The 249,188-nt window shown below is 41.0% G+C and overlaps 2 protein-coding genes across 8 annotated transcripts; both read left to right on the top strand.

Moving 5' to 3' along the window:
- Positions 1–25,192: 25,192 nt before the first annotated feature.
- Positions 25,193–172,879, top strand: FAR2 (fatty acyl-CoA reductase 2). Of its 7 annotated transcripts, none has more exons than XM_054072717.1 (12): positions 25,193–25,319; positions 94,364–94,598; positions 136,382–136,557; positions 139,215–139,394; positions 145,359–145,536; positions 146,878–146,922; positions 153,236–153,354; positions 155,780–155,847; positions 158,740–158,911; positions 163,878–164,007; positions 165,940–166,067; positions 167,581–172,879. In XM_054072717.1, the coding sequence occupies exons 2-12, from the start codon at positions 94,410–94,412 to the stop codon at positions 167,741–167,743; spliced, it is 1,548 nt and encodes a 515-aa protein (XP_053928692.1). In that variant the 5' UTR covers positions 25,193–25,319; positions 94,364–94,409; the 3' UTR covers positions 167,744–172,879. The 7 variants fall into 7 exon arrangements, with proteins under 7 accessions (XP_053928692.1, XP_053928672.1, XP_053928633.1 ...); XM_054072697.1 differs by lacking the exon at positions 25,193–25,319 and adding an exon at positions 25,522–25,756; XM_054072658.1 differs by lacking the exon at positions 25,193–25,319 and adding an exon at positions 26,174–26,311.
- Positions 172,880–218,663: 45,784 nt separating this feature from the next.
- Positions 218,664–223,641, top strand: LOC104066633 (zinc finger protein 436). Its single transcript, XM_054056802.1, has 2 exons — positions 218,664–218,694; positions 219,253–223,641. The coding sequence occupies exon 2, from the start codon at positions 219,264–219,266 to the stop codon at positions 220,254–220,256; it is 993 nt and encodes a 330-aa protein (XP_053912777.1). The 5' UTR covers positions 218,664–218,694; positions 219,253–219,263; the 3' UTR covers positions 220,257–223,641.
- The last annotated feature ends 25,547 nt before the right edge of the window (positions 223,642–249,188 follow it).

Raw genomic sequence — 249,188 nt, forward strand, 5'->3', positions numbered from 1 at the left:
CCTCTTCTGTGTGGGTAGAGCTAGAGCTGTTGCAGATGCAGACCCTTGGTGTGATGTTGCATACCACACCTGTGTGGAGTTTTGGGTAGGAGACATGGGACATAGCAGCTTTTGCTCTGAAGTTAATTCCTTTTGCTTGGGTGTTTGGAAGAGCTAGCAGTAGTGGGCATACTACATATAGCTGAACAGTCTTTAAGTTGTGTTTGTAGAAAGCAATTCCCTGCCTTTTCCCTGTGGTGCTCCATGTGTCACACTTAGGTGATTCTGAGGGAGATCTGACCACCTCCACTTAATCTGGCTAAGTGAAGACAGACAGACCAGTCAGGCCCTAAACTCTCACCTCTGGACAATTGTGACTTGCTGTCTGGTGTGCATTGGTGACCATAATATTTTATCTGGCATACAAGTATCAGATTTCTTTGGCAAACTGAGGGCTCTTAGTGAGCACTAGAAGTCAGAGTTGAATCTCTGTTCATGCTTCCTGAAGAGCATGTCTTCACAGAGCGAGATGCACACATCCACCCTTATGCATCTGGAAATGAAAGACAACTCCAGAACAAAAAGGTCTCTGAGGAAGAGGCACTTTAACATTCAACATAAATACAGATACAGGGACCTATTGTCTTTTTTCTGATTTTTTTTTTTTTTTTTTTTTGGTAGTTGACAGCACCGCTGTTATGTTGGCTCACCCAATACAATGCCTGGTTTTGTTTTGAAGAGACTGTAAAAATCTCTAGCTGAACATATGGATTTCATTGGTTTTCTGACATCTTTTTCTCTTCCTTCTTCCTTTGTTTCATATCTTAGTCTTTCTTTCCCCCTCAAGTGCCATTCCTGGGCTATTAATTAATGACATATGTACTTGTTTATGCAGATTCTGACTATTATTTAACATTTATTATTTTTATAGCTCCTCAAGGCATTAGAATCATAGAATAGTTTGGGTTGGAAGGGACCTTAAAGATCATCCAGTTCCAACCCCCCTGCGATGGGTAGGAACACGTCCCACTAGACCAGGCTGCCCAAGGCCCCATCCAACCTGGTATTGAACTGCTCCAGGGAGTTAGGGCTAGGACACTTCTTCCACTTGCAAATACATTTAAGAAACAGTATTTCACCCACTGATTACATTTTAAGCATTTCTAAAACGAAGCATTTCATGCTCGAATTATAATTTCCATTAATTTTTTCTCCAGGAAATGGCAGTGTGTTGCTTAACATTTGATATGTTTCAGGATGCAGCACCCTAGTTATTAACAATAAGAAGGGATTTAATTTTGCATTTCCATTTATAGGATTAGTATTTGAACAAACTGACTCTGATTGCCAGTGGCTAGGAAACACAGATCATTCTACTGAGATAATAATTGAAGCAGAAAAGTGGCTTTACATCACATTATGTTCATTTAGCAGCATTTTGTTTACTCCTACCTCCTTGTTCTTCTTTTTGCCTTTCTTGTCCGACAGGAGGTGCATCCAACCTTCAGCACAACTCCTTTGTGCTTGCCCTGACATTTCATTTCAGAACCATTTATCCCTTGCAAGGAGAGGTTGTTTCTGGGTACCTTTCCAGTGAAATTCCTGCTGAGGCTGTGTTGAGAGCAGCTGGCACTTTTTAGCTTTGGTTTCTGTGTCAAGGTTTGTCTATTAGCACCCACAAAGGATGTGCAAATTTTCACTGCTGTAATTGTGTTGGTTTTAATTCCAGAGTGTTTTACAAGTGGTTACTGAAAGGTATGGTGCCTATGATTCATGTTTTTCACCACTTGTTATATGATGGGGTGCAGGAGGAGGTGTTATTTAAAAGCAGATATATCTGTCCCTGAAGATTCAATATCCATCTAGTTTCTTTCAATCAATAGTGAGGCTTGGCCATTTTATAACAAATGGTAAAAATGTCTGTCTTTGTTTAACGTATATCTGTTGCTGTACAAAAACCCAAGTCATATGTTTATCATCTCTGCTGTACTACCTTACACTATTTTTCTAATATTCCCAAAAGTACACAGATAAAGAATAGAGCCTTCTGATTATGAGACTAATGATTTCAAACTCACTTTTATGTCCAAATATGTTTCTTTCCATACTATTTATTAGCACAAGATTTTTTTTCTACCTATGTCTGTAAACTTAACAGAAGCTAGTACACTAAACAATGCTACTAATTTCCATTAAAAAAAGCATCTTTTTGTTATATTGTGTCTCCAAAGGCAATCTTAGCAGTCTTCCTCTAAAAGCACAGTTCCATATGTGCCTACACATGTATGGAAGTCATTGTGTACTAGAAAACCTAATGCTCGTGCCAAATGAGCAGACTTGGCATCTTCCAGCCTTGCAGTTGAAAATACTAGCTGACCACTGCAAGCACAGATTTACGTCAACAATTGCACTGAGATTGTGCAGAGGGAGTGTATACTATCCTGAAGCACAAGCTGGCTTTCTTCAAGACTTATTCACTACTGTTAGGCCACTTAGCTTGAAGGTCAGGCAGGCCCTGAGCACGAAGATTCATTCAGTAGGAATCCTTGGCTTTCTCCTGCTCCCACATTGTGTGTGAGCCCTCTGCCAGCGTTTCTTTCTGATTCTGAGCTTGTCATGCCCCAGATCCACAAGCTACATACCTGTGTCCCTGCCTTCTTCCAACCTGCACAGTCGAAGAAGGTGGTTTGTTTATCAATGGGCAGCAGCAGTACCTCAGGAACATGTGATCACTGCAGCAGCAGCTTCTTCCAGGCTGTGTGCTCCAGGCTGGTCCAATTGAAGTGATTGGTACTCTCCACGTGGCTTCTTTAGAGTTTTTTTATCAGACCAGTCCGTGCCCCAACAGCAAGTGGTGGTGGTCTTGCCACACATGTGCAAAAGCTCCTTCACAAAGGTCCAGCCAGGGCAGTCAGGTTGGGGTCTCTGCCTGACGCTGCATTTCCTCCCCCCTTGGCAGTTGTCTCAGGACTGGGAGCTTGGCCAGGAGAGGGGAAGTGGTGCTTGCTCCTACACCTCCCCTCTCATTGAACCCAGAGCCGCAGATGAGGCTCTCAGACAGTACAAATGTTTAAGACTGACAAAACAGTAAAGTTGGTCTTTACAGGGCTGTTCCTGATGAGTGTCATCCTGAACTAGGAGAAGTGCCATGGTACTCTTCCTTCTAGCAGTACCTCACTGCAAGACAATTTCTTTGGAGAGAAGCATACCGCTGCAGCTTCTTCAGCTTCATGTGGCCTGGAAGGCTATAGGCATTTAGAAAACATCTAGCATAATTCCACATACAAGTTTGCATACCATGATTGCTGGCCACATGAGAGAGAGCACATGGGACTTCACATATTGGCATGGGTAATAAGGTAAGCTGAGTCGTGGAGGTGAAGTCATAAAGGTTCACACCACATATATGCATGCATAGCAGGAGCTGCAAGGAATCCGAAGTTCAGACCTCTACCCCTGCCCTGAAACTGCTGCTGATCAGGATCCTCTTGTGTTTTCCAGACTCTCTATAGCTCAGAAATAATGGTCATATGAAAATATTCTCTTGGCTTTCCAGTGATCTCAGGCCACTGAATCAACACCTTATAGTTACACAGAGACATCAAGATGCTCTGTTCTCCCCAGGGAAAGGGCACTGAGGGACATCTGTCTGACACCTCTGAGGTCTGGTCTAGACCTGGCTGCATGCTCAGTATTAGAATTTCTCATCTAGCCCATCTTCTGAGTGCCTACCTAGCTGTCAGAATGTCCTGTTCCTGTTGAAAGGCACCTACCTTTATGGAAAAGTTAGCTACAAAATGTGCATGTGAAAAGTTAGCTCCCTCTGCTCCATTGACATAATTTGGTGGGATGCATGCTGTGTGTCACATGAGAAGGAAGAGGCAGCACCACCTCTTCTCTCACCACCCCTACCCATCAAGCACATCAAATAGCTAAAGCTTCTAACCCCAGATAAATCAAGAGTTGTCTTGTATGTTCATTATTGCTTACGTAATGTAAGCACGTACTTTTTTTGTTTGGGGGATGAATTTTTTCCTTTGGTTTGGTTCCTGAAGCAGCCATCCCCTGAAACACTACATTTCATTCATCCTCTTGTGTCTACAGAATAAGCCATGACTGTCAGACAGGGCTGTTCTGACATGCCCTATGTGTTGTAAATATTGAGCCAGGAAGGGGAAAGACGTCCTTGTCTCCTCAACTGACCTATTTTGTTAAAAATAACTTAACTGGACCTCCTGCAAAAACTGACAAAGCCAGCTGTGCTGATGATGGATGAGGGAGCTAGAAGGTTAATGATACAACTGGTCAGGGACTGAGCCAACTAGACAAAAAGAGTTATCACCCTTCTCGTCCCTCATTAGCATTTCCAGGGTAGACTTTCAGGGCCTCATGATGGAGAAAGTAATTAGTTGGTGAATCCCTTATATACGCTGTGGCTACACTCCTCTATGCTGAATAAGGTGAATTAACCCCTCTGATGTATTCCCCTTAGCTTTAAGAAGAACAGCTCTTCATACATGCAAAGATAATCTTCTGTGTTTACAATAGTGCTGGGTTGCATCCTTGTGTGTGCAAAGGGACAGGTACCGTGGCTCAGATATATATCCTCACCAAAAAGCTGTTTGGGAGGTTTAAGCACTGAGACCTCTGTTATAAAATGTAAGAAAGCAAGTCACAGTGCAGCTTACTATACCTTGCTTTGAAAATGTAACAAAACAAAAATGAAAATTAATCTCCCCAAATCAAAATGCACAAAGTGACTGTGAATTATGATAGGTTTTAAGGAGGTGTACCCTGTTCCACCACTATGAAAAACTGCTTTTGATGAACTATGCATCAGCAGTATAATCACATAACAGTGCTCTTCTGAGTGAATGCGACTATAAAAGGGGTTGAAGGAAATAAAAGAACAGAAGCAAATATTCTGTACCATTGCTTTGTGCTTATTGAAGTGGAGGTTAGCTGCTACTATTCTGTTTCAACAGCATTTTGTGCTGCTGTAATTGACTGTGCCAAGTAGATGGCAGCAAAGAACCTTTTTAAGAGGAAAAAAAAGGAGACAGGCTACCAAAGTATGGCAGGGTAATAATCTGAAACCAGGGTATAAAGGAAGGCATTGGTAACTGAGAACATTGCAGAACTGCTATGTAAGCACAACAGGCTGTGCAGTGCAATACTGCAGGATGATCTAAGTTTTCACCTAGCAGAGTAAATTCATTTATTTATATGTTTGTATAGATTTGAAAATAGAAAGCAGTATGTAAGACTTTCTCACAGCAGCTAAATTTAGATCCACGAGGACAATCTTATTAGGCTTTATCTGAAGCAGTGATTTTCAATTTCTTTTAGTTTCAGTCCTCAACAATTTTTCATTGCAGGTGTGAAATCCTGTAAGGTGAACTCAGATATACTGTGAAGAGTTTCGCTGCTCTTGGGTACACCTTGCAGCACCCTTGGAATTGTCAGTAGATTACACGATGAGATTAGTGCTTTGCAGTTGAGGGAAAAGACAGGAGTTGCTCTAGCATGCCATTTGGGACTGAACTGATGTGCTCTGCCAGCCTTTGGAGGAGCCTCCCTTTATTCATTAACTATAGAAAGGCTATGTGAAGACAAGTTGCTCTGTCTGAAGCTACACATTATGGTGGGGAGCGGTAAGAAGAGTAAATATGTAATTTACTATGCTAATCATTCACTCTAATCATCATCTGCACTTCACAGAAATTTATCACACACACACACAGCCACCTTAGACACCTCTCTTCTTTCCTGAAAAGGAAAACACTTGTTCACAGATTATCTAAATGAATTTTTTTATTTATCTAATTAATAATATTAGAGAGGGAACAGGAGGGTTATCCAACTTTCTTTTTCTTATCTGTTTATCTCTTTCATTTGTCCTTACTCAAATGCCATACAGATCACCATAACCACTTGGGTAAGATGTTCTCTGACTAGTTATGTTTTACAACACGTGATAAGCATATATGAACTCTTCCTGAACTATGTATGGCTAACGGTGACCTTGCTATTTTCTCAGTGCTCTGTCGTGGGACAGATTTATCTCCATACAAAGCCAGTATGGTAGGAGGCATAAAGAGAGGCTGAATGGAGATTCATAGATGAGGTTAGGTGGGTGCAGACTGAGGCTTGGATGAAATCTTGGGTTATTACTTTCCTGCTTAGAAAGATATATTTGACAGTTGCACGTGGGAATCAGGATAAGAATGTCATGCATCCCAGAAGAGGAAATTTTCTGAGCAAGGCATAGCAGGGAAAAATGAATGGAGTGGTTTGGGAGGATTGAGCAGACCAGACAATGAGGAAAATTGTGTATTTCAAAATAATTGTCTAACATAGATAATATTCAGTCCAAAAATAGCTTTCATATTTATCCATAGGGTTTTATTTTTGCCAGACTTTTATCTTAGTAACATATATTGCATAATTTCAATGTCTTTTAATAATATTGGAATATTCCTTTTCTTCACCAGATAACTAAATACAGTACTTAATTAGTACCAAGTGAAACACTTTTTTCCCCTCTAAACAGTTGCACATTTATGCTATTGCAATACTAGTAAGAAATGGTCTAAAATACTATTATTTGATTTAGAGAAGAAAATGTCTCAGTCATCATTAAGAGACAGCCGCCTATAAAGTTTAAAAAACATCCACTGTTTTATTTCACATCAGGTTAAGTCATCAGCAGTGTTATTGGCTTCATGCTGTTGCTGTTACTTATGAATATTCACTAAATAATAATACTTTTTAAAAAACTTAATGTTCTGATTGACTCTTCATATTTCAAAGTGCACTTTTTAAAATGGTGAATTCCCTAAAGCAATTTTTTTTACAATTTCTGAGCTCTGCAAAACAAAACCAAAGGAAAACCAGTTCCACAACTGTATTTTATTCCTATTTTGAGCAAAACCCAAATTTTAAAACTTAATCAGAAAAAAAATCCAAATTTCAATCAGCTCTACTAATGAATCTCTGCAGAGTTCTCTATTGTACAGCTATTTTATATGATGCCTTCTGGCTTTTTTTTCTCACAGAAGACCTGCAATAAACATATCACCTGTAAAATGTCCTGAGATCTGCACTGGAATTTGGTATAAGATATAAAGTACAAACCAACTCTTTGGGATTTAATAACAGACACAAAACTGATATGAGTTACTTTAAATATCTGAAAGTTTGATCACCCGTTCCCTTTGTGCTGAGGACATTGAAATAGCAGGGATCCTAGGAGGATAGCAGAGCTAGGTACAGAAAGCAGGCATGACAACTTCCAGGTCTTTGTGCTTCTTGATCTAGGGGTCACAGTACAGGTATTAAAACTAAATGGACCATGAGGAAACTTTTATTTAAACACAATAGCTCAAGAAATGAACAGGAAACAAATTCCAATTTAGAGAAAGTACTTTAGAGGTAAATAGACCTAGGAGCAATGCCTGTGAAATCTTTCCTCTTTAAAAAGATTTGTGTTCATGGTACTGAGCTTTTAAAACACGTCACGGTATTAATAACCCCTACTGGGATTCAAGGCTTTAGCGGTAAAAATAAACTGTATTCAACACAGTGCTATCAACTATTTGTTCGATGGACAAAAGAGAAAAAAAAAAAAAAGGAACTAAATCAAGCAGACATTAATCTGGCATTTCAAGCAGGTCAGACAAAGCAATTCATTTTAGTTTCATATTTTATTCATGCTACTCCCTTCCCCTCTTCCTGTCTCTGTTTAGAATACACAAATGACTGAGTCCCAAAAGGTCTGCTTCCAGGCAATCTAATTCACAGCAACAAGCAGAACAATTTAAAAAGAAAATAAATCTGGTAAAATATTAATCTAGAGAATGAAAGTACCTTCCTTACAGAATCTGGAAGAATGTGGCTCTGTGGGAAGAAGATGTCCCAACCCAAGATATTAAATTTGACTCCGAGAATGTGATTCATCCTGTGGTAGCTGAAGGCTGCCAAAATCATAGAATCATAGAATCACTAGGTTGGAAAGGACCCACTGGATCATCGAGTCCAACCATTCCTAACAATCCCTAAACCATGCCCCTCAGCACCTCATTCACCCGTTCCTTAAACACCCCCAGGGAAGGTGACTCAACCACCTCCCTGGGCAGCCTGTTCCAATGCCCAATGACCCTTTCCGTGAAAAATTTTTTCCTGATGTGCAGCCTGAACCTCCTCTGGTGGAGCTTGAGGCCATTCCCTCTTGTCCTAATTTGTGCCTAAATATCATCACTGAGAGCAGTGTACTTCGTTTGGTCTGTTAACTCTTCCCTTGAATTCACAGCAAGAATTGAAATAGCATCTTTACCTGCCATTTCCTTTTCGGGCCTGTTATTGAGACATTTGGGTGTCTTGTGCCCAATGAGGCTTTTTCAAGCCTCAGTTTTTTGCTTGATGTACAGATTATTTTTTTCTTAATCCATTTAATAATGAGTTTAGGGCAGTTTTTTTGAATTCTGTGTTGATCCACCTCCTTCTTCAAGCTGCCAAAGCTATGACTTGGCATGATTTTAAGTCTCAGTTCTAAAAGCCACGTCCAAGGCTTACCTTTTGTTAATACTTCCACTGAAATCATAAGATAATTTTTACATAGCTTTCCTTAGAGCATGTCCATATTTGTACGCTGTCTCTCATGTGGAAATTCCTTTAAATTTCAGAAAGAGTAATGTAAACAAGATATTTCAGACTTTTTGCAAAATGCTGGAAGTCTGCTCGCTTGGGTGTGGGCACAGATTTTATCCTTACAAAACAGAAGTAGCCTTGCTTATTTATAGTAAGTTATGTTTTAAAAAAGAATTCAGACCTTGATCCAACAGACCTTTAAATCCACAGGAACTTGTACCTAGCTGTACAGTTTTAACTAATACACTTGTAATGGATCGCATTTTTTGTTTGTCGGGAAGAGTATATGTCAGAAAAATGTCTGTAAGTCTTCATGTATATTCTTACATCATTCCCAAAGTGCTGTAGCTTTAGTAAATACAGCTAAGAAAATAAACTTTGAGGGACTATATCCACACATTGAGAGTATTTTTAGAACTTTCCTCTGCTTTAAATAATCTGCAGCTTAAAAAATATTTCTTAAAAGCTGGAGCAAGGTATTTGAAAATGGTAGGCTATCGAAGAAGAAAAATATTTCTAGAAGTAAACAATTTCAAAAGTTCCTATTCTCTCATGTTCCATTTGAGGGTTTTTGCAAAAGCAGATTGATTAATCTTCCTGTCATATTTGTGAGGCTGATAAGTGCTTAGCTGTAGTATCATTTCATGCATGTGAATTCGATCTTGAAAGCAGTATGACTGAAGAAAGACAAACCTAATTTTAAGCATTTTAACAAACCATGTCTCTGTTAATTACATTTTCTTACATTGTCAAAATAATAATTCTCAACTTTTCCGTATTAACATTTCAAGTGTAAGATGTTAGGATAATGCTTCAGTATGCTAGTTTTAATTACACAAATCTAGCGGGCTTATATGTAAAATCTAAAGATGTTTGACTTGATTAATTTCTTTTTTCCTATTTTTGTTTTGTTTTGCTTGTTTCATTCCTTTCTGTTTACCTCAGAAGCTCAATCTCTTTTTCTTTTTTTTTCCAGTTCCCCTTCAGAAGTTCTTATTAACATTCATAAAAGAAACAATAACAAAATGCCAGAGAAACCATATGAAATTCTGCTGAAGAAAATGTCATGCTAGGAAGACAGTGAATAATGATGATGATATTTCAATGCCAGATGACTGGTAGGGATAAGGATTGTGAGGAGTCCAGGAAAAGAGAGGCTAATATTGCCAAGTAAATTTCCCCTTCAGAGTGGGAAGCCGTCATCCTACCTCCACTGGGACTTCCCTTCCTTTCTGCCTAAAAATGAGGAGTACTCTAAGAATGACCTTTTAATACTTTGGAGGTCCAATAAAAGTAGAACAGCTGTGTATATCCTGAAGACTCATATCCCCTGTTCTTCATCCCACCAATACACAAAAAAAGGTTTAAATTCTATTGTCATCAGTGGACAAGGCTGCTCAAACCCATCTTTTTCTTTCACTCAACACTTAAGCGTCTTTGCCTTCAGACCAAAACTGTTCTCAGCAAATAAACAGGAAAGCTTAGTCATGCAATGCATTTACCTTCTAATGGGTAGGCCATTGTTTCCTGATACTTTTTTCAAAGCTGCATAATAAATCACCCTCGTTTTTGTATCAAATCCCATACCTTCAGGAAGGAGAGAGCTTGGCCTTTTGCACTGCATATTTTAAGAGGGGGGTGGATGATTTCTAAGCCACATATCACAAAGCTAGCTGTGATCTGAACAACAAGCAGATAAAGATGAGGCACTCTGCCTATGTCAGATAACGCAGAAGTCCACCAGCCATCCCAGGTGGGGTCTAACAGCTTGACCTGTACTGATACCTTTTTGGTTTTTTATCGGGTGTCAATCAACACTCCCAAGTCCATCTCCTCCAGGCAACTTTCCAGCTGCTCTTCCCCTGGTCTGTAGCACTGCACAGGGTTGTTGTGCCCCAAGTGCAGGACCCGACATTTGGCCTTGTTAAACCTCATGCCATTGGCCTCAGCCCAACGGTCCAGCCTGTTCAGACCCCTTTGCAGAGCCTCCCTACCCTCCATCAGATCCACACTTCCACCCAGCTTAGTGTCATCTGCAAACTTGCTAAGGGTGCACTCAATGAATGCCTTCAACCAGGTCATTGATAAAGATATTGAACAGGACTGGACCCAGCACTGAGCCCTGGGGAACACCACTTGTTATTGGCGTCCAGCTGGAGTTAACTCCATTGACCACCACTCTCTGGGCCCGGCCATCCAACCAGTTTTCCACCCAGGAGAGTGTGCGCCTGTCCAGGCCAAAGGCAGACAGTTTCATAAGCAGAATGCTGTGAGAAACTGTGTCAAAGGCTTTACTGAAGTCCAAGAAGACTACATCCACAGCCTTTCCCTCATCCAGTAGGTGGTTCACTTTGTCATAGAAGGTGATCAGGGTAGTTTGGCAGGACCTGCCTTTCATGAACCCATGTTGACTGGGCCTGATCACCCAGTTCTCTCGCACGTGCTTCATGATAGCACTCAAGATCACCTGTTCTATGACCTTCCCCAGCACTGAGGTCAGACTGACAGGCCTGTAGTTTCCTGGGTCCTCCCTCCAACCTTTCTTGAAGATGGGTATAACATCAGCCAGCCTCCAGTGAAGTGGAACTTCCCCAGTCAGCCAGGACTGCTGGTAGATGATAGAAAGTGATGTGGCAAGCATGTCTGCTGGCTCCCTCAATACCCTCAGGTGGATCCCATCTGGCCCCATAGATTTGTGAATGTCTAATTGGCCAAGCAGGTCTCTAACCTCCTCTTCTTGGATTGTGGGAGCTTTGTTCTGCTCCTCTAACTCCTGGGTATGTACACACAGGGAACAATTTTCCTTACTATTAAAGACTAAGGCAAAGAAGGCTGAGAAGTGCCTCAGCCTTGTCCTCACTCTTTGTCACAGTTGTTCCTTTTGCATCCGATAAAGTCTGGATATTCTTCCTGGTCCTTCTTTTACTATTGATGTATTTGTTGAAATATTTTTTATTATCTTTCACAGAATTGGCCAGTCTTGGTTCTGTTTGGGCTCTAGCCTCCTGATTTCCCCCTGCGTGATCTCACTTCATTCCTGCAGTCCTACCGAGATGCCCGCCCCTTCTTCTAAAGCTCATAGATATTCCTCTTTTTTTCTGATGTCTACCCAGATATCTCTGCTCAACCAATTTGTTTTTTTTCCCCCGGCCAGCTCATTTTCTGGCAGATGGGGACAGCTTGCTTCTGCGCTGCCAAGATTTCCTTCTTGAACTGCATCCAGCCCTCTTGGGCACCCTTGCCCTTGAGGACTGTCTCCCATAGGACTTTATCAACCAGCCTTCTGAACAGTCTCAAGTCTGCCCTCTGGAAGTTTAAGGTGGCCATTCTGCTACCCCCCCTCCTCATCTCACCTAGAACTGAGAAGTCTACCACTTCACCACCACTTTTCCCCAGGTGTCCTCCATCTGTCACATCTTCCACAGGTCTCCTCTGTTCACGAAATTGTTCCACGCTTGAAATCCACTTCAGCATTTTACTGCTGCAGAGTCTGTCTTCTAGCAGACGATGAGCTCGATGGGGCAAAGACTCTTGTCTTGTTCTGTTCAGTGCCTCACTTAATAAAGGCTTGCCCATCACTGAGGTCTCTGGCTGTTATTCCAGTAAAGATCAATAATAAACTTGTGTTACCAAAGCACTCCTGTGTACCTCAAAACTTCACCTTTCTTGCTTCCTCCAGAAACAGCATTTCCTGTTTGTTTTTTTTTCCTGAAGCATCCTCTTGGGACATGACCAAGTAAGTCAGTTACAGCACTGCCCCTCCTCCTCGAATTTGTATATACACTAATCTTTGCTATGAAGTCTGATCTTTCTCCCAGACTTGATTCAGAAGGAGGAAAAGTAGTTCCGCAAAAAGCTTGGATTGCTGAAATTGCCTCTGATGTTCAGAATTCATTATACAAAGACTTGTAAACTCAATAAGGCTGCAAACAGCAACACAGTTCCTTAAAATTTAATTTCAAGTATACTTTTTTCAATTCCTTTAATAGTGAGATGACTGCAAGCTTATTGCTTTGTTTCTTTGCTTTCTATACTTGCTATCTCTAACGCCTGAAAGTTATTTTCCCTTTTTTTCTGTATGATCCTAGACAAGAATATTTAACATCTTCTCAAGCTTTTCTTCTTTTTCACATGTGTAAACAACCTCTTTTTATGTAGGAAAGATAGGACGGGCATTCTCAGTAACCAAATGCAAAATCACACATGCAGATTGGAATTCTTTTTTGGTTTATTTTGCTTTCATTTTTTTCCACTTGCAAGTGCTAAAACTCAGTCCAGATTTACATATGCAGAAACCTTCTGTGGCCATGCTTGTACAGTTTAAACAGTAGAGCCTGACAAGCACCACAATTATCAGTAAATGTGTTTCCATGTCTATATAAGCTCTGCAAGAGCCACGATAGCCCAAAAAGCACTTGGTGAGAAAGTTTTTATGTGTAAAGGAGGCTGATGCATTTCTCTCTTCTTGCCAGATGAAAATGGCTATTTAGTGCCCACTAACAACTGACTTGTGTTACCTTAGTCAGGATTTAACAAATGTTGACTTGATATGCCATCCTATCAACTTCCGTTATAGCAGAACATTTTAACACAATGTAGTCAAAATGGGAGCTTAAGTAACAAAGCTCATCTCACATCTGACCAGCATCACTGGAAGCTGAAGAGATGGTAGGATTTAGTAGACAATGGAATTGCTGAAAGTTCTCTCACACATGCCTTTCAGAGCTATTTTGGGCTTGGTGCTCTGTTATTTCATGTGTGCACATGGCGGCCTGAGGCAGGAATGAATAACATCCCCTTGTCTTGCTTGATTAATGTCTTAAAATGAGTTTTAAACCAACGAGCTCATGCTTCAATAGTTACTCTTTATTCCTAATGGAGTATTGACTACCCCAAGATCTCTCCCCGCTTCCTTTCCTATGTCACCTTCCCAAAACATGCTTGACTTTGGAAGACAGGACCTTAAGCAGAGCTTGTGCAACACTAGAATAATTGCCATCAAATGTAAGTAAGTAAAATGTATGGATATCTGTAGAGGAACAATGCCCCTTTCTGTAGGTATATTTCAGGTATATGTTTAACTAGTTCAAATATAAATGAACATTTAGTACTAAAAGTACATCTTTCATTAATTCATAATACTCAACTGAGATGTAGTAACTAAATACAGTAATGTAGAAGAGGATGAAGTGGCTGACTTGGAACAAAGTGATCATTATATGCTATGAATGATGCTTTCTGAAGGCAAAATAATGATTTGACAATATGACAAAACATTGCTACCAGACTAAGAAAAAAATTATCCCAAGTAGCATGTGAGAAAAAAACAGTGATTACTGTACCTATTATCCCTTTGAGCTGAGAAGGTAATTTCTATGATGCAATGTGTAGGATCAAAATGTTTTAAATGTTTGTATGTATATATATATATATATATATATATATATGTGCATATATGTATATAGTTTCTCTTATTGTGGTGTTGTTGAGGAATAATTAAAAAGATAAAACAAAACCATCCAGTCTTCTCTTCAACATCTTAGTCCGTCTGTTCAAATTACTACTGGTTCTTGAGCTTTCTGATCTTTGTCTCAGTTGCACAATTGATCGGATATAGTTTCTTCCTCTTGTTCTGGTCATCTTATTTTTATTTTTGCCAGTCCAAACCAGAGTACTTTGAAAGAGAAAAGCCAAAATAGCTGAGAGGCCTATTGGATTCTGAAAAAACAAGAACTGAGAAACCTTTGATCTCAATTGTTATTCTGACAAATTATTTTGTCAGTCCTGCATAATTAGTTATTTAAGGTTCATTTTTGTTAAACTATGTTTGTCTTGGTTCAGCTGTGTTTACTGTGATCAGTCAGGACATTTTACTGCAATCAAAACAATTACTGAAGGAAGCTCATCAGAGCGATTTAAGCTCCCTGAAACTTTGACTCCTTAGATCCATTAATTTGTTACTAAAGGATTTTATTTAGCTGAATTCTTCAGGCAGCCCAAAGACTTGAATGTTGGGATGAGCTAGAATGTGATTTAAGGTAGCAATTGCAATTGTCCCGTTAAAGAGAAGTAAATGATGAGCAGAGCTGCTTCAAGGTGTCCCTTAAAATACACACACCTTTCTACTGAATTACATTATTTTTTATATCAATAACAAAAAGATGATGATCTGTTGAAACATGTTGCTTTCTCTACTTCTTCTTACTGAAAAATTAAATTGGGCAAATATTGAAAATAGATATCTCCAGAGCCAAAGGAATCACATAAATCTTCTCAATAAGGCTACTTAAGTTTCAAAGCCATATAACTGAAAGATATTAAACTGGAACAAAAACTTTCATTTTTCAGTCCTTTATTCATCAAGTTTATCACCATTTTGGACCACATGAAAGAAGAAAAAACTTGTTTTCTCTGTAATGCAACCCTGCTGTAACCCTTGCTGACCAACTGCTCTTATGTGAGGCTCTTTTAGTGTGTTCACCTCCTGCAAGCAGGATTATACTTTTAGGTACACATCAAACATTTTTAATATGCATAGTTGATAGCCAGAACTAATGTAATACTAGGCTAGGCACCAGTATGCCTCACACTCTCATGCAGGCAGTTCTTTAGTCTGCAGGCTGGACAGCTGACAATCCTGTGGGAAACTGTTGGCCTGTACGATTTAAACAGGGTCATCCTTATTCTTGCTGAGTTGCCTTCTAACTTTACAATGTTTTATCTTGAAGTCTGATACTTCGTATGGTGTTATTTTTTCTCCTGAGTCATTATGACTGTCTCAATTTCACTTCGGCCTTTACTTCCCTTGCCTTGCATGGGATGCTCTTCTACAGCTCAATAAAAAAAAAATATTTTCTCAAAGCTTGCTGAGATCGTACAGCCTGTGCTTCTCAAAAGAGGGCTAATGGTAAAGGGATAGGTGGGCCCCTGTACTGCAGATCATGCAATATTCATTTGTCCTGGAATTTTATAGGTGTTTTGGAGCCTGTTAATTACTAATATTTGCAGGATAATTGAGTTTCAGCCCTGCTTCTAGTGGTTTACTAGGAATTTGTTATCCTTTTGCTGAAATGCTGAAATTTCCTACTCATGCCAAGACACTTTACAGCAAGGATCACATCAGGAACAAATGCCACTAAGGAACAGAAAATATGTGAAGAAAGAGCTTGTGCTATCAAACTACACAAGGACAAAATATCTGCACATGTAAGAAATCAATACTACCAAATGATAAATAGAAATGAAAATCAAGAAATCAGATTAATGCACACATTAAATACTTCCTCTTTTGTATACGAAATTGTAGTAGAACCGCATATTTCTGATAGGGGTCTGGATTTTTTTAATACTAATTTGCATCTTTGCTAGCAGAAGTACTTCAAAGGTGCAAGAGCCGTTGGCCCCTGTGCAATGTTCCTACTGACTCACTCCCTTGTAGTTCCATCAGACTCATTTCTCTCAGTGAGCTTCAAGCAAGACAGTCGCTATATCTTCTCTTTTTGCAATTCACTTTAGCTTGTCTTTTGTGCTAATATTTACTCTTGTTTGCTCCTTGTTTCACAACGGCACTGCAATTATGACAAATAACTCAGAAGAGGTTTTAAAATCATCTCACATTACCTCCTAGGCCTCATGAATTTGATGCCAGTATGCTTATTGTACTATAATCAACTTGTCTGTGCTGTTGCACTTTGTTGTTGCCTTCCTTTATTTGATTACCAGGGTTGTTCAGACGTCTATCTTATCTAGATGCCACTGCAGTGAGTGGGTGATGGCTTCATTGTGGTCAAAGATCTCCTTTTCTAAATATGGCACTGCTGCACAGTTGCCTTCAGCTTCTTCACTGTTGCTCTTCCAAATCTGGAAGCATGAAGTGCACACAGTAGCTCACTACAGATCACACTGTCTTGCCTTTGCCCTGTGTGGCTTTCTCACAGGTGGGCTCAGTCTTGCTTGCTGGCCCATAGTGGCCTTGCACATTAAGCCCTTCTGTTACGGAACAATGCTTCATCCCCAAAGCTGCAGACAGAATGATAAATGATACAATGTTCTGCAATAATTAGATGAATAATCTGGGTTTTTGCTTTCTTTAGATCAGTTGCTAAGGTATCTGACACTTTCTCCAATATTCTCAACGAATATCTAGTATTCTATATCATAACCTAAATATCAGAAGGGAATCGTGAACAGCATGAGCTCATATCTACAAAGAATTGAGTGCTTTCAGAAAATCTAGTGTATGTCTCTGACTTTCTGCAAAACACCACTAGGTGTCCTCTCATAGTAACTTTATTCCTATAACGTGTTATGTAGTTATATTCAAGGATGGGAAAATCCAATAAAATGAAAAAGCCTTGCAAATGCATAGCCCAGAACTTATTTTTGGCTTGACTTCTGTAAGGCTTTTGAAACTTTCTGAAAGCATTTCTGAAACACAGGAAATACTGGGGCATTGTCAGCTCCTATTTCTGTGCAGTATTAATCTGAGTTCCAGATCATACTGTTTTAGATAAAGATCAAAATAATTTGGGACAATGTAAAAACATATGGTATAGCATAAAACTGCTAATGTGTGTCTGTCACCTGGAGATTTACAGATTTACAGAGCAGATGATCAGGAAATGACCAATTCCACCTTTGGACACCTATTAAAAAGTTGAAAGATTGTAGTACAAGCATTGTAAGATCTACGGTCAAAAAAAAAGCAAGATTAAAGGTCTTGTGACAAGCAGCCTATTTCCCGCTGGCATCAACCACTTCATGCATAATGTCTTGACGTTTTGTGATGTAAGGCACTTTAGAAATGCACAGAGCATTATTTTGTTTCAGGCATACTTTGATCTGAAAGCATGAGTTATTTCATTCATTCTTTCTTTGTAGCACTATGACATTTTCACTGCTGCTTATTCAGTGCTTACACTGAATCAGTGAAAAGCAGCAGCTAATTTCAAATTATAGAACAGTAGAATCATTTGAGTTGGAAAAGACCATTGAGTCCAACTCTACACCTAACACTACCAAGTTCACCACTAAACCACCTAAGTGCCATGTCTACATATCTTTTAAAAACCTACAGGAATGATGACTCAACCACATCCCTGGGCAGCCTCTTCCAGTGCTTTACTCTTTCAATGAAGATTTTTTCCCTAATATCCAGCCTAAACCTCCCCTGGTGCAACTTGAGGCCATTTCCCCTTGTCCTGTCACCTGCTACTTTGGAAAGAGACCAGCACCCACCTTGTTACAACATCCTTTCAGGTCTTCTCTCAGTCCCCATTTCTCCAGGCTAAACAACCCCAGGTCTTTCAGTTGCTCCTCAGAGGATTTACAATCCAGACCCTTCATCAGCTTTGTTGCCCTTCTATGGACACTCTGCAGCATCTCAATGTCCTTTTTGTTGTAAGGAGTCCAAAAGCAAACACAGTATTCAAGGTGTGCCCTCACCACTACAAGGGCAGGATCTAAGGGCCAGGTCCTGCACTTCTGTCACAACAAACCCATGCAACACTACAGGCTTGAGGAAGAGTGGCTGGAAAGCTACCCTGCAGAAAAAGACTTGGATGTATTGGACAACAGCCAGGAGTGTGCCCGGGTGACCAAGAAGGGCTGGCTTACATCAGAAATAGTGTAGCCAACATGAATGCATCGTGGCACATTAGTCTGACCTTCTCATATTTCTGATCTACTTGAGACATTTCAACCTTTAAACTTCTGTGTACTGTAGTTCCTGCACTACTAAGATTCTTTCTAAAAATCAACATTTGTCATTTTTTTAATTTGCACTAAACAACTTACCATCTTCTCTATCTCCTCGGGTATTATGACCACATGAGGAAGTTGTAAGTGGATTACACTACTATTATTTAAGAAATCAACCTGTCCAAAGTCTCTTGGCAGCTTTCCATTGCACAACTATGATTTTCCTCCATCATAAACACCAGGTTTGAATTAAATTCCATAAGGCTAGCAAGTGACAAGATCTGTTAATATCATCTCCTTACTTTTAAACAGTAAAACGTAGGCTTAATTTTTAAGGTACTTCTCAGATCCCTTAATCTTCACCTGCACCTTGGATGAAGGTTAATAAATTATTGGGAAAACAAGTTATACTCCAAAATGTGGATTCCTTGTTACAAGAAAACAAAAGCATATGTGTGATTGCTGTCACATGAGCAGAAATGGAGCACAGCCACAACACAGAGACTGAGTGAGGACAAGTTGGCTGAGGACTCCGCAACCTTGAAAGACGACCATACTGGAAGCTCTGTGCAGGCAACTTTGTGAATGTGCTTCCAGCTTCCCACATGGACAACAGCAAAGCAGAAATTTGGGTGAACACGATAAAAGAATAGTTGCAATTACAAAAAGTGGAATATTTTGATTTAAGTTTAAGTACAGTTAAGTTTCATCTATGCACGTGTGTTTTTGAAAGTTAGACAGAATGTCCCTCTGATAGCTGGTTTTCTTTAAAATGGTGTTTTTCCAGACACTGTTCACTCTTTGAAAAAGATAGTGTCTTGTGTTCAATATAGTTTGCATTGAACAGAGGTGTCTTCTTCTGTAATCACCTCTGTTTGCAGTTTTTATCTTATCTCAAATACAAGTTCAAGCAGAGAGCTGGAACCAGCTCCAAATTAGCAAGAGTTCTGACTGTTGTGAAGTTTCATAACATTAAAACTAGACCTTGGAAAGTAATATAATATGCATAAGATTTCTGGGAAAATTTATCCATATGCACATAAATGGGAAAACTATTCTGTTCCCAGCTCAAGTCTTGCTGCACACGATTGATGGAGATCACTCCCACATGTTGCCCAGGTCTGGTAAAAGAAGCTTGCTTTCTAAAACTCCAAAATGAGTCTTAGAGAGTTTTATTTGCCAGCATTTTCAGTATCATTTTGGTGACCCAGATGGGACTTGTTTTCAGGATTTTGGATCTGTCGAGATCAAGAATGCTCCAGCCAGCCCAGAGAACTTCTCAGGGAGGAGCCTTCACCATCCGGACTGCATCTTGGACGCAAGGATTCCACTGGTAAGAATTAAAGAATTAAAGCATCAGTCTGAAATTTGGCTTTCTTGCCTGCTCGTCAGCAAAAGCCCTGCAGTCCTGAGTCAAATTTTGTTTGCTTCAATTTACTTCATTTGTGCCATCACCAGCAACATGGTACAGAACTCTGACTAACAAAAATGGTATTAATAGCACTCTAAAGGCTGACAGGATGATAGTTTTGTGTAATGTGTGTGCATACTTGCCATGTTGTAACCATGAGTCTCGCTAAAATTTCAGAAGATACACCCTTTCCAAGTCCAGAGTAACACCGTCTTGCAGAAAAGGCTAGAGGGCAAGCTGACTTGATAAGTCAGAAATATCAGAACTGTGTACTGGAAGCCATAGAACTACTAGGTCTTCATTTAACATTTGGTTGCTAAATAAGTATTATGTAAAAGGAATTTCAATGCAGTCCCTCCAATTAGTGAAGTTTGGCAGCCATAAGGAGGAGTGAGTGGCTGGTTAAAATTAATTTAATAAAGACATGATTTTCTGGCATCATCACACAAAGCTTAGAATAACCTTACTAGTTATTTGATTTGATCTTCAAATATTTTTTATTCGCACAGGCCTCCACCCACAGTTAGGTTTTTCATGACAGCTAAACCGTCTCTGTGCTGCTCTGCAGTCTGTTTTGTAAATGTGCTCTTGGAGTAGGTGAACCTCCTAGCTGTGGTGCAGGATCTTCAGCTGAATAAGCAGTGTATTGTCAAAATGCAAGTGAAAGTTAAGTGCAGAATTATGTATTACCTAAAATCACCTCCTCTCAGAAGTTCCCTTCCTTATTACAGAAGTAACAAGGTAACTTCATCATTGAAGCAAAAATAAATATCATAGGTCAAGCTGCAACTTTTTAAAGCTTTGGGTAGAAATCTTGGGGAAGGGGGGGGGGACACCAAGAATAATTAATTTTGTATGCTTTCTGTTTTATTTCTTTTCCCCGCTGGATGCTTAATGGAAGATGACCACTTTGCTCAGAGTACCACAAAAAGATTGAATTGCTCTCTTTGGCAAGAATTCAGAGAAACACTGATGTCTGGGAAGGAGCTGAACAAAGCTTATCTTTTAATATAATGAAAACAAACCAACAAAAAAAATTGATACTTGAGCAAGTTTTGAAAACATGTAGCATGAGTTTCTCAGTATATGAAAGTACTTGCGAGTACTCTTCAGAGGAAGCTGCAGATGTTTTGACTCCATCCTATTCTCATGCTGTTCATCCTTGCCCATCTTATCCTAAAAAAAGTACATAACGCTTCATTTCTACAGAGTTCCACAAGATTTCAGACAGATTATTACTGCTTCTCAAGATGATCAGCATATGGATGATGCACGTGGAACAACCCTATTTGAGATGTTGACATACTGTCTTGGTGTTCTTTACTCTAGTCAGAAATATGATCTCAAAATAAGGCAGCGCTATTACAGATGCTGCAATTTTCTAAACAAGCAACAAACTTTGTGCTTTAAATCAGTCATGACTAGAAAATCAACTTTGAAATAAATATTTCAGGCGTGACCTTTTAAGCATTTGATTAAAAAGATTCTCTGCAGCCAGCTGGGAAAGCTCATTCAGGAACCTAATGAGCCCATGCTAAACTGTGTTTACATGAGGGACTGCATGTATGCATTGTGCTTAGTATCTCCTGAATGCTCCAGCAGGAGTTTGGCTTCAGTAACTACATGATCATGACAGCAGCATGAGTCTCTGTAAATTTTGTTTGTAAGTGTCTTATCAGCTGCCTTTCTTCCTTCTTTCTATATTACATCAGTGAAAGAGAACAGGCAGAGCTATATGGATTGACATTGGGTGAGTTAAGGCCCAAAATGGGAATGGACCCCCCACCACACATGAGTACATTTCAGGAGCAGTGGCTGGACCTGCCCCTACCTCTGAATTATTCTCCAAGTTCTGTTTTACTCAAGAGACTTGGAAGAAAATAATTCTGTCACGAGAGTAAAAGGTAGCATTAAAGCATCACTTTGATGGAAGCACAAGTTAAGGACTAACACAGAATTTTCTTAAACAGTATTTTAGAAACAGTAGTCATTGCATAAGTTGATACTGTTAAATTAGTCCTTTTTATCTGGAAGAGAGGCCACAAAATTAAGCATCAAATGCCCTTAGCAAAATAATTTCTTAAAAATGCTAAGAATAATTCTTTGTGAACAACAACATATTCATTATTCTGATAAAGCTTACATTCTCAAACAAGTATGGACCAAGCAAATATATTCTCATGCACCTTGGAGTCCTGATAGACAGTAAACCATAAGCCAGCAATTTGCACTCCTGATCAAGAATGCTGATGGTATCCCGTGGGGCATTAAGAAGAATGTGGCCAGCAGATCCAGGGAGGTTATCCTCCCCTTCTACTCTGCCCTAGAGAGGTCCCATCTGGAGAACTGTGTCCAGTTCTGGGCTCTTCAGATCAAGAAAGACAAGGTACTACCGGAGACAGTTCAGCAAAGGGCCATGAATATAATTAGGATACTGGAGCAACAAGGCTGAAAGACCTGGATCTGTTTAGCCTCGAGAAAAGAAGACTGAGAGAGGATCTTATCAATGCTTATAAATACGTAAAAGGTAGATGTCAAGAGGCTGGGGCCAAACTCTTTTCAATAGTGCCCTGTGACAGTCAAGGGGCAACAGGTATAAACTAGAACATACAAAGTTCTACCTGAACATGAGGAAAAAATTCTTTACTGTGAGGATGACAGAACACTAGAACAGGCTGCCCAGAGAGACTGCGGAATCTCCCTCTCTGGACATAGTCAAAACCTGCCTCGATGTGTTCCTATGGAACCTAGATGAACCTGCGTTAGCTGGGGGGTTGGACTAGATGATCTCCAGAAGTCTCTTCCAACCCCTCCCATTCTGTGATTCTGTGAAAATAAGCTTGAGGAAAAATCAGTGTTTTGGGTTTTGGCTTTTTTTTGAGGTGTGTAGTGTTAAACCTGCAAAAGGTACACTTTGATTTGAATCATAGGCTATTTGAAACAGAACTTTTCATCCCTAAACCATACTCCTGAATTTGGCATATGAAAGGGGAAAGAACCACAAGTCATCATCAGGTGATGTTTCTGCTTTGGCCTGTTCAAACAAGACACTAGGCTAAACTATGTGAGCAGATTACTGTAAGCCATTGTTGCATCTGGTACAGATCTATAATTGCAACAGAACGATTATCGACTAGCCTTGCAGGAATTAAGCTGCTCAACCTTTCCCAATTTCCATGAAGCAATTGTAAAGTTCTTTAGTTCATCATCTATAAAAGATGAGCCAGTTTGTACTGAGGCTGACCTGTCCAAGGGATACTCAGTTATGTGCTTTAAACATTGAACTCTTTCATCCTGATCTTCTGCCCCTCTGTAGTCCATTACATGTAGGGCTAGAGCACATTGTCAAACCAAGTGAGGAAAGTGCTGTTCTGATTCTTCCAACACTAACTTCACCAACCCTCATCAGGCAACTTCCCTTCACCAGCTTTGCATTAAACCATTTCATGGTAGTTTGACGTAAAATTTAGCATTCATATCTTCCTTATACTGCTTTAGATAGAAGTTCAGATGTATGCAACCTCTAGCAAAGTTTGTTTCAAACTCATGCATGATCATTGTGATATGCACTGAAGTTCTAGGCTTGCAACAGCTCTTCCTCCAGCTCAGTCACTGCAATTAATGACAGAATTAAGAGGGTTACTTAAGAAAGAACAATGAAGGCTAACATCTCTCATTTTTCCCTGAGGTCAGAGTACCCTAAAGAGTTTACATTTTTCAGTCCTTTTAAGCATTTGTGATGTACTGCTTTGGGTAGCCAAATGATATTTTTTTCAGTCAAGCCTCTAGACTTTCCCCAGCCCTCGATGCATTTGAAAGCTTCATTACCACCTTCACTTCGTCAGTACAAAGGGTAGCTTTTCTCAGGTTGGCACTGTTGTAATGATTCTTCTTTATTTCCTCATCTCTGCCTTAACCAAATTATCACCTCATTGTTTTTCTAGAGGTTTCTGGGAAGGTGTCATGAACTGCCTCTGTCCCCTACCTGTTTACTGTCCTAATTGGCTCTTAGTTGGGAACTGTTCTTCAAGCCTGCCTGCTTTTTCGAAACTTCACAAAGGAATTTCCATAGGTTCCTGGATTTGAATGTACTTTGTCTCCTATGCAATGTCTCTTGAAAGACCTTCTGCAAGAACTGATACTTATCAAGTTCTCTATTCAAATGTCATGAAAGATAATGCTAGCGACAGTACTCTCTCATTCTGTACTTCCCAGAAACTTACCTTTTGGTTATTTTTCAGGCTGCAAGATCATGATCTTTGAACAAAGCCACCCCTATTTGCCTATTCTATTAATTCACTTTTTTGTCTACTTGTTCCCCATTTTGCTGCCAAGCAGTTGCCTTCAGCTGGCAGTTCAGGCATTGTTTTTCAGTTTAGACAGAGGTCTGGCCAGTCTGTAGAGGCAGATGTTTATGTTGAAGAATATGCCTGAGATGTAGGCAACCAAAACCCTGTTTACTTAGAACTACCCCAGCAACCATTAGTCACTCTCTGCAAATAGTTGGGGACTTTCTTCTGTAAGAACCACTTCCTGTGGTTTCTTTCCTTACAAGTCCCCTCTTGCTACATTTCTGAATCTGAAATTTCTTCACTGGAATCATCAGGACTTTTATACTGGTTAAACATACATATTTATATGGATTGCAGGAAACATTGGTTAAACATACATAGAATCACGGGTATAAACTAGAGAGGGGCAGATTTAGACTGGATATTGGGACGAATTTCTTCACCATGAGAGCAGCGAGACACTGGCACAGGTTGCCCAGGGAGGTTGTGGCTGCCCCATCCCTGGAGGTGTTCAAGGCCAGGCTGGATGGGCCTTGGGCAGCCTGGTCTGGTGGGATGTCCCTGCCCATGGCAGGGGGGTTGGAACTGGATGATCTTTAAGGCTGCTTCCAACCCAAACTATTCTATGATTCTATGTTTCTAGAACTTATGATTACATTGGTTAAAACATATATAAAACTCATTATCACATTGGTTAAACATACATAAAACTCATCATCACATCTTACCACCCCCTCTGTATGTGCATCACAGTTCCTTTGTGTTTTCAGAATCCTCTTATGCTCTTTATCTTATCTCCTTCCTCATTGTGTTCCCTTCGTGAGCTCAGGTTTGTTCTTTGTTTTGGCATTTTCCTCGGCTTGGAGCATTAGTCAGAGATAAGTTTCTTTTAAGATAGACAATACTTGATTTGTTGCTTGTTTCAACTAGTAAACAAGCTAAACTCCTGTTACAATTATATTCTTTCTTACTGCAAGCTGGCCAAGATTTGATTCTTATTATTCTTACTATTTTTATTATTATTATTATTATTGCTTCAGCTAATTCATTCCCTTAACATGATGATTTATTCTTTCCTTCAATTGATTTAGAAAGCTTTCAGTTCTTTCCCTTTCCCGGCCGTTTCCTTTCACCTGGGTGCTCGCAGGGGCTGCTCCCCGCAGTCACCGCCGCGGGAGGAGCCGGGGCGGAGGGCAGGGCAGGGGCTCGGGGAGGCGCTGGGGAGCCGCTGCAGCCGGCCCCGGGAGTGCGGAGACGGCCGCGCCCGCCAGAGGAGCCGCGCCACCCCGGTAAGGAGAGGAGCCCTGCGGGCAGCAGCCTTTTCTCGCCTGCTTTTCCTGACTTCCCCCCCCCCCCTCAAACCCCGCCCGGAGAGCTGCTGCGCGGTGCCCTGCGGCACGGCAAGGCTATAGCGGGGGGAGCGCGGAGGCGGCGCAACGGAGGGGCTTTGCCGCGCTGCTACGGGCGGTACCGGCAGTGGCGGGGATCGGGGGAGAAGGGGCGGCTTGGAGCGGGGCACAGGGCCGAGTTCTGCCGGGAGTGGTCCCTTTCCTCCGCCCCTGGTGTGCTCGGCGGCTCCCGCTGCAGAGCCACGCCGCTTCCCATTTAGCCTAAGCTGGGCGTGCAAGAACCAGGGCCAGGCAAGGCGGGGGAGAGAAGCCGCATCCCCGGGCAGCTGTATCCCTCCTCCGCATCCCTGCTCCGCATCCCCGGGCAGCCTGAGCTGGTCTGCATCCCTCCTCCGCATCCTCGGGCAGCCTGAGCTGGTCTGCATCCCTGCTCCGCATCTTTGGCTCCACATCCCCGGGCAGCCTAAGCTGGTCTGCATCCCTGCTCCGCATCTCTGGTTCCGCATCCCCGGGCAGCCTGAGCTAGTCTGCATCCCTGGCTCCGCATCCCCGGGCAGCCTGAGCTAGTCTGCATCCCTGGCTCCGCGTCCCTGGCAGCCTGAACTTGTCTGTATCTCTGCTCCGCATCCCTGGGCAGCCTGAGCTGCTCCACATCCCTGGCTCCGCATCCCCGGGCAGCCTGAGCTGCTCCGCATCCCCGCTCCGCATTCCCGGGCCGGCAGTCGCCTCCTCCCCGCGCCGCAGCCGCTCGGTGCGAGAAGCGGCAGAGGGGAAGATAGAGCAGAGGCGCTGCTCCTCCCTCTTTCCCTCGGCCGGATATATAGTATCAGACTCAGGAGGGGGAGGAGAGGTTTGATTTTTTTTCCCCTTTCTTTTTTCTGTTCTCCCCCCCGCCCCTTTTCTTTGCCGGAGTTGCTTGTGTGCTAGGGAAGGTAAGGGCAGAGGTCTGGAGACTGGAATCGGTGGGAATAGCGGTAAATTGAAGGTAACGACCCGTTGGGGGACATTAAGGGGGAAAGCGAGGAAAAAAAAAAAAAGGAAACCCAAAACGGGTTGGAGGGAAGGAGGAGGCGACGCTGTGGAGGGGTGATGCTGCCCAGGAAGCGAGGCAAACGGAGGGGGAGCCGGGCGGGGGCGATGGGGCTGGGCGGCTGCCGCGGTGGCTTTGCCGGGTCTTGCCGTGCTGGTACCGCGAATAAAGCCCTACCCGGGGCAGCGGGAGCCGGGATGGAGCCCTCGAGGCTGGGCGGTGCCCCGGGGGCAGCGGCGGCTCCAGCCCAGCCAACGCTTCGGCTTCTCCTTGGCGGAGTTGGAGCCGGAGCGCAGCCTTGGGAATGGGAGCGTGGGGAGCGGCTCCGGCGCTGCTGCGGGGCAGAGTTTGCTTCGGAGTGGGGAGGGATCGGCACTGCGATGCCGCGGAAAAAAATGGGAAGACTTAATTTAATATTACGGGAGGCTTGTCATTTTGTTTACCCTGCTGTTAGGCCCATACATATGTGTGTGTGTGTATATATATATATATATATATTTAGAGAGTGGTGTTAGGCAGCAATAGAGTTTTAGTCGTATGAGGAGGGCTCCTTATTCTAAGCCTTGGTGCTGTTTGCTGCCCTTTGATTGGGAAATCGTTGTTATCACAGCGAAGAATATAGCACAGTGGGTGCTTTCTTTGCTTTTTATTATATTTTTTTCTTCATTTGTCCTTTGACTGGATACCCCTGCTGCCCACACTGCGCCACAAAGATTTAACCCCGATTTTGTTACAGGATCCTGTGAGCATATCCTTGGTTTTCTGGATAGAGACATGTGACCTTGGCTTGTCTTACACAGTTCTTTACAGTAATGATGTTACTCGAACAATTTGCTTTTACGTTTGCCTCAGAGCCTTTTAAGGGCATAAATAGAGAGATGAATAACTAATGGCAGAGCATTATCTTGCAGTGGGAAGAGGTAAAACTAAATGGGAGCTGCTTCATCCAGAAATATTACACTATAAATTCAGTCAGAAGACTAGTTTTCCATGTTTGTTTAGACTGAGATTTTGCTATCTGTCATTATTAGGCGAGAAAAATGTACTCCAAAATCGATATCTGCTCTGATCCTGGTTCACTTGAATTTGTATTAAAATAAGTGTAAAATTGAACTATTAGTCGTCTCAAAGGTGTCATATAAAATGCGAGGCCTTTCAGAAACTTTTCATACTGAAGCTCGCATTGCTTTGGCATGTTAGTTTCAAGTTGAAATTTCTGCGTGTGCTGGTGTTTTGAGAACTTTCATCTCACTTGATAAGAAGCTGCTGGCAGTTCAGAGATCTGCTGGAGTTTGTTTTCATTTGCATCTACTGTATCAAAGCCATCATAATTTCCTGCTTACCTATAGTGTTCTTGATTAGAAGAACACAAGTTTTGTTTTTACTATATAATGTACTCCTCTTGAAAGCAACTACATAGTTTAAAAATTACACTGGTAGTTGCTCTGGAGAACTTGTAAAATCCCTTTTATAATTTAGAGTTTTAATCTCCAGATCTGTTGTGTTCTCTCACCTCTAATGAAGTACATTTTTGTAGAAACAAGTTTTTAAAACATTTCCACTGTGGCTTGGGGTATTTGTCTAAGTTAAAGTCACCATAAAGTTCAACACATGAGTGACAAGAATAGAAATTTTAGGAGGGGCGAGAGATGCACTCACTCAAAGGTATCTGAATTAAACATGAAGCAATAGCACATTTAGGGCAGCATTTTACTATATTTAGAGGATTTGGAGGATACATCTGATACTGTAACAAAGCTGCAAATTCCTCAGTTCTGCCAACCTGGGTTTCAGTTCTAGTCCCTATTAAGACTGGTTTAGATTAGTGGTGGGGAAATGTAGTTTTAAAACTTCTTGAAGACCATGTAAGAAAAGATTAAGTAAATAAAACCTGTACCATGTCAGCTGGGTAAAAAAAAAAAGAAGAGTCTAGAGACAGACTGCCATAAAAGTAAAAGAGAGTGACCTGGTAACAGAGGCACAGAGTTTGCAGCTCTTTCATAGAGCACTTTCGACTGATAAACATCCTGTGCTTTCCCTTCTGCCCTTCAGATCTTTTCAGATCTGACACCTGGATCTCAGGAGGGTGGATGGATGGGTGCAAAGGGGAAGTTGGTGAGGTGTGTGAGTGCTGGCAGGGAGAACATGGGTGATGACGGAACAGAAGGATTGTGGCAGGGAATATGGGTAATATGACCAAAGGCACAGAGAGTGCCATTTGGTCTGCATGGTAGAGTAGAGGAACACAAATGAGCAGCTCATGTTTTCAGAAATACGTCAGATACTGCTGATTTCAGGGTGTAGACTGTTGCTCCAAGTGGGTGGTCTGCAGCATTAGACTGTCATGGTAATAAACTTTTCATTTTTTTTCCTTCTAGATAGGAAGCTCTTAGTTCTGACCAATTTGCTACTTTGTGGGTTTTTTCCCTAATGACAAGTAATTTTTGCCCATACAAGGGAAAGATTATTTAAATGAAGGCATAGGAGGGAAGGAGGGACCCCCCCACATGCTTTTAAATGGGAAAGGAAGGAGAGACCCATTTTATGTTGCTGATACCGCAGATCTGAGTAGTTCATAGAAGCTGAAGGGCAGCAGAAATTAACACAGTGGGGTTGGGGAAACTCTACTGGTAAGTGCTTGACTCAGCTGAGAAGTAGTGTTTATCCTATGTTATTGTTTGGTTTCGCTGTGTTAGTAGGAAAATGTTGGGGATAATTGCTGCAGGGGATAATGTTAGCATTATTTTGTAGCTGCATTATTATCCAGTTGTTACTATTAAAAAACATAGCATTTGTATTGCCTAAGGGTCCTGGGTTCACAAAGGACCCTTCATTAAGGAATGAAAGTCGGAATATAGCAATGCTGTCCAATGAGATTAACGTTATCTAAGTTATTAGCCGTAGGTTTTGGAAAGAGTTAGGCATCTCCAGATGTAACAAGCTCTTAAGTATCATCTGAAGCATGTTCACATCCCTGGCCCAACAAGCTATTACACAAAGGCAGTCCTTATCACCTGTATTATGGTGAAGCTGTGCTGAGACTAACCAAAACTTGCCTCTCTGCAAGGCAAAGGCAGTGGTTCAGCAGTTATTTTAATTTACCATAAATGTGAGCTCCTGCCAAAGGGTCAGCCTCTGCCTCTCTGTCTATCTTCTGGCTACACATTCCTCATCTCTTGCTTGTGCTGGTACTATCACTTGTGGCCATATGCAAATCCACTCTTGTTGCTGTTGGCCTGATTTTCAGCTGGGTGAGTTCCAAGGTCTGACTCAGTGCCTGACCAAATTGCACCAAGGAGTCAGCAGAGATGTGCAGTTGGAGGAAGAGCAGGCTGGTCCTCATTACACTTGGTAGGAGTGCCATTTGGATCAGATTAAAAAGATGATGTACCTACAACCTAATGAGCTCTCTTGCTGCTGTGTTAACGCTTCTGCATGGCTTCCAGATGGGTTTGGCTTATATCTGACCAATTTGGAGAGTGAGGAGAGGCATATGTCTGTCTCCAGTCACCTGTGTAGATATACTTTTCAAGGGCCTGATGGACCGAGTGAAAGAGGAAACTTGAAGGACAAAAGGTTGTTTTAAATACCTGTATTCTTGAAGGAGGTGGGCCTTAGTCTGATATGCCAAGAAATTACCTCCCTCTGCTCAGGATGTTGATACCTGAATTCATGTTTTGGGATCGGTTTTGCCCCAACCCTATTTCTGTCACCACCACTCCTGTTGCTTCTGTCTCTCCGGTTTTTAAATTGCAGGCTCCTTCACCTAGTGTCTCTCTTTTGCTGTGTTTGCATATGGCCTCTGCTGATCAAGCCCAGGTTTGTGTCATGAGTTCTTTGTTGCTGTGATGATAGCGGCAACAATAATTTCTCAGCATGAGATTGTCATAGCTATAGGAAGCAGTCGTGGGAGAGCATTTCCCTAGTTTGCTGACTCTTGTGATATCTCATGGACATCTGTGAATCAGCCCCCGTACACTTCTGTGTAGTGCCACATGGGATCACCATGCACTTGTAGCATCTCAGCTCTCTTTGCGCAGTTGTCTGGCAAAAGTTCATTTTTATTTGTTATCACACACCAAAGGATATACTACAGTGGTTGCTTTGTCTTTTATTATGTTTTTCTAAATTCAATTTTTGCATGGTAAGCACGTAACATTTTCAGGCCCATGTGAGGTAGACTTTTTTTCTTTTTTTTTTTTTTAATTATTATACTTATGCAAATAGTGCTGTCAGGCTTTCTTTAGAAAATGTAGCTGTCTTTGGGTAGTATATAGTGTTAAAATTACAGCTAATTAGGTCTTTACACAGTGGAATAGTCAATAGGAGGGTCTTGAGTGTAGGCATATAATTAATATTCTGTTGATAATTATTTGAAACTGAAAATCCTCTCTCCCTCAAATGTATGGCTACGTTAGTTTTTGTTAAAGCATGAGGCGTATTGAAGGTTTGGCAAAAATACCTGTAATTTGACTATAATTGTGTTCAGTTTTAAGCTTATATTAGGTCTCTTTTGTAAAAACTGTTTGTACCTGTGTTTCTCTTTGTGTGTACCTATGCTTAAGCAGTTTCAAGTGACTGGAAATTGTATAGGGCTCTGTTCTTCCACCCTTGCTCACAGAAAAAAATACCTTGTGCCACAAAAATACACTATTGTGTTTAACTCCAATGTTTTCTCCTTCCTGAGAGTAATTGTGGAGCAGCTGTGCTCATAAGAGATGCATATTATAGGTTTTCCTCATAGTTCATTTCATGTTTAAGCCATTATGCCAGTATCCATCCCCTGTATCTGCTTTCAGAAATGGTAAGTTGTCCTGTGGGGTTAACAGAGCAGAGAAAAAAAACTAATGACTGGTTAATGCATGCAAAAATGGCAGGACTAGTAATGACTCTGGATGCTTACAATTTAGTTTCAAAGCCTGTTTTCAACCTTGCCTTATTCAAGCCGAGATCCATGTATTTTGTGCACAAAGGTGAGAGGCAGTTTTACCATGGGCTGTTCTCTGGAAACAAATGTAAGTTTTTGATTCCAGGTTTGAATGACTTGTGTCTACCTTTATAGTAAACTGTTTTCACCACTGTTTCTGCAATGCTGTATAAAATTGGTGCCAGCTGGGTTGATAGCTCCTTCTTTTTTGTTTCACCTTCCTGAAAACAACCATAAACACTGTTGATTGAAGGAAAGAAAGGTTGTTTGATTTCATGTAAAGAATGTGGATTTATTTTGCTGCAGATGGTTTAGGAGGGCCTTTTCTTATTTGAGGGATGCTGAATATAAAAAGACTGTAGTGTCATAACCCTCTTCAGAATATTCCTTCAGAAACTATCTTAATACTGTGAGTGAAATTTTGTAAACAGTGGTACAGATGAAGAGTAAAGAAAGATTCTCACAAAGCTATACCCTTACACTCTTCAAAGAAATGAAGAACAAGTGTTATGTTGACACTGAGTCAATCAAATCTGTTTCCGAGGAAAATCTGGAAAGCACAGATGCTATGTAGAAAAAATACTGTCTCTGTTCAGGCATGTAATTCCTACAATACACCTTAGTAAATTCTAAAAGAGAGAGGGTCTTCATTTATTCACAAAATGTGTGGGTATTAACAGAGCGCAGCAGTCTTCTAAAAGGTTTTTTGAGATGGGTGTACCATGGAGTTAACAATGAGCTCTACAGATGGATTTGATAGTAGCCAGGGGTGGTACCATTTAATGATTCATTGGTGGTGTATGAAATTGCCTGAGTCACCTTTATAGGTGTACTGTGATATTTCAAAAGAGAGTTACAACTGACTTTAACTAGTGGTGTGCTACAGCTGATGCAGTATGCATAAAATGACAGCCTGAACTAGCACTGTTTTCTCCTAAGTGGGTCTATGCTCTCCAAGCACAAGTAACAATAACTTGGAGAAGGTTGTAGCTGCAATAATCAGAACCATTTTGGTCAAGTGCACAACACTCATCTGTTACTGCTCTCGCTGACATATGAAATAAATTTTTTGCCCACCTTCTCTGTTTTGAGATACAGTGTCAATAATTCTGCTTCTCTGAGCTTTGCTCCCCATTGCAGTATCACTGTATGACTAATGGCACAAGTTTATTCACCATTTGTAAAAGTTCATTTGGTTATGCAGGGTTAAGCATCTGACATGCCTCCCACATCACCGAGGCCTTCAGAAACAAGAGCTAGTGATGTCAGCAGAGGTTTGTACTGGAAGGCAGGTGTTTGCATCTGGATTCAGCTCTGGAGTCTTCAGTAATGCTGCCTCTTAAATACCGTCCGCTGCTTAGTCTGTATCAGTGGCTTGCATTTGGCTGGTGTTCTGCAGGAAGGCAGAAGGAGTTTGGAGATGGGATGGAGAACATGCGTGATTGAGCTTTGCTTCTCCTGTCTTGTCATTGTGGCAGGCAGCGAAGTCAGCTGCTGCTGTCTTTCTTGAGTGAGGCAAGGAAAGAAGAGGACGGTAGCCACTTTTCTTCCTGCTAGTATCCTGCAGAGCGCTAGGATGGCAGGGCCAGGGACTGCCACAAATCTTTTCAAAACCATCTGCCTTTACCACCTGTCACTTCTTATTCACAAACATGCAGTCTTATTGGGCATTAGTATTAAGACTCTTTCTCTTTAAGTATACAAATAAGTAAGTTCCTTCTGGAATTCTCCCATTATATGCCCATAGCTTTAGTAGAAGACTATAGAAGTGCTCTGTTGTGAGGGAGAGGGGGAGAGAGAGAAAGACTTGTCTGCCCAACATAAAACGGTTTCTGGTGTTTTACATGCTCACAGTGCTGTCCATGGGACTTGTTTTTGTTATTAGCTGTTCTGAAATGCATGACACGATTCTGTTTCAACCTAATTTTAAGGACAATTTTGAGGGTGAAATTTTGTTACGAAGTGAGCCTTTAGCAAAACTTCTACTGTATGCACTGATACCAGCTTTTTCCTTGCTTTTAGCTTTAAGTCAAGGGGAACCTCACAATCCAGGACTCCTAGATTTCCTTTGGCTAGTGAAATGTATGTCATTGCTGTAAAGCACTCAACTCCTTTTGTTGGATGAAAAATTTTTTATAGAGACTGAGACGGTTGGTACCCAGGCCATTAATAAGACACCCAAACTCTCATGTATTCACATTTCTAAATTGAATGCGAAAGAATAATATCCTTAGTTAACCCTCTCTTCACGTAGCTGCAGCGTCATTACTTTACTTCCGATCCTGCAGACTGCAAAGAAACAATTTGCTTGATTCTCTTACGAAAGATCTGTTTCGGCAAACCTGAAGTATTAATAGCTGTGGGATCTAATATTGCAGTAACTTACACTTTCTTCCTGTAGCTGCAGCTGGAACTTCTCAGTCAAAGTTTTCACGTGCCCTATGATCCTTTCTCCAGTAATGTACATTATTGCTTTGATGTGCTTCTGCTTGTGCTTCCCTATGAAGCCCTCCACTTCCTTGTCTGTGGGAAGGAATGAAATCCCAGATCAAGATGTTACAGACATTGAATGACACTGTCATCTACCGGTGACCTCCTCCAAGCCCTCGTTGCTGCTATATTTGTTTGGTACTCTGAAGCAAACTGACAAAGCTAATACATTCCTAGTATAGAACAAAATTTCAGTGATCCCCTCTGCACTTCTTTTGGTGCCTTTTTTTGCATCTGAAATAAACTTGATGATGCTGTTGCAGGGAGGAGAGGGCATGGAGCCCGGAGGTACTGTGGGTATTTATGCCATGCTCTGTTGTATGTACCGAAACAACCATCGAATCTTGCACCCTGATGCAGTAGTCAAACGTGTCAACTCAGTGGAAAACCTTTAGGTTTCTGCAGATAACCAGTAACTTTTGCGATAACACTATCTAGCTGTAGTCTTGATTTTTCTTCATTCTGGTGTTCAGTGACCGCTGTCTTATCCCTTGTATACTCAAAGCAGCCTGTGGGTTTCTACTATACTTGAATTCAAGGTTTCAGGGCATTCTAAAATATATATTGATTTGCTGGGAAATGTTGGATCTTGATGTGTTTCTCAGTTAATATTTTTTGTCTCCCCTGTTTCCTAATCACTGTGTTCTCTCCCAGGCATTTTGTTTTGTTCCTTTGCCTAGTTCTGCTATCAGTAAGCTGAGAGAGGAGGTAAGGAGTCTTAACTGTGTCCATAAAGATTGATCTCATGCTTGAGATGATACCACTTCACCTTTATTTTGGCCTGTCAATGACCCTGCATTGTAATGTAGTGTCAAGGCAAACTGTTAGCTGTGTTTTAATCCCTGCAGCTCAGAAAAGAATATAACCCATCTCCACCATATTCTGAAGCTATCTTGTATTTATACTGAAATGAGTGCTTTTACAGGCACATGGCTCAAATCCTGTGTGCTGCTGTTTGCTACAGGGTCCAAATCAATTGATATGTGAACATGTTCAGTTTCTAGCACTGGAATGCTCTGTGCATGAAGCATCAGGTGTTTTGGTCCAGCGTTTTTTTCTGCTGAATATTTGTATTGGACCGTATACAACTGCAATGGAAGCAGCTAGTTATCTGCAGAATGTAATGCTGGATTTTCTACCAATAGAAAGCCTAATACTTTGTCCAGCTCAAGGTTTTTCAAGAACTGATGAGGCATTTCTTCCTGCTGCTGAACTCACTGCAAACAATTCCCAGCAAGCTTTCTGGACTCTATCAATGCTATTGAACCAACTTTTGCATATGCAAAACTGAACTCTGATCTGGCAGCAAGGCAATAACAGTGTGCAGATGCATTAGCTATTACCACTACACCACTCAGAAGAAGGGTCTTACTTCTCAGGTTCTGCTTGGAAAACCTTTTGCCTGTTAATGTTATTGGAGCTTTGATTTTCAAGTAATAAATGGTTGTATTTCAATACCCACCTTTCCGCTGGTGAATCCTAAACAGGCTGAAGTTGCATTGGTACTGAATGCTTTTTCTGGAAGGCTAGATTTCCCCCAGCCCAGGATGGTGACCTGTGTAGGAGGACAGGTTGCTTTGTGACCAGCTCTGGTTTGCTCTTGAAGTTAAATATGTTTTAAACTTCCAGTCCTACAGATTATAGGCTGGCACATCTAATTGTTAATAGTTCACCTTGAAAATTGGGTAGTCCTGTTGAAAAAAGAAAAAATATGCAATGCCAGAGTTCCCATCACTGACCCTAAATTGCATCCTTGAAGATGGGGAAGTTCTTGCTTTCCGAAGCAACATATCTGCATTTATCAAAACCCAAGTACTTTACTTGTCACTAGCACTTACTTTCCATGGCAACTCAACCTATGTAACTCTTTTTCTGGGAGATGAAGTAAGGTGATCCAGAGCCCTTAATAGGAACTCATCGCTGATCTGAGGTTCATGTGTCCAAAATGTTAAGTCACCATATTGTAAAAGTAAAGTTATCTTTCATTTAATGACAGGGTGTCCTCAAAGAGAGTAGTTCTCTTATTTTCCACATATGCCTACACCTAGTGTAACTAACATGATTGTGACTGTGAGCCCTTAAAGTGCTGTACAAATAAAACGTGGAGTTATAAAAGTAGGTCTTGTAGCATTCCTGGGTATATAGCGGGAAACTTGTATCTTGTCCTGTGGGTAGCAAGAGTAAGCCAAGTGCATTATGACTGATAGTTGGAAGTAATGAAGATGATAGGATTCTGTTTTATGTGATGCATGCAAGCCCCCATAGGTCCTTTTAGGTATTTTCAGAGTTTTGGATAAACATCACCCTGTACTGCCGATGCATTTCTAAACTGAAATGGATGCCTCCTGGCACTTCTTTTTCTCTTTTTGTCTGTCTTTCTCTCTTTGAAATTCTTATCTGCTATGTGCCACCTTGTGTCTTGTCCATGCAAAATGCAGTGCCCAAAATATCCTGTCTGGGATAATTTTAATCTAAATTGCTAGCAGTAGCTTCCTTTAAATTAGTTATGCGAAAGGCCTCAATTTTCACTAGGGTTTTCCATAGGTAGTTGTTTTTTATTCTGCGTAGTATGTAAAAGATCTTACCAAAGCAGAACTTCCCACTTGCAGCATGTCATGGTTTAGCCCTGGCTTGGCTAAAACCGTGCTCCTAAATCCCTCTCCTCTCCTGTACTCCCCAGGGAAAAGGGAGAGGGGACTGAAAGGAAAAAGACTTGTGGGTTGGAAACTAGAACTACAGCTTTAATGAAATGAAAATAGTGATGAAAATAATTAGAAAGTAATGAAATGTATACAGATATATGAGATCACGCTCCCACTCCTCAATGACGGTACGTCACCACAAATGCTGAAGAGCAGACAGGAAGGAATGGGTCCATGGCTAGGAGGGAGCTGAGCTCACAAACTGGGTTCAGGAACACACGGATCCGGGATCAGGAGTAACCAGACCAACGAGGTCCTCACTGGACATTGGCTGTCACAGAAGAGGGATGAGACCCTTGTGGTCTCTCAGTTTCGTATTGAGTACAATGTATATGGGGTGGAATACTCTGTTGGTCAGTTTAGGGTCACCTCTCCTGTCTGCCCCTCCTAGCAGGTGCAGTCTTTTTCTGACAACTCAAGGATGGCCTTGGTTACTGAACGAATAAGTGTAAGCATTGGCCTTTCTGCATACCGATACCCTGTGTTATCATTTCTAGGGAGAACACTGTCTGAAAAACATGCAGTTAGCTTTCAGAGAATGAAGTGACCTAGAGCGACTGAGTTAGTCACAAAACTGACTCTAATGTAGCTCAAACCACAACATAGCAATAGAGGTATTGCATCTGTATGACACTTGTTTTGAAGGTTCAGGAAGATTCTGTGACGAAAAGGTCATACTTAGAATCATAGAATCATAGAATAGTTCGGGTTGGAAGGGACTTTAAAGATCATGTAGTTCCAACCCTCCCGCCATGGGCAGGGACATCCCACTAAATCAGGCTGCCCAAGGCCCCATCCAGCCTGGCCTTGAACACCTCCAGGGATGGGGCAGCCACAACTTCCCTGAGCAACCTGTTCCAGTGTCTCACCACTCTCATGGTGAAGAAATTCTTCCTAATGTCCAGTCTAAATCTACCCCTCTCCAGTTTATACCCATTCCCCCTGGTCCTATCCCCACAAGCCTTTATGAATAGTCCCTCTCCACCTTTCCTGTAGCCCCTTCAGGTACTGGAAGGCTGCTATAAGGTCTCCTCGGAGCCTTCTGTTCTCCAAGCCGAACAACCCCAACTCTCTCAGCCTGTCCTCGTATGGAAAGTGCTCCACCTCTCTGATCATCTTTGTAGCCCTCCTCCGGACCCATTCCAACAGCTCCATATTCTACTTATGTTGAGGATTCCAGAACTGGACACAATACTCCAGATGAGTTCTCACAAGAGAGGAATAGAGGGGCAGAATCCCCTCCCTCGACCTGCTGGCCATGCTTTTTTGATGCAGCCCAGGATGCAGTTGGCCTGGCCTGCAAGCGCACGTTGCTGGCTCATGTTGAGCTTCCTTTCCTTATATTTTTTAAATGGTGTGTTTTCTGTAAATCACCTAATGAAAAGTGAAAGGAGAAAGTAGCTTTCTGGTCAAGCACATTGCTTTGTCCAGTTTGAAGATTTGCCTTCTTTTCTTTAACAAGCAAATTCTGAGAGAATCTTATATATATATATATATATAAACAAACAAACAAACAAAGATAAAATGTAGCAGCTTTCTGTTTATTTTGTCCTGCTTGTAAGTTGTAAACTTACAACTGCAGAAGCTGCTTTTTTTTGTATTGAACTTCACTTCATTGTTTGAATCATCCCTCTATTGTAGTACAAGTATCTGGTGTAGTATTAGCAAGCGAACGTGTTGAGCTGTCTTAGGATAAACATAAAAATTAAGTTAATATATCTCTGCCAGAACTGCTTGGTATGAAAACAAAAAGTGCTGGGCTGCAGGTGAAATGATCTCAATAATCCTGAGAAAGTTTTCTGCTAGAACATGTTGATTTTATTGATATGGTAAGTCTATTGCATCTGTACTTTGTGTTTGCTTATATGCTTATTGGAGATCTGTGTTTTCCTTGTAATATTGTGATGTGAGTACTTGAAAGTGGAGGGAACATAGCAAAGGACATGAATGATAATCCGTGATGCAAGGGTGTGTGGAAACTAGGTAAACGTGGTTGATTTCAAGGCATAGATATAGAGGCCTGCTGGTGTGCCATATGCTGAATGAAGAGGAGTAACGTGGCGCTTTGCACTTGTGTTTACCACTTCACTGTGAACAATGAATAAGATTAACAGAGTACAAATATGTTGTAATTTAGCTCAGAGACTTGACAACAGCACAGTGGGATTTCTCTGAAGACCTCTGGAAAGAATGCCCTAAACAACATTTGGGTCCTCTTGTTCCTCAGCTCAGTAGTGAAAATCTGCAGCAGGTCATAGGTCTCAGTCAATTCAGAGGAAAGGGAATGTAGCAGTATTGCCTTGAGCATTGAGGAAGGTAACCCTGCAGATTTGTCAAGACAGCAGTGGGATCTCTAATGTCAATGAAGGGAACTTACTGGATCTTACTCTTTCCTGTGAAGGAACCACATCCTGACAGAATCCAAGTGAAACCTAGCAATTTTAGTCCTGTTAAGGTCATGTGTCAGAACAATGAATTATTCCTTTTCTTCATTCCTTCAGTTATTTTGCAGATTATGTTAAGGGTATGTTCAAAAGTTCTCTCCGTGTTGGGGTTATTTCTTGGCTCTGTGTTCTTCTCCCTTAAATAATATTCAGAGCCCTAGCACCCTGAAGATTTGGGTTGTTTTCTTTCCAATATCACTGGCTAACAGTGGGAAATACTTTTGCTAGATAGGTGCTCATTAAGATGAGGAGGTAGAGCACTTTCCTGTTTTATAAGGGTGAGATGAAAATGCATACCATGTTCTCAGAGCCCAAACAGTGTGGAATTGAGCATGTGGGCAAGAGATGACCTGTCTTGCAGTGTGGCCCACTTAGCAAGAGTCATGGTGAATTCGTGTTCCAAATTTGACTTTTTACAAAATCAAGGATTGCCTAAAAGAATGTAATTAAGCAGTTCTGCACTGGAAACAAAGAATACTTTTCAGACCTATTTAGGAAAGCTGGTTGTATTCAAATCTATCAGGTTGGTTTGTGTTTATGCTAGGATGCTAAAAGACATGTGCAATGCAATTGCAGTTCTCTTATCTATTAAAAAAAAAGATGTCAAAGGGTTTCCTAAAAGCTAGGAAAAGGCTATTGTTACACCCATCTTCAATAAGAGTAAGAAGGAGAGTTCAGGGAGCTTATAGGCCAGTCAACCTTACCACAATCCCTGGAAATACTATGAATCGTGTCCTCAGGGAATTTGTTTCCAAACATGAGAAGGGTGAGAAGGCAATCAAGAACAGTTGATGCAGATGTACCAAGGGAAACTTATACTTGACCAGCCTGTGAGCCTTTTGCATGACCAACTATGTAGATGTGGGTAAGTCAGTGGATATAGTGTTTCCTGACTTTGACTTCCATGAAGTTTTTCTTATTTCTCACAGAGGAAGCTTTGGAAGTGTCAACTGGAGATAAGGATTATTATATTGATTGAAAATTGCCTGGATATCTGGGTCCAAAGGGTAGTCTTCAATAGCTCGCTGTCCTGTTAGAGACAAATATGTGGCCTGTGAGAGACTGGACAAGTAGTGTTACATTTCTGTAAATTACCAAGATGGTAAGACCTGAGAAAAGTCGTAGATCGCATTAAATTGGCAGGAGAAATAATTAAATACACCAAATGGTAGAAATTCAATTCAGCTAGACCTTAAGAAATCTGAGCTTTGGGTCAATAGAAACCTCATGAAGTTCAGTGAAAATGATTGTGAAGTTCTGTGCCTGTGAAGACTGGGAAACAACTGGCTGAACAAAACATCTGTAGGAAAGGAATGGGATGTTATGGTGGCTGCCAAGTTGAAAATCAGCCCATGATGTATTTTCATTGCAAATAAGGCAAACAGCATAGTGTTCTACATTAAAAGTATGGCTAGCAGATCAAGGAAGTTATTATCCTCCTCAGCTTTGCTGAGTACTGTGCTTCTCCAGTCAGTTCTGAGGTTCCTCCAAAGAAAAGGAAGATGTTCCAAAAATGGATGTCATGGTTTAGCCCCGGCTCAACCAATTTCAGCAGCTAAAACAAAGCAGTTGGGCTCCCAATTCTTCCTACATCCCTACTCCAGCCCTCGATGATTGTACATCACCACAAGTGGAAGTCAGGGAAGGGGTCAGTAGCAGGATAGAACTGGACACAGGAACTGCATCCAGGAACACATAGATCCAGGATCAGGGGCAAACAGACAGACAAGGTCCTCACTGGATGTCAGCCATCACAGAAGAGAGTGAGACCCTCATGATCTCTCAGTTTTATAAGCAAGTATGATGTATATGGGATGGGATACCCTGTTGTCAGTTTAGGGTCGCCTGTCCTGTCTGCCCCTCCCCGCAGGCGTGACCCTTCTTCGTGTTTGACTTCTGGCCCTACAGTAGCTCATGGGTGGCCTTAGTTTCTATAGGAATAAGTATAAGCAATGGCCTTTCTGCATACCAGTGCCCTGTGTTATTACTTTTAGAGAGAAACGGTCTGAAAAACATGCAGTTAACTTTCAAAAAGTTAAGTTACTTAGATGAGACTTAGCTGAAGCTAGAGAACTGATTCTGCTTTGGGTCAAAACAGAACATACGGAAAGGATTCAGCAGAGAACTGCTAAGGTGACCCAATAATCTATGAGGAGTGGTTAATGGAGTTGGGCTGGTTTAGCTTCTTCCTGCTTCTCTGCTGCCCCCAGCTAAGGGACAGTCTCATGGAAGCCCATAATGCTTGAAGAGAAGTTACAATGATTATGGAGCTGAAAATTTTACATTGGCAACAGGTAGCAAAAGCATGGGGCAGCTGTCACAAGTTGCAGCTTGAGGATTTCAGACTGGCCATTAGGAAAAAGTTTTTCACCAGGGAATATCGCAGGACTTTTAAGACTTCAGCTAGAGAGGTAGTGGAATCTCTCCTTGGAAGTTTTCAAGACTCAGTTTTCAAGCTGAACCAAGCTGTGGATGACTTCATCTAACGTTGGTGACAGTCCCTCTTCCAGCAGAGAGTTTAACTGGTAATCTGCAGAGGTCCCTTCTAACCGGCTTTTCTGTGATTTTAACTTCAAAGAAATTAGTCTGCCCAGGACAGTGGAGCTGTGCAGTGTAGAGGAAGAATTTTGTAAGGTTATGACACTTGTGTGTCCACAATGGTGGATGTGGAATGGTGGACAATGGAAGCCCCTCCTCTATTAACATTTCCTCCCTACCATCAGCTTGAATCGTATCCATGTACAAGACATCCTTAACTCCATAGAATATTACGCAGTTTTATATTGCGTGGCCATTTTCCACTTTTCTGCTCTTTTGACATGCCTTTGGGGAATCCACGATATTCACATGACCACAGGAATCTGAGTAATTTGTATTTCAGTTGAATTAAGGTTATTTACTAAGAATTACTTCAGTTTTAGCTGTTTCTGCTCTCTTTCTGGATGTTCTAGGAGCTGTAGAAATGTATAGAAATCTGTTGTTCAAACCAATTTGTCCAAAATAAGAAAGCAAGAAAGAGACATGAAAAAATCAGCTGTCAGGATCATACTAGGTCTGTTTTCACAAATTGGTGTTGATGATTGGTTGTTTTCAATTGAGTTGATTCCTTCTTTTAAATATGATTGTAACTATGAGCACTGCAAGATTTAATTGGAGGAGACAAGTCACGGAAAGGGTAAAAATTAGGAAACTTAAAGCCAGGATAATTGGGAGTATGATTTTATCAGTAATCCAAGGTAGGAGTGGCAACAGACAGAATGGGGTCAACCTTTACACAAGAAAGAAAGAAACACCCAAAGTCCCAGTTTCCCAAACCCACAGCCGGAAGCCTGTGGCTGGGAATGTCACAGTGTGCCCTGGGCATCAGCCCTCCCTTGAGTCTGGCCACGAAAAAGAGTTGCAGTCGTGTGGTGGTCATGCTTTGTGGTTTATCTGACTCCCAGATTAGCTTCAATGCCAGCTGCATCAGGGATCGGGCCATGCAGATATGGCTCTGTCACTTCAGGGCTGATTCCAGTCCCAAACCAGTTTTATTTCTTTCACTTAACACCTGAGCCAAGAAACCCTGCAGACCTGAGATTGCTGGCAGTCAAACCAGTTTAGGGGTATTGGATCTTATTTAGCTTGCATGTGATTACATAGAGAACGGGAGAAAAAACAAAAAACAACCAAAATATTTCCTATTCAGAATCCAGTAGGAGTCAGTTTGGGAAAGCCTGGATTTAAACTCTTGACTTTAGCTGATCTAAGTCAAGGAAAAACACTGAAGTAATTAAAACAAACAAGACCTTACTTAATGTGCAGTCATAGTGTGTCTTTTCGCTCTTCAGTATGTTTCTGTGAAGTGCTTTTTCAAACTGCTTTTATGTGATTTAAATAGGCATTGCTGTCGATTTACTGCACGCTTTTCTGCTAGAGTGCTATACCATAAAAAAATCATGATATATAGAAATGATGCTCTGGGTAGATGTGGATTTCCTTCCTATGGTTGGTATTGCTATAGCAACACTTCCCTTCAAAGCATGGCTGCAATTACAAAAGTTGCCATTGAACCTTATATGTGGTAAATTATATCTGTATTTAGCAATGAACACCCTAATGTCAAATTACATGAATGTTTGCTTTTCCTATTCATCCCACACCAAACCTTGATTTTTCATTTTAACAGAATAATTTTATTTTTAGGAAATTGCCCTTATCAGTTTTTCAGGAAGACATTGGTAGATGTGAACACAGTTTTTCACTCTCAGTATTTAATATGCTTGTTGCAGCTTAGTTGAAGCATCAGTGTTCGCTGTGGCAGTCTTACTGGAAAGATTCTTGGTAACAATGTCTCTGCCTCTGCTGGACAAATTTTCGTAAGAAGGTAATTAGGACCTAGTTTAGATTTCTGAGGAGACGAATATGAAAAATGGAAATGATTTACATGTGGAATATCTTGAAAATATATTTCAATGAAAATATGTTCCTGACAAACATTTCTTGTGTAGACATAAATCTCATTATTCATGTTATAGGAGGATGTGTATGTTCATATGTGTTTTCAATCCAGAAGTAGAAGCATCAACCAGGGAGTAAATGTATGTATAAGAGCTGTCTGAGTAGAGACTGTGGAAAATCAAATCAACACCAGGAGATTTGATTTGTTCTGGTGATCTTCACCAGGGCTTCCAGATGTATGCTTTAGGCTAGGCAGTGAGAACTTTGCTGAGAAACATCTGTTTTCTTGTGAGCTTCGGTATCGTGCAGCTAAACAGCCCTCTCAGAAGAACACATTGCTCGGCTTCCATTTGAGATAGACCAAGCCACAGTGGAATCCTGGCTCCCCTGCGTGCTATCTCATTGCAGTGCCATGCTGATGCATCTCTTCAACCCCTGCGGCCAGTGCTAGCCCAAAAGCAGCTCTGCAGCTGTCCCTGCAGTCTGAGCCAAGAGCTTTCTGCCAGCTGGGGAATTTCCATACTATGAGGCATTAGAATAGAGGGGATGAGGGACAAAATGCAGGTCTCTGGTTGTTTTGTATTGACCCACTAGTCATCAGCCTTTGGTGGGGACTAGTAAGTTCAACCAGCAAAATTCAGGCGCTTCTGCAGTGTGGTCTGGGTTCTGGGGCCTGTAATAGCTTGGAGTTATGTCTAGTGTGGCACTGCATCCAAGCAACTGTCTTTCAGTAAGTCGGAGCTGGAAGAGGCTCAGTCAATTTTGCTGGCATTTCATCTGGGACACTTCTCCTGCTGTTCGGGTGACTCTGCACTGTTTTCTGTAATGTGCCTTTTACCTATGATCTTGGCTACGCTGCCTGAAAGTGAACTTTGTCTGACTAGAGCCAGCAAATCCACATTTGGTTGTTAGGCAGTGTGTATAACCCCCCAAGCTCCTAGGAATTAGAATATACAGACATAATTCTGATGAAACCCTTTACATTATGCAAGAGCACTTATGAAGTGAACTAAAAAGTATAGGGTGAGACCAAGTAAGGTAGGAGTGCGATAGCATGTAATCACAATTTGACCTGGAAGCTGAGGGGTCATTGTTACGAAAACAAATGCATAAACCTGTTTGAGGCTTTGTAGTTCTCTTTGGAGCTCCTTGGATATGATCTGTTTCTACAAACCTCTGAGCAGCCCAGCTGGTAAATTCCAGCAGGGTCTGCAGTAACGAATTATAGGCACATAGCTTCTAAATAAATGGTAACATTACCTAGATCCCTTGCTCCTCTCTGTCTTGTAATATGTGACTTGCTGGTTTGGACTGTTTTGAATTCCACTTCATGCTTAGACTTGGAGTGAGTTTTATTTGAAAGATTCAAGACTTTCAGGCTGGTGTGTGGAGACAGTTTACTGAAGGACCTTTGTCAATATAGTACAGGTAAGAAGTGTACCTGGGCCCCTTGTACCAATGTGACACTGTTGGTATGATCCCACCTCTTCTTTCTTTTCAATGAGTTACTGAGAACAGATTCATCTAAACCTCAGGCTGTAAACTTAGTTGCTCCTCTCCTGAAACTGAAGAGTCTTAGTAATACCTCTCTCAATGTGCTTGGCATCCAGGACCATAAGGACTGTTGTTAGGCTATAAAAAACAGGTAGAATAGAAGTAAGATCACTTATGGCTCTGAAAAGAAGGAGAGGCAGTGCAGCATATGGCTAACACTTTATCATAAGGGAACATCACATTGAACAGATGTTTTTTGGAGCTTGAAAATGTTTGAAATGAAGCTGGTTGCTGAGTGATTAGCAATAGTACCATGTGGACGTCCAAGAGTCACCTATGTCTCTAAATCTTGTAGTTAAGCTGGCTATAAACTAGTTATCACAGGAGTCAGCATGGACTTTATATATAAATAAGAAGAGTACTGTCAGCTCCATATATTGAACACTGTTCATAATAGAAATTTTATATAAGCACCAGTTTGAGATTACTAAGTATAACATGGCATTTGCAGGCAAAACTTTTCATGTGCAAAAACTTACCTAAATGTGAGACCCAAAGGCAGTGAGCCACTTATCACACAGGTCTGTCAAGTCTCTTGCTTTACGTGTAAGAGTCAATCCATTGGTCTGTCCTAAAATTCTGTATTTGTGAATGGCTTCTCTCCAGGCTACACCTGATGGCAAGAGTTGGTGGAGATGGATTGTTGTTACAATGGACTGTGCTGCAAGCAAGGTTTTGCTTCCCAGAAAAGCCTACCTGTGTGATGTTGAGCATTGAATGCTCACTTATTTCATGATATGAAAACTCACTGCCTACATCACGGCACCCTGGTGTATTGCATCTTCTCTCTATGCTAGTGCAGGCTCTGTCGTTCACATTGGAGTTGGAATAATGTGCATCATGCTGTGTAATATTCTCTTGTTATCTTTTAGGAGTAACAGATTAGATCTGCAGTGAAAGTTCAGCAGAAGGAATGGTTTACGTCGGTTTATGGTGACTGAAGATTTTTGGTTTACTTTTTTCCATGTTTTTAAAAAAGGTCTTTAAGGAAACTCTAGTTGCAGAGAACTTAATAACCAGGCTACAAAAATGGGTTTTATGCAACAGTGGAGGATGATTCAGTGAAGCAAACAAGTATCAATGTTCTTATTTCCTACTGGAGAGTACAATATTTCTAACTTTAATATCATGGCTATGGTGATGTTCTGTCTTAAGCCCTTAGCTCATTCTTCAAAAGACAGGGCTGTATATGTAACTTTTCTGCTCACCACATTTCTTCGTCATGAATTCTGACCTTGGCAAGTGGATTGTTTTCATAACTGCTAAGCAACAGCGAAAACCCAAACCACAAAGCATTATACCAGCGGTCTGCGTTTCCATGGCCTACTACCAAGAAATGGAGTCAGTCTGTACACTGCAAGTGCAACGAACTGGAGAAACACAGTTTGGCAGAGTTGAAGGCAAAACTTTATTTGGTTTTCTTTATTAGAGTCCACTGTCTTATTACATCTCACAATTGTGAAGGCAGTCAGCTTGATTTTACAACCTCAGTAAGGGGAGTGATTTGTCCTACTTGTTAGCTAAATGGATAGATTCAGTACTTCAAAACTGCTTTGTGTTTCTTCCAAATGCCAGTAGGTAATAGTTCCTGTATACTTCAAGCTGAAAGGGAAATACATTACAATGCTGGATTTGATTTTAGGAAGTGACTCAAGTAAATGGTTTTCATTCAGGTATTAAATATGTCAGCTCCACTAGTTTAGTGTTTTTTTTTAAAGTTGTTGAAAATGCTTCATCTTCTAGTTTAAAGAAGTGTATAAAATGCTGTGTAAATATAACTGGGCAGTAAATTGTCTCTTTTCTTTTTGAATTTGTTCACTGTAAATTTTACTCTGTTTAATGAAGCCTATAAACTGAGGAGATGAGATGGGAGCACGTAACCTTGGAACCCTTCCTCTGTGCCTGACTCACAGACATTTTGATTTAGCTTCAGAGGTGATTCTCCTTGAATTCTGTTATCCTCAAGTGGCACCAGTTTTGCCAGGCTTGGCTGTTCAGGAAATATAAGTCATGTCCCCAATAAATCATGTCCCCAAAACCAGCAAGAATGTACTGAATAAGAAAACAATGGGACAAATGAGCAATTCTATTTGAATTCATGATTTCCAGTCTTCTCGCTGCAATAATCAAGGCTATAAAAGCAGAATCCACATATAATCAAGAAGACCAGGAACTATTCAACAAAAACACTACTCCAAGGTAGTCACAGTAAGGAGTACTGCTTAGAACAGGAGTACTATAATATGGGCACAGTCTGTAACAGATGCTTAGATATAGCTAAAACCAGCCTTGTGTTGAGTGATGTCTGCTGACTCTGTACAACTTTTTCCATGCATATGCTGCCAATTCATTAGGCTTTTAAGCAAGGCAAAGTTGTTTTTCTTTTAATTTTGGGGAAGAAGCCACTGGAATCTCCTAACAGTTCCTTTAATGCAAAAATTGTTGTGTTATGGGTACAAAATGTGCCAGAAAATGTAGCTTATGTTGTCTTCTGGGTTATTTCTTGGTGCAAATTACAATCACAGCCAACCTGAGAAGGTCATGATATAGGACAGCTGAACCCTGTATAGCTTTCATTTTGATCTTTCTGGTTTTCTTTTAGTTTAGGTAAACTTAAACTTGTTTACTTTGGGCACAGTATACTTTGCCTTGTTAGTACTAGCTTTGAGCTAACACCATAAATAACACTGAAGTTTTGGTGGTATCCAGTGAAGTGCTCTATGTCACCCTAGAATTTGGTTTCTAATTTGTTAGGAGTAGAAAGAGATGAGAAGAGCTAGTTGTTGCCAATGGGTGCATGCATGAGCAAGAATCTTAATTTATCAGTCTTCTTACAATCCCTTGTTTTCCTCAGTTTTCACGTGAAGCTTGCCTTTTCAGCGTTGCCAGAGATGGAAAGGAGAATTTAACAAGTTTTACTCAGCCTCATGTGACAATCCTCTGTAAACTTCGGATTTAAGAAATATAGTTCTAAATACCTTCTAGCAAATTTGGTCCGGGTAGTTAACATTTCAAACCAGATCAACTTTGTGCGCCCTCTAGTATGAGTTTTTAGAGATTGTGCAATTTTATTTTCTAATAAACACCATTTAACTGCTGCTGATTTCATCTTTATTAATTTTACAGCTCCTAGAATTGTGTATTTCAACACAGTCATGGTGAACTTTGAAGTTAAGATCTAGCAGTGCTATATGTAGTCATCTCCTGAGGGGTTTGTTTTGTTCAGGTGGTTTTTGAGAAGGGAATGTTTACTGTCTCTGTTCCAAGAACTTCCATATTGTGGTGGGTTGACCGTGGCTGGCCTCCAGGTGCCCACTAAAGCCACTCTGTCACTCCCCTCTTCAGCTGGACAGTGGAGATTAAGTATAACAAACGGGTCATGGATCAAGATAAGATCAGAGAGGTCACTCCACAACAACCATCGCAGGGAAAACAGACTCAACCTGGGGATATTAGTTTAATTTATCACCAATGAAATCAGACTATAATAATGAGAAATAAAACCTAAATCTTAAAATACCTGTCTCCCACCCCTCCCTTCTTCCTAGGCTTAACTTTACTCACAATTTCTCTACCTCCTCCCCGCCCAAGAGTGCTGGGGAGCAGGGAATGGGGTTTATGGTCAGTGCCTCACATGTTGACTGCCACTCTGTCCTGCTTGGGGCTGGGGGGAATTCTCATGTTCTTCCCCTACTCCAGCGTAGGGTCCCTCCATGGACTTCTCCAATGTGAGCTCTTCCCACAGGCTGCAGTTCTTCATGAACTGCTCCAGTGCGGGTTTCCATGAGCTGCAGTCCTTCATGAACAGACTGTTCCAGTGTGTGTCCCCCACAGGATCACAAGTCCTACCAGCATACCTGCTGCAGCGTGGACTTCTCTCTCAGTAGGTCCACAGGTCCTGCCAGGAGACTGCTCCAGCACAAGCTCCCTACCAGATCACGGCCTCCTTTGGGCATCCACCAGCTCTGGTGTGGGGTCCTCCACAAGCTGCAGGAGGATATCTGCTCCACTGTTTATCTCTGTGGTCTGCAGAGGACAGCCTGCCTCACCATAGTGTTCCGTGTGTGCTGCAGGGAAATCTCTGCTCTGACACCTGGAACACCTCTTTTCTCTCCTTTTTCACTGATCTTGGTGTCTGCAGAGTTGTTTCTCTCACGTATTCTCACTCCTCTTTCCTGGCTGCATTTGTAGGGGATGGGGGGTGGGTTCCCCTTCTTAAATATTTTATCACAGAGGTGCTGCCACCATCACTGATGGGCTCAGCCTTGTCCAGCTACAGATCTGTCTTGGAGTTGGCTGGCACTGGCTCCATTGGACACGAGGGAAGCTTGTAGCAGCTTCTAATAGAAGCCACCACTGTAGTCCCCTCCTTCACCCCTCCCCCAATACCTTGCTATGCAAACGAAATGCATGCATCTAGTATGTAGTGTTTTGATTTACAAAACAGCTTATTTACATTTTCTTTCTCATTAAAAAGTCATTGTGTGTAATGGTTTTTACTTGCAGATCTGTACTGGCATGTAGTGATGTGATCTTTGTTCTGTTTGCCAGAGCCCAGATGAAATGATTTATTTTGCTGTCTGACAGGAGAAAACAGACATGCATTTGTCAGCAGGAGAAGAAAGGACTAAAGGGGGCAATGGGCAACAACAACCATTTAGAGTGTCAGTGTTGCTGTTTTCGTGCAGGCTTGTGCAGATATTTGTGGTCCATCTGATTGCAGAGGGCACCAATGCTGCTGAACTTCAGTCAAAGTGTGAATGATTACAGGAGATAAAGACAGCATTATAGTTTATTTATTAATATTTTCTGTTTAAGCACCTTGGGGTTTGAGTATTCTGTGTTTTCTGTCTACACCTGTCATATTCTGGTGAAGTCCTATTGTCTAAACAGGTACATAGATTTCCAAATCTCTTTGAAGAGATAACCTTTTATAACATTATCATTTCTTTGCATTTGAAAGATGTGCTTCAGGTACTGTCCTGAACAGGAACACTTTCCAAAATCTAGGATTTAATTAAGTCATCCTGACTTATTCCTTGCAATGTTATGGCACACGCTGTGTCCTTGTCATTTCCTTACTAGCTTATTCATTCTGAAAGTCTAGCAATGATTTTTCAGATACAAGACCAATGAAATTAAACCAATTTGTAGTTTGTGAAATGTAGTCAAGCAAAGAGAAAGTTATGCCAAAAAGGAGTGTTACAAAATTTCTCTGTCATTATTTTGAAGAGGTTTTGTAAAAACAGAGTCCTTTCTGTACTGTTTTTTTTTTTTAAACTCCTCCTACTCATGGGCAGCTTAAAAGTTCTATTCTAGCATTATTTCCAGATGTAAGGAATTCAGGATCATAATTTCCTTTAAAAGAAATGAGTGCAAAAAATAATATTTAAAGTGGAAAGCCAACCTAACAGTTTTGGAGCATTTAGAGCTGCTGTGTATAATATCTCCTGTCTTAAAGATGACTGGCAGTCTGCTTAGAAATAATTAGAGGACATCCATTTCTAGGAGGAAGAAGGTATTACCAAGCTGGCTGAGGAATGCTGCAGTTTTGGTACATCAGCTAAACCTGCGAGAATTCAGTATTACTCTGACCACAGACCACCAGCACCATTTCCAAGAGACCTAGGGCTTTATCCCCATATGAATTGCCTTTCTTTTCCTTCCACTCCCTGACAAATCTTTTGCTCATGTGTGCTATTTTTAGCGCTAACCTTAGAAGTTCAAGACAGACTTGGAAACGTCCCTCCACTTCATGCCACAGAGCCTTCACCAGCCTTCCTGAGATAAGCTTGCTGCTGCTCCCCCCTCTGCTTCTCTGTGTTCTTCCAGTGGAAAGAGTTAGCCTGGTGATGAGGCTTCTGTTTTGCGGTTTGGGTTTAGTCTAGCAAGTGGCATGCTGTTATGTATGGTTATATAGCATGCTTGACTTATTTACAGTGCTTGATTTATTAATCTGGCAATTGTGCATTTTGGAAGACTTCTCAAAATAAATATTTTAGAGGAAATATATATATGCATGCTTTCTTGTCCTTTAGTTGTGGCCACTTATGTGTCTAAATAAAACCGCAAAATAAACCCCTTGTTTCATTCTGGGAAGAGTGATACACACTGTACCCTAAAATTGAGCAAACAATTTCATTAATTACAAAATTATGTATCTTGGGTGAGTCTCTAGCTGATCATTGAGTCTCTTTCCTTGAATTGTGGCAGCACTAATTGCCACTCAGCTGTCCTTGCTAATTTGCAATTAAGCCTAGTTTAGATGTGGTTTGCTTTTTTTTTTTGGTTGGTTTTTTTTTTTTTTTTCATTTGCCAAGTAATGCATTAAAGCAAACCCACTTTGATCCCAAGCTTTTACACATGCATGCAAAATATGCATCAGTATGATCTAAGTGAAACAGATGCTGGATGAAGAGAGGAATTCTGCACTGTACTTGTTGAATTAGTAAGGGTACCACAAATGATCTTGTGGAATGAGTGTTAAAATTAACCAGTTTCCACTGGGCATTTCCTTCCAAGGCAAAAGTCAAAGGACTGTGGGGAGACCTCATTGGGCTCTATAACACTTGCTCACAAGGGGAGGAGGAGGAAGACCAGGCACTAATCTCTTCTCTCTGGTGACCAATGAAAGGACCCGAGGGAACGGCAGGAAGATGTGCCAGGGAGGTTTAGGTTGGAAAGGGTCTTCGCTCAGAGTGATGGAGTACTAGAACAGCTCCCCGGAGAAGCAGTCGTGGTGCCAAGCCTGACAATGTTTAAGAAGCATTTAGGCAATACCCTCACACACATGGTGTGAACTTTGGGGCTGTCCTGTGCAGGGGTAGGAGTTGGACTCAATGATCCTTGTGGGTCCCTTCCAACTGAGGACATTGTATGATTCTATGCTAAGAAGTCTCCCAGTTCATCAGAGCCCTAAAAATACTACTGGAACATGAGTTGCTCTTCTCCTAGGTCACTGCAGATCTTTGTAGCTATTTCTGTAGCTCTGAGATGAGAGGAACTGGAAGGGTTGAGAGCATCAGTTGTGCTCCTGTGGGCAGCATCTTCTGTTGCTGCATGCTGGAGGCTGAGGCTCAACCAAAAGGGGTTGGCAGGAAGCAGAGCACGCTTGGGAGGAGCTGCCTATGCCAAGAAGTGATTCTTTCTTTTGGGATTTGGCTAGAGATGCAACTCCTGGAGGGCAGTTTTGCTGACATAACAAATACCGAACTGCTATTCAAAGCTGCACACTCATCTTCAATTTATATCAGCTGTTCAGTGCTTTGCAAAATCCATGTGCTTAGCTCTCAAAGTTGTTTTTGAGAAGATAATAAAATAGAAAAAGACTGAAGATGCCACTTCCACTGAGCTATATGTCTGTATCTTTTAAAATTAAACCTTCACTAGACTGTAAATGTGCATTTTAAAATTTGAGAGGGCAGCACCCTATCCGTAATTCCTAACTGAGTTTGAAATGAGCATTACTGCACTAGTTCTGTGATTAATGAGAACAGCTGAAAACTAATAACGTTACAGAATGTAGTCAGATATCTTTCAGGCTTCCTTTTAGGCAACAGAATAGTTTATTTTACAACTACTTAAAAAAATTATTTTCATAAGTAGGGCTCTGAATAGAGATAGGAAAGTTAGGAATTTGTATTTTACTGGTTCTAAGTCTAACTTTGCAGAAAGAAAAATGCTCTGGGAAGGTCGAGTTTCAGTGTGGCTTGAAGAGATTATAGAGACTTGGTTTGTCGCACTGTATTTCTGATTTTTTTTAACTGTGAACAATTTCTGAATTTATATACGACTTGGCCAATTCCTTGTCATACATTTCATTTGACCAAGACCTGCTCTCCATAAGTGTCAGAAAGAATCAAAACAACTACCTTACTGGTGCCGTTGAAACTGTTTCGACATTTGGCCATGCACCCAGGTGCTGTGTTTTTACACACTAAGCCAGTGTGTAAATTCACATAAATGGCAAAAGGAGATCTGGTTTTGCAAATTGTCTGCTCCAGCACATTTTTGCTTGCCTCGGAAGGATCTGCAGCTCTTGAACATTGTTGCTCTGTGGGCAGTGCTAGGAGTGCATGCCCTGAGACACTAGGTTGTTTGTCATAGAAAGGGAAAGGGACAAAATCGTGGGAGCTGCAGCTCTCAGAGGCTCAGCTTTCAAGTCTGCAAGCATTTCCTCAGCCTGGAATGGTGGGGCAGAGAGCTTTGAGGGTCCTTGCTGAGGATCCTTGACTTGCACATTAAGATACTGATATATTTTTCTTGGAAGGGGTAGACCAAGTTAAAATTGAAATTGGAGGTATTTGGCATAAATTAAAAATTTTTTTAGTTATTGTTTTTCACTTTATTTTATTTTAAATAAAATTCATTTTAAAGGCTTTTGGGACTTGTTTTTCTTTACGAAGCTTTACTATAGCCTTTCCACAACACTATTTGTCCTTGTAGGGTCTTGCTTGGAGTAGGAATTCTGTTTTCATTTTCAGTCACAGCTACAGAAGATTTTGAAATATAAATGCAACAGTGCTAGTGAAATCATGTTCCAAAATTTCAGTCTCAGGACTACCGCACCACTTGCTCTTTGCCATCGCTTGGCACTGCCCTTCCTAGAAGGGCACTGCAGCTGAGAGCTGCTGGGGACTCCTTACATCTTGCTGTGAATATATAGTAGCAGGAACAGAGTTTATCACTTGCTTTTTTTTTTTTTTTTTAATACGAATGCTTATAAAAACAGTAATTACAAATAAATAGAGAAGTCTTTGCCTAGGAATTACTGTCTACCTACAGAAGCACAGTAATGCTGCAAACTAGCACCGAATAGAGCACAACTGGATGAGGTATATGTGCACTTACATGCATGCTTAACTTCTCTTTCCTGATTTGTGTAGCTTGTAAACAGGGTACAAGATGAGGATTTTTACACTCCTACTGGGTATGTTGTGACCCTTGTTTTTAGCTCTAGAGATTTTTGGTTCAGTTGAGTAGTTGTTAGGTTTAATAGTTAACCAGAATTAAGGAGAAATTTACCACTTAACTGCAGTGCAAGCATAGCTGTGTGTTCAGGCTGACATTACTTTTGTCTGTTCTTTAGCAATGCTCATTTAATTTGGGGCATACTGCTTTGTCTCTCTTTTTGTAAAGACCTGATAAAACTTTATTCCTTATTCCCCTATTCTCCCACATTTAGCTGTCTAGCAGGTCTTAGGGATAGAAATGTTCTTGCTATAAAAGTCAAAAGTGAATAAATTATGAAGGGTGTATGCCATTTTTTGGGTATGTTTCATGTTTGTTATGTCTTGTGTTTCTCTTTTATACTGGTAAGCATAAGACATTATCAATAAGAATGCTCTCTTTTACTGACTTTTGAAGAATTTTTCACCATAGAAGGGAAAAGGAAAGAAGAGAAGCAATAGCTGTCTGACTTTTTTCGGCCTCAAGCATTATGCAGTAAGAATTGTCTCAGTAATACCTGGTATTTTGCCTTTTTGGTGAAAAGCAGTAGGTCTTAAATGCACATGCAGCATCCTAGCATGACAGGCTCAACAGAAGCAAACCACATGTGACAACAGGAACACCGTGGGAACTTCATCTTATGTCTCAGTAGTGGTAATATATCAAGGTTGCTGTGACCTCCCTCCTGAAGATCCTGAAATGATAGCTGTTCCTATAGTTAATGGTAGCTTTTTGTTTTTCATCTTAGACTCTGGTTTTATTTTGTATTTCTCTCTAAACTGTGCATCTACTAAAACAGGAAAGCAAGAGTATTTTCATTTATATATATCAATAAATGATGATACAAATACTTAAGGAGGGTTATGTTAAGGTAGAGTATGTAGGAGTGATAACATGAGAGCAGTCTTGAATTACAACATCAAACCTAAGGGCAAAGACATGGGAGGTTCAAATAAGTGCCAAGACTTATCAGCTACTCGATTTGCTGGTCGTTTTAAGTGTTTCATGTTGCCCCAAGCATGGTGACATGGAAAAGAGCAGAAGGTACCAGCATCTATAAAATCTTCAAATTGCTACCTGATGTACTCTCCCTGCCTTTCAATCTCAACACCTAGTGTGGTAGACAGTATGAACATACTCCTTTCCTAAGTAGTAAATTGATCAAATTGGCATAAGCAGCATTTCTGAACCTTTATTTGATTTGTGAAAATTAAAACATATTCATCTCTATATATTCTTTCTACCTGTCAGTCATTTATAGACCTGCTTAGTAGTCTTTGGACATAGTCTATGGCCTGTGGATCATTGGCAGAAAACCAGCAAAGAGATGTCATGAAAGAAGAGTGTTTGCCTGCTAATTTGATGGTGTCAGGCTGAGAATATCTCTATTGTAAAGTACACGGAGAGTGATTTTCAGCAGAGAAGACAGAGCAGCTGCTCCTTTCCTTGCTTACACTTCAGACCCACTGATTTTGGAGGTCAAAGGCTACTCCCTGAAGTTTTATTGTCATTAATGTGCAGGAGGTACATATAACAAATCTAGTTGCTGGAGATGGTAAGAAACAGTTTCAGTCACTTATGATGTCTGTGCACGAGCTGTAAGGAAAATGAGTGATTGCTTTTTTTAAACTTGAGAGCTAAACTTCAGGAAGTTACTTTTCATGGTAACTTGAGTACTTGTGTGAAAGATGAGACTTAAAGAACAGCAAGACAGCTAGAGGCATTCATTGCATGCTGTTTTAAGATGTTTCGTAGCAATACTGTAGAAGAGTCATAACTAGAAATTGTTAACAAGTCGTAAGTCTTTCTTAAAAATACTTTTTAATGTAAATTCCCAATTCTGCCTGTCCAGCTACAGGGAGTAGAAGCATTTCACGGTATCTGAGAAATGGAAGGAATACTGTTGTGATTGGCTTTTCATGACATGCCATATTTTTAATAAATGAGATTTGCAGAAAACTTTTCCTTTGCTCTGCCCCCTCAATATCCTAAAATAAATGGAAGCCTATGTATTGTAGATTGCTGACTTGTGGCTCTTTTTTTTTTTTTTTTTTAATGGAATAGCAGATATTAAACACATTTTTCATTTCTGTCCATGTTTCCCTGCTAGCAAACGAAGATTACAAATAGATGGTACTTACAGGTAAGGTTCTTTTTTTCGGGTAGCTATTATAAAAGCTCACATGATATTGTGTCACACTACATGTGTCAAATAGGTACACACAATTAATTAAAAAACTGCCATACAGAAATCATTGTTCCTGCTGTAAGTTCTTCTGGTTGAGAAGTGTGTTCTTGGTTTATGTTGGTGTAGACTCAAATGATGGGTTCTGGGCCCATGGCTGTGATTTAGCAATACAAATTGGAAAATAGGGTTTTTTTATTCAGCTTTCTGCACCAAGCAGCTTAACTTTGTGAAAAAGGTAAACAGCATGAAAAAGACCGTTTCTCTGAAGAAAAACATATTTTAATTTTCTGCCAGCTATGATGTCATCTCCTTGGGTTTTGCATTTGTGTGGATTCTTAGCCCGGCTGAGAACTGCACCTTTTAATTCCTGGAAGGGACAGTTTGACTGTTACCTGTGAAGAAATCACAGTCATAAATCACACACAAGAAATAGCCTGATTAATAGTTATCTCCATTTATTAGGTACTGAAGCCCAAATGCACAGAGAATGCTAAACTGTTAGAAGGAAAGCTTCTTAAATCACTGAAAAAAATATTAGCAGTCGTTTCTTGTTCCTCCAAGAAGAGGCTACGAGTTAAAGGTATTCCTTGGGAAAAAGTATATTTAGACTTAACAAATCCTGTGTGCACATAGCTGCCATATCTTTACATTGTTTTCTTTGTCTTTTTTTCTTAAAATACTTGTAGGTATATGTTTGTGTAAAAACTCTACCTGCCAAATACTTTTATTCTTTCTTTCCCACCTGATCAATCTACTAGTAAGACTGTAATTAAGATTTAAGAATGCAGGGGATTTAAAGTGGGAGAGACTATGCATCTTGTATCAGGTATCTATTATATATTCTCCCACCCTTTTTTTTCCTCCTGATATCAGACAGCAATAACAAAGAGATAAACCCTTCATCTTGTCATCCTCCACCCTTTCATATGCGTCACTGTTTGTTATGCATGGGTCTTAACAATGGGTGCGATGATAGCAGTTGATAAAGGGATAGAGTGGTGTCAGCCTCAAAATGTTCAGCTGCAGCCTTGATACTGTACTGGTTGCTGGCGTCTTTCTGTGGCACAGTGCCTTCCTTTTGCAAAGTGCATGACTTGGGGTCATGCTGCAGTATAGAGGAATGCTAGCATAGATGAAGATAATCACTGTTCCTTGAGGCAAAAGCCTTATGGCAGCTTTTGCAGCAGCAACCATCATCTTTGTATGATGCAGTGGTTTGTTATCCTGCTTTTCCATGAAAGGAGAAAGTGATCTGGATGTAGCTGTCAGGAAGAAACTTCTTATCCTTGCACACCAGCAAGACAAGGCTATCATAATTGAGCTGTGCACTATAAAATGTACTTTACAAAAACACTGATACATGGATTCAGTCCACCAATCTTGGGATTGCTTGAAAAAAATTGCCTTTCTGTCTAACCACTTCCTGTGGGTGCAGCAGCACACACCCATGATAAAACAAAGTTTGTAACATAATTTGAGGCACTTGTGAAATGCTGGAGGTTGTAACAAATACTGTAAGATAGATGGAGACCAAACAAGTTTCATATACTTTGTGTGAGCTCTGCAGTAGTATCTGCCTCACTAGTACTTTTAAGGGCAGTGCCACAATTGTTCCCTTGTTCCATATTTCCACATGCAGTGTGAAGGGTTCAGTCTGATCTGGTATTTCACTAGGTGTGTTGAAGGTATGATGACAAGGTGAATCAGTGCAACCAGGGAACCTGCTTCCAGCATTTTCTTCTTCCTGCAGCCTCCCGTGGAAATGCTCTGTATTTAGGTTGCGGAGACCTGTATGCCAAATCAGGAAAACAGTCTTGGGAGACTTGTATTTTGATGGTCTGTAGCCAGTCAAGTGCTTTTCTCAGCAGATGCTTCCGAGATGTTGGATATAACAGTTGGGAGAGGGTACTTCATCTTCCGGCAATCTTGTCAGTGAAAGAGACACCAAAAAAAGAGTTTCTCCTTAGGTGTGTACAAGCCTAAGTGACTATCTATGATATGTACCCATAGCTCTTTATCCTCTTCCAGTGGAGATAAGCCTCATTCTCCTTTTATATGATATTTATTTTGGAAAGCTGGCTATGTTCTCACTTAACTGGTTCAATTTCTGTCCCTCTGGTTTTCCTCTACCTACTCTCTTTCTTTTTTTGCATCTAATGGGCATGATTGCCATCACTGCTGTTTCTTTGCTGAAGGCTTGAGACTGCTGCCTTGACTAATAGAGCCTGACAGACATATCCAAGACTATATACAGCCTCTCAGGTGGCTACGCACTGGGCTTTCCTGCTTTCGAGAGTGCAGCACAGAGGAGTTTGCATAAGATCAGCAGACGTCCTTCTGGATGGGAGTCTGCTGCACGCAATACTTGAGGACATCCTCATGCTGTGTAAGTGAGGCTCTCTTTACCCACGAAGGTCATCTGAGCAACAATACTTGTAAAACTAAAGTAACATTACCAGCCAGTCTTGGCATGTTGTTGGAGTGGTTTGGTGCAGGCAGGGGTGTGAAATGATGCCAGCAAAGTTGCACACTACTGGTGGCAATTTAGTCACCAAGTACCAAGTCACCAACCAGTAGGGTTGGAGAATCCTAAAACTCTGTGTATGTGGCGTGTGTTCTCTTTATAGCTCAGTTGTTTCAGAGGTGATGAGCACAGTTGGGAATGCTAAGAAGGAAAGATTTTTGGATTCTTGTTACCTGACCACAATGCATAATAGGTAAGGAAGGTTCAGATGTGCCAAACTGGCTTTCACATCAGACCAGCAAAGCATGTAGCTAAATATACAGGAACAGAAAAGTGCCTGTAGTCACCTATGCAACAGGAGATAAACAGCACTGACGGCGTTTTAGTAATATTTAAAGATAATATCCTTGGAGTCAAGATTAGCAGACCTTTATTAAAATCATTGCATCCGTGGAGTTTTCACAATCTTAAACTAGAGTTGAAGGCTTATATGATATTGTTTCCAGAAGCTAAAATAGGAGAAGCAGTAGTGTACAGTGTGTAAATTTTCTGTTGGCTAAAGGAGGGTTTCATTAACACAGGAGATACAGAAAGGAAGACTCTCTGCTCTTAATAGCATTTTTCGAAGGCTACAGCTTATTATAGCATGTCTATTAAATGTTTTTCGCCTTGCTACAACGTGATACTTGCACTGACGGATAACAAAAGCATGGAAGTCAATGAAGAGGTTGCATTGCTATGTGAATGATCTGGGAGAAGCCAGAGTCCAAGCAGTTCTTCCGTGCTTTCATTTTCACGCCCATCTTGGGGGAGGAGGGAACACACTGCAATTTGGATGCAGAAGGCTGTGGCGCAAGCCAGAGATGTTTCCATTCCTCGTTCTGAGTCAGCACCCCTAGTTTTACTCCTGGTAACGTCTATGTGTGCAGGTGGGAAGTGGACAGGAAGAAAAGGAGCTACTTCTATAAAGCCTCTTGTTCTTTTCACCTCCTAGGCAAGCATTAGGCAGAGTGGTTTCCTACAGTATTTTGAAACATGAAAGGAAACTGATTATGTCTGTATATTTTATTTAGGCAAAGGTGCAGTTATTGGATAAGGACTATTTGCTGCTCTAGCTAAAGAATTCAGGCTAGTAAATGTTCAGATCAGTGCTAGCTCTGAAACAATCAAAGAGGAAAAATCAGTAGCCTATGAATTTGAGGAGGAAAACAACTCTGGTTAAAATAAACTGTTCAGGTTGCCACCCCACCTCCCCCCAAGTGATACACAAGTGATAAATGCTAAAGCAAAGCTGTTTCATTTTTTAAATTTTTAAATACAAAATTTAGGGGAGGGTTTTTTTTTTTTTCCCTGCCCTCAACAATTCTATGAAACTGATGCTGAAAGTAACGTAACTCTAAAATCACTGACATTACTAAGATGTTCATTTATCACCAAGAAATTTTAATTCAACAGTTTTTGCTTGCATCTAATGCCACTTCCTAATAAACTTCGCTAACAAAACATGGGTAGAAGTCGGTGGCTGCATCAGATGACTGTTACATTTAGTGTGCCCATGCTCAGTGCTCATGATGCTGTTTCAAGATGCGTGTATATTGTGCTCTCTCCAGCGTATCATATCTGACACTTAACTTAATTATAGCATAAGGAAACCACACTGCATGAACAGCCTGTTTCACACAATAAATGTGTGAAATTAAATAATGAGCACATCAGGTGGCTAAACCAGGAGTGTAAAGACTGAAGACTGTCCATGTAGCTCCATGTTGCAACCCTTCACCTGCCACATCCGGCAGTCCCTAGTAGTCCAACGGAGGCCTCTTCCAACACAGCATTTTAGGATCATCTGCTTAGTAAGATCTTCCATCTACCTAGCTTTTGAGTTTCTTTTCATCACTCTGAAGTACTTAAACTACAGCACATAACTAAGACATTCTTGAGAATATCTGTTTATTTTAAAGAGATTGTGGTGACAGTTTAGACACTTGTCTGACTTGGCTTTGCAAGTGAAATTGTGAGTCTCAGAAATCTACTCTACAATAATCTACTCTGATTTCTCTATTTCTGCTTGAGGAGCAGATTCTTAGTCTCATGGGAGCATCACAGTTCTGCCCATCTTCCTTCCACACTAGGACAATGCCATAGCTGCCCTGGTAGATGCATCATCCAAGTTTTGCATTAAATCAAGCGTGTAGACCTAATTCATCCCAGCAGATGATAAGGAGCACCAATTCTGTCCCTCAGTAAGCCTGAGGAAGGTTCTGCTCAGCTTAGGAAAACTTTGTTCATAGCCAGCCAGCTGTTTTTGAAACAGTCCTAACTCTCAGGGCTGGAAACACATTTGTCTGCCAACTGAGAATCAGACTATGGCTCACTCCCTGCCCCTGAATGATGTTTCATTATAGATTGCATCACAGCTGTCTTGGTCCTACACCCTTTTTCTTGCAAAACTTCATTGTATCTTCATCTCTCCCTCCCTTTTGCTTGGGATCCCTCCTGCTATATTTTCAGAAGGGCACTGGTTTCTGAGAGCAGTCTGTTAAAGTTCTGTATGGAACAATGTAGGAAAAAAGTTGATTTTGGTAAAGTATTGGTTTGCGGTGTTTAAAGCACTCTGATTTCTGTAGCTAAAACCAGATCATATCCGTCTAGGTTTGACTCAATAGCTGAGATACTTGTTTCCAGGTGAATCAAATTGGAGAGAGCTCTCAGAATGAGGGCAGACTTGTAGTGACAAGCTTTAATGTCCTTGTCACCATCCCCTTGATATGACTGTAAACAGACATTATCTTAGGCTTAACACACCGACACCGCTCAGTGCTGCTAAGTGGGATGCAGCCTTTAGGATGGGAAAACTCCTCCTTAAATATATATTCTGGAAATGAAACAGAACACCAGCAACACTGAGTAAAACTGTGTTGTTTCAGAATATCTTCTATTGTATAAATTTTATTTATTTGCATCTTTTTTCTTGGCTGCATTTCTCCTAACTGAGCTGCATTTGTTTTCCTTGTGAGAATCTTTCATTCCGCTGCACTGTATCCATGTGGAAAGACTTTTTAGTGAGCAAAATTTACCTGTGTAGTTACATGCTTTTCCTCATCAGAACTTTTACCAGATTTAAATAAAACCGTGACTAAGCAAAGAGAAATTTTGTTATTTAAACATTCACTGCATTGCTGACAGAATCAACCTTGACAATGCGAAGAAGAGGGAACGCCCTCCCACCCTCCACCTCCCCACCCTCCCACCCTCCACCTCCCCACCCCCCCCACCTCCTCCTGGAATCTCCTGGTGGAATCTGACAAGATCTGGATTGGTTTTTTGTGTGTTTGTTGGTGTTCTTTTAACCATCTTTACAAAACTTTGCTCTCTGGTGTTGCTGGTGAACAGGGTGCATTGACATTCAACAAGGAGACCCAGGAAATGGCAGAGGCATGGAGTTCATTTTGATACCCTTATAGGGTAACATCCTTTCATCTCATCAACATATGGTTTGATTAAACTAATAATTGAAAATTAAGAGTCTTCCTGGTCAGAAAGAGAAATTGTCTCCCTGTTGCAAAGCCCCATTTCCCAGAATGTATAATAGTCAATAAGGTGCTGTCCATATCTCTGTAAGTCTTTTACAGCCTCTGAAGTCATGCACATTCACATTTGTGTTCATCCTCTCAAATCCCATCTGTTTGTTTTTCAGCCATTGGTATCTTTCACACATATCCTAAATGACTATGCATGCATCTAAATCTGGCGCTCTGCTTGCCTTGAGGAGGATCAGTTTGTTTCATGTCTGTTACTTTTATGGCACTTCCTGGCTGAGATGTTTCCTGCCCTTTCTGTAAGGAGATCGCTGTTAGATCAAGATAGAGGGGAAAAAAAAGAAAAGATGGATAGAAAAGATGACTAGGAAGTTGTGTTAGTTAAAGGTAGGTCTTTGCTGCGCATGTGAAGAGCAGGCATCTGGTTGGTACTTCCGTTTGTGTCATAGCAGGGCGTCATGAGCTTATATCTTGAAAGGTACATTCACAAGTGTCAGCTGGCAATACTGCACGTGGGTTACAGGAGCAATATTAATTAAATGAGGAGCAGCACTGCCTCAAGCTGATTTTATTGCTCCGTGCTGGAAGCAGCTTGGTCACAGGTAGACCAGGGCATTGCTGCAGTTCTCTGCTGTGTGGTGTCATTGTGCTCTATGGTTATTAGAGCTGAATGTAGTCAGCGTTCTCTCCTTGTCTGGTGGTTTGGGTGCTACAAATGAAAGGATTTGGTAAACACAGCTCTACAAAAAGCCAACTGTTTTGCTTTGGTGAGTATATTGTTTCTTAGTGGGACAGCCTCCAGGCATTTTCGTTGTTTTGTGGGGAGACAGGATTGTCTTCTGGGGTTGGTTTGTTGTTTCCTCACACTGGTGTTTTGGTTTTTTGTTTAGAAAAGAAAAAAGGATCTGTTTTTTTCTGTTTGTGTAACAGGAGCATTGTGTGAAAAGTGCTGTTAAGGATTGTGGATGTGGAATAATGTGTGCTGGTTATATTTTACTGTTTTAAAATGAAACCTGCCCCTCCTCTCTGTCTGCAGTCTGCTGATTCAGTTGAAGAAGCAAGGTCAGTTTTCTACCCTCTTCTCCATTCCTCTCTTTCTGTATTCTAGAATATTTTTCGGACGTTCCTTGTTCATTGCCAGAGGGCTTCATGCTTTCCTTGTTGCGTGATGGGTTCAGCTTTGCAGTCTCCCAAGGCTCTTGGGTGCTTCCTGTAACTTCTGCTCCACACTTAACCGCATTTTGAGCAGAGGAACGTAGAAAAACTTAATAGCTGGGAAAGATGGAGAAAGGTTACAGGTGTGCTTTAGGAGGAAGCAGGTTTGCCAGCAGCAAGAGGACAGATTATATGGTCGCAATTCTGTTTGCACGAAAGATTTAAAGACTGATCAGTGACCCAACAGTTGATAACATAGTTGCTCACATGCTGTTACACCAGACTTGCCATACCTTGCTCTATGAGGGATCACAACTGAATCCCTGCAGAGAATCAGAGCAATTCAGCTGCTTTCAGTCACATCAAATCTCTGAAAAGCACAGCTGGTGCTTGGCAAAGTGAGCATGTCCACTGCATGAAAAGAGTCAGACGTGCACTGACAGAAGACCACTTCATGGTGAATCAAGGAGGGCCTTGCTGAAGTGGAGGAAGTACCACCTTCGATGTCGCATGAGCTCTCTTGGGCAACAAAGATTTTAAGTTACCTCACAATAAGGCGACTGTTGCAACTGAAGACAGGCAAATTCATTCCTTTTTTCCAGGCTATTGCAAAAGACTGAAGAGGAGTTCATGGTGGTGACAAACATCAGGTGGCTTGGAGATAACGGTGTGAATCCTTGACTCTGTTGAAAGGAGCAATCCTTCAGCACTGACTGCAGTGGAGCCAGAATTTTTGTGTCTTTGTGTATTTCACCATCTGTTAATCTCAAGAATGGACTGGGAAAGAAAGCATTGCTAATATTTTCAGTTACAGTTGAGTATTGTCTGTGGGAAACTGTAAGATGAGACCGTTTTTCTCTCATGAACTTCCTGGTCACTTGCAGCTTTGGTGGCAGGTGATAGATGACAATGTAGCTGTTAGAGCAGCTAGATAAATGAGCATATTTGGAAAGCTGCCTTTCCTGAACAGGTGTTCTTTTGCACAGACAAATTTGGAAAGCCGCTTTGAGCAGAAAGTGCGACCAGATCACCGTGTTTAATAGCTTTAACTTTCATGTCAGAGAAATCAAACAGTTTTGAGGATGGAAAACTTCTTAAAGTTCCTTGGATGGAAAGTTTCTACTAAAGCTACCTTCACTGTTGTTCCATGTTAATCAACAAGAAATATAGTAAGCCCCCAATTATGAAATAAGTAGATAGAACCTTTATCCTATTTCTACCTAAGCAAGAGGATTATTTTAATGAGGTAATGAGTATTTTATTTTGTAGGAATATTTGGAGCAGAGAAATTCAAGGAGAGATTGACAATACATACTCAGATGAAGTAGTAAATATTCTACCATTATGAATGAAGTTAATTTTTTAATCTTTCCAGTGTTTGAAGTATTTCTTTAAAAGCAGTCTTACGCTGTCCATCTCTGAGCCAGTACTCTCCTTCCTTGAATTGAAAGCAATACCACACTGGCTTGAATGTGCAGACGCCAAGTGAAACTTAGTAATGAATTTTGACTGGGAGATCTCATCTTCTGCATCCATTTGTGATGTCCATTTGTGAGTGTAACCTTTACTGTTGCACATGGAGGGTCCTGGATTCAAAAGCTCCTGTGTGCAAATGTGCCTCCTAAAGACCTGGCATGTGGAGTTCCTTTCTTGTTCTAGGAATGGGGACAGAACTTTACAGCTCCTGTTGTTGCATTTCTCCAAGCTTATATAGTAGATGCTAGGCTTGAGAACAGTGGAATGAAGTCCAAATGATTTACTTAAGGATGTAATATTTATATTGTGTCAGATTTTTCAAAGAGCTCCCTACTTAACTCTTCCCATATAAAACCTTAAATGAATCTGGCTATTAAGAAAATAGGTTCCCTTAATACTTTCAAAAGACTAAAATCTGTATTTTTGCTATGTACTTCGTGACAGACCAAAAGCCTAGTTTCTCTGGTCCTACCTTCAGTATACACGTGAAGGTAATTTGAGGTTTTTCACAGATTCTGCCAGATGTGGTTACACAACAAATTCTTATTTCTAACTCTATGAATTTTGAATTCTGAGCTACAACAACCGTAATGCTAGGCTTGGATTTGTTGGAGCAACTGACTTGGGAGCGTTCCTACGCCAGCATGGAGCTCAGCTCTGGATGGGGGACACACCACATGGTGGAATTTGGAATCAGCATTTCCAGAGCAGCTTCACTGGTAGTAAACACTTGGCTTTTCAACCTTCTTGAGTGGAATGCTTTTGAACCACTCTTATTTTGTCACTCTGTCATGTATCTCTCCACAACCTGCTCTCTTTGTTGTGCTGTGCTTTCTTCACCCTCCCCACCAGCATAGCAGTATTAGTGCTTCATGCTGTGTGGCAGAGCAAGCTTCACTTACTGATGCTCGACTGAATGTGTATCATTCTTCACTGAAAAGAGGGGCAGCCTAAGAACAGATCTGATGATACAAGTTACCTGAAGGAAACATCATTCTGATGTCACTTTTCCTTAATGTTTTGGGGTTTTTTTAGTGTCTGCAAGGTTGTTAGTTTTTGGTTTTTGGTTTTTTTTTTTCCCCCCACTGCTAAGTCTGATGAAGTCTGCTTATATTCCAAATATCTGGGAGTACCAATAGCCTTCAGGAGCAGAAAGAGCTGCAGATGCAATGTTATTTTAGGTGGTTGGGTGTAAGTGGGCGTAATGCTTTCTGAGTGGGACAAGTAAACCAGAAGGACAGGTGAGGAAAGCCTGTTTCTTATTATAATAATTCCAATGTAAGTTACAGTTGGACACTGTTGCTACCTTTCTAAACTAAGCGTGGTTTTGTGGAAAGAATGGACAAACCAGTACATACCTCATCCAGCTGCATTGGCAATTTTGGCTATTTCAATTTCAGAGTTAGTAGTCGTCTCATCCTCTTCAACTACAGACTTGTGGTTCCTAATATTGGAAAATCATGAGTCATGTTGTCATCCTGTTCCCATTTTCTTTCCTCCAGAGAGATCTAAAATGATAAGAAGCGGCATGCTCAATTAGTTGAGCGTATTAACTTTGCAGGATAGTCTCTTTAACTGGTCTTTGTACAGTAACAAAATCAGTATTTCAAGTGCGGAGAAAAATGCTTTTTATTTCTGAAGACTCCACAAAGGTCAGTGGTTTGACTCACCCTTCCTTCACTCCTGAACTTCATTTAGTCCCCAGCAACCTATGGCTGCACTCACAGTCACCCTCTCTTTTCATCTTCTCTCACTTTGTAGCCTTCTGCCCTCTCTTTTCACAGGTCCTCAAAGTACACAGATGGTATGTTAAACTCCCTATCCTGTTAACAGTTCCTTGCCCTCTACTTTTCACTCCAGATTTGTTCCTCCTCCAGCTTACTCTGGAATCCCTCTGAAAACTATATTTCTTGAATAGCAGGCTCTTCCTTTTCTCCATGTTTTATACTGCATTCTCCCAGTTATCTTCAGTCTTTGTTTTGAAATTCTTAAAGTTTCCTTTTCTGCAGAATCAGTCCCTACTGCTGCACATCTACAGATCCTCTCACTGCCTTCTGTCTGGGCTGTAAGCAGATAATGACAAACTTGGATTCACAGTACATAGAAAGTGTATGTTAAGGTTTTTCTTAGGAGGGCGGTTTCCTTCATATCATAGAATCTGCAAAAGTATCAGTGCCCATTTGGTCAAAGGTGGTTTCGTTCAATCATATCGTATTCACAGTACATAGAAAGTGTATGTTAAGGTTTTTCTTAGGAGGGCGGTTTCCTTCATATCATAGAATCTGCAAAAGTATCAGTGTCCATTTGGTCAAAGGTGGTTTCGTTCAATCATATGTAGAAATAAAAGGACACAGTTTGGCATTTGGGATATGTATGGGAAAAATTATAAGCTCCTTTCTTTATTAATATAACAAATAATATCAAAGACCATTGCCTACATTCAGTGTTCTGTGAAGGGTCACTATGAGGAGTCAGTGTGGAGCTGATTCCACAGACAGTTTTGGAAATTTTTCTCTTTTCTCATCTCAGATGTCTTCTGTGGACCCCCATTTACAGCTGTAGTTTGGGGATAAAGATGTAGAGGACCACATTTACTTTGACTACCACTGACTCTGCAATTTTCTTCTGTGCCTTCCTTCTGTCGCATATGCAGGATGCAGCCTGATTTTATTACTCGTTGTCAGCATTATTCCCAACAATTTCTTAGCATCTTCAGTAACTTCAGCAGCTGTTTTCAGTTCCTCTATTTTCTCCGAGCAAATGAGAATGAGGATTTACTCATAGTTGGGCAGCAACTAAGAAATTGGTTTGTGTATGTTTTGCAGTTCTTTCTTGCTTTGAGGGCAATGCACCCAAAACCAGCTATGTCCTAATTCCAGTCTGAACTACTAGGCACTGAATGGATCCTGTAGGAGAATGAAATTCGCTGTAGCACATCTTTTCTGCTCCATTTTTTCCACCTTTGGTTTCTAGCTGTCTCCTGGACTATTTCTGTGCATCTTTGATAAGATCCCTTAATTTCCCAATGCCTAAATTTAAGCTAAATACAGCAATACTTCTCTACCTTGAAGTGAGGCAGTGAACTGGAAATTGCTTTGTATTTCTTGAATTAAAAAAGAACACAATATGGGAGAAGTTAGTAAAAATCACACATTTCTATGGATTTGGCTTTATGTAACATTGTCCAGAAAGTGTGCAGTGAATAAAATTAGAGCTCAGTTTTTGTAGGGTCTAGTCTAGCAGAGGCCATTCTTGAATGAAAAGCCCATATAACAAGGTTAAATTAATTATTAAGCATACATTGTAATAAATACTGCTAGATATCCTCTACCTTTAACAGTTCTGAAAGTAGATGAACATCTACATTCCTTACTGCTTAAATGAAATAACTCAGAATATATGGAGAAGTCAGAGGGTGAAAATTTGAAGCTCTGGAGTGATATGAAATAATTTTTATGTAAATCTCATTCCAGTGTATACTGTTGTACTTATTAAACACAAAAATGCATTCTGTGCATTTTAAAGTACTTTAATTGATGTCTACCAGAGCTATTCAGGATACCTGGAAACTCAGCTTTCATAATTTATTATTGTACCATTTCTCTGCAGTCTTCTTTTGCTGAGAATCACAGAGTTCTGAGTTTCAGCCATATGGGTTTACAGGGCTTTTAAATGTTGCATCTTTCCTGGTCTGATTTTATGAAGAAAAGAAAAAATGAAAGAAAAAAATGTCACACCGGGCTGATGACCCGGGAAGCAGCATTTCATTGAAACTCCTATATAGCTGCCCATGGGGATGTTCTGGGGAAGCAGTAGTTTCTCTATATTTATTTTTAAAGCGAAATATTACAAAGATAAGGAGAAAAGCACTCAGAGGGGGAGGAAAGAGATCTGCAGAAAAGGAGAGAGATGGCCAGTAGAAAAAATGGTAACAACCAAGATAACAAGTGAATATTTCACAAGACAAAGACAAAATGCCTTTTTATTTATCCTTTAGTGATCAGGAAAATATTTTCCCTTAAAAAACTTCTCAGGACTACTCAGAAAAGAACTTGCTGACTGGTACCTTTTTGCTTTTGTTTTTTTGACACATCAGAGTACCTTTGGTTAAACCTCTTCTTTTATTTATACAGTATCTGAAATTCTGTAGTCACCTCTCTGCTCTAGGTGAGACAAAACCTGATTTATTTCTTCTGTTAGCAGTCAGAGGTTAGTTTTGTTGCTAGTATTATCTTTATAGAAAAGATTTCCTTTCTGCCAAATCCCACTTGCTCTTTTTTCCGCTTCGCTGAAAGATCTTTCCTTTTTAATATATGTGTTGAGTGAGGAGCGATGGTCCTTCATTACCAGCTTTTGATGAGAAGCTTAGGCAGAAATGGGGAGACAAACACCCCTAAACAGCTTTACACAGATGGACTCCAGGATGGTTGGCTGTCCTGAGGTCCTGGTTTCTTACTTTGTGTACTCTTTGTTACTTTTTGGCCCTTTGGGGGGTCAGTGTCAGTAATAGTAAAATGTTAGTAATGTAGTCAGCCTGCCCATGCCTCTGAGGCACCTCAGAGTTAAGGGACAAATAGTTCATGCTGCGCATAATGGGGAGAGAGAGGAGTATCCAACAAGGAGAGTCAGAGTCTCTTTACATCAGTTTTTGTTGTCTATTTTTCTGTTTTAGGGGTTGTCCCCACTACTGACCTTGAGGGAGAGAGCTAGTGACACAGGTGGCCAGGAGAGGGAAGAGGCAAGAAGTGGTGTGTGCAAAAGAGCCACCACTCACCCCAGCTTCCCACAGGAACCCGCATGGTAGTATGACTGCAGTAGTAAGAGTACATTTTGGTTAACGTTCTGATAAAACAGCACTTCAGATAAAAATCTGCTTCCAGGGTGAAAGGAATAGGAAAAGCCATCTCAGTGTGTGGCTTCCAGAGGGTGAAAGCTAAGCCTTTTTCTTTTTGAATCAGTCTCCCTACTCAGACACTCCCTGATTTTAGTCATTCAGTAACTATTTGGAGACTTTCCTGATGCTGGAAAGATAAAAATATTTCATTTGGGTTTTTCATAAGCCTGTCATTAAGCTGGCAGTGTTCCCTTGACGAAAAGGAATTGTTTTCTGGGGAGCAGGTTGAGGCAGGAGACTGGCACATCTCAGGAAATCATCTCTGGCCAAAATAATTATTAGGCTCCATATTAATCTATTGTCCAAAACCAGGATTTGTGGTACAAAGAAACTGGTTGCTTGATTAGTGCAGTAAGAAATAGAGATGTTGTGTAACTCCATGAAACACAGTGTATTTGAAGGTATTTTTATTTCTTTCTGTAAAGAGTTCTTTATATGGCCTAGAAAAATTAGTGGCATTTGTGTCCATCTATAATGTGTAAGTTGTTTTTACATAGAATACAGGATTATTTGTATTATGTTTTGATATTTTTTTCCATCATCTTCACAAGAGTGTTTCAAAGGGCTGTGCTTATGGGCATTTGCCAGAGGCCAGCACACAGTTTACAGCAGGCTAAACAGAATAACAGCTCAGCAAAGAAACAGTAATCTTCAGCTCCCCTTCCCCCTTTTCTGTGTTTGCTTTCTTCTTCCTTGTCTTTTTCTAAGGAAAAATGATTTGAAATGTGGTTGTAGTCATAATAATCAATAATTATAGAAACATAGAATGGCTTGTCTAGAAGACACCTCTGAAAATGTCTTTCTTCTTATCCATCTGGAAGATTTTCTTGAGATTTTTGCTCTCCACGGGTCTGTTCTCAATCTCCATAACCTTCCCAAAATAGTAGACTATTTTATTCTGATGACATTGCAAGCTTCTTCAGCCCCCTTGGATGCATCCCATCCATTCCCATGGAGTTGTGTAGATCTGCTGTGCCTGGGTCCCTCGTTCCATCTTCCTTTACCAGGCATAATGCTTTGCTCCCCCAGACTGCCATGTGATGCAGGCACTTGGGAGGTCTGAGGGCAGACCGTGCAAGTAGAGACTAAACATATTTTCTACATAGATTTAGCAGAAATTCACAATATTTCCTCTACTGAAGTTATGGTATGCTATCCAAATATTTGTGTATGACCATTATGAATTCAGAAATTAAGCAAGAAATGAAATAATAAATGATGGAACCCCAGTTTCTCACATCACCTGCATCACCGTTTGGCCTTTTTTGCAAATAACTGAAGTTTTCTCCTCAAACTGGGCAAGATTATCTGTTACTTCATCAGATTTTTTGAAGTGTTGCCATTATACTGCAATGTAATGTGCCACAATATATAAGCAAAAGGGAATGAGGAGATGAAAGGGGTAATGGGGAAACAAGAAGGGTAATCAGGAAAAGAAGACCTTTTGTGTTAAGTGTACTTTTATACACTATATAAAAATATGCAGTGGAAAATATTGTATGTTAGATGTCAACATTTCTGTGTGAAATTGGTCTAAAGAAGCTTTTAAAATGGAGAAATTTATTTGACCTTGAAGTTGCAGGAAATTGGTTTTAAAAGGCTTGTGAAACCATTTTTTTTTTTCACTTCCAAAGTGAAATCTTTTAGCTTTATCTACCTTTGCAGTTCTGGCTAATTTTACTTCTGTGATTGCACTATGCCAGGAGTCACTGGCCAGTTCTCAGAGCATTTCTGTACCCTAGGATTCTCCAGTTTCTCTAACTTCTGTATTATCTGCTATGAGAGAGGAGGTGCCATTCTGAGACTGAGCAGTGGGTTTTATGAGCAAACTAAAACTATTTTATTTCCTGTGCAGGCATTCCAAAGGAAATTAAGCATTGATGGTAGGTAATAAAATGAAGTTTGGCTTTGTAGGATGGTGGCGAGAGTGAGGGAGCTGGGATGAGAAAAAGGCAGATGCAGCTCAGTGATAACTGGGCAGCAGAAGAGTCCAGGCTACTGAGAACAGAATGGGAGATTAACTCAATGTACTTTCATCTGTTTAAGCAACGACGTGATGCCTTCCCAAGAGGGAGAGCCATGTCACTCTGTCTCATCTATCTCTGATAACAGCCAGCAAGCCAGAGAGATTTTTTTAAAGAGCGGCTTAAGTAAAAGATTTGGCTGGGAAAGATATATGAGGGAAAAATTAATAGTAGAATACATAGCAAGCACTGATGTAGATGAAATAAGGAGGAGGAATAACAAGAGCTGATTTAAAACTTGGTATTTCCTTCCCTTAGGGAATTCTGCTAACTTCAGCGTTTATGCTGCATAGGAATAAAATTCTCATTTTTGTGCTAGAATGGAGGGTTATGAAAAATGTTGGTTTTCAAAAAGATGGTGTAGGTTTTTTTTAAAAAGGCTGAACTGACGTTATGTCTTGCTCCACTGCTTTTGATGCATCCTAAGAATGGTGACTGAGAGATGACCTTGTTGATCACTATGAGCTGGGGTCACTGGCCAAGCACTGGTGAATCACATATGCCCCTCTCTCTGCATCTGAAGAGCTCTAGCAGAGTGGAAGTCATAGCATAGGCCAGAATTTGCATGAGTGTGTGTCTCTTGGGAGATGCAGTTCATCAAGAGGCACAGCTGTTACTGATGATGAGAACAAGAGCTACCTAAGCTAGAACTGTCATTTGGCATAGTGACAATACAGGCGGATGTGGATCAATATGAAAATGAGACAAGATGTGACAAAATGACAGATGCCGATTGATTCTGAGTAACCGTGGCTCCAAGCTTGAGCACTTTTGATGGAAAAAAAAAATATTTTATTAAAATGACTGAAAATATGTTTGTAAAATAAAGGGGAACAATTACACATCAATTCCCAAAGTGGCTTTCCCATGTCAATGCAACATCAGCAAAGTCATTTAATATTGCGACACGGTGGGATATTTGCATGTTGTGTATAACCATCTGAGGAAGCAAATGTGCTCTCAAAAGAAAACCACAACAGTTGTGGTAATCTAGGTAGAAAAAGGAAAGTAAAATCGAGAGTTTATTGGAGCTTATTGAGATTAAAATTAGGTTTGAGAGAGAGAGAAGCAGGACATTTATGCAACATTTTATAAAGTTCAGGTTTATTTTGGCTGTGTCATGAATATCTCCAGATAAGCACAAGTATTCCATCCAGCTATTGGCTGTTGCTCTGCGATAAATACTTCCGTTAAAGGGATATTTATTCTTGCAGGATGGTATTTAATCAGGTGGCCTTTATGTAATTTTGAGGGGGGAAAAAGCCTCCATAGTAGCTTGCACGAATTTCTATCTTCATTGGCAGTCTATAAAGCACCTGCTATAGGAGTCGCAATAGCAGGAAAGAAAACAAATAACTTATTTCAAGTGTCGTGCTGCAAAGGTATCACACTGTTATTTGATTTCTTTTTTAGCCTGTGGACTATGGTGATTCGTAAGACAAGAAGTGGAAGTTAAGTGTGGATACAGAATAATCAGGTGCAGACAGGTCCCTCTATACACAGCTTTTGCTTGAGTTGACAGCGTTCAGCCAGCTGTTTGGAAGCCCCATAGGAAACAAAGGCCCTTCATGGGGCACTGAACTGGCATGTTCTCCATGCTGATCCTAGGGTGGAGATCACCCAGTTCCTTTCTTTTGGAGGTGGTTCATGCCCTTCTCTTCCCATCTCCCTCCCTACAATCCCCTTGTCAGTCAAGGGAGGCCTGTTTCAATGGGAGGCAAGTAGCTACTCAAGTCACTTTGCTTAGAAATGTCTTTCAAGGTGGTTATATAAAAAAAAGAGTTTATCACTTTTACTGTGTCTTTACTGTGTCAGTATTGTCCTTTATAAGCAGAAGTTATATGAGTAAAACACACATATTTTCACTTGTCGTTTACCAAGCTTTTAAAGAAAAGATGTTGGATATAGCTGAGATATGTGCATCCTCTGTGGGGAGATAAAGTAATTTTTATTCTGTGTTTTTTCTGCTTTCTTGCTGGACTGACTGGTTTTGCTTTAGGATAGGCCATAAGGAAGAACTATATCCTGAAATCTTTTTGCTCTGGTATGTGGAGAAGAATGTGAAAGCATCATGTTAGGGTATTTCAGTGAAAATGAAGATACAGTGAACTCTGGAATAGCGGGCTCATTTTCCTTGGCATGAGGAAAGGAGTGCTAAATTGTCTTATTAGATTGTGCTATGTGCACAGACTGAAACCTGAGTTATGATGAAGTTGTTTTGTGATAAAGTGACTCATCTTTCCATTCAACTGCAAATTAACAAAAATGCTAAGCCTGTTGCGCAAAGAACAGGCTATATCTTCTAGAAAGAGCTGTCAGATAAAAACCTGGTTTTGTTGCCTCATCTTAGCTATTATGTCAACTCGCCTGTAGCTGTTGTAATTGTTTTTCTCTGCTTTATGATATGCCATGACTGTGTGTGTCCAATATATCTTAGAGTCATTTTGTTTCCTAATTACTAATGCCTTCTCTGCTTCCTGCAAACCTTACAGTGTCTCCCTTACAAGAAACAGAAGGGAGACACTAGCTGGTCCTCATCCTGTGCTACAAAGTTTCCTGAGTTTGGCTGACTTTCCTGGCTAAACTAACAGCTTGGAAATAAGCTTTCTAAGAGCTGATTTTTTTTCAGGTAAACCATATTCCTAAATCCTTGCTCTATAAGTGATGATAGATCTTCACTTCCATGCTGGGTTGGAATTCTGCTTTTTAAGTGATCCCCGCCCGTTCCTCATCTGGGACTTTCTCATAGAAGCGATGGATTAAGGCTGATGATGCCTACCAGGATTTTGGTTTACTCCTTCCTTGGTGGCTGTGGTGGAGGATTTAGTCCTATTAGATGCTTTCCAGTTCAGAAAAATACACTGCAGGTTGGACTGAAGCATAAATAAGGGGGTGGGGGAGAAGAAGGGCTTTGAAGGCGAATAGAATTGGCAAAGCACCCACGAGGAGCTGGAGAGATGGCCTGAAATGACCTCAGGTGAGACTTCATGCAAATCCTAGGGAAAGTTGCTTGTAACTGTTATGATTGTTAAATTTTAAAATTGGAGCGCTTCCTAAAAGAGGTGGATTAAATGTTCCTGCCAAGAGGCCGTAGTTTTAGAATGTGAAAGCCTAGGCGATGATACAGGACAAATGAATTCTTGCTTTTTCCTGTCCCTTCCTCTCATCCCATCACTGTCTCACAACGCCCTCAGCGGTGCTGACATGGCTCTTTCTCAAGCCACATTGTAAACCAGTCCAGTGAGTTTGTTTAACTCACAGCTTGGTCCCACAAGAATTCTTCCTACACAAGAGCAAGAAAAATATGGCCTGAGTTGCTAAAGATAAGAACTTCTAAAAAAACCTAAAGCTGCTGCCAAAAGCTCTGCATTCAGCCACAGTGCGACTCCAGAGATTGATAAAATAGAGCAGCTGAGGATTAGTGATAGTTTTCCCCTGTGAAGTGCGCTGCGTTGTTTCTGTCTTACTGTCAGAACTGAAAAATGTTGCAATTAGGGCTTATGATTGTTCAGATATAGAAAATTATTTGGCCCAAACTCTTCCTTGGTATTAAATTTCAGATGTGAATTTGGAAGGATCGACCTGCTATTAAAAAAAAAAATAAAAAAAAATTCTGTAGTGTAAGAGTTAAGAGCTTTGCTATCACCTGTGGGTATCTCTATGCTACAAGTGAGCAGTGGTACTAATAGACTCTATGGAGCACAGGCATGATTTCTTCCCCTCCTGGTTATTTAGGACTGCATTTCTTGCAGGACATCTCTGCTGTTTGGTTGTTAAGACCCAGATTTCTTGGCATGTATTCCATACAAGGTCAAAGAGGATGGATGTGGTGGCAGAAATATTAAATCTCCACAAACCTTTGCTAGCTTTCAATGCAAATTAAGAGCACCTCCAGTGTGTTGTTTTCTGTGGCTTCAAACACCCTTCTGATAAACTGAAGATCCTTGGGTCATACTGTTTCTCTGACTGCCACCTTTTTTCTCTGGTCATCCTGTTGGGAAGGGGTCAAGAAAAGGGAACTGACAAAAATTATAACAGAGAACCTCTATAGACTGTGAGTACTCAGCCAGGAAAATCTCTCAGGAAACCAAATATGCTGAGTTTTGAGGTTTTTTTTCACTGCCAGAGGGAAAAAAGAAAGTTTCTCCTAAAATAGGATTTTATGCTACAGACATTTCAAGAAATTAAATTTTGAGCAGAATGAAAAACCTCTCCTGTTTTGTTCTGCTTTGCTTTTACAAGGAACAGAGTGGTACCACTTTTATACTATTAAACTGGAGAGAAAAAAATTACTGCTACTACCTATAGGCATGTTTGTTCCCTCCTACTCTTTTCTGTAAGAGTTGTAGATGGGCAGAAGCCTTACTCTCTGTGCACATTTTGGTAAAAATATGTATATTGCGGAAAGTGTCCTGCCTCAAAGACTAACTTTTGGCAAGGTCATTGTGTGTTTTGGCTGTTAATAATACAACTTTTTTTCTTTCTTGTGGCAAGGCTAGTGTAGATACATGCTACATATTATGTCCCCACCCAATTAAGCTGTGTGTTTTGGCAAAGAATTTTCAGTCTGGTAATCTGCATTTAACTCACATTAACCCTTCTTAAAAGGACTTTTATCTAGAACAAAGATTAACGGTAGAAAGATCCAAGATGGAGAATATTCAACAAATATTGCAAAACTTGGAGGTGAATAATTTGTGTCTGAAGAATAGAGGCAATGATACAATTAGTGATAGCTTAAATAAGACATTGCACCTTTTGGCTACAGTTTAGAGAAGTGGGGTCTAATAACAGTTTCATTATTGAGAGGTAGCCTGCCAACCACGTGTGTTGCACCAAGTCACTTGACTTCTACTTTCACTGAATCTCTGGGGTTTGGGCTGAGGGCAGACCCTGATCTGCCTCTGGGACTTCCAGTGTGTTGCAAAGTTCTGAGGCCTGAGAGAGCTGGCTTAAAATGTGAATCTTTTGTGTTCTGCTTCGCAGAAATTATTTAAGAGAGGCCGGTTGAGCTTATTATGAATCTCAATATTTTAAGAGTGTAAAATAGAGGTAAGATAGAGTGTGCCTGCTTTGAGTGTCCTAGTGTAATGGAGCTGAAAGCACCGAAGCACCTTGGTAATGTTTGCTTGATACTTACAACCTCAGACTGTGAGCTTTGTCTCCAATATCTTGAAGTCATGCAGAAGTCAAAACCAGCCTAAATTATTGGAAAATATAATAAAAAATTATAAACAGAAATTGGTTAGTAAGTTATTTTTTCTTAAATTATATGGATAAATCCTTTTTTTAGAAGGGTCCTGAGTGGCCCTTTATTTCTGTTCCGGTGTTTGATCAAACATATAATGTTTATATAGTCACAACATAGCTAAGTGCCTTTAGTGTGGAACATAAAATTTGCTCTCTCTACAAGGCAGGAAGAGGCTTCCAAAATAATAATAATAAAATAAATAATAATTAAAAAAAAAAAAGATCAGGGGTCACTAACACTCTGTACTTGTACCTAAGCTTGAAGTCAGTGGTGCACTATAGCACTGCATTTACTGCAGTATTTTATACTAGCGTAATGTAATTAATTCAGTGACTCACATCTATGCTGAGATATTTCATCTCATGTGTATTTTGTTACTAGCTTTCTGAGACATGTGAATACAAAATTGCTGCCTGAGAGAAAGCTGTCACATTTTGACAGACAGCTAGTGGTAAGGCTCAGCAGGTATGTAGATTGCGTGCTGTACAGAAAAATCTGGGAGAATACCTGACTCATCTGAAACATGTCATGTGTCTTTGCCTATTTATTTCTGTACTTTGTTGCATGAAGCTGTGCTAATACACCAACTTTGTGTAGTCTTGTGCATTTTGAGGGCATGTATTATGTTAATCCAGTGGCACTACTATAGGTATGCTGTATGGCTGAACATCTTCCTGTTTGAGGGGCGAGAATCCTTGTGGTGGCAGGAGGTTGGCTGGGTGCTGCTCCACAGGGCTGTAACACAAGCCACATGAAATAAGCACATGTATCTCGTTTCCAGGATGTATTCCTGGGTCTATAACTAACTTAATTTAAAATTATTCCAAAATTTGAACTGTGGGTTGACTTTAGAAGGACTATGTGGGATTCCCTAGAAACAGGAAGAGTTTCTTCATCGTATAGATTATGGTAGGATGAGATTGGGTCGGGAAGTAAAGCCAGCATTACAAAATTTGTGGATAATTTTCTTTACTAGATAATTAAGTTTTTAACTGTTAGTCACTGGAAAAATAAAATAAAAGAAAGAAAGTAATGAAAAAACTTTATTCAGTATAGGAGCATGTAAATTTGAATGCAGAGCTCCTTAAGGGTGAGAAAGTAATTTGTGATTCAGGAAAACACATGTGCGCTAGTTTAAACCTGACACTGATTAGAAGAGGATTATTCAAGTGCTTTAAACTTAGCTCAGACTTTTTTTGAATGTTTAGAATCACATAATCTTTGAATTACTTCTTTCCATTCCCTTCTTGCATTTGAGTGCACAGAGGATGTATTAGATGATATTAGTACAGCCTGACCATCCTTTACTGATGCTGTACTTATGTTTTATTCAGTGCTAGATTTTTCTGAACTTCTATAAATGTGCCTTGTCATTTCTCATCAACTTATTGTCTAAGTACTGGAGAAGGGGAGAAGAAAAACATTAGTCCTTGTATGTGGAAAGGGAGGAAGAATTTTCTCTGCACCAGTATGTGCCAGTCAAGAGGCATTTTCTATTTTATTTACATTTTACTGTCTCTTCTTTCTGGAGAAGTGTGTTTCAAATGCTTCCAGTGCTGCAAAGTTGTCTTTTGGCTCATTATTCAGAGCTGCTGATTTGCTGAGCAAAGTGTCTTAACGCAGCTTTTAGTGACTCAAGGGAATTCTCTTTAGTTTCCTTTTACTGCTCTTCTCCCTTTATCTGAAGAGTAAATGTTTGTGTTTCTTGGAGAACTTTGGGATAGAAATCTGCAGACTGTGCTGCCTATCTTCCATGCAAAGCGAGTTAGGAGATTTAAAGAGTCTGTTTTCCTTGCGGTTTGTGAGAAAATCTAATTTGAAAGGGTAATATTTTGATCTTACAGTTTGGCTCCTTCCACGTGTAATTATCATTTCCCTCCTGAATCCACAGTTTGGTCTGTGTGCTCTTGCTTGAGAGGAATAACTGCATGACAAAAAAAAAAAATTAAGCCTACCAAAAGCACCAAAAAAAACCCAACAAAAATTTTCTTAAGACTTTTTTTATTTACATATGCACATGATACCAATGAATTTGCAATACTGCAGCAACTACTTTGGTAAGATCAATGTGTGTTACAGCATTTATGGTCTTTCTGTTGTGCTCTTTAGCGTGCAAAATGGAAGTTACTTCTGATGCCTGTTATAATATGACCTAAACAATTTCGAAGAACTGAGCACACCTCCCAAAAAGAGCAAAAAAGTGGCTGCTTGGCACTGCATCATTAACTCAAATTCATTAACAGCCACTGTGAATTGCCTTCCTTCTAATCGTGGTTATAACAAAATACACATCTACTTTGTTTCTCTAGGGTATTTCAGAGATCATTAGTTAATATGTATAAACCAGGGTACAACAGAATACACTAATTAAAGAAGGAATTTTTGACAGCATAAAGGAGGGATAAACATTGCTATGCTGTGTTTGCTCTCGCTGTGTTTGCTGTATTACTGATTTACATATCCAAATGCAGAAAAAATATTTCAACTCTAGTAACTTCTAAGTGACTCAGCTGATCACAGATCTGTTCTGACTGGCACTATGCACTTGCATAGTTCCTATCCCAAAGAGCTTGAGATGCAGCAAATCTGTAGTCTCTGCTGGAGGCATATATGTTTCAGAGTATTGCATCTAGCCCTGTATTTTAAAATAGCATACTGTGGCTCGCATAACAGTTGGTTTTGAGTTTTATTTCTGTTTTCTCAATCTGTTTACCCTCGTAGAAGAGTGAGAGATGTACTAATTAGAAAAGTCGGAAAACTTTAAAGCCATCTGATGAGGAGCGGGAAGTAGCAAAACATAAAAGATCTAGATAATTCTGCAGAGTAATATACTGTGCAGATGGGATGTGGCCAGAAAAGTATTCTGCTAATTAATGGTATTTTTTCATAATAAATCACTAAAAATACTGTTTCTGCATAAGATAATGAAGACTATTAAAGTCTCTCCATTTTCCTGCAAAGGAGCTATCAATTTGTTAGCTGACATTAGCATCAAATAAATCGAGATATCAAAACGGCAATACAATCTTTCTTCTTTCCTAGCATAGAATAGGATTCTTTGCATTATATTTGACCCTTATTTTCAGTCTCTTTTCTGAAGAGTAGCTAAACACTTAGAAATTAAGTAAAGATTATTTCTAGTATTAAGAATACAATCACTTGAATTATGAAAGCTTTTGTGAAAAAGTTGTGTTAGTAGAATGAGTTCTGCTTGCTTGTAGCTGGATTTCAAGCAGGGGAAGAGCTGATGAGGGTAGAGTAAGAAATGTTAGTATAATTATAGGAGCAAATAAGACTATGATTCCTGTGTCTTGTTGATACCTTCTTACGAACTGCACCTTTAAACTATATGTTAAAATATTACAGCATTGGCTTGTTGCATACAATGATCTCCTAGTGACTTAAGTTGTCAGGCGTCAAGAAATGAGAAGGTCTCAATGCATTTCCTACCAAACTAGCTCCTGCTTTTAAAAAGCCTGCCTTCTCTGCAAGTTCTGATTGGCATCCTTGTTAGCAGTTTCCATTGCCACAGCGTGATAGTAGGCAAACTCCATGAGAAGTATGGATTTTCCAAGGCACATTAGGAGACCCTTGGAAGTTGCTTTTCATTTCTTTCAGCTCTCAGTCTCTTAGTCTTAAGGAGGTAAGTTTTTGGAAGAGTTCAGTTTCCACATCAGCAGCATTGAAGATTGCTAGGATATCACCCAAGAGTAAATCGGCTCAGCGTGTTCAGAGATCACAGAACTACTGTAAATTTTAATTTGCTATCAATAGTTCTGGGCATAGCCTGGTGAGCAGGTCTCTTGGGTTTGCACACTTGGATCATTGTGAGATGTAGGCCTACTGGTAGAAGCTGAATGGGAAGTCCTCTATAAACAGACTGACTCATACTAATCACAGAGTCCTACAAACTCTTCTCTTTGCTTCTTTCTTGCTTTTTCTTATTGTTTTCTTTCTAAAAAGAAGCTAGTCTCATCTTTCTCTTTTATTGATAGCAGTTAGCATCCAAGATATGTTCACCCTGAACCTACCCTTGTTCAGTGGGTGTCCTTTAGTTCTTCAGTTTGATTCAACACTGCTTTACTCTGTTGAAAATCCTAGCAGCTACCTTGGGAGCTACCTATTAATAAACATAATTTGTTTTCATATGGCTGGTAAAGCTTCTGGCTTAACTGGGCTTCTTCTGTATTCCCTGTCAAGTTTGCAGAGAAGGAAGCCTTCTTGCTTACGCTGCCTTCATGCTGTGTTGATCTTCTCCTCCAAAAAAAAAAAAGCTCCAAAACTCTTAGGATGATATTTGCTGGTCAGAATGGGCAGAGGCAAAACTAATAGTCTCGCTGTGCGCTGGTAGCCTCTGAGGCTTTCCTCCTGTGGCCCCAAGGTATCATACAGCCTCAAGAGGAACAGCAGAAATCAGGTGTGCACTGTAAGACCATGCTTCTCTTGCCTTGCTAGAAGCTATAGATCAAGGATTAAAGTGGTTTGGAGTACATCCCCATGAAGACAGTCAGACAAAGCAGGAGAAAAGTCGATCCAGAATGGTGGGGTGTAGTAGGACACAGAAACAAGGCTTACTCCCTCTAAAATGCCTTCTGTCTCACTGATTTCTTTCTTAGGAACCAGGATGCTTTATGCTTTTTCTATATTATATATAGAAAGCGTATATGTTTTTGCTGTTGTGTTTCCTCACCTTCAGAAGTAGTCTCAATACCAGTGTCTCCATTGCCGTCCTCCCAATGCTCCGTGTGTGGGTTTTGTAGAGGGAAATGGCTTGCTAGTTTCTCCTTTCTGTGGTTTTCTGCATTTCCAAAGTCAGAATGAGATGATTGTCAGTGGACCACATTTGCAGAGCGAGAGTCATGACATGGCAGAAACCTGCCAAACTGTGGAACAGCTGCAGCTCTGCTCCTGTAGCTGCCTTAGTACACCCCCTTATGCTGCCTGTCATTTTTTTAAGTGCCAAGGACTCTGGCAGCAAATGTGTCAGTGTGTCGCAGTTCTAATTCAGGTAGTGCCAGAATTGTCTTCAACAAAACAGGGGATGCAGGGAATTATTGGAGAGCTGGTCACTGATGCTGTTTTTCTGGCTTGTTGTAGAGTCATCCAGCTAGCAGCATGCACTAAGCAGCATAAAATTCCCTGTGGACTTTCTGGAACAAAATATACTTTGGTTGCATTTCTTCCCTGCTCCTGGAGGGCTTGATCCTGCTTTACCTGCTGAGAACCTCACTTGACAGGAGAATTTTGCATAGTGGAAGCCTGGATAGCTGGTGTCCTATTTCAGTAGCTGGACAAATGAGACTGCTGCTGTTGTCTAATGGATTGCCAGGTACCATCAAATGATCTAAACATGAACAATAGAGAACTGTGGGAGTAATGAAAAAAAAAAAACCCACATAAATTTTGTTTTTATTTAGCCTGTCTGAGTTTTCATGCAGTGGTAAAGTAAAAGGCAAAACTGTAGTGTTTATGCTCTCTTTAAAGCTTCATTATAAAAAGATGACTCGATGGTATCTTAAATATTTGGGTTTGGAATCATATATTTGTATTTATATATGCTTTGTTATGAAATTGATAGTATAGACTCTTACTTCAAACTGGTCTTACTTTTAAGAAGATTTCTTTTGGTGGGAAATATTCCAATCATTTTTGTCTTTCAACCCCAGCCAAGGCAAGAGTAGGGTTCTAGGCTGCACTTCTTAATAAAATCTGAATATTAAAATGGTCAGACTGCTGATCTTAGCTTTCTATTGGAAAGAAAAATAATTACAGTTATTTAGTTAACCTTAAATCTGTGTTGAAACACAGCAGGTATTTTTTTCCACTTTGCTAGATCTGAGATCTAAAGTGGGAAATTTCATTTTAGCTTGTGTCACATGACTGCTAGACTTCCTAGTATAGTCACCACATTTTCTGTTAAGCAGCATACACCATGTTACTGTATTGTTTGAGCTCATCAAGAGATTTCACTGGCAACGTCCAGAGCTTCGCAGTTGATAAACAGTTTCCTCTGTCTTACAGGAAAGGTATTAGAAAATTTAGACATCATGGGGGTTTGGAGGAAAAGGAATATTTATTCTGTTACAGCTTGTAAAAGTTAACAATACGAGGTATTCTGTAGCCGCTACCATGTAAAAGACAGTTGTGACCTTGGTCACCCCTTATAAAAGAACTTGCAAGGAGCCACATGGGACGCATGTGCCCATCACTTCAATGGGACCAGCTTGACCATCCAGCCTGGAAGAAGCTACTGATGCAATGACCATGTGTTCCCGAGGAACTGCTGCTGCCCGATGATGTGGCGGCTCTTTCTTTTTTCTTTCTCTCTCTCCTTCCTCCCAGCTCTCTCTCTCATCTACCTTACTGTGTTTTCTTGACTGGCATCGGTGTGTGTCAGATCAAATCCAAGTGACCTTGGCTGTGTTCAGGGATGAGATTGTGATCTGAACAGACTGACATCTGTTTTCTGCAGCTTTGGGAAGTTGCACCCCCATACCTTGGCTGTGCACTCGAGTTTTTGGTCTGTTTGTTTTGGTCAAAGCCAGTCTAAATTTTGCTCTTGATTTTCACCCTGAGAGTGACCTTGTCAGCCTCCATATCGCTGCACAGATAATTGAACCACCTTCTTCGACTGTGCAGGTCAAAAGAAGCCCAGACACAAGTGTGTGGCTCGTAGATCTGGGCCATGACAGGTTGCGATTCAAGGAAAAAAGTCTGTTAAGAGATAGTTGTGTCTACAACCTAAAGATGGTTTTCTATGCATGTGTACATAAACAAGGACACACGTGCACATTACTAAAGAAGACTTCTTCAGTAAAGGCCTGTATGTTTTGGGGAATCCAGACAGATTGAATGGGGAACTCTGAGCTCATCAGAAACTGGAGAGGGTAAATGTGTGTACATTTCAATCCCTACAGCTATCTTTCTAAGACCTTTAAGCTTTGTGCCTACCTATTTAGCTGGCAAGAGAACTGGATGGAGTTACAGTAGAAGAAGGAGAATTAGAAGTAAAGGAGGAATCCCTCAGGAAGGTAGTCTCTCCATCATTGCATGACAAATTTACTTACTAGATAATGCTCTACATGGATAAATGTTGCTGCTGACTCAAAATCTTGAGAGAAGACCAATCTTTATGTTGTGAGAGCGCCTTTGTGAAGAACATGGCTGCTGTAATCACATGAATATTTGCGTTGCTACTATCAATCACTGCTTGTTTTAATTTGTTACAGAAATTCAGGCAGTTTTTAAATGCTTTCGAATTCATTTACCCATTTTCTTTTGGAGCCACTAAAGGATGATTTTCTGTGACTTCGGGAATGTGGAAATCAATGGGGAGGTAGCAGTCCTGCTGCTTCTGGCCTTCAAAACAGCTGTGCTGGTTAGGCTGTTCCAAAAGTGGGGATTGAAAATAATGCCACAACGCTTCAGACTCTTGTTACCCTCAAGCTGTATGCAGGTATTCTTAAACTGGATCAAACATAGATTGGAAAAGACCTTTTAAGATCGAGTCCAACTGTTGACCTAACACTGCCAAGTCCACCACTAAACCATGTCCCTAAGTACCACCTCTGCAGTCAGCCCCATGGTGACTTAACCACTTCTCTGGGAAGCCTCCTCCAGTTTTTGATAACTCTCCTGTTGAAGAAATATTTCCTAATATCCAATCTAAACCTTCCCTAGTGCAGCTTGAGGCCACTTCCTCTTGTCCTATCCCTTGTTACTTGGCAGAAGAGGCCGACACTCACTATGCTACATCTTCCTTTCAGATGGTTGCAGAGGGCAATAAGGTCTCCCGACAGCCTCATTTTCTTCAGACTAAACAGCCCAGCTGCTCCTCACAAGACTTTTTCTCTAGACCCTTTGTCAGCTCCATTGCTCTCCTCTGGACATGCTCTGGCACCTTAATGTCTTTCTTGTAGTGAAGGGCCCCAAACTGAATGCAGTATTCGAGGTGCAGCCTCACCAGTGCTGAGGACAGGGGGATGATCACTTCCCTGCTAGCCCTGCTAGCCACACCATTTTTGATGCAAGCCAGGATGCTATTAGCTGCCTTGCCCATCTGAGCACACTGCTGTCTCGTACTGACACCCCCAGGTCCTTTTCTGTTGGGTAGCTTTCCACTCACTTTTCCCCAGGCGTGTAGCATTGCACGGTGTTGTTGTGAATCAAAATGCAGGACCTGGTACTTGGCCCTGTTAAACCTCATACAGTTGGGCTTGGCCCATCGATCCAGGCTGTTCAGATTCCTCTGCAGAGCCTTTCTTCCCTCAAGCAGATCAACACTTCTGCCCAGCTTGGTTTATTTCTTCCCACAGATGCCATAAATGATAGAGCCACTATTATTGGCTTGATGGAAGAGGACAGAGAACCTTCTTAACTGTGCTAAGACATGCTGAATGATATTATGAAGTTATCAATCGAGATCTTTAAAAGAGAATAACTGTGACAGACCACCCTGATACCATAGAAGGATTCATAGATCTTTGGCTTAAGCACCAAGAGACCTCCCTTTTACAGTGCTAAGATGCACTGTGATTGGTGTGCAATGGATATGGCAAGGGTATTATTTTAGAAGTTTGGGAGAGGACTGCTGGTTGTAGAAATTCTAGTCACAACTAAAGAAGAAAGAGCAAGGTGATAATGGCTGTGAAGAGTGAACTGGATGAAGAAGAGAAAGGATTGCCTCCAGAAATGCTCTGATGTAAGATGTCTGCATTTAATTATGCTGAGGCAGAGCAGAAACTCTTTTCTCATCCTCATCTATGCACAGCACCTAAGCTTTGATCTGTAACCTGTTCAATGTCCTTGCAACAACTGCCTCCAAGAGAGTGCTGAAAAAAAAAAAACAGTGGGTACAGATGCTGTCCTGTGAGATACTGGAACGAGCCTGCAGAAGCTGCTCCTTTGATGCCTCCGGGACCTGCTCTTCTTATCAGTTAGCTAATTAAATAGGGATGAAGCAGAATACATCCATATTTGAGCTACTAAGGAATACTTGTTCTTTAAAATCCCACATATAGATATGTTCTTAGCACAGTTGCCCCATCTCAGCTCTAAAATGCTTATAGGCTTGTTTTCATCAATTTTAGGGAGAACATAGTGAGACTGAGAGAGGCTGACAAGTTTCACTAAAAAATCAAGAGGCTCCTCCTAGGTTGTGTTACATCACTGACCCTTGTGCTACATTCATTCTCCCCTAATTCTTAACAGTGGTTGAACAGTTTGGACTACTTTGGAGAGTCAGATGATCAGTGAAGTTGTACAGGTTATGCCTAATCAATGACCAAATATTTAAATTCAAGTTTTTCCCGTGTATCTGGGTCTTGTTTTGTGGCCCAGAAACTTCTTGGTTTCCAAAGGACCGAGAGCTTTCAGGCATGTCATGTAACATTGAGCAGTTCACAGGATCCGGCTGTGCATGCTGCTTGTTGTGTCTAGCTTTTAACTATGCTGTCACATTGCACTGTCTTTTTAGGTTTAACTGTAATAAATTGAAATGGTTTGCAAAACTGGTGTCATTTTTCAAGTCATGAAGGGTTTCCAGGAGTAATGAGAGTTTTGCTTGTTGTTACTTGTGTATGCTGTTATGGAACTGAGTCAGTACTGTTGGCAAACAAAGAATTATTTGAACTATATTAGCTGGAGGAAAGTGATTTAACCTTCAGGCTGCTTGCAACAACATTTATATTTGGTGTGAATTGCCTGGAGCTAAATCTCTTTCGTAAAGAGGATTATCATCAGGAATTTAGTCTCGCTATAAATGTGCCCATCTTTGAATCACAGGATTTTATTTCTTTGAGCTGTATTAGGATCTATAATGCTTGTACAAAGGATGGGTTATGACCTTCTTTTTATTTCTGTAGCTAAGTGTGAGAAGGGTTATCTTTGCCAGTTTTTTATTGTTGTTAGTTTGTTAGTGTTATTAAATAACTGTGGACATTTAGCAAACCATAAGGATCTTTTAATCCGTCCCTAGATCAGCCATTTTAACATCCTCTTTGCTTCACTTTCTGCTATCAGCAAAATCTTCCCTACCTCTTTCCAAATATTGTGTACTACACAAATCTTTATGTGCCTAAAGACCTTTGATAATATATTGCATAACTTCAGAGCATCCTTTTTTGGTACTATCTGCTTGTTCATTTATCAAAAATGCTGTGCAGCATTGAACTACAGCCCTTTTCTGTTCTGAGCCACTGTTATTTATTACTGAAAATGCAGACCATATTTTAAATATAAAGGCTCAAATCTAAGCTAATTCATGTTAATCCCAGTTGAAACATTGGTCATTGCAGGGGAACTACATTGATTGTGCGTTCAGAGCAGTAAATAAAAATCAATGGAGCTGAGTGACATAAGTTTCCTCCCAATGTTGCTGAGAAGCCAAGAGTTAAGTTACTGAGATGAAAGCCAAGTCACTAATTCAGCTATTGCTAGGCATGCATGGTGTGAGACTCTGCTCTGTGACTCTTAAGGCTACAGCATGCTCTATTACTTCCAGATGTCCTGGGGCTGAAAATAATCTTTGAAATCTCTGAAGCAGAGCCTGGTGCTCAACGAAACCTTGACATCCACATAAAGCATCTCAAATGACAGAGCATGCACAACTAATGCACCTGCATACACCTGAGATTTCACTGTGAATTGAAAGGCGCTGTTATGTCTCGTGTTTCTAGTGCCAGCACATAACTGAAACATGTAGATGCTTACTGCATTTTCCTTTAACTTTTTAATTTTTATACTTTAAGCATGGAATGGAGCATTCTGTTGCTCCAGGAATCAGAAGGTTGGCAAGTTGCCTTGCTTCAGGCTGGACTTTGCTCCACAGGAGGTGGTGTGCAGGTGTTGAGTTTTTAACACTATTCCTGCTTCCTCATGCATGTACATTCCTTCCTTGGATTATACTGATTTGCTTCAAACCATACAATTGCTGTATATGCATTAAAATTGGAGGAGAATGGCTTGTTGTTCAAGTATCTACCTCTACTGGTCAGCAAAGCGAAAAGATCATGTTGTTAAGAGCAACACAATCATAGTGGTGGGATTATTTACTTGCTCATGATTAATTTACAAGAAACTATATACAAATGCTTGCAGGCAAAGAACACATATTGGAAAGAATTGCTTTTGTGTATTGTAACTATGTGCATAGTTTGTAGAATGTCAGTCACGCATCCTGGTAAAGGGGTGGAATTATATGAAGGTACATTGTTAAGGCATCTCCAGCCTTCAGTCCATTTCAAAGTCATAAAATAATTAATAGATCGAGGACGCAAACTGACAATTTTGAAATATTCTGTGACCACTTCATATTGCTGCTTCTGACCTGAGCCATACAAGTTCTCTGAAGTGACAGAGGAATTTTTCTTTTTTCTGCATGTCCCAGGTTTGTTATGACTCCTCCTGAATTCTGATTAAAGAAAATTGTCTTATGTACAATTGGATATTTGCACCCGAGATTAAAAATCTGTATTTGGCAGGTGGCCAAAATTATTTTATCTTAAAGGACTCTTGCTGTCTGTAGCTTTGTTTCCAAAATGTTATATGAATAACATTACATTAATTGCAAATTTAGTCGAAGCTAGTTCATTACATTTAATATGATGTCTAAAAGACTAATGTGAAGAGTCTGACCCTCTTGTTTGCAAAAATTGTATCCCAGGGTAAATTGTGAAAATGCACCAGATGTAAGAAAACTCATCAAAAACAGACTAAGTAGAAAGATATACCGGAGATGCCATTTGTGAATCTAGATGTCTATTTACAGGCATACAATCCTTTGGTCTTGCACAAAACATTTTTCTTGGGTTTTGGTTTTTTTTTTACTGTTTGTGCTGTTGAGTTGAAAAGGCAAATATCTCAACAGATAAGCTTCTGAAATGGCAGCTGTCCTAGTTGAGTAGAGCATGAAAATCTTCATAGTGGGCCGAGCCATAGTGAAATCAGAATCATAAAATCACTATGTTGGAAAAGACTTTTGAGACCATCAAGCCCAACCATACCTGTCCACAACTAAGTAATGTCCGTAAGTGCCTCATCTGCCTGTCTTTTAAGCATCTCCAGGGACGGTGACTCAACCACCTCCCTGGGCAGCCTTTTCAGTGCTTGATAACCCTTTCTGTGAAGAAATTTTTCCTAATGTCAAATCTGAACCTGCCTTGGTGCAGCTTAAGGCCATTCCCTCTTGTCCTATCCCCTGTCACTTGGGAGAAGAGCCCAAAACCCACCTCTCTACAACTTCCTTTCAGCCAGTTGTAGACAGTAATAAGGTCTTCCCTCATCTTCCTTTTCTTCAGGCAAAACAGCCTCAGTTCTTTTAGCTGCTTCTCATAAGACTTGTTCCCCAGCCCCTTGCCCAGCTTCGTTGCCCTTCTCTGGACACGCTCCAGGACATCAACGTCTTTCTTGTAGTGAGGGGCCCAAGACTGAACACAGTATTTGAGATGTAGTCTCACCAGTGCTGAGTGCAGGGGCAGAATCACTCCCTGGTCCTGCTGGCCACACTGTTTCTTATACAGGCCAAGATGCTACTGACCTTCTTGGCCACTTATTAACCTGCTCCAGTGTACCCATCCTTCATTGCTTGTGGAGCATTTTGCCATCTTGTTTATCTTCCTGCAGCCATGGACCTGCTCTGGGCAGCAGCAGTAGCAGTTGCCAATGAGGTTGAGATATGCGTTTCCCTTCCCATTGCTGTGGCTCTAATAGCGGTCTGTCAGCATTGCACCATTGTAAGGTGAATGCAGATGTGGCATATTGAAGTATGAGGAAGATGAGGACAGTGTATCAGTTGTTTTATTAAATATGAGTCCAATTGTATCAGCTCTTTTTGAGGGGAATGGTCTGCTTTACTCTTCTGTCAGGAATATGAAGGTTTTATTTTGCAGGAGCAAAATATTAGGTTGGTGGCTTTGTTTGTAATGGAGCACTGTAGGTCATCCTTCATAACTGATCCAGAGAAGACTGTTACAGGCATCAGGAACAGAGCTTTAACCTTAAAGCAGCTTATGTACTTGTGCCTGCAGAGATGCTCAGTGTGATCCCTGGCTGGCTGTCCAGAAGGTGTTTATTTCACACTACGATTGGAGATGAGTCAGCATCAGTGAAATGTATACTGCTGCAAAGATGCTCTGTTCAGTAGTTCAGATGGCATCAGTGATCACTTTCCTGCTCTGATTAGTACGTAAACCATCAAAGTCCCCTGTAATTAATCATCTGAGCTGCACTTTAGGAAACCCATGTATGGGCTTTTCTCAACCATTCAGTGGCCTTCTCACCCTTAGTCAGTTAGAAGAGACAGGAACTCCAAGCTCTGAAACAGTCTTTGTTCTTCACCTCAATAAGGGTCAACTCACTGCAGCTGCTGACTATGATTCAGACTTCAAATAGTTTTCTCTTACCAGGTGCTTAATCTCTTGCAGCTTAATTGACTGGGAAATAGTTACTGCCCAGTATTGACTATTTATTCCTTAAAATGAAAAGCCAATTATAAGCCTCTACAGGAAGTAACTTTTTCTTCCTTTGACTGAGTGTAAAAAGTCAAAAAGGAATGCATGTAGTCCCTTGTATTTCGAAGTAGCCACCCAAAGAGTCAGGTTAACATGCATTACTTGGATCACACCTTTTGACCTGAGATATCCTCTGGTTCCTTAAAAACTCCAGGACTTCTTTAGTACTTTCCTTACAAAGGCCAAGTAAAATCAAATGTAACAGAGGAAAATAACTGTATTTTTATAAAATCACACTCTTAAAAATATAAAAAACAGAGATGGTTCTGAAAATAAAAGAAGTCAATATTCCTTGCCAAAGTTGAAGGGAAAACATCTTGGCAATCCTGAATGTAAGCTGGAATCTGCTTTTGAATTTGTAACCTAGTAAAGTCCTTTTAGAAATTTGTTTGGACAATGGAAATTCAGGCATCTGTCTGAACGTAGAAGATTGCAATATTGTGGCTTTTGTGTCGTGATCTCAAAACATCAATTTGTTTGTACACATTAAACAAATACGGATTTTCATTGCTGATAATTAGCATGGTATCAGATTGCTCCAAGATTATTGTATTTCATTCTAGGCTAATTTAGGAAAGGGAAAAGAAAAGTACTACAAGGAGAAATAAATATGATCCTGTAATAAGTGTAACCCATCTTGTTCCTCAAGGCTTTTTGTTGGAGGTGAGCCCTCGAGCAGCTGGATCCAACTCTGAAATTGGCCCTGTGAAGTCTGTGCTGCCTGACTTGGATTGCTTTATTATATAAAATAGAAAGGACATGTTTTTTCTTAACTTTTCATTTAACCCTATAAGGTTAAGCCAGTAATCAAGAGGAGCAGCAGATTGCCTTAGAAGTTCAGTTTTTCTGTGACTGTGTTTGGTGTCATCATACCAGAACAGTTCGGGAGATGCAGTTGTTTTCTTGGCTTTTTTAAGACAAATGTTTAAAATGTTCTCAGACTACATGGGGAAAAACTGTCAGTTATGTGTGTTAGCCCTTGCCAAAATGCTTAATGAAGTGACTGTACAGCTACTTTTAGGGACACTTTAAAGTACTGTGATTTTTTTAAGGGTTTTTTTTTCTTTATTTATTTTTTTTTCTTTTTTAATTATTCTACACGTGTAACATCTGGCCAAAATAAATGAAGCCTTATTTGGATAACTAAAATAGAGAATTCAAATGAAACAAGATAATAAGTTGATGTCCACATTCGGAAACCCTAAGTTATTTTTGCGGTGGTCTAAAACTATAATACCAAGGACTAATGCTTAGTAATGCAGGCTGGAAATGTTCTGTACTACTGAAGTGTGGGAAGGAAAGTAATTCCTCTTAAACACCGCTAATCTCCAAGTCTGTGGTGCAAAGTACTTTAGAAATGTACCGTTTTTCTAGCAGAATATTAGGTGAGGTTAGGTAGATACGATCTCCTCAATACCAGTTCAAAGCAAGTATTCAGTGACTGGAAGTCGATTTACATTTAATCTTTTCGTTTCCTTATGTTCAGTAGAATTCATATGGCTTCGAGTGATTAAGTATTTATCTCATTTTTTCTGCTTTGCTGGGCATGTGCTGTACCATTTTTTTTCAATTTTTTCGTCACTGCCATCTTCATCTGGCTAAACTGGCATTCACTTTTGGATGTGCACACTCTTTCCCACACTTCCAGATTCTGCAGGTTTGTGTCTTCTAATAGCACTGTTTTCCTGAATCTGAACTAGATGTAACATTTTATTCTAAATAAGTTAATTATCTAATATTTTAACCTGGTTGTTCAAACTCCCAAATGGCTCCTTGATAAGAACAGGTTTTTAATAGGCCTAGACGAGCCTGTTACATTCATTTAAATTGTGATCTAGGCCATATATGAAAGTAGGCTAATACCTGAATTCACCAAGCAAGAAAACCTGCAGCTATTTATTTCTAAAGCAGTGTCCTTCAGAAGTATTTCTACTTGATCCATTTTCTAAATTGGGTGGTACCCCTGATGGTTCATTATAGATAAAGACATTTGGGGATTTTCATTTGTTTCATGCTTGGTACTGCAGTCCCAGGTAGCCCAGGGAAAGAAGAACAATATTTTCCTGGGCTCGAGTCTTCAGGCTGGGCTGTGTCTGGGCTGTAGCCCATTAGAAATATGCATTCAATATTTCCATGTAGCAATACAGTGATTGTGAAAACCAGCAGATTGATAGGAATGAAAAGTCAGGTCCGGGTAGATGCATTGGCTGTAGATCCAGATAATGACAGCACATTAACACAGAGTGTGTCCTGCTTTTCAATGGGGTGAGTGGTAACACCTTGAGGATTGCAGCTCAGCTGAGCACATTCCTGAGTGTTTCAGTGAACAATGTACACCTTGTAAACATTGGTCTGTGATGTCTGTCTTAATTCACATAGCTATTGGTCAGTTTTCTGGAATAAGATACCTCATTCCATCCCGAGGAAGGCATGAGCTGGGGGACAATCAGTATTTGTCTCATGCAGTGAAGGGAATTTAGCTGACCATCATAGGTAGCCAGGGTTCTTGCAGCACTTTAAACTCTTTGCACTTGTTCGTCTGTGTTTTTACAAGCCAGTGACTCATATAAGCCTTTTATATGAATGCTTGCAGTTTTTGCTCCAAGTTAGGTGACTTCACTGTCCTTGAATGGTTTATTGGGTTTCAGAAATGCAAAGGGGTTAGAGAGAACAGGGAATCTTTGCAGACCGCAAAAAATGTAGCAAATGCTATATTTCTCTTTTGGTATATTTGCATTTTATTAGCATACAGTTGACTCATGTCACGTTGAGAAACTTGAAATGGGCAAGAAGAGAGTGGAGCTTTTGCAGGAAGATGACAGGTTTTTCTGAGGTACCTGAAGATTGTTGTCCAGGTTCTGGAGTACTTGATTGATAGTGTTCTAGAGTTATTGTTTGGTTTTGTTTCAAATTTAGTATTTTTTTCCTAAAACATGCATTTATATTTTTCATGAGCCTCTTCATTGCAGTGAAAGTGGTTTATGCATGCTGTGGTCTGCAGCACTTCGAAGTTGGGAGACAGTTTTTTTTCCCTCAGGTAGTCTAATAGAGAGAGGGACTGTTCTAGGAAGATTCCGTCCAGCATTGTTTGTGGTTTAATCAACTTGGAGTTTGAATCGGGATGGCTGGGGATGTGTAGGCTTGAAAACATTATACCTAATTAAAATACTTAACTGGGACACTTCATGTGGGAGTCTAGTCATCTCAGTCCTCTTATGGAGTCAATGGATCTCCAAAGGGCAGTTAAAGAAGCTAAACGCTCCAGAGGAAGCATGTGACGCCTGTGCTCCATAGCGTTAAGTGGGATGAATTTTTGCCTTAGCAGCCAATAATGAGTGATGGCCTACACACCGGAGCATGGTATTGCAGTCTTACAGAGCAATGGCATTGCACTGTGTCTTCTGTGATGAAGAGTTTTGTTCATGGATTTATTCCAAGGCACGACAATAGGAAAAGGCTAAGCACATAGCAAAGTGATGGCTGGCAAGAAATGAAACTGCTTGGCATGGTGGAATTCAAGTGGAAACTACAGTGTTTGTACCTACAGTGTTTGTGAGAGCTATTTCTACTTTATTTTGTAGGGATAACTGCATATCTTCATGGCACACTGAATGAGATAAATGCTCTTCAATACTGCAATGAGCATCTACTGCAAGGAGTTTTGGATAGCACAAGCTGTGTTCTGAACCGTGACTGCTGGGTGCAGCTATGGTGTAGTATGCAGGCGAGGACAGAGCTTTATGTTTTAAGCTTCTCTGATCAACCTTTTTAATTTTTGTGGTTTGTTTTCATAGTAAAAGCTTTTAAAATAATTATCTTTAAAATTGCTGTTGACTAATGTGAGCTGCCATAGCTGACTAGGAAAGGTTATCTCGGACTGTAGTTCCCAAATAACTGATCTATATCTTGACTGAAAAGCCCTTAAAGCTTTATTTCTGCATCTTCTCAGGTACCCTCTGCAGGAAGTTAAAGGAAGGACAGAACAAGAAAGCATCATGTCTTCAGTCTCAGCTTATTACAATGGAAAGACCGTACTTATCACAGGAGCTACAGGTTTTATGGGCAAAGTACTGGTGGAAAAGCTTCTGCGCTCCAGCCCTGAAGTGAAAGCAGTTTATATACTTGTCAGGCCAAAGGCTGGACAATCAATGCAAGAGAGAGTGGCCAACATGTTGAAATGCAAGGTAAGTTCCTGTATTTTATTCTGGAGTCTAATCCAAAATCCATTTACCTGGGTGAAGCAGAGGACTTCTGCTATACTCAATTCATGAATAACAGAATATCATCTTAGGCTGAAACCATTGTATTTTTTTGTCGTGTCTAAAAGAAACAAACTTATTGTATGTGAATGAACCTGGATTTGTCTGATTTAATAAGCATGCAGCGTTTTACACTGTAGTGATGCAATTGTTTTTCTTCCTTTTTGCATTGCTGTTTGGTTAGAACTGATTTTTTTCAAAAGCGTGTTACTTTAGCAAATATCCTTGTTGCAAGAGTAGCAGCATTTTTCTTTCATGAACTCTTTTCCTTTTTCCACTTCCAAAACTTCGTATTCAAACATTATCTCTTCAGTTGGCCGGCAGTGCTTAGTTGTGGTGGTAGCTCTAGGTGAGGTTCCCTAGCAGCTGTTTTATTATTGCAGCTGTACGAGATGTACCCTTTTTTTCCCTAGCATGTGTCAGCAGTTTTAGATGTGCCAACAGCAAATGGGACTTGATAACCTCTCCTTGAACCTTCACAGCCTGCTTCAATGTTTTTCATATGAACAAAAAAAGGAGGTGAGTCTCTAAGTTAGATTTTTGCAGCCTTGAGAAGAAAGAAAAACCTCTAGGGGTGTGCTTACATTTCATTCAGGTCTCCAAGGAAAAAGGTGGCTTTTTGAATCTGATCTTTTAAAGATAAAGAAAAAAATATTTCTTTAAGGCAGAAGCCCAACTCTTCAAAGGTTATTTCCATGTGAAAATGTTGACAGTTTTTGGGTATTTTTTTCCCTAGAAGTGAAACTGTTAATTCCAGTAACTGTTAATTTCATGGCAGATTAATAGGACAAGAAACATTAATATTTTGCAGCTTGTTTCCAGTTAAGTTTCCTGTACGAGGTCTGACAAAAAAGCCCGAGACTAACCATGTGGCTTGGGAGCAAAGCATAGGAGGGGAGAGACAAAGAAATGGTTATGGAGTGTGTTCTAACCTGTCACAGTGAGACAAGGCTCAACTTGATCACTTCACTCAGTGCAAGTGGACGTGTGTTCAAATATAGATGTTTCTTAGTTCGAAAATGTCAACATGCACCAACCCACAATGCTTTGTCTGTGAAGCAGTTTTTACTCATAACAACATCACCGTGCTTGAGCATCCACCCTGTTTGCCAGACCTGACTCCCTTTTCCCAAACACTGAGTTGGTGCTCGAAGGAACCCTTTTATTGTCGGTAGAAGATGTGAAAGCAAAAATGACAGATCCTCAACAGCCTTTCAGAAATTGCTATGTGGAGTTGCTTTGAATGTTGACAGCATTGTATGCAGCAGTGCGTCAACTCAGAAGGGAACTATTTTGAAGGCAATCATAGTGTATTCTCTCATTTTTTTTTTTAAATAAGAAGTGTTACAGGTATAGTCTCTTTTTTTTTTTTTTTGTCAGACCTTTTATGTCTATAAGTCATATAATCAGTCATTCACAATCTATATACTATGCTTTCATTTACAGTTGTGGTTTGCATCCTCCAGTTTAGGAAAGCCCTGAGCCATATAATAAATAAAAAATGCAGCAAAAGCTTATTCCGAGTCTTCAAGCAACATTTGCATTTCACATCCCTGATCATAATCGCTGATAAAGAATGCATATATTTTAGTGCACACAGGAAAATTCAGCATAAAATCCCTTCTCTTCCTTATGTGCACATATATAATTCCTGCTCTCTGCTGCGTATGTATTATTTTTGCCCATAAACTGTTGGATTTAATGCAATGCAGTATTTGTGTCTGATTTTAGGAGAAAGTACTTCATTTCTAATTTCATATTCTACTCTATGTGATTTTCTCTACTGATGAATCACACGTTCACTTTGAAAGTAACTCTTCTTTCATATTATGCCTTAACCCAGTATTATCCTCTGGAATGTCTAATTTTCACATATAGAAGAGAAGTTTCCCAGGAAGGAGGGACAGAAAAAAACAAGTTGCCAGATTCTAAATATTCTAAACAAATAGATAAAAATAGTATTTGGGATAAAATAAGATGAAAGCAGAGAAGTAAATTGGCAGGAATTAGTTGCAATGCTTAGGTTCTTAAGATAAGGTCGTCTGGGGACTCATGATTTTTGGTAGTAACAAACAATATTTTGAAAAAAAATGTGTATCATTTTTGATCTCTCTTCATATATGTCTGAAATTTTTGTCCTTTATATCTTTTTTCCTAACTTCGAGGTGTCACATTTGTCAATTGTTTTGTTCACAGTGTGTACATGGGGATATGCTGGAAGGTGACTAAGCTACAGAAGGGTGATGCGGTGTGAAAGGCAAAATAGTTTGTGCTTTTCAAATGTTTATTGCATGGATTTTTTGAAGTTCTGAGTTCAACATGGAGAGTAATATGTAAAAAATAATTTGGGCATAAATCAGAATACTTCCATTGTATTCTGGATTAGCTAAACAGATGGTATTGAAATGTAATACAATACTGGTTTTCCTCAGAGCTTGTAAAATTAGTTTTACATAAAGATGAATTATTGCATTAATATGAAACATATAATGAACAGATACTCAATTATGTCAGCATCAACTCCAAAATGAGCATTGAGGAATGTATGATGCGTGATGACCTTGCCTATTTATGAAAGGAGATGTTCTATTTTCCAGCAGTGAGTCCCTAAGGGAATCAAGCTATTACCCTGTGCTTAATGAAATGCCATGTCTGCATGGCACAGAGAGCAGCTGTTACACAGAAAAAACACATTTCAGTATCAGCTTCACCATAGATGTGGGTCACAGGGCAAAGCCTGACAGTGCTGTTTTGTTCGTTAGGTGGTAGGAGGTATAGATTTATCAGAGGTAGGAAATTGTTTCAAGTATTTTTTCTTGTTTGTTCCCTCTGTGTGCAGAAATAGGCAGGAATGCTTGGAGGGACTGTCTCGGATTCCCTGGAGAGCAGTTACTGGGCTAACGCTGAGTCACTGCTTGTAGCTTTTGCCTTGTCCAGGGGAGAGCAAAGATTTTTCCATGCCCTGTGTGCAGTGAACCAAGTCTGCTCGCTGCTGCCAGGTTGTTTCTCAGATCTATTTGTTCTGTGCTCCTAATTAGAAAGATCAGTCAAACAGAGGACTCTTGTTAATGTCTCTGAGAATTCAGAGAGAAAACAGGGAGGCTGTGAGGCTGCTGAAAATGGGGAGCAGATATTTCTGTGTGCAACCAGAAATACTGTAAAGTGCTACTGCTTTTTTTTGTATTTACCTTATGCTGCCAAAAATTACAGTGGATAGTACAGATAGACCTTCTCTCTTTTGTCTCTTCCCTGCAAAGCTTTTTCTGGAACTACATACTTTGAGTGGGCTGACTGCTGAAAACTGAGCACAAGTTCAGCATTGCCAGGCACCTTTGCCTCTTCACTATTTCCTAGTGAAGTGGCCTACATTTATCAGCAAGTATACAGCAAGACCCTGTTAGCCCTATGGATTTTGGCTTAACAAAATCATGCCAGATTTCTCTTTCTGTATCTCCCTTGACTATCTCTTTCTCCATTCCCTTGCTCATGCATCTTGCTCATTACCATAAGCAGTAAAGGTTCTTCATGGAAAACCAATGCAGTGTCACTCCCTCTAGAACAGTGTCCCCTAAATCTGCTGCAGTCACTGTCATGGTGAATGAATCAGTACTTGGATCAGAGTAAAGAGGGTTTTTAGTTGATGGAACAGGATCCTACTCGCTCAGTAGGAAGTGTGGAGGCTGCTAATTGGAGTGAAAGAACACTGAAGATGTTTTCTGGTTTATTATTTATTTAGCTGTGCCTCGCTTTGGTCAGTAGATTATCGGACATAACTCTGGTATTTGTGTACCAAAGGAACAAATCTGTCATTTTAGCAAAAACTTGTTTCTTACATGACCCCATGATTTGTACACCAAGTGGTAGAAAGGCACTAACCTATCTCAAGGCTGTTAATATAACTAACATGAATGCAGGCAAGGGAAAGGTCTCAAACCGTTCTGTTCCTTTTTGCTGCGCTAACACCATCTGTTGCCTTGTTCCATTTAATTTCTTTCTTTTCTCCAACTTGTGTTTCTATCTGAAGAAGGCTGGTGAGGTTTTGCTTTATATGTTAGCAGCTAATAGCCTTCTTCCTACAGCAGAAGGAAAGGCCAATGAGACTGGTAGTGCTTCCAGCAAGATAACCTTTGACACCGGACAAAAAAGAAGCCACCATTAGACCTGAGATGAAGACTGATTCACATGTCCCAGATGCCCCTGGTGTTACTTTCCACTGTTTGACATTTGCAGCCCTGCTGCTGCTCCCTGGCTCCAGGCTCTACTGGAACATGGGCCTCTGGAACAAGTTATGTGCATTGGCATTGACTTTTCTGGTTGCTGGGCCAAAGCTGCAGCCTTGTATGGTGCCTTTGATAGACATCCAATGCAAGCACAGATCTTTGACCATAAAGCCTTTCAGTCTGAATAAAAAGCCTGATAAGGTCATGACCAGAAACAGAAGTAGCTTAGGGTGATCAGAGAGCCCATGGGAGTGAATCCACACCATGACTTTTTAATTATAAAAGGAATTATGCCTGATTTAAAGCCCAAACCCTTGTGTCTGTTGAATTCATAATTTCTGCTCTATCAAGATAAGTGGACAATGTTTTCCTGCTTATATCGTATTTTCCAAAATGTATTAATCTTCAGTGAGCATTTAGGAGCGTGGAAGAGGAGTTTGTAGGGCCTATTTAAGACATTCTGGAAAAAGAGGTCTTTTGTCTTTCATTTAAATGTTACTTTTAATTTTTTTGTGGTCTTTTGTTGAAAAGGTAGTTTATTGGTGACTGTCTGTTAAACTTCACCAAGGTGGTTCTCTACTCCTCAGTCTTAATGGTGTTGCAGAACAGAAGAGATTAAGCATGAGAACTGCCCATCCTGTTCTCTCTTCTCTACAGTGCCCGAAAGTTATGCGGAACTAATATATTTTGCAGAACAAGCTCTAAACTCTTCCTGCTTCCTTTGGCCAGTTAAATTGACCGTTTCTCTCTTGCTTTCTGCCTGTGTCACAATATCATGTAAACATCCCTTTGGCCTTAGTAATTCTACGTTCCACACCAGCATTAATATGAAGAGTCTGAAATGTACTGTTCTCCAGTTTCAGGGGTGAATAAAGTCTCCTTCTTGTCTTCTACTTAAGATCAGTCTTTGATACTGTCACTGTATAGTAACTATTCCCAGGAAATTTAATCTCTTTGATTAATCATAATAAAACCTTTGCAGTGTCTTTTGTTATTTTTTAAAAAAATTGATTCACTGCAGCTAGTTTTTCATAAGCTTTAAAATGCATATCTCTTTCCTTTCAAACTTCTTTTCACACTCCTCTACACTCCTCTTTCTGCACCATTTTGCAGGGTCACAGAACCACAGAGGCTGGCAGGGAACCCTGGATATTGTCTAGTCCAGCCTCCTGCTCAGAGCAGGTCAAATAGAGCCAGTTGTCTAGGACCGTGTCCAGCTGGGTTTTGAATCCCTGTGGAGGGAGACTCCACAAGTTATCTGAGCACGTGTGCCAGTGCTCCATCACTCTCACAGCAGAAAATTGTTTTCTTATATTCAGGCAGAATTTCATGTATTTCATTTCTTTGCCCATTGTCTCTTGTCCAGTCAGTGGATACACCTGAGAAAAGCCTAGCTCCACCTTCTTCTTTACCCACCACTATCAGGTATTTATAAACATTGGTAAGATTCCCCTGAGCTTTTTCTTCTGCAGTCTGAACAGTCCCAGCTCTCTTAACCTTTCCTCATAGGACAGGTGCTCCAGTCTCTTCACCATCTTTGTGGCCCCTCACTGTACCTGCACTGGTACATCCATCTCGCTCTTGTGCTGGGGATCCTGCAACTGGACATAGCTCTCCACGTGTGGCCTCACCAGTGCAAAGTCGCAGGGTTTTAATAATTTGGGAAGTGCTGCTGGCAGCTTCAGTGTTGTCCTAATCAGTTCTGAAGTGCCTCCCTAGGAGGAGAAGATCTCCATCCATTAAATCTGACTTGCAGAGCACTCTTAACAGTAGCAACAGAAGCAGAAAGAGACTGTCACCAGGAGTTTCAGAGAATCTTGTATGAATTATGCCAAGATGGAGATAATTTTTTTATATTTGTGTGCATTAGAATCACAAATAAGTTATGCAGGTCACAAAGACATTTCCCACTGGGATAAGCCGGGTCCGTAATTACATGGTGTCTCTTTGGGGTCTAGGACAACTCTCCGTGGGCAGCTCTCCAAGGGACAACTCTCTGCAGGGAAAATTCTCCATGGGGACAACTCTAAACCCTAAGCTCAAGTCTGACACTAATTGTAATCCTAACCTAATCATAACCCTAACTCTGACTCCAACCCAAAGCATAACCCTAAGCCTTACCCTAACTGCTTGCTGTGGGCAGTTATCCCTGCAAAGAGTTGTCCATGTGGAGGTTTATCCTTGCAGAGAGTTGTCCCCGCAGAGAATTGTCCTGCAGAGACTTGACTGCAGAGAGTTGTCACTTCATATCCCTTTGTACCTTTACTCAGGCACTGGTCACTTAGAGATGCAGTTCTCGGTTGTTATCAAAATAGTTCCTGCTAATGTTGTCCCCTAAAATCAGAACTCACAATTACTTGAAGGTCTAGGAAGGATTATGACCTAATTGTGTGATGCATTGTGTTTCAGCAATGCAGATGAAATACAGACAAGTCTTGAGGTCAGCCCTTTGTCTCCTAGTCATAAGCTCTTCTAGGTGGTACAGAATACAAACATCAGTTTTGACACTGTCAAAGAGAGTTCACAGCTTAGGGCACCAGCTTTGCTAACTGTCTTCGGTACTTCAGCTCCTAGAGGTATTTGCATTAGTAAAGTCATCTTGTGTTTCTTTTTTTTATAGGCTGTAGTTTTAAATTTATTCCAGTTATACATTATTTTCAGTAGTTGCACAATAAATCACAATAAAGTTAACATTGTTTAATTAACATAAATTGCTAAATAAAAAAAAGACAGTGAGAAACTAAACAGTAGAATCAAGGCAAATTATTCTCATGAGTTATTTTTTGAAAGCAAAAATGCTTCACAATTCATTTAAAGAGCTTTTGTCTTTCGTTTAGTGAATTAGAATGTTTTGTTGTCAAAATAGTCAGTTTCCTTTGCTTTCAGTCAAAGCAGCTGTTACACGTGTTGATGTGGCCTGTCCACTGAGACCAGCAGCATGACAGTAACACTGATATTTGTCTAGGTGTTTAGGCACTTGTAAGACTCACTCAGCATGAAGCACGGTGGCCCACCATCACTGTTTGACCAGAGGCCACCTGCCTGGTGATAGCAGACATGTAAGCAGAGCACTACTTGTCTGCCTTGCTGTGCAGGAACTCCCTTTCTCTTAACAGCTTCTTATCACAAGGTGCAAGGTGATCTTTGCCAGGTGCACGCAGAGAAAATACTTCTTGTGCAAAGGGTCTAGCAAGATCTCTTTCTGGCACTCAGCTTTCTATACGCCTACTTGCTTGGCTGCAATAGCAGGGGAGTTAATGGTTTCTGTCTTACGTGTCATTATTCTACACAAATATCCACCACCTACAGAATGATTTGTAAAAGCTGGCCTTCATTTTTATCTTTACGTTTTAGATTCATGCAACTTTTCCTTGATCTGGACTGGAATCCCAATAAATCATAAGATTTTAAAAGGGTCTTTTGGTTGGTTAGGTTTTTTATTTAAAATTACTTCATGATGTTAAGGAGATCATAATCTAAACAGCAGCATTCCAGGGGAAAATACAGATTCTCAAATCTAAATGTTCCAGAAAAATCCCTCTAGCCAGTTGTATTGTAATTCCTGTGTTGATAATGCAATAAAGACAAAAAAGAAGCTGAAAAGAGAGGAGAAATCTCTCAGTTGCACATTAGATAACTAAGAAGAGACTTATGCACAAGTTTAAATATAAATGTTCAAGTATTCTGCTAAATCTGTAAAGATATCATGGATAATTTTATGCAGTTCTTTGAGAGGTCAGGGACCTCGTTTTAGCCAGGGAAAATTATGGAGAATGCATTATGGAGAATGTTTCTTATGCAGTAAACAAAAAACTGTGCTCTGCCGTCCAATTAATATGTACACATTTGTATACACATGAATGCACACATATGCATAAAGATACTCTCTTTCAAGCTAGCCATTTCTGGTTTATTTAATGGAAGATATGCCAAGAGATTTGTGTGTTAATGATGGTGTCTGCAGTGAGGATTTCTGCCAACTGATAAATGACAAAATAAAGAAAGGTTCTACTCTTGAAGCAAATAAACAGACAGTATGTTTAGAATTACACAACTTTAAAAATGCTCAAAAATAAGGTTTTCTCATGTCAGAAACAGCCTAGAGTTTGCAGTCAGACTGCATTTCTACTGTAAGTAAAATGAAATGCATTTCTGATTCTCCATAAACAGTGGTATTTTGGGACACTTGTAGCCTGTATCTACCTCATGGTATTTTTTATTTAGCATGCAAGAGTGTCTTACAGAAGAAAGAGGGAATCTTATCAGGGAGTTAGCAAACCAGCATTGCAGTTGTGTCACAACTTTAAAGGATCTTCATAACATTGCTTGAATTTGCATTTGGCCTACGCGCTTTCTGGTTTGCAGCCAACACCCAGTTCCTGAAATCAATGGAATTTCTCTTGCTATTTTCATTTAAATTTAGTTAGTATCTTGTAAAGGGTGGATTTCAAAGAGATGGCCCCAATTAAGTAACTTACAGTTGTCCTTTCAATTATATGTCAGTGTGTTGCCACTTTCTTCTTATTCTATATAGTTTGTTTCTTATAGCAAAAATACATGTATGAATGTTATTTTACTGCCAATATTTTCAACTTCAGACAACAGCAATTTAACCATAGTAAGAAGTGCTTGATACAGGAATGCAGATGCAGTTAATCTATATTTGGGAAACCGATACTGTCTGACTCCAGCCTAAAATTTGGATAAGCAAGACAGTTTACAGGTTTGAAAGCTACCAAAAGCAACAACTAACAGTTTTATTGTTAGTGCTCAATGTCTTCCACTTCTTTTGCCCATGTGATTACATGTGGCAAACTTGACCCTGTGTGTGAAGCTGGAAATGGAAGTAGCATCATAGAATCATAGAATGGTTTGCGTTGGAAGGGACCTATAAAGGTCGTCTAGTCTAGCCACCTTCTAATGAGCAGAGACATCTTCGACTAGATCAGGTTGCTCAGAGCCCTGTTCAGCCTGACTTGAATGTTTCCAGGGACGGAGCATCTATGAGTAAAGATGAGATTTTAGATTCTCTAATCCACAAAATTCACTTTTACGCTAGTCAGAGATGTCTCCATCAAGAAATTCATCCCTTTTGAGATGTCAGTCTCCTTGCCAGCAGAAAGCTTTCAGCATTGCCACCACTGCTTTCTGCATGACCTAAGTGGTAAAAGTAAGGAAGTGAGAAAACATGCATTAGAGGTATAGAAGAAACATGATGCAGAGGAGTGTGATGGTAAAGAGTTCAGCATGGTATCTTCAAAGAGGACATGTAAAGTACAAAGAGAAGATGACCACAGCTCCACTCCACATACTCGAGAATTTACATCAGTAACAGAAATCAGAGCTGTTTCCCAGCAGCTTTTGCTGGCATCAAGACCATGGAGCAACATCATTAGAAAAGTCCTGTTGAGCTTCCTTTGTAAACCTCTGCTTTCTGCTGTATCCCAGTTTTGCTCAGGCACACAGGAAGGCTGAGCTTTTAGGCAGCTGCACAGCATGCCTTGTTTTCACAATTTTAGCAAGTGACCCATTCACCAACAAGGCCTTCAGCAAACATGTTTTTAAACAATGACTGTCATTTTGCTGGAGCTCGTGACTTGGCTCCTGACGTGTGCTAGTAGGCACTATTCCTTTTTGGGGTGATACAATTCAGAACTACTCTGGACACTGCCAGAGCTGCTTGTGTACCAAAGCTCGTATGGAAGCTTGGGTTCTTTGCTTTGGACTGAGGCTGAACAAGGACATGTAACCTCATGCAACCTCTGTTGGGAACACCTTGGCCTGCAAATCATAGTTAGGGATGGAGGCTTATCTTTTTCTTAAATGGGTCAGTAATGGAGCTACCAGTCAGCATCCATGGAGTAGGATGGTCATTGGTCATTGTACAAAATGTAAAGTGAAGACATGTTTCATCCTTCATGTCTGATTTCATTCCATTCTATCCTAAGCTGCTGCTCCCAGTTTTTCTTAAAGAAGGCGTTTCTGTTTTCCTAAATTTAACCCTGGCATTCCTTACCTGCACTTTTCCTTATGTGGCAGCTGACTATGATTGAATGATGGAAGCTAAACCCAATTTTACATCAACAAAACATTGCAGTTTTAAGGAGAAAGCCTAGATATAGTGAGACAGAGTCTTTAGTCTTCTATTTTGACTTTCCAGTCAAAACCTTCAGACCAGATCACTGGATAATGCTTTCTACAAAAAAAAGGTTGTTAAAATATTGTGGAGTTGAGGGGCAGGGGGAGCAGAATATTCTGAGCCTTAGGACCCCTAAAAGAAAGCTCCCACTGTTGACACAGTGATACATCTTCATAGGCACAGTCCAGAGCATTCGATCTTCTAGGCATGCTGCCTGCAAAGAAGAGTTGCTGACTTATGCTTCATCCTTCTCCCAGTCCCTGGTATGAAACCATGACTGGAGGAGTGAGAACAAATGCAGGGTATCCCTGCGTATCAGAATGCCATGATTGTCCAAAGGTGCTCTTAAGGTCATTCGTACAGGTACTGACTGCTGCAGTGTGCACCAAACAATTGACCCCAAAATTGATTCTACAGAACATCAGAGTGCTTAAAAGTTGACGGAAGGTCACCTTTGACTGCAGTTTACCCTAGCATATCCAGCTTATTGTTTTTATTTCATTTACCATACCCATTAGGACTGTGAAATATATTAGGGAGAATGCTTTAAAACAGTGTGAAGTTCTAACTCGCATCGTTGCATACACAAATCAAAATGTCTGAATTGTGCCAAGCAACCCAAGTGTGAGAATTGTTTTTTTGTAATTTTCTAGGGGCTTGTATTAGGCCTTTTGTTTTCTTTCAAGGGAGCCAGGGGTGGTGGTGTTTTTAGTGTTAGCCTCTCGTAAATTAATTTTGCTTCTTGAAAGAAAAGCTGCTGTGGCAAAGCTACTCTTCTGTTTGTAGTCAAATGTGAGTAATGGTGTACTTATGAACAGCAACTGGTTGACTGTAGGCAAACATTCAGGCTAAGCTGGTCTAATTTGGCAGAGGGGAACCTGTTAATTCTATGAAGATGGTTGATTCACTGCCACAGTGTCTACTGTGGAGGTGGCTTTCCAGGCTGTTGTTTGTGACCAGAGTTGTTTTTGACATAGAGTTGGTATAGGGAAAGGGTTACTGGTCTAGCTAAGTGGTTTTAAAATCAAGACATGCCTTATGCACTCCGTTGAAAATTCTCATTAGACTGATTTTTAAGCCTATATTTGCTTAGTTACTATAATGTTCCACTCAAAAATCCCAGCTCTGAGATGACTGCTTCGAAAGTGTACTTCAGGTATTCAAAGTTTTCCTACATCACGATACTTAGCACTGTGCTATGCTAGGTGGGACTTTGTCAGTTTGACCAGGTTTCATGCATCTCTGTTCTTGCCTGGCTGTCATAGCTTGTGAGGGGGAGACTGAGATGGAATTAGGTGATTCCCCATGCTTTTATTGACTTATGTGTTTATGTCACCTTAACCACAGAAAGTTAAAATACCTGGAAATCTGCAGCAAGCAAAGTGATAGTGGCTTCTAACCTATAGCTTACTGGGGTTACTGGCATGGGTTGTGCTGGTGGAGGCTGCGATGCTGTGGTACCTGAAGAAGAGTCTGGGTATTGCAATGACAAATATTTTACAAGCCTTGCAGTATTCATTTTCTTTGAAGAAAGTTTATATGCCTTTATTGGTGTGTCAGTTTTGTGCTGTAGTTTGGGTCTGTTTTATCCTAAAATCAAGGAGCTTGTGTTGAAGCAGGTGCCACTGAAGAGTTAACAGAATCTTGTCTTGCTACAAACTGAAATGGGTGAGTTTTGCCAAGTGTATGGCTCATTACTTAAGGACGTGATTTAGATAAGAGAGAAAATTTAGAATTATCTCCTTCTCATACGTTAAGCTTTAGGATAATCGCAGGATTAAGTAAATAGTTTGCCTGTCATTTCCTAAAATATCCTAGCTGGCATTTGGTGGGCAGTGGTGTTGGAAGAGTTCAGATGTGCCAAAAAGGAAATTGGAAGGGTCAAAAGCTTGAGTTTGGAGAACCAGTAACTTTTTTAATGTTAAGTGCAGTGAGGAAAAATCAGAATTGGAAAACCAGCTGTTGCCAGTGCTAATCTGCTCCCACAATGGCAGTACACTGAAACGCTTAAAGGAGCACAGAATTACAAAAACATAGAACTGGAGGATAGCAGAGAGACAGAGGATGCACCACAGACAATTAACAAAGGATAGAGGCTCTTGACTGAGACCAAGGCAGCTGTATGCCTCAATGCATAGCACGTTGTACCTATAATATTGTGGAAAAAAGTTCGGTCACTAGAATGGCAGAATTTGCCAAGAATCTGTGGTCATCATTTTTTCTACACTTATGCTGGCAGTGTGCAGTTGAGAACAGAAGTTAATAATTCTAGTTACTTTCATTTGTTCATGTCTGATTGCACCGAGATTTAGATTAAGGCAGGGATTGAGTTTGATGCGCTTTTTTCCAAATGGGACTTCTGGGCACTGTTGCAATACAAATAGAAAATTATAATAACAAAAACAAACAACAGCATGTTGCTTGTTTAAAAATCAAACAAACCTTTGATACTAGCTAACTGTGTGTGTATATCTGATCTGTGTTTTCTTCTCATCTCTCTTGCCTCTCTGCTAGTTGTCTCCTTCTGTTGCCATCTTGTCTTAAAAGTGGGGTTCTAGAGCTTAGTTTAGGGGCAAGATCTCTTATTTTAGTTTTGTAAAACCCTAAATGACATTTTCAAGCCTTCATACTATTGCCATGCTGAGCAAAACAGGAACTTTAATCTGGTTCCAAGCTGGGCATTACAAGGAATTACAATTGTATAATACTACAAGTATTGCATAAATATAAGCAAACTGTTTATGGTGAACAGTCAGTATCTTCCTAATAAGGATGAAAAAAAAATCCTCCTGTCCTCTCCAGTGTTTTTTAGCAAATAAAACGTGGATAAGAACAAGCAAAATGCATTTTTGTATTGAATTACTTGCTTTGGTAGAACACCAACACCAAGGCCCTAGAAAGAGGGGGAGAATGGGTGAGGACAACCAAAATATTTTGAGATGACCTCTTCTAAAATTACAATTCCCATTTTTGGTTCAGAAGGATAATTTAATTTTGAAAATTACTTAAGAATTTTGTTTTTAAAATGGTGGAACCTAGAGGTCAAAATTACAGGAAAGATTTCTAGTCAGTGAACTCTGAGAATGCACAATAGGGTGGAAGTAGGGTCACAAAAGGTTTTACCATACTACTTTCTTCAGTGGCTGCCCCTGAGTGTTTCACAAGACCAGATGAATACAGCTGTACTGCTTCTGGCAGTAGATGTGTACCCACACCCAAGGAATTAGCCACCTGAATAATTTGAGCGGGAAAAACACCTTTATATGTATATCTCTGTTTGTGGAGATTGTTTGATTAAGGGAGATGTCTTTTAAAAAGTCTGCTCCGTTACCTAGTCTGTTGTATCCATGCTTGAAGGCACATTGCCTCCATGTTGTATGTAAGTAGTTCCCAATCTGCTGTCCTTGCTATGATCTCCAGGAGATTCTCTGTATTGAAAGTGTGTTTGTGTGTGTATTTTGCAGCAAATTTAATTGCCACCAGGGCAAAGAGAATATGAAAATCTGTGTATTTCATTTATTTGAGAAGCCACCAGACTTTCTAGGTTCTAGAGGACACTTATGGCTGGAGAAAGGCTAATATTGCACCCATCATCAGAAAGATCAAGAGGGACAGTTCAGGTGGCTATAGACCAGGTGTATTCACTTCCGTCCCTGGAAAAATCACAGAGTGGCTTTTCCTGGAGCACATTTCTGGTTATGTGAAGGAGAAGGTGACTGAGAATAGTCAGCGTGGATTTACCCTTGCTGTCCTTGCCTTGACCAACCTGATCGTGTTCTGTGATAAAATGGCTCAGTCTGTGGCTGAAGGGAAAGCCATGGATACCATTTACCTTCTCATTAGCAAAACTTTCTGGATAGTCTCCAACAGTGTGTCAGCATCCAGACTGGGATGTTACAGTCAGGATGGGGAAAAGAAACCTCGCAGGGCAGTCAGACTGTAAAGGTTTTATCGGTCATGCTCTCCCTTGAGGCCAGTTATAAACATAATTCTCTGGAGGTTTTTCTAGGGATTTGCCCTCATTAGAACCTTGAAATAATTATCTCCAGGCTATACTGTGTTCTTTGTGCTGGGTTTCTGATAGCTGGCAGTGTTTTCATAAACAGTATCTGATTTAGGAAGCTAGAGAGGGGAAACAGGAATAACCCTATTCTGCATATCAGTCCTGCTGAGGGCTGGTAGCTTTCTCTGGTCTTTTAACACATCTCTTGGCTTTTACTCTGTTGCCACTGATACGCAGTGTTCTGTACAAAGGAAGTTTATGTGTGCAAGAGGTGACTCACTTAACAATCCTTAGCCAGATAAGTACTTGCAAGTGCATCAGGTACATCCTGGTGTGGTGTTTTAAGTCACAGAAATTACTGCAGTTGGTAATAGTAAAGAGTGAGTGGCTGGCAGCAAAGGGATTAAAATAGATGCAGTGCCAGTAACAATAGCATGTAGCTTCCAACCAAGGGTGTCAATGGCATACTGGAGGCCTGGTGTGATTAAAGGTCTGGTGTAATTAAAGGTCTAATTCAGTGACAGGGGAATGCATCTGCTTTAGTTTACAAATGTGAGAGATACACCTCACAGCTTCATACTGCTTCATATTCTTCCTTCAGGACAACTATTTAATTATCTAGATGAATCATAATTTCAGTTTACCTCTTCTGTCAAATAATGCCGTATTATTTTCCCTGTTGTAATGAGGGACAAAATAGATGTACAACTCCCAAACCCAGTGTGGCAAAAAGCTGACCTACTACGAAACTTGCAGTGAGCTCCCATTACAATGAGGGCCCTTTAAGTAAGATACCTGTTTAGGCGTTTTCCTGAAGCAAGGTTCGACTGACCTGTGGCAAGCTCCACAGCCTATCAGCAGAAAGCAAGCAAGGGAACTTCTGTCTCATGAGTTCAGATTTGTGGCTTTAACCCGAAGACCTTTAAGATCAGGGTTAATCTTCCCTAGCTTTAGCTTCGAAAAGAGACCTTTACTTAAAGAGTGCAGTTTCATGATTGACCTGAGGCAATCAAAGTCCCTGCTGACTCCAGCAAAAAGGATGGTTTCACCACTTACTGGCATGATGTGGCTACTCCCCATATACTGCTGCTAGCCCTTACACACGACTATAGCAAACCAAGTAAGCGATTGGTCTGACTGAAAACCTGGCAGCAATAACCAGAAAAAAACAAGCCCTCTGGCTGAAAATGTAGCTCTGGCCTGTAGCAGTTCAGGTCCTGATGTGGCCGTCAGATGTTGGTAGCAGCAGACAGGAAAGCAGGAGAGACTTGAACTGCTAGTGGCAACATAGAGTTGGACCTAGGCTTTCTAAAGAGGGAGGGTAAGTACACATGCATTTCATCTTAAGTCTTTAGCCTAATCCAGGCAGCATTTTAGACTGAATGCCTAGCTCTTGGATGCCTGAAGCTAGAAAACTTGTTACAAGTGTGTGAGACAAAGTATGTACTAATGAAAGAATATTAAGCCATGACATCTTTCTATACACTGTGGATAGAAGCTCTTACCACAATATTCCTCATTGCACAGTCAAAGATAACCAGAATGTGTTTTAGAGCTCATTCATGTGGCTGCTTATTCAAATACCCAAGATGCAACTCAGCTTTATAGGTTCAGTATTCAAAGGATGTTACCTAAGTTTCTAAGAATATGGAGGTGGATCTAGTAACTTCTTGCAGAAGTTTTATCTTCATTTATACCTTCGCTATCACTTGACTACCTACCATGTCACACACTCTCCATGCATGTGATATAAAGAGAATGGTGCATCTTTTTGAGAACTAGGTCCTAAACCCACAACATGCCTCCTCTGAGTTACTTGAGGATTCCTCTGTGAAAATAGAGCTTGCTATTTTATTATTTTCAAGATAGTAGGAAAGCTGAAAAGAGAACCATAAATACAAGTACGTATAAGCATTAATTGTGCTTGTCATAAAGAGTGTGGGGAAATATAGAAATAGCCTGCAGACATAATCTGTATTGCAGATTAGAATTTTGAGAGGGCTGTGTGACATGACTGAGAATATCCAGAAAGAGAAGGAGACAAAATACAGAATTACTCAAAGGACTGAGAGACAAAGCTGTCTTCTTCATCTCCCATGATTTTTTGTTTCATCCATTTGCTGCAACTCATCATACAACCATCATACAATCCCTTCAAGGAAGGAATTTTCTCAGCACAGGGCTATGCTATGTTCATTAAAGAAAGGACAGACAGGTTTTGATTTCTGTCTCTCCACTGATTTGAAGTACTAGTCCTTACCTTTTCAAACCAATTATAAAAATACATGACCATCTTTTCTTTAACCTGTGTGTAATAAATAGAAGGTTTTAATCACTTTATATGTGCTAAAATATTGCTTTAGCATCCCTTCCAAACATCAAATTATTAATTCTTTAAATATAATCCATTTGAAGGATTTACACTAAGAAAGAATGCACAAGAAATCAAGGCATAGAAGTTCTGGGGTCGGGAATCTTCTACATAAGCACTTATACATGCTAAAAATACACTGTGGCGTGTTCTCTCTAGATATTACTCTCATTCTAATATTTTAACCCAGTATATGTGATCCTTTAAAAGCGTGATATCTGCTGCAAATCCTGAGTGCTGATTTTGCTTGTCTCTCTTTCAGCATGAGCAGAGATAAAAAATGTGATCGAAGTCAGTGCATTACACTAGTTTTGGTAGTGTTGTGCAAAGGGCATCATGACTCTCTACACTGTAGCCTGAATACCAAAATAAATAAAGAATAGCTCAGGTTTACTGCAATTCAAAATTGTTATTGTAGCAGCTGTATGATTTTGAAGGAGATTTATCAGTGGGAATTCTCTGAGTCTTTAGGGAATGGTAATTAGATTCTTGTCTCAGATTCTTCCATGTGCACAGTACATTGAAGTGAGAGGACAATATCCCATTCTTAGCAGCACGGAGATTTTTGACCTTCAGTAAGGCATTGAAGCAGTAAATAATTCCGTCATCCTTCCAAAATTTTTCCTTTAGGCCCTTCCTTTTGAAGCTTGGACAATTATAATTCTTTCCACCCTTTCCAGGTTGCTTCTTCCATTTCCTTTTGACAGGCAGGGTTTGTTGCTTCATGGCCTAACAACCCATTTTCCTACTTCTCACTAGCCCGAGAAATCTCCAGGAAAGGTTTTGATTACAACATGTCTCTAAAATGGGGGTTCTAGCTGCAGCATTACATTTTCAAGTCGACCCTGACCCAAATCCTGTGTCCAGTTCTACTTCTGGTTTCTCTCTAATAATATTGTAGAGTGTTACAGCCATCATCTGCTCAGTTCCTTCTTCACATAATTGCTTCAGCTCCCAGCACTGCCAGCTCACCTGTCATAGAATCATAGAGTCACAGAATGGTTTGATTTGGAAGGGACCTTAAAGGTCTTCTGTCCAACCCTACTGCCATATGCAGGGGCACTTTGCATTAGATCTGGTTGCTTGAAGCCTTGTCCAACCTGGCCTTGAGCACTTTCAGAGAGATGGCATCCCCAGCTGCTTTGGTCAGTCTGTTCTGTTCTGTCCCTCCCATATACCCCAGCAACCATAGTCAACAGTAAGTAAATTCTTTGCTATTTTAGCATATCACTGCAGTTGGGTTATGGTCAGCAATATCTTTTCCTCACTAACTTACACTTCCACAGCTCACTTTTCTGACTAGCAACAATGCAGGTGCTTTTGGAGATCATCTTTTAAACAGGGTGGAAAAGCTGCACTCTTGCCTATCAGCAACATAGTTTTAATTGAAAGTTGGAAGAAATGAGTGTATACCTTGGATTTGGGCTAGAGAGTATTGTACATACACAACTGATGGTTTATACCTGTATGCTTATGCAAGCAGGTGTATAATACACATTTTTTACTGCTGAATGCTTGCCTTTTTCCAAATGGAATTAACTATTTGCTCTCCTTTTCTCCCTTCCACGGGTAAAGAATTTTCTGTGTGCCTTTCTGCCTGGTACCTGGGCAACCAAGCTAGAAACTCATTTCCTACCTTCCTTTTCATCCTTCTCTTTTAGTTTCTGTTTTAATTGCTATGATTTGGGGATGCCTAACCTGTATGAACGGGTTACATCCTGTGATTATGTATTTCACTACAGAGCACAAGAAATCAAATTGGTGTTTCAGAGTAGAGTAAGATTTCAACGAGCATTGTAATCTCAACAAAACAACCATCTCAAGTACATTTGTCTTTTCCAACTGCAACTGCTACATGAACCCCATATTAAGCAGTGTCAGTCTGGTATCTCACTAGGACGGCAGGTCATTCTTCCAACCATGTTTTTCTTCATTTTTGCCTATGGATCATAAATAATGGTATACTTTTTAGAAGAAAATGTGCACACTGGGGCCGCAGTCTACCTTGTGCAAGATGCTGTGTCACCTACCTGAATGCCATAATATTAATCTGAGAATCCTTAGTGGATCTAGGGGAAAAAAGGGAACTAGAACTTGTAAAATGTACTGCGCCAGGGAAAGGAAAGCAACAAAAAAGCAAGTCAAATGCACAGCTGAAGTGCACTGCAGATGTGGAATCATAGAATTGTAGGATGGGTTGAGTTGGAAAGGACCTTAAAGATCATCTAATTCCAACCCCCTGGTCATGGGCAGGACCACCTCCCACCAGACCAGGCTGCTCAAGGCCTCATCCAGCCTGGCCTTGAACTCCTCCAGGGATGGGGGGTCTACATTTCCCCTGGTCAACCTGTGCCGGTGCCTCACCACTCTCATTGTGAAGAATTTCTTCTTATTGTCTAGTGTAAATCATCCCCTCTCCAATTTAAAGCCATTCCCCCTTGTCCTATCACTACATGCCTTTGTAAAAAGTGCCTCCCCAGCTTTCCTGTAGCCCCTTCAGGTACTGGAAGGCTGCTCTAGAGTTTCCCCAGAGCATTCTCTTCTTGAGAATGAACAACCCTGACTCTCTCAGCCTGTCCTCATAACAGAGGTGCTTCAGCGCTCTCATCATCTTTGTAGCCCTCCTCTGGACGCATTCCAACACTTCATATCCTTCTTATGTTGAGGACTCCAGAACTGGACAGAGTACTCCAGGTGGGGTCTCACAAGAACAGGGTAAAGGGGCAGAATCACCTATCAATATAGTAGCCATGCAGTCTGTGCTGACTAATGAGAGTAATATTGTATGTTTCAAGTTTTGTCTAGTCAGGAAGACTTCGTAGCAGAACTACATCTGTATCTTGATATGCTGAACTAACCCCACCTGATGGCCTAGAACAACTTTTTCACTTTTGCTCATGTCTTTCTAGATGTCATTTAGGTGATATATATCTCTGTAATGATAAATTGCAGTCATAAAGATATAGATCAGTTGTTAAACTGCCTGATGGAGACAGTTCTCAGTTTTTACATCAGGCAGCTGACACGTTTCATAGGTTATAATTTTATTGGGAACCTTGAAAGAGAAGGTGTTGCCCTCAGATTGTTATCTTATCAGAGATGACTACATTTAATGTTAATTTGCTGTAAAATATTAACCATAATTAAACTACTGTGGAATTTGTTAATGAACATGTTCCCGTCTCCTGAGGTAAACTGCAAATACACTCACATGTCACACTGAGAACTGAAATGCATAAAATAAATGAACCAGTGTAATGTTCACTTTACTATCAACCAAGCAAATTCTGCTGCAGGCTTTAAGCAAAATGACAGCTTTCTATTTCTCTAGCAATTTCAGTGTTGATTAGTATCAAATGATTATATTGCTCTTGCCCTATCCACATTTTTTTCATATGATTGTAGTATCTTCATTGAGTTTAGCTCAGGAGAGGAGGGTGAACCTTTATGGTGTTCTGACATCCCTGCTTGGATGACATGATTAGAAAAGTTTCACCCTTATCCCAGATTATCTAAATTGGATCAATTTAGATACATTCACGTTAGAGTAAAATTAGAGCAATGTCAGAATTTATGAGGACCTCCATTTTTAATTATGCTGCCATGATATTGTGTTGGAATTTGGTAGATAAGCCCCTAGACCCACATATATTACTTAAAACTCACTGTTCGAAAAAGGGCAAATTAAGTTCACTGCCAGTGATAACATCAGGATGCCAATTAAAAGAGGAGAGGTTTCTATGCAACATCACAAGGAACCATAGACTATCCTGTCCATCAGACATTTTCCTTTGCTTTTGTTACCCTCAAGACCATGGGCCTTTAAGCCCTGGGAGCAATGTCCTACCGCACCCACATCATCGATGTGGTCCAGCCTTCCTGCATCTGTGTCTGTTGTGCCTTGCCAGCACCACCACACACCCACTGCAAAGGAAATGGGTAATAAAAGTGTTTATTACCACAAAATAAAGCAGTAACAAGGACAGGAAGAGATGAGTATCCTGAAACAACAAAAGAAAAATAACCACCCACAAGTGAGGGTACTGGGTGCTGGCAGAGAGCTGGCTGGGTGGCGCTGAGGAAGTGCCAGGGGTGGGGCTGATCAGCTCCCAGTCTCCTGAGCACACGCAAGTTAGGAGGGTAAAAGGTGGGAACATTGGTGTCATGAAGTGGTCCCTGTCCTCAAGCAACTTCCCTTCAGTGCTGCTTCCAGATGTGGGCTCCGTGCTGTCATAGTTACTGTGATGTTCTAATTCCATCAGTATCTCATGAAACAGTTTGGGAACTCCTTGGCACCTCCAGCCTGTACCCCTCAACCATCCTCTTGAGAGCATCATCATTTCTGTTTGCATGTTCTTCAATGTCTAGCAGCATGTCATCAGAGGAAGACTTCTTCCGCTTTTCGCAAAAATGAAATAAATATTATTCTTTCTCCTCTTCCATTCTTTTCCTAATGTCAGTGTAGACCACAGAGGAAGGAGATAGAGTTGTTTATATATAACAGAAGGGAATGAATGGAAAATTAATTCACAAATTTGAGGGTAATTGTCGTAACAGAATTTGTTTTAAACTTATGAATGTCTAAAGGGAAAATTCATAGAGCATGTGTTACTCTACAGGAATCAAGGCAGACATTTCACAAGGTCAAGTTCAGCTCGTAGCAGCATTGGTGTTTGTGAGCAGGGCATGTCTCGCTCCAGTTTTGAGGTTATTAGGCCTGGTTCAGCACCCAATTAGTAACATAAATCATAGTTCTTAATGTCTGCTCTTGGTTGCCATGATTGTTACAAGGTGCATGAGCTGAAAGTATCCTGGGAAGTAGGATGGAAGGACACTGGAGGCGTTATGCATGGCCAAGAAGAGAAAGATTGAGCTTTTTAATCAAATGTGGGTAGAAGTGCACTGTATAAAGCAGAAGAAGGTGTTTACTAGTATGCAATTGAGAGGGGAGGAGAGGAGAGAAAGAGAGAAAGGGAGAAAGGACAAGCTGGGCCAATTGCCACTTATGAAAAAGACACACTGCAGTTCAGGGAAAAATGAACTATAGCTGTTAAAAAAAAACCAAACAGCACCTTTCTCTATGCCCATATTTTATGTCTGACATGGCTTAGAAGGGAGACTGGGTGTTATTTGGGCAGAGAGGGAATAACTTCTAGAAGTCTGTTGTCCAAAGGATACTAATAGTGTCCTTAAAAAGAGCTGTACTAACCTTCTGCCCCTACAGAGCTTTTGGAAAACATAAAAGAGGAGCAAAATTACTGGAATCTGGGCTCATGTGAATGCCCTGGGAAGAAGAGGGGGATTGAGCCCCCTCCCACCTGGGAATAAGAGGGGAACCACCATGATTTCTCACATTTTTCCTTGCCAAGGCACAAAGAAACAGCAAGCAGAAACACAAGGACAAAAGCAGAAACAGCAACAGTGATAAATCTTTTGAATCTGTATAATCTCATTAAGCATTACAAGCAAGGCTTAATTTCTGTGTGCATGAAGACACCCATCTGCCCTCTCTTCCTCTGTACCAACCACTGTTTTGGTAAGAAACAAAGCCGAGAAGGGGTCAGACCAATACAATTTGCCTCTGGCCCAGGTCAGGACGTGCTCATGGGGCTGGGACCTGTTTTCTGTCCCATATATGCACTTCAATGTGTATTACCTCTTGCTCTGAAAAAGCAATGACATCAATTTTCTGTGGTCCTCGTCGGCTCCTAATGCTGTAATTGTAGAAAATGTGAGTATCCTAAAAGGTTATAAAATAGTAATGACACATTTGTTAAAAACCTGCACACATAAACTGTTCCTTGTTTCATTTTTGTTTTCAGAATGTGTTTGTACTCCTGAAAATGGCAATGTGGAAGCCCATCTGCTTGTTGGGGATAAATAGTAAAATTGTAGATTATCTACAGTAGATATTTATCAACATTGCACAGACTTGTACGTATACAAATCTGGATATCACGTTTGAAACTAATTCAAATATGTAATTTAATTTATTCTCCTTTAATTTCTGGTACTGTTCCTTGAGTGTCTCACTTTGGGAAGGGTGTTTGGGAAATAGTGATTATTTTGCATATATTAAGAAAGCCTTTCCGCCTGTAGTAGCATAGATTTCAGTAGGGAAGACCAGATGATAGAAGAAATCGAACTGTTGGACCAGGAACAAAGGAAATCATAGGCTTGACAGTCAACCTGTAACCTCCACCAATAGTAGCTGGAAATGTTTCCTTGGAAACTAGGCTAAGACCCAAATTCTCTCATATTAAATTTTCAGTTTAACTGAAAAGCCATTTGTATGTGATATTAACTCTCCATGCGTGCCATTGTGTATTTTAAATAGCAGTGAGTAACCTGAAGTTGGTGCACATAAGTGAGGGGATGTTGCTGTGAATCTGTTCATTGTCCTTGATTCAAAGGTGAACATTTCCTTAGTGGCAGTAGGAGAAAGCAAATAATTTAAGTAGGAGTCACAACTTTTACGCAGAAATACTTGCTCTTGTATTACCCTTTGTGCTGGACTGAATCAGTTACAGAAGAAATACACTTGTATGTCATCTGTCAAAATAAAATGCGTCATTTGTTTTCTTGGGAAGTTCTAAAAAGATATTTTAGAGAATGTGCTTGGTTAATTATTTAGCATAAGAATGAGAGGACTGAGCAATTATTGCGAGAGTGAGCATTCATTTTTGATGCTAGATGCCCAAAGGTGTGGCTAAACTTAGTCTTTACTTATGTCTGTAATAAAGTGCAAAGATTAACCTCCTGCTGAAGGGAACATGAAAAAACAAGCTCTAGCAGTCTGAAGGCAGCGGTTCCCTGCTGCTGTTTATAGCGCTAACATATGTTTAGCCTAATCCAATTGCATGTTATCCATCCATTTACATAAAAAGGACATTATCAAAAGCTCTTGAAGAGGTGCTTTTGAGATCTGAAATTGTTTAGGTTGTTTCTGTAAGTGTTTTTTGTGTACCATTATTCTCCTCACTTCAGTGCTGATCTGCGATCTGTGCTGCATCAAATGAGACTTGACACAGCTGCCTCTGTGTTGATCTGTGAATTGCGGAGAAGAGTCTTTTGATTTTCTGCCTTAGTTCCTATACATATACTTATTTTATTTGCCAGTATTGGCCTCAGTCATGTATTAGTCACTCCTTGGTCCCTCTCAGATGTGTCCTCTGAGGTCAGTTTTTACTGCTTTCCTTTTGTTTAGATGAACCCCCGGATCACCATGTGGCTATTTCTGCATTTCCTAACTATACGAATTCTTTAGGGCACATTAGGATTGCTACCTGTAGACAGCTTTCCTACAGAAAGATGTTAGCTCTGTATTAGAATGGGTCAAAACCATTTGAAGGTGGACACAGTTATTTGTACCCTCTTTCTTCACAGGCTTGGACATGGAAAGAATTATCTTCCCAGCCTGTTTGGAGGCAAGCAGTCAACATGGGTTTACAAAAGGCAGATCTTGCCAAACTAACCTGATCGCCCTCTATGACAAAATGACTCGACTACTGGATGGGGGAAAGGCTGTGGATGTAGTCTTCTTGGACTTCAGTAAAGCCTTTGCCACAGTTTCTCACAGCATTCTGCTTCAGAAACTGTCAGCCTCTGGCCTGGACGGGCGCACACTCTCCTGGGTGGAAAACTGGTTGGATGGCCGGGCCCAGAGTGGTGGTCAATGGAGTTAACTCCAGCTGGAGGCCAGTCACAAGTGGGGTTCCTCAGGGCTCAGTACTGGGTCCAGCCGTGTTCAATGTCTTTCTCAGTGACCTGGATGAAGGCATCGAGTACACCCTCAGCAAGTTTGTGGATGACACAAAGCTGGGTGGAAGTGTGGATCTGCTGGAGGGTAAGGAGTCTCTGCAAAGGGATCTTAATAGACTGGACCACTGGGCTGAGGCCAATGGCATGAGGTTCAACAAGGCCAAAAGTCGGGTCCTGCACTTGGGGCACAACAACCCTGTGCAGTGCTACAGACTAGGGGAAGAGTGGCTGGAGAGCTGTACAGTGGAGAAGGACCTGGGGGTAACGGTTGACAGCCGACTGAACATGAGCCAGCAGTGTGCCCAGGTGGCCAAGAAGGCCAATGGAATCTTGGCTTGTATCATAAACGGTCTGACCAGCAGGTCCAGGGAGGTGATTCTCCCTCTGTACTTGTCACTGGTGAGACCGCACCTTGAGTACTGTGTTCAGTTCTGGGCCCCTCACCACAAGAAGGGTGTTGAGGCTCTGGAGTGTGTCCAGAGAAGAGCAGCGAAGCTGGTGAGGGGGCTGGAGAACAAGTCTTACGAGGAGCGGCTGAGAGAGCTGGGGTTGTTTAGCCTGGAGAAGAGGAGGCTGAGGGGTGACCTTATTACTCTCTACAACTACCTGAAAGGAGGTTGTGGTGAGGAGGGAGTTGGCCTCTTCTCCCAAGTGACTGAGGACAGGACAAGAGGGAATGGCTTGAAGCTCCACCAGGGGAGGTTCAGGCTGGATATCAGAAAAAAATTCTTCACAGAAAGAGTCATTGGGCACTGGAACAGGCTGCCCAGGGAGGTGGTTGAGTCACCTCTAGGGAAGGAACAGGTTTATGAAGTGCTTAGGGACATGGTTTAAGGAAGTGTTAGGAACGATCCAGTGGGTCCTTTCCAACCTAGTGATTCTATGATTCTGTGATTAAGCAGAGGCTTTCTCCAGTTAACACCACTTTAAAAGCTTTCTGCAAGGGCTGGTACTCTCTCAGACCGGCATTACTCTGCCTTGCCCATGTGCTTCCTTCTTTCTTCTCCTGGGGGGCCTGTAGTGTCCCAGAAGTTGGACAAGAAACCAATGAACAGTGACAGAGGAGAGCACATGGTACCTGCAAAAAGAATAGGTTCTTTTTCAGGCCTGTCACCTAAGTTTGTTATTATTCGCAATAATCTATCCTGCCTTTATTAAACACCATTTCTTATGCTCCTGTTACAGGGAGAAAATATTCCTAATCCTAGAATGTGTGAGCTGTATTTTTGTTTTAAACGTAAGTTTGACTTTGAGTCAGTGCTGTAATTTTAATGTTAATTTGACATTCAAATAGCAGCTCTCAGGAAAGAAGCACTTAGTTGAAGAAGGAGTATTCCCTCTTAAAAGGCTTTAAAACAGCTAGATCCTACTCACAGTTCTTCTGCTGCTTAGTTATGTGACCTTGGGTAAGTCACTTCAAATCTATGTGTCTGTTTCCTCCCCTGAAAAATTATATGGCTCTTCTTTATAAGGAAGTTACTGAAGAAAAAGGCCATGTAATAGTTAGGTATTAATGGAATATTTAATTAAAAAAAAACCTATTTACAATCCAGAAGATATGTCTGGAGCCTTTAATTGCCCTTCTGTCTCTTCTGCCTCAAACCTAGTCTGGAAGGTTCAGGGACATTTAATCAGTGTCATTCCCTGGCCACTCATATAACTTTGAGACCATCCTCTTTAAATTTGCTTTCTATGGGCCATGTGCCTGTGGAAACAGTAAGTTCCTTGGAATGCAGATGCTGTCTAGGAAAGCAATCAGCTTTGTATGCTTGGTTACAGATTGCTCATGCACTAATAGATGTTCAAATCTCTGGCATCAGGACAATCAGCAGAACATGAAACCAGCGTGGCTAAAGACATCTATGCTAAAATTAAATAAAATCAAAATAAGATAAACTCAGTGTCCAGATAAGGGAGCATTCAGTGAAAGTAAAAGCAAGTTCAGTGCTGAAAAGGGAAAGACTATGTTACTAAAGAGTAACTAGATTTTGAAATTATTTGCATGTGTTTTTATTGAGGCAATGCAATGAGGCTTCAAGCTGTACAGATTAAAGATAATATTTTATAAGCAAAATATATATAGAAAGATAGTGTTGTAACTTAAACTTTTAAACTAGTCCCTTCCTCCTATAAACCAGGATGAGACCTAGCTGGGAACATGTGATTTCCTAGATGCTTGATGCAGACTACTCACATCTTTATTTGAAACATCCCTTGTAGTTCTTGTCAGGCTAAGAACAAATACACCTTAGGTCTGCTCCAGCACGGTAGTTCTTGGGCCCCTGTGTAATTTCTCTGCCTGCACCTTGTTTTGTGCTCCTGTCCTCAAACAGGATGCATGTAATCTATTCAGCACTTCTTTTCATTAGGTTTCATTCTTACAGCAAGGCTAGATGGTTTTCAGCTCCAAAGGCATGGTTGAGTCCATGAACTGGTAAGATGCCAGGGCTCCTCAGCTGCAGTACTGGAAAGAATTGCCAAGAAATGCCATTTCTATTGTGAAAACATCTATTGTAAAAGAGATTAGATTTTCTTTAGAGCCAGCAGCACACCTCCTGGAGATTGGTTCAACAGGTCACTTTTGGGACTAAGTGGAAATACTGTATAGGTAAAGTGGGAGAGAAAGTTCTGTTTCTTTGATAGTATCCCCTTTAATTTGAAAACAGCAGTTGGTGTTTGCAGTCCTTCCCAGTTTGTTTTCTGTTGAAGGCATGGCATGTATTTACTCACTCGCTTCTCCACTGCAATTTGTCTTTTTGCTTGAGTGACATAAATGAAGGTGACAGCTACCCAGGATGCACTTAATCCTGGTATTTGGTGAAGCATGAATGCGTAGCACAGGCTGCAGTCTAGCTTCTTGTCTGCTATCTAGGTCCTGCACTTTGGGTGAAGCCCCCAAGATAAGGCCTGAACTTTATTGTTGTTATTTGACAGATGTAACGGATTTGATATGAGATGATACCTTCATAATAGATTTATTAGCTCTTTCAGTTTAATCCGATTAAACTCTCCCAGACACTTACTTAGGTAAGGTAGATGGGATGAGTCTGTCAGAAAGATTAGATGACTTCTGCATGAATGTAAAAAGGTCAGAGGCAAAGGAAGGAATTTGAGGGGCATCACTCCTGACTCACACGTAAACACGCACAATGAAATTAGGTCCCAGACTGTGGAAGAGGAAGGAAGGCTGGCACAGCATAATTCACTCACTTCCCATCCCCATTTCTTGCACAGATCTTGAGCTTTTCGTGCTATAGCAAGGGAGTGGGAATCAGCAATCAGTACAATGCAGGGAGATGAAGCTGGTAAATCCTTATGTAAATCCCAGGTCAGTGTGTTAACCTCTGGGCCAGCTGCCATCCGTGACTGAACTGTGGATATTTTACTGCAGGGCAACCTTCAGTATGAACTTCCACATCAAAAAACCCCAAAACTATGTCTTCAGCTGAAATACGTGATGTCAGTGGAGCTATTCCTGTTTGCGCTGACTGAACATTAGCAGAGGCTCTGTGATCAGACTTTCTCCAGTGCTCATGAAGGCAAAGACAATCAAAACACAGTGTTTCCTCTCCTAAATGTTTTGCAGGTGACTGACTACCTGGAGTTAGACATATTTCTTCATTTTTTTGCTTGTGGTGATAGCACTATGACTTAGAGCATGATTTCTAGCGTTAAATTCTGACTCTGGGAGGGAAGGGTAGACAGATTCACTTACCTTTCAGATTCAGTCCTTGAGTAATGACTATTGGTCTTAAATGTTTTATAATAATTATGAGTACTTATGTTACCTCTAGGGACTTATGTCTGAAATGTTATAGTCATTTCTTTCTTAATAGAAGAAACTTGTTGTAGGCGTAATTCTGCCATGGTGTGTGGGAGGGAAATCTTGGGGAACAGATGGTTCTTGGTGAACAGACTTTAGTGACTAAGACCAACTCTCAAAAAAGAATGAATCTATCAAGCTGATTCACTGAAGAATAGAAATATGAAAGATAACTGTAATATAAATACAAAAAGAAATATGAAGCAGGGCTGCCTGTTGTATACTTGACAGCGGCATTTCTTCGTGGTGAAGAAATTACTTTTTAGTAGCTGTCCTAATGAAAGGATTCTCTGCAGTGTTTCTTTTTGAAATACTGCTGTATTTATCATTGAGCACAGGAGGGCAGAAAACCAGGCACTTGAAACTCCAGAGGAGAATAAAGTGTTCTGCACTAGCAGAAATTTTACCTCTACAGATTCGCATCTGTCTACTTGAAAGTGGTATGGGAAACTACTGAGAATTTCTGATGGAGGTCAACATAATTCTAATTTTTACATGGTCTCTCCAAAGTTCTTGAGAGAATAAAAAGAGTGATAAACCATACCAGGGATGACTGGCAGGTCACCTTTGAGCCATTGGTAGCGATTTAGGTGTGAGTGCCTTGCCTGAGCTGCCTTCTATGACCAACAGCACAGATCTACTCACTAGGCAACTGCCCTGTCATGTGGATTCTCAAACATGGGAGGAGTTGAAATAGCAAGAAGCTGTGCTGCACGTCTGTCCTAGATGTGTCCTGCTGCAGAGTAGTGGGAATCACAAAGGTGTAATAGTAATTGCCTGCCTGTGAGGCTAGAAGTGCCCCTCTTTCTAGTTACCTGGGGAGGTGGCAGTTCGCGTAAAGAAAGATTTCAGAAAATATTGTCTTATAGACCCACCAATATGTACAGTTACAATGGACAGATTCTTCAGTTAGGCTCATTTCAGTCCACTACTGTCAATAAAAACATACTTATTCCTTCAAGGTCATGGTTTAATTATCAGCAGTGGTAATGACTCTCATGACCAATACAGAACAATTTCTGACACCAGGCTGCTGAGTGGGTGGATTAAAATCTCTCCCCATGAAAGAGATTTTCCCTACAAAAGAAGTACCCATACTGTGGGCTATTTGCTCAGTGATGAGTAATCACTTGAGAGCTCCTTGCCAGCTGTTTGATACATTGGTGTTTCATTTTCAGGGTTTTTAAGCATCCTACCAGCTGGGAATTAGATAAACAGCATCTCAATTTTACCAGTGTGAGAACTGAATGCAGTTAAATAAGTGGCCCCTTCTAACTTGGCAGTATTTTTTCAGGACTCATTTGATCAAAATGTGATTTTAGGTCTGTTAGGCCTGCACACCCAGCACAACTCTGGAGAGATTATTTTAAAGACCGTACCTCCAATGAACTTTTTAATTTAGAGCTCACTGCAGTGTAGTTGAGAAATTCTCAACCAGATGTATAGACCAGTTGTCCAATGTACTCTGCTGCTGCTACTAAATACGAAGCAGACAACACAGTTTCACTTGGGTTTAATAGAAGCAGTATTAAGCAGTCTGAGACTTAATTCTACTTCTCTTTGGCATTACAGTAAAAATTTCCATTTTTTTAATACATGACTATATGTGCTCTGAACCGTTCTTAGCTACAGTAACTGATATTTAACTGCAGAGCTAAAGGCTATTGATGCAAAACATCCTGCAGAATTGTTTCAGAATTGGCATCTGGCCTTGTGAAATCGTATCTGAACTTGCAAGGTCTTTTGACCAACATGCAAGGAAATGCATATCTGCATGGCTGCAATCCCAAACATAGATTAGCATCCCTTCAGAATTGAGCTTTTATCTTATAGATGATCTCCTGAGCTTGTTTTCTATAATGGCAATTAACTGATATCCATATCTCACAGGACATAGACATCTCCAGCATTATTAGTCTCATTGTTCATTAGTTGTTATTTCGCTTAGTTCACAGTGTGATGATCAGATATTGTTATATAATTTGAGCCTCTTCAGGAGATGCTTTTAGGCATGTGGGAAGGAAGGAAACGGTATTTTGGAGAGTCATCATTTCCAGTGTAAAAGGCAAGAAGATATTCTTGTTTTAGTACATTTTTACTCTCTCTGAATTAGAAAAAATGGCAATGCTCTGAGTGATGAATTCAGTAAATGATGGGGCAATAATAGTCGTGCTATTATCCATGGAGAGAAGATGTCAAAACTGAATGCTTTTCATTTGAAAGGGATAAGCTGCCATAAGATGGTCAGGGTAAGGAAAATTACATGGGTTAGGATTGTCCTTGTTCTCTCCTCAGAGTTCCACTAAAAGGGTGAGTTAAAAACACTTTTGCTGCAAAAATTAGTCTGAAAACAGCATACCTCTGAAGTTAGAGGAATCTATCCATGAGATACTTGGCCAGTAGCCCACATACTACTGGAAAATCCAAGACACAAGTTCACCATTAGGCCGTGTGCCACCTCAGAGATCATTTTCCACAGCTATAGCACAGCAGTACTTCCACTTTCTTGCTTGGGTGTCTCGTATAACTGCTCAGGGGATCACAAATAGCATAAAGTACTTGGGGCCCCAAAGAGGTGGAAAGTAAGTGATATTGCAGTACTAGAAAAAGATACTGAAAAAGGAAAGCATGAAGGAAGGCAAGGGACCAAGAAACTTAGAGTCCCTCCATCAGAGTTATGAGCTCAGTGGGGAAGATCTGTTTGTGCTGTCAGGTTTCCTTTAGATTTATAGGGATGCCATTGTGAAACAATTCCAGAAACTCTTTGAGATCATGATACACCAGTACGCTTGCCCTTTTCATATACAAAGTCAGAGAACACAAAGGTCAATATTTTCTTATTCTGTTAAAAGTGCTTTGGAGCCTGTGAATTATGGGTGTCGTTCAGTGGGAGGAAGAGACACAGACTGCTTGGGTGGGATTCTGAGCATCCATCTGGAGATGGAGTGAAGGCTGCTGCTGTTGATAAATCTGTAGACCTGTCTTTCAGGCTGGTGAGCCAAAGGTGGTAGCCATGTGTTTCTTTTTGAATCTGACTCTCCAGTTCAGCTTGCAAGCTCGAGGCATAACTGTATAAAGAGACTAGGATGATGTTTTTAAATTAAGCAGTATGCTACTACAGGACTAATAAAGCAATTAAATGATAATCAAAAAGCACACACAACTATAAAGCTACTAATTATCATTCTTAAGTCTTATGAATCACACCTGAATTCTATTGAATTACAACTCTATGTCCATTCCCAGTATTTAGCATTAGGATGCAAGTCTATCCCTCCTTTTTTTCACTCTCACACACAAAGATGTGGTGGTGAATTGTCCAGATTGTCTAATGAGGGTCCCTCCAGCATCATTGTGGACTGAGATTCAAAGATAAGCTTCATCACCATCTGCAGGTGTCCGCATTCTTACTGACAAAAAATCCTGTCCTCCTTTTTTCTGTAGTTGATTTTATATCTATCCCCCAGTTTTCTGTTTCTGGATTCATCTTTTCACCACCTCTCTTTCTCCATCTAAGCTCCTTTCAAATAAAGTCTGTCCCCAGTTACTTTTTCCCTAATTGGTCCCATTCCTCCTGTATCCATACCAAAGTTTCGTGGTTTTTTTTTCAGTGCTGTTACTTAGGCAGTCTTGACTTTGTATACTATTACTTACATGATTGTCTAGGTGCAAGTGACTTCACAAGACCTGGCAGCCCAAAACTCCGCTACTAGTATGCAGTTCATATGGGCACCACGTTGTTTACCATATTACACAAACTAAGATCGTTTTAACTCCTCTACCTAGTTCCAATTAAACACAAGCAATTCTTCTCTTGTGCACTGTCAGCACACCACATCATCAGAGTTCATGTGGCCTTGTTGTCCTTGAACTCTTAAATCACTTTCCACATTTCCAGTAGAGACCTTCCCTAACTACGAGGCCTGGTGCTCCATCAGGATCTCCTGCTTGAGCTTATTGCTCTGTAGTAGTGCCTACAGAAAGCTGTATGCCTTAAAGATACTAACTTCAAGGGATATGTAATTTGTAAATCTTTAAGCATTGGAGTTTTTATCCAAGGAATCTGGAAAACTGACGGACTGTCTCTACCGAATATGGCAGAACAGGTGGAGACTTAACATAGAGATGTGTTGTACTTCCCTGAGTTAAATAAGTAGTTAGAATGTGTAGCCTCATGCAAGTAGTGCTTTGCAGAACATTGTGTATTTCTTATTTGTGAAACCACGGTGTGGGATGAGAGATGTATTTCTGTACACATAGTTGGTTATGGTGGATTGTGCTTGTTTCTTCTCCACTTTTTCAGCCAGTGTTTTTCACTGGTAGATTAAAGCATTAAAGTAATTTATAACCTCATAGGACTAGGGCCAAGGACACTGGCTCATTAGCAGTAATCCCTACTCAGACAGATGGGGAGACTTTTGTGTACAAATAACTTTTTATTGTTCAACCTAATTGAAAACGTTGCTCATTCTGGTGACGCATGGGAAAGTGGTTTGTTACACCTGAAGCATAATTAGCTGAAGCGCTCACTTTTCTGCCTTATATAAGCTGGGTAGCATGAAAATAATTTGTGTCATGTAGATCTAGAAGGTAAGAGCAGGGCTGCAGAAAACATGAACACTGTTTCAGCTGACATGAATTTTCCTCTTTGGTCACCATTGGAAGGAGTATGAGCTGAGAACCTGTTGCAGCAAGAAGTAACTTTTCTATTAATAGATGTACCATATTCGGGGTATTTTAAGAGCGAGATGAAGACTGCATACCACTGTGAAAGATGCCTTCCACCACAGATCCTCTGATCAGAAAGTTTTAATAGTGTGGCTTTAGCTGGAATAATTAATAGGAGTGCTGGAGATGGTAAGTCAGCCTCATAATGATTGATTGCCCTCTAATGCATGCCAGAGCAATCTAAAATGTGAGCCTGGCTTAAGGACACTTGATATGGCTTTCTTATCTTTACTGCCTTAAAGAGGAAAATCTTGCAGAGCGTGTGAAACATCACATGGCTTGTCTCACCATCGACAGTGTCAGAGCATTCTAGTCAGGCATAACTGCAACGGCAGGGTAGGGAGGGTAATTTCACATGGTGTAACTGAGCCATCTGTGGCAAGGCTATGATCTTTGTACCGGGAAGTGAGCAACATCTGCTCCTCGGAGAAGTGTTACTATCACAAGCTGACATTAAATGGCCCTCCTAACAACAGGTATCTTTGTTCTGAAAACAAGAGTACACCTCCTGCTTTATGAGACCCAAGCTAGTGATAAAAGGAGTATGCATGCCAAAAGGCTGTTGTGGACTTAATGGAACAAATTTGTAATTTGATACAGTTCAGTGAGATTGCTTATATTTTATGTACACCCCATGTCACAAAGAGGTGAAGTTTAAGAATGCTGATTATAGGTGAACCAATTGATCCGAGCACTATCAAAAGAGGTCTTAAATTCAGAAAGGGGTCCATATTTTGTATAATGGGCAAGTAGGCTGCATTCAGAGAGAAGGTCAAGCTTGCATTTGGGCTTGTACAATCATTTCTGAAGACTTTCCGGGAGTTCCTCTGAGAATTAGTCCTAATCAGAGACATTAATTACAGCTGGTCACCAGTAAGAGCGGTACTTGCAGAGCCACCCTGAATTCTAAGTAGCTGGACATTGTTTGGACAGATGGTTCTATCTGCCTAAAGAAGTTTTAAGTTCCCTAAGCTGAAGGCTACTTGGATGAAAATCAAGGATTACTTGTCACTCGCTACTTCCTTACTTGCTTGGAATAGTGACACTACAGAAAATCGGTTTACAATGGTTAAGTCATCCTTTCTTAGGTGTTTTCATAGAATCTCAACTGTTTTCTTCTTTACTGGACTCAGTCTCTTTTTCAAAAGTGCCTTTATTTCTTTTAGTGTGCCTGCTCTTCCTATTAGTCTCACAGATTGCTTTACCTTCTAATCCCAGTAATTTTCCAGTTTATTTACTTCCTGTGTGTGCTGACTGTAACATTTCTATTAGAATGTGATTATAGTTAAATGACAGCAAGGAAAGGAAGCAGATATTTGACAAAATGAGGTACCTGGGCTTAGTGCTTTTCTTTTAAGAACCAACCAGAAAATTACATTGTCAAGTTGAACATAACAGAAATGTGTGTGGAATAGCATAACAAGACCGAAGTATTTCTATCAGACTTACTTACAGAAGAAACAAACTGCAATCTGTGTTATACAGACGTTTCTGCTAATGATTCCTCAAGGTTTAGGACTGTGGGGAAGTAGCTCGCTGAAAGCAAATTGAAAGCAAGGCAGATTGAGCGATTTAGATCTTGCTTGAGTAGCTGGTAGCTCCATGGAACATTTGCAGACAAAGGTTCTTCTTCTGTGTGTGATTTGCCTGGTGGGAGCAGATACTAGCACACAGTGGACATGAAAGAAAAATGATAAAATCAGAAATTATCTTAGGTAAATGCAAAAATTCCATGTTTATGTGATTGTATTGTTTGACAAAGTGCATCAATTGAATGTTCTTGGGATGAATTTCAGACACTAAGATGAGCTGGCATGAATTGGCTTGCATTCATGACATTAAATTTTCTTACCCTCCAAAATATCATGGACGCATGTGGTATCTCAGTTGGGAAAAGCCGCTGTCGCAGGGCAACTACTCGTTTGTGACCAAAGGTTTGTTCAACTTTCAGGTTGGTTCAGGCCAAAATTGTGCTAAGAACCTTCTAATGGTGGACCAATAGAGATGATTGAGTTCCAGTGCCCAGGACATAGCCTGCCAGAGTTTAACTTACAAGTATACATATTGCCATGGAATCATTGTTGAATCTCTTGGGTGGTGGAGACTCAGCACAAAGGTCTTAAAATTGTTAGCTGTAGAGAATCTTCTAGTGTGGTTCATGCTAGAACTTCACTAGAGTGACTTCTACTGTACTAATTTTCCAGAGGTTCAGCTGTCTGTGCTGGAGTACCATCTGACTACAATGTTTAAAAATCTTTTTGTTATTATTATTTGAGTAGCTTTAAATATCTGAGTCATTCATGTCAATTTGTCCAGCTTGCATTGTGTATGATATCAATGAATTTTTCCTCCATTCAACTTTTAATCAAGGTGAACTTTGGTGCCCATATTACCTGCGATCCCCTTCATGATGTTGTTCTCTCCTATATGCCTCAGGAAAAGGTCAAAGACACTATTAACACAGCCTTTATTCCTTGTTAGTTAGCCTTTGGGACTCAGCAAACACTCTTGAGGTTCCCTGGTGCCCAAGCAAATCTCAAAGAGAAACTTCAAAGATCTGAAGTTAAGAAAATGGGTAAAGAAAAGCAGATTCAGATCACAAGTCTGTACTTATTAATATTTCCAAGTACATACAGCGATTCTCTAAGCAGTGAGCAGTGAATTCTGCCTGGCAGGAATTGAGGAAGGGGAGATGGATGGGTGTCAAATTGTAGCCAAGTGCTCCTGTTATCTTTTGGCAACTGAGTCTCCTTGCATGTGTGCCCACATTGGGGCATAGATATGGAGGAGGGATGAGAAGGAAAACAGTTCTGGAAAATGCATGGGAAGAAATATGTTAAATGGTTCCTTGTAGGAAAAGCTCCAAGTTTGACCATCCTCCTTCCCTGGACTTAAATTCTTCCCGTTTTAAATGTTAAGCATGCCATCAAATACTGATAGTGATATTTGTCCAAGTACTGCACAGGGACACGAGAGACATCTGTGAGGAGTTTAAGAAAGCTCCATATTCTGTCTGTGACTTGTCCACCCACCTATATGGTAGTACTAGAGACCACAGAGAGCTTTTCTGTGTCTCAGTCCCTGATCTTTCTGTCTACAGTGCCTGTCTCTGAAGCAGCTCCTTTTAGTGTTCCAGATTAATTGACACATAACTGGAGTATGCTTGCTAGAAAACAGCAGGCTTTGTCAGCAGCCAATTTTCAAGGAAATTGGCTGTCTAAAACCACATTCTAAGTAGCTGGCTATACATATTAGGCTTAGCTGACCTAGATTGAAATTTACTCTTTCATCTCTTTCTTTCTGTAGTCTTTATCTTTAAATAAACAGCTCTTTTGTTTACTAGATGTTGGTCATGGGTACTGTATTTCCACTACATTAGCTCTGTCAGGGGAAAGTAATAGCTCTAGATTGAAGTGTAAGCCATTTGTTTTCCTATAGTGAGGAACACTCTGCTGCATGCTTTCTAACTGATTGGATGAATTATGCTTTATTTGCCTTGATAAGAACCGTACTTAAAAGCTAACTTTCTGAAGGGGAAATGGGGCATAGAGTACACTGTGGGGGGGAAAAAAGGTCTATCCCCATTAATGCTGCCTCAGCTGCATTTTCACACATTTCTTGACTGAAGAGCCCTAATACTTATCACTGGAAACGTACCAGGCTAAAAATTAATTGCAGGCTAATTACTTTATGTCAAGAAGCTGCCCAATTTTTTCTCAGATTTGTTACAATGATAATTCTAAATGTATTTATGTACCCTACTTCCTTCAAGATTATACTGGAGGCAAACACAACTGGAATACACCCTTTCATCAGATTAAAACTGCAGAGATCAGGTGTTTTTGTAAAGAGTTATTTTCATGACTTAGGTACCTGCAGTAGTTTAGATTTGTGGTGATCACTCCTGTCCATTTATGATACTGCCATTTACGTCACAAAGGGTTTTACTCTGTATATCGATATATAGCCTGTTTCCTAGTATTTATGCACCAGTGCTCTACTAAGAAGAGGGACATTTTAAAATTATTCCACACACCTTGTTCTTTAAAGGAATTATTGCCATGTTCTTTCACCCCTTGGCCTATGTCTTACTTAGAATAAATTGCATTTCCTTTACAGAGGCAATTCGTGCTTATAGTCTCCTGAATTATGCTAAGCAATCCCTTCCATTTCTTTATCTGAAAGGATTGGAGATTTTTGCCTTTTTTTTCTTTTTAATTGAACTCTCTCAACCTTCATCTTCTCAGTAGTTCCTCAGATATGAGATTCATTTGGGGAAAATTCTCTGATTTTTCTCCATTTTAAGTGTTTCCATATGGTAATGCCTTGAAATTCTGCATAGGATAGTTTAAGTTACCATCTTTTGCTAATTGTCCTAGAGAAACCTAATATCCTAGCACCTATTGAGCATACCTAGCCCCACTGTGCACCTGAAAAATCTATTTTTTTATCTGGCTTACGAATAAAAAAAGCTGGCAACACCTCGTTAAAATAGAGTAGTTTGGATGTCTTGATTTATTGGGTTTGTACCACAGGAATTAAAAAAGTTTACCTTTCTAGGTCACACTTAAAAACTGGATGCCTTCTGGTTCAGTCACCAAGCTGTATGACCCTGATCTGGCAGAGGGAGAGCTGTGAGTGGTATTGCTGAAGAAGTGGCTCGCTGCAGAAAGGAGCCACAGCAAGTTACAGACTCTGCGGATAATGTGATGAAGAGCAGTAGCTGACCTTCACCACAGCTTCCGTTGCTGGGTCATGTTTATTCAGCATTTGGAAGACGAATCCTTCCCATCAGGAGACAGCACAAGAAATAGCTTTAGATAACGTTACCAAGCAAACAGGATAACTGCTTTCTCTCCTACCTACATTTCTTAAAGAAGTCCTATCCTGCATGGTGCCTGGTACAGTACATTGGGTTTTTAGGGATGAGGACTGATATGTCCAAAAAAGGAGGGACTGCCCAGGCTTCTTTGAAAGGCAGTTATAAGACCAAACCTGTGCAAACTGCTTTTTAAAGCAGACCATGGCTTAGGCACCCTTACTTTTCATTTTTCTGTATTCGCGTCACTGAAAATGTCTCCTGAGGAAGAAGCATAGCCTTTGGCATTTTAGATGATTCAGTGGTTCCTTTATTTTTCAGCTGTGCTGCTATATAGATGTGCAATTTGCTGTTTCTTTGAGGGTTTTATATCTTTGTGGCATAGAAAAAGTTCTAATTGAAAGATTGATGAGCAGAAATCTCTCTGAATTATTACATGCTCTAAGGCAAGAGTGGAGAACACAGGGAGTTACAGATATCCTCTGGGAAGGGAGGTCAAACTTAAGTGGGGAGGAATAGCTAAAGGGATGTCCATCAAACACACTCAAACATAAGGTTGGGAGAAATTCTTCTTTTCATAATAAGTACGTGAGATTTGATTATTTTATAAATTAAAATTACCTGATTATAAAACAAGAAGAATACAGCACATTTCGGAGTGGAATTCTTATCTCTGTTGAGGGACAGCACAGCCTATGCAGAACTTGCTTCTAATTTTGAGGATTAAAATGAAAATTGCAGCTATTAGGTTCATTTAGGCTGTTTTGGTCAAGGCAGCAGTGTTGCCCCTGGAATGCATTAGGGTGCTCAAAAAGACACTGAAGGCACAAAACGCTATTACTGATTTCCCTCAGTTTAATTAATGGTAAACAAATTGAAGTCAAACATCTTTCCTTTCTCTTCACTATAATTCTGTGGCACCTCATGTATCACTTCTGGTTTGTTGCTGACTTGGCCAGTGTTTTCAAGTGGTTTAAACAGTACAGCACACAAGCCCACTTTTATCCATTGAATACATTTTGTATTGGCAGATGACTTCTAAAAGGAAATACAGAACAATCCTTAGGCCTCATGCAGTTATTAGCAATTTATTCTATATGCTCTGAATGACTTAATAAGAATTTAGAGATGCAATTATTGCTTATCTGCAGACTAAGCTTCGTCTTTATTTATTGAAACAGTACAGAATAAGCTGCATTTGTTGTGTCTTTAAATCTTCTTGCACTTCCTTGTAAAACACTGTCAGGTCTGAAATCTTCAGATGCCATAAAAGAGGTGGCAGACTTTGATTAAACAGCTGCTAATGTTATCTGATTTAACAGTAGCAATGAACTGAATGTTCTTGTGATCCAGAAGGTTTCCAAAGTACTATGCTGATTTGTGAGCTCGCATTTAGAAATTACCTTCATCCTTCAGAGAAATGCAGTGAATCATTGGAGGGGGTGAAAACCTACAGCTATTGAGTGGCATGTGGTAATAGGCAATACCTAGCAGAAGGCATAGAAATATTAGAAGAGATGTCTGCAGTGGGAACATCAAGAGGAGATGACATACGGGCAGAATATAACTGCCCAAATTCAAGCAAGGCTGGCACTGTAGAAATACTACTCTTCTTTTTATATGCTGTGACTGCAGTGGAGAGAGGCCTGATTCATTCTTTCTCTGCCTTTGCATTCTGTATGCCAAAGTAAAACAAGTATAAAATAACTCTGATTGGGTGGAGTTTTACACTGTTTTTGCAATAGAACAGAAAAATGCAGAATTGTTCCTAAAACTCTTAAAAGATAACTTTGAACTTACATGGGTTCTCTGAGAAACATTTCCATTTTGTGTCTTACCAGGATTTGTTCATGTGTGATCTCTCATGAGATGATGTGTATTTGGGCAGCGAAATCTAGCATCCTCTTAGTAAAAGACAAGCTTTTTACAGACATTAATGCTGCTAGTACCCAGTCTTGAACATAAGTCATTGGGAATTGAGTTCCTACAGTTCAACTGGTTCTCACCAATTTCTTTGTCCCTAATTAGCTCTCTCTGTCTAGAAATCTGTTCTCTGACCTAGACTACATGGGTGAAATCTGCATGTAGTTGGGTCCAACTGGAAGAAATGAAATGACATTATCATGTCCTAACTTACTGAAGCTTCAGGTTTATGAGTGATGTCAAGTATGGTATGCTGCATCATGAGGAAGGCTAATGATTTTCTAATTGCTTCTTTATCCTTAAGAACATCAAAGTTTATCTAGATTTGGTTGTCAGATAAGCAGAAAGATGGTAACCCCTTAGTCAAACAAGAAAACATCAGTTTAATCTTCCATACTTATGTTAAATTATGTCATACAGTTCCCAATATTACACAAGCACTGGGCAAACCAAACAAAGAACAATATCTAGGAAAGCAGGTGGCCATGACAGTAAAGAGATTTGCAAACTCAGTGGTATTGGTGAGTAAGCTAGAGAGTAGAAGAAACAACCAAAAAAAATAGAGCTACTGAGAAGCCAACTTGCCCAAAACTCCTGCCCCAAGGTGGGTTCAGGTGTTCCCTGCCTCTCCTGGCAATGCTTATCTAGACAGTTCTTAAATGAGGCCAAAGGCAGTGGCCTGCAGCATCCTCCAGCCATCTGTCCCAGTACTCAAGTCTTCTGTCAGTAGGCCAGTTGCCTTTGACGTGTGGTTGTCCTTTGAAATCGAGATTATACCTCTTCAGATCCCACAGCCTCTCTATTCCCTTTTTTGTTGTTGTTTCTACCTTCTTGTTGTTGCTCTATCCCCAAAAGGGAGGAGTATTTTCGACTTTACTATTATTTCATTTGGGAGTTGCTCAAATACAATAATGCTGGCCAGCAATACAAAACCTTTAAGACAGATGCTTCCATTAATAAATCTTAAGAGGATATTTTTCAAATCCTACTCCAGCAAACTCACATAGTATTTTGAGATTTAGGCCTTGTCTTCTTTGCCTGTGAGATTTACCAAATAAAAGGTCTCCAGGTGGAGCCTGGAGTAGGTGTCTGCTTTCATGGCTCAGGCAGAACCCACTGTACTATAATCAGTAACCCCAAGTACTCATACAGTAAAAGCAGGAACTGAAGGAGCTGCCGTTTTCACATAGACACTTTTTAGGTGATGACTTTTCCTTTCAGCATTGTGCACAGTTGTCTTGCTGTTCAGAATACTTCCTATCTCAGATCTTGGGCAAAGCAGGACGCTGGATGCTGGTTTTGGACAAGTCATCAGAAAGAACAATGTATAGAAAATCAGGGATCTTTTTAGTGGGCAGATTCACAGTCTTGTTGTTCTGCAGTAGACTCAGGCAGACAAGATCTATTGGAAAAAGCTAAGGATCATAGTCACAGAACAAAAAGGGCTGTAAGACATCTTCAGAGGCCAACTAGCTGCACACTTGTCTAGTCATGCAAAACTGCTGGTGACAGACAGAAAGAAAATTTCTTGAGTCTAATGCTTCACAGGCTTTCCCACTCCATACTCTCCCTTTTCCATTATGGTCTTGCAAGCAGCCCTAGAGAGTGGTTGCAGGAGATGTGGAGATCAGGAATTTCAGTGGCTGTCCCAGGAAATGAGTGATGCAGAGAAGATTTATTCAACTCTTCAAAGCAATGCATTACCTCCCACATTTTTGTTCTGTTTCCCCTGTGTGTTTTTCCCATGGAAGGGAACAAGTGAATTAACTATTTTATCATCTTACTTGTATCCTCTCTCTGAAAGAGCCAGGCATTCTCTTTCATGCCAGTTTCATTGACTGATGTAATCAGACTGGCTATTCATCGAAGTGATCTCGGTGGCCTAATTCTGTACCTGATCTCTCTCTGTTTGTGCTTCTAGGTCTTTGACAGGGTCCGAGAAGATTGCCCTAATTTCCACGAGAAGATTAAGCCTATTAACGCTGAACTCACTCAGCCCAAGCTGGCCATCAGTGCTGAAGATGAGGTGGAGCTTCTAACCCGGGTCAATATTGTCTTCCACTGTGCAGCAACAGTTCGCTTTGATGAACCCCTGAAGTATGTCCTGCTTTCTGTATTTGCTAGGCGTGATTCAGAATGCACAGTAGCCCATAACACACCATTCACTGCACCCTTGTATAGCTGCAGTAATAGTTCTCCATTTACTTTTTCATGCTACATGTGGTTCTGCAATATAAATGCTCTGAAAATGTCATGCACATATGCACGTCAAAAGTGACGTACCTTGGCAGATTTCCATGGGAACAGAAGGAAATACTACAAGCCTGGGTTGTAATACAGTAAGGGAGCTAAGTATGACCTAAAATTAGAATAAGGAAAAGTGTGTTTTAGGTCAAGAGAGAGATGTTTTGGCAGAACTATCTGGAGACAGCTTGAAGTGAAACTATGTTGTGTCTGTCTCTAAAGCTTGTGTTAATGGCCTTTCTTTGTTACTGGGAACTGAAGAGGGAAATGAGATGTTAAGAAAATGGCCTATCACAAGCTTTAAAATACTAAGCACTCAGTGTAATTAACTGTTTACAATAAATGCTCAGTTTCTGAAGGAACTCCCTTGGGAGTGCCTGTCCAGAAAGACTTTTCATTAAGAGAGAACAGCAGAAATGAGCCACTAAACCAAGATGAGATGTGTTAGTGCTTCTATGCAAATCATAACCATCAACAAAGCAAGACAGATGATCTGGATTGCCAGATCTTCACATTTTTTTGGAAAACACTGAAGCTGTGAGTGTAGAAAACATCATTTAGTATCAGTCTTCCTTTGCTCATATGGAGGCTAAATTGATATACACTGTGTCCTCCATAAATAATTGCTTTTTGCAACACCTAATTAGAGGACGCACGAGAAAGGAAGCAGCTCTTGATTTAATCTTGAACCATGTGTAGAACCTGTCTTGAGATATAAGTAGCAAAGAGCTGCACTGCATTAATAACCCTAAATGTCAATAGACAAATGAACATGCTGAGTGCTATAAAAATACATTGCAGTGGCATGTAACATCAAAGGGAACCTAAATTTTTAGTGAGGAGGACAGCTAGAAAAGAGTTAGAAGAAAAAGTTAAAATGGTCCTCTGCTTGCAGGCAGTGTAGAAACTGTTTAAAGGCTGACTGCATGTGATCTGTCAAAATCTCCCTAACAGAACAAGGAAAAACTAGTATCATTAAATGGCAAAATGTGAGAAGTTGTTAAAATCAAACTATTCCTGTCTGAATAATAAAATATATCATATGGGTAAAATAGCAAGTAGCAAGTTAAATGTGAAAGTAAAATATTACTGCTCAAGTAGAAATTTTAAGCAGCAACTTTCTACCGACACAAAATAAAAATATTTTTTAAACACGGCAGAAGTCCAAAGCCCACAACAAAATATGTAAAACCAATAGATAAGAGAGGTGCAAAAGCATTGCTATCAAGATACTAGAAAAGCAGTAACAGAGAAACTAAATGAATTATTTGCTTCAATATGCAGTACATTTAGGGAATTCTCCAGATGGAACTCTTGAGGGCAGAAATCTGAGATACTGTGTTATATTGAAATATTAGTAGGTATAGTTTTAATATAAATGGAAAAAAAAAGGGTAACAAAGAATTATATTCTCCTGGAAGGCTAAATGAACTCTGAATGGCTCGGCAGAGTCTGTGCTGGGTCCATATTCTATTCACCATTCTCAAAAGAGATACAGTCAAATAGAAATGTACATGTAAGACTAACTTTCATGTGTAGAGTAGCTGAAGTAGAAGTATTCATCCTGCTACAGGGACAGAAGGTAATAGAAATCTATCGAAAATGCTGTTCTTTAATAGCAGCATGATAAAATAAGTATCTCTGGCTTTAGGTGTTAAGATCCAAACATTAATCATACTCTTAGCTTCTGTTTTCATTCATCTAAACTATTTACAATTTCTCTTCAACATTAGCATAATTAATTTCTATAGTGTAGACTTGATATCATTATTCATAATCTTGTACATGTTTTTGAAAGCTTCTGCTCTTGGGCTGAACAGATGGCATATTCCTTAGCCTTATCTTTTCTGTGCAGGAAAATGTCTTTCTTCCAGTACAAAGTGTGCAACAAAGTTGAACGTCTGTTCACTGAGATCCATTGCAGATAGTCTCTAGGACAACTTCTAGCTATGCTGGGAGCTTGAAGGTCATCCTTGCTAACCAGGACCCTTTCTCTTAGGCTTATCGGTTCCCTTCTCCCTTCCCTGGGAATTTAATCTGTTATCTCTAATGGTGTCTTCTTTGAGTATGAATCTGTTTTTCTGGGCCCAAGGACCCTTTGCTGCTTACTGAAACCGTGTGTTTATCTGGTTTAGCAGTGGACCCTTAAGGAGAAAATAGAATGGGTTCCATAGGAAGCATAATGCCTCAGTGGTTGTGTTTTGGAAATACGTGTTCCAGAAGGGATCGCAAATATGTCAGATGTAGAGGTGTTACTGAAATGTTACTTTCGATCCTTTGAATTGAGTAAAAATATTTGAGAGAAGTTCTGAGGGCAGGATCTATGAAGCTAATGGCATTGCTCTGAAAGGTAGTTTAGCCCTTGCATTTTATTGAAGCTTTCTGCTCTGCTGTGACCCTGTCTCTTCCCTTACTTGCCTTTTTGTTATTTGGGGTTTGGCTAATGCTCAGCTTTGATGTATTCTTTCCAGTGAAATGCATTTTTCTTTTCTTTTCCCTGCCCTCTTTAGACATGCTGTGCAACTGAATGCAGTAGGCACGCAGCGGCTTCTTGAGCTGGCCCGGCAGATGCAGAACCTCGAGGCGTTCATCCATATCTCCACTGCCTATGCAAACTGTGTCCGGAAATGCATAGATGAAGTCATCTACCCACCCCCAGCTGAACCCAAGAAGCTCTTCGATTTAGTAGAGTAAGTAGCAACTGCATTACTTCTTCTGGCACTGGGTTTGCTTCTTTCTGCAGAAGACCTATGAATTGTTCACATAACCTACTCAGTGGGATTTCTGTTGAAAGTTGCTGTTGCTGTTGGCTGTTGTATGGCCCTGGCTGCACAAACCCATGACAGCAGGAAATGTTGGCTATGAGACTACAACCAAGAGAAGGGAGAGCTTTCACTTTAGATGGTTTTGGAGGCTACTGAACACAGCATGTCATCCAGTAAGTCTATCCTTTCTGGATTTTCTCTTGAAAATAGCTTTACTGAGATTTTTTGAAAGCAGAAGAAATATAGACTCTGTTTTGGAGCTTTTTGATTTGGAGAGCTGCTGAAGTCACACTTTATAAACATTTTGTTGAGCTTAACAATACTTTTCCAAATACAATAGTATTAAAAGTAGCATAAACCACACTTAATAATCTTGTGATTTCAGCTACCTCTAAATTTTCTCATGCATTGTTTATAAAAAGACTATGATTTCATGAGCGTCCAGCACTAAGTTATGCACGGAGGTATCTGCTATCAGGAATGGAGTTGTGATGCTTGCTGCTGTAAGACTCAGCTCTTTTGCTACCCAGTTCTTTTCATGTAGCTCCTGTTCATTTCTTTTTCTCTTCAGCTTCCCAATGTTATTTCCACTTATTTTAGCTATCCTGCAGTATTAAACTGGAGTTAAATGGGGGTGACTTAGAAACAGACTCTTTGAGAAAGAGTTCAGTGGGAGAACCCGGGACTTAGAGGGAACAACAAAAAATCTTGTTTAATTGTGCTTACCGAAATGAAGAATAGTTAGAAAGAATAATAAAATCTGCAGATAAAGGCCCCAGGAAACCTTCTCCTTAGGAGAAATTTCCCACATCTGTAGCTTCTTTTTAATTTGTTGCCTAGTAGTACTCCCTTTGTGTGATCTAAGCAACTGACTCATGAAATATTATAGTAACCCAAAGAGTTGGTAAAAAATCTTTCTTTCTCTTGATTTAAGGTGGTAGAAGATTAAATGAATTAATGTCCACTAGGAGAACCATTGCATTTTTATTTTAAGAAATTATCTAAAGAAATAATTTCACTGTTTAAGAACTACACCAGAAAATTTTGTACAAATCAGTGTTTTCTATTTGAATTTCTCCAGTAGCCAATATTCTTGGATATATTTACTTCCAGGTAGTAGTCATCTGTCATTCATCATTTATTTAGCACCTGAAGCATGATAAAAGCATAAGAAATGCCCTAGTGCCTCAGAGCAATGGACTGCCTGACCAAATGTATTGTCCCCAACAGTAGAAGAGGGAGGTGCTGTTTAATGTAACTACACAAGCCTGGATACTTTTTGCAATCCCTTCCCCTTGTAGCCTCCCAGAAACCAGAACTGTAGTATGAGAATTGTTACATCCTATTATTTTTTCATCAATTTTTTAATCTATTCATTTGTCTAATCCCTTTTTTAACTTTCTGGTACTCTGCTTTTGGAACAACCTGTGGCAGCAAGTTCCAGAAGCTTACTGATTGCTGTGTAAAGATGAGCTTTCTTTTACCTGTTTCAGGCTTTCATACTAATACTTTTCTTGCGTGTCCTGTAGTTGCAGCATTGCAGCAGCATTTGCCCTATTCACCGCCTCTGCACTTCTGTAAATGTGTATTACATTCACCTCAGACTTTCTCTTCTGCAACCTGAAGAGTCCTAGCCTTTTTACTATCTCCTCATATACCAACTGATTGTCTCCTTGATGATTTCAGTTACCCTTCATCTGTCTTTTTTAAGTCTACTCTCTCCTTGAGATGCAGGGGCTGGGCAGAACTGCATGCTACTGTCACTGGAGTGACCCAAGGTGTGGTCACTCCAGTTTTCATTCAAATAGCTTCAAAATTACACCATCGGTCTTGTTCTCAGTACTGATGATGTCCAGCATTTCACAAACTGTTGCTGCTCGTCGACCTCGAGATTCATGGAGCTGTCAGTTGCTTCTAAGAGCTGTTGCTGAGCTGCAACTGCCGGTTCTGAGTTCAGCAGCCTCTAAGACCAGTTTAGACTTTTTTTGGGAAACGCTTTACCTTACTTTTATTTACAGTGAAGCTAATCTGTCACCATTTTGCCCACTAACTCAGTTTTACAACATCTGTTGAAATTAATTTCTATCAATATTACATGTCACTGCCCCAAGTGGTTTACCATCACTTGCAGCTTTGGAAACATTTAGTGTTAATGGCTTATATAAAAGCGACTCCAGCAAAGGACTGAATGCTAATCATAAACTTGCAGAAGTGCCCAGTTACCTGAGAGGTTGCTACTTCAGCTGCTTCATACAAAACACTTAGAATTCATTTATCATATTTATTATATGTTTATCAGAGAGGGTGATATTTGAAAGAAAGTTTGAGTGACAGAAGGTGGACTTCCGAATGCGTTTTTTGGTGTGTTTATCTAAGTAGTATGTTTGGTTGTTTTTTATTAGCCACTTAATTAAAGATTAGGGGTTTTTGCCCTTTTACTAGATTTTTCCATTTGTTTGACTGTTTTTCCTGTCACGTACTCCACAAGTTCACCACCTTCTAGTAGTTCTAGTGAGACAGAAAACACAGCATCCCCTCAGTTAGGCATATGCTTCTTTATTTATAATGTTTGCAGGTAGCATTATAATTGCTCACAGCAAAGACAACCCCTGCTTTCAAAGGCACTGAAATCAGCCAGGCCTTGTTGAAAATCACTCTTTTCAGGGTCATTCATTTGGAAAGTGTTCTGCAAATCAAAAGACTTACATGAAGGAGATGGGGCTGCAGAACATGTGTAGGAGCAGGGTGGAGAAACTGCCTGGGATATCGGGAATTGACATAAGCAGAATGGGATAGAAAAAACTCTGGGAGGCTGTGAAAGGTAGGGGATTACTTGAGGGGAGAGAGAGACAGAGAGACAGAGAAGGAGAAGGCGAAAGAGAAGACAAAAAGACAAAGCAGGGTTGGAAAGAAGTGTGAGAGATGCATCCTTTACTATATGCTGTGCAAGTGGAAGAAATATGTTATAGAATGTTTTAGAGTAAGGAAATTAACAGATATCAGAACATTACCTTCAAAAGGAGGAAGAGAGGAGGGCAGCAAGGAAATATAAACTCCCTTCAAAAGGGGGAGAGAAATACAGGTCATGTTTTGCTTGCACCAGCTGTGAAAGCTTCCCTTCACAGACAACTGGTGTCTTAAAGTGCTCTTCTGCAAGTGCATTAAGAGGCAGGATCACACAACTAGATACAATAAAAGATCCATTTCATGATGCTTTTGGTCATGCAGTTGATAATATGCTTATGATTCTTTATTCAGTTGATATCCCAAGTAGGACTCCCAGCTGTAACTTTTCTGCTCTTATCTTCCTGTTACATCCCTGCTTTCCAGTATTTTGATATTTAACCTGCAAATAAAGCCTCAGGCTTAAGCTGCGTAAACCGAAAGTCACACTACAAGTGCTGCCAGGCCAATAGAGGAAACACATAATCTGCTACCTCAAGCAAGGTTTGCCTTAATCTAAAGCTGAGGGAAATCAGCTTTGAAGGGTGTGCTGAAGTAAGGAACACAGCACACAGTGAAGTGTTGGATGAAGCGGAATGGTTTTCATTATTGCAGAAAATGTGGATCCATCATCACTTACAAGAAAGACAGTGTCTTACTAATGCAAAGTGATTAACACAGAAAGTTATGTTTTCTTATGACAGAGTAATTTGGTGCATATCAGTGGTGAAAGAAGAGGTTACTAATTGTTTAATTTGCATCTCTTGTTTATATAGTGCTATTGCAACAGTGAACAGAAGCAGTAGCTTTGTGATTTAGCATTTTAAAATCTTCGAAGTCATAGTGGAGTAGGGACAATTTGCCTGGCTGAACTGTTGGCTCATCACTCCTGTGATGGTAATGTTGGTAGATGAAATCACCTGGGAAGGTGGTACCCTTGAAACAGGCAGGATTCTGGTCCTCTTGGTGACCACTTAAAGTAATGCAGAGGTTTGTCTGGAAGGGTGCAAACAAGAGGAAATTGCTTCTCCTTGTACTTCTACAACACATGTTTTTGCTTTATAAGAAACAGTAACCTGCATGCCCCTGTTATTAATAAAAAAAAAGGGAGGAAGAGGAGGGAGATTTGTACAGAGTTTAATCTGAGTTCCTGAATGAACCTAGTCTTCCTCCAGGCTCCACAAAACCAGACATCTCCTTTTGGTAGGCTGGTAATTAATTACTCAACAGGTTCAAACAATGTCACATTACCTGAGACCCTGAAGAGGCACACTAAAAGAAGCCTTGAAGAGGGCTACCTAAAAAGGCTTTATAAAGTAAGTCAATATAGTGTGCTGCTTAGAACCTCTGCATAGTTCGGTTTCATATTTTATGCTTAAACATTTTTTTCTGCCTTGGTTCTGAAGCATGGGACTAGGGTTGCAAAGGAAAGTATTTGTGCCTCCGTACAGCATTTTTTAAATTTAAAAAAACCCAAAACCATATGCCAAAAACTGACGGATTCTTTTTAACTCATTCCAAAATGGAGACATTCAGTGAATCTCTCCTTTCCTTTCAGACTCTTTCGCAGTTTCAGTGAATCAGTATTTTCTCATTCAATATTTTTCCTGAAGTATTTCCATATGTGTCTAATGAGAGCCATCTGAAAAGGCTTGTGCTGCTTCAGCCATTAACTGTTTGCCTGTTTAAGTTGATGTGATCAATTAATTCTCCAGGTGTAACAACCTCCAGCTTATTGCCCTCCCCTTGACCTATACCTGTCTCTGAAATTCATGTTAAAGAGGGGTGAAATGAGGATCTAAAGGTAACTGTATCCTTGCAACACCTCTGTGAAAAGCAGTCCATTCAGTCTGTTAAGTCCATTGACTTAATTACAAATTGGATTATAGGATTTAATCTTTGATTCTGTGGTGTAACAGCAGACTACTGAAAGCCTGTCAAGGATTGGCAGAGGTGTGCAAGGGCTCTGGAAGTACAGCCAGTTCCTGTCCTTTAGACCTAAATTCTGGCAAGAGCACTAGAGTCTTGGTGGTGTGCCAAGGAAGAGCCTTTGAGCCTTGGGCCCTCATTGCATCACTGCAGTGGTAAGGGCAACATTTTAAAAGGTATATGCATAGCTACTTCTAATGGATTAGATACTTAAATATCTTGAAAAAAAAATACTCGGGATGTGAGTGTTTATTTGGGTTTTTTTTAAGCAGCTAGCATTGACAGGTTCCTGATTTCCTATGTGAACAAGCCTGTGGAAAAACAATAGAAGGGAATATCCAGCACTCTAAGTAGTGCTACTAGAATAATATCCCTGAAACATAATTGGGAGTATATAGGACTGTGTTGGCTGAGTGCTGCCTCATGAGAGTGATAGGTTGGAAGGCTCCATCTGTAGACCATGACTATATTTACATTACAGATTGAAGTGAAGCATAAAGCACACAAGAGATTGTTTGAAATGATATTGTACACATACCTGAAGTTGAGCAACTGGCCTTGCAACTGACAGTCTTACACACAGAGGATTGTGCCCAGATAGACACACACAGGACTGTCTGCTCTAGCTGGAGAAACACAAGATCTGAAGGTTGATCATAGTCCTGATATATTCTGATTTGAGTCTTTCAGCATATTAATGAGGTCCAGCATTTCAGCATCTTTCTAGTCAGCATATTAATGAGGTCCTGATGAGCACCCTAGGCTTCACATGGTCCTTGAAAACATTTGATAATGTCATAGCTCACCAGGATTATTTTGCTCATTGAAAACCACAGTAACCTTTTTTTCCCACAGAGCTGTTCCAGATCCAAACCAGTTGCTCCTTGCTTTGTCTTAAATGGTTCTGACTTGCTTACCCTTTGTTTCAGGTGTGGATTTCTGTCTCACTGGTCTTTTTTGCATCAGTATTTTCTCTTTCTGCATGGCAAACCATGATGTTCTCCTTGTTTCCTGTAGGTGGTTGGATGAATCTATCATTCAAGACATCACGCCCAAGCTCCTTGGGGCCTGGCCTAACACTTATACCTACACCAAAGCCCTGTCAGAGTACCTGATTCAGCAAGAGAAAGGAAACTTGAACATTGCTATCATCAGGCCATCCATCGTGGGAGCTAGCTGGCATGAGCCTTTCCCAGTAAGCATGCATACGTAGCAATTCCCTAAAAAGAGCCCTTTGAAAAAGCTGTAACTTTATTTCAGCACTGTCTGGAATCTCTTCCTGCTTGTAGCAGTGTCCGCTTGTGAAACAGGTGCTCCGTTTCATAGGAAAGCATATGGAAGCGGTGGAGGACCTGTGCTGGAGTAAAACAGCAAGCCATCTTCAGGAAAGACTCTTGCCTTTAAGTGAAAAGGACTCACTTAAGGAATAATAACAAAAGCTGGGATAATAATGGTGCAAGATGCTGGCCTTGCAACTGACGCAGAGGATTGTGCCCAGATAGACACACACAGGACTGTCTGCTCTAGCTGGAGAAACACAAGATCTGAAGGTTGATCATAGTCCTGATACATTCTGGTTTGTGTCTTTCCCTAGTCTAGTCAGCATATTAATGAGGTCCTGATGAGCACCTTAGGCTTCGCATGGTCCTTGAAAACATTTGATAATGTCGTGTTCAGTATGTCTGTCTTATGCTGGTAGTCATTGAATTTACTGGATTCACATTTGTATGGGCCTGTTGCAGATACAAATGTCAGCCATGCAGTAATTAAATGCAGCTGTACTTTTGGTCTGAAATAATTCACTGAGCTAAATATACTGGTAGGAATAATGTGCCTTACCATTGCAGCCAAATCGGCAGGGCAACATAAAGTCACCTTGGTTCTTTCATGCACCTGGAAGCATGCCAAAGACTGGTGAGATACAATCAAGGCTCTGGGCCAAGCTCCCCATCTTGGAAAGACAGAACAAACTCTGTTGGATGTCATAACCTGTTTTGGGTCAGACAGATCATCACTGCTCTTAATTCCAGCTCCTACCAGTGGCAGTTTCCAGACCTGGAGTACAATGAGATTCAAAAGTGGAGTGGTATTTTTTTTTCTGCCTTGCTTTAGAAATTAGTTGGAGTAATCAAATCAGTCTCAGTGACATCTTCACACGGTGTGTTAGAAGATATATAATACACAGTCTCTTTCCAGCAAGTGTGACGGCACCAAGACACTATAGTGTTTAAAGTTTATTCCTGTAGCCAGGAAATACGAAAGAAGTGGTTTCTAAAACCAAAATTTGTTTCTGTTGTTGATGAGTAAATTGCAGACAGTATGAGGTATCATACAATGCATCCCCTATTTGAAATCAATTAGGTACTTTGTAGTGGTTAGCTTGCTGGCAGCTGTCCCAGATAGGCTGGCATACATCTTAACTGTTTTCTCATTGCTTCTTTTTCTACACCACAGCCTTGTAGTCCTTTCACCATTTCAAAGCCTATGTAAGCGATATGTCACTGAAAGAAATAGTAATCATTCTTCTTTTTTGCAGGGTTGGATTGACAGCTTCAATGGGACAAGTGGAATACTTGTTGCGGTATGTCTAGTTACTATTTAAGCTTCCCTTAAAGTGGAGTTAGGGTTACTAAAATAGCAACTCTAAAGTGACTCTAAAGCCCCACTTAGAAACTGTGTGCAAAAAAAAGTATAGCAATTTTCTGAATCTGGTAGAAAGGTGTCACACACTTGCCATACACCCATATGCCTGTAGGACCTAGAAGGCTATGTATTTATGCTGCGCTTAAAAAAGAACATTGAAAGAGTATTCATGATGCTGCTTTGCTAAACATGAATTCTAGTTTTTAGTTTTGGACAAATCTGGCCAAATTTTCAGAAAAGGGTCGAAAGATGTATCCTTGAAAGCAGCGGTAATTCACAGATATCAAAACTTGAATCTTATAACGCAATTTAATTTTACAGACTAGATTACTGCTACAAGGCAGCATTACTTACACTTTCATTTGTCTTTATATGTATTGTTTCTAAGTCCACTACTGTAGTTTGTGACCGCTCTGCAATAACAAAGACTCAGGAGCTCATTTGCTATTGTTTTGTACAGAAATTCTCCATATGCAGAATACATCTAAATAATGTGTGCAACTGTGAATTCAGATTCTGCTAGTCATGTGGATAATCCACTATACTCTTGATTAACACTGATGTAAATAAATACTGTGCAAAATGTTGAGGAACAAACCCATAAGAAACATAATTAGTAACTTGATAGAATATTGAATAAATATTGATAAAATATGTAATATGAAAACAATCATTACAATTTAACATATGAAAACTGTAAAGGTCATACCATTTTCCTGGTTTATATTTTTGTCTGTAGAAAAATCTCTGCCTTAGGTCTGTTTGTCAATGCACAATGCTGTATAGCTGTGGGCAGATATTTTTGTTCATGTATGATTTGTCCAACTTGATTACATTCTAAAAAATATATTGTAATCAGCCTGATGCACTGTATAAGCAGATTAGTAGTCTACAATCATAGGAGAGGAGAATAAAATCCAAATATCATCTTGTTAAAAAAAGCTGATTTGTACCTGAAGTAGAGCATAAATAGAGACTGTTAAAAGCTATTTCTGGAATCTACAGGACTAGTGAAATTAGCGGGCATATCCCAACTAATGCTTTTATCTGAAACCCTGGTTACACATTTCATAGACACCCAAAAGCCTCCAAATGCACCATTTGTGTTCACAAAGTGCTATTAGCACCTATTCATCTCACAGTTTCTTTAAAACAATTACTTATTGGCCTTTTACTCATTGCTGACTGCTGATAAAGCTTGTACTGCTTCTCTCTGCTCTACTCACAGCATCTTGTGGGATTTTCTGTGTACTAGTATGACATTTTGTTCTTATCACGATAAAGAAAGGTTTTGCAATTCCTTAATTCTGCAGATCCACTCCTTACATTTTTGTGTGATAGGTTCTATCTTTTGTAATGATATCCGTGAATTTTTGTTTCTTTATGTTTAATTTTGAGCATTTAAAATGTCTGTTGCAAAACATCGTCCACAGTTAGTTGGCAAGAAAGATGTAATACATTGCATTGCTCTTTATTCCCCATGAGTGAATTACCTAAATAACAAAATACAACTTGCTGTCACACACGTATCATATGCCAGTACGTTATGAAACACAGTCTAAATTCATATGCTTTCAGCCATATAAAAACATGCCTGTCAAATCTTTTGTAATTTAAAAAGCACGTTTTCCCCTCCTTTTTCTTTTCTTTAATCTGTCAACAAGTAAAAAACAAAACCCTCGTGGGTAAGTGTTCAGAAATTTTACCCATGTATCAGTCTTTTTTTGATAGTGTCTGCTCTAGGAACATACACTGGAGCTTGCATATATTTCATATGCTTATTCTATGCCACTCATACCAGTAACTAGTATTTTCTTTCTTCAAAGCAAATATTCCCAGCCTTATTGAATGCAATAGCAAGCCTAATGGTGTTTTCACTTTGGCCAGGTTTCACACCCAGATGCCAGCCTGTGTCTTTATCTCCAAATTAACTGTATGGAAAGTAAAGATATTGAGGTTCTAGGCTCACTGCAGTAAATAACTTCCCTTCCCTTTTGTAAAATGTTTGACTTGTAGTGAAATATTTTTAAAACAGAGATTTTATTTTTTGGTTCAGGATTGAAGCTCTGAGGTTCTTCAATATAGGAAATAGACAACAAAATTTGTGTCATCTGCACTGAGTTCTTCAGTGATGAAATATGATGATTTGATATGTAACTATATCAAGACTTAACTAAGATGAAGACAAAAAGCAATGCCAATAGGTGCAGGGTGTAGACCAGAGGTTGTTGTCTGTGTCCAATGGGTCTTTGGCCCCACAGGCAGCAGTGTTGCCTGGCATCAGTCAGGAGCAGAGACTCCATGATGTGGAGAAGTGAGGGAGGATTGCCAGCATTCACATTACCAATAGTATTTGTCTTGTACCATCTTCAGTTGCAACTGAACTTACGGAATCATGGAATCGCTTGGTTGGAAAAGACCTTTGATGTCATCGAGTCCACCCATAACTGTCCACCACTAAACCATATCCCTGAGGAACTAATCCACCTGTCTTTTAAATACCTGCAGGGGTGGCGACTCAGCCACTCCCCTGGGCAGCCTGTTCTGCTGCCTGATAATTCTTTCAGTGAGGAATTTTTTCCTAATGTCTAGTCTGAACCTCCCCTGGTGCAGCTTGAGGCCATTCCCTCTCGTCCTGTCGCCTGTTACTTGATTGAAGAGACCAGCATCCTCCTCATTACAACCTCCTTTCAGGTAGTTGTAGACAGTGAAAAGGTCTCCCCTCATCCTCTTTTACTCCAGGCTAAACAAATGTAGTTCTCTCAGCTGCCTCTCGTAAGACTTGTTCTCCAGCCCCCTTATCAGCTTCATTGCTTTTCTCTAGACACGCTCCAACACCTCAATGTTCTTCTTTGGAGTGAGGGGCCCCAAACTGAACCTGTTATTCATGGTGCAGCCTCACCAGTGCCGAGTACAGGGGCTGAATCACTTCCCTGGTCCTCCTGGCCAGGCTGTTTCTAATACAGGCCAAGCTACCATTGGCATTTGTGGCCACATCGGCACACTGCTGGCTTGTATTCAGCTGCTGGCAACCAACACCCCCGGGTCTTCCTCTGCCAGGCAGCTTACAAGCCGCTCTTCCCCAAGCCTGTAGCGCCACACGGGGTTGTTGTGTCCCAAGTGCAGGATCCGGCATTTGGCCTCGTGGAACCTCATCCCATTGGTCTGAGCCCATCGATCCAGCCCATTCAGATCCCTCCCTATGCTCAAGCAGATTGACCCTTCCTCCCAGCTTAATGTCATCCACAAATTTACCAACGGTACATTCAATCCCCTGATCCAGATCATTGATACAGAACAGAACTGGACCCAGCACTGAGCCCTGGGGGCACCACTTGTGACCAACCTCCAACTGGATTTAACTCCTTTAACCACAAGTCTTTGTGCCCGGCCATCTTGGTTAGAGTGGTACTAGTTATTTGGAAGTGAAAGACATTTATTAGTAGGGAGACCAAGAGACTTTTGCTCTTCTGAGGGGGGAAAAGAAATAAATACATGTTTTGAATTAATGTGCTAGGACATAGTGAACTGGTAAATCCTGTTTGGTAGTTTGAAAATTAACCCTTGAACATGCGAGTTACATGTTAGCTTGATTACCTGGAAGCTGTTTGATCACAACCATATGTCTCAGACAACTCTCTTTCAGAATGTATTTATTAATGGAGTAGCTTTATTAGCCTTAATTGAGGATTGAAAAAGCAAGGGAAAGTGTTTTGGTGTTTGTATATTTGTTTTTGATCCCTCCCCATACTAAAATATTAATTTACCACTTCTAACCCAAGCACATCCTATAAGGAGAACAACCCACAGATTCAGATTTGGTTCAGGTGATCTTTGGGATCCTCTGGGCAGAATCTGAACTCCAAACCTTGCCAAGTTGTTTGTTTGGGGTTTTTCCTCAGTATTTGAGTTTCATTCCAGAAATACATATATTTCTTTTGCATATTAATGAAATATGGGAGTTGGAGTAATTCTAGATAGTCTAATTATGCCTCTTTCACCTACAGTTGCTCCAGCTGCTGTGGGGAGAAGCTTTGTTGACTGAAAAACAATTAATTACATTTCTGCTGGACTGTAATTGAAGCATTTTGTCTCACTGTTCCGTACTACGTGTAAAGACCTTCTTCCTTGCACAGCAGTGAAGTAGTAGGGCAGAACCGTGCTTTAATTCATGTTCTGGATAGGGCCTGTCTCCAAAGCACTTCAGCTCGGAGGCTGTCCGGAAACATCAGACTCAGACCACAAAATTATTTCAGAAGCTTCAGCTATGGTACCTTCTATTTCACTGAAGAGGAAAAAATCAGCAACTAATAAACAGAAATTGAGCGATATCTCATAAAGAAGTACCAAACCATTTCCAGTGTAAAAAGTAACTTGAAACACTTAAACCTGAAGTCTTCATAAAATACGCAGTATATGAAATTTTTAATTCACTTGCATGTATGATCATCACATGCTGCTCTGAATACAGGCATGTTTGCAGCACATCCATCAAAATATTCCTAGTTTTGAAGACCTCAAGAAGGCCTGTATTGTACCTGTGAAACATGATAGTTGGTCACACAGTGATCTCTAGTGGGCATGCATTCACTGCAATGGAAAATTCATAGCTGAGCTTGATTTGCTGCTTTGGTTATTTTTGCTTTTTTTTTCCTCCCTTGAAATATCAGTAGTAGGAACAACCACAATAAAGTCATAGTGGTGTTACAAGTTAAGGTTTTAATGTCTAAACATAATTGTGGTTCAGCTGAGGTTCAGCTTAGGGCAGCAGAAGTTAACTGCCTGGGTTTGAAGAAAATGGACATGTGGGGAAGCTTACACATTTACCTATATTTAAGTCTCTCCATCCATAATCCATCTGCCACCTGCACCAAGGATAAGGTGCAACTGCTCAGATGTCTTATCTCATGAAAATTAGAGTCATAACTGGTATTCCCTTAATTGCAAGCTGTGAAATGTAGCAAAACCATCTGATTATAGAAGGGGAAAGGAGAGGGAGAGAAAGAACAAAATAACCTAAGTAAACAGGGGATGCCCTTAAAATTCACCAATGACCAGTAGAAAATGACATGTGCTTTAGAAGTTAGTATCAAGTCTTAAATGCTTTTTTCATCCCATCTTTCTTCTTCCCAGATTTCAGGCAAGAGCTTTTGCACAACTAGGTACTTCTTGTCTAGCTGCTGTAGTAAAACTTCATCTTTCACAGCTGGAGAGCTTTTTCATGGGACTGTCACATTGGAAGAAAAGAAAAAAAAAAGCTATAACATTTCCTTTGCCCAGACTTTTTGTAGAGCATATTCCTTTGCCCCTTCACTCCTTCCTTCCTTCTGGTTTTACATGGCTCTAAATTACAAGAGCTTTTTTACTTGTGTGCTTTACTGGCACTTTTATCCTCCAAGCTTTTTCACTGGGTCCTCAGATTCTAAATCAGACTCAAATTCATTGCATCTTATTTCCCACATGCTAGATAATTTGATTGCAACCCTGACTCTGCCATTGAGGGTTTATTTTTTGTTTGCTCTATTCAGCCATCATACCTGACACACAAGGTTAAGTTCCTTTGCCCCATTTCACCTCCATGTTTCTATATTGCTGAATTGTCTTGTCTGATTAAGTCACCCATGCTTTTGCCATAGAGGAGCCTGCGCCCCTGGCAAAAACCAAAGCAAAATAATTCCAACCAAAGCAAAATAAAAATATTACTGTTCTTGCCTGCCTTTTCTCTTTGGCTGTCAGTACTTGGTGTTTTCACTTACTGATTTCCTGAATCTCATTTTAAATTGAACTCTTCAGGACAGAGGCCATGTCTTGACATAACTTTGGGAAAAAGGAGGTTGTGAATACTTCCAAAGGAAAGAGAGCAAAATTTTCAAAAAGCCTGTTGTTGTTTCCAAAGTGTCTGTTGTCTTTGAGGGACACTCAGACTTCTGTCCGTGTGTGTCATTTAAGAAAATGAAACTTAAGGTATCACTGGGAATTTTTTTACAGTAAATTCTAATATATTGATTTCTTACAGTATTTTGTATTTAGTTAACTAAGATTCACAGGTTTTCTTGTTATACATAACACACCCATCATTGTATTTTAGACTTCATCTGAAAATGCAAAACAGTGAAATCCATGTGAAGTCTATGTTTGTTTTCACAGAAACCAAATAATCTTCTGCAGCAAGTGATGGTCTGTCCTTGCTCCAAGGTGATGAAATTTTACTGTGGTCTTACTGTCAGTGACTGTTTTCCTTTGTCTCACAGGCAGGCAAAGGGATTCTGCGGACCGTCATCGCCAACAATGAAGCAGTAGCAGATATGGTTCCAGTAGATGTTGCCATCAACCTTACCCTTGTGGCTGGGTGGTACACTGCTGTGCACAGGTAGGAAGGAAGCCCTCTTTCTGCTGGATTTGGGCATTTATTGCCTGCACCAGCAGTTTAAAGAGAACCATAAGCTAATTGAAAACCCGTAAAAGAGCATCGTTGATTTGTTGTCTGGTTCATATTTTCTTCTCCAGGTTAACAAGGACTAAATGTTTTATCAGAAGCAAGAAATGCAGGCTATAGTGTTAGAAAATCTCTATAAAGCTGTAGGTGGGACCTGTTCCTCAGTATAATGTAAGCTCAGCTGACAGATCGCTCTCTCTGATGTCCAAGAGCTTTACTGAAGCTTCCCAGCTGCTGTTTTTTGGGTCTCCTTTCTCAGTCACTTTCAAGTGACTTCTAGTTTCTTGGTGAAAATTCTCTGTATGTTTTCCTTGGAAAACACTGCACCATATAAATAGTATATGGGCTCATATAATACTGGAGTTGATAAAAAAAATCCCCATCCTTTTGTTGAGAAGGGAATGTATAAATCACATTGAGGTTTTAAGGGAAAAAATAGAACAACTTCCCCTTACGTACGCAGCCATGAGAGCCTCCAGATGAAGAGGGCTACAGTCTGTATGTAAAGCTGGAAAAGGAAATGAACGTGTGCTGATGAGCAGAATATTAGCACACAGGTAGACTTCCTGGCTCTTGCTGTGGTAAGAGAAGTGCCAGTTTTTTTAACTTTTCATTGGCAAACGGTACATACTTCTAATCTGGTTCCCTCACAGATAATTATTAAGCTAAAGGAGCAACTGCGGAACTTGATTTAAAGCTTTGTCTAGCTAAACACAACCCCAAGGTTAGCAATCTTTAAACAAAAAATCAAGAGGCTGAGCCTTCTGTAAATTTAATTTCTCTGAGAGAGTTTTGGGTTCAGGTGCTGTCTTGAAGAATAGTGTGTATGGTTTAATTTTTTTTTCTGAAATCATCTAACTAGAAAGTCAGTATCCTTCAGGGCAGGTGACATTACTGAGGGAAATTAGATTCTAAAACTTAGCAGAGAATTGCAAGCTTCATTACATAGTGTAGAAGCTCTGCAAAGCTCTACACTCTACGAAGGTCACCACTCGGCTTGAGGGCGGAGAATGGAAAAAAGTCAACAGGGAGAGACGCTTCACTAGAAGCTGTGTTTAATCAGCCTGACTCACCGGAGTAAGTGGAAGCCTGTGCTTTCACTTCAGTGCACTTTGCAACAGGCTGTGTGTGGCTCAGCACTAGCTGAGTTTTCTATATGGGTACATATTTAGTCCTTAGCAAGTTGTCGTATTGATTTCTATAATACACAGTTTCCCCACGTTAAACACCACTGCACATTTTTATGTTTAACACTTTATCAGGCTTCTACTCAGTAATTAAGTCAGGTCATGGATTAAGGAGATGATGGATTCAGAGCTTGATATGTGTCTATTAGTCCTAACCATCCCTAGAAGTCTGCTAGGGATTAGTAATAATGATAATATACAGTCAAATGCCATGATTTCAAAGCATTTTTTTTAAAAAAAAAAGCACGGTTTAATCTGTGCAGTATCCAAACACTGTTTTCAGGTATTACTGGGTGAGATTTCCTATCCCAGGTTTAGAGGTTCTGTCTCCTGAGCTCTTCAGTCACAGGAGTTTTGAAAACAAAAGTTCCTTACAGGCAGTCTCCTGGAGTGTAGAAAGACTTTGAACACCACAGGCACCCTAGGAACACTGAGATGTTGTATCTTCCAGCCAAGCTGCTATACCCTGTTCAAGGCCAGGTCTCAGCTCCTTTAGTGTTTTAGCAGATAGCTCCAGCTGCTAAGGCAGAGTAAGAAAAATGCTGTATTGATGGCATCACTTGCACCCTTGCCAAGGGAAGCTTAGATCAAAGCTGTTTGACTAATTCTTGACATGTATCAAAGTAAGAAATAAAACCAGTGTGATCTACGTTAGTTTCATGCACAAATAACAAGCAAGCTTTAGTTGGTATTAAAATGAGAATTTTGTTGAAATAGATTGATTTGTAATCACCACCCTGACAAATGGAGTTTAAAAGTAAGAGAAATTATATCCATTAAGTAAATGATTGCAAAATACACAGTATGTCCCTGAGATTGGCTTGGGCAAGTATGCTGAAAGAAACTATTAACTATTAAAAAAAAAATCAGATATTTGTCAATGTCCATGTTTTCCTTATTGCTTATTATAATTTTAGTTTCATGATATACGGATGATTTTTCTTAAATACCATCTGACTTTATTAACTTCATATGCCCCCCAGAATCTGAATGAATCTTATTAAAATTTCGCGGTTTATACTATATTTTCATATTTATGGAAAATGACCTCTTATACATTTTTTAATGAGCTGATGATACTTTTTCTTGGGCTGTTAGATTTCAAGCTCAAATAATAAATCTTCAAGTGCTTTCCTTTGCACCTTAAAATAATATTTCTTTCCCTTTTCCAGACCAAAAAACATGTTGGTGTACAACTGCACAACAGGTGGAATCAACCCTTTCTTCTGGGGAGAAATGGGTAAGGTCTAATTTAAACCTAGAACATGTCCAACCTTAATGGCATTCTTCAGCCAGGCTTTGAAAAGGTGGTTTCCTATATTTAGGTGGCATTCAGCATCCGCCATTCAAACTGCCCAGTGGCAGTTGATGTGGGTCCTCTGAGCAAAAGCTCCTGGTGCTGAGCATTCAGCTTGGGAAAGCATCTATTCACTTTTCATTGTAGGCGTGATCACATAACAACTCAGCTAAGTACGTGCTTTGCTGCACTGTGGTATTAAAGTGGTAGAAAAAGGAATAGAAAACCAGGCTCTTTACTTTGTGAGAACAAGTTCAGTGTTGCTGTAACAGGACAGCTTCCTTTTCCGATTGCTGGGGGTTGCTGGGTTGGGGGATTTTGTGATTCGATATTACTTGGAGAATCTTGTCAGTAAATTTTGTATTCTTATAATGGAAGTACTAACTTTCACAACACAGGAAACCAATATATTAAGGAATTAGAGCAGCCTTTCTTCCTCTTTCTGTGAAGAAAATTCTAAACAAAAATAATTAGTGTAGACTTGAGAAGGCAAACCTTGAAGTGATAGATGTGTTTCAAGAGCAGTTTGCCTTTTGATCATTAATTTTGTCACTGGAATTCAAATTCTTTCTGTGACTGACTTCTCTTTAAGTGAATGTGCTTCCAAGCCAGGGAGACAAATCCTGACACTCCTACAGTGGATGGAAAACTCATGCTGAAGCCAAGCAGGAATACTACATATAGTTAGTACATTCATGGACAGATATATGGGACCTGATTTGCGTTCTGTTATACATTAATTCATATATTTGTGCTTTAAATACAGCATGCTGGCAAAACACTGCTTTGGTATTTCACCTCTCAGCCTTTGCTTTGCATTTGTCTTGCATTATTTATGCAGAGAATCAGACCATAATTGCTTTTATAGAACAAGGTTTATTTCATTAGGATGTTATGACTGCAGCCATCCAGTTTGAATTCTCAATTCAGTCTCCTGCTAATTTCTTTTTGGTAAATACACACAATTCCAAAATCTTCTTTATATGTATGACAGCTTTTTTCAACCCATTCATATTACTTCCTGTCTATACTCACTATCATTTGGCTTCTAGGCAGCCAGTCTCATGGCATGAATTTTCAAGACGCCTTTCAAAGCCATGATCTCTCTGCACTGCGAGCTACCACCATGTAATCCAGCCCCTGCACAGAAGGACCAAACTTCACCCACCAGTTCATAGAGTGATAGAATTATAGAATCATAGAATAGTTTGGGTTGGAAGGGACCTTAAAGATCATCTAGTTCCAACCCCCCTGCCATGGGCAAGGACACCTCCCACTAATTTGGGCTGCCCAAGAGCCCATCCAACCTGGCCTTGAACACCTCCAAGGATGGGGCAGCCCCAGCTTCCCTGGGCATCCTGTGCCAGTGTCTCACCACTCTCATGGTGAAGAACTTCTTCCTAATGTCCAGTCTAAATCTGCCCCTCTCCAGTTTATACGTGTTCCCCCTCATCCTATCACCACAAGCCTCTATGAACAGTCCCTCCCCAGCTTTCCTTTTCATGTGGCTACATGAAACAGAAGGGATGGCAGTCAGTTCTAGCTATTCACATGCAAGATAAATTTCAAGAGAACTCGTCTTCAGCCATTAAACTTGCAGCGTATGGAACACAAAAATTGACAATGAACTTGCACTAAGACTGATTTGTACTATTTTAAAAGTCTTTTTTGTCTCATCTTAGCAGCTAAGTGGCTAACAAGTCTTTTCTTGTTAGCAAATACAGCAAAAATCACTACTTGAAGTGCAGTAATGAGCCAACTGCAGATAGATGAGAGGCCTGTCTGAATATTATGATTGGAATCTGCTTATCTAGGATGATCTGGATGTTTCTTGTGACTTGCAAATTTTCATCTGATTTTCTATTTGTAACCCAAGCTTAGAGAGTAAACTATAATATGGAAACAGATTGATGTCATAACTCTCAAATTCATTTTTTTAGAAGTAAAAAAAGCCCACATATTCTTCTTTGAGCTCACTGGTGCTCAGGAATGGGAGCACCATCTGTTTATCAGTCCCTAGGATGACAGTCTTATATTCAACAACGGCAGTTCTATTAAGCCTCTGCAAAATGCAAATGCCCCAGATATGCACATCTAGATGCTGCTTCTGTGCAAGTGTGCCCTTGCAAGAGCTCAGAACTAGGTCCAACATATTTTGTGCCTTGACATATAGAGGGAATGCCTATCATTAGTTTTCAAGTTAAGAATGCAAGACAGTTTACTGCTTTAGTGCATCCAGAGCTACTCTGAAAACAAGCTGAGGTATTTGGTGTTGTGGGTCAGATGTGGTTTGAAAGGATGTGATGAAGACTTTCTAGTAGCAGCACCCTATGTGTGTAAGCAACCTGTTCCCAACTCAGACTAGTACTGACATCAAGCCCTCTTGAAAATTTGATTAGAAATTAGAAAGGTTATTTTTGTTTTATGCTAACAAACCAAAGTTTGCTTTCAGTAATCTGAAGATATGTTAACATGATTTCTTCTACATCTACTGCAGGTGACGGTGGAACTGCACTTCCTTGGTTTGAAGTGTTTCAGGCTACAACTGCCTGTTTTTCCTCCATTACATTTTGGTGTTTCGATAAGAAGTTTATGTCTGCTGCTATTATGTCTAGAGTCAGATGTCAAATAAGCAACAGATGGAGTCATCAATTTTAATGATGGAAGAGACCATAAGATGGTCTTGTCCAACCTCCAGTGATATAGTTCGCAGAACTGTAGTTTACACATGTCAAGCACCGTAACTTGAGCCTTGCTGCAGCATGTTGGTGTGGTTGTGCCCCTCAACTGAAATTAAGTGCCTAATTGTACAATAAACTGCTTCTTCCCTTACAGAGCAATATGCCATGTCCACATTCAAAAGGAACCCGCTGGAGCAGGCCTTCCGAACACCCAAAGCTCACATGACATCTAACTACTTGATAAACCAGTACTGGATAACTGTCAATCACAAGGCACCAGCCTTACTCTATGACCTGTACATGAGGCTTACAGGGAGAAAGCCAAGGTAAGAAACTGCACACCTTCAGTCTTTCACATGCCTGCCGCTGTTATGGAAAGCGGATCTCTAACAACTTCTTGAGGAGTCTTGAGGAGATTATCATAGAGTCATAGAATTGTTAAGGTTCGAAAAGACCTCTATGATCATCAAGTCCAATCACTCGAGTCCATCAACACAATACCAACATGCCTACTACGTTTTCTATTTGTAACACCAGTTTAGAGAGTAAACTATAATATGAGCACAGATTGATGTCATAACTCCCAAATTTGTTTTTTTTAAACTAAAAAATGAAGCACCACATCTACATGTTTGTTAAACACCTCCAGGGATGGTGACTCCACCATTTTCCTGGGAAACCTGTTCCAATGCTTCACACTCTTTCAGTAAAGAAATTTTTCCTGATATCCAATCTAAACCTCCACTGGTACAACTCTTGCCCTATCACCTGTTACTTGGGAGAATAGCCCAGTACCCACCTCGCTACAACCTCCTTTTATAGGTAGTGGTAGAGAGCAGTGAGGCTCCTCTTCTCCAGGCTACGCTATCCCAGGTCTCTCAGCTGCTCCTTATAAGGCTTGTGCTCCAGACCCTTCACCAGCTTTGTTGCCCTCTTCTGGACGTGTTCCAGCAGTTCACTATCTTTCTTTTATTGAGGGCTCCAAAACTGAACACAGTATTCAAGGTGCTGTTTCACCAGCACCAAATATAGGGACACAATCACTTCCCTGCTCCTGCTGGCCACGCTATTTCTGATACAGGCAAAGATGCTATTGGCCTTCTCGGCCACCTGGGTACACTCCTGGCTCATGTTCTGTCAGCTGTCAACCAGTACCCCTAGGTCCTTTTCCACCAGGTGACTTTCCAGCCATGCTTCCCCAAGCCTGTATTATTGCACGGAGTTGTGACCGAAGTGCAAAACTTGGCACTTGGCCTTGTTGAATTGCCTGCAGTTGGACTCAGCCCATCGATCCAGCCTGTCCAGGTCCCTCTGCTCAAAAAGAAAAGCAGCTGCATGGCCATAGCTGAGCATAGCCTAGGGCTGCCACTTTTTCCAGTACCTGGGAGCAGCACACATTTTAAACTCGGCTTTACAAACTTCAGAGGTTCCCAAGGCAGCAGTAGAGGACTACTAGTTATGTTGTCCTCTGTATATGAAGATTTCCATCATTGCAGCTTTCTATTGTTATTGCTTCTCTGTGTCACGAGTAAAGACTCAAGCTTGTGCAAGACTAGAGACTGGTAAGGTTTAGAACATTCTAATATTTTTTGCCATAGATTAGATGTATAACAGGCAGTTGTCAGCACTGGCTCAAAACCCTAGAACATTTCTGAGTATCAATAAATACTGAATTGTATTTATGAAACAGTTTACCATTGCAGTTGGTATTTGAACCTCGGCAGTGTCATGGCTTGGAGGAACACAGGCATACATGTTCCATGTGCAAGGAATCCTGGTGTAAATACCATAACCAAGCCAAGTCCTCCTTTATTACCACAGCGGAGAGTTAATCATGCAACAGAAGAGCAATATGCTGTGTGCCATGTCAGCTGCTCTGTGCTCCTCTGCTTGTTAGAAAGTTCTGTTCAGCTGTTTGCAGGGATATCCCTAGCTGATGTATTGCTCTGATTTGTCTCAGACATTCTGCTACAGAGGGAAATTGGTCCATAATAAGACTTCCAATTATCTGGGAGACAGGAATTACCCTATAAATAGAGGCAAACTGACTATCTGGCAAGAATAGGCTGGAATTTACAAACTCTGTTGGAATAGGCAGCAGTAAGATCTTGGCACTGCCATTACACTTGATAGACACTTCTTTTCATAAGAAGTTGATTGGCATAAGTAGCCAGTGAACATTGGCCGCAATACTGTACTTAAATTTCAAATAAAGCTCAGCATGAAATCATGCTGAGAAAGATCTCTTCATCTGAACTTTGAGATTTGTGACCTGAGCAAACACAGCACAGCAATGAACTTGTGAGTTCACTAAGTCCTTTTTTTTTCCTTTTAAAATATAATTATCCTTTTTTTACATGCTACTTAAGCTCATCCAGCTCATCCAGGTACTGCTGCAGTGTGGTTGAAAGCACAGTAGCAGCTCATTCTTTTGGGTTTTTTCACAGCTGCCTAAATATCAGGCCTTTACACTCTTAAGGGCAGTAAACCACATTAAAATAAAAAAGTTGAATGTGTCACTGAACCTGCTTTAATATTTCCCTTTCATTTTTCCCTCTGCTTCAAACTGAGCACCTCGGCTTAACTGTCTTCCCACTGATCAAGCCATCTTCACAGCACTTTCTTGAATTCTCTCCCTTACTCTATGCCAGATTTGCAAGCAGAAAGGAGAAACTTCCTTGCCAGGACCAAGACTCAAGCTTCTGTTCACTACTGTATCTATACTCAGCTCATCATAAAGTGATGAGTTATCATATGGACTGTTTGTCTGGGAGCTGCTTATGGTTTCACAGGTCTACTATTTATTCAAGACCAGCCTATGTCCTTCACTAATTTGAATTGCAGAGCACTTGGGGCAACTCAGTTGTAGTTCCTCCTGTAGTTGCCACACACAGTACCCCATCTACCATGTGCTAGGTATGAGTCGTCTCCTTCAACTTTAGACTTTTATATACTGCGTCTCCTGAGAAGCTTACTTCAAGTGTTAGCTCATTCCACATAAATTGCGAGATGTCTAACAAAACTGCCCTAAATGGCTTACTGTTATTGCTACACATCCATCCATGACTTAGAAAATAATGCAGTTTATGTCACTAGTAGTCTCTTGGGGAAATCTGTCGCACCTGAGAATCTGCTCATGCAAGGCTCAGTATGGCAGCAAATAAAGTATTGATGTAAACAGCTTTATAGAAGGCAAGATGCATTTCTGAGATGTAACTCATAAGGCTGTTGGTGACAGCTAATACTTGATTTTTTCCTCTTGGTCCTTCCACAGTGCAGAATGAATTTTTTTGTAAGAAATCGTTGCCATAGCATCGCAGAGGCTGCAGAAAACATCTTTCTACTTGGTTGATGTTTTTCAGTAGATGGCCCTACCTTTATCCAAACTAGTAGATAATTTGAATGTAGTCACAAGATTTTAGCTTGATCCATTAATGCGAAACATAGTTTTCATATGTGCCTCTTTAGATGCTTCGTTTTTCTTTTGATCCTTACTTTTAGCCTCTCAGATATGTTGCTTTGGGTAGATCTACAGTCAGAGCTTATTCTGCCCACATTGACAGGAGGCCACGTGGATAGGCTATTTTCAAAACGCAAGTAGGAACACACAGTTGATTCACTTATTTTTTTTCTGATGGATTCCATTAACTGTAAGCAGTTTGAAAATATTGATGGCTTTTGGGGAGCTAGTTTGAGGGGCAACTTCAGATCTTTGCAGTCTAACCATATACTTTGTTTGCCAAATTCCTAAAAGAAATATAAAATATTTAGAAAGTTAGTACTTGCCTATGCAGGCACAATCAGGAAGATTAATCTGAAGTAATTTTAAAGCAGTGTAGATAAACTTTCAATCTATGTGTGAGGGTTTGCTTACTCTGATGGTGTGCTTTGCTTCTAAAATGAAAGCCAGTTTAATTATGATTAGGAGAGCCTGTGTAAGATTTTAGTGTTCTTTCAATTCTCTTTGGATAAGCTGCACAGTCCTCCTCTGAATTAATGTACTCATTGTGTCTTTTTCTGCTGTGCTTAGTGCTTATTGTTGTGGCAGTCACATCTGCATGGAGAGAGGCCAGCCTGGCACCATTCTTCCCCAGAGTGCCGCCTTTTATTTGTCACGGTGACTGTGTTACCCTCTGGGCAGCTCCAAATTTCTCAAGAAAACAGCGCTGTTTTCCACAGAAATCAGCCTTTTAATGCTTTGTCCTGCCCTCATCCCGTATGAGAGAACATGATGTTCTCTCAGAATTGACTGAGCACTGTACATCACACTTTAAAACAGCTGCCTCCCAGAGGCCTTTTGTCCTGATGACTGTTGGGACAACTGTAAAATAATCCTGTGAGGTAGCACAGCATTACTGTCATCCCCTTTTATATAACAAATTAATAATAAAAAAAGGCCAAGACATAAGAGACCTGAATTACATTTCCAAAGTCCCTGTTCAGCAGCAGTGCCCCTGCAGCAGCTTTCATCTTTGCCAGGACACTCACGGTCCAGGAAGACATTCAGAGAATTACACATACATGCACACACAAGAAAGAGCCTATGGACTGGATGATTTTCAAGGTCATCCACCAGGAGTGCGTGCTATCAGACCCTTCCTGTATAAGGAAAGACACAAAATAACCCTCCAGTCTTCCACTTTCTTATACAGGGAGAGGAGTGGCCCTTAAGAAAAACAAAATATATTTTTATTTTATTTTAGAGAGAGTCCAGGAAGCCCAGAGGCATGAAAATTGTGCCATTATCTGAAAAATGAAGTTAAGTAATTGACTTCAGAGCTTGTCCATGCTGCAGATGCAGTCACCTCTGCACTAGAGCTAACTCCAAAAGTCACAGCCTTGTACAGGCTCGAGAATAGAAGAGAATTTGCATGGTACAAAGATAATTATCTACCTTGGGAGGCAAGCAATAATACCTTTGTGGTTTTGGAATCTGTTCCACACATACTAGTTTGGATGGGCTCTTCACCTCACATGTGGTACATGATGTAGATGGCTTCCAGCCCTAGTTTATTTCTGGCCAGTAAGTCAGGCATCAGTCCTGCCCTGGGAAATGCATTTTTGCACCCATGGTCCCACCAACAATAACAGCTGGGTAGCTGTAGGCTCAAGACAGCTGAAGCAGTTGGACTTCCCAAGCAAGTTCTGAGCCTGGTGAGCACCAATGCAGTGCTCATCAGAAATTGTAATACCTATTCATCTGGATTGCTGAAAACACCTACAGAGCAAACCACCAGCATTTGCATAAGGTCATAATTCCTGTCCACCTCTGACACTCCTCCTTTGTTTCAGAATGATGAAGATTATCAATCGGCTGCACAAATCTATGATGCTCCTGCAGTATTTCTCCACCCAGTCCTGGGACTGGTCTTCAGATAATATGAATATGTTATTGAGTCAGCTTAACACAGAGGACAAAAAGGTAGGTATGTCCTGAATATGGAAAGCTAATCTTCAGTTCTGTTCATCTGCAGCAATTATTTTTGGTGTGTTGTTGAAACTTTTGACTGACATCTGCCTAGCTCTGGGCCCTGAAAATTTCAGACATCCCCTTTCATGGGCTGGCATGACCATGTTAACTAATGTGCTGTACAGAGGCCCCAGAAAGACAGGATCAATGGTAATGCAATATGTGCTATGGGGATTTTCATTGTAATTCATTATTGAAAACCTGCTTAGCATTCCTAGTGTTTCTTATCCTAATTTTCTTAAGTGTCTCACTCTTGGAAAACTAGGAAGCTTCTTTACATCAGTTTCTCCCTCATCTTTTCTGGCAGTCTGCAGCTTTTGGTGGGTAATGTAGATGGGAATCATTTGAAATACTTTGAGATTTTCATCCACATTGGTTTTAATGGGCACTGCACAGGGAAACGTACTTAGTTAATATGAAAATATTCCTGTTTAAGTCCCTTGAGAGCAATACTTTGCAGATGCCAAGCTCCATTGTAGTCTTTATAGGTTTGAAATACTGTTCCTTAAGAATGGCATTGTAACTGAAAGACTGAAAGAATACAAGGAGTAGATCTGTGATAAGCTTCAATGCGTCTTTGGTCAGTGTCTCTTTGCAAAGAGACAGAATACTTAGGCATTCACATCAAACTAGTCTCACTCACATTATTAAATTCTTGCAGACTCTCAGCATTCTTCTTTCCTAGTCTGCAGAGAGAGTCCATATACCAGATTCTAGCTTCTAAGGGCAGTGGCAGTGCTGTGTCTACAGCAGATACAGAGGGAACCTAAATGGCATAATAGGAGCTAGCTATGAGGAAGATAAAAAAAAAAAAAAAAAGAGGAGAGTCAAAGACTTCAGTGCAAGCTAGACAGTCTTTTAGTCTTACCAAGCTGCTTAAGAGAACTTTGTGAAATGCACCACATCTGCAGTTTCCACTGCTGCATTATAAGCAGTATTCAAGCTAGATAGTTGGTGGGTACCACAGATCTCTATACATATCTAACAGACAGATGGGATCTGCACAGTACTTAACCCCCTGTGTTTGAGGTAGTTAGCTAACTCCTCTCTGCTCAAGTTATTACTGGTCTGATACCAAAGCTCTTGTACCAAAGCCAATAGCCTGGATTGGTGTGGGGGTGAAAGGAAGGTGTTTTTCTGAGTATCTTCCCCTGTAAGACCCTGTAAATAAGAAATGTGATTCACTTCACTCATTCATTTGGAAAAAAATCTCTACAACAAAACCTCTTTACAAATCCTTTCTTTGTTTTAATAGACAGACAATTGCCTGAGAACTCACTGACACTTTTTCCAGTATAAGCATTTCAAATTAACTGGGTTAATTAGCTCTATGATCAGAGTTTTTTTAATGCTAAAAAACCAGTAACCCACGTCTTGGACTGCTGTCAGTCTAGGTGCTGAGAGAGAATGCAGCACAACGGAGTTAATACTGATGCAGAAGCACCTGTTGATTCAGTGTCCAATTAATTTATTTATACCTAATTCTAATGATATATTAAAGACTGCATGGAAGTTTTCAGATTTATCTGTTTACCTGAGTGGAATACCATTTCTCTTCCATGACTTTGTGTGCGTGTGTGTATAATATATATATGCGTATGTGTGGGTACACGTATTTATGCACAAATGGCCACCTGAAAGACAAATCTATCTTTGTTTTCTGCCACTAGCACTAAATTTCTGCTTCTTTGCCTGAATTCCCAACTAAGACACTAATTGAGAGCTGTGAACTGTAGTGCTCATGTCTTCTTGGAAACTTGGTAGCTTTAAGAGCTTAACAGAGAGGGCCTTTTCCGGAATGGAGGTCACCAAAGACTTGGTGCTTAAAGTGAACTTATTTCAAATTCTGTCATTTAACTTCTGGTCTTTGTCTTTAAATCCCAGTTATACAACTTCGATGTTCGTCAGCTACACTGGTCAGAATACATTGAAAGCTACTGCCTAGGTGCTAAGAAGTACTTGCTAAATGAGGACATGGCTGGCATTCCAGCTGCAAAGCAGCACTTAAGAAAGTAAGTCATACTCACTGACAAGGACAAGAGCTCCTGGCTATCTTGAATGGCTTTTGAGGAAAATTATTCTATTTACATTGCAATAATTATTGTTGAATAATATGGAGATAAACATAGCATAGCTTATTTCTTAGGCAGAGGGTTGTCAGTATTTCATATTTCCATCCTGTTAGAGAAAGAGGACTCCTGATGGCACTAGCAGTCAAGGACTAGATATTATGCCTTCCGAGAAGGTGATGAGGTAACAAAGAATAGCATCCTCATCATTCAGAAGCACTATAAAAACACAAGGGTCAGATTTAGATTTTGTGAAGCTTTTAAAAGTTTTTAGCAATTCAAAGACATTGCGTAAAAACTTTAAGCATTTGTATGATTTTAAATTTCATTTTATAGTTGAAGTTTCTCATTCCCTGGAGGGAATGGGCAAAATTTCTGCTAAATCAGTGCAGACCTTATGTGTTTACTCCCTGGTGACAGTTTGAAAGAGTCCAAATGAGCTATTTGTGATTGTGCTCTTCCTGTCTTCTCCAGCCCTTTTACTGAGAAGTACAGGCAAGAGGAGAAAGAGCAGCTCTCTTGAAGTAAAAACCTCATTGTTTCCTTTAAGAAGAAATGTTCTTGGGCACTGTAAATCTTAGAATCATAAAATAGCCTGTTATCATAGCAAGGAAACCTAAACAAGTTGTTTGTTCATGTGTCATTTTTAAAGGATTTATAAAAGCCTCTGCAACAGGCCAGTAACTGCCTTAGAGCCAGATAGGCACTATGGCATGTAATGCAGTAATAGAGTTTATGAAAAAAAAAATAAGGCTCAGAAAAATTAAACTTGTCTTAGGCACATTATGTACATAATGAGGGTTTCTTCCCTTAGTCAGACCCTGGGAAGGTGAGAATTGGAGAACTGCTTGACAGAAAAAGGACAAGATGATTATCATCTTCCACACCCAATTATCCAATTTACTTATATAGTGTTTAAAAAAAAAAAAAACAACAAAACCAAAACCAAACAACACAGTGCAGTAGTACTGAAAACCTGTACTATTTATGATTATTGAGTAATCTCCCAACATTAAAGGCATGGTTTCAGCCAAAAAAGGAGAACCTTATTCATCAGCTCCTGTAAACATCTTCCAGACTGTCACTAAGTAAAAAGTAGCCAATATACCAAATCAAAGCAGAAAATGTTTGGACCTAGACTATCATTAAGAAAACAACTTAGTATGACTTCAGTGTCTATTCTGGTCTGAAATGAGAGCACATGTAAGAAGAGACACTTGCAATACAGGTATTCCACCTATCCCATTAAATATTCACTATCACAAAACTTCCACACAGTGCTTGGCAAGATGGTAGGAACATTTTAGGTACAAGTGTCTTCACTAAAATAGGAATGGCAAAAAGCCCAAGGGTCACTTGTAAGCAAGATTTCTTACAAAATTACCTGTAGTAAATGAAGCAAGCTGCTAAGGTTTTTGTTGGTTTTGTCTTTCTCCATAAAATGCCTCTTTCTCAGGCTGAGGAACATCCGATATGCATTCAACACCACCCTCCTTGTGATCATCTGGCGCATTTTCATTGCAAGGTCACAGATGGCTCGAAACATCTGGTACTTTGTGGTGAGCCTCTGCTACAAGTTCCTTTCCTACTTCAGGGCATCCAGCACCCTCAGGCACTGAAGCCGTCCATCAGCAACCAGCTTTTTCCAGAAGGGATCTCCATCTCCTCTAATCAGCAACTATGGGCATCAAGGTCTGAAAGTAGCAGAAAAATCCACTCCCTCCAACAGCAGCCTGCATTTATTGTGAACTGTCATATGTTCACCTTTTTAATTTTAACTAATGCTTTAATACATGGTGGTCTTTCTTCCATAGGACCAGGCCAATTTTTAAAGCCATAAATGAAGATTTAGGAACAGGTCAAGCTGGAACCATTCATCTAGAGTCTGATGTGCAAGAGTAAAGATTAACCAAAGTCATTGTGCTCCCATGTACTACCTAGGCTATATTAATCCTATTTTCTTCCTCAGAAGAGGCAAATTTAAAGGATACTACCTTAGAAGAAATAGATGCCATTAGAGAAGACCCAGCCAAGGAAATTAACTGTAAGAGGTCTTCCTAGAGAAGTTATTCCTTCATTCTCCTTTAGTGAAATGGTACCTTACTGAAACAAACTGACTTCACATTTTCAGTTTTTCAAAACTTAGGGGGTGGGGGGAATCAGTTACACTAGGCCAGTGAACACACTGAACACTTTTCAGATCTTGTCCTGTATTGCTACTGAGGACTGATATTTTCAAGCCATAGCTGAAGACATGCATAGAATTTATGTACCTGTGTCAACTCTGCTCACACACAAGCTGCTTTCTTATGGAGAGGTATTTTTTACTTTCTGTGGTTAAGGTTCAGTCTATTAAAACACGCTGTTCTTGCAGTTATCACATTTGCTTGGAACATTTTTTCCTGCTTGAAAAATGCTATATTTACTCTGAGAAGACTTCTTAAAAGACTGAAGAAGCATTCAGAAATTCTTTTGTTACTTTGGAGGAATAGGTCTTTTTTCTTCCTTGGATTTGTCTACAGAAAACTTATCTCCCTATAGCTCAAAAATATCCTGATACTGTCCTTCATGCTTTCATTACAGCTGAATCACTTTGCAGTTGATCACTTCCACTGGCAAAGCGTAAAGACATGTACAGAGGAAATCCCATCAGGCCAGTTCTGCTGCCACTCCTGAAAATTGTTTTTGTTGGAAAAGGAAAGGTTTCATTGACTTCTGTGCTAAAACAATCATGCACTGTGAAGGCAATGCATTTTGTCCTACAGTGCAGTTTAGAAAGGAACCCGAGGATCTTCCTAACACTCATGGCTGTTGGAGATACTTGTTTCACTAGTGAAGTATGAATTCCTGTGGGGGCAGAAAGAAAGAGAGCGCCTTCTTCAAAGTAGCTGGTGCAACAGCGGCCTTAGTGCAACAGCAGCAAATTTGTCATGCTATCAGATTTGGAGTCAAATCTAATATTGGAATATTTTTTATTCAGATCACACTGAATAAGCACTTTATCAGACTTTGAAGCAGCTAGTTTATGAAACAATGCAACATCCAGTTTCAGTACTCCTGTATCATGCTAACTGTCTGAAAAAGTAATGCTACATCACAAAAACTGGCACAGTTGCTCTTTTGAGAGCTGAGAATAGCAGAGTATTTACAAAGCTGGCATTCTTCAAAAATTACACTTGGTTTTTTGGCAGTGAAGGCAAGAGCAATTTAAGATGACAATATATTTATATGTTAGGCCTCCAAGCTATTTAAAAAGTTTTTCTAAGGGTGCAAGGAATTACCTTCCTCCCTATGCCACAGAGGTTTGGTTTCAATCAGTTGCCAAAGGATGCCTGCAGCAGAACTTGACCCGAAACATCGTGCCCAGAATGGCAAGGCTCTGGCTTTCCCTAGCGAAGATCCGTGTGTCTGTCACACATTACTTTTGATCTGTGCTCAACTAGGTCAAGCACCCAGTTTGCAAAGATGCAAGTTTTCTAAGCTTCAGCCTTGAAAACATGCATCCAAAATGAAATGATGATAGTTGTCAGCTATGTGTTTTCCAACTCCAGAAAGCTGTCAGTGCATGCTGTGCATTGCATGTTAGCAAGGTGTCCCCACCTGAGAAACTAGGAGTTATAGGTTCAGGCACTGCAGACCAGATGTTTCATGTGTGGTGTTTCTGTAGCAGCGTATAAGGTGACAGTCAGCTGCATTATATTTGGCTATGCAGAGAATGTGGCTACCAAGGTGGAGTGAGGCAGGTTGCTGTGGGGATTCCACATAAGCCAGCTTCCAGTCTTCTCATATGAAAGACTGAAAAACAAAACAAAACTGCAGATTATTTTGAAACAAACTTCATTTATAAAAGTAGGTAAGAATTTTACCTCCTATAAGTCTTTTTAAGTGCTTGCCTTATGTACAAAGAGAAGCAACAGCTAAGGGATCAGAAGTCTTATACTGTGTACATCATAGAGAAAAACTTGAGTCTCACAGAAAAGTGAAATACTGCAGACTTGTTGCAGTTATAACAGCTGACTGGTGTAGACCAACCTGACTATGAGTAGTGTCCTGCCTTTCCTTCCACAATGCTAGTCACGCCATGCCTTCATAACATATATCTGTGGGCATTCAGAGTTATTTGCACCTATTGTCCCAACAAGTTTGAGATGTATCTTTGATCACTATGAGTGGTGATCAGTTTTCTGCACGTGCTTCAGGTTTCACACAGAACAACAGTGGTATCTTGTTTTTAAGCTCTCCAGCATTTTGCTGAAAAACAGCAGGAGCTGCTTGGGATGTTAGAGGAACATAGCTGTTGCAGAAGGTGTGTGTTCTCCTGGAGACCTTTTGTAGCCCATACAGCATTGCCAGCAGCTGGCTTCAGAGTTCTGGCCTTGCTGGGCGTGGAATCAAGCTGTTAGCTTTTCTTAACTTAGACCTTTACACAGTGAAACTTGCATCTTTTTAATTCATTCTCTTGTGGCTTGAGATGTTTTCAGGCAGTCATTTGAACCACAGAAAAAATTAAGAACAACTTCAGTGCAGAGACTGACATGTGGCAGTGGCCTTTGGGTGCCAGCTGTGACTGTCGTCATGGAGAGATGGACCTGGCATAAGAATTTGTTCTCACCTAAAGCGGTGACCTATCATTGGTGTTTCACTGTGTGCTCCTCAGTGTATTTGTATTTTGCTATGAAGAAACCCAAGCCTTGGGGAAAATATCGAAAAGAAAAGAAAGCACTGAGTGACAGCCACTTCTTTTCTTCCCTGTTTTATCTCCTGCTCTTTCATGTATACTCACAAGCTTTTGACAAAAGAAAAGCCAAGTGCAGTTGTTATTAAGTTAAATCAGAGGTCCTGTGGCAGCTGTGCACAAGTTAATACAGACAACTCGGGAGTGGATATTACTCATGAATGAAAGCTAGAGCTTTTAAGCCTGAAGCAGGACTCAAGGTGGTTTTCTTTTTTTTCGTGCAGAGGTAGCATGGTCAGTACTACACGGGGAGAGAGGAGTAGGAGGAACATTTCTGTAACCTCTGCTCATAGACTGCAGGAATCATTTCTAGGCACGGAGCATCCAGATCAATGAGCAAAGGGAGACCCGGGGGGGATCAGAGAAGTATGAGCTGCCAAACTCAGAGGACTCCGCCTCCCAAGGAGTAGGGGAAGAGCTCCATTTTCATTTTGCTAATGTCAGTTTGGGTTCTTGTAATAAAACAGGAACTAAAAAGGCTCCTCCGTGCTTCCCCCAACAGGCAGCATAGGGAATAATATTGGCAGTCATTCTGCACAGCTACAAAGAAAATATCTGCCACAAGACAGTAAAATGGGATTATCCTCTGTAATTGTACCCTACGAACTTCCAGTGTATCTACTCCCTCACAGTGTCAGAAGCCTGCAGTGCTGCTACAGAAAATACATGGACCCTTGCTGAACCCAGTGTAGTGTTTGTTAATACTATGCATATACGCTAGTCTGTAGACTATAGCTACAAATTGCTATGTGATAGCAATGAAACACTGAATATCATTTCACTGTTAAAGAGCAATGGGCATAAGCTTGCAATTAAGAAGTATCTCTTTTTTTTTATTGAATTGCAATAACAACAAAATAAAAGTCCCTAAAATTCATCTGAGTTTAAACTGCCTTTTGAGTGGCAACAAAACCTGTTTATACCCAGTATGTCTGTTACAAAAAAACCATAATTTTTCTCCCTCTCCATCCTCTATTCCAATAACTTTGTTAAGAAAATACAACTCTTTCTTGGGGGGTGTGTGTGGGTGTAACAGACATGCTGATATATTACAGGTTGCTGGCACATTACCTGTCTCCTCAAGAAATTTGTTATTTTCCATTTTCTAAGAAAACATCATTATATATGCCTGTGTATATAGTTACATCTTTCACTACCAGTCTTCTCATACAACGTATGGAGACAGTAAAAATAGTGGCACTCACATTGACACGCCAGGCTGTGGTTGTTTGGTATGCACTGTTCCAATTCAGTTTAAGATGAAGTGATCCTATCCTAGTTTCCAGTGTAAAGGAAACCTAACTTGTAGTACTATTAATCAAATCCTCATCATGAATAAGCAGCTGGGAAAAGAGGGGGGGGGGGGTATTCTTTTGTTTGTAAATAAGCTACCGCTTCATGGTTGAAAGCATGCTGTTGCTCTTCCAGCGTTGACGTTCTACCGCAGAAAGCAAGGATGAACTTTTAATACAATTGGTCCCTTTATTCTAGTGCAGAGTAAACAACATACTGTACATTCCCCAGAAGCTAAATGGTAAATATCCGATTACATGGTGCTAAATATTGGTATGAAGGTGGTACAGACTTCAAGAGAATTAAAGAAAAGGGGGGGTGCAGGTATTTGGGGAGTAATTAAAATGTGCTATCCCACTTTTCTCTATTGCTTTAAAGTCAACTATGAATTGAGTTGGTTTGTTCAGATTAACATGAAACTGCTTGTAAAAGGTTTCTTGTTCTTAAATAATCTTGGCAGACCCCCAATTTATAGTAAAATACGTACTCTCCCAGTGTCCACAGTTTATATGGTTCTATCTGCTATTTCTATTCCTGTTAGCTATGATACAACTTAACTGTTATAAATCTTAATTACAAAGTTTCTAATGTTAAGGTGTAATCTTTCTGAGCTCTCAAATCAGATAAAACAGTAAAGTTACAAATTATGACAACCTCAGCCATAAAATTGTTAATATGATGTTTATGTTATTTTAAACATTTAATAAAACAAAATATTTTAAAACTATGGTCACTTTGCATGGCGTAAGTTGCTGAAGGAGATGTTTGCTTGCTGGCTATTGCAGTTCAGCACAGGATGCATCTGCACCACATCTGTACATGTGTACCACAGCTGCTGGTGTCCCAGCCTACATGGAACGGCAGCCCCACCTATAGGCAGCTGCCAGCACAGGGAGCTGTTGCAAAGGCAAGGAGAGGGAAATCAAGGAGGGGACCATCCCACATTTTAGAAAGTAATGATGGTGAGATACTACAACCCAGAAGGGTCCATCTCTGATAAGTGTATTCGAGGAAGTGATAGGGAAGGGTCTTCAACAGCAACTTTGTAATAACCTGACCAACTTCATGAACAATGTACCATTGGCACTTGAGAATATTACCCCAAATTCTTAGTTTTAATAAAAGTAAGGACTTTAATTTACCCTTGATGTTAACACCATAATGCTCTTTTAGCATAAACAGCTGTTAAAGTCCAAAGAAATGTGGTATGCTTTTACCTCAAGACCGTACTGTACAGTGAGAAAAGTTTAAGGATGTTATTGCATAGGCATGGGGGTGGGGAATAATCATGTGTCATCTGTGTTTCCAAGACAGGTACACAATGATACTTCAGGCTGTTGAGTAAACTCTTACCCAGCAATTCTCAGGTTTACCAAGAACATTCTGACTCTGACAAATACTTCACTGTACTTCAAATGTTGTCTCCATGGCCACTTGGGAGCAGGGATACAGTAATATAAGGAAATCTACCTTACAGATAGAACAGTTCTTACCTTTTCCTGGCCTAGAAAAAAAAATTCTTGCTGAAATAAAATCTTCACTGCTAGGAACTTCAATGATCAATCGTCTCCAGCTGCCAAACAAAAAGACACTGTCTCAAAGTCTGCCTTCAGGCACTCTGTCAGTGTGTTTGTAGATAAAAAGAATCATAGAACCGCTTGGTTGGAAAAGATCTTTGAGATCAAGTCCAACCATAACTGTCCACTACTAAATCATATCCCTAAGCACTTCACCTACTGGACTTTTAAATACCTCCAGGGATGGTGACTCAACCACCTTGCTGGGCAACCTGTTCCAGGATGCAATAACCCTTTCAGTGAAGAAACTTTTCCTGATGTCCAATCTGAACCTCCCCTGGTGCAGCTTGAGGACATTCCCTCTCATCCTATTGCCTGTACTTGGGAGAATAGATCAACACCCACCTCTCTACAACCTCCTTTCAGGCACTTGTAGACAGTGATAAGGTATCCCCTCAAGCTCCTCTTCTCCGGGCTAAACAATGCCACACACCTCAGAGGTTTCCTCTGTCAAATCTTTAGAAAAAAAAATAAAAATTGTTTCTATTGCAACATTAAAGTTTTAGCGTAGTAAACACTTCCAGCTATCTGCATTGGGAAAGCCTGAAATCAGAACACCTCCATCTCTTTTGGCTACTGCAGCTGTTTTGTTTTCAAATGCACATGCACAGAACAGCCTGGTATGAGTCCACTTACATCACCTCTAGTCCTTTTACTGGATCTTGGTTTTTTTTCTCCAGCACTTCACAAAGGTTTATGATGGAAACATCTGAGCTTCTTCCAGTGCCCAGCGGGAGCACAGCAGGATCAGACCTCCTGAGAGCAAACTGTAATCGCTCTGTGTTTCAGTACTTCCATTTTAATTCTAGTGGCTGCAATGCCTTGCAATAATCTCATTTTCAGAAACAGTTAATCTCATGAATACATACATGTGTATATCCCTAGATACTTATGTGAATAATATGATGTATATTATACATATGTCTCAAGGCAGGACTGGTCACAATATTTAACATTTGTATATATATGATTGAACATATGAGTGCATAGACACATATAGACACATGCGCACACACAAGATTTTGGAAGGCAGGGAAAGAAGGCAAATGTACGCTGAGTAGAGTCAAATCCCTATATAGGGAGACAAATGAGGTTTTAATATTGGTTGCCAATACAACTAAATATAATGGTAAGTGTGCTGCAAATAGTGGCAGGCTATGCACTGCCAATGGATGTAATGGGAAAAGAGTTTAACTGAAAACATAGGCAGAGCTGCCTTAATTTCAGTACAAAAGTAAGCCATGTCTTATCTAATTTTGAAAATCATACATACTCAGTGACCAAAACTTTAGGTTTTTTTTTTCAGACATTATTTTTAATGCTAGAAGTTAAAATGACTTTCAGAAATGCCTGTTCTTAAATTCCAAGTCTTGGAGGTGGTAAATGTGGATGGACTAGTACTTCTCAGTTTCTGTCCAACATTATTCAAGAAAAAAGCATTTCATTAGCATAAATAAATAATATCATACGTTTTAACAAACTGTAAAATTTGTTAGCTTTCAAAAGAATTGATTATCAAAAAGCACACTATGAAATATTTTCACCAGTTATTATTGATAAAAATGTTTTTTTCAAGAGTCAGAAATCACTTCTACTAACTCCTTTCCAAAAATTATATTTGTTGTAGAAAGTTTGTGATCTCAGCCTTGATTTGCCAAACCACAAATATCTGTTCTTTTCAATTTCTCCAAAAGGCTTTTCAAAAAAAATTAAAAAGAAGAATAGCTTGATAAAAGAAAAAAAAAAGAAAGAAAAAGCCAGACCAACTCTGAAAAAAAAAAAGCATAAGGATTAAGGTGGTATTTGGCACATATGACTAATTCCAGACGAGAAGGCTTTCTTCCTACCATAAAAATAACCAGGCAAGCAGCCTGTTACTCATCAGCAGTTGGCCAGATTTTCCTAAACACTGTGGTAAAAGTGACCTCATGGAGCGTGCAGCGCATAGAGTGCTGGCAAATACAAATAGCCACCTCTTATCAACAACACAGGGCTAAACAGACACAGAAACACTTGTGTGTGTATAATGTAGCGTGGGTGCCACAAATTCTGCAGCTCTAATCCACCGCTGCAGGCAAGGGAACTTGACTTACACCACCACTAGGGCCAACTCCTCACCATTACATTTCTCAAAGGCTTCTCTTTGCCAAGACAGACATTTTCTATCATTCGCTTGTCCCCAACCCCAACAATACTTCTGCTACCTCAACTTCACATTTTTTGCATTCTTCTAAAAGCCATGCAGCTGCCAAATTTCCTCTCTCCTCACAATCTGTTCTTTCTCCCCACCTCCCACACAAGCCTCAAAAACGTTTTGAATACGATTTCTTTAGGATAAGAGTATTTTCTCTATCAGAGAAGAGGAAGAAACAGAGGAGGATCAGAAAAGGCCCTGGGGTGTCTGTGGGCTAAGATCAGAAGGAAACTGCTTATCACAGCTTCACTGTAAGAGAAGACAGAGGGCTGAGCTTGTCCCAGGAATATCCCCTTGATGGTCCATAGCTGTTTGATCTAGGCTAAAGCAAAAGTAAAGAGAGAAATGAGAGGGGAACTGCCCTGGTTTGTACTGAAGGACTCCAGAAAAAAAGACGTGGGTTTACCTCAACCTTTACATCAGCTTCCTGTTACTGCTGCACCCACCACAACCTTATTCCAGTTTTGCTTAACAGAATTCAGCACAAAAACCAAAATCTGCCCTATGCTATTCAGATCAGACAAAAATAATTTTTCATTCTTCTTCTGAAGTTAATGGCAGTCTTGTGTTTGGTATTGACTTTATAATGATGCTCTTTCATCACAGCAGCATTTTGCCAGTCTCTCTTTAGGCTTTGTAGGATTTATACTATGTGTCCTAGTCCAATAAGAAAAGAGAAAGATGTTGAGGGCTTTTTGTTTGTTTGATAAGCCTTTCAGCCTGCTAGTTTTGAAAATAAAGGACAGAGGATGCACCTCATGATGTTGGCCTTCTGTACAGCAATTAATAGAAAATGTCTAGTAATAATGTCTCACTTCCTTGCAGTATAGTAAAGAGTCTAATGAGAGAAAAAGTCACAGCACTATCATGAGCCTTTCCTTAATTAAAATTATTTCAAATCCTGAAACCCAGACCATACATCAAAGTCATTGCTATAATTTTGTTAGCAAACCTTTCCTTAAAAATATCATTTTACCTTTTTTATGTAAATGTGATCTTTAGGGAGAAAAAAAAATCAATTTTCCATTAAGATGCATCATTGAATTAAAGGTATCAGCAAGGAAGTTCAAATCCATTCTAAAGAACAAAAACTTAAAGGTCAACCTGCAGACTTCAAGATTTTGAAGTTTTCTTCTAACATTTTGATGATGTAGTATTATCGAGCCAAATAATCAATTTAATAAACTAAGGAAACTGTATTACTATTCATTTTCTAAAAGAAGCAAATCAGGGACAAGGATAATGATGTACTAATATATGACAGCCAATCCTCAGCTGATACACCATGGCTTAGATGCACTAGAATAAGCACTAGATCTCAAGAGAAAGGATCCTAGCCAATAGCCTCCATCTCCCTTAACTAAGGGCAACCAGAAATTATTGTTGCTCATTATGACTAGACCCCACAGGTCCTACTTCATAATCACCTGAATCAAGATTATTTGATTCTGCAAAGAGCTGTGGTACCGTGATTAAATAGATTTCTGGACTCCAGCATTCATGTACTTCCTATTGAGCAAGATGCCAAAGCAAAGGAAGTTATGACTGACTGCAAGTCAGTTGAATTAACCCATATCCCATTCAGAGCCTTGAGAAGGGCACACACCCATATTTCTCTTGCCAGAAGTGACCTGATGATACAAATTCCCATAACTCCCTGCAATGCAATCTCAAAGGTGACTTTCTCCTTCCAGGGAAACAGCACACACTACGCTGCTAGTCATGTGAGCCTCACCCAGGCCCAGATGTAAGGGCCACATCAAAAGTACGTATCAAATAAATGCATTTTCTATAAAAATGACCCAGAGTGAAGATTAGGCAAGACAGCATCAAGGCAGTAGCTCTAAAGCTGCCTTTGAAAAGCCACCTAGCAGGGATTTCCATAGGCTGAAAAAAAAAAACAAAAAAAAAATCAACAAGGGAAAACATACCAAATCACCTTAGCACCATTATTGAGCATCCTTACCCACTGGTCTTGCCTATGTCTCATTATGTGTTCAGGTACCACTGAGGAACAGGAGGGAGTGAAAAAAGAATATCATACACAAAGGCCCACTGACAGCATCACAGGCACACAAATACAAGTGACGCTCTGCTTGCACAGTATATGCACATAACTCAATTCAGGGCCAGGGAAGAAAGCGACTTTTAAAAACACAGCTCAGCATAATTCACCCTTCTCCTGTTTTCCCTGAACAGGGTATGCAGACAGCTTTGTGAGGGCTGTCATCAGAAAACCCCACCTCCGGTGGTGACACGACTTTTTTCTGATTCACTTCTCAGTGCAAGCCCGTCCTCTCCAGAAATGAACTGTTGGGCTCATAACCACTCCCGAGAGAACAACCCTTTGGGAGCTACTGGCTTAGAAAGGTACTTGCGGAAAGCTGTTACAAAGTGCAACATAATTTATTGGACTGAATATATAAACTGGTCAGAGAAATCAGGGTTGGTGGAAATGCCAGCAAAAATAGCAAAAAGGTTTGTTCGAAGAGATTGTGCCTGTGTTCAGACTAGTAAATGTAGTCAGAGAACAGGCAAGATCTGAGGTGCTCAAGACACAGGTTTTGGTAGTTATAATGCTGGTCCTTTGTCATTGCCTTTTGGCGCTGTTCCTGATAGTATTTGCTGTACAAGATACCAAAAAGCAGTCCGAAAATGGGTGAGTACCTCAATGCCCCGTCAGTTACATCTTGATAAAAGAGCAATAGAAAGTTAATGGTAACACAATCTTAAAGAGAAAGGAAGGTGGATTTAAATGTCTCTGTCTTATTTTTTTCTCATTGCCTCAGGCCTTCAAAAAATGAAGACATTTTGTAACTTGAATAACTAACAAAAAATTTGCAACTAGAGATAGTAAACACTAGAGTTTGTAACTGTAGAATAATAAATAAAAGTTTGACTACTTGGAAGCCAAGTTACTGACATAGCTTATTCTACAACTGTAACTTAGTCAAGAATGACTATGTTTATGCAACACTGAGTTTAAGAAGAAAATTTTCTTTAAGTTAGTTCTGTCTTCACGATCTATCATTATTGATAATTTTAGCATTTTTGCTAAATTTTCCCTCCCAGCAGAGGTTGGTGTGACAATTGGCCTGGGAAAAGAGAAATGCCAGTTGTCCATGGAGGTCTCTTGAAAGTTTGCTACCACTTACCACCTCCAGAGAAACTGTTGATAAATTAGAGGCTGCCAGATAGGATAAGCCAGGAAAAATACTGAGGAAGATAAAAGTCAACAAGGGCAAATTCAGCAGTGAACAGCGAATCAGGGCTGAAGCAGGAGGAAAGCAGGAATCTGATACTTCACAGATGAGGAGAACCATGACACTAAAGTAGGGCCAAACAATGTAAGTTAGAAAGTAGAAGAGAGAAATAGAAATAAGTTTTTCAACTTGCTCTAGTGAAAGAAAGCATATATACACAATCATATTACTTACGACTTACAGTTCCATTTATTATTAAACTTAAGTAATACAGACTGACTCCACATGGCAGTTTATAACCTCAGATGGACAACAGACTTTTTATTAGCTGTGACACTTTTGAGTAAGGAGACATAAATAAAATATTTAATATCCTGCATTTGGTAATGATAAGTAATGACTAATTTGGGAAGCTGCCCATAGGCCACCTTCATGCACACAGTTCACCTGCCCCACAGTTGTATTGCCAATGCTTCACATGTGCCACCCTGAGTCTGGCAACCAGGTAAGTGCAGCTGTGCTCTCAGGCACAGGTTAATCAAGGAATCACAGACCCTACAGGAGATGGGATCACCTCGCTGCATGATTCTGGCTATACTGTGTAGCATTAAAAGAGCCCTCAGCCTCCTCGGCAGTAAATCGTAGCCTTGGCTTGGCAGAGAACTAACCCAAGTATAATGCTTTCAAATTAAAGCCAACGCATTTATAAGTAAACCAGAGCACAGCACAATCTGTGGTTTTGTGCATCCTCATGTTCCAAAGACATCTAAACAACTCCTCCAAGAACTATTGGGGAACTTGGACATTTTCCTCCACTCAAGCTGACTGAGGAAAGGAAGGGAGCTAGGAAACACGTGTTTCTCCTTAGGGCCCAGATATCTTCACACCCTGCAGTGACACAGAAAGGGACAAGGAGATACCCTCCAAACCTCTTGCTCTACTCCTGAAGCCTGTCCCTTCAGTTCTTACCATATTTGATTTCTTACAGTCTTAGAAACCCAGCCATCTGCCTCATCAGCTGAAGTGAGAAATCTCTGCTGTCCAGCTGTGCAGGACACACAACCCCTTCTATTTGTGACTCTACTCCATGTCACCTAACTGTATTCTGGGAAGAAGCCAGGATTGCATTTCACAAATATCACAATCCACTAGTACAAAAGCACTTAGAGATATGAATTGCATTGCAAGAATGACTTTCCATAGATACAGCTGCATCCTCTTGTGATACAAAAAGTCAGATTCGTTACCTGGAATGCAAACAGCCAATCTCACACCCCAAGTGAAGACACTGATTTTATTTCAGAGTTGTGGAAGTCTAGGTACCTGATGGCTTTCCACAAGTCAAGCACACCTGATAGGAGCCTCTATGCTCCATTTAGTACAATAATTTATTAATGCATGCCAAGTACTTCCCTCCACAAATGATTGGTTAGCAATTTAAATAAAGTTACAGGTAGTTGCGTCATACGACTTCTGTACTATGCTGGCTTGGTGAGTAGGGACCTGCTTCTTGAACTAGGTTTCTTATGTTCCTTATGTTCTTTGTTTCAAATTTGGCAGACCTGATGACATGGGCTGATTAATATGTCCTCTCCTGGTCCAGATGTCCAGGGTGCTCTCTGTAAGATCCTGGGTCCTTTTTTCTTTTGATTAGTGCAAAGTCTGCTATTTTAATTTAATATAAACAAATGCTACTCTGTTCTGCTGATTGTTTATCAAGATGGTTAGAACAGTATACTCTTTTGCAGCACCTCAGACAAACCTAACAAGCCAATTTAGGGACCTAGCAAACATTCACATGGTAAGAACCTAGCTATGAAGCAGCTCTAAAGAAAATTACATCTATTTGTATCTGGTCTGATGCATCAGACAAATGGCTGTTTCTGGGCAGTCAGAGCTACGCATTCTAAGTATGTTGTCTTGAAAAATATGTCATCTTGCATTGGCTTTGTATTTGTTGAGGTTTTGATTCATATTTTTAAAGTTTCTCCTTTGCTGTGAGGAAAAAAAACTGTGTTTTGTAAATCCAGTCAGATTTTTACGTGGTGAGTGTTAACAAACCTTGATGAAATGAAATTCTGTGATACAACCCAATCCTTGGTGCAACAGCACATGCAAAAGGATTTAGTTAGTTTCAGTTTAACTACCGCCCTACTTCATATTAAAGCTCAAGAACAATATGTTGAAAATAGGATGAAAGCTAAGCATAGCAGTTAGCTTCAGTTCAGATGAGGTTATCCTGAGTCACTACTGTAATCACCTTTCCAGTGTTTTTTCTTTCCTTCCACCACTCTTATTTTCCAGCTTGGTTGCATATTTTCTCTCCTCTGTGAGCCATTGCAAGGCCTCCTTACCTCAGCTCCCCTTCCAGAGCTGTGCAGCTCATTATTTCCACCTCAGCACTGAGCTGGAGCATCTTTCTATTGAATTATATCCGAGGTCTTATGGGCATTCATCCCAGTTCATCAAGGTCATTTTGAATTCTAATCATATCCTCTGATGTTTCAGCTCTTACTGCCAGTCTAACATAACCTACAAAGTTTAAAAGCACACACTGTACTCCAACATTTAGACCATAAATTAAACGCCTAGGCAGTGATGAGTGATGAGAGGCAGCGCCTCTCATCTTCCCACACCACTCCCTTTCTCTGTTATCCTCCACCTTTTGGCCTCGCATCCTTCATGCAGAAGCTTGTGCTCAGCTGCTACTGATAGCCAATCGTATGGGCCAAGCCCAAACATTTGCTCTCTTCCATAGTAGACGATGATGCCCTGCAAAGCTGCTTGTGTGTGTAAGCAGCCCCACACACAACCACTGCAGATGTATCCCTCCCCAGGGAGCACAGCTACACACACCCCATCCCACTTGGCCTCCTGCTATCACTCACCCTACAGGCATCAAGCCTCTTCCCAAAGTAACACTGCCTGCCTCATCAGCATAGGGTTGTGAAAAGCCCTGGGCAAGATTAGATTAAAGCTATCTTTGCACGGCTTGACACTGCTTTATGATCTTCTGATGTGCCTTTTAGCAGCTGCCCTTTCCCACTAAATAAAGGTGTCTCAAAAAGAACCCAGATGGGTGATATTTGCCTACAGAGAACAGGGAAACAAAGCATGGCTGAAATACCACAACTACTTAAAAAATAAATAATAAACACAAAAGGAAGAGAAGTCTTCCTAATTTTAACTAAACAAGGTGAAGGGACAGGGGGACAAAACAGTAAGGAAAGTAGGTTAGGTCTTTTTCGGGGGGAAATAAGGTGGGATGCAGCGGAGAACTATGAAAGTCATAAGAGTCACGGCCATGAGATGATGGCCACGCTGAAACCAGGAGATGTAACATTCAGCTTTGGCCCCTCCACCATGGGGCTGTCTGAGACTATGATGCAGCTGCTGTTGGGGATGGAGGTGAGCAACTGCAGTAGTGGTAGTGGACATTGTGGGGAGTAGCTGAGGCAATGGGGGCAACTGTTTTCTCCTGAGGGAAGGGGCATGTTGAGGAAGTCCTACCAGTGCCATCTCAAACCACAAGCACAAAGAAATGTGCAGACAGACATACACTGATTGCCATGTTAAGGTCAATTAAACATCCTTCCAAGGGAGGATGGCAGCTCAGTCCAAGATCTGATCCAACTCTACGTGTGCACATAGCAAGTGTAAGAGTCTTCTGGTGACCAGTTCAACCAGAGAGCGAGGAAATGTTGTGGCAAGCTGGATGAACCTGGATACCAGAGGAGAAAGCCAGTAGAGAGGAGAAACAGAAAGGCAGAGAAAATGAAGCTCATCCCCATTCTGCACGACCAACAGCTGCACAGCCTCTGTGGACTTATCCCACTGTTACAAGGACCAGAACCCAGGAATGGCCCCCAAACAAGCCAAAGGGATTCTCCCTCTCCTGTGCCAGGTCAGGTCTGTCTAGACCTCTGCATCTGCTTGCTCTGTTCCTCCTTCAGACTCACCTGGTTCTCCCCTGCTCTGCAGATCTGCTCAGGAGCCGCATGGTGTATTTCCATACACACTATGGTGAGTACTGCACTCGCCTCCCTAGGAGACAGCCTCACAGAGAGCGCATTCTGTACCCACCAGGTACCAGCCTGCTGTTTGTGAAGCTCTACACAGTCACAGCTGTCCCAAGAAACAGACTCAGGTTGTTCTGTGTCTGTAAAAGTTAAGAGTCAAAACGTGTGCCTAACTGGCATCAGAAATAAGGTCACAATCTTTCCCAAGTCTGTGTTTTGAATCACTTGTAAAACGTACTTTTTTTTTTTCCTCCTTTAGTTTGCCAAAATAAATGTAAATCTGAGTTAAGGGACTCCAAAAAGACATGTTAGAACTGAAATTGAGACATTAGGGGATTTTTTTTCCCAGCAATTGACACAATTTAATAAGTTTTAACTTCAAGTTTTAGCAGGAAAAATCCTTTTATCAAAGATTATTTCCAACCTTCAGATTTAAACACAAGCTTCCCATTTTCTAAAATATGATAATAATGCATAACCAGGGGATAACAAACCCTCCCGTTCTAATCATAATACTGCATTTCCAATGTAAGCCTTTTTGGTCCTGTTTATATTATTTTGGTAAATAAACAAGATAAAAACACTTTAGACATAGTCCATTTACTCTACCATCTTATTCTATATTATTACATATGTTTTTGTGATCCGGTACCTCCTTTACCAGCATAGTTATTGATATAAAGTAATATGTTGGTACAATGGTTGAGGGATAAAAACGCTTTCTCATTAGAGAACCTGGAAATCAATATATTGCACTGTGCTGATAGATCCTGCTTGTTCATGTGGTCACGTAGCCAAGCAGGCCAATTTGAAATCCATGTGTGCTTTGGGAAAACTCCCATTGTGCACTTATCTTGGTTGCAAGTGCAGTGCTGGGGCGGCGGGAAGGGTCAGGCACTCCCTGGCCACACCTGGGTCGTCTGCTGCCTGAATCATGTACCAGAATCATAGAATCACAGGGTTGGAAAAGACCTCTTGGATCATAGAGTCCAACCATTCCTATCAACCACTAAACCATGTCCCTGAGCACTTCATCTACCCGTCTTTTAAACACCTCCAGGGATGGTGACTCAACCACCTCCCTGGGCAGCCTCTGCCAGTGCCCAATGACTCTTTCTGCGAAAAATTTTTTCCTGATATCCAGTCTGAACCCCCCCTGGAGCAGCTTGAGGCCATTCCCCCTTGTCCTGTCCCCTGTCACTTGGGAGAAGAGGCCAGCACCCTCCTCTCTACAACCTCCTTTCACGACTCTAGAATGGGAAATACAGAACAAACCAATCATCTCACCATCCTATAAGCAGTGATCCAAAGTGAGATTCAGTGAGCTCTCCACGAGTGCAGTGGGCTGTGCGACCCAGTATCTCCTCCTGAGCTTGGATGCCTCTCAGGGCAGATTTTGCAAGGACTGCAAGACCATTCATTGATGATTTCACAAAGACTCAAAGGCCCAGGTTTGTGAGGTTTGACGACTGTCCACTGATGAATGCCGGCACATAAAAGTGTGTAATTCATGAAACTCATGGAAAGGGAAAATTTAGTCATAGGTTAACATCTCTGTGAGTGTGCAGGCATGCAATTTGGTTTAGAACTGCCTGTCTGCGATTTAACCTCCCTCTGTGTGTATTTGCAAATTGCTTGAGGAAACCCTGCTGGTAAGTCTCAGGTGAACTGTGCCATTCTCGATTCTTCAATTAAGTGGCTTTTTTGATTCTAACCAATTGCCCTGTTAAATTGGCTGATGATTAAGTACTGTTAAGAGCTGTACAATCTAGTTTTGTGATCTCTCTCAAGTATATTAATAAATCCTAAATTGCTGCTAAACCAAAGCTGTGTAAAAAAATGAATCACATTCACAACAGTTCTGGGAACTCCTCTGATCTTACACTGGCTGCAGCTTTACCTGCTCTTGAATAGCGTTTGCAGAGATGGACAAAGTAAAACTGAACGCCGAGTTAGGACTTCTGGCCTATGATCAAAACTATCAAAAACTAAAGGCTCTGGGAGAACGCATATCAAATGGGCAGTGAATTGCCAGTCTGGATTTTGCTTATATATGTTTGATTAAAGTAGACTTATGTAGGTTTTGGCTTACCACTGGGGAAAGAAAGATACAAACAAAAAAAGGAAAAGGCAAGGGGGAAAATACATCCAAGACAGTGTATCAGAAATATCGCCAGTTGCTTTGTCCAAACTTAGTACAGTTTACCATTGTTTTGTTTTCATTTATTCCAATAAGAAATGCAGCAGAAGCAACTTCCTACTTCTTTTTTTTGTTGCTACTACAGTGTATTCCACTACTATGGAATTCCAATTACGAATACTACCTCAAGGATCAGTGGCAACAGCCGAAAATACACCCTGCTAACTCTAAAAGTGATCAGATGGTCTGTACATCAGTGGGCAAAAGAGGAGGGAAAGATGAAGATCAGGATGGAAGGAGGTGATGTTTAAAAAGACAAAGCATAAGAAAGTGAATTCTTAGAGTTCTATAAATTAAGATTTATTTAGAAATAAAAGAAGTGAAAGTGAGACATAAGATGAAACTAAGAGTGTGATTGTATTTTCCTCATTCACGACCAAGCAATCCCTCCATCAACAAGGTTCTGGAAATTTAATAGCAAACGGAAGGAGAAAGCTGGGAGAGAGAATGAGAACTTAGACACTTGATAAAAGACAATTCCAGTGGCAGGATAACAAAAGCAATAGCTACCTTACTGTTATTTATTTTTTAATCTTTGGCATTAAGGTAAGTCTAATATCTCTAGAAAGAATTTTTTAAGAATTATTTTTCCCAGGCTTCATTTGCAGAATTATTGACCTCAAACGAGGAACAGGAAAGAAATCAGTATAATTAATTAGATCTAATATGCACGAAATTAAAACTTGTTTCCATTAGTATTTCTTCTAATCAAGATATTATTTAACCTTTGTAAGCTGTAAAAAAAAAAAAAAAATCAGTCAACCACCAATACTTAAAAGCAAATATGTTTTGGTATATAAAACAAGAATTTGCTGCTGATAAGTTGTTAGAATTTGATTAATTATAGCAATAGGCGTTTTATTTGGAAGTGCTACGTTCTATGATAAATATGAACTGAAGCTTTGAAAAGTTTTACTGAAGTAGACACACACATCATTTGTACTTCACAGCAACAAAAATGGTCATGAACTCTCTGATTTTGTGCACCAGCAGTCTTCCATGCTCAAGTAAAGATCCAAGATAGTTACACACACACAAAATGCAGGAATATAAGTTAGAGGTTAAAATACTCACTACCTCCACCTTTCTACACCAGTTACACTTAAAATATCTGAGGAAAGTTTAAGGTCTATGGGAAATTCAGAGAGAGACAGAAATAGCATTTTCATAGAGGATGGATGAGATTTTCCTAACTGGGTCTGAGAAACACAAATATTGTGAGATCCTGGCATCACCGTCATTATCAAAAATGACTGAACAATACTTTTTTAGGCAGTGCATATTTAAGTATCATTCTTGCAAGACAGAATTAGCGAAGTGACACGGCCAGGTTGGATGGGGACTTGGGCCACTTCATCTAGTGGGAGGCAACAGTGCTCATAGCAGGGGAGTTGGAACTGAATGATCTTTAGATAAGGTCCCTTCCAACACAAACTATTCTATGACTTTACAGGCTAATATGACCTGGACAGTCTCCAGACCCAAGATGGTATGCATCTGTAGATACTCATGACTGACAGAGGACACTATAATCAAATGCTTACTTTCCTGCAAGGCTAGCCCTGATTAGATGCATGAAACTTTGCCCTGTCTGAATGGTACGATTCTGGCAAACCAGGTGTTAAATCTCATGTTGTATGGTCATTTTGCCATTGTCAGAATTGTGCCCAACCATCCAGTTAAGTTATATATATTTATGAATGCCTGCATATGTGTCACAAAAATGAAACAATTAATTACAAATTTATCCTTAGAGAAGAGTGGAATTCACTTCAGCATACCAACTCTGACAACGTAAACCTCGATTTAGTTTTTTATACTGCACATCTGCAAGATCTTTTTACGTTAATTATATATTATTTCTATAATATCATTTAGACTACAGCACTGCAAATAAAAAGTCAGGCTTCCCTGGCAGAAATTACCCATTCTAACCCCACATTTCTCTGGTAAAATCTAAGGCTACTCTTAGTTCAGTCATCATTACATAAGGTGATGTACTTTTACAGCCTAGTACTGTAAAAATTACATTTAAACCATCTCATATATAGAAGAAACATTTCCCTCACAGAGAATCCATTTTGTTACAACATGAAGAATACTTACCTGTTTCTCCTGGTGAAGAGAATTGGTTGCATGATTTATCCATGAAGTCCACAGATTCTCATTCAGCTAAACAAGAGGGAACAACCTTTAATTTCCCAGCCCTAGCAAAGCTGGACACTAATTCTACTTTTTCACTGGCAAAGATGTTTGAGGAAGAAGTTATAAGAAAAAAACCCGTAAGTGTTAAACAATATTACCTACAAATATGAATTATGTAATAGAAAAGTCAAACTAATGTCATGAAAAGATAGCATGACAAAATATAGAAATAATTTAAGGTTATAAAGATACCAGGAAAAAAAAAAATCAGTCTGAACATAGAAGTTCTTTTAAGATGGTAATAAAGAGTTGTGGGGGGCAAGCCAGCTGGGACTAAATTTTGCCCATATATCAATGATGTGAAGGTGCAAGGAAAATAGAGTCTTTTGTTACTGGCAGGTGGAAGCCTTAGTAAGAACATGAGTTCACTGCCAGAAGAACACCGCTCCAGGGCAAACTCCATTTCTTATTCTTTAATCACTAGTAAAAACCTGAATTATTATGAATTGAATTATGGCAAATCTGATAAGTGGATGTACATAATTTATCATCTTCCCCCAGGCAGAAAATTTGCAATGTTTTAATTGTTCTTAGAACATGCTGTCATCTCTTGTTCTGTTGCTTCTGTTCCATGTCTACTGGACTGATAAAGCACAACAAAAGAAACTGATAGAGTTCAGCAAAGCTGAATGATTAGGACCACCTAATCATTATTTATTTTAAAGACTGAATTAATTGCAAAGAAAGAGGCTGTAATAATATTTCGAGAATGAATCTACTTTACATGACCTCCTATCAACTGATCTTCACATGGGATGGGATTTCACTCCAAAATAAAGGCTGTGGCATTATGCCACCAGCAGGGATTCACACAAAAAGCAAGGAAGTAAAGTAAGAATAGAGGTATTGTTCATAATGTGGTCGTTCAGTGCTTCAGATACCTCAGAGTGAGGAGACTAAGTAACTACTTATTCACTATTTTCAGTAACTACTTAATGCATCTCCTTCAGGGTTTAGGCTTTTTCCAGTTAAGACATTCATGGAGCAGAGATGTCAGATTGGCAGTTGCATGCCTAGATTTCAGCATATCTAAAAATTACCCACATAAAGCTCTATAGTGACTTGCCAAGACATCAGACTCAAGTGGAAGCAAAGGAACTGCAATGCATGCATTTCCAGGGCTCCTCTTCAAGTGTTTATGCCACAAAGGCTACTTAACTCCCTTTTGTAACCATCTTAGTCCTCTGAGGGGAAAGCCTCTACAACTATCTATTCTGTCTGTCCTCACATAGAGGACAACTTGGCTACTGCTGTAATTTGCTGCTACCAGTGGTTTCTTTGTTGAGCTCTCAGCAGGTTTTGTCTTGAAGTTGATCTTAGTAACTTGCTTGCTTCGCCAGACAGTAAATGCTGGTCAGCCCAAGGCTTTTAGATAACTGTTCTGAGTAAGTAGATATTTTCCCGAGCTGGGCCAGTGCCACTGCTTTGTAGAAGAAAGAGGACACCTGCATCTTCTTATTGTCCTCCAGGAATGCTTATCATGATGAATGGGAGGTGAGAGAGGGAAGTAGGAACACTTCCATGCTCTGCTCTGTTTCAGTTATCCCAATGACAAGTAACTTGCCCAAGGAAGTGGAAATAAATTTGGTCTAGTTTATAAACAGCAAACATTTCAGGGCAGTAAAAAAGCCTTGGAGGAAAAATGCACCATATGGCCAATGCAGCCCTGCACTGACAAAGTTGGCTGAGGTAGCCACAGTTCAGGATGATGAACATAGTCTGCGCAGTTTAGTCGTCCAGAAAATCAACTAGAATATTGCAATCTTTAATCTCAGAAGTACCTCATTAAGAAGATTCCTCTTATACACCAAGACACCATGGCTTTTCTCAGCTTTTTGGTTACCAGATAAATGAGAACCATAGATGTTTATCTTGTCTATAAGCCATAAGTTCAGCAGCTCATATGACCTAAGGAGTCCCACATGTCTTAAGATTCACCCCAATTCTTCTGTCTCCAGCACCCAGTCTTTTTATGGGGTTGAGAAGGAAAGCCACCTACTTTGACATGATATGATGGTATTTTTCTCTCATCATCAACATGTTTTATTGCCACAAAGCAGCTGCAAGAAAGCATTTGTTGGAACCAGCCAGGTTCACAGAGGAGACTAAGGTGATGCAGATAAGCAGATAAGAGCATGCACATCTCATCACTATATCAAAACCTGCCATTTCCTGTAGTAGAAGACTTAAGTCTGTGCTGACTTCTCTCCCGAGGCTAGATGCCAGTAGTGCTACCACCTCTCCAAAAGAAAGAAATGGCTTGTTACAAGCCATGATTCTGGTTCTAGGAAAAAGTACTTGAAAAACAATGTGCATTTGTTTAAATTTGGGTCACTTTTTGCTTCCTTAAGACTTCTCTTTAACAGTTGGTGTATTTTGATAAAAAGCATATAAACGATAGATAGGAAAAAAAAAACCAAAAAAATTTACCTACAGATAAGGTAACAAGAAAACAGACAACAAGACTGGATCCATCAAATGTCCACCTAAGGGAACAGGAGAATTGTAAAATTCAGGAATTTTGCCTATGATTTATGAGGAGTGAGACAAAATAACAAGAGAAAAGATCCCAGACACCACCCACTCCCATAGGGCACAAAAGTCAGTCAAATGTGCTTTCCTCACTTCTGCTCAAGAAAACCCAAGAAATATGATAATAACCTGTTATTCACCATCCTTTTGCCTCCGTGCTGCACATATAATTGTGGCCAGGTCACACTTGAACACAAGCATTTTGGTGCTTTTGAGTACATGTGTGTGAGAGTATGAGTGAATTATATCCATGCAAGAATGAACGTGATTTCTCTCACACAGAGAATTCACTAAAAAAAAGCAAAACAAACCAACAAAACCAACAGAAAAACACCGTTCTATTTCCATGAACTCTCACCTCGAATTATATTCATATGCCACATTAGGTCTCATCTATACAGCAAATCGATGACGTGGCTGAATTCTTGCTAAGAGGAGCCACGTAATAGAAAAATGCCATCTTGTCTTATCCTGTGATGAGGCAGAAAAGGAGCAGAAGCTGCTACAGAGATGAGAATGATTGATGGGTATTAGTGATACAGAGAGTGACTAAGGGATAAGGAATAGAGGATGGGTGCTCTTTTAATACCAGTAATACTCTGAGATTCTCTTGCTCAGCAGAAAACTGGATTATTCTAAAAAGCAAATACATAAAAATGATCTTTCCAACTTTATAACAAAAGGACTTCTACAGAGCACAAACAGCAAAAGGCAGATGGTTTTTAGTTTTGTGGGGTTTTAAAGCTATTTATTCTCCAGTTCACAGCTAAGTAAGTAATCAGATGACCATGTACACTAGTGCAATTACACTTTGATGGCAGAATTCCCACTGACTGCAGCAGTGAATGCAATATGACTCCATGCTATACAAAATGCATATTCACCAAAACAAAGACTGCTTATCACCCTCCTCTTACTGCAAAGAAGAAATGAGTGAACTGATTGAAGTCCTTAGTGTGAAAGACCTTTATGCCTTCCAGAATATTAAAATTTGTCATGACTTCTTCAGACTGTGAAAAAGCTTATTTGGTGACTGTGTTTTTACTTCTTCTTCCCCTTTATTTTTATTCTTTTTAAGAGCTGTGCATAGCTGGTTGGAAAGAGCTTCTCAAAACTGTTTTATTTGAACAAAAACTATTGACACACTATTGTCACAAAAATGTGAGCATTGCCAACAAAATAGTCAATGATCATCATTTAAAAGGTCTAACTGATTTTTAAAAGTTAGTTTGTACATGAAATGAACATGTTAGCCTGCAGAATTATGGAAATGTATAGGTAATATTTCACATTCTGCTTGGTTTTTATAACTTCTAACTTAAAGATCACACTGCCTTGTACAGTAGTGATTCCAGACTGAACTCACTAATCTTAAGAGTTTTAATATTTTTATAAACTAAGAGCACATTTTTCTGCTACAGAAGTATTAGTTCCACTATTTTTAAAGGTCAGACACCCCTGTGTCACTGTGTATAAAAAAAAAAAAACACAAAAAAACCCAACCAAACCAAAACAGTTAACACTTTTTAAAGAATGAGAAAAGCCATTTTATGTATTTAAGGACTTAAACATCTTTAATATTAAAAAAGATATGAAGTGAGGTGGGAAGACAAAGCACAAAAAATGTAATTTCCTTATTCAAAATTCTAGACCTTGGGAATTCAAACTACTCTCAGTGTTCATCCTTCGGAGCCAGTGATTTGAATGCTAAAAAAATAAAAAGGGCAAAGAGATGAATCATGATGGGTTGGTTTCCTGTAACTTTTCCTTACCAAAAGGCATCTAGGGTACTTCTGGATTTCTCCAAAGCATTTGGAAAGCATTTAAGACCAGCTGGACAGAGAGGAAGTTTCTGAGAAGTTAGTTTGTCCTGTCTGGGATGGTAAAAGGAGGGTATGTTCTGTAAAGAGCGGGCGAGAACGCTCCAGGCTTGACAGCTTAGAGTCTGGCAGCAAAACTACTAATAAGTCAGTGTTCACTCTGTCCATCTGTGGTATTATGCCTTTAAAAAGTTAGATTTGACAGTTCTGTACTTCCTAGTCTGGCTTTATTTTGCATGTATAAGACAGACTCTTTATAAATTTGTGAACACTCCAGGCAATGCTAGTGCTGACCATTATTACATAAACAGTCTATTCTAATCTAAAAATAACTGAGATTATCATGTTGACTTGGTTTGGCGGCTTTAAAGTACAAGGGAAAATGGAAAAGAATTTAAGTATGTTTAGTAGAAATAGGAGTTTTTCATTATTTGTAGTTGCAGATGATATAGAAAACAAACTGAGGAAGACTGTGTATTAATTTTAAAAAGGTCCCTACAAAACAGATGTAAGGAAAACATTTTATACATATTATTACAAATGCTCTGTATAGTGACTCTAAATATATTAACCTGGTGTTAGTGCCTAAGGAATTATATCTAAAGATGTTGTCATTTGAATATTTGGCTGCATGCAAATGAATATACAAATAAGGATATGGGAAAATAGAGCAGGTATAACACACACAAGTATTTTCCTACAGAGAAACAACATAGGAAATATTTTAAGAAAATATTTAAAACACAAACATATCCAAAGAAAACAATCCAACACACAATTTCATTTCCATCTTTCTATAATGATTACCAAACCACTAAATTAAGGTAAGATTTTACATCGTCATGTGACGTAATAGCAGCTGGCTACTAGATGCAGTATTTGCTAAACAGAAAACAGTAAATTGACTTTAAGTACTTAACTATAATATTACTCGGATTTTTTTTTTTCCATTTTCCATGGCATATGAATTGGTTACATTTCACTCATCACATGATTGTAGTATTTGTCCCTCTTGACCTCTATAGAGCTGCTGGGAGACATTTCTAAATGTGCCTGAACCAATGTGCCTGAAAGAGGGAGAACAGTAAAGTAAAGGCAGTGTAATTCCAGATATTAGAAATTTGTAGTCTCAGAGAACTGACAGGGAGATCACAGGGCAAGTAAATCCTTAGAGAACAGGCAGTGGGAAGAGTAGCAGTTTCTTAAATGACATAATGTGCCTAAGTGCACACTATCTCAAAGCAGAGGAAGGAAAAAAGGTAAAGAGAATAAATCTGACAAGCCACAAATTTCCCCACTGGTCTGAAATCATGAACAGGAACCACAGAGGAGGTGACAAGTAGGTCAGATTACATAAGACAACGTAAAAACCAAAATCAACTGCAAGTATGGCCAAACAATAAAAGATAATGTAACTAGGAAGCAGAATATCGTTAAACCATTCTATAATATCACTGATTGGAGAACAATGATTATAGGAAGAGCTGACTCTCTTTCTTGTGAGATGGGGAAGCATGAACAGAAGAAATCAAGAGCTCTGTCTTTGCTAGAAAGAACTGCAGAAATTACATAATTAGCATAATATCAATAACAATAGGGCAAGAACTCAGGTCAGAGAAGAGGTTACAGAGTACTCAGTAGCTTAGATTTTTTTTTTAATGTCACCTGCAGGCTTGAGTGAGCTGACATATGCTGGTAGATGTCATGGAGAGCTCAGAAAAGATGGGCAAGATTGTAAAAGATAGACCAAAGGAAAAACAAAAGGAAAAGGAAGAGCCTGGGAACTATTATCAGTGAGCCTGTCTTCGGTAAAAGAACAATACTGAAACAAGGCTTAGCAGTTACACAGAAGTTAAAAAGGAAAGGAATAATAGACAAAATACATTTCCAAAGACAAATTATGTCAAACCAAATTTTCTCTTACAATAGAGTGAGAGGCATTGTTAAAAACAGAGGAGTTGAAGATGGCATACAGCCTATGCTTTAAAAGGCTTTTGTTACTATCTCACATGATAATTCTCATGAACAAGCTGAGGTGAGAATACTATAAAATTAATACAAAACCTGACAGAAAATCACAATATGTATTTGCAATTCAATGCTAAGCTGGGAAATTATGTCTTACGACAGACCAGAAGGATTCAGTAGATTCATTAATGATTTGAATGATGGGATACAAAGGATGTTCTTTAAAACCACATATGGCTGCAAGGTGGGAAGGCTGCAAGCCCTGCAGAGGGCAGGGTTAGAACTCAGAACATTCCTGTTAAATCGCAACACATGCCTCCTGCTTAAGTTAGTGAAAATGATGCATTTAAAATTAAAAATACTTGCATGGCTATCTAATATGGACTTACTAGGTTAATTTCAGAGATAGTTTAGAAAGAATTTTATATAAAAGAATATTGCTAATTTTTTCAAATAAGATCAAAATTATAAAATGCCATATCAAAGCTTTCTGTCCAACTGATGTATTATGACAGACTCTAATTCCTTGCATACAATTTTTGCATGAAAAACCACTTGTTTCTTCAGTGAACTTGATGGATGCTTTAAAAAACTTTCATGTGCCTCTATCACCTACGTGTGGTCTTACATGTGATCATAGCACACAGTTAGAACTCTGCCAAGCCAAATTGATCCATTTCTTTATTCACTTTTCTATGACAATCACTGCTGCAACACCTATAGTCTAGATTCATTTAGATACTGGGAAAATTAATCATTTTGCCAACTTCAGACAAGTTCAAGCTAGTTAGTCTAGGCTTCCTTTTTTGCCTGCAGGGAAAAACAGACCTGTCCAGAATGCAATTTATTTGACCTGCTCTAGGGTTTTATATTAGCATACTGCATAAAGTTCTACAAAAAAAATCGAGAGTGCCAACGCAACAAGCTCATTAACATCCATACTGTAGATCGTTAAAAAAAAGTTTCATTGCAATGTTGTATCTGCAACCCTGAATGAGATACCTAGGTCCTCCAAAGCGCATAGGGAACTAGCCACCACAGAATAGGACCGGAAAAGCTGGAACAATGAGCAACATCTAAGACTGCTGTAAAACATGCTACATCCTCCATAAACTGACCTTAATCAGGAAAAATAAAGGAAAGTGACTGAAAAAAAAGTGAAGTCAGACTCCCTCCACAATCCTTTGTTCACAAATGCAATGAACCACCAGGACTCAGCTAGAAACCACTGTCCCAGATATATCTTGGAAGTGTTTTTCAGAAAAAGTTTGGAGCTTTTGGCCTGCAAGAGCAAGCGTGTCCCTAGGATCTGTGCCATTACCCAGACAGTTAATGTTCTCTAAACATGTCCAGCCTGCAGGGCTAGGAGCGCACCATCCCATAATATATATATGGCCTTCAACAAGGCCAAATGCCAGGTCCTGCACTTGGGGCACAACAACCCTATGCAGTGCTACAGACTGGGGGAAGAGTGGCTAGTGAGCTGCCTAGAGGAGAAAGACCTGGGGGTAATGGTTGACAGCCAACTGAACATGAGCCAGCAGTGTGCCCAGGTGGCCAAGAAGGCCAATGGCATCTTGGCTTGTATCAGAAACTGTGTGACCAGCAGGCCCAGGGAGGCGATTCTCCCTCTGTACTCGGCACTGTACTGAGACCACACCTTGAGTACTGTGTTCAGTTCTGGGCCCCTCACCACAAGAAGGATGTTGAGGCTCTGAAGCGTGTCCAGAGAAGAGCAACGAAGCTGGTGAGGGGGCTGGAGAACAAGTCTTATGAGGAGCGGCTGAGAGAGCTGGGGTTGTTTAGCCTGGAGGAGGACAAGGGGAGACTCTCTACAACTACCTGAAAGGAGGTTGTGGAGAGGAGGGAGCTGGCCTCTTGTCTCAAGTGACTGAGGACAGGACAAGAGGGAATGGCTTGAAGCTCCACCAGGGGAGGTTCAGGCTGTATATCAGAAAAAAATTCTTCACAGAAAGAATCATTGGGCACTGGAACAGGCTGCCCAGGGAGGTGGTTGAGTCGCCTTCCCTGGAGGTGTTTAAGGGACGGGTTGATGAAGTGCTTAGGGACATGGTTTAAGGGAGTGTTAGGAACGGTTGTACTCGATGATCCAGTGGGTCCTTTCCAACCTGGTGATTCTATGATTCTATATGCAAATGAGATAAAGGGTACACTCCTCCTTGGAGTGGCTAGATTGGGCAGGCATCTTCTACAGCATACTGCATTCCAGCGATAGCCCTAGAATTATTACGTCCCTGCCCGTGGTCTGTTCAACGACCCCCTGCGATAAAAGATCACAGGACTAGTAAGGACTGTGCCAGTACTAACTTAAGAGATCAGTGCAGCAGCTCCTCTCCTACAGATTGGACAATGACTTCTCTGGGTTGGCTTTGCAGAGGTTCTCAAGATACTACGATAATGGATATGCCAAGGCCATAAGGCGAGGATTCTGTTTCACAGAGTTACAAAATCTCTTAGCTCAGAAGAGACCTCAGAAGTTTTCTAGTCCACACTGCTGCTTAAAGCATGGTCAACACTGAAGTCAGACAAGGTTGCTCAGAGCTTTGTTCAGTGAGGTCCTAAAAACCTCAAAGGATGGAGACTTCACAACCTCTCTGGACCACCTATGTTTTGTTAGCACGCTGGTGAAATGATATTTTGATTGCATACAGTAGCAATATCCCTCTGTGACAATTTATGCCCATTATCTCTCTCACGGCTAACTTCACCTTGATCTAGCCGGATCTAGTGGGTGGTGTCCCTGCCCATGACAGGGTGGTTGGAAATACATGATCTTTAAGGTCCCTTCCAACTCAAATCATTCCATGATTCTATGATCTTCTCAATACCATATAGGCAGCAGAATGCTCTCTCATGCCTTCCCCAAAGACATCGCTTCCCAGTTTTATCAAGCTCAGCTTCCCCACCTCTCCTTGCATGTCACTTGCTGAACACCTTTTTGGCTGTCCCTTTTACTCACAGAAGTTATATTAATATATTTCTTGTACTGGGGGCCTCCAAACTGGATGTAGCATGCCAGATGCACTCTAACAAGTACCAAGTAAAATAGGAATGACCACTTCCCTGAATCTACTTGCTACGTTTGTATTGAAGGGGCTCAGAAAGCTGTTACCTTTCATTGCTGCCAGGGTTGGCCAAGTCCTTTTAATTAGAGCTATTAAGCAATCAGTCAGGCCTCCTACAGATGCATGGGGCTAGTCCAGGCCAGGGGGGAAAGCTCATGTTTTTACTTCTTTCATTTAACAACATTCCCCTTAGCCCAGTTCTCCAGCCTCACTAGGCCCTTCTGAATTGCAGCTTTGTACTCCAGCAAATCTTCCACCTCCCCATTCCCAACTCATCGTCATTTTGGGGACTTGTTGAGGGAGTCTCACCACACTGCCAGCACTTGCCACCAGTCCTTCAGGCTGAAGACACTACTGGTGAGCATTATCGTACCATATCGTACCACCTGTCCTCCAGGCTATCCATTGTTGCATCTGAGTCTAAACAGCACCCCATTTTCCGCTAACCTCCCCCCTGTTCTTGACCAGCTGTCTTACCACCTCTGCCTAGTTAGCTTACTGTCTTTCCCAAAAGGCCCATGGCCTACCTCTCAGTCTACGCCTTTGGAGGGGGCAGGATGTGGTGAATCCTGGATGGCAAGGAAATTGTGAAAGTTGAACAACTCATAGCAGTCAGGTGAGACATCGGAAATTCAGAACCTGCAAGAGAAACAGAGTGACAAAGACAGAATAAAAAAGGACAGTGGGGACAGAAAAGATGGGAAAAAAAAATGAGATCAGTTGTGTTAGACGAAGAGACAGGAACACAGAGCTGAAAGGGAAACATTGGAGACTCCTGCTCCACAACATGGAGAACACTGGAAACAATCAAGAAGTTCAAGGATTTGCCCCTTTTAAAACATAGGTAAAACAATGAGTTTTTCAAATAGCTTTTCTTTTTGAAATAGCTGAGCTCTAAATATCCAGGCATTCTGCTGACCATTAAAAGGATACTGGGATTATTTAAGTAGAGACATTAATGTACAAGAAAGAAGACATGACAAAACACAATTACAAATGCAGAGATACTTGAAAGATACTTGTGTGAAATGACATGATGGAAATGGTAAATACCCTTAAAGGTCAGCAGAAAGAGAATAAAAATCAGAATCAGGGGGCTGTTTTGCTTCTTTTATTGTTAGAAAAGCCCTGAAAGGAAAGATTTATTATTTTGGGAGTTCTCTTTTGTTGTTTTGTTTGTTTGTTTGTTTTTGGAGTCAATGGATGCTGATAAATAGATAACTTTCAGAGATGAAAAAACTGCAGGAATTAAAACCTAACTCTGATAGATAATTCGATTTTTATGTGACCTACTTAAAACTCTCAAGGCCTATCTATTAAAAAAAACCCCACAATAAAACAAAAGAAACACACCCCCCCCACACAAGCAAGAAGAACATCATGCAGATGAAATAAATAAAATCTTATTATCAGGTATAGTATTTACTCTGCCTGTTTAAGGCTCTAGATTCCCAAAAACCATCCAGACATCCCCAACTTAAGCGTGCAGTTCCTTCAGCTCTGCTTCCACACTAATTCGAGTTTCTAAAATACTAATTGGTGTTTGGGAAAAGATCTATTTGCTTTGCCAGCACTAGAAGGGACAATCTTTGCTATTGGGTTATTGATTTATTTGTTCCTGTTTCTTTCTGTTGTGCCTGGTTCCAAAAGGCTACTGAAAATTAACAAATTTTTATCTTGCAGTTCTTACTACTTTTTAAAGCTTTTGTCATGTGTGGATTCATAACAGTATTTAAAATAGAGAAATAATAATAGGAGTAATTTCACATGAAGAAAAAGGGCCTCAAAACCTTATCAGAAGCTGTTATTGTCATCAACAATTAGTTATTTGGAGCTGCTGTTTGAAGATGTTCTGGGAACTTACAGACTAAGTACAAGGCAAACATAGAAACAAGCAAATGACACAGCAGATGGGTATGGAACAGAGGAGAAGTGGAAGAGAGGGATCAGCTAAACTAAAGGTAAACCTGCGTAATGAGGAAACGTATGGGGACTGACTACTTCCAGAAGTGGGGCAAAGAAAAACCTGAAGCCACTTACTTAGTGAGCAGAAGCTTGACCACCACGAGTTGCTTTGTTAGGAGCATGCCACAGCTACGCACGTGCAACACTGCTAAAGGGCAGGGCTGATCCAGCACAACGGAGCATAATTTACACCATTTGGAATCCTTTCTGAACACTACCAGCATAACTGGAAGTCTTCTGTCTTGGACTTCAGCTGCCTCATACCAAAAAAAGGCCGGTCAACAAATCCTTACAAGAAAAGTTCTCAGAATGTGAGACAGAGATCATTAAAAGGCTTGTTCTGGTTGCTGATTGTAGTTCCTAATGGTGTTGTAGTAGGAACAGCAGTAAAGCACTGTACACCTAGCTAGAATATGCGTAAAGAATAAGAGGTTACATAACAACATGACAGGCATCTTCCTCCTACAACAGCTTAATGCTGCCACATTTAGTGGCTTTTTTAATGCATATCCAGCATTCCAATCACACAGATGAAATCACGTTTTGTAACTCAAGAAAAAAACCTAAGGACAGCAGCAAACCCACTCCCCATAAGGACCCCTGAAGACAGGCAGTGATGAAGACAAGGTATTGCAGTTCTAAAAAGATATGTGCCAATCATCCTTGCAGGTAGACACACCACTTGTATTGCCTTGGTCCTGATTATTTTTCATTCTTTGAGCTTGGAGGAATCTTAAAGAAAAAAAAGACTGGAGAAGGCCCTCAAGATCATCTCGTGTCTACTCTAGCATGTCTTAGTTTGAGTATAGTTCACATGAACAAATGAAGATTCTCCAGGTGATGCTTTCATCAGAAAATTATTAGTGAGCATGATAATACATATGGTGAAAAATCTCCCACCTAAATAACACAAGTAGAGATGAAGCATTCACCCCAGCAGCTGTTCAAAGGTAAATTATAGTTAGCTTTCTTGCGCTTTTGAAGCTCAAAGGATCTGACAGTGTTACTAGCCTTTGTCACCAACAGAAAAAAGGAGGCAGAAAGGACTAACACTTCTTAAAACTCTGCACATACTAGCTTTAAGAGGCCCCATCTCAGTCCTGCAGGCACAAAATAAAACACTTTTCCCTCCACAGACTTCACAAGGTGGCACCCCTAAGCTTCTCAGTGTTCCTCATTAAATGGTAATTAATTACCCCAATCCTACCCCTAATGAACTAATACATAACAGTCGACAACACATAGTAATCCAAACAGGACATGAAAAAATATCTAAAAGCAGACTCAAGTGAGTTGACCTATAAAGCACTTTGGCTTTTCCTCAAACTCTTAGTAAGCGAGGTAGACCTGAATGGTGGTCTTTTTTGTTTGGGGCAGGTGTTTGTGGTTTTGGGGTTTTTTGCATGGCGAGTTGTTCACTTGTTTTAAACAAAAAAACAGAAAATATTTCTTGTAGTTTAAATACTGATGTTGGCCTAAGAATCAGCTGAGGTAACCTAATTTAAAGCTTTCCTAAATGAAGGAAGCTTTTGCAACTGGATGCTGGGAATAGAGATGTAGCTAAACTGAACGCATGTTGTTCACTGTTATATAAGTCAGACTAAATAGGAGTTGCTTAAAGCACCCCTGAAGATTTTGTCATTAGCTTCAGCTCGTTAGGAGAAGTCCAGTTGCCCAAGTACATATTAAAGATGTATCATGTAGAAAAATACATTTAAGTTTCATGCATTATCTTATATATAGGTATTGCACTTAACTACACTGCAGTGATGAAGATCTCTTGAGCTGCCATGACAAAATACATTACTGGCCAAAACGTCTGCATACTGCAATGAATGAATGGGCAGTGGATTTGTTCTGCTGCAGCTGGCTGATGCACATATCTTCCCAGTGCTCTGTGCATGGTTTGCATCTTCACAGGTACTACAATTTCAACATCACAACACAGAGACCACATGTTTAAGTAAGAAAACAGTACAAAACAGCGATCACATTGTTTTACATTGGATAGACTCAGAGCACAAAGCTGATCAAGTTCTAGAAGCTGCAGGATATTGAGAGACTGAGCGCTGAGTGGTAGGCAGAAATCCAGAGGCAGAGGACTGGGATAAGAGACTGGCATTTTCAGGTAGGAGACTGATGGGATTAAGAAGTGGAAAAGAAAGAGATGCCACTGCAGCTGCCTGCTGTCCTAACAGAAGTCCTAAGCTAGACACATTTGAATTAATGAGATCATGCCTAGGAGTAGTATATTCAGTTGTTTCTGAATTTCTTGCAGGACCTGTAGCTGACTTAGCTGATTCAGAAGCAGCATATCCATATTTTCCCTCATTTTCTTCCTTGTACATAGAGAAGAAAATGTTAATGCTTCCTATGTAAAATTACTTTGCATGGCAATTTAGAAGCCTTTTTATGCTTATGCTCTTCAAGAATATTCAAGTGATCCATCTCATGTTTCTCTGCACCATATTCTTCTTTATGATGCAAAGATGTAAATTCAGAACGGTCTGCATTTAAAAGGAAGATCATGTAAGTCAAGAGCTCACTCTACCACCAATAGCCAGATCAGCATATTAAATACACTTTCGTAAAAGGCAGCTTAGAAACAACCCTTCCTCTCATCCACATTTTAAACTTAAAACTTAATTCAAGTCATGTTTGCGCAAACTAAGCCAAGTCAGAACAAAGACTAGGCAGTTATAGACCCCTGAAACACTATAGACATGGGTTTTATCCTCATCACAATATCTTCCCCTTGCTTCCCCTATACCTTTCTTTGGCGATGGGCAGGCATGGGGTGGAGAGGAAGCAAAGCTGGACGAAAGGAGCTGTTCAAGAAGAGGACAGCAAGATTTAGTAAAAATGTACTTGAATTACAAACATGTAAATCTCGTCTTTGAAATCATATCAGACACAGAAATCAAGTTTCATTCCTAATCCACGCATTGCAAGGTGCATGTAGCATATGTTGAATCATAAAAATGATTTCATCGTGGAGCTCAATTACAGTGATGCAGTACCTAAAAGTTCTTCCACAGTAAATCTGCACACTTGGAAGCAGGTATAATATTAGGCTGATGGGATATTCTTATTGGCCAGCTGCCAGGGTAAAAATAAGACTATTTTTTCTTATGGATTACAAATTCTTATATCTAAAAAAAAGCTATTAAAAGCATTCATAGAGGAAAAAAAATCAAAAATGTTGGGCATGTAAGGTCACATCTTTAGGGCTCATTAGCAGACTTACAATGCCACCTCCCTGTATCTATGATCTGAGTGGTCCCAAATCCTACCTTAGGAATACAGTTTTGCAATTTCACTAAAACTTCGTTATTATTTCCATTTTTAAGATGAAAGGTTCTCCTATTCAAATTTTTTTTTTATTTTCAGGAGGAAAAAAAAATATTAAAGAAAAAAAACCCAGAAAAATCTCACACACAAAACACATTCCTCTCATAGGGCCTCATGTCTTAATTGCCACATGAGCTGGTGGCCAAGACCCCAACACCCAGAACAAGCCTATGGGTGGCTAGGCAAGATCCAAGATTAAAAATTAAAACATTTTTGACTGGGTATAAAGGGACTGCCTATGTAAACATACAATATCAGAAAAAAAAATCCCCACAATGTTAATGTAAGATTTTAGTGCAGAGTTTCTAGACATTATACGAACATGGAATACTGCAAATTCACAGCCTAAATACCTACACCTCTCTAAGCTTAGTATTTTGTTGGCTAAGCACCTCTGAAGATCTCAGGCTAGACATCAGGCAACAGCATGATGCACAAATTACCAGGATCTCAGTCTAAGGTCCCAGGCAGCCTTTGCAGCAAAGCCAAAATTTCAACCTTGGCATTTTCAAGGTAATTCTTCAAATAACACAGATAAATCAATTATACAGAAAGGGAAAACAAACGAATATACACAAAAAACACTCATTCACAGCAAGGAGAGAGGTGTTCAAGAACAAATGAAGACCATAGTATCTCATACATCCCCTGTGAGTCTGTACAGCTTGAAATAAAACTCAACAGATTTTAATTCAGTTAGCTGCTATGTGTTCACTGGGGCTCTCTCTCAGATTTAGTCCTCCATGTTTGGTGAATTTTGTGCTCAAGCAAAAACTATTTCCACACCCATTACACCTATAAGGCTTCTCATCCATATGGACTCCCCAATGCCACAAGAGAGCTCCGCTTCCACTGAAGCTTTTCATGCACATAGAGCAGTAAAAGGCTTTCTTTCTTTGCATGGGCTTTGCAGTGAGCAATAAGGTTTGATGTAGATCTGAAGATTTTCTTCCATTCCTTGCACTTATAAAGCTGTCCTCCCATATGGACTCTCTGATGCACCACCAAGCTGGCCTTCCTGCCAAAGCTCTTCCCACATTCTACACACTCAAACACATTTTCTCTCTTGTGGGTTTGCAGGTGGTTCAGGAGCCTGGAGCATCCCTTAAAGCCCTTCCTGTACTATGTATACTTGCAGAGTTTCTTTTCTGTATGTGGTTTCTGGCCATCAGTGACAAGGACAAGCTTCTTGGAGACTCGTTCTTGGCGAGGGGGTTTATTACAAGCTGCTCTCTCCTACCTTTGCAGACTGGCTGTTCCCCAGTCTGGCTTGTGGGCCTCAGGTAGCTGAGGCTCTTGCTCAAGGTCTTAGGGAATGCCTCTCTCTTCCTTATTGTCACTCAAAATGCAGTCCTCTGATGGAGTAAGAGAGCAATTTGACATTCCTTCCCCAAGATAAATAAGCTGCTCCTTGTAAAATAACTGAATTTCTCAAGACTAGCATCAATTTGCACCAGATTCCCCCTTCCCAAAGTGGAAGAGAAATGGTGAAGATTGAGACAAGATGAGGAAAAGTGACACAAGGAGAGGTAAGAAACCTACCTCTTCTCTTCCTTCCCCTCCTCGTTTCCTTTTTCTCTCTCTCTCTCCCCAGGGAATGACAAAGAAAGACTGCCATAATGAAGGAAGGAAAAGGAACACGGTGAAACATCTTACCCTTCAAAAAAATGTACTTTTAGCTATTTTTCCTGAAGACTTTGTTCAAAACCCTTCCAGCTTGCTAAATTAGTATTAAAATTCTGTTTTAAAGCTATGTGTTTGGGCGGGCATGGTTCAAGACAAAAAAGTCCCCTTAATCTTCCTTAGGCAAAATCAACAGGAAGGTTGAGGTTGTTTCTCACTTGTGTTAGTTAATATTTTCTGAATAAGTTTAAATTATTGCATTTATGTGTCAGCAAATCAGGGTTTTTTTCCCTAATTATCACAAGAACAGCTGTAATTATTATAGGGATACTGTGTACTCATGCATCAAAAGTCAAAGGAGTTGAATCTTTATTAACGAAAAAGTAATTAATTGCCAATTAATTATTATCTCTTTCAAATCTAGATCTAGCATGACACCTACTTTTCCTGTACTGACAAGCTAAATAAATTACATTCCAAGGAATCTCACAGAAAACATTCAAACATGGCCCTTTCTTTCCTAAAGGATGCAACCTATGTATTTTACAAATTAATATGTACAATTATGCACCTCACACTAAGCTTTGGTTATCTTACTCTGTTGACTAAGTTTTATATTTCATGAATTCAACATTAATAGAACTATAAGTATCACCTGATGCACACTTTTCTAAGCCTGTTTTCTGCAAGCATCTTAAAATGTTTACTATTAATTCAAAATAGAGGACTTAGCCATTAGCATCTTGGATCTAGCATTAAAATTCAGTTGCTCACACTACACGCACTTCCATTTAATGCATTCAGTTTGATTATTCCACTAACAAAATACCCCAGGCTTTCTAAGCCCAAGGTAGAACTCTGCAGTGCAACTTCAGCCCTACCTCTATGACACCAAGGAATAAAAGTCTTAAGTAACATGTCCGTGAAGAGACAAAATGCTCTCTATTTACATGTCCACAACTGCCAAGATCCAAACACCAAAAATAAAAAAAAAAATCCAAACTTACTCACTCAGGAGAGGCAGCTCAGGTGTTACATCAAGGAATTGGAATTATACCCAAGAGGCAGCTTTCTCCAAGAGAGGTGAAGAAGACCCCCTTTCGCAGAAGCACTCATTGTCTTACTCTACAGCTAAGCCAATTGCTTATTCCTAGAAGACCATGAAGAAACTCCAGGTCTCTAACAGTGAAATTGTGACGGAACAACCCTCCATTCCCATCCACAACTACTGCTCTGGACTCACACATTCAGATGCAGCTGTACAACTCACTCAGACCTTCCTCACCTAAGAGAAATCCTGAAAAATACAAAAGCACTGGCATTCCTTCACTCCAAATTAATAGTATTGTCTTATTTTAAAACAGCTGCTAGAAAATTACAGCAGTAAGAAACACAAAATGCCACTGACTGCCTTGCTCCAGCCTAGTGTGTCATTCCTTCAGCAGCCAAGGACAGAGCAGCCAGCTGAGAGGAAACACAATGTTCCCAGAACCACATGGTGGAGCCTCAAGGTTCTCCCTAGGGTTTCTCTAGCAGAGTTTACATCTCACCTGCATGTTTTACGATACCACTCATCCCAGGGTCCTGGGACCAGAATTTGTAGTCTGTTACTGGCTCCATGTAGGAGGGGAGAGAAGAGATCTGGAGTGTGAAACCTTTTCGAGGCAGATGGGAGGAGGGGCAGACCCAGGTGCAGTGCATTTTGGCAGGTCTCACAGGCCACTTAAAAGGTGCAAACCCGCATGTGCTATGGATTAGTGCTTAACACCACTTAAACAGAGAGATGAGTCTGTTAGAAAAAGCTGAACTTTGGTGACTTGCAAGTGATACTGAAAATGCCAGCAAATAAAACTCTCTAAGAGTTTGGAGTTTGAGAAAACAAGCATCCTTTATCGGGGCTGGGCAACATGATGGAGCGATCTCCATCAATCATGTGCAGCCAGAGAAGCTGATTACAGAATATATTTCCCACTCATGTGCCATTTCCCCAGAAATCTTATGCATATTCTACTACACTCCAAGGTCCAATTTTAAGGTTATCATAAACTTCAGAACAGTCAAAACTCTTGCTAATTTGGAGCTTTGGAACTAGCCCTGCCTAACCTTGCATTTGAGATAGGAAAACGCTGCAAACAGAAGGGATTACACCTCTGCTCAGCACAGACTGCATTGGACACAAGACTTTATCATCTCCAAAGCATGGACAGTGTCTGGAAAAACACTGCTTTAAAGAAAACATACTACCAGAAGGACATTTTGTCTAACTTTCAAAGAACACCATTACTTAGATGAAACTTAACTCTACTTTAGCTTAAATAAAAATTAAAAAAAAATCCACATTTTGTAATAGCAAGTACTTCTTGTACCACAAGCTGGAGAGCTTCATCAAGAGGTCAATGTGATAAAAAGTAATGCTATTTAACTTTGACCTGCTTTATACCACCAAGGACTCCTGTCTGAGAGGAACAGGGCCCCTCCCTTCTCCCAACCTCAGCACCACGTTCCAACCTTTAACAGTCCCCTGCCAGCAAACAGCCTCCCCTCTCCCTGCTGAGCCCTCTCCCTCCAGGGGCTTGGGCTTTGCTCCTGCCCGGGGCTGCTGCTGGCTATGCCTGGTGAGGGGAATGAGGAGCTATTCCCGGGGAAGCGCTGAGCCCCTCCTGCACAGGGGGGCAAAAGGCTGGGGCAGGTGAACCCCCTCCAGAAATAGCAGAGGCTTCCCCTTCACTGCCCCATGGTGGGAGCTGGATGCTCTCTGCTGACCTCCTGGTTCCACTACCTGGCGCCCTGCCCACTTTCACTCCTTGGGTTCATCCAGCCCTTGCCATGGGGTCGCTGAGAGAAACAGACCACTGCTCAACACCTGCTTGGCGCAGAGCATCAGTAAGGCTACGCACCTCTGGTGGGGATGGCCACTGTTGCCCTGGTGGAGGGCAGCCTGGCAAGGGGAGAAAGGAAGGCAGGCAAAGAGGAAGACCTGTCCCATGGCAATGGTGAACACGTCGCAGCTACTGCAGCAGAGAAAGGGCCCCAAAACTCAAGAGCTCAGAAATGACTGAAACAGATGGACATGGTGGCCTTTCACATGGAACTTCAGGAACTGTAAACACCCAACAGCAACTCTTCCTTGCATTCGGTCTCCCTCGCTGGCTGGCAGAAGCAGCAGGTGAGGAAACATGCTGGAAGGCATCACCACCCTGCGCTGGGTGCTGTGCTCCACACCCTTCCTGTGAGCTCCTGAATTAGTCACAGCTCCCTAACAGCACGTGCTTCCTCCAAAACATGCCTGGGTAGGTAGTGCTTTATGGACCAGCATGTACTGCAAATGAAATGCTGCAGGCTCACAGCAGAGAATGGCAGGAGAAGCATCTCCATGGCTCTTCTCCTTCTTTTCCCAGGTTCTCTGGGTACTGAGTTACAGTTTTTCCATGAGATGGCCTTTTCCACGAGATGGACTTTTCCACATTTCTGATTCCCAGTCCAAGGGGCCAAGAACTCTGTTTAAGATTTAAGGATCACTCCCTTCAAGCTCAGGAGCGATGCATCCCAACAATGGGGAAGTCAGGCAAAAATGTCAGGAGACCTGCATGGATGAAGAAGGAACTCCTGGACAAACTTAAACTTGTGAGAGTTCAGCTACTTGTAATTTTACAAAACGGAAGTTTTAGCATGAAGTTGGAGGGCCTTGCTGAATTGAACTTCCAACACTCTTGCAAAGTATGATTGCATAAGCTGTTTTTCATTAAGAAATGGCTAAACAAGTAGTTTGGAGAAGAGAAATGTTATCTCCTGGTACCTTTCTGGTACAGTACAAGATATCCTTAGGAATGTATGAACTAATAAACAACAGATTGGGTAAAGAAATCTAATATGTAAAAAGTAGCCTAGTAGCTGCACTGTAGTAGCTTTGGGATAGGCTGTAAATTTGGGGAGAGGGTGGGTTTGCCTTAAAATAAACAGTATAAAAGCTAATTATTTTTAACAAAGGTTGAACACTTTCCTTCTTGCCAGGAGTAATTCCCGCTATTGCAGTCACAAATAAATAAATAAATAATGCTCCTTCACATGATGCATGCCTCAGTTTACCTATTCGACTTCTGAGCATTTCTCCCAAACTCAGAAAGGGAACCTGCCGAGGGTGGAAGCAAGGACAGGTAGCCTGGGAGGAATACAGAAAAATTGTCCAAGCAGGCAGGGATCAGATTAGAAAAGCTAAAGCCCTGTGAGAATTAAATCGGGCCAAGGACATCAAGGGCAGGAAAAGATTCTATAGGTATGTCAGTGATAAAAGGAGGACTAGGGAGAATGTGGGACCTCTCTGGAAGGAACTGGAAGACCTGGTTGCCCAGGATATGGAGCAGGCCAAGACCCTTAACACCTTTTTTGCCCCAGTCTTAACTGGTAAGGTCTTAAGCTGTGCCACTGAAGTTGCAGAAGGGAAAGACAGGGTCTGGGAGATCAAAGAACCACCCACTGTAGGAGACGATCAGGTTTGAGACCATCTAAGGGATCTGAAGATGCACAAGTCCATGGGACCTGATGAGATGCATCCATGGGTCCTGAGGGAACTAGTGGACAAAATTGCTAAGCCATCGTCTATCATATTTGAGAAGTCGTGGCAGTCTGATGAAGTCCTCACTGACTTGAAAAGGGGAAACATAACTCCCATTTTTAGAAAAGGTAATAAAATACACACAAAAAACTACAGCCTGTCCAGTCTCATTTTTCTGGCTGGCAAGATCATGGAGCAGATTCCCCTGGAAATAGCTGAGGCACATGGTAAATGAGGAGGTGATTGGTGTGAGTCCAGAGGAGGGCCACAAAGATGATCAGACAGCCAGAGCACCTCTCATACAAGGACAGGGTGAGAGAGTTTAGCCTGGAGAAGAGAAGCCTCTGGGGAGACCTTAGAGCAGCCTTCCAGTACTTAAAAAGGGGACTATGGGAAAGCTGTAGAGGAGCTCTTTGTCAGGGAGCAGAGTGATAGGATGAGGGGTAATGTTTTTAAGCTAAAAGAGAGTTGATTTAGAGTAGCTGTTAAGAAGAAAGTTTTTCCTGTGAGGGTGGTGAGGCACTGGAACAGGTTGCCCAGAGAAGTAGTGGCTGCCTCATCCTTGGAGGTGTTCAAGACCATGTTGGGTGTGGTGTTGAGCAACCTGATCCAGTGGAAGGTGTCCCTGCCCATGGCAGGGGCATTGGAACTGGATAATGTTTAAGGTCCAAACCATTCTATGATTCTATGATCTTCAGTGAAAAAAATAAGGAATTCTCCTGGAGGCACCAGTTCACCTTATACTCAAGGCACAGATTCAGAGAAAGATTGACAATCTTTCTTTTGCTGACAATCCTTCTTTCTTCCAGAGGAGCCTTTCCTTCCCTTACCGTTCCTCCCTCTTTCTTTCTGAAAGGTGAACATCCACCAGGGGAGAAATAAAGCAGCAGGTGTACAAGTAGAGATCATGAATGACCTGTCAGAGAACTGATCCAAAAGTGACCTGCAAATAATTATGGCCATAATAATCCTCCAAGTGCAACCACCACAGACTCGCCTGCTATAACCTACAAATCATTATATTTCTACCCACATAAAGCTTAAAACAATGTAATGGGAAAGACCTGTGTACTTCCTCTTTGCTTACACAGAGCTTAAACAGAGAATAGAGTCAAAACTCTGTTGTACTTCGTTATCTTCCCCGATGAAAAGCTGACTTGTTGCTTTTCCATCCCAGCAGTACAGAGCTATTTGAAATGTGTGGGTGTCCAAGATCTTCCCAGCATCTGTCAGATCACGAGAGAACAATAAATCTACCAGCTTGAATACAGTCCTTTCTTTCCTAAAATGAAGAACCAGAAGTTACGGCCAAAATAAAATTCAGTGATTGTCTAACTTTAGCTGTAATGTATGAGAAAAAACAGCAGATGGAGATCTATTGTCGTACTATAATTATATTAGAACAGGTTCTTAAGGATCCTGTACTCAAATGAGGTATGACTGTGCTGTGGCACTGTACAAATACAAGATGAAATGGGAGTTTCCTGCCACAAACGACTTGCAATCTAGAGTAGCATTAGTGCAATTCCCTCAAATGGAAATCACTTTCATATATAATATATACAAGCATGATTTATTGGATAGTTTCACCATTTTGTTAATAGAATAAGGCCCAAATTTTACTCTTCCAAAATCAGGACAAAAAAAGGCACACTGCATTCCCAAGGAAACTAAGAAATTACACAAAACATGGCTATACACAGTATGGCTATTTGAATAACTGAGGATGCCAAGAATGCTGTTTAAAAACACTTGAGAAATCATAACGTCTGAGTAACTGGAAAAGCATCAAAGGGATTTAAGATTAGGATTAAAGCATGATTTACCACATTTTCTTCCATACACTTTGGTTTTTTTAGCATACTGTAGATGCATTTTGGAGTTTGGCAGGCTCCCTGGTTTTGAAGATTTTCTTATTTTTAAAGGAATAATAATGAAGTGAATTTCTCATATGCAAAGGATTTGATTTCTGGTGATTGTAAACCATGCCTACAGAACAGAAGAATCTACCACAGGAAGCACAGACTCAGAAAAAAATACTTCAAAAACCATGGTGAATCTTGGCAGAATATAAGCTCCAATGGTGATGCTGGGGTGAAATGGCTAACATGGCTCACAGAAGGATAAACTGGAAAGCATAGTATAAACCCTAAGATACTAAAAATATTCACCCCATATTAGTCACTCAAGCAATTACTGCATCACTAATAAATTTACTGGGTTTGAAGAAAGAACTAATAAAAAGACATTCCTTGGCATGTATGAAGCAAGAAGCACAAACCATCACAGTCATCCTTTCTGTCCACTCTACCCCAAAATCCTATGGTACTTATTCTTAAAGCCCCCCCCCAAAAAAAAAAATTCTATAGAACTATTGATAAATAAAAGATATCAGAACTTGCAGGCTTGCATAAATTCTAGTAGCAGCAAGAGGGTGAAAACACAGAAAAATGGAAGTTCTACTTTCAAGAAGCAGGGAGCGAGGCTGGGAGATTGTGTGGCTACATGGGAAACTCTCATTTAAAAGCCTTGGGGAGCATTCCCCCTGCCAATGGACAGGTACTTCTTTCTAGAAGCCAATCTTGAGCCATTAGAAACTTTGAGACAGCCAGTCTGCGAGTTTTCTGACACAACAGAGTTAATTCAACACACACACTCTGTAAATCAGTAACACATCATTAGTTTAAATAAGCAGACAAACTAAGAAAAAGCCTTTCCCCAACAAGTCTAGTCATTAAACTTTGATTTAGCAGAAATTTAACAGGAACTATAACCACAGATAACACTTGTGTTAAGGACTAATAATACTTAAAAGCAGAGATTTTCCATTTTAAACTGAAGCAAATTAAACTGCTTCAGAGATATGAAAGAGTAACATTTTCAGATGAAGGCATCTTCAACCCACATAAGAAAACATTCAGTTCTGCCATCACTTGGGCAATCTGGGAAACTGCGTTTCAGTTAAGTGCAGGCAGACATTACTCTTAGTCTTGCCAGGCCTGGCAGAAAAAAACCCCACCAAAACCATAGGATAATTCCAAAACATCTCACTTGAAAAGCCAGAGAGTTCTGAAAACATTGGTAAATTGTGAAAAGCAGGGTAAGATTTTCCCTGTGTTGAAAGCATTAATTCAGACACTTCAGAGGCTACTAGAAGTTGTCCCACGTGCCAGGTAAGTCTCAGTGGGATCTAAAGCCTTTAGAATCCCTCAGCTTCTCAGTAGAGATGCACTCGCATCCCATGCTTACCCCATATATCATGAGACCAGAGTATAATTTTATTTATAAGCTACATGAGTAAAAGGAGTATGAAGACTAGAAAATTACTCATTTGCCAACCTCCCACTAAAGAAGCCAATAAATGGATTCAGAGTCAGAATAAGCAAAAGGATCTCTTTTTTTTTGTGCTTAAAGAACATGAATGAAAGGAGAATTATTTGAAACTGATTTTGGTGTATCAATTGTCATGCCTCAGGAGACAAAGAATCACAGGCAGGGTAGATGATAATGCAGTCTTCAAGCCACAAAGCATTGATCTGAAACAGTGACACATCTTCATTTCTACCTGCATTCTGGAGCATTTAACTTACTTGCAAAGACAAATGTGTTGTGCCTGACACACACATATATTTATGTACAAAACAGTATTATGCTGTTAGCATTAATCCAGCAAATGCATCCCTATTACATGTCTGAAGTCCTAAGAAAGGCCCGCTTCTCCAGATAATGTTTCTCAAAGTTTGCTCATTCCTAGATAATCAATTTCTTCTGGCTGAAATACAGGAGACAGAGGGAGTTCCTGCACAGAACAGGTATTTAGGGATGCTATATGAAGCCTGACTTTCACTACCTATTCCTTGTCTTTATTTATTCAACAAATAGGGGGAATAGGATTCAGTCCCAGGTTCTACAATGAAGACAGAAGCCCATAAATCCAAGTGCCAACACACACTACAGTAGTCACATGAAAATACATTTGAACACACAGACCTGCTTACAGAACTATTAGTACACCATCCACTTGTGCTCAGCTACATTAGGTCCTACTCGCAGTTTAGATAAGAAATCTACTGAGGCAATTAGTGGTACCTCCTGATGGGCAAATGTCATTGTCACTGCTCCGGGACTTGCTCTCCAGGACTATAGCATTATTGATAGCTGCTGTTAAGTCTCACACATTGAAAAGGCCCATGTTGATACAATAAGAATAACATTCATATCCACAGATGATAGAAGTGTTTTGGGATGCTCCCTCCAGACTCTCAATTGCCAGCTTATTTCTGTGCCCCACCAGTGACACCTTGCATAAGCTGTGTAGTGCCAGAGCCACTGATGTTTAACTGTCTGCCATCCCTTGACCGGTGCAACCACGTCTTAGTCTTTGTTCCCCAGTCAGTTATTAGCAAAAATCACATCTCCTTACCTCCTAGGGAAAAGGTAGATTGTCTAAGATAGTGAATGAAACTCATCTAAGACTGTGAAATGGTTTACTTTCTGCATGGTAATGCTCCAGGTCCATTTTCCAGGAGCAAAGTGGAGCAGAACAAGGACAAGGATTGACAAAATGATCTAATGTATCCAGTGTTAAGTGTTCATTGCCTGTGAGATAAAAAATTAACTCTGTCATGCTGAACTGCATAAGACTTCTACACAGTTGGCAATCATTTACCATCCATAATGGTATCAGCTAAACTCCGGATGTGAAAACTGAACCCAGGCACAAGAAAGACTCTAAACCATCAAGATTGGAGGTGACAAGTTTATTAATGTGTGGGAGACTCCACTTTTCAAACAGCATGGGGTGATACCGTCTAAAATTGCACATTTTTTATTCCACCTTATGGTAAGAAACAAGTGTTCCTGCTCCTCCCTGTGAACTACAAATTTTGTGTCTGACACATGGTTTTCTTTGAAGAGGAGTAATCACTAATCCAAACAGATTTAAAGGCAAATACCAGAAGGTGGATAGAGGTTTCTCAGTGAGTATGCCTTCTGCAGCAACAGATCCAAAACAGTATGACAGATGAGCAGCATCTGTATATAACCATAAAATATCTACATCAGTAACCACCAAGTACTGCAGTTTCAGCAAACAAAGATAGGGCAAGAGGTAGGTATAAATCTGGGACAAAACTGGAGATAATGGCACAGGAGCAGCAGTAAACAGCTAATACATTTGGACAGACAGGGCTATGCTAAAATAGAGACAGTGCTGAAAAAAACCTCAACCCTCACCTCACTTCAAACTCCCAAAGGAGACAAGGCATGTAAGTCGACAGGGAACCAACAGCCCCCTTTTGGTGCAGCTAGGAGAACTCCATCAGCACAAACAAGAAATGGAAAACTGGTTTGAAGACCATTATTCTTCACAGTCTGTTGGACCTAGAGAGCCTCAGCTGAATGTAGTTGATGGCCACGAACCTGTGATGGATCATACCCTGGGAACCACAGCAAACCACCACAGACTGGTACACAGGACACAGCGTGAATTGCTAAATGGAAAGACAAGAGGAATCCACACAGCATTTCAAAGGAGGAGGAGGAGAAGACGGAAGAACTTGGGGAGCTATCAATAAGCCAGTGCCTGTGACCCAGTTCTTCTGTATCTTAATAACAAGGCAGTTTGGTTTGGGAACTTGAAGGCTGCATGTTATTTGCCAACACATCAGAGGATATGGAGCACTTGAAATGGGAGAGAGTCTGTGAACTGACTGGTGTGAGAGCACAAGCAGTCAGCAAAGTTGTTAATAAATATTTTGTTTGTGGCTCTGGTTTTTTTCAAACTAGAAATACTTTAATGTAATATTTATATGTAAATCTGGGTGTAATTTTTTTCTCCAGTTATACCTTTTTTAAAGCCCATATTTACAGTAACCTATAAAAATAATTTGGCTTATATACATTAAAAAATAAACTGAAGCGCAGCATACCTGTTGCCAAGGTCCTAAAGAAAATCAACCACAAACTTAGGCAATATTAAAGCCAGAAAGCTCAGTTTCCCCTTTCAATCTGAATAATCATTAGATGTGAGCTTTCTTACAGTTATAATCTATATTTAATAAGTATCTCAACATAAAACACACAGTATTTCTTATAACTATTCATCATATTTCACTTACAAGAGAAACTGAAAATTCTAGGCTTTTCTTTTCCACCATTCCTATTCCACAAACATACAGTCAAGTCTGAAAGAAACAAATTATTTAATAAATAGGAAGTGCAATTCAACAGTTTACAAAATTGAGATATTGAAGACCTATGTGGGTTAAATAAATTGAATGCATGTTCAGCTATAGATCTACTTCTGTGGCTATGTAGTGTATTCTCCTTGCTAACAAAGAAAGGGTTATTTTGTGAAAAAATCCCTCTCAGTTTAAGAAGATCAGCATATTCTTTTGCACTGACATGTAAATATTAACACAACCTGTGCTGTACCACAGCTCTCTTACTGATGATTCTATCCCAGGTTCCATTCTCCCTACCTGTGATTATTTTCCAGCTATACATCCTGAAAATGATCTCCAGTGTGTGGCTGAACACAATCACTACTATATTTTTCATATTTACTTCTGCTCCTTAAAATTCCTTTCTTCAGGATTTTAAGCTGAGCTCCTTTGCCAGATTTGTGAAAATCTTTAGGAAAGGCTTTCTCCTCCTCCAGCTGATTATACCAGGTACTCAGCGGGTAGGTGCTTCACTGATCCTTCCTCTTGTTTTTTCCATTTCAAGCTCTTTCCACATTCTATATCCTGAAACATTTCTTTCTCTTTTGTGGGTTTGCAGGTGGTTCAGGAGCCTGGAGCATCCCTTAAAGCCCTTCCTGTATTCTGTATACTTCCTGGGTTTCTTTTCTGTGTGTGGTTTCTGGCCATCAGTGACAAGGACAAGCTTCTTGGAGACTCTTGCTTGGTTTATTTCTCCTGCCTTTGCAGACTGGCTGTCCCCGAGTCTGGCTTGTGGGCTTCAGGTAGCTGAGGCTCTCGCTTAAGGTCTTTAGGGATGCCTCTCTCTTCCTTACTGTCACTCAAAATGCAGTTCCCTGATGGAGTAAGAGAGCAATTTTACACTCTTCCTTCCCCAAGACACATAAGCTGCTAAATTAGCATTAAAGCCCTGTTTTAAAGCTGTGTGTGTTTGGGTGGGGATAGTGCAAGACAAAAAAAGTCCCCTTAATCTTCGTTAGGCAAACTCAGCAGGGAGGTCAGCACCTCTTATCTTGATGAAACAACACTTGCCTGTAAGGTCTGCATAACAATTACTGGATGGAGCCTTTTAAAAGGGACTGGGAATAAATCATAAAATAATTCAGCTTGCACGGTGGGACAAGAGAACAGTTTTCCCACCACGTCAGTCAAAAGGGAAACTTGTAAAAAGTTTGTTCTAGGGCACCAAAGCCTAAAAAAGTCTTTTGTTTCCTCTGATTTGAATAACCGTAGAAAATGTTAGCATTTAACTCTGATTATTTAACAATTATTATAGTAAATTTTTAAGGAATATTCATGCTAGCATTTAAGCATGGAGATAATTTATCAGTTCAGATTCTGCAAACCTTTACATCTGGAGACAAAAATAGGTGTGTTCTGTCCTCGATTGACTCAGTACTTCCAAATGATGTGACTCAGCTGCATGGAAGTCTAATGAAAATGAAGGCTTCTTTTGGTAAATAAAAAATTTTAAACTGCTTCGAGTCTACTTTTGTCTAAAGAGCCACTGTTCCTTATTTATAGAGCAGTCTGGGAACATGTCTGCTGCTGGAATTAGGGACTCATAGGATCACACAATGGTTTGGGTTGGAAGAGACCTTCAAAGATCATTTCGTCCAACCTCCTTGCAAAGGGCAGGGGTATCTTTCACTGGATCAGGTTGCTCAAAGCCTCATCCAACCTGGCCTTAGATGCTTCCAGTGATGGGGCATCCACAACTTCTCTGGGCAACTTGTTCCAGCGTCTCAGCATCCTCACTGTAAAAAATCTATTCCTTAGATCCAATCTAAACCCAATTTCTTTCAATTTAAAACCATTGCCCCTTGTCCTGTCACTACCTGGTAAAAAGTCTTTCTCCATCCTTCTTATAAGCCCCTTTTAAGCATTGAAAGGCTGCAATAAGGTGTCCCTGGAGCACTTTATTTATTCCATAATCTGAATAAAGAAATGCAAGGGAAGAAGCAGAGACAGCTGCAATACACAGATGTGCCCGGTAGTGTTGGGTGAAAACAACCGAGGCAACAGAAAAACATGGCAGTAGAAGGAACCTTGTGAACACTGCACAGCAGGCGAGAGGCTGCCGGACAGTGTGGCAAGAACTGGAAGCCAGGGCATGGGCCACCAACTGGAGACCCACGAAACCTCAGTCCTTTTTGCTTCCTCCTGCCCATCAGTCCCCAACCAAGTGCAGATGCTGCACTACCAGTGAGCATGGCTGCAACCCTAGGGCTGCACCCAACCCTGCCCAAACTCCGCTGCCACCGAAACTGGGTAAACAAACTCCTTAAAACCCATGTGATTTTAAGAAGTGAGGCATTCTATTCAGCACCGGATACACAGGGGAGTTGATCTGCTTATCATGTATGGTGACATGAGTAGCAGTACTTTATACACTGAATTTGTACATGCGTATTATATATCTTCTAAAACCATGGATATGAATCACATTTCCTAAAATCAATAGGTACCCCACCTCCCTCGCACATGCTCCCCACAGTCCTTTATTGAGTCTGGGGTGTGCAAAGCATCTCCCTACCCTATCTAAAGAAAGCTGGGGAGGGACTGTTCACAAAGGTTTGTAGTGATGGGACAAGCAGCAATGGGTATAAACTGGAAAGGGGCAGATCTAGACTAGACATAAGGAGGAATTTCTTCACGATGAGAGTGGTGAGGTACTGGCACAGGTTGCCCAGGGAAGTTGTGGCTGCCCATCCCTGGAGATGTTCAAGGCCAGGTTGTATGGGGCCTTGGGCAGCCTGCTCTCATGGGAGGTGTCCCTGCCCATGGCAGTGGGGTTAGAACTCGATGATCTTTAAGGTCCCTTCCAACCCAAACTATTCTATGATGCCATGATTCTATGATCGCATAGGCCTCCTTTTAAGTTTCCATTAGAACGTTTGTAATAAGCACTATCTTGACCACCCAACTTTTTTGGCTGATGAAGTATTGGCCAGATGCCAGTCTTCTGCAGTCTTCATGCTTTCCTATTGTTCTGTTCCTCAAATATGACAAAAGACGACGACTCTACTGTTCATTAATGCCTGTGATCATATTAGACATTAGTACAAACACTGCATTCTACCTAGAATCACAGAATGGTTTGGGTTGGAAGGGAACTTAAAGATCATCCAGTTCCAACCCCCCTGCCATGGGCAGGGACACCTCCCACCAGACCAGGCTGCTCCAAGCCTCATCCAACCTGGCATTGAACACCTCCAGGGATGGGGCAGCCACAGCTTCCCTGGGCAACCTGTGCCAGTGCCTCACCACCCTCATCGTGAAGGATTTCTTCCGAATGTCTAATCTAAATCTTCCCATCTCCAATTTTAAACCCATTCCCCCTTGTCCTATCACTCCATGCCCTTGTAAAGAGCCTCTCCCCAGACTTCCCGGAGCCCCTTTCAGCAAGGGGGCGCGAGGGGAGGCAGTGGAGGAGGAGGCCAGAGGGCAGGAGGGCTGGGCGAGGGAGCGGCGGGTGGGCAAGGGGCAGGGGGTAGACCAGAGGGCAGCTAGGGGGGTGGAGGAGACCTGGAGGCAGGAGGGGTGGGCGAGGGGGCGGGTAGGGAGGTGGGCGGGAGGCTGGAAGGAGAGGGGGGCGAGGAGGAGATCTGGTGGCAGGGGGGCAGGCGGGGGGGAGGAGACCAAGGGGCAGGAGACGGGCAGGGGTAGCGGTGGTGCAGGGGGCCGGGGAGGGGAGCAGGGGGCAGGAGGGGGAGGCGGGGGGGCGGGAGGGAAGGCAGGGAGCGGGACGGGGCAGCGGGGAGGAGGGGGAACGGAGGGGAGGCGGGGAGCAGGAGGGGTGGGCAAGGGGGACTTCGCGGCGGAAGGTGGGGGGAGACCACGGGCAGGCGGGGGGCAAGGGCGCAGGCAGGGAGATGGGGGCGGGGACGGGGGTGAGGCAGGGTTGCAGGCGGAGGGGCGGGCGGGGAGGCGGGAGGGAGGGAGGGGGGCAGGGGGCAGGCAGGGAGACGAAGGCGGGGACGGGGGGGCGGCAGGGGGCGGGCGGGGACCGCCCGGGGCCGCGGGCGCTGGGTGCGGGCGGAGGTGAGGCGGGCGCGGCTGGGGCTCCGCGCCGCTGGGAGAGAGGGGGGAGGTTTCCCCGCAGCGGCGGCCCCGGGGCTCGGGGGGACCGGCGGGGACAGCCGTCAGGCCCGGCGCTGCCCGGCTCCGCGCTCTCCCGCTGGCAGCGCCTTCGGCCGGGGGCGGCGGGGGATAGAGCCGGTCCCCACCTCTGCCGTGGCAGCCGCGGAGCTGGGATGGCATGGCATGGGATGGGGTGGATGGCATGCATGGGATAGATGGCATGTCGTGGCATGGCATGCAGTGGTGTGGCATGGATGGGATAGATGGCATGGTGTGGCATGAAATGGCATGGCATGGATGGGATACATGGCATGATGTGGCATGGAATGGTGTGACATGGATGGACTAGATGTCGTGGCATAGCGTGGCATGGAATGGTATGGCATGGGCAGGAGGAGGATGGCACCTTGCCAGGGTCCCTGTTGGGCAGCTGGTTTGGCCATGCTGGGTGGCAAAGGGTGTGCATGGGCTGTGATTAAAGTTGTTGGTTGTGTCTGGACTCTCCTCCTGTCCCAGCAGGTGATGGGAGCATGAGTGACAATGAGGGGCATCTCCAAAGAGATGGACCAGAGGCAGCCAATGGACCCTGTGGGGCCATCTCAGACTTCTTTATGAGGGAAGCTGCTTCTCCTGCAGGCTGTGGCCAGGAAACATCCCGTCTGAGGACAGAGCTTCTCTCCCAAGAGACAGGGCCAGGGAAGACTTCTCGGTGTGGCTTTCGGAAGCGTAAGGAGACAGTGGTGCCCCAGCGAGCCTTCATGGGAGAGAAGCCCTACATCTGCATTGAATGTGGGCAGAGCTTCAACCGCAGCTCTGACCTGATCCGCCACCAGAGGATCCACACTGGGGAGAAGCCCTACATGTGCGCCGACTGTGGCAAGAGCTTCGGCCGGCGCTCCCACCTCATCCAGCACCAGCGCATCCACACAGGTGAGCGGCCGTACCAATGCAAGGACTGTGGCAAGAGCTTCAGCCAGAGCACCCACCTGGTGCAGCACCAGCGCAACCACACTGGCGAGAGGCCTTACGTGTGTGCCAAGTGTGGGAGGAACTTCTACCAGAACTCAGGCTTGCTCCGCCACGCCAACTTTCACACGGGTGAGAAACCCTACAAGTGCCCCCAGTGCGGGAAGCGTTTCAGCGACAGCTCCAACCTCATTGCCCACCAGCGGCTCCACACAGGAGAGAAGCCGTACAAGTGTGCTGACTGCAGCAAGTGCTTCAGTGAGAGCTCTAAGCTGGTCATCCACCGTCGTGTCCACACAGGTGAGAAGCCATACTTGTGCCCTGACTGTGGAAAGAGTTTCAGCCAGCGCTCGCATCTTGTCCAGCACCGTCGCACCCACACTGGGGAGAAGCCCTATAAGTGTGCTGAGTGTGGCACCTGCTTCAGTGACAACTCAACCCTTATCCGTCACCGTCGTACCCACACTGGAGAGAAACCTTTCAAGTGCTCCCACTGTGGGAAGAGTTTCAGTCGCAACTCCTACTTAGTCTCACACCAGCGGGTGCATGTGTGGTAAGCAGCATCACTAGCTGTAGTCTGGGAGTGATCTAGGATGCAGTTTCTGGTCCAAGCCTGTCCAAAATGTGCTTAAGGGACAAGGAGGTAGACAAGGATGCATCTAAACTGGGGCCCGTGGATTAAAGACAGCTGACCAGAGTAATGTTTTTGGCCCATGTTGCCTTTTTCAGTCACCTTCCCCTCCCAACACACCTCAGGCATGGACGGAAAGTGAGCAGTGGTTGCCATGGGTAGTTCTGCATCCCTGTACCTTCTTTCCCTGGTACCTAGAATCAGGTGCCATCTGCCACATGGCCAAGGTGCAGATGTTTTCTCCCACATCCCCTTAAGAGGTGTCTGCCTGGGAGCCTGAGGAGAGAACGCACAACGTCCAGTCACATGATGAGAAGCCGCTTGTGTACATGTATGGCCATGTCAAGGGAAATAAGATGGGTGATGGGATCCTAAGGGGTTTAATTTCACTCACAGTTGAAATGTTGTGATCTAGATAATATTGCACAGGTCTTTGGAAACTCACTGTGATTGTTTTCTGAGCCAGCTCTGTATCTCATACGGCAGGCAAGGAGGTCAAAGCTATGTAAGTCCTGCTGAGAAGCTGGACACTACATTATGCATATACAGTGTGCAGGCCAGCTTGAAGCACAAGCAAAGAACACTTGAGTCTGCTTGTAAGAGGAACATGTAGACATGCCGTGGCCCAGAGAAGGAAGGCATACCTGCAAAGGTTTTCTGCAAATGCTGCGTGGATGGTAGGAACGAGGGAACTGTGGGATAGGGACATGGCCTGTTCTGGTATCTCAGAACTTGTGGGTAACTGATATAGAAAATTATCATACCTGAAGGCTTAAAAAAATAATCAGAATTATACTTGCTGCTGCTAAGACTGTGGTACACAACTTGACAGGAGTATGGAGGTCGCCTGTGAATTTGTACTGGTACTCTCCTAGTTCTGCAGAATTTGGAATCACAGATACGGTTCAAGCGGGCTGGTGTAAGCTGTGTAACAAAATAAGAACAACAGGACTGACCTGATTCCATACCAGTATTCTTAAGTCCCATTTTGACCAGTGTGCATGTGTGTAAGTAATATCTATGTGTGTCTATTCACATATGTATGAACTAGCTTTTGTACTGAGTGTATTTTTTGCACTCATGTGAGTGATCGTACGCACAACGTGGCAGTGGTCAAAATGGCCAGCTGAGTGATACTACACCATATCAGTACTTCTCAAAACGCTAAATATACTAGCATTTCTCAATTAGAAGCTGGGAGATGTTTTGTACCAAAAACATTTGAATTTTCACATCAGTACATTCAGTTTTAATTTGCGTGTGTGTGTATAAGATCTGGAATTGAGTTGTTTTATTTATATATCTGTATAAAAATGTGTGGCCCCTATGGTTGTGAGGAATGACTTCTAAATGTCATTCAGCGTAGTGCTCTTCCCCCTCCTTTTGCACAGGTGCATATCAGTGGCAGTTGTAGGATGTACCTCTCTCATAGTTTTGTCTACAAGGAATTGCAGTGCAACACTTTACATTATTTTTGACTGGTTTGCTGCTGATAATTTTAGTGATGATACCGACTTGTGTGCTTATCCAGTGCTGCTGGAGCTTAGAAGAGGTTTCTGGTTTTGCGATGTACATTACTGATCCAGTAGCTGGCTCCATGACTTCAGTAGGTCTCTGGAAAGAGGAACGCAGACTGGAGCCAATGAAAGGACTGGAGCTGTGGTGGGGAAGAGATGAAGGAAATAAAGATGCTGAGAAGATCCACGGATTGAGCAGCTACTGGCCAGGGGTGCTCGTAAATGGCTTTCTCTGCTGAACTTGCTGCTCTGAAGGGGTTGCAGGGATCCCTTCTGCAAGCCCCAAGCCACCTCTTGACACTCAGCTGCCTATAAAAAGTTATTTTCATATAATTTTATAAAAAGCTGTAGAAGGAGCATGAATTTGTTTGCAGCTCCTAGAAGAACAAGGCACCTTTATGTGCAGCTGCTCAGGGAAGTAGAAGGAGCTTTCAGAAGTGGGGTGGGCTTTGTTTACACAGGAACCAAAGCCTTCGTTTGCAAATGCACATTTTTGCTTTTAGCTTTGTGTTTGTATTTTGGGGTTTTTTTTAATGAACGGCTTCAAACCAATGTGTTTTTTATTTCTGTTCCACTTCTGGAAAGTCATTTGGAAATGTGACTAGTCATCCTCTAGTTGGTTCCAGAAGCATCAAGATTTTTGTTTGCTAGCAGACTTCAGAAGGAATACTACAGCTCTCAGTCTCATTTTTAACTGAATTCAAAGGTTATGCTGAGGTCCAGCTGTAGAACTGATCAATTTGTGTGGGTCTGTCCCATTCCAGTTAAGTTTCCTGAAGGAAATTCACAACACTAAAACTGTCTGGCTGAGAAGCCCTGTTTGCCGAGGAAAAGCATCTCATGAATGCAACTTGTGTTTTGGCAATCTGAACGGAGTCGCTGTAGCAGATCAGTGAAATCAAACCCAGGTCTGCACATAGCTGAGCTCAACTCAAAGGGAAACCCTCACATTGAGATTCTGGTTTGAGAAGCCACCGGCCCCCGAATATGCCTTCACAGCAGTTTTTGGAACATTTCCTTTCTACATGCTTTGTGAAGTGCTATGTATACTTAACAGTGCTCTATAAAAGGTTTGACGTGCATTTATTTCTAAGGTCTTTATGAACTTATTTAAAACTGTAGCCAAATCAAAGTGGCCTTAGGGTTCACAGCACATTGCCAGTGCAGTAGTTTTGGTGGCTAGGATTGGATTGCTCACCAGTGTAAGCACATTTCTGGAGCTCCTTTCCACAGCCACTGTTAGTTTTCCTTGTTCAGTGTCACTTGGCTGGAATAATCCCCTTCCGCTAGCCTGTCTGCCCTTTACTGTTTGTGATTGCCTAGCTGGAGAGGAGAATCTGGGCACCACCCTTCCTTTGCCATTGCAGAAGTTATGGAGTATGTTCCTCTTCTCCCGGGGATTTAATTGCTTTGTGAGAAGCACAAACTCACAAGCTGAATTCAGAAGACAGAGATATGGGCATACACAAAAAGTTAAGAACCAGAGGCTTTACTTTCACAGCAGCTCACTGGCTTCTCTACCAGCTGTCATCTCCCTCCGGATCATAGTGGGAGACTAGTGGAAAAAGCAAAAGATAATTGGCTATTCTCATTCCAGCAGACCATCCCTAGCACACTCCATCCCAGACCTGTGGTCATCAGCTGGTGCCCAGATCTTCCTGCCAGCTGAAGGAGCTCTGTAGAATACTGTAATTTCCTGTTGTGGTAATGGTGCTTAGATGCTACAGTGAGACTATGGCACTTCAGAAATACTGAAGGTAGACAAATGGATGAACGATGTCTCTAAAATAAAAATTTCCACCCTAATGTTCTTTGTTATCACAACTTTTTTTTTCTTTCTTTCTCCATGGAGTGACCTGAGCATCGGGGATTTTTTTTGGCCTCTGTCAGGGCCAGGTTTGGAAATGCATGTATCATCCTTCACTGAGGGTTGACTATTACTTAGCACAGCTGCTGTGCAATGTAAGTAAGAATCTGAGGTGAGGGATATTCCTAGAATTGGGTTTCGGTTTTGTCTAACATTTCTGCTTGAATCTGAAAAGCCAGAGGATGGCATACAGTACTCACCATTCCTTTAAGCAAGAAAGTGGCGGAACCATATTCTGCAATGATACACCATCTTGCTGGTCGATGAACCTGGTTCTAGCAGAGCTGCAGCTGCTCTGAGGAGAGTATCTCCTCGGTTCTGTTACCTGGCTTGTGTGGGATCCAGTTTTCCAGTCCCTTACTGACAAAGTGTATGTATCATAATAGTGGTGACTGGGATACAACTTCTTTTACGTTCCTCTTTGCTTCATTGTTTGTGACTGGGAAAACAAATTTATTTTGATCTCTGGCAAGAAGTGCGTTTTATGTGTTTAATAGATTTTAAAAGTAATGTGCAATCTTTAGAGCAATTTCTGAGATACAGGAAACAAACAAAATTGTCGTTGTATGCAGAGCAAACTGTGTTCTTTGCGGCCCTGTTTTCCCTCTACCCCAGCAACGCTAGTCTGAATAGCCAGAGACACAACAGAAGGAGCCTCCATCTCTGAAAAAAAGAAAATACAGGATATTTGAGGAGATCGAGGAAACAGAGACCATATGCCCTCATATCCCAAGATATGAAGAACCTTCAGCCTTTTCATGCCAAATCTGATATATCTCAGAAGGAGGTCGACCCACCTCTCAATCATCCCCTCCGTTTTCTCATTCAAGTGCTTGCTGGCTTTCTTAGTAGAAAATGCATGAATCCACCTGATAATACTGCTTTTGCAGCCTCGATGGACTTGGGCAACTGGTTGGTTTTCTTCTCACAGGCCTGGTCGATTTGAGGCACTCATTCACGTGAACAGATGTGAGAGCCTAGGAACCAGAGAGCCTAGGAACCAAACAGCATAGGAGCCAGACTTTTTAGGGGAAGCAAGATTTTCCTTCTTCCTGCAGGTTACCATGGAGGTATTTCTAGCTGCAGATAGCTGACTGTGCCTGGGGGATGTGTTGGGATGGGTTGGACAGCATGGAGAGAGCACGGTAGTTTTTCAAGGGTAAGTGAAAGCACCTGTCAACTGAAGCAGGCCATACTAGGTCTAAACATCCTCATGGATGCAGAGTGCAAGTATGTGCAAACTTTGTTTCCTTCCTTGGCACTCTGTATGCAAAGCACAGCTCCACTGGATGTAAAGGTCAGCGGTGCTTAGAAGAGACTTCTCTGGACAGCCATATAGACAGGCAGTTCCAAATACTACAACAAACCTTGGCTGCACAGCCTCAAGGAATTGGCCGAGGTAACCTTCACTTGTAAAAGTAAAGCTACGCACAGAACTCACGACAGGCCAGTAGAGTTCTGCTTGGAAATGCAGCTGGTCTGACCCCTGACAAAACTTCCTCTGAAGGATTCCTCTTGTAATACTGCAAGCACAACTGGTCTGCACAAGCCTCTCTCCTTTCCCTGGTCGTGGGTAAGGATAACAGCATGGCATTCTTAAGGGCAACAGAGCCAAAGTAAAGGTGTCAGAAGGAATTTTGCCATTGCAAGGTGAAGAGTTGAACCAGGTCATCACATGAGGGGAAGGGTAAGCAGAAGAGATTTAAATGGGATGAACAGCTAGGAAGGATGACCGGGGAGTTGGATTTTCTGAAACTTCTGAGAAGATGAGGTGATTTGGAAGTGGTAAAACTGCATGGGAGAGGGGTCACCGTTCCCCAGACCCTCCAGATAATTGCTTCCTCGTATCTGGACTTTTTTTTTTTTTTTTTGCTTTTCAGCACTCTTGCAATTCTTCTGCTTTTGGTCATATGTTGCTTTGGGCTATTGCCTGCTTTTCTCTACATCATGAAAATACTTCTGAACACTAAAGCCTTTGACACAGTTTCTCACAGCATTCTGCTTCAGAAACTGTCAGCCTTTGGCCTGGACAGGCGCACGCTCTGCTGGGTTGAAAACTGGTTGGATGGCCAGGCCCAGAGAGTGGTGGTCAATGGAGTTAACTCCAGCTGGAGGCCAGTCACAAGTGGAGTTCCTCAGGGCTCAGTACTGGGTCCAGCTCTGTTCAATGTCTTTATCAATGACCTGGATGAAGGCATTGAGTGCACCCTCAGCAAGTTTGCAGATGACACTAAGCTGGGAGGAAGCGTCGATCTGCTGGAGGGTAGGGAGGCTCTGCAAAGGGATCTGAACAGGCTGGACTGCTGGGCCGAGACCAATGGGATGAGGTTTAACAAGGCCAAATGTCGGGTCCTGCACTTGGGGCACAACAACCCTATGCAGCGCTACAGACTGGGGGAAGAATGGCTGGAGAGCTGCACGGAAGAGAAGGACCTGGGGGTGCTGGTTGACAGCCGACTGAACATGAGCCAGCAGTGTGCCCAGGTGGCCAAGAAGGCCAACGGCATCTTGGCTTGTATCAGAAATGGGGTCACCAGCAGGTCCAGGGAGGTTATTCTCCTTCTGTACTCGGCACTGGTGAGACCGCACCTCGAATACTGTGTTCAGTTCTGGGCCCCTCAGCACAAGAAGGACGTTGAGGCTCTGGGGCGTGTCCAGAGAAGAGCAACGAAGCTGGTGAAGGGACTGGAGAACAAATCTTACGAGGAGCGGCTGAGAGAGCTGGGGTTGTTTAGCCTGGAGAAGAGGAGGCTGAGGGGAGACCTTATTACTCTCTACAACTACCTAAAAGGAGGTTGTGGAGAGGAGGGAGCTGGCCTCTTCTCCCAAGTGACAGGGGACAGGACAAGAGGGAATGGCCTGAAGCTCCGTCAGGGGAGGTTCAGGTTGGATATCAGAAAAAAATTCTTCACAGAAAGAGTCATTGGGCACTGGAACAGGCTGCCCAGGGAGGTGGTCGAGTCGCCTTCCCTGGAGGTGTTTAAGGAAAGGGTGGATGAAGTGCTTAGGGACGTGGTTTAGGGAGTGTTAGGAATGGTTGGACTCAATGATCCAGTGGGTCCTTTCCAACCTGGTGATTCTGTGATTCTGTGACTACCTGGCTATGTTTCAGATATTTGCACTTTCCATCTTTAAGCACAGAGCCACAGAGGAGGCTTTTCTGTGTCAGTTCCTATTCTGTCAATATTTTCCCTAACAAAAGGCAGTCTCTCCTTGCGTACCCCAAATCATCCCAAAGCACATACAATGTCCATCTGTCTTGACCAAAGGCAGAGTTTTTCACAGACTTGTGTCATTTGATCTGCCTTTCCCCAGCCTTAGCAGATCTCCTTCTCTAGGATAGGGCCTGAGAACTTGCTTTCCACAGCTCTGCACCTGGCTGTGGTGTTTAAGAAGATGCCTCTTTGATTTGTCCTGACCAAATCTGTCAAATCTGTCAAATCTGACCTTTGATTTGTCTCTATGCTTTCAGGGAGATGCAAATACCAAGGAAAACAGGAAAAATCAGAGTTTACATATACTATGCATTAGAGAGATTGCAGACGTCTTTCCAGTTCATCAGACATAGGATCAAATCTTTACGTGAACCTAGGGTCAAACAGGGACCACAAGCTACTTTATTGTTATTAAAAATAAAAAAAAAGAAATCTTTTAACAATTATCACGAGAAAGGGAGCAGCAATGGGAATGCAGGGGTCAAGGGGATGGAACAGAACATTTTTCCTTGTGTGAAGAGAGAGAAGCATTAATATCACTGAATGTGAGTCCTCACATTCTTAGGAAGTTGAAAGAAGTTACCAAAATATGATGGTTCTTTTGGACACCTTGAAATCTAAGGGGTTATGTAGCATGGTCGACAGTGACGTCTCAAGCCTATTCTGAGCACTGAAGTTGGTGCAAGCACATTCAGAAGTTGCCTCAGGAGCAGCCTTAAGCCTGTCTTAAGCCTTAGGTGCTCACTTCCATTTGGTTTTTATGTGGTGTAGCTGCTAACTTTAATGCACTTACAGGTTTCAGCTGCACCTTCCAAGTTAGTTAGCCACTAATGTATGTAGAGAAAGAGTGAATTCCTTTCTCAAGAAATGTAACCTGGGAAGATCCTGAAATTCACAGGCTCTGAGCTCTTGATGCTTCACCTTTATTGCCATCAGTGCTCAAACAAGCCAGCTCCCAGCAGGGGCATTCCTGAGGAGGTAAGCAGTGAAATGCCAAGTCACAAGGAGGAGGGGGAGGAAAAGGAAATGAGTGGTATTTAAAAATACTCTGCCTGGGAGGTATGAACCATGAACTGAAGAGAGAAGCCAGAAGAAACCCAGGTATGACTTGGAATACAAGAAAGAATGAGTAATTACTGATGCTCCCCTCTAAGCCTATGAGTAAGTGAAAATCACGTCACTGCTTCTGTGATCGAGTAAGTTGGTGATGGTGCATCACAGTGGTGGTATTGTTTCTTCTGGAGCTGAAGAGGTGTTCTTCTGGAATGCACCTGCACATTGGTACCTTTCTTTGTAACACAAAGCTGTGTTTTTCATTCACAGACATGAATCTTTTATTATCTCTTTTATTATCTTACTTGGTTCTACCATAGCACTCATATATTTAGTACCCTTCCAGCACTTAAAAATTAAAATTCACGGTAACCTTCTTCCTCATCCACAGAATAAACAACACAGATAGATCAGCTGGATTGTGGACACTGCCATTGCAGAGTGCTAAAGTAAAGCTTGTGTGAAGATATTTTGTGCTGGGATCTGTGCTGGCTGAAAATTTCATATTTCTTGTAGTGAACAGGTATATCTTAGGCTGGGCTTTCATGATTTCTTGCAGTTGTCAACAGCTCTCACTGACTTGTGACAGCAGATTACACTGGGTGGCTGAGGCTCTTGCCATCCCTAGCCACTCGCTGGGTTATTTTTAACTTGGACTGCTTCCCTGATCCAGTGCTCAGCACAGCTTCACAAAAAGCAGGGTTGGCTCAAGTGAGGGAAAATTGCAGTCTGGTGTGGGTGGTAACAAACATCCGAAGAGCTCAGTGGTTCCTTAAATTGGTATTGCCACCATGCAATCCACGTCATGAATCAACAGCCCTGGAGGAACAAAGATAAGTTAAAAGAAAGCAGAACAAAGGCATTTAAACAGAACTATAACTTTTTTTTTGCACACAAGAAATATTTCCAGAGGAGGACCAGCTTATGAATCTTTCATTTTCCAAATGTACATTGCACAGCTGGAATCGGTGCTCATCTCTCACTAAATACCTTTTAGGGGTGGAGCTGCCAGGTATGTACTATCCTACTCAGCCCACCAAAGCTGTGGTTCAACCAGCATTTCTTTCAAAATCAAAACGAGCGTGGTTCATCTCCTCCTCTGTTTGTCCTCATTGTCATTTACTCCTGTAAATGTCATTGTGCCAGTGCAGCTGTGTGTTAAACTGCATTGTAATGTAGACTGAGAAGTTTCAGTGGCTAAAGAGTAACAGTTCCCCACTCTACCCTCAGTTATTTTTAGCTGGATCAGTTCCTGATCCAATCCAGTCCGCTGTACAGACACACAAACAGCTGTGTCAGTATGACAAGGGAAAATGTTTGAGGGAAAGGGAGGAGCGGCTTAGGCAAGTTTAATCATCACCGGTACCAAAAGGGAAACCACAATCATGAATGATTGCTGTAAAAGTTCAGGAGCAATTATTTAAACCTCTCTCTACAGCCACCTGTCTTACTCTTTACATAGGAAAACAAGGCCTAGGGAACTTTATGCATCTGTACAGCTGAAAGAAAATAGCTTTGTGCCTGGTTTAGCTGCACCTTTCTCAGTGAATCAAGGGTGTCTGAACAAGTCTGCTGTGGCAGCAGCTACAGTTCCTCATGGCTTCCGCACCTACTGGTATTTTTGCCAGCCTGTGTGCTTAAATGTCAAATCCTGCAGAGATCAAAGTTTGCCATCTTAGTAGTTTGTCTGGACACCAGCTATGAGCAGTTATTGAAAAATATGCAAAATGTGTTCAGAAAATTCTCTAGAGATGGTCTGCTGGCATTTTAAAGCGACATGTGGCTTGCTTTGAAATGTCCCAATTATTGCAGCACAAAAAAACCAAGTGGCACCTTCTCTGCTCTGCAAAACAGTGGTGTTTTCATCTTCCTACCTTGGGGGTCAGGGTAACCCTGACTGCTTCAACTTCTCTTCCAGCTCTCTTCCTCTATCTAGTGCACACTTGCAGATTGTCTCCAAAAGAAAAGTCCTTACAGAGTTGTGGCAGCAGGGCTTTTTTTCGTGTGCTGTTGCCGTAACCTGAAAGTTTGTTTTCTTGGCACGAACTGTTTGATGTAACATGGATAGATTTTGAGTTTCCTTGTCTTCTTTCCTGACCTTTTGCTGCTGGGATGCTCTCTCCTACTTCTTTTCATCCTTCCCCAGTGATGTGCTCTGACAGACAGCACAAGGAAAGAGATGGGGAGTCAGGGCTGATTTCCTCCTGTATTTATGGGGACTGATAACCTGTAGTTATCTTGCCTTCTGCGAGAAAAGCATCTTCCGTATGTATTCGGAGTAGCAGGTTAAAACTAGAGAGCTGCTACATCCTCCAGCACCTAGAACTGGGGACTTCATTAGGAAAATGTAAGTCTCCTGTCTGGATGCCTGTCTTTTGTAGCCTCGTGTCCCAGCTGCAGAGCAGGCAGCAGAATGAGGTGGTAAGGTCCAGGTTTCTCCAGCAAGGAAAATCAGGGAGGAGCAAGTTCCTCCTCTTGCACAGGCTTGGCTAAGGAGACAGGAGGGAAGAGCAGCCAGACCTGTGGCAGGATGGTAGATCCCAGGGGCATGGAAAACAGAAGGAGGAAATAGAGGATGGGAGGGATTGTTGTGCTAGCAATTTTCCAGGGAAACACATAGTTTACAATGAACCTCTTACAAGAAGCTTAGTTTAATACTGTTTTCTCAGTAACTGTTTTCTCAAAGACCTATCTACAAGTTTAATTAAAAATCAAGCACAGTAAGAGCCAAAACAAAGGTAAGGCCTCAGCCCAAAGCAGCAACCGGAACAACTTTCCTTCTTCCTCTAGCAATACTTTGCCTTATATGACCATTAGGTTCTGTTTGAAACAGTTCACCATGCAGTCCAGGTTAAAGCTTCTGTCTCTCAGTTTGGAGTAGAGTATCGCAGTGCATGCACCTGAAGTGAAGTGAAAACATGTCAGGCTCAGTATATGTGATGGACCGTGTGTTTCAATTTGTGGCTTTCCTAGAAAGTCCATGAAGATCACAAAGACCTCTTCAGTTTTACAGGTGGAGACTGAAAGTAAAAAAGAAGGAGGAAAGATTTTCCACTGCAAAATGTTGAGGGAAAAATAAAGACCTGTCTAAACCTAAGCATGTGTGTAGAGCTGGACTCTGTGGACAAAGATGCTGATTTTGTAATATCTAATAGTGCTACATCACAGCTTAGATTCCCATTAGCCAGCTCCTGCTGACATAGGAAAACTTTCCTCAGAGAAATACAAATAGAGTTAAAAAATAGAGTTAAATATTAACTTTATAGAGCTAAATACCACTACCAAAAGACAGTTAGCAATTCTGAAACCTAATTTAATGGTAGAATAGGAAGCATAATCATAGAATCATGGAATGGTTTGTGTTGGAAGGGTCATTAAAGCCTATGCAGTTCCAACCCCCCTGTCATGGTCAGGGATGCCTCCTACTGGACCAGGCTGCTCAAGGCCCCATCCAGCCTGGCCTTGAGCACCTCCAGGGATGGGGCATCCACAACATATAAGTAACAATCAAGATATTTATCTAAGAATAAAAAATCTGCTTAGTCAATTAAACTCACTTTACTGGGGTATACAACATGCTGCTTCTATCCAGTGCCTCAGGAACTGCTGCTGCAGGCAAAGAATGATGGAGATTTTGTTCAATGAAAACTTTTCTCCACAAAAGGCACAAGTACAAAAAGGATTTCATGTGACAGTGTCTTCAGCCTAGATTCCACTGAAAATAGCATGTAGAGTTGCCATCCAAAGAAGAAATGCCACAGCAATGAAGCTTCAGCAAAAAAACCTAAAGGCATTCACTTTAAGACTGCAGGAAAAGGGATACGCAAAAATCCGTTATTTCATCTGCTGTCAAGGAAAAATATTTCCCAGGAAGATGAAGAGAAAATTATGAGAAATACTTGCATGTTATCTCTTTAGAAATCCAGTCTGTTTCTTGGAAGCAAGAAATCCAGCCTGGTCTTGCAGCAAGCACAGGAAAAGCTAGTAGCACAAGAATGATACTGTTTACTTGTGGACTGGCTGCTGCGAGACTTGGTTAGGCAGAACCAGGACAGAAATAACATGATAAACGACTGGTCACAGTTAGTTGGGGGAAACCACAGCAAAGACATAGCAGAAAATTGGCATGGCAATAGTTTTGGGGTTGGGTTGATCGAAGGCACCAGTACGAAGGGAATCCAGGGTGATCGCCCGCTGTTTAGGTGATTTATTATGGATTTAGCAGGCATGAACTGAGACTCAAAGGGAAAACATGAGGCATTTTTTTGTTTCATACAGTGGTGTTTCTGAAGGTGGAACTCTATGGTGCAATCAGTCTAGCAGAAAGCCAATTAGAAAACTTCCAGTCCTCACCTGACCCCAACCAATCCTTCTTACCTCCAAGCAACAGCACAATTAACATCCATCCTTCCCCTCATGCTGTCCAATAGGGAGTTATCTGTGATAGGGCAGTTAGATCAGCAATTCAGTGCCTATAACAAAGAGGGCATTCAACTGTGGTGTGAGACAGGGAGATGTAGGAAAAGGGGTGAAACTGGAAAAGGGAACCTTTTAAACCACAGAATTTGTAACATGGACCACTGCCCCTGTCACACGTCCTGAAAAGAAGGGGGAAAAAATGCTCTCCTGAAAATCAGGCTGGCTGACTGACAGAGGTAAATCAGCTCAAAATTACTTTCAGGCCAGAGGAAAGAAATTGAGCATATTCACTCACCTCCATGGAGGGCCAGAAACATTCAGGTGCTGTTAAAGCCGCAGAGGAGAATCCATCTGTTGAAGTTTACCTGCAGGAGAAAGCAGGCTGACCAAATCCTGCATGGTTTCCCAGGTAATTCACTGAGTCTAATAAAACCTCATTTTATTTTTACTTGTGGTTTATCCTATTAATTTGAAATAAAATTTTACAATTTGAAAAACAGAGTAGATTTAAAAAGAATCATGATTAGGAGTCACACCTAAAAAATACCTTACTAGCCTAAGGTTGTATCTGTTCTTCCAACAAAACAAAAGAATAATTGGCTGGTACCAGAAATACATGCAGCTAGCCTTGTTCCATGAGTGCATCATTCTGCTCGCCATCTTTTCCAGCAGCCTGTCATCTTCTAGCAGAGAACCTCTCATCAGTTGTGGCACTTTTCTCAGTCTAAGGGAAACAACAGAGATCCGTGAATTTTCTCAGAGACTGACAAGATGAACTGAACAATTTCACTCATTCACATGGAGTCGTTTAGAAATTACCTGTAGATGAAGAGTTTTTCTTCCCCGGGATTGAGTTTTTTTGCCCACACAGGTATTTTGTGGTTTCTAATGACTACATGGTGTCATTCTTTAGCTTTTTGTGAGTGTCCTGGAATTATTACAAGGGACCTAATTAAGCCCTCAAGTAATAAAATGAACATCTAATGGGTTAGCTAGAGTTGCATATGAACTTTTGCCTCCACTCTTTGAGACCCGGTGTCAGCCATCAGTACCATACACTTTTCTGGTGAAGGTCTCAACGACCTTGCTGCAATATCCCTCCTGTGGCCTTTTCCAGTATTGCACAAGTCAAAAGCTGGAACAAACATCTGGAGCCTGGCAGAGGAAATTTAACGTTCTGTCAGGTTTAGATTACCACTCCGATTTCATCAAGTAATGGCAAAAGCAGAACTAGAGTGGAGAACACTTGTTGTGTTAAAAACGAGAGGAAAAAAACCCAACACTCCCTCTCCCAATGGAATCATAGGATCACTGTGTTGGAAAAGACTTCGAAGATGGCCAGCAGGTCGAGGGACGTGATTCTGCCTCTCTATTCCTCTCTTGTGAGACAAAGGCTTGTAGTGATAGGACTAGGGGCAAAGGCTGTAAATTGGAGAGGAGCAGATTTGCACTGCTCCTCTATAAGCAGTGATGATGTGAGGAGGAATTTCTTCATGATGAGAGTGGTGAGGCACTGGCACAGGTTGTTGTGGCTGCCCCATCTCTGGAGGTGTTCAAGGCCAGGTTTCATGGGGCCTTGGGCAGCCTGATCTAGTGGGACGTGTCCCTGCCCCTGGCAGGTGGGTTGGAACTGAATCATCTTGATGGTCCCTTCCAACCCAAGCTATTCTATGATTCTATGATTCTAAGATCATCAATCCAACTGTAAAGGATCTTAGTTTGCATGGTGTGTTTGGGTCTGTTTTCCTTCCTTTATTATGATCATGAATGCAGCAGCAAGGTCCAGTCACTGTGGATGAATCTGCCACTCGTATATTTAGAGTTTGTCCTGGGAAATAAAAAAGCTCCGTGAATTCTGGCTTTTTTTTTGATGTCAGTATTGCATTCAGGGTTGTCAAGCAGGAAAGGGTAAAACCCTCCAAAAAATATAAATTGAAAGGGAAGAAAAATGGATAGGAAGCTCTACAGGATAACTTTGTAAGTCCCTTCACAAGCAACAAAAGCGACTCTTTATACTACTATATTCTGAGCTGAAGAACTGAGTCAAATTCCTCTGCCAATACTTTCTCTACTAGGATTATCGAGTATTTAACATTCGCTATTAAATTATGTACAAGGTTTTTAGACACTTTTTTTAGATGTTGCCTAAACCAAACAAATAAAATAGGAAAAAATGTCCCTGCACATAAACGTCCATTTCATCTGTATATCTCACATTTTCCTTTGCAAGCAGAGCATAGACTTCTTATAAAAGCAAGAAACCCTTAAGAAAAAATACAATAGAATAATGTGTTAAGAACCTCTAAACCTGGCCTACGGCTGGGAGACAACCACGTTTACATAGGAACATGAATTAGAGCTTAGATCTATGTCCCACCAAGTTAAACTGCTTCCTACCTTTCTCCATGCATGATCCTATGCTGACTCTATAAGCAAGAAAAAAGGAAAAAACAAGAAGACAGAGAAAGCAACACTAAACTCACCACTGCCTTCAGAGGGGCAAGAGCAATAGCATAGCACCCCTACATACTTATTTCATAATACAGAGGCTGTCAATTGTGTATTGCATGTGCTGCCCTGGTGGAGAAGATGTCTAGAGGGAAAACTTAGGCAACTGAAAAAAAAAATCCTTAACTTTTACAGACGGAGGTCTTTACATTAGGGGACAATTTCTGAAGCTAGGTCCCATCTTCAGGTGTTTCTTAGCTATACTGAAGGGTTAGAAACGCAACTTTAAAAACTGCAGACCTAGCTGGATCATTGGATGTAATAAAAAATTATTTATCCCATCACTTTCCACCTTCTATACACAGACTTCTCTCTGTTGAGCTCCTCTGCCAACTTATGCACATAGATTTGGAGTCTACAACAGTACACACACACATATATGGACACATTCACATATAAAATCCATAGTAGTATATTCCTATATTGCACAACATCCAATACAATAATATGATATTGTATAGTCTATGCAGTAAACAAATCTGCGTTTTTGTATATACACAGTGATTCCTACAGTTAATTAAACTGCAGCTATGCATAAACAAATTCCCTTCCTCTCTAACTGAACAAACAAGCTTTTTACAGAAACCACATAATCTGTGTTCCCTGTCTATGTTGTTTCAGATTCTGACTTGCTCTTTTTTTTTCCCTCTGGGCTTCTATCTTCTTTGGTCTTAATTCTTCATTGTTTCTATTCCCTTCCAGAAGACAAACTGCAAAATCACAGGAGTGAACCTGCTGATCTTTTGAAACCTCATCTTTCAGATAAAGATGCCTTACCAGTGCATCCTCATCTTAAGCAAAGATTAACTCTATATTAAAAATGAAAACAACTAAAAACTATTACTTAAGGGCTAGAAATCTTGCATAAACCAAACTAAGAATATGCCATTGAACAAAACAAGAAAATCTCCTTATTCCAATATTCAAGAAGCATTTCTAGGGCATGATTAACCTACTCCCAAGGTAGGCATCTAAAAAAGGTCAGACAAATCATCACCTAATAGTGTCCATTTCTCTCCAGTGACTATGAAGGTAGCCTAGACCATAACTCAGGTGGAGACACACATATTGGGGCAGATTTCCTGCCTCAAATGCACCCCAGTTTCTACAGGAACTAACCACAGAAGCTGGCTGCTGATAGAAGGGGAGCAAAAGCTATGCATAGTGCCTTTGTTCGCTTGCCTACGGTTTTCCAGCTTTCTCAAGGAAAGCATTCAACAAGAACTGCTGCAGCAAGCGGGGGAAGATCTGTCCCACTCCTCCACTCAAGAATCAAGAGGTTTTGGACGAAGCAGAAAAACAGAATTAAAGCATGTTTTGCTACTGCTTCTTCCCTGAAAATAAAGGTTGAGTCTGCTCTATTTCTTTTCTGCTTTTGTCTTGACCAAAATGATATTAATCCTAAATTTTCTCTCCACTTACGTATATTTAGAATGAGACAGAAGCTTCAAAAGATAGTTCAAATCCTTGATCTTTATGAAAATCTGTATTTTCAGATTTGGGAATCAATTTTGTCATATACTTTTGACACCCTCATGGAGTTTTTTTCTGTAGTTTCTTGAAAAAATAAGGCTTTTATATCATGCTGTCAGTTCCCCACTAGTCACTTAGAAACCATCTGACTCATTTCAATCAAATTTAACACGCATGTAGAGGAATCAAAGATGAGCATGCTCCTATAGCCAAAGATCAGTAGCTGAGAGCTATTACTGGTATCCCCATGGAGGCATCAGTAGGGAGAGACTGGCCGTCATCCACGTTGTTCAGCATTTTATGTCATATCTTGTCCAGGCAGCAGGTCAAAATATTTGGTTTAGGGACACTGATTCTGTTGTGAAGGTGGGAGAGTCATAAGGATGTTTGTGGGGGGAAAGGGCTGCTAGGAAGAAGGAGCACTAATAAGCTTCCTTTCTTCAGGCTGTTATAACCAACAACTGGATGTGTCTCTTTTGTATGAAAGTATTAATGGGAATATTGGTAATAATGAGCCAACTATACCCTGTTTGGGGTATTTAGGCTATAAAGATTTGCTTCTATAACACTACACTGACCAAGATTTCCACCACTGTCCACTGAAGTATCTGATACAAGGACTATCAAGAGCCAAATGTGGGGCAAGATAACTCTGATTGAGCCTGAAAGCTGGTGCTCCTAAAATAATGGAGAGGATTTACACGTGAGTTTTGGTAACTTTCCCCTCTAGGAATTCCTGAAATATTCACAACATAGTAACCTCTGCCTCCTATGATAATTTCCAAAGCAGATTACCAGAAATTATTCAGAAATTAATTAACTTTTGCAATGAAGAAAGGCTGAGAGAGTTGGCGTTGTTTAGCCTGGAGAAGAGAAGACTCTAGGGAGACATTATTGTGACCTCTCAGTATGTAGAGGGGGCTTATGAGAAAAGTGGAGAGAAACTTTTTGCCAGGGCCTGTGGTGACAGGACAAGAGGTGACAGGTTTGAACTGGAAGAGGATAAATTGAGATTGAATGTAAGGAAGACGTCTTTTATGATGATTATGGTGGGATGCTGGAACAGGTTGCCCCAAGAAGCAGTGGATGACCCATCACTGCAAGTGTTCAGGGCTGGATGGGGCTTTGAGCAATCTGATCCACTGAAAGATGTCCCTGCCCATGGCAGGGGGGTGGACTAGATGATCTTTGAAGGTCTCTTCTGACCCAAACCATTCTCTGATCCTATGATCTGAGAGCAGCAAAACCCATAAAGGAAGGACACTGGTTTCCTGGCAAGGCTGGCAGGTAGGAGTGCACTGCACATGCCAGTTCCTGTGCTAGGAAGGGCCCTGGGGGTCTGGCACCCATGCTCCCAGCACCTGGCCCAGGAGAGACCCTGCACCCACGCATCACCCTCTCTCAGCCCCAGCAAGCATCACAGCCAACCCTCACTGCAGGTGAGCCATCAGGGCTGGGGAAGGTGGTGCCCAAGCTGGGGGCTGCAGGGCAGCAGCATGCAGCCAAGAAGCAAGAACCCACCACTGAAGCTATGCAGGGGAAAAGCAAGCAGTCCAGCTGCTCCAGGGAGAAAGCATGGGCATAGGAGCACATCTGCAGTGATAAGAGGTTTGGAAAACAGTCTCTGGGGAGAAGCGGGGGAACTGGGTTTGTTGAGTCTAGAGCAGGCTGGAAGTGAGGCAGAACATGAAAATGCAGTTGCAGTGTAGGAGAGGTTGTTATTAAGAGAGACAAGGATTACCTTGCTGGAAGGAAAAAGATAAGATCTAATCGGCTTTATTTTCAGGAAAGAAAAGAAGAAAAGGAAAAAGAAAGAAGCTGGATGTTGCAAAAAGTTTCTCTGACTAAGGCAGAGCTGGAATAGGTTACCTAGTGAGGTTGTGAAACCCACTTCACTGAAAATTTTAAGAAGTTAATCAAAAGTCACTGTACTTTCTCGGTAGAGGATGGACTGCCATGCTATTTCTCAGTCTTTGGAAAGTAAAAGTCCATCTAACCTTTTCAAAAATAAAATTTAAAAAAATCCCATACATATCACACAGATCCTTAAACGTATGGGTGATAAATAAAAAGTTTACCATTTGGATTAAAAAAAGCTAATATGACATTACAAATCCTAATTTTACTAGAACAAATTCAAACATTTAAATTTAAAATATTATTTGGATAGCAAACTTTGATCTTTCCTCTTAAAGACATTGTTGAGCAGCTCTTGAGCAGGTAAATGTTTCAGCACTATTTCTGTCGTAGAAGTTACCTCATTCCACCTCCTTACTGCTACCAAACTTTCTTGTCTGTTCTCTCCTGCTCCAATGTAGCGACCTGCAGGACTGTGTCCTGGCCACTTCTGCATTCTTTGGGGCACTTTTATTCCTACTGAAATGCTTGTGGGCTGGGCCAATCTCACAGCAAGGCCATACAGTCATCTCTCCACCATCCTAGGTTATGGGGCCATAAGATAGCTCAGGCACTGGGAAAAAACAGATTGCATGGTTCCTTTGGGACCCACTGTAGAGCAGAATACTCTGAACATATGGAGTATGCTGACACACGCAGACCTTTCCAGTCCATTAGGGAATATTAAGTCTATCAGGATGTCTTGACTCCATAACCAAAAGGATACAGAAGGAGGCTTTCTTGAGATGCTGCATTAGTGTTTAGTGATAATCAGCATGCTGAGTTCAGTCCAACCTTTCACTACCAAATGGTCCCACTACCAATATCTTGCACAAACTTGGCCAGCCAACCAGTTAATGGCAACAACACAGCTGGTTAGGGCCAACTGGGCAGCTTGCTGGCAGTCCCTGGACAACCCTGGGAGATGTTCCAGAGTCCATTCCATTCACAGAAGTGTAAACCACCCTGACACTGCCAAACCATTTCCTCTGCTGGGAAATACATTGTAGTAGCACTGAAATGTCTAAATGGGCTTGGTAGAGCTTAGTGACTCTGGCTCATAGTGATTTGGATGATTTGATGAGACACTTGTCTCACCAGTACTTTGATAACCACACAGCTTGTGAGCTCAGGCACAGTGTTAACATGAAAACATAGGAAGCCCACGTCTGTTTGGTACAGAGGATAAAGGGTCTTCTGGGATATGGAAACTCTGGGGACCGTGGTATAGGTTGTACTGCAAGTTTTCACCTTCAGGACTGACACAGTAGTAGAAGTGGTGATGCTGACCCACAGCTTGTAAGCCTTGCTGGGTCTGACTTGACTCTGTGGGGGACCATTCAGATGCCTCTGCAGTTGTTCCTTAAAATTTCTGGTTCCATCAGGACACATTAGCTTGGGCTTTTTACCATGTGCTTCCTGACCCAAGCTGACTCTGAAACAATCTAGGCATATTTCCACTCATGAATTCTATGAGGATAAGATGGGCCTTTTCAGAGTCAGCTTTGGTACCTCTGAACTTCAGGGATAGCATAACCACAAACTGGCTAGACACATTAAAAGTCCTTTTTTTTCATTAGCACTGACAGAGAATTTTGAGTGTTTGAAGTCATGTACAGATATACTGAGGACGTCACGCCTTTGCAAAATAGACTGGGGAGTTAAGATTAATCATTGTTTTGTGATGAACACACCAGCCTAGAAAGAGGCAAGCACATTGATCAAGGATTCTGGAAGTTCTTATGTCTTCTTCTAGTCTGATGGGCTGATTTGTGCAAGTCTCTTCACCCACCACCGTCTTCCCCATCTTGGTTCTCTCCACTTGTGTAACTGTGTCATGCACCTGCTGGTGAGAGGCAAAATATAGAACACAGATATAATGAAGTCTGTAAGAGAACTGGTGGCAGACGGAAGATGAGAACCCAGGAATTCCAGGCTGCAAGGTCTCAACCCAAGAACCTTTCATCTGAAGAATCAGTTCACGGCTTTCACTCTCATAAATGCTGTTCTTCAGGTGGTGTCTGGGGGAATAATCATACCTGATGAGTTTTTCCCACCTCTGTTCCAGCTGCTGCTCATGACAGTTCCCCAGCTGAAAATAAGGAGACCCATCATCTAACAATTCACATGAAAATGAAGGCATTTCGACCTTTACATGCACCAACAGAGAGCCCAAATGGGAGAGAAATCCCTTTGGTGTTGTGGCTGTCGAAAGGGTTTTGATGCTAATTCTCACCTGTCTCAGTATAAGCAGGATCACACTGCAGAGAAGCCTGGCCTGTGAGCTCCCAGTGTGAAAAGCTGGAGTCAGAATTCATCATCAATAAACCTGGCTCAGCAAAACATCAACATCTGAATGGAATATAGTCACTGTGAGTCCTGCAGGGCAGGCATTCACTCCCACACCAGAGATGGAATAAAGGGAAAGATATCCAAGCCATTATTAGGAGTCTTCCAGGAAACAAGAGACGCAACCCCAAGCACTACAGAGAGCAATCTGAAAATGCCACAGTGCAATGATGTAACAGTGATTGGAAGTGAGTACCCTACTAAGATGATGGGCCTTTGGAGGTCATGTTGGTTTTGTAAAAATCACTAATGAGGGAGGAGGAGGTCCAGGGAAGGGTGAAACTTGAAGTAGTGAGAGAGGAAGAGAAGAGGTAAAAAAAGGAGCAGGGTGAGTTCAGTCAGCAAAAGAGCAAATGACATCTTTAGGGTATGAAGAGATCTGTCTGACTGCTGGATCGGTAATTAACTTGGGCAACCGGAATGTCTGCCCCAAACTGAGAGAAGGTAACTTTATTCTTGTTCTGTTTTGAGAAAGCATAGTACTATGTATTCTAGAGTTACTATGAGTCATTATTTGCACTTCATTAGTCACTCTTAGCTGTAACCTGTAAGTACTTCAGATCCTAGACTACACACGACCTTACAGAGTTTGTTTCATAGAATCGTAGAATCATAGAATCATAGAATCATAGAATGGGTTGGTTTGGAAAAGACATTAGAGATCATCCAGTTCCAACCTCCCTGCCATGGATCCAACCTGGCCTTGAACACTTTCAGGGATGGGGCAGCCACAACTTCCCTGGGCAACTTGGGCCAGTGCCTTACCACTCCCATCGTGAAGAAATTCTTCCTAATGTCTAATGTAAATCTTCCCCCCTCCAATTTAAAGCCATTCCTCCTTATCCTATCACTACATCCTGTTGTAAAAAGTCCCTCTCCAGCTTTCTCACGCCCCCTTCAGGTACTGGAAGCTGCTCTAAGGTCTCCCCACAGTCTTCTCTTCCCCAGGCTCTCTCAGCCTCTCCTCTCAGCAGAGGTGTTCCAGCCCTCTGATCATCTTTGTAGGCCTCCTCTGGACCCATTCCAACAGTTCCACATCCTTCTTATGCTGGGGATTCCAGAACTGGATACAAAACTTCAGGTGGGGTCTCACAAGAGAAGAATAGAGGGGCAGAATCCCCTCCCTCAGCCTGCTGGCCCCACTTCTTTTGATGCAGCCCAGGATACGGTTGACCTTCTGGGCTGTGAGTGCACATTGTCGGCTCATGTCAAGCTTCTCATCAATCAGCAACCCCATGTCCTTCTCTGCAGGGCTGCTCTCAAGAACACTATCCTCTATTCTGTATTGAAACTGCAGATTGCCTCAGTTCAGGTGCAGGACCTTGCACTTGGCCTTGTTGAACCTCATGAGGTTCTCACAGACCCACTTCTCCAGCCTGTCCAGGTCCCTCTAGATGACATCCTGTCCTTCGGATGTGACAAATGCACCACTCAGCTTCGTGTCATCTGCAAACTTGCTGAGAGTGCACTTGATCTTACTGTCTATATCATTGATGAAGATATTAAACAGCACTGGTCCCAGTACGGACCCCTGAGGGACACCACTTGTCACAGATCTCCATCTGCACATTGAGTCATTGATCACTACTCTCTAAATGCGACCTTCCAACCAATTGCTTATCCACCAAACAGTCCACCCATCAAATCCATATCTCACCAATTTAGAGAGAAGGATGTTGCGGGGGACCATGTCAAAGGCTTTTACAGAAATCCAGAGAGATCACATCCATTGTTTTTACCATATCCACTGATGAGGTCACTCCATCCCAGAAAGCCATTATGTTGGTCAGGCAGCCACTAGGTTCCCTCACCTTTTATCCCTTGACAGAAGTCAAGCATCCAGATCTCATGTCCAACAACAAGGATGTGGACCCTGCCTCAGCCAGTTTACAATCTAAGCCTCCTATGCAACATGGTGAGGTTTTTTCTAAAGCAGAAGACCCACTAAGGGTCATTCTGCTTTTATATTCTACTTGCAGTATTATTCTTGTGCCATGCTTAACTAACTGCAAAGACAACTAAAAATATCACATATTGTGAGTCACAAGAAAGACCCTTTTTGTGTGTTAAGGACAAAAGCTTACTTCATGTAAAAAGTTCCTTTGATCATACAAAACAATCCTGCTTCAGTCTGCCCTTCTAACAATAGCATCACAGCTCCAGACAAAGAATGCCTCCCCACCCCTGTGTGGATGGTCATATTTCTGTGCAATCTCACATCCAGCTTTACAACCCTTTATAGGGGAAAGATTTTGTTTTCCATGACTGAGGGCAGTGAGGGTCATGGGGAATCCTCTCCTGGTATAAACCAGACCAACATTACAAAGCCTATTTCAGGAACATGTGCTAATTTTTCTGTTATTTTTTGTGGGCCATTATAGGATTCACATTAAGTTTAGGGCCCTCATGAAAGCCACCATGGGTGACCTAGTTGGATTTTGGTCTTGTGCTACCATGGGCAACCTAGCTGGATTTTGGTCTTGTGCTACCATGGACCAGAAGAGAATATGCATTTTCAAGGTCATTGATATTAACAACCAGAATCTAGGTGAGAGTTGGATTACAGTAAGTATTTGGCCCCACAGATGTCTGTGACCAAGGCTTTGCTCTCCAGGCAATCCCTGCAAAATGATGTTATCTTAGGCCAACACAGTCCAGGTGTTTTAGAGAACCATAGCATTAATCTCACTGCAGTTTTTGAAGCAGCGTGAGTGTTCATTGATTCATGGTTAGGATTGGATGTTGAGGATGGCTGGATGGAGTTGAAGGGTTCTGCAATGTAGGGGAGGAAGATGGATCAGGCAAATCACAGAGGAGAGGGCTTTCTCCTGTTGCTGTCAGGAATGAGAGAAATAACTGTTGTGCTACAGGAGAGGGTATCCCAGGAAGTAGGATCCGCTTCCTGTGCCCAACAACTAAGACTAAGTCAAAGACTAAGGACCCTTTCTTTGGGCTAAAGCTGTTCTCCAGCATCCACAGACTCAGAGTAAGAAGCCAGTCTGCAGCCCCACATATCTTGCAGCTGATATAAGCCAGCTTGCCTTGTGTCCCTTGAGCTGAACAAGGGGTTCACATCTCCTTCTGTGACTATAATCAGAGATTTTATTTTCAAAGAGCTGAAACTATGATAAAACGGTAGATTTTTGGAATAATCTCACAGAAAGCCTTAAGAGTGCAACTGCTTGCCTGAGCCTGACAAAAATTATCTGAGAGGAGAAAAAGTAAGTTGACTTTTCAGCCTACTGGTATGACACTGTACATATGTCACTGATGTACAGGAGCAGGTATAACAGTATAGTATTTGTGTTAAAGTTCTTAGCTCGACACAGCCAGGAGGAGCTTCCCAACAGGGGGCACTATGTCATTACATACAGGGGCTTGGAGATCACCTCAAGGACTCTCTCATGCAAACACAGTAAACATGGAGGAAAGCACATTTCAGCTTTCTTTGTTCTTCTCTGCAAAAACTAAGCTGATGAATAGTTACTAAGTTTATCTCATTAAAAGTTACACTATTATGCATAATTATATCCACCAAAAAAAAACCCCAAACAAAATCCGCAAACTCTACATCCAGGTCACAGGGAGAACTCTGAATTTCTGAACTTTTAAGTGCTTGATTTCACAGCCATTCAAGAGTCTCTTAATACAATCCAGGGACTTTTGTGTGCAGTTTGTTAATTAACAGGGAATCCTTTTATATTGGTGCATGGGACAGATTAATTTGTGGGCTGGACTTTGTGTCTAGCCAACAAAAGGAAGGAAAGTGAAGGGCCAGTCCGAGTCATTACTACGGACCTGTACCACAAGCAACAACACTTAGATGGATATTATCATAGGAAGATATCAGCTAGGAAGAAGCAGTTTCCTAGTGTAGTGGTTTGTGAGTGAGCAGGGATGGGCAGGATGGGGCTGGGGCAGAGGGAGTGCTGCTGTTTCAAGCACAGGGGAAGGCTTCTGAATATCATCCTCCTACCTGTGCTGCACATGCTAAGCTACTGCAGCTGCCTGCATTGGTAAAAACCTGCATGGGCAGATGCAGTGCTCTCCATATCGAGCTCCTACACAGCAAGACTGTCCCTTTCAGGTGGAACCAGAGAACTATTTGGCAAGCCCATCAAAACAAGCATGCTTCTCCTTCCATTTTTGCTCTCCATGCTCAATATTGCTGAGATCCTTTATGCCTTGTCTCATTCCTAAGAAAGGAGAGAAAACATCAGTGTGTGAGGTGCAGGAAAAGGACAAGACCTTTAGAGACTCCAAAACAGCAACTATCTGCATGTTTGTGTGAAAGAGAGAGACAGGAGTATGGAGTGGGATGGGAAAAAATTTACTGCACCAAGACATAGCATTAGGACTCTGATTCAGATTTGTGCAAGGATTTAGCTGCATCTACTTTAAGCAGTTGTCTTCTGTACAGCTGCTCTTACTGCCCCTCTGCTAACACTCTGCAGGCTGGACATGACAGTGGCAAATTCCTGTTTGCCTGCTCGCTGATGCTGATCTTCACTGGTTTCCTCCATTCCAAAAGGCCAAGTTCACAGGTCATGCACCCACCAGTCTGCAGGGAGAATTTGATTCTTAAACCTCCTTAGGACTGAGAATACTGCAGGAGCAAAGAGAAGAAATGATACTTTTTAAAGTCTTGAGACTATGAATTACAGGCACATAGACTGAGCTCTGGATAGAGCTCCAGAAGAAAAAAAAGCACATAAGCGTAAAGCTGTTAGCAAATTAGTCTGCTATTCAGGGGAGGCAATATTAGAGGCTTTAAAGAACTAGATCCCAGAGAGCTGCAGAAGCTTTGTGGCAGCCCCACTGTCTGGATTAGACTTTGCAATATCCTCAGGAAGCTGATGCTCCCCTGCTCTGCAACCCACAATGTTCTCAGCTGTTCTCGCAGATATTTGAAGGCCAGGTGTATCTAAGATCACGTGGGAAAAAATATCTTTTTGCATTCCTCTTGCAGTGTTTGGAATCACAAACAAAGGAATTGAGTGCACTGCAGGAAACGAAGAGCTGCCTTATAAAGACTCCCTGGGAGATGCAGTGGAGGATTTCAGTCTATGAGAGGCACCTGCCAAGAATAAGCAATAACCAGAGTACCCTTTGCATGTAGCATCTCAGTGGAGAAAACATAAACCTAAAGATTTCCTCAAAATTGTAACTGAGCTAGAAATTACCTCACTTGGTGTAAGGTTACAGCTGTTTGGAAATGTTAGCATAACTACCTTTCTTTCTATTTTGTCCAAATTTTTGGTGGTGTTTCTGCATAGTAAGATCAATGTTGTGTATCCTATATTCCCAGGGATTAACACTGTTGATGACAGAGAAAAAGCAAAGACTGTTAAAAGCTTTCCTGTCTTTCTCCTTGTCCAACTACTTATTCCGCAATTCTCCATAATGTATTTTTGTCCTTTTGGAGGCATCTTAGTAATACATAGCACTGTTTTTTAACCTGTTTTTGTTTTCAGCATCCTTGTTTACAGATATTGCCTTCGACTTCTTAGTTATCCTTTGTGGATCCTCTTCAAACAGCCCATGGACCTCCTGATGTGTCTGGACACAGATTAGAAATCACTGCAATAGCCTTATTCTGTGAGAGACACCTCCACTGGTATTCAGTATGAAGTACCAAGGAGCACCCTCATTGCATTCTTGGTCATAAATCACCTTTTCCCTGCACTGGGTCCAGATTTACATTTTGGGGAAAAGAGTACATCTATCTCAAACTCATATTATTTAGCCACAGGGACTTTCCCATATAATTCTCTGTATATTAACCAGGTGGGAATAGGGCTTGGAAAGCAATATTCAACAGGAAAGAGTATGATGTCGTATTGTATTAGGTATACCAACAGTAATTTTTGCAACTTTGGCTGAGGAAAATCTTCCTAAAAATAGAAAAGCTCACTCCCATTTCCCTGGAAATGCAGTCGCTGAGTTGCCAAATACTATTGGTGAGCAGGACACAGGTCACTGACCATTGTGTGTATAATCAAAGATTGGGTAACTGCTGCAGGAAATACACCCCATCTAGTTAGCTCCTTTCCTCCCCAATATTCATTCAAAGGAGCTTCTTGCTTGTGCAGGAAGTTCATGTTTTATTAATCTTGAATAAAATGATGTTTAATTGATTAGACTGACCTTGAAGTTATTCCCTTCTGTTGTTTAATACAGTATCTGAGGAAATCGTTGGGAAGTTTTGGGTTGTATTTTGCTTCAACTAATCATATGAAATCTTGCATAGGAGGTAGATTGTGAGGATTACTTTTCTTCTTTCTTTGGTTTGTACCTAGCTATGAGCAGTTCACAGTGCTTTGTCTTGCCTTCTGCTCAGTGGACAATATTTGCACACTCGGCAAAAGCTGAGGCTATTTTGCCTAGTTTTGCTATTAGAGGCTGGTCATTCGTAGCTCAAATTTAAGCAAAATCAGGAAGGACCAAGGAAACCAGCATACACACGTGTGAAGGCCACATTTTTCTGAAGCCCTGCAATGAACAGTCATTTTCCTTGACACTCGTCCAGATTGCAGTGAAAGAGATGCAGCTGTGACTGTAACTGGGAAAGCCCATCAGCCTCCACCAGGCCGACATCCACCTTCTTGCCTTTTAAAACAAGCAGTTGCTTGTAAATAAAATGAATTGTTGGGCAATGCCAGGGCTAAATGTATTTAAGCAAATAAAAATGTGCTTTTTGCCACTTTATGCAGCTGGCAGGCAGGGACTCTCCAGGCAAGCCCTTACCCTCGTGCTTCTAACAGCAGCCTTTGTCTCTGTCAGTCTGAAGTCTTGTGCATTTGTTTAATTTTTCCTGGCAGCACTTGTAAGAAAGTGGAGTTAGAAAGCAACCCGTTTAGGGCAATGATCCAATTTGCACATCAGGCAAGACCACTGTTATTATTTTGGAAGAAATTGGTACAACACAGTAAACAGAGCATTAGTTCTTAATCCATCCCGCTAGCGTAGACCTTCACAGTAACTGGTACATAGGGCATCATGACATAAAACTGTCACGCTGTCACATGTGTAGGTATCCATTTGAACAAAGTGTGCCTACTGCTTTTTGAATTCAGGAAATGGATGAGGTTGAATAAAGATTATAAAGATATAAAATTTAAGTGGATTGTTTGTTCCTGGTTTTGTTCTGTAAGAGCAAACATAGTGTTATGCCTAGGTCACTTGTTGGCTGATGGCTAGCTGGGATTCCCAGGGGAGAAAGCACATGAGCATGAAATGGGGGAAGCTCATTTCGGTCTGTGACTGCTCTTCTCGGGATGTACGTGCTCTTCAACAATATTAGTTATTGTCTCAGGGCTTTGGTCAGATCATGTCAGCAATGCAGTTTCATAACTAGTTTCATATAGGAAAGCATCTCTAGTCAGATCACCTGAAGGACTTTCCCAGTTCTGTATTTTCCCAATGTTTTCTGTCAAGGCCGCTTATTCCAGGACATATGCTGGGGAAAATTTCAGGAAAGATGCCAAAAATCAGTACTTGTCTATATGAAGTCCGTAGTCTCTTGAACTCCTGGAATAAGTGATGGTTCTGCCAGACAATGTAGGAGGTCACCATAATAACTGCATTCACTATTGTCACTGAAGCAGATTCTCAGATGAAGACAGGCCCAGATACCTGTCAATAATAAGGTTGTATCCAAAATAAAATGAAAAACCATGAGTGAACTGTGCAAATCTGACACTTTTTCCTCTTTTACTTCAGCATCTGCTGTAGCTCCACAGGATGCTAGCATCTACCAATCCTACAAGAGCACAGGACCTGTGGTACCAAAGCTGAGCTGAGGTCTGAGAGACTGCACTTTCCCAGTGTGCTAGGGAGGTGCCTGTGGAAATGCACTGCTGGATTATAGAATAGTTTTTGTTGGAAGGGACCGTTAAAGTTCATCTAATCCAATCCCTCTGCAATAAGCAGGCACATCTTTGACTAGATCAGGTTGATTAGGGCCCAGTACAATCTGACCTTGAATGTTTCCAGGAATGGGGCATTTACCACTTATTGGGGCAAGCTGTTCCCACTGTTTTAACGCTCTCAGTGTAAAATATTTCTTCCCTTACATCTAGCTTAGATCTGCCCTCTAAGTTGAAAACCATCACTCCTTGCCCTATTGCAACAGGGCCTACTAAAAAGTCTGTCCACATCTTTCTTATCAGTTCCCTTTAAGTACTGAAAGTTCACAATAAGGTCTCCTTGGAGCCTTCTCTTCTCCAGACAGAACAACCCCACCTCCCTCAGCCTTTCTGCATAGGAGAGGTGTTCTATCCCTCTGATCGTTTTTTGTGGCCCTTCTCTGCAACCGTTGTAATAGGTCCAAGTCTTTCTTGTACTGAGGACTCCAGATCCCAATGCAGTAATCCAGGTGGAGTCTCATAAGAGCAGAATAGAGAGGGAGAATCACCTTTCTTGGCCTGCTGGCCACAATGATTTTGAAGCAGCCAAGGATACTGTTGGCTCTCTAGGCTCCGAGCACACATACCCAGCTCACATCCAGCTTTTCATTCACAATGATACTGGGACTCTGCTAACTGCTGATAGCAAGTCAT

This window comes from Cuculus canorus, chromosome 1 (assembly GCF_017976375.1).
Source record: "Cuculus canorus isolate bCucCan1 chromosome 1, bCucCan1.pri, whole genome shotgun sequence".
Lineage (NCBI taxonomy): Eukaryota > Metazoa > Chordata > Aves > Cuculiformes > Cuculidae > Cuculus > Cuculus canorus.

Coding starts and splice junctions, on each gene's coding strand:
- LOC104066633 (XM_054056802.1), top strand. CDS start 219,264: ATGAGTGACAATGAGGGGCATCTCCAAAGAGATGGACCAGAGGCAGCC.
- FAR2 (XM_054072717.1), top strand. CDS start 94,410: ATGTCTTCAGTCTCAGCTTATTACAATGGAAAGACCGTACTTATCACA. Junction 146,923..153,235: donor CAAGTGGAATACTTGTTGCG/GTATGTCTAGTT, acceptor TTTGTCTCACAG/GCAGGCAAAGGGATTCTGCG. Junction 164,008..165,939: donor TTAACACAGAGGACAAAAAG/GTAGGTATGTCC, acceptor TTTAAATCCCAG/TTATACAACTTCGATGTTCG.